Source organism: Filicampus tigris, chromosome 3 (genome assembly GCF_054856515.1).
Source record: "Filicampus tigris isolate MCC_2025a chromosome 3, RoL_Ftig_1.0, whole genome shotgun sequence".
Lineage (NCBI taxonomy): Eukaryota > Metazoa > Chordata > Actinopteri > Syngnathiformes > Syngnathidae > Filicampus > Filicampus tigris.
This window is the reverse complement of record NC_141219.1, coordinates 22,537,003-22,825,360: the sequence shown is the minus strand read 5'-3', so window position 1 is coordinate 22,825,360 and position 288,358 is coordinate 22,537,003. Positions and strand designations below refer to the sequence as shown.

The following is a 288,358-nucleotide window of genomic DNA, read 5'->3' as shown; positions in this document are numbered from 1 at the left end:
AAAAGGTGAGAATCATTGCAGCTGAAAGGCAAGCAAAAAAAAAGATAATACAACGAGGTAATATTGTATGCTACCAGTGTGATGGATTTGGACACTGTGCAGTACATGATTCCCAACCAGGTTGCCGTGGCACCCTTGTGTACCGGGAGAGATCATGAATGGTACCGCAGGTGCAGGAAATCATCCAACTTCATTTAATTTGTCTAAAAGTGTTATTCTTTTATTTATTACAATCTTTGTTCAGCTATGCTAGGCAGATATAGTCACTGGCAGAACAAAAACATTGTATTCCATATAAAAGTGTACATCCGTCAGTTACGTATATATGTATGTATTACACCCCTCCCACACGCTTCGAGAGATGGCTCAGATTCAGAAAAGAGGTCAGCCGTGATTGGTCGTTGTGAGCAGTTGTGATGTCATTTGCAGTCGACAGAAGACAAAATGACCGCCGCCAGAGATGGCTAAATACGACTGCATTTTGCTGCTTAACTTATATTCCACTAATGCAAAATTAATCAGAATGCCGTGTTTCAACTAGTGGGCCTGCTGGTAACATATTCTTAAAAAAAATATGTTTGGGTTTGACTTCCCTCTTTATGGAAAAGCACTATGTGAAGCAAATGTATCTGGGAATTGAAAGTTGAACCGATATTTTAATGCCAACAATGAAAATGTGAATCATAGACATGGGCCATAATTTGCTCAGCTCACCAGTCAAGGGGCCTGCCTCCCAATCAAAGCTAGAATAGACTCCAGCGTAAGCCGCATAGAAAATGAACAGATGGATAAGTTAAAATCACAGTTCTATTCACAATTTCACTACCTTCAATTTGAAAGCTTTCCAAGTTTCCATGCAGTTACGGGTATGTAAACCAATTAGATGGTACTTATCTCGGGGGCTTATTTTAGGGCTGATCGCTAAAATAAATGTTGAAGTGAATGGTAAAAATAAAAACCAGAGATCCTGGTTGACTTGTATTGAATGATCAGTGGATGTCTGCGTTTGATGCAGAGGAATCATATAAAGCGTGCAATACGATGACACTTTGACTCAAATCTTATGCCATGACCAACATCCACATTGAAGAACCTCTGAAAGGCCCTGAGCGTCACATTTATATGCATTGATCAGATGTGACAAGATCCAAAACCCACTCAAGCGTGCTGCTTTAGCTTCAAAACAAATTGACTCCAAGCTGCAGTGCAACAATATGCTGAAAACAACCAAGTCAGTTTCTATCCGCTGCCAGTATGACAAGGGATGGTTCTCAGCTTTTGTTTATGATGGTTATACATCTTGCACTACAGAGTAAAACAAAGAGCCAAGCCCTCCAGTAATGACTCATTTCTGCGAACACAAGCGTCAGTGTTTAGAGGGACAGAGCAATTAAGTCCCTGCCAATTACAACACCAATTTTGACAGCGCAACACTATGTGTAGTGACAGCACCAAAGCAATACAATCAAGCGCCGGTTGAAGCTGCAATAAAGATCTACATCAAAGTTCCTTAGATCGACTTTAATGAATTGTAGGTGGGAAGAGAAGTCGGCAGCGCACTGAGCAGGAACATTGTATGTGAACAGAAAAAGGAAAGGAAATACAGTCCAGTCTTGATGTGGAAACAAGTGGGATGATTTAACGATGGCCAATCAATGCAATTTTGTAAGACTGCACAAAAGTTTTAATATTGAAATGACACAGTTACTGTTTAAATTTAGTGTAAACTACCCATTCTGCACCAATGCGGGAATACATTCATGAGGAAATGGTTTAAATGGAGGCCAACTGAGAAAAATGCTTTTTTTTTCCTTTCCTGAATAAATTATTACTTAAATGTATATATTGGGTTTATGTAGCAGATCTATACAATGTCAACATATTTACATGAGGGCAATGCATTTTTTCACATCAAATAGATGAATATTTTACAATAACCATTTGTGTTCAATACAGCAGAATTATGAGGCAGATGGCAACTCCGCTGGAGAATGGAGTTGTGTTTTTTTTTTTCTTTTACAAAGGAGCTTTTCCCTGTTTCCAAGTGCTGGCAATTTATTTTTCTTTTACTGACACAAAAAGGTAGCATATGTCTATTTAGTAAAGATTTAGAATTGGTGATCTTCATACCTAAATACTAAAACTGTTCAAGACACCTAGCCTAAGATGTGAGGGGTAATTAAGGCAAAATCTCAGACTACAATCTAATGTCCCTTTAATAATACAAAACAAAACAAACATTAACAAAAATTATCAATAGAAACTGAAGAAGAATCATCAGTATTTTTTGTCATAAAATGCAAACGGCGTAGTACATTCAACCTTTCTTGAATATACAACTAAGCAACTCTTGCATAACTTCTGGTCATTTTAAGTACCTCGTTTGAAGGAGTCTTCAGATTTTTTTTAAAGCTCATCACACTGCTCCCATTGGGCAACCAATCACAGCTCACCTGTTTTCTGAAGCTGAGCCATGATTGGTTGTTACTTGAGCCCTGAGCAACTGTGTTGTTATTTTCAGTTGACAGCAAGTGACAAAATGTCCGCCCCTTGAGATGGACAAAAACGGGTGGATTTTACTACTTCACTCATATTCCACAAACACAATATCAACCAGAATGCCACGTCTAGCCTAGTGGGGCTGTATAGAACATGTTATTGTAAAGAAAATGTTTGGGTTGACTTCCTCTTTAAGACAGGGTTGTCCAAAGTCCAGAGTCCAGAGTCCAGAGTTTGCCTATGACAAGGCAGGAGAAGGGCAGAAGAGGAAGCTCAATTACATTTTTGTTGTGGTAACAATAAAAAAAAAAAGGCCACAACCACCAGCCAAGACATGTCATCTTAATTTGTCTGTGTGCAGGGAAAACTTTCTCTGAGCGACTTAATATGATAGGGCCGCAATAAAGTCTCAGGAATCATATGAGACTTGTTTGTTCTCAACGTTTGTGCACGAACCCACTCTTGCATCCTGGTGACCTATCATTCACTGACCTTTGGAATTTAGCCCAATATGAACAACAACTTAATGGTGTGACCAACATTCACTGGCCCATTAACTGTCACAGGATAACCTTATGGAAAATGCTTGATCTGAGAAGTGCAAATAACAAAAACAGGTGAGATTTGTGACCCACAGTATAGCAAGAGCCCTTAATAATAGTAATAATAATAATAATAATAATAATAATAATAATAATAATATACATTGGTTTTATATGGTTTTATTTTGTAGATTGTCATTGTTTCATAAAGAAATTAAAAGGTAAAAAAAAAGTAATAATAGAAAGAATAATAGTAAGACAGAACAAATAGGCTGTAGCAGTGTTTTTCAAAATTTTTTGAGTCAAGGCACATTTCTTTCATTGAAAAAATCCACACACCACCAGCTGAAATTGTGAAAAAAAGCTTGTTTTAACAATATAAGCGTTATATTGTTTATATAAGCATTTTTAGCATAGAAGAATGACGTTACAGAGTTTTTCACCACATACCAAACACAACGGCGTTGGTGCTGTTGCATGTCCGGTAAAAGTATATCCAAATGCAAGATAGCTTCCGTTGTATTGCCTCGCTCCAGGAACTTTGTTGGACGTTTTTGCTTTCTTTTGACCTCCACTGATACTTGGGCCTTCATCTGCGTCCGGATTTTGTCCAGGGTCCAGTTCAGAGTCAGCAGTTTTCCTCTCCAAAAACGTATCCATCACTGTCACCGTCGTCCTGCTTTCCACCTGTTGCTGCATCCATGCGTCACTAATTCGCTTGTCTCTAAACAAAGACAATTAGATACCTGCTGCTGCCACCTACTGGTATGGAAGAGTACTACAATGTAGTAACTACATGATTATGCTGCGAGGCACTAGACCGCACAGGCACACGAATTAAATAATTTCCCACGGCACACCAGAAAATATCTCGGGACAGTGTTTGTAAAACACTGGGCTATACGTCATCCGAAACAGCTGTGATGTAGCATTTTTCATTGCTCCCTTTGATACTTCCGAATGCAGCCCTTGGTGGAAAATATGTATCATGCTGTAAATATGTTCATGTTTAAATCAGTAACAGTATATATATATATATATCCCTCACACAGCGTTTTGAAAAAAGATAAATCAGAAGTGTTATATCTATCGTTGCATTTAACCTATAGGGGTACCTTGAGTTGAATTTGTACCTTGACCACGTTCATAATTTCAAACACTTGTATCCCAAATTATCTTTTCCCAATGGAATTAATATGAACACTTTCCAGGCACCCATAAAAAAGGTTACACAAAATATGCAATGAGTTGTTTCAATGGAAAAAAAAAAAGCATTCTATAAATTATTTATATTATACTTTAGAAAAGGATACGGTAATGAAATAATTAAATATTTACTAGGGATGCTCCAATCGATTGGGCACTGATCATGATCAGCCGATTTTCGTGAAAAATTATGTGATCGGAATATTCGATCAAAGCCTTTTATTGCCCATCAAAACATTCGAGCAGGCTTGTGCTGCGTCCCTCCCCTCTGCTCGTAGCGGAGGCGCGGCTGAGTTAGGGAGCCTTTCTAGCGGCGCGTTTCAATTGGAGTCAATGTAACTAGCGCAAATCAACTTTTTGCCATTTCGTCTCGCGGCAGCCAAGCATGAACTGCGGGTGATCGGATGTTTTGATCGGCAATAAAAGATCGAATATAAGGGGGGGCGGGGGGCGTTGATCGAATATTCCGACCACCACAGTTGGTGTGAACATAGCGTTGTCTATGGAGACTATGGTGAGTTTACGAGGCTCAGTGCATTGAATAAAGTCAAGGCGGACACAGCGCAGTATAAGTGACATTATTGCCACAGGGAGATTAAAAGATTAACTGTCACTTTTTTCTCGTTGACAAATGCACAAGATAGTTTGTCTACAAGACAATAAAGTTCCTGAGCCGTTTCAATTTAGGAACTCATTGAATAGTTTATTCAAATGAAGCCTGCATGTGACTATTTTTTCAACCGGTACTTTGATTATATTCTGAACCATGCAATGTTTAGGTGGCATGTTATTTATTTGACTTTTTGCATAATTAAGTCTTTTGACTGCTGATTATTTTGATCTGTTAAAAACTGTGTTGCTAAAAGCTGGTAAATTTAAGTTTTTCAGTTATCTTTGTGACTGAGTAATTGTTTGTATCGTGCTAGTAACGGTTTTGTTCTTTCTTCATGCTTTTTAAAATATATATAGATTTTGTCACAATTACGGCAATAATATGGCTGGGTTTTTTTCAGATAATATTGCATATTGGAAAACAATTTGCATATACCGGTATATCGGAACATCCCTAATATTTACATTATTAATATTACAACAGCCCCAACCACCATCTCACCACCCACAAGGACCCAAACACATATATACAAAAATACACAAGTAAAAAGGCAAGAGAGCAATAAATGACTAACAGATTAGAGGCTGGCTACAGAGCATGTTGTGAGGAAACACCATGTCATGGAGAACTGCACACCAAGAACAGATCAGATGCCATACCCGCAGGCTGTCAGCATTAAGTCTCCAGTACTTCGGGGTAGCAGGTGCCTACACGCACAGCAAACCATGGACCCAAGAGGCGGAACCATTTCTATGGCCAACCACCGAGCAGAAGGCTCCCTCCGAGGAAATACAAGAACATTCATGGCTATTGCTAAAATGAAATAAACAATACAAAACAATTAAACATGAATGACAGACTAAAATATAAGAGGCATGTAAAACTAAATCGTAATTAAAGACTAAGTCATATCCTTAGTGTGGCTATCATCTGACAATATTGCTACCACGTCTCCCTGTCCTTTCTCTGCTATGTAGGCAGAAAAGCAGTGCTATTTTATCTGGATATGGTCCAACAAAATATGCCTCATAGCAACTGAAATGACCTCACACAAAAAAAGACAAACTAAGACATGCAAGACAACAAAACATATGTATTGTTATATGTTGTGTTTGATAAAACATCAAAAATAGTATTTACAGTATTAGATATGCATGTGTTTTAGAACATTATTTTATGAGAAAATGGTTCTGAAAGTCAGTCGGAGAGAATACTCATTTTTTTGTTAAACATCTTATTCAAGTGGTTGGTGCTCCAGCAGTTTTATTTCATGTAAAAAAGACCATTTGAAAAAAACAGATACGTGTCTGTACTCTATCAGCAATCTAAGACTCTCTCTTGCCCTTCAATGTGACATCTAAAACAATCTAACAGTTTGGAAATAGTGGAGATGGTGCCAGGTAGAGCAGCTTCTTCTAAGAAGAGACTGCTGATGCAAGAGGCATCAAAGATGGTGTCAAGAAAATGTGTCAAAATGTTTTAAGAGAAACCCTGAAAGAGAATACTTGAAAGTGTAAAAAGGTGGGACTGTTTGATCTGTGCAGATGGAGAGAAAAAAAAAAGCCTAATACATAAGTGCATTCTTAGCCTCGCAACTCTGACCTGAGGGTGGACAGTCATATCTCACGGGGCCGGTGTCAATGCAGCCTTGTGTTCTGCCTAAGTACCAATTGATTTCTGCAATGGCACACCACCCTGCGCAATCATTCTGCGGCTGGAGTTTCTCACTCAATTTATTAAAGTCAAACCCTTTTGATCACACCCTCATTGGAACTGGAGTTGGCATCAATGGTCAGATAGAGACATAAGATGGCAGGTATACATTTTTAATTAACATCCATGCTACTTTGATTATGATAACAGTGCTATGGATGTCATTTCAGATTTCAGGGAAATCAAACAGATGAATGCATTTATTATACAAGGCCATTGTTTCGGGTCAGACATACAGTACAAAAGGGATTCACTCACAGACCACTGATTTGATTATTGTGAATCTAACAAAGCAGGCAGAGCTCTACCTAGCCTCGGCAGCACAGGTCACAATTCATTTTTCTCTTGTACGCCTTACATTCAGTAATGTTCAATGTTACAGTTACTATGCCGCAGTGGAACAGAATATGAGTCCTCAGAATAACAACTGAGTTTGAATTCAGTCCGACCAAAATGAAATCCCACTGTAATGTGTTTTAGTTGCATGTGGCAAACGGAATAATACAAAGGAAGAAAAAGTTAAAAAAGTTAATGATAAATTGTGATTGTGTCATTCCAACAATTGCAGTGTTTGAATGGAAATATGAAAATAGCTTAATGATGATGTAGTTCATTAATGGGCACTACAAAAAAAACTAATTAACATATTAGATTGAGTTAACAGAATAAAATGCAATCATCAATTGCAATAGAGCACTAATAATGAGCACAATGGAAATGAAAGTCTTAGGAATCAACGATGCGGTAATTTCCCCGGTTCAATGGTGACATTTCCCTGATACACCCATAACAGAAACAGATGACAGCAAGCACTCCTTGGGGCCTTTCTTCTTAGTACAGTAGTTAGGCTCAATACATGTCACAATGAAGCTATTAAAACACATGTCACAGAGACAAATGCTAGTTGAAATTACAAGGCCAGGTGGTTACGTATACTGCACCAAAACACTTGTCTGATTCACAAACCATCCAAGCCACTGTCATTAACACATGCTAAAAAAAACATGCTCACTTGGGGAAGCGATTAACCTTCTTTCTGGCCTGAAATAGATCCACAAAATGTCAGTGGATTTGCTTTTTTCTTTTATTTCATTCAGCCTAATAAGAAGATCACAACAGCATTTGTTGAAGAAAGAATTTTCATATTTGGCCTCTATTTACTTTGCTGATATGTTTTATGGTCATGGCCAAAGTACCGCCATCACCTTAAAACCTGTGTTTGATCATTTTGTTTTTTTTTCCTTCTTAACATGATATAAATGCTTATTGTATGTGATTACAGTTAACTACCGGTAAGTTTGAAGGTATTTACCTTGAAGAGGTATCTTACAATGTGTGCTGACCAGCAAAATTATCTCCACAACACTGCAAGCTCCCATTAGGCCCAAAGGGTCACCTCAAAGGCTCAAGTGTAATTTTTTTGAAAATAAGCCATATGATCAAAAGTACACTTGAATAGAATATTAAGTAAATAAACAAATAATTAAGTTAAAAATAATCAATTGTTTCCAACAACATCACAATAAAATGATTATGTGACAAAGAAGCCTTATTTAGCGGAGGTAAATATTCCCAAGTAGGCTTATTACTGTAGACTACAAGAGTACACATTTGCTTATTGCTATGTTGATTTACATTAATACAGCCTGGAGTAATACAAGTCATACATCGTTAGTTCATCTCTCTGATATTGATGTATGTTGGACATGGGCAATAATCTTAATTTGCCAGAGGGTCAAAACAATCCATCATATCAAAACATTGGTATTGACCTCATTATCAATAAGAAAAAACATATTTTTCTGTTGAGATATGAGTCATTGTTCCCAAAGAAAATATGAAACCGGAACTATACTGTTTTAGGCACTCCGGATCAAAAAAAGACAATTTCTGTTTTATTTATTTATTTATTTTTTAATCTAATGCATGCCTTTCTGCATCTGAGTCTCCAAATTGTAGTCAAAGCCTTGAATTTCCCCTCACAACTCTAGTTAAAACAGTACAGGCACTGAAAAGAATGGATGATTTTCAACTATTGTATTACCAAAACTCTCCCAATCATCAGTCTCTCTAGTTATTCTTCTTAGCTCTGACTCCTAAAAGACTACCGGCACATCAGACGAACACACACGCGCACGTGCACGCGCACGCACTAACACACACACATGCTCTTTGCTTGCGATTGCAGCACCAAGTCGCCTTCTCCTCTCTTTTCACCTGACTTCAACTTGCTCTCTCTTAAACCGGCATGCAGCTAAAGTCTCAAAAAGCACCGTGGACACCCCCAGCACCACCCCGGCAGGCATCGCATTCAGGGAATTGCACACACAATGGGACAACTGTTTCTCTGCCGACCTAGAACTGAAGAAGATAATAGCCCAGTTAAACAGATTATCTCTTCTTTCCTCCCTTTAAGTCCTTGAGTTTCCTGGTGCAACATGCGAAATACACCGAGTCCCTGCCAGGACAATTTTAGGATCTTGTATTTGACAAGTCAGGACATTGCTTCACATTAGTAATCTAAGATTGGACGTTTGTACGTCCCTCCTTTCGTTTGTTTCAGAGTGTCTGAAACTGGTTGAATGAAAACATCATCCAGTGCCTACCTGGTGTTGAGACTCAAAGCTGGACAGAGAAGCAGCATACAAAAAGCCTGGATGGGTTTCATAGCTGACTCACACTCCCGTTCCTTCCCCCGTCTCAGATGCTTTTAGCCTTTCCCCTGCGTCTCTCTCCTCACTCTCTTGCCTCTCTTCCCACTGGCTGCTTGAGATTTTAGTGCACCCTCATACAAGCGCGCGCGCACCCTCTCGCGCGCACACTCACACGCACGCGGAGAGGCAGACAGATGCTACACAGTGGTAGTGCGAGAGGGGGGATATTTGGTTTTAAATAACACAGAGACACGGAGCGACTTGCTAATGAAAAGGTGCGGGAGGGGCTTGAAATCAAGAGAGCGATATGTGGAGGAGATATGATGTCAGTACCCGCACAGCTTCTGCGATTGGTGCGAGGCATCTTTGCCAATTGTGCGGCTGCTGGTTGCTCCTCCAGCTACCGCGGTATCCCATTCAGTCTGTTTACTACCTGCAATGTTTGAGCTTTGAGCGGTAGGACGCGGCACACGCAAGTGGTGAGAGTGGCCATCAGGCCACACTGAAATTGACAGTTCTGAGAAACGATGCTAACAGATTTAAAGAGAGTGTAATCGTGTGTGACAATGCAAGCTTTTTCCATTTCATAAAACTGGAAATATGATGATGCAAAACAAAGTGATGCTGAGGTGCCAAAGTAATACAAAGTCAAAGTAATTAAAACAAGAGCACTTAGAGAGCACAGACCTTAAACATTTGTATCTAGAAGCACTTGAAATATTTACTGTCAGGATAGGGCATGAGGGAGGAACCAGATGCGAGAGGGCGAAGCAGGAGGACAGTTTAGGAGAATTTATTGAAAAGGAATGAGGTGTAAGGAAATAAAGGTGACCGGAAACTGAACCTTGGCGTGGTGGAAGGCCTGGGCTCGGCGTGATGAAGAGGCTTGGCTAGGCTTGGTGAAGGGGCTTGGCTTGGTGTGGTGACGAGCCTTCGTTAGGCTTGCGTGGTAAAGAGACTAGACTAGACTTGATCAAACAACGGGTAACACTGTTCAACCGACAGCAAATGACAACAACGACAATGACCCGACAAGGACTGAACAAAAACTAGCAACTTAAATACAAGCACACTGACAAGACAAGGAGAAACACCTGGACAAGACACACAAGGTAGGAGGGAGCTGATTGGTTAACACTAGGGAGTGGAAGGCACACCGGTGGACACAATAATCATGACACAAAACGGAGCCAGACACAGAACACTGAGCAAAACATGAAACTAACAAAAAAACAAAACAGACCAAACATGACATTTACAAATTGTTCCCTTTGTAACTATACTGTAGAACGAATTGAATCTGGTTGAAAACCTAGACTTTCTTCTTACCAACAAGTAGCAACAAATCAAAACGCCATCTGCAAAAATTTGAGCAATTTCTGAACATGCAAATTGGATGACACTTGTTTTAAATCACAGCTCTCTGGACATACAGTATTAATGTAACTGGACTGTAATATATATATATATATATATATATATATATATATATATATATATATATATATATATATATATATATGCGTGTGTATGTGTATGCCACAGTGGGTCTTTTGTTTCAAATATTGCTTAGCGGGGGCAGCGGGTGCTAGTGGAAGTTGGACTTAGTTGGGAGACGGAAACTCTAACAGAAGCCCGTTTAAAATGATAGTCGGAACGGCCTAGAGGCGATTACTATTTGGTCCGGCCGGACAAAAAAAAAAAAAATCGATGGACGGACGGCAGATGGCTGCAGACGGACAGCGATAAATGGACCGCAAAATTTTATGAAAATGCCAAACCCTGCTTTTAGATGTCGAAACAGTTAAAGTGGTGGACCTACCAGCACTATAAACAGAATCAAATGTTATGAAAACATATATACTGTACAAATGTAAATTGTCGCCACATACTGTAGCACTGCCAAGGCTATCTCTTTGCCAATTTTCATAGTTTTATAGCGGACACCGCGCGGGATAGGGCCCACCCAACAACAGAGTTGTATAATTGACTCCTAATTGACTCACATTGAGGGAAAGGGAAAAAAAACACATATACATACACATATATATATACACACATTTATGTATACAATAAATTCTTGAATACTCTCACTTTCCATTTGAAATGGGTGAAAAATAAAAAAGAAATACTCTTCCTTTAAAATAAAAATTGTAACTAAAATATGTGATGAGTGAATAGGTGAATGTGGTGCCGAAACGCATGTATTGCAGGGTCCACTGTAATCCAAAAGTTTACTTCACCAGAACTTGTGAGACCAGAGGTAAAAAAGGAAAATGAATACACCTGTGTTGAGCACTAAACTGATTCTGAATATTACACAAACACATTACCACATTACATTATGATATCCCGATATGTGTGTGCACATGTGCATAATATACAAAGCATAGCAGTATCAGTAATTTACATTTCTTCCATAATATGTAATCTGTCTGCATCTCTCTTCAACTCTTCAACAAGTCAATAATTCAAAATGAGAAATCACTTCTTTCTAGTGCATGACAGTACGGTGTATGATTTTTATTTCAGTTCATGTTTAGTTACCCAATGTCTTGTATTGGTAATATATTCTAATCACTTTCCATTAAAAGGGGCCTGAATATTACTTACTGTACGATGTGATTTGTCACTATAAAAATGAAACAACAAAAATTGATTGATGATCTATATTGTATTCTCTGGTGCAGGGGTGCCCAAGTCCAGTCCCCGAGATCCCCTATCCAGTCTGTTTTGGATGAATCCCTACGGCAACACACCTGATTCAAATCATCAGGATCGTTATCAGGTTTTTGCAAACCTTGCTGATGAGCTGATCATTTGAATCGGGTGTGTTGGAATAGGTATACACCTAAAACAGGCTGGATAGGGGCGCTTGAGGACCGGACTTGGGCACCCGTGCTCTAGTGTCATACTTAATTAGCATCCGAAGATATCCATGAGACACAATTCCCCCTCCATCACTGGTCAGAGTGAAAGCTGGATGTTGTGTAGAGAGAAGAACATTTTCTACTTAAAAAGCAATCAACTTTGAAGAACCCGAGTGTGTAGAATGTGTAGAGAGTATTCTACCTAACCTCTAACCTCAATTGCCTCTGGAATGTATTTCAAATTAAGTATTGCCTACATGAGAGTTGGCCTCGACTAAAATACAAAATGTTGAGAATTGACGATTCAAGCAAGCAGGACCACAAACCATGTAATACATGCAGAATATGAAACAGCCTATGCAAAAGGTGGAAGTCACATACCGTACACAATGGGCATGATAAATCATTTCCCTTACAGATTGAATATAATTTCCAGTCTGTTGTGTCCTCGTAGGAGGCTACTGTTCTTAATGAAAGATTTCCACCAATTTATCTGGTTTAATTAGAAGTTCATGCATGGAAACCCATGGTGACCAGCTATAATGAGTAGGCCGGACCACAGTATGCCTCAGATTACAGTGGAGAGAGTTCTAAACAGATCCCCAAATCTCCTCAATAATAATATCGCTCAAGATGTACTCTTGCTGTTGCCAGTGTGCTAGCTGAGCCAACCTCTTGAGCATCGTAAAGAATAATTATTGTGGATGAGCATGAATTGCTGATATCAAGTGCGATTACATTTAGCTAAATCCCCAAAGCTAAGCCGGCGTGTCACATCAATTGGTTTGTATATTTTGTGCACTACTTCATTTGAATTCACATGATGACTATGCGTAGTATTTTTTTTCAGGCATTGCCCTCAGTATTACTGTAAACTTAGGTTTACTAGGACAAACGCCAAAAAACTATACATTTTCTACTGCTTATCGTGTTTACGGTCATGGGTGTGTTAGAGCCAAATCAATAAACACAAACCAATTTCACCAATAACCACAGTAAAATTTACACCTACTGGCAAATTATAGTGTTCAATTAAACTAACAGAGCTGGGCATTCGTCTATGTGTCAGTATGTCTATGAGTTCTTGTCTATATTTCAGACCTGCCCGGTCAGCCAAACTGCGTCGAGAACAGACGTTATTGGTATCACAGCACACGCAGGTGCCCCGCTCCTGACAGATAGCCATACAAAGTAAAAATAAGAAAATAAAAGTGTTGTATACGTCTTCACACATTGCGCCACGTGTGTCATTTGCAAGCAAAAAAATCAGACTTGTGTAACTGGAACCATATAGCATGAATCCAGTGTTAAAGGGTCTGACTCAGGTGACTCGCAATCCCCAGTGAATCAGAAGTTGCACACCTCTGCCTTCTTCTTACGCCGCCTCCGTACGGTCAAGAAGAACTATTACTGTAAAAGTGACCTTCTGGCCATCGTTCTTGTATTACAGGAGTGAAGGAATTGGATGGAGACTGTGAAAATGCAGTTTCAAGTTTTACCCGACAACAAGAACCACTCTCACATTCGCTCGGCTAAGAGAATGGCCTCCTGTCAGCCATGGTGAGCGGAATAGCCTACTCGTTTCAACGTTTCCATTACCTACTCACCAGTTTTATCGGAATATCAAGCCTTATTCCTTATCCAGAATCCACATTCCCGTTTCAGATGATCCAATGCCGGAGACCATCATACCAGAGGGCAACGTCATCTTTGCTCTCCGGTGGGAGGTAGCCAGTGCACCAAGAGAGGCCAAGGTTCCCAATGGCTACCCAAGGAAAAAATTGTTTGTTCCTGATCAGCTTTGTACTGAGGTTCTGTGGTGATCTGTCTAAAGTGGCTTGCCATCTGGGAGCTAGTAGGACTTAAAATTCCTCATTGGTCAGAGGATCTGTTGGCCTAGGCTGAAGAGAGACATGAAGGATATGTTGCTACCTACTCTGTCGATCCCCACAATGATATTCCGATAATTGATCCCCAACTGGTCTACTTGATCTGATTCCCATCCCATTCATCTCTGGTCTTCCTCTGTCGTGTGACAAATCCATCATCATTAATGTTCTGCACAGATTTTCGAAGTTGGTCGTTGTGCCGTGTTTGCCATTGACACACTTCTTCCTGGTCCTCACACCTCCTCTTGGTGGAATACACCCATAACTTCCGCATCACTTCGGCCACAGGTATATGCCACCATTCAAGACGGCAAACAGAAAACAACCCCTGTGCTTTCCTAATAAGAAAAAGAAGTGTCCGTCAGTATATCTCCATCCCTGACGGGTCTGGTGGGATATGTGTGCTGCATTGTCCCATACTGCGGCTCAAAATCAGCATTGAATTCCAGCTATAGAGAACCATACAGGACAGGAAATATGCCTTTCTACGTGGGACATTCACTTGGCTGAAGTCTCCAGGAAGATGTGTCATAGGTACATTGGGCATTTCAGAATTGAGACTACACACACACACACAATGACACAGTTGTATTCTATTTGTGCCAAAAACATGTTGTTAGATAGTGCTTTGTTAGCTGTTGATGTCTGCTGACTGAGTTGTGATTACTATATTTACCGGCAACTGTTGCATTAACTTTGGGTCATACCTGAATCTGTGTGCTTACATTTGCAGTGGACGTCTTGGATGTTAACACCAGCTTCTTTTTGGTGTTGCGGTGTAAATGCTGAAACCTATGAGTGTTCTGTGAGGATGTGACAAATAGCATGAATTTGTTAAGGTATATGGCCATCGGGATTCACGAGATGTATACATTTCTTCCTCATCTTCGGTCATTGTATCCAGTCGCGTGCTTCGAGGAGGGAGATAGCTACATCGCATGACGTGAAACAGTGGAGATGAATATACGGTTTATAAGTGCCTGGGCAAATGTAGCCTCTGTAAACACTACTGTGTAATGTGATCAATGAAGTAGTGAAAAGCTATTCAGTGTTGTAAACCATGTGGGCGGCTATGGCAACGCTAAAATCGCTACCGGCCAACACTGCCTATTAAAGATGTGTGCTCAGTTCTTTACCAGTGGGGATGGTGAGGGATAGATTCCTGGTCTGATTTTAATAAGAAATACCCCCCTAATATAGGTCTACTAACACCACTGGTTTTCGCCCACACCTGGGGAGCAAACTGTTCAAGCTGTCTAAAGTTTTCAATATTCTTTACATTCTATCTTTAATTTTGCCTCCCTAAACCCACAGATGATTGGACTTGCCAAAAAGCTCATATTTTTCCCAGAAGGTTTGAGGGTTGTCATTATCCATCCATCCATTATCGATACCGCTTACCCACACAAGGGTCGCGGGGCGTGCTGGAGCCTATCCCAGCTGTCTTCGGGCAGTAGGCAGGGGATACCCTGAATTGGCTGCCAGCCAATCGCACGGCACGGTTGTCATTATGTGTTTTGGTAAATTCTAGTCTGGTCAGTTTCAAGTTATTTCAGTGACAATTCCATAGACTTGTTTATCATAATGGTACCAACAATTGTGCCTATTAGTCTGTAAATATGATGCACCTTATTTTTGAATCAACAGATTCAATGCCAAATCTATGCCCAAATGCATTTAGTTTTTAAATGGCCAAACAGAAATCAGCAAAGACACTTCAATTGTGCTTTTCTCAGTCTGTCCACCAAAGTCCAAGAAGCTAACTTTGCAATAACATACCCAAAGTCATCAATATTGATTGACAGTTGCCTGAGAAAAATCTGGATTTTGTGTTTCTAGGAAATAGACAAAATTTTGTCCTGTCAACATGTTGACAATTCCACTGAGAACTGTTAGTTGTGGAGATGCTATTCATTACTTTTCTATGGTTCTCATCATGAATATGTATAGATAGTAGATAAGACAGCAAGTAGTGCAATCTCCATATCCTATTATGCACAGTATGCTTACAGAGGGGTTGTACAAGAAGGGACAATATCCGGCACTCCATTGCATATATTTCAATTTCAGCATTCATGTGTCATTCAAAACTAATGTGGGGAAAAAATGAGAAAACAGGAAAGATAAGTCTGGCTTCAAGATTCAGACAGTTCTCTGTCAGTTGATTCATTATGCACAAATGAATGTGATAATGGTGTACTGGCATGCTGGTTGAATTATGAGCATTTATACAACACCCCCACTTTGTTGATGATGACACAGGCTGTGTTCATAGTACTCTTACCCTGAACACAAAAGATAAAAGGCACATCTTGTACCCATTTATTCCATTATGCTTAGTGTTCATATTGAGATTCTTATCATCAGATCAAAAGCTAAAAACAAAAAAACACACACAAATAATGTTTTCATTCCCTTTTGTGGCATGTTGTGTTGCAAATTGTTCTAAGACAAATGGTGTCTGCTGGATTGAATCCATAAATTATTTTATATTTAAAAGACAAACTAAAACAAGGTCCCCTCTTCATTTGGACCAAATTTAGACATGACCAAGAAGTATATAAAATGATTATTGCAACTCAAACCAATGCAGGATTTACAGTGAGAGATGCAGTATCTGCCAAGTGGATCGTGGGCCAACCCGCACCAGTTGCAAGACACCCACAATAACAGACAAGATGCCAAGACACCCACATCTATTATGTAATGAAATATCAGGACACCCACACTGCCAATAAGACTACAGTACAACAAGCAGGACACTTTCCCTTTAAAGAACAGAAGTGAATGATTTGTGTTGGTAAAAAAAACAGCCTAGAGTAACCATTACAGCTAAGTTTACACTACAGTGTATTGCTACAGTAGAACAATAGACAAAATGGGATGGTAGCTAGAGAACATGGAAGAACAGGATGGAAAAACGTGGCTATGACCGCCACTGGCAAAATGTTTAAACTGTCAAAAAATCTAACTTTTTCCACGGCTGTCACAGTGCGGATGAGAAACCTATTCAGCATTGGTAAAACGACTATGAGGTGAACGCAACATTACCTGACACTACGTAATGGGGCATAACACAACTTGGAGGTGGTTCGTAGTTGGACAGGAAGCATATTTATTCACAGAATCTCACACTCGCCCCCAACAACTTCTTAAGAAAGGCCTTGTCTTTGCGTGCGAGAGTGAGAGAAAACGAAAGACAGCATGCAAACAAGTGTGCAGTGTGTATGCAAATAATGGACTGTTTTGCATGTTTTGGTACGCAAGTCAATTTCTTCATGCCTCAAAAAATAACATTATCAATGGTTCTATCTGGAGCCAGGCAGGAGCTTCAGCTGACTCTGCCTTGGCAAAAAGAGTTCCAAAGCTGCCCAGCGTCCAAGTTTCATCCGAAGAAAGCATTGACAGAATGTGAAAAACATGAGGCACACCAACAAAAGGGAACATTTTGGCATTATTTGTATACATTTGCATATATTTGTAAAAGCATGGTAATTGTCCTCCAGCTTTGTTCACTCCATTGTGATGCAGGCTACCAGCCAGACCCCCGCCAAGGACATCCATATTAGCAGAGGTGGGCATCGTAAGTCCGTCACTAAGTTCCCGTCAGGATTTCCGGCCGACCCACCTGGGCCCAGTCTGTCCCTCATCGGTGACAGTCAATCAGCATCGAGAACGTAATGTTTACACATTCATACACAAGCAGACACGCAGCCAAATAAAGAAAAAATATCAAATCAAAACAACAGACACACACACAGAGGGTGGGGCTCGGTTAAATCAAAAAATATGGGGCACTTGTTATTGCGTCTGTACACAACACTGTTTTATATTTTATTTATTTGGCTGCGTGTCAGGAATGCGGCACCTGCGTGCGATGTGGTACCGGTATAGCCTGGTTGGCTATCCTCTATCACTCCTTTTTTTTTTTTTTAAAGGTACCCAAATTACTAAAGGAGTTGTATGAGTATTACAAAGTGCAAGAGAGACAAGAGAGAGAACAAGAGGGGGTAGATACAGTGGGCTCATGTGAAGTCCCGGTATGTCCTAAGTTGTCCGGGTATGCTAGAGGCTAAAATTGCTAGAAGTGCTTGTACTCCATACCGCTGCATACCTGACCCTGGTGCATCACTGGTTCTTTCCATGAAAAGCACCTCCCCCGAAAGTCCATCAAGAGTGATGGTTCATTGAAGGCTCTAATTGCAACATGAATTGGGTTTGTAAATGGGAGTGTAAACATTGGTCTATTTCAATGTATTCGTCCTGTAACCAAATGCTGATATGTCCAGTCTGGACCCGACCTCTCACTGTTGTTTACACATCACATTTGACAAAATGTTTTTTTTTTCTTCTCATTTTGATTGCCTGATAACAGTGTTTTAAGCCAAAACATGCAAAATGCGTGTCAAAATCAAAGCTATTGAAAATGACAACTTCCAAGTAAATGTTGTGCAGCAGTCTGTGAAAACAGCGAGAATGTGTTAAGTGTTCTGTCAGGGTAAGCACAAATACATTTTGAAACCAGGAATGATTCTGTTGTAGCATCTGTGTATATAATGCCTGTCCAGCATTGTGCATTTACCGCACCACTACTGCTTTCAGTTGAGTCGTATTACTGATGACATACCCCATTCTTATGTCTCATATACGCTGACGAACGTTATTAAAAAGATGAAGGGACACTAATTGCATATTGCATCGTTTTCTGTCGTTTTTGCTGATCAGTGTGTAAGGGAAATTGTTTGACATCAACAATTTTCATGTACTAGGGTATTGTAATGGCAGTGGTTTGTGGGATTAGTTTTTTCTGTCTGTATGTCTGTCCAGTGTGTTGTTTTGTGCAGAGCTCAGATTCAAACCCTGAACTTCACAACTGTCAGGCGGATGTGCTGACCACTCATTCACCACGTGGCCAGGAAGCAATAATAAATAGAATCCAACAATATTGAATAGTTAAAATATCAAATATACCATAGCATTTAGTTGTCCCAGAATGCCTCCCTGCACAGGGATGAGTGAGGTTAGATTCAAATGACAAACAAGGAGCGAAGACATGTAAGCAGGAGATGAGATTGAGAGAAACGGGCAATAAACAATGACAGGGAGTGTGCGAGGGATGAAGAGAACTAGATTAAGATGAATGAGTGGGAGAAAAGTGGATTTTTCATGTTTACCAGAAACGGAAAATAAGAGATCGAAGGCCCAATTTGACCTGTTCACCAGGATCCTATAAGTAAGTGTTATGACATCTGTTAGGTTTACTCCCGTTCAGAGTAGCACAAGGAAACACATCTACACTTGACTTACTGCCAAAACAGCTGCTGCTACACTTTATTTTATTTTTCTAAAAATAAGCACTTTAAGATGCACTATTTTTCAAAGCTTGCAGCAAGTCTACTGATTGAGATACTCATTATGCATGCAGTACTATATCATATGCCTGCATAAGTTCATAGTAAAAGGAGACATTTGCATTTTTTTCACCAGTTCACCAAAAAAGTCCCAGGTCTCTTCAAACATGTCTTCTTCAACATCTTCAGAGAGTAATCGAGTAAATGCTGCATTTCAGAAGTTAACACAGTCATCTAATGCTAATCGGTAAATCAAACGAGCCTTAATGCAGCTCCGCTTGCACAAAGCCAGCACGGTCTGATTCAAGCAACCCCCATGCCACGCCCCCCCCCCCCCCCCCCACACACACACACACACAATAACAAAGAGTGCCCAAAGAGATCTCATTGGCTAAATGCAGTATTTTATCAGCAAACCATCGGATGACACTTGTCAATTTATATCGCGGGGTGACCCGTGGCAGCAAACATATGCTCGCCACCCCCAGATATCATATGGCCATAATTTAGCAGAATATTGATATTATTATTATCATCAGAAACTATATCACTCCAAAGATCATGTCAGAAAGGGTATTTTACTCTGGAATTTTGATACTACCATGCCATTTGCTGAGACACTCAGGTGTTTATTATGGAAATTAGGCCTAGTGTTTGTTAACTAAGATAGCTTTTAGCTGCCAGCAACCACCGTCGTGATGTGACGATGATGCGGACGGAGCAAGCCAGGGGACATCATGAGAATATTTAAGGTTACGTAATAATACTATTGGTTTTTTTTTGTATGTTTTCACTTTGTGTTATTTCACAAAAATAATTATAGCAAAATAAGGCATATTTTTGGGGAGTGGCCAATGGAATTTAAGGATGGAAGCGCTTTAAAAGGACTAGGACGGACGGGGTTGGAGGATAATTTTTATGAATATGGACGGAGGGACGAGGACAGAAGGGTACCCACGTCGCGGACAGAGGACAGACAGGCTTTTGGGTAAAGTGCCCACCATTGATGATACATGCTCAACATTAAATCACGAGTGAAAGTTTAGGCAGACTCGCCAACGGACGGTTATGAGCAAGACCAACACGAACACACTACACTATCGGACAGTCAGCCTCGTTTTCTTTTCTTAGCAGGGTAGTCTAACTAATGATATAAAAATACTAACAATGAATAAAAGAGTGATCGCACTTAAGGAGAGAATATTTTACCTGTGACAAAGTGATCCAAGCAAATTCGAAGATAGTCGGTGTAGGTTGGCTCTGTTTATTGCAGCCAGCTACAGTAGTCTTCGTCTTTCACTTTCGGGAGGCTGAAGAATCCTTTTCCGACTTTCCCCCCTCGATTTTCACAGCCAACATCAGCACATGTAGTAGGAATGGCAAACGTCCTTCCTGCTTTGCTGAATTGTAAGAAATGAAGCAGTAGCGGAGCAAGCCATCCAAAATGGACGCGGGGGCAGTGCATTCTGGGTAATCTGACAAGTCTGACACCTTCTATCGCAACTCAGTATGACTGCGGTGAGGCCAGCTTCAAGTCAAAGTCAAATTAGCCACTAGAACGACTGCTTCCGACAGCCATGTACAGTATTACTTGTTAGGCTTTTATTTTTATTTAGGTCCTCACGGTATTTTATGAACAATCGTTCTGGCGCCTGACTTGACTGGCTCCTCCGCCACATGTGGGGTGGCGGCTGTGGCAAAATGGCCATCTCAGTCTCGCTGCTCCACAGCTTTAACAATCCGTCAAAATATGTCCCCGCGTGAAAGCAGTGAGTGATGCAAAAAAGATGAGACCCGACCGCTGCTCCAGAAAACTGTGCTACATCAGCTGATCACGAAGTCCCATCCTGCAAGTCAGCAGTGGGCAATTAATTTTACTAAGGGGCCATGTGAGAAACTGAAATGGTTTTCGAGGGCCACACTCACATGCTAATGTCTTTTTATAAAACAGTAAATTGTATCGTTTTTAATAAGCTTCCACTTGTGTAGTGGTTGTTATTGTAATTAGGAAATAAAAAATAAAATTCTAAGCATTCAACTTGAAATGGCAAACACATACTAAACATTAAAATATATTACCATTTAATCAACTTTCACACAAAAAACACAGTCCATTTATTTTTCTCTATATTTTTAAAATGTGCTGCCATTATGAGGACAAATCCCTATTAGCTATATTTAGGACTGTTAAGATTAAATCCAGAGTACTCTGGATTGAAGGGGGATTCCATAAACGCAGACTCAGATGAGAATTGACAAAAAATATTTGTTTACACAAAAAAGGTCGCAATACCAGCAAAGTGCAAATCAAAACGTTGGTTAACATAAACCAGGAAAACGAGATGAAACAAAAAGTGCTTGTAAAAGGCAAGGAAAAATGTAAACGGAAATTGCTTGTCACAAAAGGACAAGAAAAAACCCAAACACAAATAATACAAACCGAGGATATATCTAGAAAAACACTACTTACATGAACATGGAAAAATCCTGGCGAGAGAAAAATGGGCATTAACATAGAAAAAGTCTACAAAATTCCGTCACTTGTGGACATAAACCGTGAGCAAAGTGAACAACCCGACAGCGTGTTGTCAGTCTGGAAGTCCTTAAATAGTCCAGTGATTATGGTTTGAAATGGTTGTGCAGCGACACGCCCACAGGAGCTGAAAGCAACAACAAAGCAGAACCATGACAAGGACTCCCAAATCATTACTAGGGCAAATTCCCCACTTCGCTCCACCATGCAGGAAACGAGATTGTTTTAACATGAAGACCACAGCTGGCAGTGGTGCTTTTCCTTTTTTTTTTTTTTTTTTTTAAATAGTTGCTAGAATTGTTGAAAAAGTCACTAATGTTAAGTGCATTCCAAATAAAAAGTATTATTTAAAGGGACACTTGGATGATCTTAATATTGGCACTTATATAATAGGTTTGCATGTAAAAATGACATAAGTACACAAAATCAAAAATATCGTGGCGATCGCTTCTCCACTTACACGGGCTGAAGCGGACAAGCGCATGAATGCGCACACGAACTCCGACTGGTTATATTTCGGACATTTAGCGACGCTAAACTCGTGTCAACTCTCATGAGGCAGGCGGCGACTGGCAGCGGGAAAGCAATCAGGCAGGCATGGATCTTTATATAATCCGTATAATGCCGTGCTGTTCATTATTCTATGAAGAATAAAATTGTCAATTGCACACAGTTGTTGTCTGCACATTATTGGACATAATAATATGACGATGAAGCTTCACTTTGTGTCACTGCCCTTGTTGCTTGCAGGAATTTTGTAGTTCCGCGGTTGCTGCTATGCATCTATTAAGGCTAGCGGGGTTAGCTCCAAGCTGTTAGCTTTCAGCTAACATCAGACTCTGAAAGGTCCCCAGTCGTTGTTGACTATGTCCTATGGTAATTCCTTTCAATGGCAAAGAGTAAACAATGTAATATTGGAAATCAGAGAAGTGGAGTTATGCTCAACAATTCAAATGATTTTTAACGTTCTCAATAGGTAACGTGGTTGATATGCAGGACATGAAAGAACTGGATTTTCTTTTCACTTCAAGTATCGGTGTACAGATAATTGCATGAATGTCAGAGCAATAGGCCTTTAAGGGTCCCACGACGAAATCTCTGTGAATTCCAACTGCATCAATAACATAGACGTGTGTTTGTTTTCTGTAGCATTTCTATAAACCTACAAGCAGTGTGAGCCTCTTACATTAACATGAGCTCACCACCAGCCAAGCCAATGATATCTGCTTTATCCTATGAGCATAATAAAATATTATTCAGGATTTGTCTATGAATTAATGAATAACTGCAACATGTCACTATGACTATGACTGACAACCTCTCAACTGATCTGCCTTGAAAACTATTGGTTCTGGCTGTTCTTTTGTTTTTTTTTCGTCCAACTGAAAAATTGTTGCACCAGAAGTTTGGATTCTTGATATCTAAAAATCGCTGACGTGGTTACACGTGATCTAGATTGAAAAGCCTAGATATGCTGCCAAATTCTCTCAGACACAATGATGGCGGAGGATGTGGATGCTTAAATCAACATTCACTTCACAGCTCTGGCGGATATTCTTGCAGTTGGCATAAGGATTGCACACTCCTAAACGTGCGGTATCTGTGGCATTACATTGTATGGGAAATGGCCTGTATAATTTTTCTTGGTGTCTCATGTGGCAGGCGGCTGATTTTTTATTTATGTATTTATTTATTTTTTCTAGGTAATGTGAAGTGCTCATTTGTATGAATGTGTACAAATGACGGAAAAACAAGTCTTTTTGTTTTAGTTAATTAAACTCAGAGCAAAACAAATGGATTTATGAGTTAATATTTGATTATTTGTAAATTAGACTGCTACTTAGTGTGTGGATTCATGTCCAGAATTAATGCTCAAGAGGGTTTAGAATTAGATATTAAAAAAATATAAAGTAAATTGTCCACTTTGGAAGAGAATGCCAATGAAGTAGCATGAAATTCAGTGATGGATTTTTACCACCATCTTCAGGTAGGTTTTTAAATTGCAATTCTTCCAAACTGATATGCACTGCACGGTATTGTATTTCGTTTGTGCTGAGTTGTTTTGATAAATGTGAATCACCTTTATCACTGTGAAACACAAGATGAACGTGATAATGTGATGCTCAGGAATGTTTAAAATATTATTTTGGATTGTGCTGAAGGAACAGAGGCTCTGATGGAACAGTAGCTAAGCCATTTACTTCAGGACCACTATAACTTTGTATTTACATTTGGCTTTTTGAACAAATTGAAACGCCTTTCTTACTTCAAATGTCATGTGATAATTTGATTAAAACTCAACTTCATACAGCATAACAACGGTAGCTGTAAGAAAGTGCTGTAGATCAATGACAACATTCAATCATAAATAACTAGTTCAAATATTATCTTCTAATTTAACTGTTAATACAGGTGATCACGAACCTCATGGTCACTCCTGCAGAGATTGAGATTGGCATGTAAAAGATGCAAAGTGTTCTGGCAATAGCTCACAATGATTGCACACTGCAAATAGACCAGTGTTAAATTGCGTTAACAATTTGTGCGTGTTCATATCGCTCCACACTCTTCGGAGTAAAATGAACACTTTCAAAATAGTTAAACATTCAAGATTTCCCTCTTTAACCAACAAAATTGAGTAACATTAACGCTGAGGGAATTAGGTAACTAACACTGCTCAGCGTTAAATTTAACTACCAGTATTTGTTTAGTTGGGGACTCTTGTTGAAAGGTCCATGGAGCTATATGATGGTGTTGCATAACCTTGACAAATTTGCCTTTGGACTGTCTTCAGGCGCCATGGAATGTAGCTAGTATGATTGCAGCGTCATTGAAGTGTTCCTAAATACAAATTAAATGCATTGTCATCAAATGTGTGAAATCACACAATTCAAAAGTCAATGTCATGCACATGCACACTTTTGCATCACAACAAGAAAGTATCATGCCAACATAACATTGACATAGCCTTTCTCAGAATATGGATTCTTGAGAAAAGGGAAGATGTGTCATGATACCAAGAGCATACTCTTCTCTGATGCTTTAAGGGAGATAGATGCCTGAGAGGAGATAATATTTTGTAATCCAAACTGATGCACGGACCATTTGGTGCAGGTAAAAAAATATGAAACGCACATACTCATGACTATCAGTCATGCAACCAACAAGAAAAGAATTTTGCCTCCTTGTTGCATCGGATAGCGTGTGTGAGAGGCCAGCACCAATTGTCACTGTACACTGAAATGACAGATACAGTAGATGATTTGTCATGACTCATTCTTGTGCTTTTGAAAGCTTCAAAAGTGAAATGCTGATGAATTGACAATATGTTGCAATAATTTATGTTCCTGGCATTTCAAAACTGTTTACACCAGCGAAAAGATCAATTTTCCGCTTTAACTCTCATTTTTCATAGGTTTGCTAAATCACTCTGCTTGTGTTAAGTTCATTTAAATCTAGAAATTCCTTCCAGAAGAAATAAAAGAACAGTGCAGCAAATTTGTGCATGTGGCGGACGCAATCCTGGGTGCAACCAGTTAGTGGATGAATCAAGTTTGCACTTAATTATGTATGTGCAAAACTTGAGTAAATCAGACCCGAAATCATATCACCTAATATACTTAGTATTTTCTGTATTACTTAATAATTGTGTTGAATGCATCATAAAAAGGACAAAGTTTACAGTACAGATGGCCCTGACAATAAAGGTTTAACAGTTTATAGGTAATCCATATGATTAACTGCAGAGAAATCAGAATAAGTTCAAGGAGCTGCATAAACATTCTGGTCAGCTACACTTGACAAATTGATGAAGATGGACAAAGTGCTAGTGGACCACTTGTAGCAAACTAATGGGAACCAACAGCTGCAACCAGCAGAACCAAAGCAATTGGCCTTAGTAAATGTAATTTGAGTTTGTTATTGTCAAATTGAGCAAGTGATAGCAGCAGAGGGGGAAACCCTGAGTTCAGCGCTTTCTTCTGCACTAAACGGACTGATACAATTGTGTCTGAGAACAACAGTTTTCAGTGGTGAAAGTGTGTTTCTCTTCAAATTTAAATCCATTTGCCTTTGAGATAACCAATGTAGGGAGCAAATGGCCGTGATTGCAACCTCAATGATGTCCTAATCATTGCCTTTGACAAGGGCCCCCTGGTTTCGTAGACAGGCGCCTATGCGTTCGGCGTAAAAATGGGTGTATCTTCATTTTGCTGCCAGGGCAAGTCTAGCATGTTTGAGACTGCATTGCGCTTGTCTGGGCATTCCGGTGAAGAGGGCTGCCGCGCCCCCCAGCGCATTTTGCAAATTGTTGACAAAAGTATATAGTCTTACTTACTACGAAAGTAGTACGACTTGCAAAAAAACATATCTAGTGGCAAAGGTGGCAGAGCTGGGCACTTTACCCTTTTTTGCCGGTCCGTCGTCTGTCCTCCGTCGCCGACCTGGGTAACCTTACATCCTCATCCCTCCTTATTCATGAAAATAATCGTCCTCCGACCCCGTCCGTCCTCATCTTTTTAAAGCGCTTCATTCCTTACATTCCGTCTGTCCGCCCCCCATCGCCCAAAAAAACACACAAAAAACTGCGCGCTCATAAACATTATTGAAAGATTATTAGCTGGCTAATTTCCTGTGCACATCCACTTACCGGCTGGGAGTATCGTGAGTGGATTGAATTGTTTACAACTGTTTAACCAAGATAGCATTTAGCTGCAACACAAATCTGTTGTGATGTGATGAAGATGATGATCATGATGACGACTGGAGCAAGCCAGGGAACATTAGGAGAATATTTCAGATTGAGTAATAAGCAAAACCTTTCCGTTTTAACGCAAGAAATTTTCAGTTTTTATAATATAATTGTTGCAAAAATAACGCAAGGTTATTTGAAGAAGAAAGACAAAGACTTCCACTTCTGGGTCAGTTAAATGTACTCTATATGCTGGTAGAAAGTTTTACGGTCTAAAGACTACTTCACATGCAAACGAATAAGGTACTAAATGTGAACAGTCAATGTCATCAGTAGGTAGATGAGGTACAGCGTGAAGCGCTTTGAGTACCAAAGGTAGAAAAGCACTATACAAGTGACAGCCCATTTACCATTACATGTGTCGAGTCGCTAGAGGGCAGAATATCCATGTGCAATGTGACTCCTGGGAAGCACATGAAGCACAAGTGTTGTGTAGGAAATTAATGAAGGCGTCTCCGTAGCAGAGAACGTGCAGTGGTCTTGCTTTTTAAAAGAACCCAACACAACACATTCAGTCTGTACTTGACCCGGTTAGGGACGAATAAAGGGATGGACGAAAACCCACTTCCGCCCATCCTTAGTCCGTCCTTTTTAAAAAAACGTCTCGTGCTCCGTCCGTCCGTCCGGCCACAAAATGGGCTTCCGTCCGTGACCGTTCCATCGCTGGGAATGCCCAGCTCTGGAAGGTGGTGTAACAGAATTTTGGTGGAGTTGGCAGACAGATTTGAAGTTCCACGGACGTGTGTGGTGGATGTCATCGTATCCGCTTTCATAGCGAAATATGACAATTACGTGGGACATATAGAGACATAAAATGCATTACTTAACCAGAATGTTACCATCAACTGGTAAGCTGGCACATGGAACAGCAACTACTAATTGCCAAACCATCTCAAATGAATAGTACATTGAATAGCATGTCCGATATAATAAATGGAGGATCCTTAATACTTTAAAAGATTAATGAATGAAAAATACTAGACAATGCCATAGCCAGCCATATTACTTTATTGAATGTTATACAGAACAATTAAGGACAATGAAGTCTGAAAAATAAACATTATGTAGGACCTTGCCTACATTTTAGCTTCAGCAAGAATCTGGAATCGTAATTGAGATCTGATTAATTACAGCAAACATATCCGTCCATGCTTGCTACCATTTGTTTTACTGTCGAAATCAATGCTGTAAAACCACCAAGCTAGCGGTGGGCCAAGACTTACAGTACCGTAACTATCAACTATATCATCTTTCCAGCCTGCTTATAGCAGGAGGCAAATGTTTCTCACCCTCTTCAGCAAGCTGTCATGCCCACAGGGGAGAAAAGTCTAATTCCTTATTAAGAAGATATAGAAGACAATGCAATATGACCCTGACTGCCTTGACAGCCAGCCACTGTGTGACTGAGACGTCAAAGTAAGTATGACGTTTGCCCTCAAGAGACCTACATTAGGGAGTTGGTCTGAATGCAGGCTAGTCCCTTGCAAAGATCTCTTGAGAGGCCCCTGGCACATTTGTTGGTGTGAGCAGAGAAAGTGAGCAAGTTGCGCTAAGGAGATGACATGCAATTTTGCTGCTGTACACCATCACTGCAGTAGGACCAGACCATTCAATGAGAGCTTACAAAAGCTCTTTGTTTCACCTAAACATAGACAAAATTGAAAGTCAGCAGTCCTGTCTACTAAATCACAACACTAAGCATCACACCGCGTCCAGACAAACACTCAACACTTTGTGAGGCTTATGAGGGTCTTACTTCACAACGACATGCTTCCAATTTCTGTTTTTTTTTGTGGGGATTTTCCCGAGGGAGGAGTGATTCATGAAGCAATTAGATAGTAAGCCTGGTAGGACAGTAGTCATGAAGGTTCAAATGACAATTTGGAAGGTAATACCTCAGCAATCTCACAGGATGAACCCAGTGACTTTTGCTATCTTTTCTTCTACCACCACTTTTTTAATATATGTAGTTTGAGTGAACTATGACATTGAAAAAGTACACATTGTCTATCTCAAGTTAGATCAGTTATACAGTAGATTCACGGTAAGCACAGATGAAGAATGCACTCATAGTATAGGGTTTGTCTTTTCCAGGTCATTCTTCATTTTAGCATATCACTTTTCTAATACCTGTAATTTTGGTGCTTATACAAAAGCCCATTCACCAGCTAGGGGGCAATCGATAGGTTTTGTAGTAGTAATGGATGTGTATGGTGGTAGCCTATGGTCTTTATCTTTTTGGGTTGACAAGGATTTGATTGAGACTCGACCGGAGGCAACAAAGTTACAGCTTGCGCTGGCTGTGCCAGTTACTGTATGACCATATTTGTGGAAAGATCATTAAAAAAAGACTCATAACATTCCTGAGGAATTTATCAAGGACGACTTTATTCAGTGACAATAAGCTTTACTGAGATGGAATGACTTTTTGAGGTTCAAAGTAATGGACTCGGACACATGAATATTGTTCCACACAAGAGATTTACATTTCCAGACCTGGATATTTCTGAAACAAAATTCCATACTAGTCCATACTTGTGTAGACACCTTGGCTTTCATAACATTCAGACTGTCACCACGGGCAGGCCATAGGGGGCCGTGCCCGCCCACCAATGATTATGATATAGTTTCAGAGGTTAATGTGAGCATAAGTAGAGATGTACAAATATATATTTGGTGACTATTGATTACAGTTTGTGGACATTAGCTGGCATTTTGTCTCGTACATCCCACGTCATGGCGCGGCACACTACAGCAAGTGAGTAGGCACATATTATATTAGTGTTGGCAACTAAAGAGCCATTTCAACCAGTTTCATAAAAGAAACCATGGGAGCCACAAACCCATTGGACACATGAAATAAAGATTAATTTTCTTTTAAATTCTGCGGCAGACACCCGTTGAACTGGGTGGCCCGCCCGAAGTGATTATGTCAGTGCATCTGCCATAATGGCTGTGCCCAATGTATTAAAATCAGCAAATATTTGTAAAATTGAGTTAGAATGACATACAATGAAAAGCAATGGTTCTGTATTAACTCATTAAAGCCTAAAGCGCCTGGCTCAACAGCTCCTAAAAACCTAAGGTCGTCTTTGTAATTACGATTGAAAACCTGAAGTTTTCCCAGAAATGAAACTCCTACAAAATAATGAATATCTCAGCCCCTGTTGCAGATAGAAACATCATTCTAAAAGAATTTGAAACCTTAGACATGTGGCGTTCACACAGGCCTGCGTTTATTAATCTTTACAGTTTCAATCAAAGATGTAAAAATAAAGTGTCAGTGCAAGGGAAGCACTATTTTTAATTTTAAAAATCAAGTGGTAATTACCATCCTCTATTCTGTTACAAAGACATCGATATTGTCATTGTCTACAAACATCTTACACATATATCATGTTCGACTGGTTCTACTGGTTCCAAGTCCACAAGCAAGTCGTCTATATCACTGCCGTTACTCGGAGCTCCCGCGATCAACGGCGTCTGCTATTATGACTCGAAAGAATTCCAAAACATCCTCCGCGGGCCCACGACCCCGTCATGTGTATACTCTGATGCATTTAATTGGTTAAGAGACCGAGAAATGGATTAAAAAAATATATATATATAATGACGCATAGGCTCTCACGGCTTTAAGGGTAGAAAGACGCAACAGCGCTTCCGGCTCTAGTGGTAGAAACGCGATTGTGCGTTCCCGGCCTTAATGGGTTATTTCAGTGAGTTTTTGCTTGATGATACATCTCCACAGACCAAGTCAACGAGGCATCTTCACAAATATCTTAACTTTGCAATACGGCTGCGGTGTCACTGTATTCAATTGGGCATTTATGTACATGTATTGCATTTATTTATATGTACTAACGAATGACGGACGCCTTTTGTGTGGACGGACGGAGGACCATAAGTCTTTTCAAAAGGACAGACTAAGTAAGGGCGGAAGTGGGTTTTCGTCTGTCTCTCTAATCGTTCCTAACCGGGTCAAGTACCGACTGAACGTGTTGTGTTAGCTTCTTTTAAAAAGCAAGACCACTGTTCTCTTTTGCGATACCACTTATTAACTGACTGCACTACACTTCATGTGCGCTCCCTGCAGTAACATTGCACAGGCATGGTCTGCTCTCTAGTGTTTCAAGACATGTAATACCATGGATTATGACACAGGATATTTCACTGACTGACAGAAAGACGCCCAGCCTGCCTTGTGTGTGTAAAAGGGTGGATAGAAATTTTGTTTTGGTAACTAACTGATAACATTTAGTACTTTATGCATTTGCATGCGAAGTATGTCCTTGTGTGGGACATCTTTAGACCGTAAACATCTCTGCCAGCACGATGACCCATACGTTTCCTCCTAAAATAAGCTTCCGTTATTTTGCAATAATTAATTTATTCAGAAATAACGGAAATAACAATGTATTGAGCGCTTTAAAAGGACGAAGACGGACAGGGTGGGAGGATTATTATTTTTATGAATAAGGACGGAGGGACGAGGATGGAGGACGGACTGGCAAAAAAGGGTAAAGTGGCCATCTCTGGTGATTTGGTAAAACTGTGTGCACATTTGCGCCAGTTAGTTACAATTTGGTCACCTCTTTGACATAAAACGATCAATGTCTATATGGAAGAACAACTATCAAGCCAGTTCACATACAATAATTGCGGAAGAAAGATGTAGCTGATGTTGAAAGAGAAAACAAAAGGTGCACGTGCCAAGTATAATTTCACTGTAATGGTTTATTCAGTACTGCATCTCAGCTGTTGTTGTTGATGACTAGACACAGCACATTCTTCCATTCCATCTCACATAGGTAAGAGTCATCACTTCTGTCAGGAATGTGGAAAATGTTCCCTTTATGTGTTTGCCAATTGATAAAAGGCTCCCCCACACTACTCACTACAATCAGCTCTGGAGAAAGGAGTACAATAAAATTGGATCCAGTATGGTGAAAGCCGGTGGTTACACCGCACCAAAGGCTATAACCACTGCTTGATATTCAGCAAGACAAGCCATACATTTGCAATACACTCTGTTATAGCTCATCAGGCTTTTGTTCTCTCTGCCTTCTGTCTCCATTATGCAGTTTTTCTATGTTGCTATTGTTAATCGTTTATATGGAGAATTATGCAAAAATCAGAAGGCAGATTCTGAAAGAAGTTGCAGGTGATGATTTGAATGGAAGAGCTCAGTTAAACTGATTTGGCTGTAAAGCACATAATTGAGTGAAGCTATTGTTGCTTCTGCCAAGAACACTTGTACAGAGATATCAATTGTTTGTTGTTAAAGTAAAATGTATTTATGATTTTATTATTTATTTTATGTAATAGTAGTTTTATCTAAGTATTGTGTGCAGAAAACAAGATAAACACATCCATTATACGAATGCTGCTTGAGGTCATACCACTGTTTGACCTCATTAGAAATGCATGCAAGAAGAATCTCCTGAATATTATTCCAGTCAAAGGGACACGATTGAAAAGAAAACAATACAGACACTTGAGTCAAAACAAGGTCACAGGAAATGGGCCGTGGTGGATGTTGGACATGGTTCATCATTTAAAACAATTATACACACTTTGAACACAATCACCTCTGTGTTCAGTGGCATTTCCTGTCATTTTAGGACAGGTGTTGCTGCTGAAGGAAAAGAAGAAGACTTCAGCGGATTGTCGACATCATGCTCAAGTAGGTCACACACAATGGCGGGTGTTCTTTGACACGGTCCTAGTGAAGTCAGCATCATGCCAGTGGAATCTGTCGATTTTGGTTCTTCTGGGGGTTGGTCACTGAATATTTGTGCGTGTACCCCTGCAAACACTTTTTAAATGAATGTTGCGGTATCAGCAGGTCATAAAATCCTTTTTGTGTTGCAGAGCAGTGGAATTTGTCAAATAGTAATATGAGTGACTGAATTGTTCTCCTTGTAAATGTACAGTGAATGTAGATTACACATAATAGTTTTACAAATGATAACTTTTGACGTAAAATTGCATTTTATAGTGTACTGCATTGTATTGTCTGTTACTTGCCTTTTTCATCCTTTTAAACTAAAGCTGCTGTTTCGGTGCTCCTCCACAAGGTGGTTCTCTTTCTCTTTCACTGCTTTACCACAAGGTTGGTACATAATTGTGTTGACCAAACAGGCTAGTCGGTAGTACAGTACTGTAAAATTATAATTACATTAACACAACAAACCATGAAACACATTTTATTTTAGTCATCACATATCCTTCTGAACCCCCATAAGATGCACTTCATGATGCATTTAAAGGATTCATATAATTAAACATCAAGTAGCTAATACTACAATATCCCCCTTATATCCTGCATCAGTGGCTACCAATCGTCCAGCAACTTCTTACCCAGCTGCATCATTAGTGCTTTTCACATAGTCATCATTTGCTACAAACTGGATAATTATGCGTCATATTTACCAATGTTCAAATCAAATCAAATCAAATCAAATTTATTTAGATATCACTTTTCATACAAAAAGAATGCAACTCAAAGTGCTGTCCAGTAAAAATGTCCAAAACACAACATAAAAAGGAAGACCCGCATACCCGCCCTCCCTCCCAACAAAGCCAAAGATATATATCCGCCAGTACATCAGCACTCGCACCTACACACACACCCACACACACACACACACACACACACACACGCACCCCACATATACACACAAAGCACACAACCGGATAAACTTTAAACTTGATAAACACAGAGGAACCATATGGAGAAAGGGTACCCAAGGGGGGCTCGTTCACGCTGAGGGGAATGACAGCCCACGGGCCACAGGGAGTGCCGCCATCACAGAGACCCCCGGCCCGGATCAGCCGGGTGGACCCCACACAAAGTGTAGAGGCCCCCGGCCACCCGGACCCAAGGAGCCCCTGCGATGACGGCCCCTGCGGGAAGGGCAGCCACCCCCCCAACACGGAGGGCCCCCCATGAGGAAACACTGGAGCTAATAGCTAACAACAATAGTAATATAATTGAAGAACTAAAATCAGTAAAATAAGAGAAGAAGAATCCTCAGTCAAAAGAAAAGATAAATTACTTAAAATTAGTTAAAAGCCAAACTAAAAAGGTGTGTCTTGAGTTTCCTCTTAAAGATATCAACAGTCTCTGCGGACCTGATGTCCTCTGGCAGACTATTCCAAAGTTGAGGACCAAAATGGCTGAATGCTGCCTCGCCATGCGTTTTGGTCCTCACCCTTGGAATAATTAAAAGGCCAGCGCCAGAGGACCTCAGGATCAGCGAGGGCTGGTATGATAAAAGCAAATTGGATAAATAAGATGGCCCAAGACCATTAAGACATTTATAAACTAATAAAAGTACCTTAAAATCGATCCTGAAACACACAGGTAGCCAATGCAGCGATTTTAAAACTGATGTAATGTGCTCCCGCCCTCTGGTTCTCGTCAGCACCCGAGCTGCTGAATTCTGGAGTAGTTGTAAAGAAAAGATAATCTTTTTGGGGAGGCCAGAGAGCAGGGCGTTACAATAATCTAAACGACAGGAAATAAAAGCATGCATCAGCCCTTCCGTGTTAGCCTGAGAGAGAAACGGCGATGTTCTTAAGGTGATAGAAACCTATCTTGGTTACATTTTTAATACGAGGAATAAAACTGAGCTCAGAGTCAAAGATGACGCCCAGATTCTTCACACATTCTGAGGGTTTAAAATCTTGTAGTTTTGGTAAAAGTTTCTCTCTCTGACCTTCAGGGCCTGTTTATAGGACAAATCCGAAATACATGTTTATAAGACAAATACAAAAAAGTATTCAACATTCAATGTCTCAGGGTTTGACTCACACACCTTCCTTCAGCGGGTCACTGATGGTGTAGTGGTACACACGCCTGAGTTGTGTGCGGGCAGCGTGGGATCGGTTCCCGCTCAGTGACGGTGTCTGTGTGTACCCCACGACTGGCTGGCGACCAGTTCAGGGTGTAGTCTGCCTTTCGGCCATTGTCAGCTGGGATAGGCTCCAGCACTTCCCCGCGACATTTTACAGGATAAGCGGTTTGGAAGATGCCCTTCCTTCAGCATTATGTGAACAGTTGGCATGCTGTGTACTGTATGCTGAACCCTTGGAAGGATTTGGAGAGTCAGCAAACCTCATAAAAGATTTAAAAAGTGCTTTTGGCACATTGGGACGGTTGAATCTGTTACAAACTGACCCTACTTTGAAACCCTAACCCAAAGTTGACACTGTGCCTCGAAACCCTACCCTAGTTTGAAACCTAATTTGAAATCATAAACCCTAGTTTGAAAACCTTGCTTGTAAATCTACTTTGAAACCCTAACCTTACTTTGAAAATCTAATTTGAAACCCTACTTCTAGTTTGAAACCCTAATTTAAAACCCCAACTCCAGTTTGAAACCCTACTCCTAGTTTCAAACTCTAATCTGAAACCTTAATACTAGTTTGAAACACTACTTTGAAACCATAACTCTAGTTTGAAACCCTAAATTTAAACGAGAGTTTGGGTTTAGTTTAAAACCTTTTTTGAGACCTTAGCCCTTGTATAAAACCTTAGTTCGAAACCCTAATACCAACTTGAAACCCTACTTTTAAACCCTAACCCTAGTTTTAAGCCCAACTATGAAACCTTAACCATAGTTTGAAACCCTACTCCTAGTTTGAAACCCTAGCCCTAGTTTAGCATCCCAATTTGAAACCCTACTCGATTTTTGAAACCCGAATTTAAAACCTTAACTGTAGTTTCTTTGTCCAACTGTGACTTATTTGAATGATATTTACTTTACAAAGGGTGTAATGTCAAAACCAGTTCCATCAAGATGTGAGCCAGATTGTACATTTGGCAACCAATTTAAATGTAACATAGAAAATCCCCTTAAATATATTCAGATGCTTATATCGCTGTCAAATCTCATCAGATAAAGCTGTAATTTCTCGTGACAAGGCTTGATGAGGTTTTCAGAGATGTCACTATAACGTTAGGGGGGCTAAATCCAAAGTAATTAACTCAGACTGCTTTCATTAGGCCTAAGACATGTATTTAACTTTCAACTCCGTATGCCTGTAATAATGGTACAGTAATTCATCCTCACGAGACATTCTTGGTGCCGTCTCATTTTTATCAAATCTTCTGCTTACACGGTCACAACTTATGTATTAACTGACAGGCTAGCCGTTTCTCCAGCAATGTGTTTAAATGTGACATAAACAACTCATCAACAATGGTGAGTGCAACCTGAAGCAGCCTCTTGTGCTGCCAGTCATGTAATTCGTACATTCTTAATTCTTGCCGGTGTCGCAGAGAAAGTGAAAATAATGTTTTGTGTGTCCTATGTGTGTGTGTGGGGGGGGGGGGTGTGGGGGTGTGTGCGTGTGTGTGTGTGTGTGTTTGTTGGGGTGGGCGGAGGGGCTGTTAGTGATAGCTATAACAAAGACATTTTAATTCAGAGATAGCATGCCTGAAAAGCAATAGTCTCACAAAAAAATCTTACTGGTCACACCTGATAGAAGTAATTTTCACTCGTTATATTTAAAAGATCACAGTAGTCTGCAGTTTTGTCACTTTGCAGTTGGCTATTCCGTGAATAATTGTCCATTTATCAGCTGATCTCACATTGACTTACATGTAGTGACATTTGGTCAAGAAGCATACTCTTGAGTAATGAATTTATTAAAAACACATTTTAAAGGATTTAATCAGTGGTTAAATGGGTAATTGACAGGGCACTTGATTCAATTCATCCAAACATTTCAATCCACTCCAAAATTAAATGTAATCGTTGCAGTTAAATTGCCAGTGTTATTCAGTTTGCTTGTGTTAAATATCAGGGTCTAATGTGCTGGTTAGACCATTGAATTATTCAACTGCATTGCATGTCTTTTCGGCTACATCAACACCACATGAAGTGATGCCCAATTCAGATTTTTTGTTAAAGCCAATTTTTTTTGGACCTGTTCATACAACAAAAACAAATGCAACTTCTAATGTGAACGCACTGCGTCTGTAATATGGCACAAAGCACAATGTCGAGAGACGTGCACCAAAAAAGAGGTCGCGTGGCACGGTGTTTATGGAAATAAATATGGTCCTGCGTTTAGGCGCTCATTTTATCATTTCTTATCGCCAGAGTGTCGAGTTGGTAAGAGGTAGAAATATTTTGGGAATATGAGGCAACGCTCCTCGATCTCCTCATTTCATGGAGACGTCTGCAAATGATGATGTCACGCCATTGCCACCCGTAACCGCATTGAACCGTCTGCATGGCTGAATTCACACGTCAACGTTATGCTTCATATTTCAAATGGGATTAAAGTAAAAAATAAAGACAATAATGCTACTCAAAACAATTTTGCTGATTCACGGGCGATGTCAGTAGTCTCCCGAGCACCCTTTTCCCTCCGCACGGAGCACATATTGGGCTTTTGATGACGTATAGCTTGGATGCGTGTGGATGAGCGTTCATACTGCAAATGCATCGCATATCCGATTCATATCCACATACAAAAGAGGCCCAGGTCGGATTTAAAAACAATTGTACTGTTCACACTGCATGAAAAAAAAATCTAATACATGTAAAGGCCGTGATAGACCAAACCGACGTCAGAGGTTGTGAAGCGTCGTCTGAATGCGCCGTCTGTTTGGTGTAGTGGCCACCGACGTAGTGTCGTAACCTGTCTGTAAGCATTTACTTATGTTGAATCGGCGTTGCCAGCCGTGACATTTGGTCACTTTGGATTGGCTGTTAGCTAGCAAATCAGCACGCGGAGCACCAACGGGAAGTGACAAATGCGGAAAAACAGTGAACACGCCTCCACTACCTTAATTTTATTACAAGTACATGAGCGAGGTTTGACAATCTAAAAAATACCGTATTGGCCCGAATATAAGACGGCCCTGATTATAAGACGATACCCTCTTTTTCAAGACTCAAGTTTGAAAAAAGTTTTTTTGAACACCCAATTAATTTTTATACGGAAAATAATTACGGTACATCTGAAACAAATGATTATAACAATATATTTGAGAAAAAAGGCATGTTATTTTGCCTCATTCAAATCTTAATATCTGAACATTTAAATATGTAAACTAAAGTGCAATCACATTCGTAAATGAATGGCTTCTGGTTTTTGAAATGTAAATAAACCAATCTATTGTGATCAAACAACAAAATTGCAATAACTGCATTAACCATCAAAGTGTAGTCTAACTGTAACTGTAGTCTTGAAACAAATCTGAATAAGGAAAAACATTGCAATAAAATAATGCAAACTGGTTTAACTTGAGAGTAGCTGAGATCTATCATGACAGAACATTACTCCTCACAAACAATTATCTGCCTCGCTGTGCTCAATGTCGCTGTCCTTAATCCCATCCTCTGGCTCCTCCCATAGCACGTCATCCTCACGTGACAGGGGTTGCTTTGGCCTGTGGCGTTAAGTTCAGCATTCGCCATTAAGGGTCGTGAATGGGTATAATGTCTAGACCCCGAATATAAGACTACCCCCACTTTTTCAGTCTTATTTCAATGCAAAAGACACCGTCTTATATTCGGGCCAATACGGTATTTCACAATACCGAGTCAAGAACGTGATGGTTTACTTCACGTGGGAGTTCATCGTGAGCGAAGAATATAGCTGAATGCATTGTTTACATTTTTATAATCCGCCCCCGGCCAACAGCTTTCCGTTTGGAGTTTTCTAACCATGATAAATGGTGACTACCGCCGCCGATGGTATGGAAGGGTATTACACCTTATGCATAAGCAGAAGGTACTTTAATGGTCACCGTCGCTGTCTGTGTTGCGGTGTATTCCTCCAGCGTGACGTGCCGGCCGGACGCCACAGGGGGTAAGCGTCTGTCACTGTTGGCCAGCGTCTTTTTGGTCTATCAGGGCCTTGAATTGAGCTGCAGTGGGAACATAGCATCTATGCACTGTACTGTATACTGTAGTGAACAAGACTAGATCTTTTTTTTATTTTTTTTATGTATTGCATGGCAAATGTTTTTTCAGCCCAGTGTCTGATAGTATGCATTCACCACTGTTAAATTGTTAACATTTGGCTTTGACTTTGTTTAACATTTTGTAAGGCACACTGCTAAACATGCATTTTCTCCAGCGACTTGCTTTTTTTGTTATTAATGCGAATGGGGTTAACTACGTGTAATCATTTCCTAATGATCAGTGTTTTAGTTTTCTAATGAATGTATTTATTGGTAAAACCTACATTACCTATATTTAACCACTACTGTATGTTTACAAGATGGCTTTCAGTGTTGAGGTTTGTGAAATAGCCTCTGGGTGGCACCTTGGTCTCTATTTTAGTGCGCAGCTGAAGTCTAGCATGAAGCGTGGAGGTGGGCAAGACCAAAGTATTTTCACATACCCGTACAAGCTGTGTAAGTGTTTTGCGCCGTTGTGGGGGTAAACACTGACTACTTGATTCGCTGCCAATCAAAGCAGCTCCTCTCATTCCCTTTAAATCCCACGCACGAAAGGTACAGTGATAGTCCTTGACAATGCAGACAATTACACTGATTTGCTTGTGCTTGCCTGCACTTACAAGGAACTGCAAGCGCACCTCCATGGGCAGATGACATAAAGTTGGTTAGGGATTATTATCATTGTTGTTATTGCTTTTATTATTATTATTATTATTATTATTACTTTTTGTGTTTTGACAAAAGATAACCACATTTCCCAAGCGCGAAGCGTCGTGAAATACAGAGCTCTCGCTGGCCTGCAAGTTGGACCGAATTACATTTCTATTGTGGCCGTGTGAAAGATTAATAGTGATGAGGTAATGAATCAAATTTTGTTCAAACAATACTTTTTAATTTATTTTATTTTTTCGGGCTTCTGCCATGACACCAGAAATAGCACATAGATGTTAGAATCGATTTCCGTCCTTATAGCGAAAGGAGGAAATGAGTATGCTCTAAAGCAATTCAGGACATTTGTATTTATTTGTGTGTGCCAGGGTTGCCCCCATCCTCCTCAAAGTTGCTTGGTGCCAGTAAAAACGATAAAGACCCCCCAGGGCATGACAAAAGTCCAATTCAACTACTTGTAAGTCAATGTTTCATCAAAAGAGTTGTGAAACAATTTTATTAAGGTCGAATTCTTGCCTAGTTCTGCTTTAACTGACCGTTTATGCTCCAGTGACAAAATGTCCTCTTTGCTTCCCTAGTCTCCTCTCACCTTCGTTTCTTCATCCCGCTGCCGTATACTGGCGCCTCTCTCACTACCAACGTGACTTTCTCTAAACACACAAACAAACTGAATTACAGTTTACTATAGCAAAAAATCCCGGCATAAAAAGAAAGACCACCAGTGCACCCAATCAGATGGTGGTGCTGCCAGGGCAAAGAGAGGACAGTTCTCCCTGTTTCTTTTCAACTGCTTTCATGTGTCCTCTCATTCTTCCAGGGCACTGCAGCTCCTCCTTCCACTTCTCTCATCCGCCACCCCTTCCCTCCTCCTTTCGGTCTCTGCTAGGTGCAGCATGCATGTGAGCGTGTGCGAGGCAGCAGAGCCGCCTGTGTGTTTACATATCAGCCTATCAGTGCTGCTGGATTTAGCGCATCTGTAGAGGACGGAGGCATTTTGCGGATGCCCCAACTGACAAGGGAATATCATCGCTACATACACAACATTCACCTTGAGCTTTTAGATCTGAGCCCGTCTTGTTTGCTGCATCCCCATCTCCATGCTTTTGGAGGCATTTCGAATTTCCTTGGCAACATGGAGCTGCTTGAATTAGAATTCTCTGCATGACAGTCCTGGTAAGTACTCTGTCTCTGTGGTGGGCTTTGGGCTCTGAGGTATTGGATCAGATTTAATATGGTGCAGTGGTGGTGCCATGTGATAGCCAGTGAGCAAATTGATCTCGGGAATAAAATTAGTAGGTAGCGGCAGAGATGGAGGGAGGGAGAGAGGAGGACGGTCTACTGAGGAGGGTTTCATGTCTCATTTGTGCTTTGTCATCCAAAAGGATTTTATTTGTTTTGTACTGTATGCAACATGCACAACACACAGTTGTGTAGTCCGAGAGTCGGTATCCAAATAATGGTAGGCTACGAATTACTATAATTTAGCTACTGTATGTACACAGAGGGATACCTACAGTATCCTGTATTTTTTTTAATTCATAATCACAGATGAAGGTGTAAGGCTGAGCACTGCCTGTTTTTCTGTTGTACCAGGGAGGTTGTTGATGCTTACCAAGCTTACTACTCATTAACATTCGTGTTCCTTCAAATGCCAGTAAACTCTGCCAGAATCACACTTAATTTATTCAGTGCTACCTTTTGCTGTTGGCTGATTTGCCACAGGTCATATCAATGGGTGGCAGTAGAGGTTGGGAGCTCTGGCTTAGGGGAAGGGGGGTAGACTTTGATGATTTATGCAGGCCAAACGAATGAGCTCTTAAATTTTAAATCCTACTGCACATCATATTTGCATAAGCATAACCGTGGCTGCAACACTCCAGCAAGGAGACAGCTACTCTCCCTTTTTTAACATTGCATAATCAACTCATGCAGACCTAACAGTATTGGAGTCAAACGTCTGCTCTGCTCTTGTCACAGCTATCTTGCCCTGTCGTTAATTGGGATGATTGGTTTGAATAATTCCTATGTAAATTATTTATGCCGGTCACTAGTTACATGTGTGCTGCTCATTATGATTTCAGTGGACAATCACGAACAGCATAGGTTTTGCCTGGCAATCCTTGTTCGAATCAGTTTGTCGTATTACCATGTCAAATGTATTCCTAATCTTCCCCGATTGACCACAAAGTAGACAGTATTGCCTTATTGGTAAAAATAGATACAAAACTGGGCCCTAAATAAAAGTGGATATCATGAGAGGGAGTGTTGAGTGACAACACAACTCTGTAATAACACATGGTTAAATCAAATAAATATCAAATATGACAGCATATAAAATCAGATGAATCGCATTTAATTGTAAATAATATTTAAAGTACTATTATTACATTTATTTTTACGATTTGATACGTTTTCTTTATGGTGAGTGCATTCTCTTTTGAAACTTGAATGAATTAACAAAACTGAATATTAACACTGCTTAATGTAAATCTCTTCTCTTGAGCAAGGAAAAATGCTTAGACTCACTAGCGTCTCCATTCAACCTAGCGTGCATGTTTTTGGAAAGTGGGAAGAAACCGGAGAACCTGGAGAAAACGCACACAGGCACAGGTAGAACATGCAACCTCCACACAAGAAGGCTCGAGCCCTGGTCCTGCACTCTGAGGCGGATGTGCTAGCCAGTTGCCCACCGCGCCACCCGCAGACATAATTTATAAGCGTAATTATTAACACAAACAAATATTTTCAATGCGGAATTTGTTCAGAGTCTCTGATTCAATTCTGACTCTCTGTAGAGAATACAATAAAGAAATACAGGATGGGGTGGGAATTCCAGAATAAATGAAAAAGAACCATTGAACACTATTGTGTGTGTGTGTTTTTCACAACGCTTGTTAAAGTCTAATGTAGCAGTACAAAGGATTCTGAACAATAGTTTTGTTTGTTTTACAAGGATCAAATGTGCATAATTAGCGACAGCATACTGCAATGTTCTTCACAAATTCTCCCGGGTCCTTAGTGAAAACTACAAATGGAGAATACATTCCCATCTGATTTATGCATTTTCAATTATTTTTCAATGAATGTACTGGAGGAGTAGAATCACCCTTAAGTTGCACACATATTTATTTTCATTTCCTGATTGCTGGATGGAGCCAGTGTCGAGAAATCCTGCAGACTGAAGGCCCCCTGGAACAAATGCAATATTGAATGCAATCACCCATTAATGTATGCCCTAATACGTTTTGAGGATCCCACTTACCCTCCTTATATCAACCCTAGCTAAAAAAAGGAGAACATCCTGGATTGCATCCTAATATTGTGTTAACATGAGACAAGCGTGACAAGCAGTGACTGCCAGGCACACTAGGCCCTATTTTGGTGCCAAGCGCGAGTCTATTGCAAAGTGCAGGCTAACAGTGCACATGGGTGGCATTTTCTTTCTTTTAATATTTTCATAGATGGGTATTTGCGCCATTGTGGGAGTGAACACAGCTGACTTACTTAAAGGAAGTGAAAGTGCCTTTAAGTAATTCTCTTTAAATTTAATGCAGGAGAATGTCTTTGACATTGAGGGAGCAGAAGTAGACTCGCTGGGGCATAAGATCGAAGTGCAAAAAGTATATTTGTAAGGAACTGCAAGCAGAACTACACTTGCTGATAATGCTAAGTTAGCCAAGGTGATCACAGATCACCACTGTGAAGTGGGCATTTGGAGCTTCCGCCCTGATCGCTCTGTGCCGTGTGTGACTCGGCTACAAAGCTGTGCCGCGGCCCACGAGTGTTTTGCTAAATATAATAAAGTTCATAATGATAATAATGAGTTTAATTAATTGATTGCCACAATGATTTAGAGGGTTCTATGCATGCTGTCAGAGCTGGGCATCAGCCCTCCGTCCCATATTCTAAAGAATATGGGACACATGTCATTGCGTCTCTCATCACACCCTTTTGTTTTTTATTGTTTCCTTACTCGACCGCGTGTCAGGAGTGTGGCACCTGCATGTAACGCGGTAAAGTCCGTTTTCGACGCCTGTTGGCTGACTCCGACCGACTGGGACCACGTGGGTCGATTGAATATGCAAGACGGAAACCGGGGACGGAGGGTCGCTGCCCAGCTCTACACGCTGTTGTCATATTTATAATACGATGACATCCACCACACATACTGTATTAGCAGAGCACAGAATCTGTCTTCTTATGCTACGTTCACACCAAACACGGATGATGCGTTTGAAATGGAGTCAATGTAGTTTGCGTCGACGGGCACGGTTGCGTGCGGGGCGGTGCAAATGATGCGTTTGGAGCGGCGGGACGCGGAGCGAAGCGCCGAAAAGCCGTCCATCCGCCCCATTCGTTGGGTATTCCACCTCGCGGCAGCCAATCAGCATAAGGCATACTACGTCTCACACACAGCCAAACAGCGTCCTGTTGACTCGGCGGCTTTTTTTTTTTTTTACAGTTCTTGAACTTTACAAAGACAGCAATATTGTTAGCATTAGCATAGTTTGTCGGCCATTTGATTGCGACGTTGAAAAATGCTGTCAGTCTACTACACCTCCCCTCTCCGCTGTGATGGAACGATCGGCTGCAGCATTCAAGATTCAAATTTCCCACGGTCAAACGCAAGCGAATCAAGCGACTCTGAATGCTTCATCCACGTTTGCTGTGAACGTAGCATTACACCTTGATCAAATTCACCAAAATTGCGTTACACCACAACTTAGACCTGCCTTTAGCTGGTCTAAAGTGTAGTGTAATTTCTGCCACCAAATTGTGAGGTGCGCTGTGAGCATGTAAAAAAAAAAACGTCCTCGGTCCAGCATGGCACAGCACATCTGCTAAATCCCAAACACTGGAAACTAGACTTACAATGGCATGAAAATTAAGATATGCCAGTTTTTACGCCGAGTGCGCGTGCGTTATCTACATAAAACAGGGGGTGTGCATTGTTGATATGGTGAGGTGACCATGAAGGGAGGTATGCCACTGGATACTCAAATGTGCGTTAAAGGATGTATTCAGAGAATGAAATTGCTGCTGTTCTGTGCCAACCTTCTTTTCACCAAATATGAATGCAAAAGGTCAGTAAAAGAAGAGTGTGGCTATGTGTTATATTAAAAATTAGGGCTGTTTTTACTGTATAATCACAATATTGCACATCTTAACTGACCATATAATATAGCCTGATTTCCTGTTATTTTCTGTCTACATCCCTATGTGGCAGTTGTAATTCTGTAAGTCTGGCACTACTGCCCTAGTTTTCATCAGTGGAAAAAATCTTGAATGATTAATAATTACTGTGAGGTATTCCCAAATCTTGATGGGGCCAACAACTAATTAAAGTTGCCCAGTGGATTCTTGATTCCATTATTCACTGTTGACGCCAAATCTGATGTACTGTGTTGCTTTCCCAAAATGTACTGTTTTCTACAGTTTCTTGCAATCATGCATTTTGAGGCAAATAAACCAAAGGGCAACCACTATGTCCTCGTGGTTTCTACAGATGTCATTCAGGTTGTCTGATGTCTGTCCAATTGTAAAAGTGCTAATAGCGCTGTTGATTGTAACTGTCAAGTGTTTACAACTCTGTCTGCAGGTTTCAATCTTTTTTTCCCATCAGGGTGAGTCCCTCTAGCTCTCACTGACCACACCATATAAAACCATGGGCAGAACAAAGGCTTCCAGCATGGAGAAACCTGCTCCTTAATTTTCTGCGTTTCCACTGTGAAGAAAATTTGTAGACAGAATTGTAATGTATTTGGTTAAAAGAAATGTTGACTTTCCCACAATTTTAAAAGAATTGTGTATTGTATATGCATTTGTTTTCACAAATACATTTACATTTACAATTTGCAGTTGTCTTGATCACTTGTTTAGGACATGCTCTCATTGAAATACCCCAAATATCGAAAATACCCCAAATATCAAAAATCACACGTCTCTCTGTCATTTCTCCTTGTGCCCACACCTCCTCATGGTTACACAGAATAGTGCCTTTTGCATTAGCTTTTCAGACACGGAGCCCTATTTTCGTAGCCAGGTGTACATGCGCTGGGCGTAAAAACTGGAGTATCTTTTTTTTCATGCGTTTTTTTCGTGAAGTCTATATTACTGTGTTTGGGAATTTGGCAGACCAACCGAGTTGCACCTCACTGGGACTTCCGGTGGAGTGAGGGCCTTTTCAATTACATGCCCCCAATGCACCTGACAAGTTGGTGACAGAATGTAGACCAGCTAAAAGCAGGTCTAAGTTGTGGCGCAGGTGGTGCAACGCGATATTGGTGGATTTGATCGAGGGGCAGACAGACAGATGCTGAGCTCCGCGGACGTGTGTGGTGGATGTCATCGTATTACATTAAAAAATATGACAACGGTGTGTATTGATCCCTCAGAATCAATGAAAAAATCAATTAATTGGACAACTTATTACCATCATCTTAAATATAATAAAACACCCTTCCGAGGCTGCAGCATAGCTATGTGTTGCACTTGGATGCACTAGATGGTGGTCTCCAAGTGCCCACTGCAAAGTGGACGACTTTTCATCATTCGCAAGTGGAGCACTTATTGCAGTTCCTTGTGAGTATTTGCGTCAATCTCATGGATGGGCTCCAGCAAGTCCTTCCTCTCCTGCGCTGAATTTAAAGGGAATGAGGGGAGCCACTTCCTTTGGATGACAAACCAAGTCGTCTGTGGTCGCTTCCACAATGGAGCATCCTGCCCCACTACTCTAACTGTGCCCATCCCCCAAAACACCGACAGAAAGAAAACAGACTGTGCTTTGTGCTTGACTTTTGCTGGGCATGAAAACATTATCACGTATCCCATAATTCCCTGCACTAAATAGAGTCAAGGCCATTTTGGCAAGGTAGAAAACTTGTCACTAATCTGGGGGCGAGCAATCTACAGGACACCAAAAGAAGAACCAATTAAGTCGTCGCGCTGGTGTTTGGGATGACGGCTCCTCCGGCCTGCAGGTCGCTCTTGCTCACCAGCGCTGAGGTTGTGCGAGTGAGCGACCTATCTCGTGTGTCCGTTCTACAGCGAGGCCGAGACGCCCAGCGTTGGCATCCCCTCCTCACCCACGGCCATTCCGGGCATTGAAAATTGTCATAGTATATGGTACGGGTGTGTGATTGGTCCGAGGATGCCACAATGACATGGTTGACTGACAAATAAAGAAATGACAGAATAATGTGGAATTTAATGCCTTCCGATAGAGTGGACTTTGTTTACTTCAGCTGCAAGTGAATGACTTCAACAAGCGGCAGAATAATATGAATCTACTCGACTATACGACTTCTGATAGGCCGTCTCCAGAGCTGGGCATTTTACTAAAGAATTTCGGTCCGTTTATCGCCTTGCGCCGTCCGTCTATCTGCCATTTTGTCAGGCCGGACCAAATAGTAATCGCCTATAGGCCAATCCGCCTATTGTTTTAAATGGGCTTCCGTTGGCGTTTTTGACTACCAACTTCCACAAACTACTTGACTTCCATAGGACCTTGGTCTTAAGACCAGGTTAGCCCATTGGTCAAGGCAGCCCTGCAGGGTGACCCGAATAAGGACAAGTTCTATACAAAAAGGAAGGGATGGATGCAGCAACAAAAATGTATTTTGATGGAATAGATGTTACAATTGAATTCAGTTTGTGGATATTCACAATATGGAGGATCTAGGACAGGTCACACTTTTACTGGACAACAATCCCTTACAGTATGAGTTGAGTTGCAGTGATTAAAAACCACAGTATTTCTTTGATTCTGCACCAAGCTTTTTTACCATGCGTGCGGTGAATAATCATTATGATCAATCTATGTGTTCTGCTGGTGCGAGACTGGGCTTGCAGACCTGTGCAGTTAAAAATGCATAAAATGAGGATCTGTGTTGAGAATAAGCAAATAAACAAATGAATAACAAATATAAATAGATAATAGGTATCCAGTTCCTACCTATCTAGCTATTTTATTGCATTATCTCAAAATGCAGGTCAATTTCTATTTGGTTTCCCCACTTGAAAATAATGGAAATACAAAGAATGCTTCCTAGGGTCAAAATGCTCCCATCATAAACCCTTGTTAAATGTACAATCATCTTCTAACACATCCTAACACATACCTTATGGTGAAAACTGTTTGAGTCTGCTTCCTGTGTAATTTCTTGTTTACAAAATATGCTTCTTCTGATCATTTATAATCCTTAGATGCTGTCTGAGGTGAATTATTGTGAGATTTTCAGAGTTGAGGGAATTCAGAGTTATACTCTTTCAGGTAACTCGAATTTAGAAGCGCCAGCATATTTTAAAATTGTTTCACGTGCATAAGAGTTGTTCACAATGATATGAAGAAGAGTCAACAGCTAACAGTTTAGAACGAATGAAAACATGGAAGGTGATTGAAGGACTTTATTCTCGCGATGTCAATACAATATACTTCGTTATTGTTGTGGAAGGTGTGATCCTTTCCAGCAAGAACACCTATGCACACAGCAGTGCTTTATGTTCTGCATCAATATAACAGCTCAGGTATACAGTTCTGAAGGTCTGATTTGTGATTTCCCAGCTGCATTCTAAAGGGCATTTACGTGCTATATAACACCTAATGAATGATGGTTATTCATTAGTATATATTTTCTAAATAAACTACTCATTATTGCATTGTTTTATATTTCTGTGTGGAATACGGAAACAATATTTGGTTGCTATTAATGTATGCCTCATAAAGTCACTGGAGAGCTGTGTTTCTTTAATGTTGAGAACATTCACCGCTGAACAAGTGTGCATTAGGTCTCTCCTAGTCATCAAATCACAATTCTTTGGATACATTTCATATTCGTTTATAGCGATTGAATTGAAGACATTGTTTTTCTGTGTTATTTGGCATTACTAAAGTTTTGTCAGTAAATTTAAAGGTTATGATAAAAAGCCACTGCTAGTAAACTTTTTTTGCCTGTACTTTATTTTACGACAGATTTTTACATTTCCACTGGCACATTGGACTTTTGTCTTGTGCGTATATGAAATCAACAGTGAAAAGGAAGTTGCAATTCTATTGTAACGTCTCACCCTTATAAGCTCTGAATGAATGAAGCATAATCTTTCAATGCCTTGCTATTCTAAAAGTGGGATGGTAGACAATACTGTATGTACACTAGGGAAAAAAGTCTACATATGCATGCAAAGATTTATGATTTATCAAATATTTTAAAACATGAAGCCAGAAAAAATAGTTTCTTCCATTCTGTCTTCTTCTAATCTTTTTATCAATTTCCGACGGGCATCCAGTTCTTGGTATGTCACTGCTGTGCCATATTTTCTGCACTTAACCTGTTTTCACTGTGTTACATGATATATTTAATACCATGGACATTGGTTTGTATTTTTCTCATGACTGATACCTTTGAACAATGAAATGTCTCTGATGCTGTGAAAGTGCTCTGCGGACCATGTATTGTGCTTTAAGATGCGACAACACAAATGTCAGGATGTCAGAATTTGATTGGACACAGCCACAGCCCCACTCATAAAAGGACATGCACATTTGTGAAACCACATTATCTCAGTTGTTTATTTTTACTTTGTCTCCCAAAAATATGTTTCATGTTTTAATTTGAGTTGTAGCTACAGGTTGTAGGTTATATTCACATTGGATAAAGCTTTGGAATGATTGATTCTGGTCTTTTTAACCTGTCATTTGAACAAGGTGTCTACACACTTTTGAAAACCACTATACACCAGTGCCTTGAGATTTGGATTTTCGAGATACTTGCTGTTGTTCAGTTGATTTGTTGTTTTGACTTGCATGCATAAATTTAAGATACAAGCAATGTATCATCTCAACTCATGTCACAACAAGCATCAGTTTGGCAATTCTTCAAAAAGGGTGCTTTACGCCTTTTTATTGCTACTACCAGTTGCAATTTATTGTCAAACGAAACATTAAACAAAATATAACTACCCATTGTGCATTTAACCAACCAGCATTATGTTATCTTAGGAAACTATTTGGTGCAACTACCAGATGGGCTAACAAACAGCATTAGTATCATAGTGTTATACCCTTTGATGCAATGGATACATGAACACAAACGGTGGAGCAACACTGTAGACATAGGCATATATTCTTCATTCTCTGCATGTGAAGATCTGCGGATATGACTGTGGCTAACTTCGCTTGGTGATGTCTCCATGTACTGTGCATGTGTATGGCTGCATTACACTGCACTCAAGAGGCCAAGGCACACACTCTAGAAGGAGCAGCCTTGAATTGAAGCAAAAAATGTGGCAAAATCAGTTTAATTCTTTACATCATTACGGTATGCTTTTATAAAACATGAGTTTATAGAGTGCTGTTTTCATTAAAAAAAAGAAAAAAAAATGGGGATTTTTGTATTTTGGAAAGCTGGGATGAATTAATGACACTTCAGAGACTAATGAAAACAGTCATGGCGTGGGAAAAAATCTACTGATGTTCTTCCCCTATACACCCATTCTAAGAAAGAGAAAATACATACTGGTGTATGGAGGGATATATTGAGAGCTAACATTGATTTTCTGTCAATTAGTAGAACAAAATAGCAATACTTTAAAAATTCATCTTAAAATGGTTGACAACCACTTATGAGATGTTGGTCATATTTAAAGGGGTTATCTGATGAATTTCCTTTTCTACGTTGTGACTCAAGGTCAAAACAAAGTGGTGTTATTGTGAGATATGTGCTGTAGGGCCAGATAGCTCCTCATTCCTTCCAAGACTCTACATCATAAATCATGCATGTGCTCTGGTAGAAAATCACAACAGCATTTGCATTCATTTGCTTTGGATTAGCAAAAGCAAGGGTCTTGTCATGCTCATTCATATTTCTGTCTTGACACAATGAAATCATAATGTGTCGACAAGATAAACATGTCACTGCGTTTATGCGCACAATGGCTCAGCAATATTATTTTTCATCTAACGCCTTATTCATTAACAAAAAAGGCTCACTGTGTATTGCGGACTAATGGAATTTTGATGCTCCTTTGAGTAAAATGACCATCAAAGAAGATGTTAAAGTGGCATTTGTTATTAGCTTGCTAGTCTTTATTTTGTGACTGATTTAACAGTGCACCATACACACAGAATGTTTGTGTTGTGCATATTTAAAATCGGGCGGCATGGTGGAGGACTGGTTAGCACATCCGCCTCGCAGTGCAGAGGTTGTGGGCTTGAATACGGACCCGGCCTTCCTGTGTGGGGTTTGCATGTTCTCCCAGTGCCTGCATGGGATTTCTTCGGGTACTCCGGTTTCCTCCCACATCCCAAAAACATGCATGATGGTAGGTTAATTGGACACTCAAAATTGCCCCTAGGTGTGAATGTTTGTTTGTCTCTGTGTGCTCTGCGATTGGCTGGCAACCAGTTCAGGTTGTCCTTGAGTCAGCTGGGAGAGGCTCCAGCATGCCCACGACCCTTCTGAGGATAAGCGGTTTAGATAATGGATATTTAAAATCAAGAGGCAGCTTTTATTCTTTTATAAAATGTTAGACAAATTAAAGCTGCTTCCTGTCCTGTGATGAGGTATAATTTATCTATGTTTAATGGTGCAATCTTTCTTGTCCTTACTATTATCAACTTTGATATCTAAATGTGGGATGGTAGATTTTTAAAAAAGCTTTTAAAATCACCACATATGTACAGTTCATTACTTTGGAATTTTTTTGGAATGCTCACAGAATGATTATGCATGAAAGCTGAGCAAATTATGGCCCATGTCTATGATTCACATTTTCATTGTTGGTATTAAAATATCGGTCAATTTCAATTCCCAGATACATTTGCTTCACATAGTGCTTTTCCATAAAGTCAACCCAAACATATTTTTTTCAAGAATATGTTCTATGCAGGCCCACTAGTTGAAACACGGCATTCTGATTAATATTGCGTTTGTGGAATATGAGTTAGCAAAAACCACCCGTTTTTAGCCATCTCAGGGGGCGGCCATTTTATCACTTTTGCCGACTGAAAATTACATCACAGTTGCTCAGGGCTCAGGTAATGACAAATCACGGCTCAGCTTCAGAAAACAGGTGAGCTGGAGTGATCCAGCCAAAGTGTGCGCATTCGCGGCTTGTGATTTGAAGACGCGAGGCAGCTCGGAGCTACAAGAACTCATGTGAATTGCACGCCACGTTGGCCATTGACGCTTCATGCGTATCGCAATAATGTGCGAGTGCGAGTTTATTTCTATCCTCGTCCACCCCTCAACTCTTTTTTTCTGTTTCTCCGTAGGTTCGCAGTAGGATGGTCTCTGCTGAGGCAGGGGGGCACAGCTACTTAGTGGCGTGCTGGCAGCCCATCCTAGTCCTGATGCTGGGAACCGTCCTCTCTGGCTCAACCACCGGCTGCCCTTCCCGATGTGACTGCAATGCCCAAGAACGATCGGTCGTGTGCCATCGAAGACGATTGGCTACTTTCCCCGAAGGTATCCCCACTGAAACAAAGCTCCTTGATCTGAGCAAGAATCGTCTAAAACTTCTTGGGCCAGAGGAATTTATCAACTACCCACAGCTGGAGGAGCTCCAGCTGAATGAAAACATCATTTCGTCAATCGAGTCGGGGGCTTTTAGCAACCTCATGAATCTACGGAATCTGGGGTTGCGCAACAACCAGTTGAAGCTCATTCAGCTTGGGGTGTTCACAGGCCTGAACAACCTTACCCAGCTGGATATTAGTGAGAACAAAATTGTCATTCTGCTGGACTACATGTTCCAGGAGCTCTACAACTTGAGGGTACTGGAAGTCGGTGACAATGACCTCGTTTTCATCTCACCACGATCGTTTCATGGCCTCAGCAATCTTGAAACCCTCAACATTGAGGGTTACAAGCTGTCCTCGGTGCCCACTGATGCCCTGAGCCATCTGCACAACCTGCTGTCACTTCGATTACGGTATCTGAACGTCACTGCCATTAGGGATTACTCATTTAAGCGGCTGTATAGGCTACGAGTACTAGAAATATCACAAATGCCTTCCCTGGATACCATGACCCCCAAATGCTTGTTTGGAATCAACTTGACATCTTTAGCAATCACAAATTGTAATCTTACTGCCATCCCTTACGAAGCTATCAGTCACCTAAGGTATTTACGCTTTCTAAACCTGTCTTTTAATCCCATTGTTGCTGTCGAAGGGAACCAACTTCACAATCTACAAAAGCTCCAGGCTTTTCATTTAGCTGGTGGCAGATTAATTGCCATTGAGCCTTACTCTTTCCGAGGACTAAATCATCTGCACATTCTCAATGTTTCTAGTAATAGATTGAGCACCCTGGAGGAGTCTGCCTTCCACTCAGTGGGTAATTTGGAAACACTGGCTTTGCATGACAACCCTTTGGCCTGCGACTGTCGCCTCCTCTGGGTTTTCCGCCGGCGCTGGAGGTTAAACTTTAATAGACAGCAGCCCATCTGTGCGTCACCTGCTGTGGTGCAGGGAAAGGAGTTTAAGGACTTCCCAGATATCCTGCCTTCTGATTATTTCATCTGTCACAAATCTAAGATTGTGGATGACAAGGTTCAAGAGAGCCATGTGGATGAAGGAACTACAGTCAGTTTTACTTGCCAAGCTGAGGGTGAGCCTGTCCCTGTCATCATGTGGCTGTCTCCTAAGAAAGAATACATCACCACCAAAACTGTGGGATCAAGACTTTCTGTGTCTGATGACGGCAGACTCGAGGTTCGATATGCCCAAATCCAAGACAATGGGACCTACTTGTGTATTGCAAGCAATGCAGCAGGCAATGACACAAAAGTTGCTCATCTTTTTGTACATAGCTACTCTCCTAATTGGCCTCATCAACCAAACAAGACATTTGCCTTCATTTTCAACCAACCCAGCGATGAAGGTGCAAATGTGACCCGGACCACAATTCCGTTTCCATTTGATGTAAAGACCCTCATTATTGCAACCACAATGGGGTTCATCTCGTTCCTTGGCGTTGTACTCTTCTGTCTTGTAATCCTGTTCCTCTGGAGCAGAGGGAAAGACAACACAAAACCAAGCATAGAGGTTGAGTACGTGCCACGCAAAGAAGAAACAGAAGAGGCCAGTCCACCTGAGACACCCATACAATTCAACATGAAAATCATGTGAACCATAAAAGTACGATAGACTTATGAACTCCAGTTAGGGTACACTCTATCTTTGCTTCAAATGTGTACTTTGAGTGATAGTAATTACACAGTTGCACAAACATCATGATCCTGTGTACTTTTTCTTTTCTTTCTTTTTTCTTTTCTCTTTTTACAAAAAGCCTTTGAACGTAATCATTGCATAACTGTAAACACTGTACTGGCAATACTCTTGTATGTTAACATGCACACATACCGGATACCTGCATGTAACCACATTATGGTACTTGACAATAATAAGCACAAGTGAGTCTCCACACAAATTAACAAAATTTTGAATAATACGGAAGCGCGGAACTGCCAGTGTGGAGTAAATATTTTTGACTGGCAAATACAGTAAATTCGAATGTATTTGTAAGTACGTATGTAGGCTACGTACTTGTATGCTAAATGCTAAAAACGTAGCATTTTTTCCCATATTGCCACGGGGTATTGAATTGTGCACGGCCAAGTGAAAAAATAAAATGCTACTCTTTTAGCATTTGGTCTACCAATATTGTCATAAGTAACTTTGTTCATTCATAATTTGCATTTTATTCATAATTTTAAACGCCATTTTTTTCCCATAATGCCACAGATTATTGCCCTCCGCAGTTCCAAAAAAAATTATACCAACATTATAAAATCCATCCATCCATTATCTGAACCGCTTATCCTCACTAGGGTTACGCGGGCGTACTGGATCTCAGCTGTCTCTGGGCAGTAGGTGGGGCACACCTTGAACTGGTAGCAAGCCAATCGCAGGGCACAAACAATCACACCTATGGACAATTTAGTGTTCAAATAACCCACCATGCATGTTTTTAGAATGTGGGAGGAAACCGGAGTACCCAGAGAAAACACACGAAGGCACGTGGGAGAACACTCCAACTCTACACAGGAAGGCAGGAGCCTGTAATCGAACTCACGACCGGTGCACTGTGAGGCTAATGTGAAAACAGTCTTCCACCGTGCCGCCCTACATTATACCAATACAAAAATTAAGTAAACATTACTCATTCGTAATTTTTATGATTTATTACGTCTGCAATGCATGAAGGAATTTTTTCCCATTTTGCCACAGGGTATGTGCATGCACAAGACAATACCCTGTGGCATTATGGGAATAAAATGCCCAACCAAAATCATATATTGCAAGACATAAAAACAAAACCATAAATAAAATGCATTTTTTTTTTTTTTAGATTTACCCAGTCAAAAATGTTTAGTCCAAATTGGAAGGTCCATGCTTCCGTAGAATACAGTCTGATTACATCCAGGCAAAATGTTATTGATGATACGGGAATAGCCTACTCTTTTTATCAGCTCAAACTAAGCAAAGATAAGCTCTCATTCAGATGTATAAAGCACAATATTCCTATGAAACCCCATCGATGTACGCTTAAATGTGCCTCCTGTCCCATCACACCACCTATCAATTACTGTAATAATACAGACATTATTTCATGAAAAAAGAATATTCCATTCATGAATTCTTAATATTAAATTAGGGCCATGGTGTAATATTTTAAAACTGGAATGCTGTCAGAGGATGTCGTTTGTATTTTTGAAGAAATACACTCCTTCATTTCATGATTTTGTTAACAGGGACATATCATGAAGCTGTGTCCGTCTAACAACCATGCATATTTGTTTATTTGTAAATTGTGTTTACTATTGAACAGATAACTCAAAATGTATCTAGAGTCAAGCTGAATATTTGACTGTGACTTTCAAACACTGTGTTTTCTCAGTACTGAAATAAGTTACATTTATTCTGCTTTAATGGTAAAGGGAGACAAATACAATTGTCATTTTCCTTAATTTGGTTACATTACATTCTAATAAATAGTGTGCATGTTAACACACTAAGAAGAGCAAGAGGCCAGTATGTGATCTTTTCTGCCGACGAAGAAAATATATCAGATATTTTGACATGTTCAGCTAAATGTTTTTTGTTTCCAAGTATTTTGTTCTTTCTTTGCAATGCTTTTCATGGATGGGATTTAAGAAAATTATATAACCTCCATTTCAGATTATGTCTTCAAGAAATACATTTGATGTACCGGTACCCTTTTCAAAAGAGAAAGCAGGTATATATTTTTTGGAGTATGTAAAAGTTGTTCAAAAAGCAGCAAAAGAGTAGTACAGTGTGTAACCAATTTGAAAATAATTATAATTTTTTGATATAGTTATATTGGGAATACTAGCTATGTGTTTTTCAAAAAGTGAGTAAAGCTTTAATCCTTACACTTGCTATTTTTTCTAAATGCAAATGCATTGGGAGACCACGCATATGAAGACAAATGTATAAAATGTGTAATTTCTTTGCAGTACACTGTGTTGCAAAGTGTTTTACTGTACGCAGTACAGATACACACCGGACGGAATCCTTACATCTCCAAAACCATGACTTTTAAGGAAACCCCAGAAATGTTCATTGTAAATGAGCGATGGTTCTCAACAGACCTACCCAGTTAAATAAAGGTTAAACAAACAAACAAACACAAAAATGCAATGTTGAGCCATTAATGTTGCATCGCTAGACATCAAGATATTTTCAACACTTTAGAATGGTCATTATTTGTAAAAAACAACAGAATGACCGATGGTATGGATTTGTGGGGGAAATAAAATACATAATTTACCAAATATAGACATAGGTTTCGATCCGACACTGAGGATAGACTAAATGACTCATGTTCAATAAGAACAATCTTGTTATAATTTCTGAGAAAAGTTTTGCATATTGTCACTGTCCTGTGAAAAACACTTATCTCCAATTTTGGAAACTTTTTTATTTTTCCACTTTAATGCGATGTCTTTAATGTGGAAACATGATTCATGTAAAAATAAGAAAATGAAAAAAAATGGAGATAAGTGTTATTCACATGACAGCGATGATGTGCTGTTTCTACTGTATATTCAAATCACTGATAGCAACCCCGGAAGTTTGATAATTAGTATCCCAAGTGATCTTAATTTATCAGAAATTACTTAAATGTCAGGGTGCAAACAGTGAAAACTTTTCTAGCCCTCTAGAACCCCCTTTACAATGCATAACTGTCATTAAAATGTGAATAGGTCGTTGGTAGAAAGCAGTTTAATCACTAAATACAATTCAGAATGTGTCGTTTGCTGTTTGAATCTCGCGCCCCCTCATCTTCGGCTTTTTCCGGAGATGTGACGCCACAGTAGCCGGAGGATTCAGTGACTACTAATCATGAACGGTTTAATGACGCCGTCTTTTGTCGGCTCATGTGTGTCAAAATCCTCTCATTCCAAAACATCGCTCGCCATTGAATGTGCTGTGTTTGTAGCGCATGGAAATTGTACAGTCTACGTGTAGCGAGCGGTTTAGCTATACCACGTCACTTCCGGTGGCTAGAGCCACGATTCCTCGAGATTCCATGAGGTTCGGAAACACTCGGAATGGGCAAGTAAAATCTATTTTCTAATCGATCTGTGGTTGACAACTTGCAGGAAGTGACTTGTACGTATTATAAAACCTATTACCAATGAGAATATGATTTTTAACAGACTCTGAAAAATGTTTGCACCCTGACCTTTAAAGGGGAAGTCAACCCAAACATATGTTATTCAAGAATATGTTCTATGCAAGCCCAAGTTGAAACAAGGCATTCTGATAAATATTGCATTTGCGGAATAAGGGTTAATCCACTCGTTTTTAGCCATCTCTGGGGGCGGCCATTTTTTCATTTCTGTCAACTGAAAATGGCATCACAACTACCCAAGGCTCAGGTAACAACCAATCACGGCTGACCTGTTATCTGAAGCTGAGCCGCGATTGGCCGTTACCTGAGCCTTGGGTAGTTGTGATGTCATTTTCAGTTGACAGAAACATGCTGAGATGGCTAAAAACGGGTGGAATTTGCTGTTTAACTCATATTCCACAAACGCAATATTAATCCGAATGACATGTTTCAACTAGTGGGCCTGCTGGGAACATATTCTTGAAAAAAATATGTTTGGGTTTTTTTCCTCTTTAAAGTGGTTGTTTCACCTTAAGCAAAGTCACAATTGAGGAAAAGTGCCGAATAGACTAATCTCTTGCACACAAAATGAAAACACTGGACATCTAAAAGAATCATCCTTGGACTGGATTGTTAAATAATTTGTGTGTGACTGAAAGGGCAAACACGTTTGTTCCGATAAAGGCAAGTGATGAAGAGTATCTGTCAGGCAAATGCATATTAAGAGAGCAGCTATTGTAAAAGTCACTTGTGAGCAGCAAGCATGTATTGGAAGTGGATGTTGTCTCTGGAGCTCATTGCAGGGTCCTCCAAAGTCTTGCAGTCAGAAACTGTATTTCGACCACCACTAACCAATTTCACAAGGTGAAAAGTTTACAATAGGCTCAGAAAATGCAGTACATGAAAACTAATTTTCAAATTATTTTATTCACTGACGAATGCCTTGCTACTTTGGATTGTCCAAAAGAAGATGGAATTCTGTAACATCAGCGAGGAGGTAGTGCAGTGAGGTTTTGAGGTGGAATAATGGGTCGTTTGGGATGCCTGAAAGTGTCAAACTGACGTCAGCAAAATATGTGATGTTTCTAACCGATCATTTTCAGTACAGAAGAACCGTGCCAGGGTGAAACCACTTTTGAGGCCATATGGAGCATCTACAATCTATGCAGTATACCTTCCAAACATGAGATCTGGGAGGTGTATTACATATATACAATACAGTGTATACATATACATACAGTATATATATATATATATATATATATATATATATATATATATATATATATATATATATATATATATATATATATATATATATGTGTGTGTGTGTGTGTGTGTGTTTAATAACTTGGAACATTGCATTAAAAAAACACTTTAGCTTCAATCAAATCCAGAATATTCTATCAGATAATATAAACAAAATGATGCCATTTTTAAGGCCAATGTTTTATGTTCACCATTCAATTTTTTTAACTGTGTTCTTTTGGGTCATTATCATGTTGGCTACGGTCATGACCAGTGGCTGAGACCAAGCTTTCTGATTTTAGCACTACATTTTTTTGCATAAATGCTTCAGGAGACTGTCCTGAACGAACCAGGAGACATTTTAGCAAGTTACATCAGCTCTATGTTTACAGAAACAACATTTAAGCATTCACAGAAAAGAACATTCTGCAAAAACATGCAAGAGGCTCAGGAGTGTCCTGATGTTGCACAGATTGTCTTTAAACTGTGTAGGGTGAAATAAAATTTCAAGACTATAAAGGCAACTTCTGCAACTAAGTGTGCTGACTAATGTCAGAAAGCTTTGGCTCAGCAGGTCATGGGCCGTCCAACTGTATAATGACCCAGATGCGCAGCTGAAAACACCAAAGAATGGCGAGGAACAAAACCTTGGGCTATTTTGAAGAACCCTGACCTAAATCACATTTAGCATCTGTGGAAGGAGCTGAAACATGCAGCATGAAGACGGCATCCGTCAAGCCTGAGACTGACAGGAGAGTTAGAGTCATTTGTCAGAAGACATGCATTCACTGAATTGAAGCCACAGTACACTGTCAAGACAATTTGGAAACACTTCTCATAGTATCGTTTGGGCCTATTTGGTAGACACAATTGATCACCATCATATAAGAATACTAGTTTGAGAATAGTTCAAGAGGTAGCGTTGTCTTTTTCTGAAGATATGATGCCCTTGATATGTATGTTTCAACAAGACAACATCCCTAAAATCACGGCGGGCAACCAGTATTTCGACAAAAATGTTGTTTCTGAGCTGAAATTATACAGTCAGAGGAATTGTAGAATGTAGTCCAATTGTACTGAGTTGGAATACCAGTTCACAAGTGCCACGAGATGGTTGACTCCATGCAACAATGATGTGAAGCAGTTTTCAAAAACAGAAGTTTTAGCTGCTTGTTTGTTTCTGTAACTCACAAAAAAGCATTTTGTTGTTTATGTATTACCGTAAATGTTTGCATTTGTAAAGAAAAAATGCACACACTCCTTTTGAACAGGCAAGTAGTTCCCTTTCTTTCCTTTCTGTAAAGACTGTTGTTATACTTTGGTTTGGAATATAATATGCAGTTGCCAATGCCTCTGCGTGTATAGAAATAAAAGTTACTATGAGGATTCTGCACTTTACTCACTTTTGTAAACACACAGTATTGTCACAAATAAGCCGAGGTGGACATTTTACTAAAGTTTGCCGCTCCGTCATTCGTCAGCAGACTGGGTACCTGTCTGTCATCCGTCCATCCGTCATTTTTTTTCAATGCAAAACCAACTGTAATCGTCTGTCGGTCAGTCAGCCATTATTTTAACCATGCTTCCATCACATCAAAGGTCCACCAGTCCGTCAATCCGGAGAAAAAAAGAGAAAAATCCAACAGATGAAAAATCCATCCATCCATCCATCCTTTATCTGAACCGATTTGATTAAAATGGTCAATGGAGTGAGTGCACTATCTACATCATACTGTGTCTGTTTCTGCTAAAACAGCATTACACTCACATACATTTGACATTTCATACAGCCTACACTTATTTGCCAATCTATTGAACTGTTAAATGGGAGCCTGCTGCTGCTTTAACTTTAAAAGTCTTATTTCAAAGTTTTGCTCACCATAACCAGAATCCCATGTCACACCATTGCCAAAGATACAATCCTGGTGGATTAAAATGCTTCCTTGTCCATGAACAAACCTTTTCTTTTGACTTCACATCATCTTTTTCTTCTTATTATTTTTCTTCTTCCTCCGTCTTTTAGTAGTTTGCAAACAACCTTGGGTGCATTACTGCCACCTTCTACATGGAGTGTGGGGCTTCAAAATACCGTTTCACAACCTCCTAATCCTTCTCTGATGATTCTCTCTTTGGTGCATACCGCTAACTGCGGTACATGTACAGTCAAAGCAGTGTGGGTGTCTTTCTGTTTCTCATTAGCAAATCAGACGTCTGTCAATGATGGTCTTTGAAGTCAAAAAGTGATCCTAAGCATGTGTCTTCTTACAAGAATATTAAAGTTTTTCAAAAACATTAAGGACAATAATATGGTCAAACGAACTTTCAAGTAACAGCGCTCTAATATAATGCATGAACTCCCACGTCAAAAAAGCCCACAAACATGATTTGGGTTAAAAGGTTCTTTTCATAAAATTCATTAAAAAATGAATCATTCTGTAGTGACTGTTGCATTCTTATTCATTAATCTAGATTCAATAAATTTTGATGAGGTCAGGATCTCAGGCTCGTGAGATGGTTTTACAAATGTAAATTACTCCTTAAATCTATACACCCTTATAACTGCTGGGTTAAAAATAAACCATTTTTAAAGGTGCAGTTACAGTTCAACATGTAAATTTGAGTATGGTATGGTAATGCGAATTTAGAACACATGAATAAAATACAGCGTTCCCTCACTTTTCATGGGTGATACGTTCCTGTCATACAATGCTCCCCCTAACCCTAATCTTACAACCAAAAGCTTTTACAGTGCATACCCAGAGATGGGCATTCCGTCCCAGGGACGGACGGACGCCCATTTTGGGGACGGAGAATGAGAATTTTTTTTTTTTTAAAGGACGGACTAAGCAAGGATGGAAGTGGGTTGTCATCCATCCTTGGGGCAGCAGGGGGGGCGAACTGACGGAATGTAAAGACGGAAGGGCTTTCAAAGGACGAAGACGGACAGGGTCGGAGGACGATTATTTTTATGAACAAGGGCGGAGGGACGATGATGGAAGGTTGCCCAGCTCGCGAATGGAGACCAGAGGATGGACCGGCGAAATATGGTAAAGTGCCCATCTGTGTGCATACGTACTGTACGAGTGAATGTTCACACCCGTCGGTATCATTTTGTACAATGCAGCTAGCCAAAAGCATCAATTCACCATGGTCTGCTTGGTATTATTTGGGCTCATTAAAGCCTCATTAGAGGTAGACCCTCCCCTCCCATTTGGAGTAGTGGTCACACAAGGTCAAATAAAGCACCTTGTGAATTACTCTGTGGCAGACAAAAAAACGGAATATCTGATGATGTATAAAATGCAGACAATGTGTTTTTTTTCTAAACGGAGTGCTGTGTCTTTTCCCAAGCTGACCATTTAAAGTCTGGGCAGTAGAGAAACAACACGGTTTTATTGGGCAATAAGGGACCACGAGTCAGCACAAAAACTATATTGAACGTTAACCGTCGTATGATGTGCTCATTCATTACTCATGTTGCAACACAGAGCTTTATTAAAGTGCCCACAGAAACGCTAATTGGTAGTTGGGGGTGGTATGTGTGTGTGCAAGGTTTCTACCTATATGTGGCTAGAAATACTTTGGAGTCAAAAGACAGTGTCCCTTCTACATGTTATTTATTTTATTTTATTTTTTTTGACAAAGACATTGCCGATGTCTGAAATGTATTTGTGCTAAGAAAAACTGTTTGCAAGGTTTAAAACTATTTGTGAATGTTTGGCGAACGTGAACTTTTGTGAAGGTCTGCACGCTTGAATGAACCCCGACGAAAAATCAACATTTGCTACCTTCGCAAACACTCGCAAACCTTTGCTACTCAATGGGATACGGGCTTATAGGAAGACATTTATTTTGCAGTTCTTCCTGAAAAGTGTTCCCACTTTGATTATTGAAGCAAAGCCATATAAAAAGAAATGTCATGTCATGTCATCTTCCAAACCGCTTATCCTATATAGGGTCGCGGGGAGTTGCTGGAGCCTATCCCAGCCGTCAATGGGCGAAGGCAGACTACACCCCGAACTGGTCGCCAGCCAGTCGCAGGGCACACATAGACACTGTCACTGAGCGGGAATCGATCCCACGCTGCCCGCACACAACTCAGGCGTGTGTACCACTACACTATCAGCGGACTAAAAAGAAATGTATTGTTTGAATTTATCAAGTTGACAGTAAACATAATTTCCAATGATTTACGAGTTTCTTAATCCTCCAATACACCACCGCAGCTTCATCAAGCAAACAGCAGCTATCAAAGGTCACAGTGATAAGAGTGATGTTTCCAGTCTTGAAAGGATATATAATCATATTATTTCTACCCCACTGCCAACAGGAGAAGTGAGCCGGATACACTTTAGGATTACAGAGGCACTCACACTCATAAAGCTATTGGACCATGATGAGCTAAATTACCCTGAAGTGTTGATTTAGAAGAACCGTGGAAATTCTACAAAAACATTCCAAGGTATGAATTACAAAGAGTTACAACCTTGTGCTGTTTGTCAGTACAAAACGTGCACCAACAGTTTCCAAAAGTTATCATCTCTTTCATCATTCTTATGAACAAATTGTGGAAGAGATTTGGGGTTGTGAAACCAATCTTTCTTGAGATGTTTTCAGTCTACCGAGTTTGAACTAAAAAAAAAAGTTTACTTTTAAACACATCTTGGTGATTCACCAATGGTGAAGACATTAAGATTAGTAACATTGCCAAGAAAAAACCTCAGGGTAAGAACCTTAAGTATAAATAACAGGGCAGGAAAAGCACATATGCCTGGGGACTAAACATTTTGACAGTTGAGTTGGGGGCTACAGTTTCTCTGGCAGCGGGTGGCCAGACACCAGAAAAACACTTGGTTTCAAATCAATTTTAAAGAAATTTGTGCTAATAGGACCTACACGATTAGAAGGCCAAGTATTCAAAATCTATTTGTTTTTTTATCCATTTGATTAATCTTATAATCTATTAAATCTTTAAAGGCCAATTTACACTTGTCACTTCTTGCGTCTCAACTCCAGATAAAATCGACTTATGACTGAAGACATACATTGGGAATTAGCTGATAAGAAATCCAATTTCCACCTTTCATGCTTGATGTATCTGGCCCTAATGTGCTTCCATTCAGACAAATCACCTTAAGATGTAGAAGACAAAAGAGGATCACTGGTAGCCTAATCCCCTATTTCTATGTACTTTTTCAGCTACTGAATGATAAATGAGGACAAGTTAAATAGTCGATTTAGACTACATGGGTATTCTAACGCTGGTAAAATAGCACTCCTTTGTACCTGTAGAATTTTGTTCACTTTGCTGTACATACGGTTTCACAGATTGGAAAAACTGTAATTTATTTAACCTATTTTGCCAAACATTTAGCCCAGATACATTTGCCTCCATAACACTGACCCCACAAGGTTTTATACTAATGAAATATGTGATTTCAAAGCCTTGTGTCGGTGTTTACTGCCATTAAATAGTCTTATTGAGGCACACCACGTCTTCTAGGCCCTATCCCAACATTAATTTTAAAAACATTCAAAACATTTTATGGCCTCTTTTGAGAACAGCTTTTAAATATTATAAATTGCTCCCTTCAGATGGGTACCTTCCCTGCTACCCACAAAGCAGCAATGGTAAAAGCCATTTAGATTTTAACAATCTTAACAACTTATAGCAGAAGTCAACCCAAACATATTTTTTTCATTAATATGTTCACAGCAGGCCCACTAGTTGAAACACGGCATTCTGATTCATTTTGCGTTTGTGGAATATAAATTAAGCAGCAAAACGCACTCGTTTTTAGCCATCTCTGGGGGCGGCCATTTTGTCTTCTGTCGACTGAAAATGGCATCACAACTGCTCACAACAACCAATCACGACTGACCTGTTTTCTGAATCTGAGCCGTGATTGGTCGTTGTGAGCAGTTGTGATGTCCTTTTCAGTCGACAGAAGACAAAATGGCCGCCCCCAGATATGGCTAAAAATTTGTGGATTAACACTTATTCCACAAACGCAATATTTATCAGAATGCCCTGTTCCAACTAGTGGGCTTGCAGAGAACATATTCTTGAAAAAAAAAATGTTTGCTTTGAATTCACTCTTAGCACAATTTTTAGAAGAATTTGTTTCCAAAAAACTGACTTTTTAGTAGGGATGTTCCGATCAGGTTTTATGACACCGATACCGATCACGCACGAGTGAGGTCAGCCAATACCAATACCGATTTCGATCACATGGAATATCTGTACATTATTCCATTTATTTATGGTGACTGCTATTATGCAATATTATCTGAAAAAAAAAAACCTACCATATTATTGCCGTAATTTTGACAAAAATCTATATACATTTTCAAAAGCATTAAGAGATACAAAACCGTTGCTGGCACAATACAACAATTACTCAGTCACAAAGATAACTGAAAAACTGAAAATGACCAGCTTTTAGTAACAGTTTTTAACAGATCAAAATAATCAGCAGTCTCAAAAAACTTAATTATGCAAAAATTCAAATAAATAACATGCCACCTAAACATTGCATGATTCAGAATATAATCAAAGTAGAAAAAATAGTCACATGCAGGCTTCACTTGAATAAACTATTCAATGAGTTCCTAAATTGAAACGCCTCAGGAACCTTATTGTCTTGTGCATAGACAAACTATCTTGTGCATTTGTCAACGAGAAAAAAAATCACTGTTAATCTTTTGATCTCCCTGTGGCAATAATGCCACTTATACTGCCTTGTCCGCCTTGACTTTATTCAATGCAGTGAGCCTCATAAACTCAACATAGTCTCCCAATTGCTTGCTCTTCGGATTAAGTCGGTTGTGTTGAAATTTTTGGCCATGCTCCTCGCGCAAGGTTCTTTTTCATGGCGTATACAGTATTACACGCCGCAAACCCCACACGCACAGCAGACAATGCTATGCTCACACCAACTGCGGTGGTCGGAATATTCAAATCAAAGCCTTTTATTGCCGATCAAAACATCCTATCACCCGCAGCTCATGCTTCGCAGCCTTGTGTTGCGTCCCTCCCCTCTGCTCGCAGCGGACTCGCGGCTGCGTTAGGGAGCCTTTCTGGCGGCGCGTTTCAATTGGAGTCAATGTAGCTCGAACGGGCGGGCGCGGTTGCGTGCAGGGCGGCGCGAGTGATGCTTTTGGTTGGAGGGACGTCGTCGCGTATTAAACAAATCAACATTTTTTGCCATTTCGTCTCGCGGCAGCCAAGCACGAGCTGCGGGTGATCAGATGTTTTGATCGACAATAAAAGGCTTTGATGGAATATTCCGATCACGTCATTTTTCATGAAAATCGGCCGATCATGATCGGTGCCCGATCGATCGGAGCATCCCTACTTTTTCGCGAATTCTAATATTTTTCAAAAATATGAGTCTGGTTTTAGGACGAACCACAACACCGAGACTGCTCTTGTCAAGATTTGACATGACTGAGGTAATCTTGATCACCACAAACTGACGGTGTTGATTCTGCTGTATCTTAGCGTACCTTTCATACAGTGGACCACAGCATTCCTTTTTAAACGGACTTAAAAATCGAGTCGCCCTCTCTGTTTTTTGTCCCGCATGAGTCGAACCATGATGCCTGCTCAGTCACACAGTACTTCACAGTAACGTAATAACGTTTTGATGGTGTGGGTGGAGCATTTTTTTCTCCACACACACGCATTTGGGGTTCCTTCCAAACAGATGACCATTCATGGGTTAATGTTTTACCTATGATAGATTCTTGAACAGAGATGTTAGCATGGGCCCAAAATGTCTGTAAATCTTAAAGTGGAAGTCAACTCAAAATTCTTTACAATAATAAGTTCTATGGAGCCCCACTAATCTAAACACGGCATTCTGATTGATATTGGGTTTGTGGACTATGAGTTAAGTATAGTAAAATCCACCTGTGATGTCATTTTCAGTCGACAGCAAGTGGTAAAATGGCCACTTCCTGAGATGGCTATAAATGGATGGATTTTGCTGCTTAACTCAATATTCCACAGATGCAATACTAATAAGAATGCTGTGATTAGACTAGAGGCGGTACATAGAACATACCATTGTAAAGATATTTTTCATGGTTTGACGTGCACTTTAAGCCGACACTCTAGGCTTTTTCTTCACCTCATTGAGCATTTTGTGCTGCGCTCTTGTAGTTAACTTTACCGGACAGCGAGTCCTTGGTAGAGTAGCAATCGTGCTGAACTACTCTTCAGTGATGGACAATTTGTCTTACCATGGACTGATGAACATGACAGCTGTTAGACATACTTTTGTGACCTTTTCCAGCTTTGTGCATTTTAACAGTTCTTAATTGTAGGTATTCAGAGAGCTCTTTTGTATATGGCAGGTTTATCACAGGCAATGTTTTTTAAGATTAGATAACTCCTAACTTGTGGGTGTCAAATTGATTGGACTCTAGGTTGGCTAAGTGACGGACTCTGATTAGCTCTTGAAGAAGTCATTAGCCTCGGGGATCAAATTCTTTATTCAACCCTACACTTTGACTAAAAGATGCAAGCCACTCATTAGCAAGAACAATAAGAAGGCCAGCAACAGAGACAGGCCTAAAAAAAACGTTTTACGGACAAATGAAACGAAAATGAACCTTACACAAAGTGATGGAAAGTCTAAAAACAGAAAGTATATGCTCATGATTCCAAACATACAAGTACGTCTATGCAACAGTGGAGTTGATCGCTTTGGTTTGCATGAATTTTTCTGGGATGGAATTACAACCTCAAAGAAGTTTATCTCTGGTAAACAGGTCAATGATGCAGTTCAGAAAATCTGTTTTCTGCTTGGATAAATAATGGCTAAATAAATAAATATAGTGTTCATCGGTAGACTGGAAGGTTTTAGACTAGCCAAGTCAATCTCCAGACTTGAAATCTATGGAGCATTCATTTACCTGCTTGAACCCCGTAAAAAAAATATATATATGTTGATCTCTTGTCTCATATTATTTTTCTGATGTTGAACCTAAATGTTTTCAGTCTAAAATCTTACCAAGGTCTAAGCTTGTGAACATCACTTACCTGTTTTGGTCACATAACATGACAAAGGTGCAGGAAATCAAAATATATAACCATAATTTTATTAATAAACAGAACTAGATACAAGTTTTAACCTCCATTTTCCTTGAATACCTTTTCTAGCCTGGCCCATCTGTCTGTTTTAAAATTCAAATGTGGCCCTTGAGCAAAATAGTTTGCCCAGACTTACCTTATTAACATTTAAACCGGTGTGGGACTCATCAGGCCAAATGGTGCAGTTACTTTCTTAGTATTTTTGCTTTTTGTTATGTACTACTGTATTCAGTTCTGTTTGTGCACATTCTCTTCATTTTGCTCTCGACAATGACACACCTACCTTCCTCCATGTGTTTCATGACCTACTGTACCTCCCTGTTCTACGCTCATTCATGTCAAGCCTTACTGTGATTGTATGAATGGCGGAATTTACTGTCACAATTAGTGAAGCGAAACCGAAAATGTTTTCATTTTAATGTGTCATTCTAAGATTGGTACACAAGTAAGAGCGACAAATTTAATATATATAGTATTTCAAGAGTTGATGAGCATGCACCTACAATGTGGATTAACAAGATCCATGAGTTGTATTCATTTGTTAGATTTTCGCTAGAACTGGTACAAAATTTGAGTTTATAAAAGACCATATGCAAAATATAGCTTATCAGTACATCAATGTGTGCTGCCTGGTCTTAAATTCCAACTCACATTCACATTTTAAGCTTCCTCCTCTTCTCATAACAAATGATGTAACACCCATACCAATAAATCTATGCCAAAACTGCGAGAGTCCCAAAGCACAAATAAACTGGAAATGTGATTCCAGGGTACAAAAATAAGATCTGAAAGAAGCGGAACAAGTAGGTGTTTAGAGTTGGAACATTTTTTGTGTCAACTCATCTATTTTGACATAGTAAGAGTCATCTCTGGTTACTTTCAATTGAAACCATTTGTTATTGATTCACAATATAATGTGTAAAACAATATTTGGTCAAGACTTTGTCATGTCTGCCGATGGCATTTGCACTTAAGAATCTAAGCTATCTAAAGATGCATAGTGAGACTGTACAAGTATCTCTCTCCATTTAGTCAGTGCAGTGAATTGGCATAAGGTTTATGGAAAGGGATTAGTTAGGTATGAGGGATTTGTAAATGCATGAATATTCTCATAATTTTAAATGAAAAAACTAAATGTGGGCTTTACCTGTCCTTTTTTTTTTTGCATACGTTTGAGCAAATATTATAAGTGTATGTCTTTGTTTCCATACACAACCGAATTGCACGCCATGAGCCAATAGGGGCAGCCCTGACTGAGGGGGTAAAGAACACATCTTAGGGCCAAGCTTGTGAGTGAAAGAACCAAAGTTTGATTAACTCCACTCAGGGATGTGGGTATGATGAGAATTAATAAAAAAAAAAAAACATAAAAAACACAGGAAAATTTTCACTCTGCTATGCACCTGATCCCTAATATTTTCATGAGCCGCTGCATAAGTCCCCTTCTGCTCAACTGTGTCACTAATTGTGTCTGCGCGCGCGTGCGTGCGTGTGTCTGCTGTGATCATACTTTGATGGCAACATCAGTGGTTAAATTTCATTTGAGGCTTCGTCATTAAAACGAACTTGCATTATTCACACCTTTGATTACACGAGTAATAAAGGAAAGTATATTTAAATGACTTACTGTTTCAGGAAGGCCAATATATACCCGCATTTGTCTGATCCACACACACCCTCTTTTTTTCTCATTGTTTATTAGCCTGAAAACCACAGACACACACTGGGTAGCTTTGTGATGGTGCATGTCAATAACTGTGTTACTAGATTGTACTACCATGCATGTATTTGTTAAAAACTTGTGCCTCTTATGCGGTTCACTAAAATTATTAGTCACTTACATAGGCCAAGGTGCCTTTCCAATCACAACTGGATGTGGACTGAGAATGATTTGGATTTCTTCCACAAATTTATAGTGAAGAAAAGCTGCGTCACTATTTAGATGTGGTAATAGTAAGTGTATCATTTAAACCAGGCATGTCCAACTCCGGTCCTCAAAGGACACTGTTACATTCTCCCTCGCTCAACAGACCTGGTTCAAATGATCAGATCATCAGCAAGCTCTGAAGGAGCCTGATAACGATCCTGACCATATGAATTAGGTGTGTTGGACGAGGGAGACATCTAACACGTGCAGGACAGCGGACACCCCTGATTTAGATTGACTTTTGGCCAAATTGTCATTTTGCCAGGTGTATCTTTCAGAACACACCCTCGCTACACAAGTATGCCCAGCATGGTGCAGAGATCTGCATCTGCATGAAAATAATTAGGATACGCCAGCATTTCTGCATGCGCCCACTGTGGGATCAATAAAGGCATTCTTATTCTTATTCTTATTCTTATGAAAATAGAGCCCTTTTTAAGAATGTCACAGACATAATGAAAACAAAAAGTTGGTCCAAGCAATGCTGTCACCATGACAACAGAAATCTGGCATTAACATTATCCATGCACCCATCCTAACCGCTTTACCTCACAAGGGTCGCGGGCGTGCTGGAGCCTATCCCAGCTGTCATCGGGCAGTAGGCGGGGTACACCCTCAACTGGTTGCCAGCCAATCGCAGGGCATTAACATTATCCTCTACATTCAAACATAGTCAATCTCAGACCAAAAAAAAAATCATATTAAATAAATGCTATTTTGGGCAAGAATTATTATATACCAGTAAAGCTTCATGTACTGTATATTACTAAGCATCAATAACATCAAACTAAGTTGCCACAGTTGTTTTTATGCAACCGTTTAGGCATTAAAGTGGAAGTTAACTCCAAGAAATTATTTGCAATAGTATGTTCTATGCACCTTCACTAGTTTAATCATGGCAGTCTGATTAATATTGCGTTTGTGAAAAATGACTTGAGCGGAAAAATACACCCCTTATTAGTCATCTCAGAGAGCGGCCATTTTGTCACTTTCCGTCAAACGAAAATTACATCACAGTTGCTCAGGTAATGACTGAAGTTGAGCTATGATTGGTCGTTAACTGAGCCCTGAGCAACTGTGATGTCATTTTCAGCAAGTGCCAAAATGGCCGCCCCTGAGATGGATGGATTTTGCTGCTTAACTAATATTCCACAAACGCAATATTAATTACAATGCTGTATTTTGACTAGTGGGGCTGCATAGAACATATTCTTTTAAAGAACATTTTTGGGTTGACTTCCCATTAAAGCTCTGTACATAGATGATTGTGATCAAAATAAATGTACGTCTGATCTCAACACTTTCTGTGATACCACCGACAGGCCATAGACAGTCTGCACTAAATATATTTATGAAATTGTGAATGCCTGACACAATAGTATAATTTACAGTAATTTGCAGTAATCAAAATCACTGTAAACACATGTGGGGAAAGAAGTTCATGAATTTACTCTGTTTCTATAGCGTTAAAGAAGAATCACAGCAGGGGGATATTCTGAGCAAACACTCTGAAAGTATTCCAGCAATTTGGAAGCATTGCTCTTTTATCATAATATAGCAGTATGTCATAATTTGTCGGTGGGAGTTGAGCAGGAGCATAAGTGATTCCGCTTGACTGCACAACATCTTGTTGAGTTTTACAGGTCTTACAACAGAGGAGAATGGAAGAGAGTGGCATGCAATTTGGAATGAATGAGGGTTGGTATTAGGACAAATCACTTCATGTTAAAATGGATCAGCTTTCTCTAAAATTCACCTAATTAAAAACAATTTCTCTGGGGTGTGACTACCTCTACTCACTAGTTTTTTTTGTTTTTTTGTGCTAGCATAACTTGCCTAACTCCAGGGACGCAGATATGATTTTGGACGCGGACTAATACTGTGTGTGTGTGTGTCTCCCCGTGCCTGCGTGGGTTTTCTCCGGGTACTCCGGTTTCCTCCCACATTCCAAAAACATGCATGGTAAGTTGATTGGACCTCTCTAAATTGTCCCCAGGTGTGATTGTGAGTGCGGATGTTTGTCTCTGTGTGCCCTGCGATTGGCTGGTAAACCAATTCGGGGTGTCCCCCGCCTACTGCCCGAAGACAGCTGGGATAGGCTCCAGCACGCCCTCCAGCACGCCCGTGACTCTTGTGTGTATATATATATATATATATATATATATATATATATATATACATCCATCCATCCATCCATTAAATGGTTGTGTGTGGCAACGACGCTGACCCATTGTAAAAATATATTAAAGGTGATAATAATGATACGTATTAATTGTAATAATTTGTTCAATGAATAGATTTCTACAATTACTTACAGGGTTTGACATACACTGTTATCATATTTATGAATGAAATACGATGACATGCACCACATCTTGTCTGCCTCGATCAAATACACTAAAATCGAGTTACACTGCCTGCAGCACAACTTAGTCCTGCTTTTATCTGGTCTAATCTCTACTTTCTCTCACCAAATTGTAAGGTGCACTGAGGCGTGTCATAGAAAGTGCCCTTGGTCCTTGAGAACGTCCAGAAAGGCGCAGCGCCGTCCGTCAAATTGCCAAACATGGTAAACTAAACTTGCCCCGGCACGAAAATGAAAGGAAGAAAGCAGAAGATCAAACTGAATAGATGCATTCATAGCTGCAATGCTGCATGCCAAGACAGCTTTTTCAGCTCAGAGAATTCAAGTACTGGGCTAGAATGCACCTCTTCTTTCTTTTGAAAATATGTTTTGACTATTACATGAGTTTTCAATTAAAATAGACTTCTAAAAGAATGTTTGATGCATTGGTTGTGCCCGACATCAAAATGTGACCCATTATTGTCTTCAATTCACTTCATAAGTCCAGCATTTCAAATCACTCCTAAGAGATACATTAGTGCTGATGGCGCAAATGCCAACAAGCCACATGAAAATTTCCCATCATTCAAGATTTCGTTTTTGCAATTCCTGCATAGATATTTGCAAAAGGAACAACAGTAATAGGTCGTGGAGGTGAAGTAGAAATGTATAATGTAAATGTACAGTACATATTTGTGCTGTTTAACTGTCCTTCAGTCTGAGCTGGGCATTCTACCAAGCCGACGGACCGGTTTGTCTATCTGCCCATTATGCCGGTGATAAATGATAAATGGGATTTAAAAGAAAAAAAAAAAAGGATTAAGCATAAGCGGAAGTGGATTTTCGCCCGTCTATGTAACAGTCTGTAACCTGACATTGATGATTATTTTTTTGTTTGCTGCAGGTATGTCTTTGGTCAGCTAGTTTTGTCCTAATAGCGTGCCACGTGACATCACATGAAGCGGGTCACAACATGTACAAATGTAGCTGCGCGCTCGCAGTGTTTGCGGTTATGGCCCCCCCATACGGTGTTACAGATTCGGCCGATCCCTTGCCAGACACTGCTTGCATCGAAGAGTTAAGCCATTTCGACGGAAGCGCTGACGGAATCGCGTTTAAAATGATAGACGGACTGACCGATAGGCGATTACTATATTAGGTCTGGCCGGACAAAATGGCTCATAAACGGACGGTGGAAGGGTATCCCGGCTGTCGATGGAAGACTATAAACAGATTTTTTTCGTAAAATGCTCAGCTCTGACTTCAGTGTACATTAAGCACATTATGCATTTCATTCTTACTAATAATAAAATGATATGTCCATGCATGTGACCAGAGGCTTGCAGAGATTCAAAAACAGGAGCTTGGTAGTATTGATGTGAACATGTTATGAATCCTCCATGAAGCTATTTCTTATTATCTAAGGCTTCTGCAAATATGTAGTTTGTGATGAAGAATGTTGTTTAAATCAACTTTGAGCGTCTCCAGCTGTTAATATTTGACAGACATAATGATGGGACTGCACTGTAGGTATATAAATAAACATGTTTACATTCCTCTGGGTAATTGTATACCGCTGAAGGGAACTGATAGTAAAATCTACAACAAAAGACAACAACATAAAAGGAAATATGACGATTATTGAACCAAGCAATTATTTCAAAATTACACAGAATACATTTGTCAAAGCTTAAAAGGGAGAGTTTGAAAATGAAACTGAAAATTGAAAAAAACACTTTCTTATATTGTGTCCGCTGATAGTGTAGTGGTACACACGCCTGAGTTGTGTGCGGGCAGCGTGGGATCGATTCCCGCTCAGTGACAGTGTCTATGTGTGCCCTGCGACTGGCTGGCGACCAGTTCGGGGTGTAGTCTGCCTTCGCCCATTGACGGCTGGGATAGGCTCCAGCAACTCCCCGCGACCCTATATAGGATAAGCGGTTTGGAAGATGACATGACATGACATGACTTTCTTATATTTGTTAAAAAATGTCAGTATGCCCTGACAGTACTGAGTAAGTAAAATGATCTGCGAGAAAACCAGCCCTCTGTGGCTCATTTTGTACAAAGTACCTCCAATTAGAGTTGTAAGAAACCACTGCACCCAAAGAAAAGCAATCAGAGACAAAAGGCATGCCTGATGTTTCAGTCATTCATATGCACTTGGTCATTCATTCATGTGCACTTGGTCACACCCAGACTTCGCTCAACCCTCTCCCCCTATGCAAGGTCAATGGTCAACGCCACAGTTGGGCACTGTTTTCAAATATTAATGAAATATAATATAATACTATAATTTAGTCCTGTGCCCATTTTATTATTTTTTTGCACCATGGACCGCAAGGACATATTTGATGTACTGTCAGCATGGCGCTGCATTGGCACAGCAACATGGAGATAACCGTTTCGCCAGTGGTTCTGCTACGATGGTTTTGATCAGCATTATGGCAAATGTAGTCACTCGCACCCCAGCTAGTCTAGTCAAACAAGCCAAAGCAAGCAAATTCAGGGCTGAAATCAGGCCAATTATCCTGGCGTGTGAACCAGGCTTTAGGTGCACCCCTGGTTATAGTAACACTACGTTAGGAATAAGACATGCTACCAATATAGCAGCCAAGACTAACATCGCCTTGTTTACAGTGCTATTGAATATTGCTATTGCCAGTATTTTGTTGCATGTTTTTTTTTGTGTTCTCAGTGAGTATTTTTTCGAGTACACACTTTCATAACCATATGCCATTATAAATGGCCATATTTGAGAATAGCACTTGTTCATGTGCTGAACAAGTGTTCATGCTGAGCAACATGCTTGGGAAAAGGTGGATGAGTTTTGAGGAGTCTTCTTAGAGTGACGTGCCTCGAGGTGGGGAAGGATTATATGCAGATTACAATTTTTCTATGTAGCAGTTTCAACACTGCAAACTCACGCTTTAAATAGGACTCAGCTGCCATCATCATTTACACAGATACTATTTAAGTTGTATGGTATTTCCTCTTATTTTAAAATAGTTGCAGTTATGTTTCCTGCATTAGTCGTCATTTTCAGGGCTGGGTGTGCTGTTCAGCTCCTTGAGCAGCTGTTCCCCATAGCTCATCATATTCAGTATTTATGTTTCACTCAGACTTCGGCTACCCCCCAAGAATGTCTTGTCACATCCTAGGTGCCTTTTGTGTACACCTCATGGTTAACCATTATCCAGTCTTTTCGGCGGCATTCAGACTGCCAGACAAAATCCGATATTTAGTCCATCGTGATTGAAATTGGATGGCTCTTTTGTAGTCTGGACAATCACAAAGCACATGTATTCCGATTTATGCGGGACAAATTGAAACCACATTCGGTGGGTAGGTTCATATCAGATTTGGAAAGGATGTGTGTCAGCCTGAACAGCTCCAAACACACAAATCAGTTTTGATTCTTCGTGACGTCACCGTAAGACCCTAGGAGCACGCCGAAATTGAAAACAGAAGTCCCTGGGCAAAGGAGGAAACGCATTGCCTTATCGGTCTGTGGGGAGATAGCGCCATACAAGCAAAGCTCAAGGACATCAATTTGTTGTTGTTGCCGCTGTCGCAATTATATGATATACAGTATATCAACAATACGCATGCTGGACCACTTCTCCATTCCGACATCGTTACTACAGCAACCTGTCAAATGGGTTGATAATGTCGCCTAGTCTGAACAGGGCCAGATCCCCTTTGGACAAGTTGCTAAATACAGTGTGAACAGTCAGCCCTAAAAACACGATTTGAGGAGGAATCCGATTGGAATCAGATATGCTCGCAGTCTGAAGGCAGCCGTCCAGGTTCCTAGTTTTTGATACTATCCTTTGTTGTATTTTGAATTGCTCCTAGTGTGTACTAGTATCTTCTGTTGATAAGTTTTGTATTTTTGAGAGCTTATTCCTGTGTTCTCCCAGCGCTTTACGTTTGGACTCTTTTCCTTTTTGTTCTTGCTTACAGCTTCAACGTGGTGCTGCCGCGCCCGGTCCTCAGTTTGTTGGTTTCTTTATTTGTTACATTTTGAAACTTTTGTATCAGTGTCCGCTTCTGGGTCCTAACACCACCAACCTCACATGTCAGTGATACTGTAATTAATGTTATTGTACTGTATGGTGTTGAAAAAAATATTTTACAAAACTCAATGGTCTTATGCCCGCCAACATTCTTTAAAATTTTACAGGACTGACACAATGATAACTTATTAGCTTCAAATTTTGTGGTGGCTGTTGTTGTTTTTTTTTTTTGTTTTTTTGTTTTTTCATTTTTTCCCCCATTATATACCTTATGTTTGTATTCATTCTGGTCTTCTTGATTGCTTTAAATTAAACTAAATACAGTGTAATCTTGTATTGTATGAAGCCAAATTTAAAGGTAGTATATTTTGCCTGGGCAGACTGGTTAGCACGTCTGCCTCACAGTTCAGAGGTCGTGGGTTCGATCCCGGCCCCGGCCTCCCTGTGTGGAGTTTGCATGTTCTCCCCGTGCCTGCGTGGGTTTTCTCCGGGTACTCCGGTTTCCTCCCGCATTCCAAAAACATGCACGGTAAGTTGATTGGACTCTCTAAATTGCCCCTAGGTGTGATTGTGAGTGCGGATGTTTGTCTCTGTGTGCCATGCGATTGGCTGGCAACCAATTCAGGGTGTCCCCCGCCTACTGCCCGAACACAGCTGGGATAGGCTCCAGCACGCCCCGCGACCCTTGTGAGGATGAGCGGTATCGTTAATGGATGGATGGATGGATATTTTGCCTATTACAATAAAAATCTGAAAAATAAATGAGGGCCATTTCTAAACAAAATAGCACTTCATATTTGAGAGGGTAAATTTAGGGAGGAAAAAGGGAAAAAATCAGTTTGGAAAAATATGCGTGTCTCCAACTGTAGGTAAAAATAAAAGATTCCACCCCCCCCCCCCCCAAATAAAACACCAAAAACGGATGTACAGATGTACTGCACAGAACGTGACTATTGGTCAAATAATCTATTGTCTGAGAATTCAAAGCCTATTCAAGGAGGGGTTTTTTCAGTCACTGACCTTCATGACTATGTGGCAAACCATTCCAAAGAAGCACAGTAAACTGTTTCTTAAATAGCCAGTAACAGTCGACAAAACAGTGAAAAAAAATTATTTGAGCCTCACGGTGTTTTGCATGGTAAGTGACCAGAATATTTAACCGTGTCATTGTGTGATCATAATGGTACATCTTCGGTCCTGTTTTTCTATGGATGGGAAGACTACAAAATAAAGACCTGCTTTATTGTTATGCACCAAACTACATCTTCTGTCTAGCCACTTCTGCCACACACTTCTACAACAAAGTGCGAATTGGTGATAGTTACAGCCGGTGGGGCTGAAGCTGGGTGTACAGGGGTGTCTGCTGTCCAGGGGCATGGAATAGAATATTGTTTACTCTGAATTTCATTGTCAGGCTTTTGTGTAGCACACCGCTAAGACCCTCTTACACGGTGGCTTCTTATGCATCTGAAGGTAGAGCAAAGAACAAAAAATGTAATGATTAAGTTGGTGAAGGGTTGACCCAGTGTTGCAAATTGCACTGTCAATCTGTGATCACCAAGCTGATTTCCTCTGGAAGTGGTCTCAGGCTCTCTCAGCCATCTTCATTGTGAAAACTACCCTGCTTTGGAGTCGCTGTCAACCTTCTCAAGCTCACTCTGGAAGCATTTGCGCCATTCAAAGACTCACAGCAGCGACATCCCATTTTAGGCCTCTTGAAAGAGTTTGAAATACTCACATGCAGTAATTCAATGGTGATTTATTTGTCCCAGGTTTGTGCCACCTCCAGTTGCATGACAAGCCCTGACAGCAGTGTGCATATATTTGAAAAAGAGAGAAGTCAACACTACTGCTGCAGAATTAAAAGCAACACTGAGTCAAGAGTATGGCAGCATACTTCTTTCTTTATTGTCACACATTGTAATTTTGTTTATATATTTTTAACTGACCTATGAGGCATAAATGATTTCGCCCAATGAACTCTGATGAGCAACATGCGGGGGAAAAGATGGATGATTTTGGAGGAGTCTTCCTAGAGGTTTTTTTTTTTCTTATCCTGGATTAGCTTGTTGCCAGTTGTTGGTAATTGGATCCTATCCGAGCCACTTTATGGCTAAATCTCACACCGACAACTTAAATATTGACACATTTTTGTTCTTGACCATATATTATTACAGTTGTATGGTCATTTGATGGAATGGCTTGAGATTTCAACATCCCTAAAACTAAAACCTTTCATTCAACATATATCTTAAAGGTCGGGGTGCAAACATTTTTCAGAGTCTGTTAAAATTAATATTTTCAGTGGTAATATAATACATACATTGGTTTTATAATACACACAAACAACTTCCTGCAACTTGTCAACCACAGATCGATTAGAAAATAGGTTTTACTTGCTCATTCTGAGTGTTTCCGAACCTCATGGAAGCTCGAGGAATCGTGGCTCTAGCCACCGGAAGTGACGTAGTATAGCTAAACCGCTCGCTACACGCTAGACTGTACAATTTCTATGTACATTACTACTCTTGTCCACTTCAATCTGTGAAAGTATAAAAGTGTTCTGCACAATAGTTTGGATTTATTGACATAAAACGTGATCTCATCATAATCACCTCCACAAAATCAAAACTACCTTGGCGATCGCTTCTCCACTTAGATAAACTGAAGCGGACAAGAGCTGGAATGCGCACACGAACCACCGTTATATTTCGGACATTTAGCGACGCTAAACTCGTGTCAACTCTCAAGAGGCAGACGGTGACTGGCAGTGGGCAAGCAATCATGCAAGCATGGATCTTTATCCCCAAACCCGCCCATTTTTTCTATTGATAAAATAGAAAATGACAACTCTTTTCATTTTGCTGATCAAAAAATATATAAAATGAACTTGTTAGTTAAAACATGGCTGTCCACATTTGAAAAAAAATGGGATTACAATTATTTAGAAATTGCCTTAAATACATGTTTTATTTTTTACCATAACTGCATTATATTTATCGCCACCCCACATGTAGTTTATGCCAATAATTAAAATTCTCTAAGGCCACAGCAGCACGAACATCAGCACTCTTTCATTTTATTTTTATTTTTTTAGATTGTTAGCTTTGTCAAAATTAATCTCTGCCATGAGGAATACGTCGTTGATGCACAACACAATGTGAACTTCCCTCTGGTCGTAAAATACTCAAGACAGTTAAATCCATGCAGATTATCAAGGTTTGATCTTTGATTCACTTGAGCTCGATCCAATTAGTTGAGCACGGTGGAATAAAGCAATCTCAAACAAAAACACGTGAGTCACGCTGCCTCACTCCTTGTCTGTTATCTTTTGCTGTTCTTTTTTGAGACATTCTCGCCTCACGGTCTTCTGCTACTTCAATTTCTTTGCTGCTGCTTCTCTCTGGCTCTCATTTTCTTCATCCTCATAAGACTCCCTGCTCATCTCCTACCCTTGACGATTTGCAGTGTGATCCCAGAAGGCCCAGGAAGGGACCGCTTCTGCTTCATAGCGCAAGACAAGACAACATGATGCACATCTCAGAGTGCTACACACGTGGATAACGGCATGATGGGCTAAAGCCGGCAGTTTAACATATTACACAGGCCAAGTAGAAAGTAGCTAATCATTGCTCTATTTCCCCCACAAGGAAAAAAATAGCTCATAATAAAACCCGAGCCAACTTGTTCTCACAATACTTCCAGGATTTCCAACGACATATAATTTCTAGTAAGCAAAGCGCATCAGAAAAATGCATCCAGAACACACAACTAAGACTATTCTGCCCACCTTTTTTTAATCGTGGCTTCTGGAAATGTCTTCTGGAAATGTGCTTTGTCTTTTACAGTGCAGATTTGAGATTTTAATCTATAGATGATTCTATTTGACACACACATGATTTTATAAATACTGAGTTACAAGGTCAGGTGTAGTTTTTAATGCTGTAAATGTGACTTTGGTTGTACGTTTCTCAAAATGATGCTTGTTTCCATGACAACCTTTATGTGAGAATGCTTTCATGCCATCTGCTAATAGGATATAATCTATCAATGAGTGTGCTTGGTGTGCAGACCAAAACAATGCAATGAGATTTCATAGGGTCATGTTATTAACATTGTCAGTGAGTGGCTCCTTTCTTCGAGTTTAATTAGCGGCTAGGTCATGTCATACAATCATAGTACAGTATTCTAAATATAAAAAAGTCATGCTTGATAAGCTTTTTAAGCAGCACAGTGGAAGAAAAACGCATATATAGATCCATCTTTTATCATGGAAAACCCAGCAATAATTATGTTATTTTGTCTCTGTTAAAGACACAGATGAATGTTATAATGTCATCTTGATTAGATTAATCTTGACTTCACTTAGCAAATTGGTAATGAATCGCTGCTATTATTGAAAATAACTGCATGATGGTTTGAGATTGAATTGCAGGGTTTGACAGATCACTTGGAATACTTGAGCCACAAAGAGAAATGCACTTTTTTAAATCCTCACAATCTAGCACATCCTCGAGTACACAGTCTCAAATCCCCACACACTGTTCTTTTACAGTAATTGGCTATGAGTCATTGCGCAGCACAATATCAACTATTATATGTAACTGAAGGACATGTACTCACTACGAGATAAAATACAATGTCCTTTTGTTTAAATGAATGCCGTTACAGTGGAAGGGAAATCAGCGTGAACCCTTTGGAATTTCTTGAATTTCTGCATACACTGGTCATAAAATGATCTTCATCCAAACCACAGGAATAAACACACAATGTGTCTGCTTGAACTAATGCCACTGACACTATTATATGTTTTCATATTTTTATTGAAAATAACATGTAAATTCACAGGACAAGGATACAAAATAGAAATATCCATCCATCCATTATCTCCCGCTTATCCGAAGTCGGGTCGCGGAGGCAGCAGCTTCAGCAGGGAAGCCCAGACTTCCCTCTCCCCAGCAACATCCTCCAGCTCTTCCGGAAGGATCCCAAGGCGTTCCCAGGCAAGCCGGGAGACATAGTCTCTCCAGCGTGTTCTGGGTCGTCCTCGGGGTCTCCTGCCGGTGGGACATGCCCGGAACACCTCACCAGGGAGGCGTCCAGGAGGCATCCTAATCAGATGCCCGAGCCACCTCAACTGGCTCCTCTCGACGCGGAGGAGCAGCGGCTCGACTCTGAGTCCCTCCCGGATGGCCGAACTTCTCACCCTATCTCTAAGGGAGAGCCCAGACACCCTGCGAAGGAAACCCATTTCGGCCGCTTGTATCCGAGATCTTGTTCTTTCGGTCATGACCCACAGCTCATGACCATAGGTGAGAGTAGGAACGTAGATCGACCGGTAAATTGAGAGCTTCGCCTTTCGGCTAAGCTCCTTCTTCACCACGACAGACCGATACAGGGTCCGCATCACAGCAGACGCTGCACCGATCCGCCTGTCGATCTCCCGTTCCATCTTACCCTCACTCGTGAACAAGACCCCAAGATACTTGAACTCCTCCACTTGGGGCAGAATCTCATCCCCGACCTGGAGAGGGCACGCCACCCTTTTCCGACTGAGGACCATGGTCTCAGATTTGGAGGTGCTGATCTTCATTCCGACCGTTTCACACTCGGCTGCGAACCGCTCCAGCGAGAGTTGGAGATCGCGGCTTGAAGAAGCCAACAGTACTACATCATCTGCAAAAAGCAGAGATGCAATACTGAGGCCACCAAACCGGACCCCCTCGACACCTCGGCTGCGCCTAGAAATTCTGTCCATAAAGGTTATGAACAGAATCGGTGACAAAGGGCAGCCTTGGCGGAGTCCAACGCCCACAGGAAACGAATCCGACTTACTGCCGGCAATTCGGACCAAACTCTGGCATCGGTGGTACAGGGACCGGACAGCCCTTATCAGGGGGCTCGGTACCCCGTACTCCCGAAGCACCCCCCACAGAACTCCCCGAGGGACACGGTCGAACGCCTTCTCCAAGTCCACAAAACACATGTAGACCGGTTGGGCAAACTCCCATGCACCCTCGAGGACCCTGCTGAGGGTGTAGAGCTGGTCCACTGTTCCACGGCCAGGACGAAAACCACATTGCTCCTCCTGAATCCGGGATTCGACCTTCCGACGGACCCTCCTCTCCAGCACCCCTGAATAGACCTTGCCGGGGAGGCTGAGGAGTGTGATCCCTCAAAATAGAAATAGAAAAGTTTAATAACTGTCTGACCCTCCTTTAGCTGCAGCAATACCCTCAACCATTTTTTTCCCGTAGTTGCAGATCAGACTTGAACAACGATCAGGTAAAAAGGTTAAATAACGGTTGAAGTTTAGCAAGATTGCTGGAATGTCCATTGTGAAGGTCATGCTACAGCATCTCAATCGGGTTGAGGTCAGGGGTCACACACAGACACATGATCGGGAGGTGCAAGGCAGTCTTCAATTTCCAACGTAACACACACGGCCGACTACATCACCCGAAAGGGAGATATAACAGTTTACATGCCAATGGCATGCACGAATTCCATCCTTCCATCCTTGTAACTCGTATTGTATGTATGGCAGTAGTGAGCAGTCAAGTCCAGCAAGGCATACTTTGCAGAAACACAAACCTACATTTACAAGAATAACCTAAACTACATTAACAGTGGGACGTTTTTCTTCAGCCAATCATATTAAATTTCCCAGTCACAAGACTAACAACTTGGCCCCCAATAAATTCAGCATTTTTCTGTCCTTCATCAAGCAAGTTTTATAATCAGCATCCTTGGTGAGTATGATGTTTTTATACTTTTATTAGGGAAATATTGATTTTAAATTAGTTTCAGTTGCATGATATTGTGTTTTTTATATTCCTTCAAATAAATCAACTTATTATATTTTTGCTACATCAAAATGAGCAAACTATGAACATTGTTAAAAAAAACCAACAACAACTGAAAAACATATTGGTTAAATTGTTGCAACGTTCAGAGGCGGTGAATCCTTAAACGAGTTAAAAGCTTAATGAAATAAATGAGATGCTAGTCACTAGCTCGCAGGTCTATACCTGCATATTTTTGACAGTCAAAAAGGTAGTGTTGCTGAAAACTGTGGCGTGCAAAGCCTGCCTTTATGTCACATGCTATCTAATGTTTTAACAGCTTGAATAAGTGCACACCAATTCGGATGTGGCCAGTGGGCCAGGAGTTTGACAAAATTGTGCCCTCGTGACATCATTAGCCCCAAAAAGATGGCCTGGAAAGACAATTCAAATCATGGAGAACAATACAAGTGGTACGTAGCTGATTGCTACTGGTACAGGACAACGACCACCTTAGCCAGAGCCTGTTTGTCTTCTGTTCGCAGACCAGCAGGTTTTAGGAACTGCTTCTTAACCAGCGACTGTCACTCGGTTGAACACTACACAATGGGGTTCTGGTTGCCAACTATGTACACCTTCCTTCAATGTCTGTACTATTCATATTCATCCACATTTCGATAGCTTGTTGTTTGTAGTATTTTACTTGCCATATTTTCACTACCTGCTGCTCACATTCTTGTCACAGTTAACTAACACGATCTTACTGTTATGATTATCCTTGCTTCGAAGTTCATTGCATTTCTTTCAATGCCCCATTTTTTTAACTGCCCAAAAATAATCAACATTCAACCCAAATCCAGTAGTTAAAGTAAAACATTGACCTTGACCGTAAACCCTCTCGTAATGAGAGGAAAAGCTTGAATACATAGGGTGGTATCAAACGACAAGAACCACGAGTTGTGTTTGATTTCTTCTGGGCAACAGAACCTGTCATCACATGAATGTCTTTCATCTTATTAAAATCTGTTGGAGTGAGGAGCCCCCCACCACCACCACCCCTTCGTGGATCAGTTTGTCCAATCTCTCAAAACCAGAAATGTGTAGGGTGACCTTGTCAAAATAATCTGCAAGTCTCCCCTGAGCTTCCATTGTAACAATCTAGTTGTTCACGCTATAAAACAATAAAACACTTTTGGCCTGCAAGCACTTCAAACTTTGTAGCTGATGGCAATTTACCATATGCTGCCGTTTCACTGTGTTATGAGCTAAGGACTGTTGCATGATAAATGTTTGTTTCTATGTTTGTCAACGCATGGAAAAGTATGTGTCACATAAAAACACTCAGTGCAGAAACGTGAAAATTAACTGTGATGGCAGAGTATTGAAAGATGTGAACTGTTGATGTAGTGAAAAAAGGTATGATATGCATTTACCGCTGTACCCTGTCAGGCCCAATTTGAACCAAACGTCTCCAAGAATACATGGTGGTAATAGATTGTTAGGACGACAAAAGAAATTGTGACATTTGAGAAAAGACAAACACCAAAACCAATCAACTATCAATGAATGAACAATAAAAGTGAAAAAAATAAAACCACAGCGATATCAAAGACAATTAAATATGGGTAAAATATGCTACATTCGAGGTGTCAATCACTAAAAGAGCAAAGTAATTGCTTGTGGAGATAGGTACATGCGATTTCGGTGATGTAGCATGTAGGGTGTTTGCTGCGATCTGTGAATGTAAACACGCCCAGATCGGATGTGTGACTTCAAACGTCGCTACATTAAAATAGACTGTCAGTGTTAAGAGATGCGTAAACAACAAAAGCAAATACGCTGTTAGGTACAGTATGTGATATTTGAAATTAGAGTACAATTTTGAATTATAAAAGCAAATCACAAATGCATGATTATCGTTCTACATACATTTCTGCAGCTTGTTCTCAAAGGTTCAAATGGATAATAACAGTCAAAGTGAACATTTGTTGAAAATATGGCCATAAAAAATCATAACATTTGTACTTGTAGTTAATTCAAGGCAAATACTTGACTCACACAAAATACAACATAAAACAATTTATAATCTTTGCTCATCACATTCTCTGTAATCAGTCAGTGGGCATCAGTTATAAGGACAAAAAACAACACACACATCAATGTAAGCTTCTGTTCTGTTGGCAAAACTAAATCATTGTCAGCGTGATGTCAAGTCAAACTCGGTGGGTAATTTTTAGACAACAGATGCTAAGGAGTGGATTGGAGTGTATTAAGTGACATTTGCAACACAATTCACATATTTGTACATTTAAAAGTGATGCAAGCCGCCATTTGATTTGTTTTGTATTCTGTGTGTTCTATTTGTAGTTTATTAAGCTCTGCTATTTATTGTTTTAAGCAGTTGCAGACTCAGAGACGACTCAACAGCACCCAGGAAATTGTCTAGGGCCCTGGAGCTAAGTGTTACCCGGGAAACGGCTGACATTAGCCTATATCAATGACTAAACAATGGTGCTGCTTAAAAAGGGACACTTGGATGAGCTTAACATTGGCACTTATAGGTTTGCATGTAAAAATGACATCAGTACTAAAATGTCATGTCATGTCATTTTCCAAACCGCTTATCCTATACAGGGTCGCGGGGAGTTGCTGGAGCCTATCCCAGCCGTCAATGGGCGAAGGCAGACTACACCCTGAACTGGTCGCCAGCCAGTCGCAGGGCACACATAGACACTGTCACTGAGCGGGAATCGATCCCACGCTGCCCGCACACAACTCAGGCGTGTGTACCACTACACTATCAGCGGACCTCAGTACTAAAATGCCTACCTCAAAAGACTGTAGTTATTTAAGGGCTTTTTTTGTGATTAGGTTTACGACAAATTTCCACGCCCCTTTTTGGGGCGAGGCTTATGTTATGTTTTCGGTCTCAGCTGTCTACGTCACGGGAGGGAGCCAAGCATGGTAATATTGCTCGCTTTGTCAGTTCTGTTGTCTAAAACGGCGACCGATTGCCACCAAAATGCAAATGTACATTACTACTGTTGTCCACTTCAACCTGTGAAAGTATAAAAGTGTTCTGCACAGTAGTTTGGATTTATTGACATAAAACGTGATCTCAACATAAAAAACGTAATCTCATCATAATCACCTTCACAAAATCAAAAATACTGTGGCGATCGCTTCTCCACTTAGATAAGCTGAAGCGGACAAGAACTGGAATGCGCACACGAACCCCCGTTATATTTCGGACATTTAGCAACGCTAAACTTGTGTCAACTCTCGGGAGGCAGACGGCGACTGGCAGTGGGCAAGCAATCATGCAACCATGGATCTTTATCCCCAAACCCGCCCATTTTTTCTATTGATAAAATAGAAAATGACAACTCTTTTCATTTTCTTGATCATTAAATATATAAAATGAACTTGTTAGTGAAAACATCGCCGTCTTAGCCCCAATGTCCCTTTAAGACCCTATCAGGACCCCGAGCGATGGCTGATATTTGCAACTACGCAACTGGAATCCCGTAGCAATTGCAATGAATCTCACTAAATGGAGCCACGCGTAGCAGTTTTGTTGGAATCCTTCTAGTAAACAAAATGAAGTGAATTTATCACCAGGCTACATACACACACACACACGCACACACACACTCACAAGCAAGCAGAGGATGGAAATGTAATTCGAGGGAATGTGTAATGTGCTGCATGAGAAAGGTTGAGATGTATTTGTCCCAGTCCCACCAAGCAGCTGAAAGGTTTATTGCACCCAATGTATGTGACGTTTGCTTTCAATGTTGGTAGTTATTTGTCATTTCTCTGATATGCAAATCAATCCATTCCATTCTGCTGTAAACACAACGGAATGTTCACTTATGGGAGGCCCTCCCCCTGGATCTTGAGCGGGGATGATGCTTGTTGTTTCCAAGAGTAGCTGTTGCGCAACAGAGGGCGAACGGCTGTATTTAGCTACAGACCGAAAAATAAGAGGGAAAAAGTCAACCAAGCAGTGAGAGAACACAGGGAAGATACAATGTCGAATTCCGCGCGCTCTCAGGAGACCACACGGAAGTCTCCAGATGAGTCCCGGGAAAAGAGATCATCGGACTGGGAGCTATCAGAGACCAAACTCGGCTCGTCAGACAGGCATCGATCAACTATGGAGACAACCGAAATTCATCTACAGCCTTACTTACTTCAGCCTCGCATGTTGGGTCGCACGTCGGTGTACCCCAGGAGAGTCCGACCTGTCCTCACTCACGCATCTATCCAAGGACGCGTGTATAACTTTTTGGAAAGGCCGTCTGGCTGGAAGTGTTTCCTTTATCACTTCGCAGTGTGAGTGTTATCATAATTATCATCTAGGCAAATGTATCCATAACTGTTGCTAGCATGGTGCCCGCACAGCACTTATCCTGTATTTGGCAGTTAATATACACAACAGATATATATATGCAATTTATTTTCTCGGGGTTTGCACCCCATAAGCGGCAATCTTGCAACCCTGAGTTGAGAATACCCCCCCCCCCCGCAAAAAAATCGAATAACATTTAGTAATATGAGTGTTTTATATCAGTTTATTTTGAAGGGTTGTGAAACAAAACAGATGAGACGTGTAACCATTAATTGAGACAAGTAAAATTGAAGGATTCAGACTTGTCAAAGCATGCAGAGATTTCTTTTTCAATTATGTCCTCTCGCAATCATTTGAAGCCCCATGATTTTATGTTTCACAATGCAAAATCAATACGACACTTTGTAGTCACGGAACTTGAAGTTTTTTATTTATTGTTTTACATTATATCATTGTAAGTGGTAAATGGCTGTGTTTCACCGAGTGTGCGCCAAGTGATCTTAGACTGACTTTCAGTTCTAGTGTGTCCCACTATCAGACATAGTTTATTTGGGAGGCTTGACAGTCAATTGGATCCAGACTTGGAAGTCGTCAGAAATGTTGGATATAATCCTCCAGCTCACCCCAATATGCGTGCTGTGACACTGTGACTTGTGCAATGACAATGGACAACTAAACTTGGCAGTGTGTGTGTGTGAGTGCACGACAAGCAGTGAGCTGGAGCCCTGGAAAAGCCGTGAGCCTCCAATGCTGCAGGGTAAGAAGTTAGAAGTTGTTTGTTTGTGCAGGTTGAAGCCTATGCGATATGAAATAACAAAGGATGTCCGAGGCTTTAGTTCATATGTGCAGTACACACTTATAAATAACGTTTCTGCGAAACTGATTCTCACTGTAACAATGTAAAAGGTTACCTTTATGTGTTTGGCATTAACTGAATGTGTTGAGTTCACTCACATATTTTAACAGCGGCCTTCCCAAATATGGTCAGAATGAATTCCAATTTCAAAGCCGCCTTCACTCAATGCGTGCCAGGGGATACAGATTTTTTTCGGGGGCACATTGGCACAACACCCGTAAGAGGAATAAAAAACAATGTTTCAATCACATACATGTTGGCTTTGCGTTGTCACGCTCCTAATCAGAAACGGATTTAAGTACCCTCGCATCGCCGACTCGTCCTCTCCTGGATTCTGACGCTGTGTTGAGCGATATAAATCGCTCTGGCTGGTGGCGGCACAAAATAAGCCGGAGGCGGCCACCTTGCAATTTTGAACGCATGAAAAAACATTATATCTGTTTGGTGCATCTCTCTGACCATTCACATAGACATTAAATGTAAACATTGGTCTGACAGGGGAAAGAATACACACTTAATGTATTTATTGTGGAAAAGGCACTTAGACCAACAATGTCATTCGCCAATCCTCAAACACAGAAAGGTTCATGCTGCTCAGGCTGTGGAATGAGGTGATAAGAGCCCTTATTGTAAAACCTAGACCTCCCAATGCTGTAGTTTCAATCACATCAGCTCATATATTGTAAGAATAGTAGCATTTTAAGAGCTGCTAAAAAATAGTAAACATACTATCAGCGTTGTGGGAGTAAAGCTTATAGCACTGAAGACTGTTTTACCAAGATAAGCCATTCCAATACATGCCCGAGTAATACAGAAGTGTTCTGAACTGTCATCAACGAGAACCATTTTTAATGTTCTCCTTGTGGCAATACTTCTTCCCATCATAGTGTCACTTACCTCTCCATGACAACAACAGAACAATGATGTTATATCTTTTAATCTAGTCCAGTATCATGGGCCTCTCTCCAGCCTTGAGAATGGAGATAGATTGCTTGACTGGCCTCTGCTGTTGTTTGGCCCTGGAAATGGCTGAATAAATGCAAAGTGACTGTGTTCAGAACCTGGTTGTGGTGCCAATGTTAGCGGCCATCTCCCAGAGCTTTTGGGCAGCAACTGAGGATGTGCTCAATCATCACGCTTCTTGTACACAGGAAGCATGCATGGATCTCAGCTATGCCCCAGCATTGGAGGTTTACTACTATAAAGGTACTTGACCTTTATATGCGATACATATTTAAATACTGTATGCAAAAGAATAAAAAGATACCACAGTTGAATAAAATAGAAATAAAAAGTTGTGTTAATAAAACTCTTGTTACATGTCACTTGCAGTACTTGTTGTATTCAGTCAAATTTTTTGTGCTTCACTGTAGTCTTTGAAAAGAAGTACAACCACATACGTTGAGTGGGACTTTTTCTGGCCGCTGGATATTTGTGTTTCATTTTATTCATTTGTATCTTTTTTAAAATCCTTTTATTCCACATTCAATACAAAATACATATTTTCCGAACTAAAGAAAAGAAAATAGAAATCTGCCATCAATTTGATGCGATTTCAAGGAAAAATACTATAGGGGAGAAGTTATGTATTTTTTAAATTAATCGTCAGATTAATCGGTAATCAGTATTTTCCTCTGCCAGGTATTGGTATCCACATAAACCTAAACCAAACCCAACTTGGCCGGGCCCTAACACAATCCCAATCATCTAACCCAGGTAGCAGCGGGAATTCTGCAACAATAGATCTAAAAACAACTGCTTACCTTATTCCAGCCTGGTGGATGGAATCCTGGATGGATTATATGAGTGAATGGCTCATTACTTACCTATTGTATACAGCATTGTATCTCTATCCTACATGTATGCAGTATTAGGAATAATGGCGTTTAAGTATAACTGTGTTACTCACGGAATTAATTTGATACGTTTTAATACTGAAAACAATATCAAAGTTGCTCAGGGCTCAGGTAATGACCAATTACAGCTCACCTATTTTCTGAAGCAAAAGTGTGCTTTTGTGCTGCGTCTCTGAGCTTGTTTACCTCTGCTTGGGTATTTGCGGTGGTTGCGCGCCAATCACCGCACTCCCGCATACAAGCACTTCCTGTACTACAAAAACCAGCATTCCTTGCGGTTGAGCATGCGCAGAGTGTCTCGATCGTGTGTCTGCACGCCAGCAGCATCTTTGCCTTTTTCGCCCTCCTCTTCTCCTTCTCCATCCACTTCTCAGCAGTAATGCTAAGTACAGCAGGTTATGCTTTTTATTTTATGGTATTTTCATTTTTTATACAAAGTATTTTGACGTAAATTTCGATTTTAATGGTGAAATCCGACACGCGGAAATTCGTGTTACATCGCCAGTGTTGGAACGGAACTCGTTCGTAAAATTCCTGTATTAATCAGAATGCCTTGTTTCAACTAGTGGGACTGCATATAACATATTCTGGGAAAAATATGTAAGACAATAACTTTTGCCCTGTTTTTCGTCTTTGTACACCTCTTTTTTCAGGTTCCTCGTAGTTATTGCTACCCTGATTCTCAGCATTTTGTCAACCATCCCCATGCATCACGGCTTTGCTCTGTCAATTCTCTTCTGGGTGGTAAGTGTTTATTCTGCTTATAACAGTGGTGTATTCAGTCTGTGAGTTCTCGTCCAAATTTCAGGCCCGCCCGGTTAGTCTCAGTTAGCCAAACGGCGTCGAGAGTGGACTTTCCGCACTCCTGACACGCAGCCAAATAAATAGAAAAATAAAACAGTGTCGTGTCCCTTTTAGTCCCACAGACGCAATGACATGTGCCCCATATTGTTTTCATTTTACCTATCAGCACGCTGTGTGTGTGTGTCTGTTGTTTTGATTTGATATTTTACTTTATTTGGCGGCATGTCTGCTTGTGTGGCGCCTGTGTGTGACGTGAAAATTATATTCTCTGCGCTGATTGGCTGTCGCTGACAAGATGCCGATCTAACCGTAACTGTCCTATTGCAGGGCTCCAGACTAGTGTTGTTAAAAGTCTTTTCGAAGTATCGATACTTACACGCCATATCTGAATATGATATAATATGCCGTGGTAACGATACTATAGTGCGCATAGCCGCAAAGTCCACCGGGGGCACTCTGCAAGTAGCGCAGCCTATCCGCCAGACAGCCTCTGGCAGTCAGCAGAGTAGGGCTACTAAGATTAGCCGACTAATCACGATGACGTCGACGATCCAAATCATTCATTAACAATGATTTTAATAGTCGTTGTAAACCTCCCTTTCATAGCAGCACGCCGGTGATAAACGAGCATCTAAAAAGGAAGCACGTTGTGGCTGATGCCCGATTTCATTTCTGACCTAACGACAGTTGAGTTTGAATGCTAGCTGTAGTTATCACACACAGACACCCGTGTGCGTCTGATGTCCTGTTGTGATACGCTAACATATTGTAGCGTCTACTGTGGATTATGGAGGCATTAGTCGGTGAACTTTATTGAAAACCAAAACACAGTGTATTCAAAATATTCATTCATTCGCCCGTACAGGGAATCTAGTATAGAGATGTCGAAAAGAGGATGACAGGTACGATCATGTTCTTTATATTGCTGTGCAACGTTTTCTGTCCTTTTTAATCTAATTTTTTACCTCCCTTCCCAGGAAATTTTCCTTGTGGTCTTTTTAGGGTTGGAATATATTGTCCGGCTTTGGTCAGCAGGTTGTCGCAGCATCTATGTTGGATTCTGTGGACGACTACGATTTGCACGAAAGCCAATAATTATTATAGGTATGAACTTTATATTGACACACACACACACACCCCCACACACACACACAAACACACGCACACACACACACACAAATAAATCTGCCACAACAAAACAAAACAAATACAAATACAGTGTTTCCTGTCAATGCCATGAAGTGAAGCTGTAGTTGTGACTGTATTTGTCATTGATTTCAATATTTAATAAGTCAAAAAAGGGGTAATTTAATGTCTGTATGCTGTCTTTAATTTCTTGTTTGATGTATTTATTTTTAAAACTTTTGTTAATTTGCTATGTAATATTAATATTTAAGTTTCAAATCTTATTTTTAGTCCAATAAGTCTGATATACTGACCATTTAGTATACTGTTATACTGTATGCTGACTGCTGTTGGGGTGTTCTTTTTTTTTTTGTACATTTGCACACGAGGTTGTTTTTTTTGAAGCCTTTCATTCTAAATTCTCTGTGCAGATCTGATTGTTGTGGTTTCCTCAATAATCGTCCTAGCAGCTGGCGCCAGAGGACAGGTGTTTGCAACCTCTGCTGTGAGGTAAGACTGAATGCCAAGTCAAATTGGTGGGGAAAAGAAAGTAGATGTGTTTTTGCCCCAACTGTATATCTGGAGCTTTTTTCATCATTTGGACCCATGGAAATTTTGCCAGTTAAAGACATTTGATTTGATTGAAATGGTCCTAGAGAAATCCACTGCAGCTTCTTGTTTCTTGTTTCTAAGTCACTTACTTAGAGTATTTTCCTCTGTACTATGTACAGGCCAAAATGAGTGTTCCTCATACTTTTTATGTAGATGTATGTTGGTGTGTATATACACATGTTACTGCGTATATTTACATAGGTTTGATCCTGAATGTTTGCCGTCAATGTTATACATTAATGGCTACATTATGCCGCCGTCCCGTGTTTTTCTTGATGTCACAAACACGCTATTTGTTTAATGAAAAATAAGGTATTTCTAGACCTAAAGAGGAAGTCAACCCAAACATATTTTTTTCAAGAATATGTTCTCAGCAGATCCACTAGTTGAAACGTGGCATTCTGGTTAATTTTGCGTTTGTGGAATATAAGTTAAGCAGTAACATGCACTCGTTTTTAGCCATCTCCGGGGGCGGCCATTGTGCCTTCTGTCGACTGAAAATGACATCACAACTGCTGGCAACGACCAATCACAGCTGACCTGTTTTCTGAATCTGAGCCGTGACTGGTCGTTGTGAGTAGTTGTGATGTCATTTTCATGGGGGGGTTTCCCCTCCTTGTTTTTAGTTTTCAAAGAAGTTTTTGGGTATATTTTTTTTCTTCCAATACATTTCAATTATATGTGGATTTTCGTTATTAGTGGGTCAGCCGGGTCCCCGCTAGTAGCGGGGTCCTCTGTATTCACTTTAACAGCATTTTAAGCAATATGTTTATGTTTTCAGTATTGTAGAGCATTTATATGTTTTAGGACTAATTATTCCGTTCCACACAAAAAAAAATCTGCAATGTAGCAAGGAATTTTAAGCAATATGTATATGTTTTCAATATTGTCCAGTATTTATATGTATTAAGACTAATTATTCCGTTCCCCAAAAAAAGTAATAATAATCTGCAATGTAGCTGGGCTGCGATAGGAGAAGCGTATTATAGCAGGGGAATACTGTTCTGCACATGTGATGTGTGTGTCATACAGTCCTGTTTAAAGTACCTGAAAGCGTTACTTGAATAAAAGTAAAAGTATTGTAAGAGAAAGTTGAATAGTTGGAGAATATTGCTTGAGAAAAAGTCTTAAAGTAACACACGTGCTGTATCAAAAGTAAGTAAACTGTTTTCACCTTTTCAATATGCCACTACATTCTCTTTCCAGGGGGATCCGTTTCCTGCAAATACTGCGTATGCTCCATGTAGACCGCCAGGGAGGAACATGGCGTCTCCTAGGTTCTGTTGTCTATGCCCATCGCCAGGTACCCTACGCTTTTTTTAAAGTCCAAAACTCTCAGCGCCATCTTACTTTCAGTAATACTATATGTGTTAATCATTTAACACTCTGATATTACCACATGTTGAACTTGCAAAGTCTCAACGTGCGAAAACAAATTACAGCCACGAATATTGAAAGCTACTGTAAAGAATGCTTAGCGCTTCTGAGTTCAAATCAGCTGAGAGAGGTGACTTTGATTACCTGATCTTACCACAGTGGGTTCACCTTTCATTGTCCATTTCTTCCTGCTGAGTGTGGAGCCTGCTGAGTGGTTAGCTTCAGCTAATGACAAAATTGCTCCAGAGTAAGGCAAGTCATTTAAAGCCACTGACATGACTTGGAAGAAAAAGAAAGTATCCTGTCATTGCCACTTTTTCTCAAACTTTTTAAGACATGATTTCTTTGTCATTGCTGCAACTACTTAATACAACGAAGACAACGATAATGACTATACTGTATGCATACATACTGTACTTACAGGGACATATTTCTATAGTATGTGTACAAAAGTGTGCTCCTTCAACCTAATCCTTGTGAATAGGAATGGTAACAAGTTTGCAAAGTTATTTCCAGGGTTAGGTATTCTGTCCCTGGGACGGAACAGTCCGTCCGTCTGTCCCGGACAGACGCCCATTTGTGGACGGTCGGACGGAGGATGAGAACTCTTTTAAAAAGGACAGACTAAGAAAGGGCGTAGGTAGGTTTTCCTCTGTCGCTCTAATCATTCCTAACTGGGTCAAGTCCTGGTTGACGTGTTGCGTTGGGTTCTTTTAAAAAGCAAGACTGTCTGCTAAGCCTGCTTAACACGGGAGTGGCTCTTTTTCATTTGAGTTCTCTCCCTGCAGTATTGTTCTCACAGGCATAGTCTGCCCTCTAGTGGACGCCCATTTCACTGACGAGGAAAAAAAACACTGAAAGCTATGACCCGGAAGTGGAAGACGTTCATTCTCCTTCTAAAATAACATTGCCATATTATTCAATAATTACTAATAGTAATAATTATCCGACGGAATGTAACGACGGAAGCGCTTTAAAAGGACGAGGATGGTCGGGGTTCGAGGGCGATATTTTTTATGACTAAGGATGAAGAAACGAGGTCGGAGAATGGATGGAAGAATGGATGGATGGATGGACACTTCACTCACTGACCACTTCATTAGTTCCTGATGCCTTATCTAATGAGATCTAATAAAATTGTATTAAACTGTGTTTTTTAAAGATCGGTTTTGACACTGAGGTAGTCTCAAAATATTAGTCACAGCCCTCAATGTGTGTTGTTGTTGTTCTCCAATGAAAGCTATTACTGATAAAAATAAAATAAAAAAAATATTGTTTGGTTACCTTTCTGACGGTGTCCAACAAAATATTACCTAAGACAGAATTTTGAATACGGTACTGAGAATGTGTCTCAGTAAATTTTGAAGGTATATCCAATGTCGTGACCATGAAGTATATATAAATCGTTGCTTGGTTTGATTTGAGCCATGCTGCACATTGTGCCATTAATTCCACCATGTAAGGACACGTGTAGCCTCAGGTAAAGGTAAGATGCTGCATAGTCACACTGACCTACATTGTTGCAGAGCCTTCATGCTAATGACATGTTTATAAAAGAGTGAATGGGAAAATGTCATACTAAATGTGTCTAAACCGGAGCCACAATAAGTACTGGAAGTCACATTGCATTTTATCATGTGGACATGCTGCATTGTATCCTAAATATGTGCTTCTTGCAGGGGCTTTGTTATTACAGTGATGGTTAAGCGAACACCCGTCTGTGCTAACATCTGAGGGATTTCAAATTCAGTTCAATTTCATTTACTCTAATCACTACACAGTCTTAATGGGATAACTTCATTTAAATACACGCTAAATAGCATTCTCATGCATCTGGCTTGTAAACACACTTTGCACTGCTGCTTCTCACTGGCTCAGTAGCAGATGGGTAGCACTGCCTCCTAAATGTGGTTGCCAGTTCTACTAAACTTCTGGTAATAACTCCAGGAAGACATGCATGGATGCAAGAACAGATACAGTATCTGACAATTAAAGCAGAGGGGAGGATCTTACAGGGTTATTGAATTTACTGTAATGCCAATGGTCTAGCAAATAGTGTGGGGGCTTCCTATTTTTTACTCCATATTTTTTCCCAGGTTAATTTTAGAGGAGACAAACAGCGAAACCTTTGCCGGGTGGGGGACGTGTAATGACCTGCCTTTGCTCCTTTGTGGCAGGCTGTAAAAACCATGTGTTGTTAACATTTCTGGGCCAGGATGTTGGCAAGAATTCAACATCTCCTGATTGGTTTCCAACTCAGTAAGATGAGTTCTCTCACATTTGAAATAACAGAGTAGGCGTAACCAAAGATAGCATTCGCTTGTAGCGGTCTTTTTTAAATTGCCAAAAGGGCAATTACTGCAAACAGTTGGACCCGTTCAGTCAATTATACAAAGCTCTGCAAAACATCAACTTCATTGTATTTGATTAAAGAGCTCCACTCTGTTAGTGATTTATTGATGTTTTAACTATGTGACTGCTAGGGTCGGGCACCGTTTGAATTTGGATGATTCCGGTTCAGATTCTTTGACTCAATTCCGGTTCCTTTCTCGATTCAGATTCTTAACAACAACAAAAAAGTTATTCTTTGACAAATCGCATGAACTTCCCTGTTCTTTAATTTCATTAACGTTTTACTGTTTGTAAACTTTACTCTGAATTACTCAAAGGGATATTTTAACCAGGATATTTTATATATATATATATATATATATATATATATATATATATATATATTTTTTTTTTTTTTGTATTACTTTTCACAAGAGCTTTATTTTTGAGAAGCTCAAGAAAATACAATAATGCAGCAGTTATATATGGCCAGCAGCTAGTGGGGACAAGCTGCCATGCACTTGCGCCGCAGCATGGGCGGCAGGAGGGGCTGCGTGCCGTGCGCACATATTTTTTTTGTCCGTCCTACTTCGTTCGTGCTTCTTCTGTGCGGCTGACTAGGAATTGAAACTTAGCACCGACATTATAAAATCTGAATGATTCTGGGAGAACCGGAATGATGGTCCAGATTCCACTCGCTTCCCTGTTATCGATGTCCAACCCTAGTGACTGCTTCCATTGTTGCTCTAGTACAGTACATTGAAAAGGCATTAATAAGTGTTAATAAGCCCATACAATAGAAAGTCACTGATTAAGCTATCATTTTTGCAAGAAATCACTGAAAATTATTCTTCCCTATACATTTTTATACATTATAACATTATTCTAATGTCCCAAAGACATTATCATCTTGCCCACAAATGTCATGAACGTGCTATATTATATTGCATTGTAGTTACATTGTATTGCTAGAAAAATGTGGAAGATGAACGCCAAAGCTACTTCACTGGGTGCCATGTTCCTTTCTTTGACAATGAATAAGTCAATGCCCCACATGTGCTTTCAATTGTTTAATACTTAATAGCACACCATTGTGTATAATGTGTTGCATAATGCACTCCATCACTGCAACGTCCTTCCTCCCCGATTTTCAGGAAAATATTTCCGCTGTGTCCCGGCAAATAAAGGGTTTCATACCCAGACTTGTGTCTTGTCTTTAAATGAAGTTAAAATGACTTCTTTTTTTTTTAAATTTACAATGACTAAATGCAAATGTACAGTTATTTGTATATCACAAGTATAGCAGAGAATACAGATTTATTTATTTTCTACCAAATAATCCTTGCCTTTTTTTTTTTTTTTGTGAATGTGGATTTCAGGAGCTGATCACCACACTATATATTGGCTTTCTGTGCTTGATCTTCGCCTCATACTTTATCTACCTGGCAGAAAAAGAGACCGCATATGCATTTGATACATACGCTGATGCCCTGTGGTGGGGAGTGGTAAGAATATGTTAGTTTGTTACATCCTGATCATGTGAAGTCATTGTAATAATAAAGTGTAAAAATATCAGGTCAACATTTTGAGGACTGAATATTCACAGTTGGGGTTCAACTAACACTAGTTTTTCTGAGTGTGCAAACGGCATGCTAGAGAACATTTGTGCTAAGGTTTTAAAATACTTATCTTTATGTTATAAATATATTTAATATTATATTTATTTAGCAAAACTTGTATACCAAACTAAGACGAACAGCTTCATAGATACAGTTTAATTCAGTTTGGCCTTTGTATCCTCTTCTGCCAAATAAGTTAGTTTTCAAGTCTTGCCAAGAACAGTTTTGCTTGTGTACATGCTTTTGGCAAGTGGATTGCCACTTGTAAATGTACCCTAGTAAGGCTTTTGTGACAAACCTTGGGTAAAAAAAATAAGCAATCTTAGCCATGTTGATAGTATAGAAGTCTTTTTTTCTCATTTGATTTGATGACCTTTTTGTTTGTTGCCTTATGTTGTTGATCATGTGATTGATGAAACTGCATTTTGCAATGTCATGTTTTTTTACAAGGTAACAGTGACGACCGTTGGCTATGGAGACCTCGTACCTCAGACGTGGCTTGGGAAGATCATTGCATCTTGTTTCTCTATCTTTTCTATATCCTTCTTTGCACTCCCTGCAGTAAGTGGAAGTAGGCACTGTAAGACTAGGCTCAAATGCCTGCTCTTCAGGTCCAGTGTTCACTCCTGTTTTTGAAAAATGTTTGTATTCAAGTAAATTGGAAATTAGCTTGATCTACTTTTGTGACGAGCTAATTATTTATTAGACAATCATTTTTGGCCGTGGCTGAACTATTTTTGGCAACGCCGCAGCCCACCAGTGTGTTGTTGGACTTTAACGAGTTATGATTTTCTTCACAGGGAATATTAGGCTCAGGCTTTGCACTGGAGGTGCAGCAGAAGCAAAGACGGAAACATTTTAACAGGCAAATCCCTGCGGCTGCTAGTGTCATCCAGGTATTTGACCGTGAAATATAAATAATCCAGTATCACTTGTTGTTACATGGTATGAAGATGACGTCTTTGCGCAACTAGTACTGTACATTAAATGGGTTCCAACCATCATATTTCTCATGTCTGTCCTCCACAGACATCATGGAGATGTTTTGCTGTGGAAAACTCTGATTCAGCCACGTATAAGATGTTTCTGAGAAAGAGATCCAACACTCTTAACCCTTCACTGTTGACCTCAATGGCAAAGAAATCGGTTAGTACTTCTATTTTATAGATTTTCCTTTCCATGGGTTCACATCCGGGCGACCGGTTAGCACGTCGGCCTCACAGTTCAGAGGTCGTGGGTTCGATCCCGGCTCCGGCCTCCCTGTGTGGAGTTTGTATGTTCTACCTGTGCCTGCGTGGGTTTTCTCCGGGTACTCCGGTTTCCTCACACATTCCAAATACATTCATGGTGTGATTGTGAGTGCGGATGTTTGTCTCTGTGTGCCCTGCGATTGGCTGGTAACCAATTCAGGGTGTCCCCTGCCTACTGCCCGAAGACAGCTGGGATAGGCTCCAGCACGCCCCGCAACCCTTGTGAGGATGAGCGGTATAGATAATGGATGGATGGATGGGTTCACATCTTTACCAGGCCAAACGTCTTTTAAGATGTGACCAGGTTAGTTCAGACTAGGGATGCTCCGATGGATCTGTCAATTTTTGTGGAAAAGTATGTGACCGGTAATCGCTGATCAAAGCCCATTATGGTTGGTTGGCCACCCCAAATTGCCAATTGTTCCTAACCATTATGTACTCTTAACCATTTATAGCAATTGCAAACAATTAACAATGATGTCATATTTTAACACAGAAAAGGGGGAGTTGGTTTGGAGGTACCACGTTGTCACAGGGCAAAACGTAATCGTCCACAGGGGGGTCGAACGGCCTCGTCACGTGCCGAAACGTAATCATCGAGGGGTGGATGGGGCGGTTGCGACAGCGGATGTGACGCTATGGAAGTTAATCGGCGACAGGGCGCGGGGTGCAGACGACGAACGTAAATCGCAGACAGAGGCGGGGCTGCCACGATACACACCGGGCGTTTGGGAAAATCCAAACATTTTCCCAAAATTTGGGATGTCCAACACACCCCTGCTTATACTCCAGGAGGATTGGCGACAGGAATTTGCTACCACTTGGAAATTAGATGAAATTCCATCCTGATTTCCCTGTTATGTGTGATATGGAGTATTTTCATTCCATTTTGTAATTTGGTTTCATTCTAATTGGAATATAAGGCCCTATTTAAATGTGACTAGTGATTGCCTTTGTGTTTAGTCCGTATAAGACATTTATAAATAGCTGGTTTTACTTGTGGAAAAGATTGACATTTGAATTCACATTTCCCCTTATGCTCAGACATGTTACAGACCAAACCAGTAACTGAATCCTGATGCACGTATTTGTGCATTTTCTGTCAAATTGGAGGAACGTCCTTTTTTTGTTTTTAAAGAAGGGATACATCATCATCACAACCACAATCATTTTTTATACTACAGAGTAGTTGCCACTAATGCATTTACTTCAAATCTATGTGTGACAGCAGATGGAAACAATGCATCAACTGCCATCCTCATCAAAACATGCCATCCATTTATCCATCCATTTTCTAGAGTGCTTGTTCACATTAGCGTCGCAGGTGAGCTTAGCTTGACATTAAATCAGATTTTGGGCAAGACGTGAAGTTCATGCTGGACTGGTCACCCATCAATCACAGGGCACAGATAGACAACAACCATTCACACTCACATTTGCACATATGGACAAATTACAATTTAAAGTCTTCAATTAACCTAACATGCAGGTTTTTGGAATGTAAGAGGAACCCTAAGTACCTGAATAAAAACACATGCAAAAACGGGGAAACATGTTAACTCCATACAGGAGGGCAGATAGCTAACTGTGCTACCCAAGTAAACTATATTTATATATTGCAAAGAGCAGCATTTTCTCTTGAAACATTGGTAGGAAAGTGCCATTAGTCAAAATTCTGACACATTTTGTCTATTATTTGAACATTTAAAAAAAATCTAATGAACTATACAGTAGTTCTAATACTTTACTATTTACGTAGAATGTTTTGCTGGGCTGAGATCTTTTTCTTTCATTGACAGGAGAAGAAGTTGAATCAGGAAACCACCTCAAATGTTCTCTCAGTTCCTAGCATTGTCTCTTATGACAGTGAGAGGAACGACTTTTTGAGTTCTGACGTGTGCCACACTATGGACACAGGTATGGACCAAACGCTCTCAGAATGCTTCCAGTCTACTGTAAACAATGAGTGTATTTAAAGTGGAAATCAACCCAAACGTATTTTTTTCAAGAATATGTTCTATGCAGGGAACACGGCATTTTGATTAATATTGCGTTTGTGGAATATGAGTTAAGAAGCAAAATCCAACCATTTTTAGCCATGTCAGGGGGGCGGCCATTTTGTCATTTCTGTCGACTGAAAATGACATCACAACTGCTCAGGGCTCAGGTAACAACCAATCACGGCTCAGCTTCAGAAAACACGTCAGCCGTTATTGGTCGCTACCTGAGCCCTGAGTAGTTGTGATGTCATTTTCAATCGACAGAAGTGAAAAAATGGCTGCCCACAGAGGTGGCTTAAAACGGGTGGATTAACTCTTATTCCACAAATGCAATATTTATCACAATGTTTCAACTAGTGGGCTTGCATAGAACATATTCTTTAAAAAATATGTTTGAGTTGACCTCCACTTTAATGATTAATTGTTCATCTAAAGAACATACCAACTGGGGTGAAAACTGATGTCAAAGTAAATGTCTTTTGGTTTGAGATGTGACTGAAATCAGGGGATAGAACACATTCTCAACATTACACATGGATGAGCACATCGCAGCATTAAAACATGAGGTTGCACACCTGGGATATACTGTAACAAAGCAGCGATGATGAAGAAGCGGTGATAAGAAGCAAAGCGTATTAAATATGTGTGCATTCTTTCAGTGTCAGCTGAGGGAGTGAGTTCGTGCATTTTGCACGCAACAATCATGTCCCCTTACTTTTATAAGACAAAAGTTAGACTGAGTTTGTTCACATTTTAAGGTAGTAATCTGCTACTCATGTGTCCTTACAGTTTTTATTTGTTTTTTTTAATGAAAGGGGTTTATGATTAGATGATGAAAAAGTATGTTTCAGTACCAATGTACTAACAGAGCAAATCATTAAACCAATTTTTTCCCATTCCTACCGGGAGATAATTTATCTGATTTTAAAAGTGCACTCACAACCCTGTAGCTTATTCAAACCTTAATACCAATTTATCCATCAATTCTCTTTTCCGGTTATCCTCACGAGGGTGAGCTGGAGCCTATCCCAGCTGACTTTGGGCAGGGTACACCCTGAACTGGTCACCAGCCACAGGAAACACGTAGACAGTCACCATCACATCTAGAGCTTCAATGAACCCAGAATACATGTTTTTGCGATGTATACCCGGAGAAACCACACAACCTTGCGGAGAACAAATTCCACACGGGGAGACCGAACTTAAATTAGAACAAGCCCCCCCCTATTTTGTTTTTAATGAAAGTATGAACTAATTTCTTCATGTCATGTTGACTGTTTTTAAATTAGATTTTTCCGAGTTTTTGTTCAATGGTACATTTTTATATATCGTGAAATGCTGTGCATAAAAAAATATTACAATCAATGCCTCAAGCAATTAATGGATGCTGTTTTAACTAAAGAAGAAAAGACACAAGAAGACGGATAATACATTCTTATCTTTTTAGGACAATCCATACAAGGCAAAGCTGTAAAGCTTTTATTGCTCAACAAGTCCAAGCTTACGGTGTTTACCCATAATACAGCACAGCGGCTCATTGTTTATTCGTCATTGTGTTGTAGAACCAGCAGGCCGCCATTCACTGGCAACGAAAAACGAGCAGCACAATGCACTTGTGTGCAACATAGTGGGGCAGTGGCTTGCACATCCATCTCACAGGTCTGAGGGTGGGGATTCCAAACCTACTGCGGCCTCCCTGTGTGGAGTTTGCACGTTCCATCCATGCTTGTTGATTCTGCGGGTACTCTGGCTTCCTCCTATTTTTTTTTCAATAAAACATACATGTTAGGTTCACTAAAGACTCTAAATTGCGAATAGGTGTGAATGGTTGTTTCTCTATATGTGCCCTGCGATGGGTTGTTAGCAGTCCAGGGTTTACCGCACCTCTCGCCCAAAGTCACCTGCGAAAACTTAAACATCACTGAAAATATCAAAATACAAAGCACATTTTTGTGGGGAGGATGTCTTTCATTATGTTGTGGCTTTTTGCTACTTCCTGAGCTTCTGACGGTTTTAATGATGAATTTCTTTTAAACTATCTTTTTCTCCGTCATCTTCATATTTGTCGCCATGGTTTAGTGTCATGTCTTGCTGTGGAAGGAGGTGGTAACATAGTGTTTGTGTCTACATTTTGGACATTTCCTCACTTCACTTCTCGTCACATCTGCGATTATCACTTCGTAACCATGATTGCGACATTTCAGGACAAACTGTTGCTGCATTTTACTTTTAAACACATTCTCGTCACATTCACATTGTGGTCACCATAATTTGTGCAAATTACATTTCAATAAGCATTAATTATTGTCTTTATTTGATAAAGATTTGAAACTTAAATAGAAGGAAGCAATAGACAGTACTGCTGTAGGATTTGGTATTTTCTTTCCTACAGTTTGAAATGCTATTTCGTTTGTCACTTATACACACGGTTGGTCACACCATTCTGAGTCCAGTCACGCCTCCATCAGTTTTTTTTTCTTGTTCACACACATCCCACACACTTGCACAAACAGATCCATGGCACTCACTCCTTGAGCATTTGTTGCTTTTCTTAAGGCCACATTGGCAGTGCACAGGAAACAAACAGGCATCTCTCCATCAACCATTATCACAATAGCCATTATTTTGTGAGTTTAGTTCCAAGTTGGTATCAAAACTGTGACCCACACCGCATGAGACAAACTCATCAGACAGGTGGTAATGGATTTCTTGACTGGCATTCATGTTCTTGGTTTGGGTATTCACATCAAAAAACAAATACAAATCCCACAGAGGTTCCTGCGCTCATTATTCCGAATGTATTATTATTATTATTATTATTATTATTATTATTATTATTATTACTATTATTATTATTATTATTGTCATTACAGAAAAAGTAAAGTAATAGAGACTTTTTTTTCGGTTTAAAATTGCCACTCTGTTGTGCTGCAGGCATAGTAGTTGCAGTTTAAACTCAATCTTCTCTGCTTGAAAAGATATCCACTGCCCAAATTATAGCAGAGAACATACAGCCCCAGATGAAAGGAACCTGCTTAATGTGATACTCGCTCAAATTCCTAGGAAACAGATTAGACAATTACAGATGACAGCACTATTTTCAGCCGTTCAACATGTAAGTAACAAAACCACAGAGTTCTTTTTTGTGACAATCCTCATTTGCCAATTCCATTAGAATAATGTACTTCTTAAAGGTCAATTTTGATGTTCATTACTTTATTTAATCAGAAATGGAACAAAAATAACTTTCTAAGAGCTATCTAATAGCTATCATTGACCATTACCATTTCAAAATGTTGTCACACTCTGGGAAGCCAAACAATATGAATATTCTGATGCTGTATCCCTAAGTACGCTATCGATTATAAGTTGAATATGAAAGTCCAGTTTACAACATGATGTGTACTGTATATTTCTAGAGAGAATTCCTGGCCCTCTGGAAGTCAATTCTCACTCCGGCCTGAAGAGGAACTCCAGTTTTGCAGATAACCTTGAGCAGGAGTCGGAGCAGGACAGTGCCCTGACTGCGACTACCTCCATATCACAGTGAGTTTAGTCTTAGCCACACTGTGGAATTAGTGTTTTAAAGGCCAGCATTAACGTATTTATAAGGATTTAGGCTTTGGAATAAAGACTCATGGATTGAGCTCCACTTTAGACAAATATTTTAAGATGGCAACTTGTTGTTAGAGAGACACTAGCCGGCACCCTGGCTACTGTCAAAGAGCACTGGAGCAAGGCACAAACCCAAAGAGGAGCAGCTAATTACAATGTACTTGTAAATATTGTTAAAAATGAATACCTCATTGACAGTGTTAAAACTTGGTAAAAGTGGATTTTTTTTTAATGCTTATCTTGTAGGGGCCAGGGGGAACGGTGGTCGACTGATTAGCACGTCTGCCTCACAGTGCAGAGGTCGTGGGCTCGAATCCGGCCCCGGCCTTCCTGTGTTTGCATGTTCTCCCCGTGCCTGCGTGGGTTTTCTCCGGGTACTCCGGTTTCCTCCTACATTACAAAAACATGCACGGTAGGTTAATTGGTCACTGTAAATTGCCCCTAGGTATGTTTGTGAGTATGAATTTTTGTTTGTCTTTGTGTGCATGTCTTTCGCAGCTGCTTGGCAGTGCTAGCTACTAAGATACCTTGCTTGCTCCACAGCAGCGCAGACTTTATTTCTATCTTTATTTATATCTTATGTACGTAGCTTTAGTTGTGGTAAAATTAATGTAAACAAATATTACCGTCTTGGTAAAGTTCAACAGCTGTAAAAAACTAAAAGACGGTAAAAACATACCAGGTATAACAAGCTCCTCGCTCACGGTTCTCCAAGCCTGGTCTCTTTTTTTCTTGTCCCGGTCCTGGTAGATGTCCACAAACCACAACGATAATCCCACACAAGACCCGCTGAGTGTACAGGACGCTGTGTCTTTCATAGTACTCCCCGATGCTGATTGACTACTGCAAGGCAAAGAGGGAAAAAATGTTATTTGTTTAGCCGCGCCAAATGGGCGGATTTTTGGTGCTTCGCTTAGCGTCCCAGCACTCCAAACGCATCATCCGCACCGCCCCGCACGCAACCATACCCGCGCTAACTACATTGACTTCAATTGAAGTCAGCCAGAAACTCCCTCAATGGAACCAGCGAGCCAATCAGCAACCTGAAGGGCTGACCAATGGAAGCGCTCCCTGGACCAGGCGTCCCCGCCTATCCGTTCAGAGACTGACCTCTCTCACGTCAGCTGCATTGACATATAAACAATGAAATAAAGCAGTTACATTACAAATCTCGACTCGCTCACTTCGCCTCCTTACGTACAACGTGTGGTGGCAAGCTGTTCATCAAACCGTTAACCCAGAAGTGGGTGCCCATAGGGTAGGCGGATTTGAATAGTACATTAGCCAGCTAATGAGCTTTAAACAAACCTCTGCCATTTAGGGCTGCCATGATTAGTCGACTAATCACGACGACGTCGACGATTTTGATCGAACAATTTGAACAATTAATTTTAATCGTCGACAAGTCATTTATTTACCGTATATATTTAATTATTTGGCACATTATTCTTCTCTCGAGACTGCCGCGTCTCGCTCTTCTACCGCTGGCTGTTTCTCTATCTGCAGCGCACATGCGCAGTGGCGGTAATCCGGGGGATGTAAACAGAAGCATTGTGGGCAAAGTAGTATAAGCCTTACATTATAAGGGCTAATTCGTGTTGGCAACAGAGTCCGAAAGTTACGGCGCATTTCACCAAATATACTCAATACAATGCAAACTTGCCTTTCATGGCAGCAGATGGGGATGCCCGATAATTTAAAAAAAGGAAGCAAGTTTGTGCTTATGCCTGATTTCATATCTGATAGCTGGCTACAGTTAGCATACACACGTTAAGGTGTATGTTTGATGTAACGCTGTAACACAACGTCCTATTTGGTACGCTAACACGTCGTAGCATCTTCTATGGATTAAGCAGCCATTATTCAGTAAACTCGTGTTGATTAACAACCAAAACTGTGTGTTTATGCCCATGGTGGACATCGAAGCAGGAAGCGCACGCTTGCTCTCTCCCTCTCTCTGTCTCTCTCACTCGCGAATGGAGTGATGCGTTCATGAACTGGGAAATATCAGCACTCAACACAAAAACGACATATGTGCCGCTCATCGGCATTGCACAACAATAAAACCCATAATTTGGTTTGTTGTAATATACTATGTTATAGTGCAAAAAAAAGGTCTTCCTTTTTTTGTTACAGGTGCATACCACATTTTGATTGTGTAGATCAATTTACTACTTTTAAATTATACATACTAGTGAAGAAAAACAAAACCTTTTTGATAAATCTTAAATTAACACAAAATTAAAACCAATACAAGTGTTTATTTTAGTTTTCTTTAGCACAGAGCATTTTCCCAATTTAGTCGTCTGATTTCACTACCTTCCATTAAAAAAAAAGGTCTTGGTCCCCAAGAAGAGTGAAATATGTATACAAGTATTTCTTTTTGTATTCATAGTTTTGGTTCAATTTTAAAACGCACTAAAGAATTACAGCTAAAAATTTTAAGGCCAGAGTATCGCCATCAATTTAAGTCGCTCCTTTATTTATAAACATGTCGGGAATGATGGCTTGAGTTGCAAAGTTTAATACAAGTTGAATGTACTATCGTCTTGTCTTCATGATTAGTTTGTACATAAAGAATTTAAGATGTAAGCGAATGAGGCTTATTATAAGAGCAGCAGCTTGCTGCTGCGATTTCCCGCGATTTATATATTATCCGATTAGTTGACTAATTGCGACTACTGTTAGTGATTAGTCGACTAGTAAAATAATCATTTGTGGCAGCCCTACTGCCATTAGCATCCCTCATGCATGTCATGCACAGGTTTGTTTGTTTTTTTTTGGTGGGTGGGGGCGGCCGAGGTCTCTGTGTCATTATTTTCAATAGTTATAAAAGAAAAAAAATTCTATGTATATGGATATCGACCAATATGAAACACTTATATTGTGATATACTTTTCAGTCATATCGCCCAGCCCTAATAAAACTCATAATATTTGTGGTAAAAAGTAAGAATGTGTTGTTTCCCCTGTATTTATTTATTACATTTGTTCTGACCGAGTCAGGCCAGTGTCTGTAAATTACATGGTGGCCTGACACAGTGCCAATATTGGTCTAAGGCCTGCGGGCCACCGTTCATGTCGGACACTGTCATAGATTGAATCTCCTTTCATTCTCTGGGTGTACCTAATGGAATGTCCCGGATAAGTATTTGATGTCTACAACTAACCTGTATGATATAGTCATCCTAAGAGCATTGCTGTAAAATGACTGCCTATTAGGGAAAGTGGCACTTTTGTGAGGTGGCTGAAGCACTTGAACAATGGGAGCCAGAGTGTAATCAAAAGAAATAACTGTTAAGTAACTGCGCTATAATGTAGAGCTTACACTAATTGTAACAAATGAGGTCTACAGTTTTGACCCATGGGACTTCCTTTCTAAATTGTGGGGTAATGATGCAGAGCTGGAATTGCTTGCAGCAGTGTTGTTAGGAAAGAGAACTGCTGTGCTGAGTCCAATTTATGAAACTATCCATCCATCAATTTTCCCATGCTTATCAAAAAATATGTACAAGCAGTTGCCATAGAGTACCGCATAAAAGTTTGCATCTCCCTAATCAATTTTCTAGAATAAGGAATTTGGGGGAATTGTTCTTTACTGTGATGCCTCATATCTTCTCGATTACCTTTGCCTTTATTTCACTTTGGTTCAACGGTTGAACCATTATTATACATAAAGTAAAATTTGAGTTTTTCATTGAATCCCATCCTTATAGGGATTGACTTTCAAGATTCAGCAGATCATGCTGAGGTGAAAAACGTTTTTGCTTGAACGTGTGCATGGGATACACTTTACTGCCATCTACAGGAAAGGAGCAGAACTTCTTTTAAAAAATACAAATAAATTGAACTTCGACCGTGGGCAACAGTCAGGGATGGGATTCAAACCACTGGACGACGCTCTCTACAACTGAGCCACAGTGACCTGGCCACATCATAATCTGTCTTTAAGTGTATGTAGGGCATTTTATAGAATAAGAGCTGTTTGACATGTTCGTCTTGAAGATATAGATCGACTCATTGGATGTTTTTCATTCTTTGTCTTAAGACTATTTAGCTCCTTCTTGCCAAAGCAAAAAGACATGTATAAGCATGGTTACAACCTTATTAGTCAAGTCCTAAGAATGTACATTTACTGTATCTGCAACTGTCTCATTGTTCCGTTTAAAGCCCCCAAATTGGATTAGGATTTAAATGCTTTGTTCATGATAGATAGATAAATAGAAAATTTAATATTTTTCCAATTCAGTCTTCAACATCAGGATTTTTATATTGCACAAGTATACAAAGCACAGTATTCATAACCTAATCCTATTTCTAGTTTGGCAGTTGTCTGCATTTCCAGATGAAGCCCAAAGAGCTCCCCATTATAAAATACACAATGACCTTCCTTCCACTTATCCATCCATTTGTTTTTCCAGTGTAATGAGCCCTGCTGGAAAGCAATAGTTCATCATAATAACTGTCGCTAAATGTGCTACAATCTCATTGGGACTTCTTTGTGAGGATATTACAAAGCAGCCAAATTCCCAGACATGTTGCTCTATGCTTACTGCAGCTCAATCTGAAGTACTTAAATTGACCTAGTGTGTGTTGTATGGTTATTTTTCCATGAGGATTTTATTTTTTACATTTCTTTCTTTATTGTTCATAAGTGTACTTGTGTAAAAATATGTCAAAAAAATCATTCTAAATCCTTCTGTGTAGGATTATGGTGTGTTTCCTTTTTGAGCACCTTGTATTTGAATTCAATTCATTGTCATAGTTATATATGACACATCTATTTACATGCAGCTGTAAAATTGCTTCACTTTAAACCACCACACTTTTTTTAATTGGAAAAATAGGTAGCCATAATTAATTAAAGGGTGGTGAGCCAGATAGATTTGTTTGGCTTGCTGCTGCCTTAAATATTTTGTGAATTTTTTTACAGCAATGATATATATTTTTTTGCATGGCACATTTTCATTAATTAATAATATGTTTCTGATTGATTGTTTTTTTCCCCAACATTACAACCTAATCTCATGATTTTCATTTGAAATTGTTTTAACAGACTAACTGAGTCCCACAGACGAGCCATCCGAGTCATCCAGAAAATGCGCTATTTTGTGGCTAGGAGCAAGTTTCAGGTTGGTACATAATTTTCTGCTTTGAAGAACATCTGCATTTAAGAGTTAGGGGAAATTCTTGTTTTTCAAAGAAAAATTTTAAGATGGCACTTTGAGAGAGGTACTGTATACATTTGATAATGTCATATAATTTAAGATGCAGTTTGCAGTGGTGTCAAATACTAAGAGGTGTTTTAAATATTTTAATTACATTAAATATTCATTTGTGGGGTTAAACGTGCATTACATGAACTTCAATTAAAAATCATTTGCTTTGTAATTATTATAACTAGTAATACTTGAATATTGTAGACAGAATTACATATTACAGCATATGAATACAATTTGTCTATGTTTCGCAAAAAGGAAAATTATATTATTTGAAAAAGTCAAGTTAAAATATAGCACTGCAAGTCTTCTTTATCCTAATAGCAAGCTCGTAAACCATACGAAGTTCGAGATGTGATTGAGCAATACAACCATGGTCATCTCAATCTAATGGTGCGGATCAAGGAACTACAGAGAAGGTAAATGTGTCACATTGACAACCTTTGTGCATAGGAATGAATGATGATCTCACCAACATCTCACCAACTATTGAATGTATTATTATTTTTCATATGTCTCCAGACTGGACCAGTCATTAGGGAAGATGACTTCATTCCAGACAGGAGCTGGTAATTCATCACTTAACTGTATATACTGTATTTTCCGGACTATAAGCCGCTACTTTTTTGCTAGCTTTTGAACCATGTGGCTTATAGACGGGTGCGGCTATTATGTGGATTTTTCTTCCACCTGTAGGGGCGGTCTAACTGGGATTACTATGCAAAACAATACAATACGATTGCACAGGATGTGACTGCAGGTGGAGGAGTTCATTAGGCAAGGGAGCAATGCACTAAGTTATAAATTACGTGGTATGCGGAAGTAGATCTGACAAACTGGTGTGGCAGCGACCTGCAAGGGGTTAAAGGCTGTGTATTTGTCGATTCAAAAACGTGTTAAAATGCAAGAAACTGGCAGGGCTTTACAAGGATTAGTTAGACAGTGAAGCCAGAGACAGATATCTTGCAAAAATAGATAATTGGTCTGGATCCCTACAGAATTCCCCAAACTGAGTGGAGCTACGAACCGGACCTACTTTCTCCTTTGTGTGCGCCGGATATTTTCGCGCACCTTGTGTGTAGTGTGAGTGCCTACACAATTTAAACATTATAAATCTTTAGCCTCAGATGTGCAATATACAAATGGGTAGGTGCAGGATCTGCAGATGATGAAGGCGGCGAACAATAACAGCAACGTCATTTGGGCTAAGGTACGTGCTGTGTGTTTGCTTGTGAACCGTCCACTTAAGCTACACAAACGGACGTACGCGTTTCCTTTTTAACAGTGTATGTGATTGTTGATCATTCCTTCTTTACTTTTACCTCACTCACTGAGTGCATGCACGTATGCGACTAAAAGAGAGAAAGCAAGAGGATTCTACACTCTAAAAACAGTTGGGTCAAAAATAACTATTTTTGGGTTAAATTTAACCCAATTGTTGTGTTAACCCTTTGCAATTCCACCTGGCAGTTTTACCTGAACGGAAGGTGCATCAAAGTAAATTTGATGCTGTACTTGAACCATTTGGAGTATCGGCATCATTTTGATCTCTTTTTGAAGATAACACTTTGAATTTTTCTCCTCAACTGTCAGAATCTTTTTAAGTGCTAATGGCCCTGAATTATGGAAGTTTGAATACATAAAAGAAGGCCGACACACGGACGACCCACATCCTTCTATGTATTATCTATGGTATTTATCTTCAGGTACATCACTCCTGACATTGACATGATTTCAGTAACAATAGCAGTAGTGGATGATGTACATTTGGTCAGAAGGGGGCACTCCCTCCCGGGGCTGAACTGGTCAGACACCCATTTTTAGAGGTAACATGTTTGAAAAAAAGGGCTTGATTAAGCAAGGGCAGAAGCGGACTTTAGTCCGGCCCACTAATCGGTCCTCATGCGTGTGACATGGTCATAAAGCTGCCAAATTTAATCTCAGCCTACTCAGTGATATGCTTGTGTTAACATGGCAGCTAGGTCATTGTTTTGTGCGGTCCTCAGTCATGGTTTCATAAAGTAGAATGCATACGTGTCCAGAATTTTGTTCATCACATTCATGGTGGAAGTGAGAACAAATCTAAATGAAAAAGTAGTGTTTAGAATTATGTCAAATTCAGATATTTTGTGTCATGGTGCTTTTTAGATATGAATTGAATGAATAAGACAGCAATGGCAGTCTGCAAAGTGGTGTCAGTGACAATCACTCCGATTGGCTGTCAGCCAGGAAATGCAAATCAGTGCATGAGATACATTTGTAAAATGGTATACAATTGTTTTCAGTTCTTTAAACCAAGCATTGCTTCCTTGAGTTGTGGGTCCATCTTGAAAAGTGTGTTGAGATATATTGACCTCTTGAGGAGAGTTGTGCTCAACAGTTTTCTCCCCAAGCAAGGTAACCAGAACCACTCTGGTAATCATAGAAATGTTCCTGTGGATTACAGTAAACACATAAAGTTAATATGGAACATTATTTGGAGAACACACAGTTCTTGTGAAGTGTCACGTCCTACAATGGCGGCAGACTAATGCCTTTTTTTTTTCTTTTTTTTTACGATTCCAGCACTCGTCCTGTCCAACACACGCTCAGTTACAAGCAACTCGTTTTCAAAAGATTACAATGTGTGAAGCACTTACCAAAACAGTGTGATAAAAGAAGAAATCCAAATTTCAAAAGTGTCGATGACTTGACCACGATGCTGCGTGTGTAGACATGAACAGTATGTCGGTGGCTGTCATGGTCGCCAGTCATACTTAATTCAAGTGTACATCTGGCACCTGTGTTTGGGCCTGTAAGGTTGATTTTTGACCCAACATAAAACATCACTGGCATATAACCCAACATATAGTTAATTTGAACCAACAATTGGGTTAATTTATAAGAAATAACCCAGAAAACACAAACAATCCAAAAATTGGGTTAATGAAATAACCCTATGAAAATGTACGGAGCATACTCTCGCTCAAGACGGAAGGTTGTTTATGGTGAAATGTTTTCATCTCACAGCCAATAACCAAGCCATCCGACTTCGTTTTGACATGTCCGAAACGAGTGTTCCCTCAGTCTTCCGCCAAGCAGAAATTGTTTAAAAAAAATGTCTGTTGTTAAATTTTCTTCCTTTGTGATCGTGGGTGGCATTGCTGCACCCCCTAACACATCAACGGTTCACCGTGTTTATATATTCCAGCCATCTAAATCAAGCGAGAAACCCAGTTTTGCATAACAACAGTAGTCACGTCGACTCTAGTGCGCTCCCAACATGGCGGCTTCCCCGGTAGCGATGTCAGCGGTAACGCGCCTTGCACGGACCACATTTTTCAACATAGATAGGTGCGGCTTTTGTAAAAGTGTGGCTTGTATGTTTTTTTTCCATTATTATTTTTTTAAATAGAGTGTGTGCGGCTTATATAAAGGTGAGGCTTATAGTCCGGGAAATACGGTAAGCTGTTGGAGCAGGAACACCTATATACCTCTCTTTAACTGCTGTTCCTGTTTTTAGATCGAACCAAAGACAAGGGGAACAACTCTATTGGGTCCCGACTCAGCAGGATGGAGGACAGGGTACAGTATATTCATGTACAGTAATTTTGGGCATAATTTTGAGTTCTTTTATTTTCTTTAACACAATTGATTTTTTTCATTAAAAGACGCACTAAAACACAAAGTATATCCTTGACATAAAACATAAAAAAAAAAAAATTAACTTAAAAATAAACTCAACTAAGGACAATATTAAATTAGATTCTGTTGTCATTTCACAATGTACAAATGTATAGTTGTGACCAGAGGTGGGCATTCCATCAGATTGACGGAGTGGTCTGATATTGTTCACCACGGTCCAAGGTGTGTATGATCAGGGATTTTGTGTGAATGCCCAGACGCATGGAAAATTAGAGGGAACATTGCGTGGTGGTATGCACCAAAGAGCTGTAATCTTCTCATGAACCAAGAAAAGAGGGGCATTTATGAACTGCTATTGGAGTGCGCTACTTGGATTGGATTTAATTTACCCTTGGCCACAATGCGTAACTGGATTCTGGTTCAAGGAAGCCATTTTAAACTTTAAATTAAAGCCTTTTGACATTTTAGGAGTTAAAACAGCTAGAGGCAGCCACGGACTGACAGACTTTTGACAGACTAACTGCTACCTGCTGCTGCACCTCTGGTTGTGACTAAGGTCACAGTTGAGCTGGGGTCCATCCTAGTTGACTGTTGGGGTGAAAGGCAGGGTACAACAGCCAATTGTTGGTAACACAAACAACCATTCACACTCAAATCCACATATACAGTATGGCTAATTTAGAGTCTTTAAAACACGCATGCAAGACTAAAACAAATTCCACACAGTTCTAACCACATGTCCTCTCAGGTATCATAGTTCTGGGTACACTGGAATCTTTAGACTCTTGCATAAAAGTTGCATTTCCTTACCACGATTCGTACATTGCATTCATTATTTACAGATTACACACATGGATCTGATGCTGAACCGCATTGCAAACGCTCTCAGTATTCTGCCAGACCAGAGGGATGCCAGTGGGGGCGAACGTGAGGGAAGACTGAAGCCACAGCCTAGCCACACCGGCAGTATCAACCCCAGCCAGGACGGTCTGCCAAGCTATGAGCAGCTGTCCATCAAGTCGGAAAAAAGCGACTGATGTGTCTCCCTGTCTACCCATCGACTGTATCTCTTGTAACTCATACATCAAATATTATTTTGTGTTTAAATCTATCTATGTTCTATAATTTCTGTATCAAATATTACTTTGTATTCAGCTGTATCTTTAAACATGCATATATACAGTATCTCAGGCTAGGTTCACACCGCAGGCAAATGCGAGCCAGATCGGATTTTTTTGCCCACATGCGACCTGTATCTGATTTTTTTTTCTGAACGGCTCAATTCCGATTTTTTCAAATGCGACCTTGGTCGCTTTCATATGTGGTCCTAGATCGGTGTGAACCTAGCCTTAGGCTCCAGCACACCCGCGACCCTTGCGGGGATAAGCAGTTTGGATAATGGATGGATGGAAGGATACCTTAGCTGTCCAAGCCAAATGCCTGAGCCAAAACTAAGGACTCAAAATATATTTACAAGGAAGACTCTCACTTGGTCCATCTTCCGTTTTCATGGCTCTTCTTGACAAGATGGCCTACTTTAAACTCTGAAATTCAATGACTACTGGTACTTGTAGATACAAATTAAAGTATGTCACTTTTAAATAATACTTATGAAGTCTACCAAAAAAATCTAAACGTTACGGGTGCTCCGATACAAAGTCACTATCCACTCTGATTCAGTTTTTTGGATTCAAGATACAATTCAATATCGATTTTTGATTTCTGAATATAAATCAATTTGATAAAAGATTGATTCATGGATCCATGCTTGTTTGGTGTCTGCTAAAATAAAATGTCACATATTAAAGCTAAACTAAAATCAAGTGCAGAGATGTTTAACTTCAGTGGGAAAAAAGAACACTGTTTCACTGAACAATGAAAATAAATACAGTATTTGCAAAATAACTGCCTGAATATTTATTTTACCTTAAAAAGAAATTGAGTTGTACTGTCCCCACTGCTTGAAAGAAATCACATATGTGTCGTATATGGGAAAATAAAAACAATATATGTATATATATATATAATGTATTTTTCAGATCAGGCAAATTCATGCACTTTTCTGTGACAGACTAAAAAAACTTGTTAATAAAGTTATTCTTTCTTGTTAGATGGTCTAGATTTCTTTCTGTTTTTGCTTTTTTTGTTTTCTTCAATGTTAAGGCAGAGGTGTACATATAACATTTCATAGACAAATGATACTATTTATCATTGCGGCAGAGTTGTGTTGGGCACAAAATGATTTCTTCTTCCAGGGGGTGGCGTAACAAAAAAGATAACTGAGAAAAGCAGTACGGTAGTTTTTGAAGAACAGGGGAAGGCAATACGTAGGAGTGATCCTACGAGAAAGACGGATAAAAATATTTCAAGTGATGTTTGAATCAAAGCACTCACAGTTGTGTGAGACTGGCAGCCATTCGTAATCCCATTATGAATCCCGCTGTCACCATCGTGGATATGTGAAAGATAAATCTGAGATTAGTATTAACAGCAGGTTACAATCTAAGAAGATGATGAGGGTCCGGTTCAGACACAGGATGAGACGCTTCCATTGGCACTGCAGACATACTTCAGCACTCTTCGAGGCCTGCGATGGACTAAAATGGTGAAAAGGTTGAAATGCAGATTAAAATAAAACTATTCATCATATGTGTGTTATTCATCATTTGGATCATTTGCATCTAAAAAGTAAGACCCAGTATGGAGCATAGCTTGTTAAAATTCCATAGCTTTGTTCATAGTTTCACCCTCTGGTGGACCACTAATTAAAGTTGCATCAAATTGATTTTAAAGAACAATACAGACACAACTATTGTTCCATATTGTTCAAAGTCACTTGTTAAAGGTCATTTTCTAATGTTTGACATTAGCATTTTGCTCATTTTTGCAAACAAGCCATGCGATACTGTGGTGTCTTTGTACCCCTGAGAGTTCTTGACTATAATCATTCAAATAAATTTTCATGAAAGCCCCAATTATCAGCATACTCATGTCTTGTGTCAAACTACTTTATGTTTGATATTTGTAACAAACTAAGCAGTGCTAAATTGTTAAAGAGTCAAACAAGTTAAAATAAATGGCAACACGCACACAAAAAATAGATGTATGTCATTAGTTAGCTATTTTTAGTCAGGTCCACGGGCCACTCAAGTGATCCTTGAGGGCTGCACCACATTAGTGACACCTGCGCTAGATTATTAAAATCAATTAGTTTTACCTTGCACAAATGAGTATGGCTAGATTTAATTAAAACTGCCGAATAATTTGGTAATTAGTATTGGCCAAAGTACAGTCCTATACAAGTACAAAAGCCCTTCATTTTGTCAAAGGAATATGAAAATAATGATGTCCAAAAGGAAAACAAATTTCAAGGATGATGAGGTGTTGGTGCAGGTGCAGCGTGTCAAAAGGCACCCAGCAGTTTTGCTTAGTCATGGGCCGCTGAAGGCTGACTCTTGCCAAAAGGCCACTATCTCGGCCCAAATTGCCCAGAATGTTGCTGCCCTGGGGAGCTGTACAAGTGGAGGGACTTTTGTGTAAAAAACAAATTTCTGCATGCCTCAGGAATGCATGAGGGACTGGAGGTGGTCCGCAAGCACGTCTGCCTACCGGTAATTTAACAGCACTGGAAGAACTACTGGCATCCACGCTCTCTGAAGTGGACATGCTTGGAGAAGAGCGTAAAGCAGATGCAAAGGTAATTGATGATGCTGACTACTGGTTTTCAATTTAGAGTATGAAATGCATAGCAATCATAATAAAAACTTGAAACATTTTTTTTTCCTTTCTTATACGTTTTACGTTTTATTTGAGATCATATCAGGGTAAATACAAATGAATACATTTATTTTTTTTTGTTTTACAATGTTATTACATGTGGCATAAATTGTAAGTGCACGCAAACTTCAAGTGCAATATGATTTTTATGTTTCTCCTTACCTGGCGCTTGACTTAAAGAAGAGGTTGGATTTTATTTTTTTTTAATAATTTGTTGTTAAAACTGTCAGTAAGACCTGAGCGTAACACATTAGCAGAATCATGTGGAAAAAAATCTCTCACTGGCCCCATCGTGTGCCTCTAATTTGATTTTCAAGAAACGCCCAATTAAAGGCACGACAGACGAAGTGTCGATTATTTGCCATTTAGTCTTGGGTACACCGTCAAATCCTCATGCTGACTTGTTGCCTTGGGCTTCAGGAGTTTTTCTGAAATGATGGCAGAATAAATTATTTTGATTTGTTTTGTTTTTTAGAACGTGATGTGTACATGTGTTGTTAATTGCAACTACAGGCAAACTTCAAGTGCAATATGATGTTTCATTATACTGCGTTCAACAACATAAATTTGCTATGAATCCTGAAAACTGCTGTTGCCAAGCTGAGAAGCTGATAGAGAAAATGTGGGCCATATCAAAGTAATTTTACATAATGAAACTATAAGGAATGCAGTAGCCATGCAAACACCCACCCTTGATATCTTAGCATCATTGGAATGACATCAGAGCAATCTGAAGCAAACTACCGGTAAAGAGTTAGCGCCTTGAGCTTCAGTCAATAACATGACATTGTCACATCATTACTTTTCTGTCCACTTTGCCTTTGATCTTTTTTGCAGAAAAAGAACAACATTTCTGTTCTGGGAGCTCAAGCCACAGGGGTACCATTAGGTGCAGTAAAAAAAAAAAAAAAAAAAAAGCATAAAAATAATAAGCTCTAACAGCAATCGTGTGAATGCTTGACTGTCAGCATTTAATACCTGCCTGACGATGACAAGGAAGTGTGATTAAAAAATGTTGATCTAGCTTTCATTTGGGTCCGGTTCATAAGAGCAAATGTATCTATTGAAATGGTCATTGACTGTATTTTCTTCCCTTTGTGCTTCAAGAATCTGATTCTTGCATTTTGCTCAGGCACGGCCAGGCATGGAAATTTGTACCCAAGACTTCAAGGTGTTAATTGCAAGCTTGCTTTCGGGTTTATCAAGTCTCTTTAGTCTCTGCGGCATGTAAGATGACAAATGTGACACAACAAGTGTTGCCCGTCCTGTTGCCTAGCAGCACTTACAGCTTCAGCTGTGCATTGGCGACTGGGACACTTCACGTTGCAGGAAAATGGATGACTTGATCACTCGCTCTTGTTGCTGATTATTGCATATGTTGTTTGTCACCTCTTTCTTGGTTGTAGCAAGTAGCATGTATGATGTGGCTGTTGAGTAGCTTGACAGTTGATCTGACAGGGTTCCGTCACCAGCATGATATTACCACAACAGTTGTGCTCTTTGTGATGACGTTTTGAGATAGTAATTAAGTTTGTGGTGGGGAGTGGGGGGCGTTACATGTGCCACAACTCTGACTGCAAATGAGTGGTTATGCCCTTATCTGCTCAGCCATCACTTAATCGTGCATTCTATTTCAGTATGATTAGTAGCATTCAAGTGTTTCCTTCACTACCATACATCACTCTTGTTGACAGCAGAGATTCTTTTGTTGCCGCGAGGTTGTAGTGGTGGGCGTAGGGGAGGGTGTGCCGATAACTAAAGTATCCGGAACACCCAGGTCTTTAGACGAGAGACCTTTGGGCGGCAGATGGTGACCTTCTCTTCACTGATCATTCAAGGGGTGTCCAGAGATTCCTTCACATGAGTAGTCACGTGGAGAAAAGGCCTGAGTGACCATCTGCCTCGGGTGTCTGAAACAATGGGCCACACCCACAGAAAGTGTGTTGTGTGTGCCTGGACTTTGTGCTGAGTAGAGGTGAATAGTAGTGGCAAACTTGGTAATTGGTGCCATTTGGGGGTATTTCAAACAGGGAATCCATCATCAGTACAGCAATCATAAAAATAATGCAACAACAATTAGACTAATGACTGTCAGCAACAACAAAAATGCATTTTAAACATGCTTGCTATTTATCATAATTGTGATAATCCTCCTATGATCATGCATTATAACTTTGGTACATGCTGAATATAATGTTTGATTTCTTAATTACTTGAATGTGAATAATAATAGTCTACCAATGGGAAAGAGACACAAACGTAAACATGAAGCAAAAAAGAGAGTAAACATTCAAAAAGGTTTGCGCACATGTCGGTGTTGGGCCTGTTTTGAATGTGAAAGGTAGCAAATGAAAAGAGTAAAGTTGAGGAAGGACCTAGGGGGTTGAGGAGCTACAAAAGCTATGGATGGCACACTCTGCTTTGTGGTCATTGTCCTGCTCTCTGACCAGATGGCCTTTTGGATTCTCTACATATGAAAACCCAACACTGTGGGAGGGTGCTCGTATTAATGGGACTGAGCCTTTGCAGTGGGTTGATTTGATTCATATGAGTCTTCTAATGTTCAAAATTATTTCATTATCAACATTTGATTAGTCAAAGAATAAATATCCTTCTTACAATTACTGTACTGCCAAGATTTATTTTTCTGCATATTATTATTTTTTCAATTAAACCAGAAAAAGAATGATTCATCACAATGAATCATTTTTAACCTCATTGCCTCCAGGCTTTTTTTAAACATACAAAAGTTTCCAAAGAAAAGCTTTTGAATAGATGATGCCCTTAAAAAAATGAGTAGTCCTGTTAGGCAAATGTTTTAGTGAAGGCTTATAAAAGACAATAATGAATCAACATATTGACTCTGTGTGGCGTAACCAAAACTTTGAAAAGAAAAACACATGCTAAAGACTGTGATAGAAGCACCTCTGAGGACATTCACACTATCAAATAGGCCTGTTGTGTCTCATTTTGTGGAAATCCATGTTTCTAAAGACATGAAGAGCGTGATGAAAATGACCTCATAAAGTCCAAGAAGAGGATGATTTGTCTACACGAGCTACTGAGGAAGCACAGTCTGCCACAGGAGCCGTTGATCCAGTCCTTGAATCAGCTCTGGTCGCACAATCACTTTGCCACAGAAAGGAATATGTAATGGATGGTGGAAACACTCATTGCCTGCAACAGGCCTCTCTGAAGGACCTTAAACCCAACAAAAATCAACCATTTAACTTTAAATGAATCCTTCTTCAGATTTTTTCCACCACTAAACAATCCCTCACCACCCTCTTAGTCATAGTTTCACTTTAGCACGAGGCTACATTTTAAACATACTTTTCTTTTTTCTTCAAGTGGAAAAAAGCACATTTTATGAGAATCTCTATAGTGTCACCCTACACTCTCTGAAAAGACAACATCAAACTGTTGTTATTCGGAGGATTGGGGATTTGGGTTCACTTCTTTACATTTTATTAGACGTACAGTGGTTTTTCACTGTGGCAGTGCCCTTAAATGATACACTTTTAGTACTATTGAAAATGGGTACATGCTGTATTTGTAACCTCAAGTTATTTTGCCTACCCATTCACTCAGGATACAATGGAAATTTAGGGAGAACTTTGTATATATATAACTCACATCAAGGGACAAAAGAAACCCTGCAAATGTTACAAATAGGTACTGTGGGCTCCAATAAATTATCCTTGTGAGGCAGTATAGAACATATATTGAGAGGAAAATATATATTATAACCGATTGCATATTTTGTGTGATGTTATGATGAAAACAAAGTCCTCTGTATGTTTTACATATTGGCACAAAAAGATGATTTGGGTCCTAAAATTAAAATATATTTCAATTGATATTATGCAAATAGTTACGGGAAATATAGAAAATGCTTTTGTTTTATTCTGTGTGTGCAATCATCAATACAGTAGTTCTTAGTACCCAAGTAGAGTATTCCTCATTCAATTATCTGCTGACAGTTACTCATTTTTGGACATTATAGTTTATTAAACTTACAACTTCAGCAGGCATTTGCATGCTCGCTTGCTCTGCATCTCAGTGGGCATCAGAATACTACAGGTATTTTTCCACAAGTTAATGAGCATAAAATGTTTAAATTAAACAATGTAAAAGAACGAACAAACTGGAAAAAACTTTTGAACACTTTGGCTCACAACACAAGACGAAAAATGCACACATTAAATAAAAAAAATAAAAATAAATAAAATAAATTAGGGCAAATATAAGATAAAACTCAAACAAAAAGAAAATGCAGTAAATAACATCAACATCGAAGCAGCAACAGGTTCACGACTTGGTCTGTGGAAACGGTTTCTCCATCGTAGCTTTTCACCATAAAAAGTGTGATCTTATCTCATTGCTTTGCACAAAACTGCTTCAGTGGAACTAGTGAAAAGGTTATTGCTTTTGCCTTCCGTCGTCCTCCTCCTCTTAACAAAGTCTACAAGGAAATGCACGAAGGGTAAAGGTTATTTCATAGCCATAACGTTTTTCATGTTTGATGAATACTGTATACCCTTGAGCGGCGACTAGTTTCTGGGGCTACCGCCATAGATACAAGTCAAAGTGACGGATACCTGTGACTTGTGCATTTTCTTTGGCCTTGGGGAGAGTCCTCTTCCTCCGGACAGGCGTCACTTCGGCGGCACACTTGTTGGAGAAGCCGGGGCAGTTCTCCTGGTCGCTCCTGCCCTCCGGCCTGTCTTCATCCTCAGCGGCCAAAGTGGGAGAAGTGGACTTCTGCTGGCAAGACCTGTGGTAAAAATAGGCGGTGTGGTCTGCGGGGCTTTCCTCCCACTCAAAGCTGCCTGGCAACGGAGTGTCGGTCTGGAAGTTAAAGTTCCAGCGGCGGCAGTCTTCCAGAGACATTTCATGGAATTTCAGTTTCATTTCTCGGCGCAGCTGCTCGTGATCCACCGGGCCAAACAGACACCTGCGCACGCTGCAGTTCATGTTTCCAGAGTTTGTCGTTGTTGTTGTTGTTGTTGTTTCACATTGAGCACTCAAGCGTAGTACCTAATCCCCCTTTGGTCTGCGGTCATTTATTCCAGGGCTGCACTGCGGGTTCCATAGAGCGCTTCCCGTACACGGAAAACGAGAATGCTGATTGGCTGCACCGTAGATCAAAAAGCCAATAGGCGATCTTTGCATAATTGATAGCGCTATAACGCATTGCCACATTATTCACAAACAAAAATGTTATCAAATCAATTAACAACAAGAAAAGTAAGAATAACAATAAGAAAAGAACTGTTGAATGACAAGCAAATTACCGATACAGTATATTTAATCAGATACATTAATCAATTTGAACATTAATATGTGGTATTGTTTGTTGTTTTGAGTCTACAAAATATTAAAGAAAGAAAGAAAGAAAGACAGAAAGAAAGACAGATAGACAGACAGACAGAAAGAAAGAAAGAAAGAAAGAAAGAAAGAAAGAAAGAAAGAAAGAAAGAAGGAAGGAAAGAAAGAAAGAAAGGAAGAAAGAAAAAGAAAGAAATGGCAATGGCTATTGGCTATTCCGAATCACTCCCTATTCCCTACATACTGTAGTTTGGCATTTTGTAGTTTAAATGCCACTTGTCAGCATGTTGTATATGCATGGTGCACCTAATGCAATGCCTGGTATATGAACATATTGTATTTTGATCCATGTGTAGTTAACACATATTAATTATATTGAATATATTAATTTGCATTTTTAAGGACCATTTAGCCAAAGCTGGTCACATACAAATAATATATAGTTTGTCATTAAACTGCTGCTAATTATTGCTTAAAAAATGAAAATCCCTGTTGAACGTGCCCCCTGACAAAACTGTCGCCGATGATGGACAGACTGGGCCATGTGGGGTTAGTCTGAAATACTGAAGGACACATTGACGAATTGATGGTCCTCCCGTCAGTTGTACGGAATGGCCACCACTGGTCCCTGTTCTGGAATACTGTAAATCACAGGTGTCAAATCTGTCTTGTCATTGGCTGAGCAGTATGCAAATGTTTTGTGTTGTTGGTATTGCTGCAATGATAGAGCCATACCACTTCCTGGGGACCAAAGTATATACCTTAATTCCTTCCGAGGTAAACTTCTAGGCCTTCTCGGGTGTGTTTAAGCGCGAAAGGATCATTCAGGGATGCTGGGAAGACAAGACAATTTTCTTGTAAGTACATATAACATCAACTGTCTTGTTATCAAAAAAGTATTTGCATATTTTCCGATAAAGTACCATGTAGCCTATCTCATGTAGACACGGTCTGATATTAGATTGAGACGATATGATGAGCAAAAATATCGCCTTATCACAGTAATAAAATCACAGCTCTAAAATTAGCTTTGTTTAAAATATTAAGATAAATTAAAACAGCATTCTTCCATAGAACACAATCTATTTTATTTATAAACTATATATATATATATATATATATATATATATATATATATATATATATATATATATATATATATATATATATATATATATATATATATATATATATATATATATATATATGGTACAGAAGAATCATGTACCATGTTAGAAATATATGTTAACATTCTTTTGTTTAATTAGAATGTCACAGTGTCCCATCACTGGTGCGTTATTTTTAGAATAGACCCATGGGCTACTCATGCTGTCCTTGGGGCTAAATAGTACCCGTTGGCACCATTTTTTTAAGGACAATGCACAGAGCTAAAAGGTATTGGTGTTTGCAGTGTCTCTTTTGTCTTCCTCCCTCCCTCTTTCCCGTGCGTAACTGCTCACCGAGAAGGAGAAAAAAGTCTGTCTGTCTTTCTATCTATCTATCTATCTATCTATCTATCTATCTATCTATCTATCTATCTATCTATCTATCTATCTATCTATCTATCTATCTATCTATCTATCTATCTATCTATCTATCTATCCATCTATCTATCTATCTATCTATCTATCTATCTATCTATCTATCTGGATGGCTAGCTAGCTAGATAACTTTATCTATCATCAAGCTATCGAACTGTTCATCACAATGAGAGCTGTGTAACTTGTAACATGATAGTTTAAACAATATTAGAAACTACTTTTAGTATGACGGAGTGCTGTTCTACAAACAATAGCTCTAACAACTGCAACCACACAATAATCAAGTATTAGGAAATTGTTACTGAACTACCCTCATATAGTAAGAGCAGAATATTTTATAAAACCTATGTATTGAAGATTATATTGTGCTAGTGGTCAGAATGTTGTGGCTGGTCAGTGATAAATCCAGTTAGAGTGACTTGCCAAGATTCATGGACATGAAATGTTGAGGAACTATTCTTCCACCAATAGATATTTAAAATATTGAGGAAGAGAAATGTGTATTTTTGTGTGTATCACATGGCTGGTCGTTTAGTCCCCATTTATTGAATGCAAATCAGATCATTTGCATTTCCAATTGTCTTTATCCTGTCCGAGTCAAACCAGTAGTCAAATACCAGCTCCCGCCACAGCCAGCATTCGCACATTAAAACAGACAACTGCACACAAATCGACCCACACTCTTTATGTACTTACAAGCTAATTCCTACTCACTAATTTATTCATGGACCCAAGAGTATTTTAATCAGTTTTATACAGTAAGTGTACAAATATTTACAAATGTAAATAAGACTCAGTCAAATGCATCATCTAATATTTATTTCAAATTGGTGAAACAATCAGAACTACTGCAACAATGACTGGTGATTTGAAATGAGACATAATAATTGATATTAATAAAGAAATAATTTGACTGAACAAAACCATCTTTGGGAATCGATGAAAGGGATTTGATTTCGACACTGTTGGCATCCAACAGTGAGCTGCAGTGCTTTGTGATTTTCAAGTTCAAACATATGCTAAGCGCCACTTTGCATATGCAGCATGGATGGAAATTCTGCCAGTTTTGCATTGACCACAACTGCCTCGAAGAAAGTTTTGTTATGTGAAAAGGGTGATGAATGTGTTGTGATTGGTTTAAAGGGAAGTGCATATAATATTGGCATGTTTGCTTCTTTGTAGGGGCTACAGCCACAGACAAAATGCCTGCAATGTGGTGACATGCTGGAATTGTCAGAGGAGCACCGGTGTGTCAAGATATCGAGTCATGTTTCTTTCTATCTTTGTATCTGTTTGTCTGTCTATCTATCAACTATATTTTTTTCTTTATTGAAAATTTGACAAAGATAAGGATCATTTAACTGGTTTTCCCCCTTATCTGTCTCACAGTTGAGATGTTCTGGGTTTGAATGTCATGATTAGCACAAGCAGTGTAGAAAACTAATGGATGGATAAAACTAATGAAAGAAATAATTCAACTCGACACCATAATTTATGTGCTTTAGGTAAATGTACATTAAATATTGATAACTTATACAAAATTTTCACAAAGGGTAAAGGTTAGGTTAGGGTTAGTTTAAATCATCCTCAAATGATCTGTTTGTATACACAAGTATTATGTACTGTATATAGGGATAGGGAAAAATGTCCAACTCAACTAAGTCTTCCACAAAAATTGGTCAACACAAACATTTCTGGCTCAAATCAATAATTATAATTTTAAAACGATGTTTGTGACACTCAGAAACAATGTTTGGCCACTTCCATGTTTACTGAATGTGTACACAACTCAGCTTTGGTGCTTTTTAAGTAAATGAGTACTGAACAAGCTCACGGCTCATCACAGTACGTATTTGAGGCTTGTTGATCTATTTTGTTTCAATTAAAATCATAAGTAACATTAAAATAAACAATTTAAAATGCATTGTTTTACTTATGTTAACTATAGGAAGGTTATAACAGTGTGTCACAAAGTGTCGCACAATGAGCTTGCACATGTATTTTACAAATAGTTGGAGAAAAAAGTATCAAATAGTAAGAGAGGTTTCATCCTTTCTTAAATGCCTGCATAAAATGATCAAAATGTGCTTTGATCATCAAAATCATAATAAGAAAAAGTCGACTTAAACAAGTACCATAAGATTATTTTTTCCATATTTTTTAAATTGAAATGAACATTCACAGGACAAAATGGTACGCCCCCTTTGGCAGCCATCCTCTCAATCATTGGAATCAGAAGTGTCCAAAATCTCAATGTAAACGTGCCTTTATTGAAGATGTAGTGGTTGACTTGTAATGCAGCCCTATATCATCATTGGTTGTCGAAATATGCACGATTTCTTCATGAATCTTATTGAAATATCACTGTCATCCAGTCATTCACATTCTGTGATTGCTTTTCTTTTGACAATTTATATAGCGCAATTCATATACAAGGTACGTGTTCAGTGTGGGTTACCTGATTAAAAGTAGTTTAAAGTAATTATACTTTTATTCAGGTAAAAAAAATAAAATTAAAAAACGGAATCAATTTACAAACCAAGTACAGAAATAAAGCCTACTAAAATTTCTTACAATGCAAGGATTAATTATTTTTTTATTGATTTTGATCCATAAGCTTACAATGCATCATGTAGGTTAGTAGATCTTCAATTTCACAGTCAATCCAGCTGCAAAGTCACATTCGAGCCATTTTGGGATAAACCATCCCAACCCAACATGCCTGGTCACATCCATGACCCAGCCCAGCTGATCCACAATAACTACCGTTTGGGTCAGTCCAATTTTAGGAACATATTAGCAAAATAATCCATAGAGGGTTATTTTTAACCCAACAATTTTTAGGGTGTACCTCTTGGGGGTTTTAGCTGTTCAAATATCTAATCATCCATCCATTCATTTTCTGAGTGGGAGCCTATCCCAGCTGGGCGTATATGAAAACTCGGACTGGGAATGCCACCTACTCGCCGTAGCGAGAAGTGAAGCTGCCGGCGGCCATCTTGCTTTGCCACTCGCTAAGCGCACCTCGCTTGAATACTAATTAATATTTTACGCACCATTTTCACATCATTTTCTGTCTCTATGGTGAATATGCCACAGTGTGTGGTGTACGGTTGTATCAATAAGTCTGGGAAAAGCTCAACATGCACATTTCAATGGTAAGAATGCAATTATAAATGTTCACTTATAAGGTATCTCTCAAGAGTGTTACTCAAAGATTCATCTGCATCACATTGTCCAAAAAGCGAGGCTCTCATTACTCTGTACATGGATCCTGGCATAAAACGCGCACTCATAAAAGTGGTTTCATCAAACAAATAACATAAGTTTTCAGTAACAGAGGTAACACAAGACGGCTGCCTTTTAACTTCAGCCACGAGAGGCGACTGGCAGTCTAGGTTAATATATACCGGTACTATGTATGTGATTCCGCCAGCCAATCGAAATGCACATATAGACTAACAACAACCATTTGCACTCACATTCACACCTACGGACAATTAGTGTTCATTCAACCTACCATGCATGTGTTTCGAATGTGGGCGGAAGCTGCGGTACGTGAAGAAAACGTACACAGGCACAGAGAGAACATACAAACTCCACACTGGGAGCCCGGATGTGAACCCACAACCTCTGAACTGTGTAGCGGATGTGCCACCCTGTTAAAATATGTAAAATTGTATATTAATTGGCAGCTAACAATAGATATTTCAAGACAGGATGTGTTTTAAAAACTTTGGCTTTTCATATTTAGTATCCTCCAGGGTTGTTCATGCTGCTCTACAGGGGTTGAGACACTGCAAAATGTAAGCGACCAGAAGAGCAGCAGAATCAAGGGTCACTGGCCAGCGGGAAGAGTGGGTGACATTGACTTCATTGGCGCCTCCAAGACAAAAGGAAAGGTAAACGACATAACACAAGACCACACTGTAAGGGAACAAGTAGAATGCTTTATCCTCTTCTTTTTTTCTTCCAGTTTATGAGGGTGCAAGGCAACACTGACCCAGCAGACATCTTCCAGATGCTGATAGAGGAGTGGGGACTAGCTCCTCCACATCTGGTAGTTGCTTTAGTGGGAGGAGATGAGTTGGCTCAGATGAAGCCTTGGCTCAGGGACACCCTCAGAAAAGGTCTTGTGAAAGCTGCGCAAAGCACAGGTATGAGACACAGAGCCAAACAAGCCTTTAGCCCAGGGGTGCTCACACTTTTGCAGCATGCGAGCTACTTATAAAATGACCAAGTCAAAATGATCTACCTACCGGGTATGGTATGATTTGATTTTTTGTAGTGGGTAGGTCCTACCTGCTACAAAAATGCAGAACGTATATTTATTTTCAAATATATTGCGTGTTGTTTATATGTACAATATATGTACCTTCCATAACCGCATGAGCCAATATTGCACAAGACAATTGACTATGAACATCTATTTTTGTTTTATTTATGTCATGCGATCTACCAATGTTACCTTTGTGATCGACTGGTAGATCGCGATCGACGTATTGAGCACCCTTGTTTTAGCCAATGGAGGCACCAGACCGATGCATTTAATTAATGAGTGGCTTGATCACTATTTATCTAGAAATAACTGATTTTCAAACTATTCTCACATCAACAATAGAGAGAACACCTTCTCATCTGATGTGATCCAATACTAACTATCCTGGCCCAAGCAAACTTGGCCTTAACAAACAATATACAAGCCCCTGTAAAAGTAAAAGAGAACAGCAAGGTCAGTTCCTTGTTATTTATACTGAAGACATTTGGGTTTCCAATCAAAAGATGAAAAGGCAAAATGAATCACAAAAAGTTCAGAATTCCATGTTTTATTTCATGGTATTTACATCTAGATGCGTGTGAACTCAGGACAGAGCACCTTTTGTTTGAAGTCACCAATTTTTCAAGTGAACAAAAGAATTGGAACAAACATTATTACATTTGAGTAAATAACATTTACTATTTGGTGGCATAACCATTACATGCAATAACTGCATGAAGCCTTTGACACAAAGTTCATTTGAAATGCTTTACCAGGCCTTTACTGCAGCCTCTTTCAGTTCTTGTTTGTTTCTGGGGGTTTCCCCCTTCCGTCTCCTCTTCAGAAGGTAAAATGTAGGCTCTATTGGGTTAAGGTCTGGTGATTGACAAGGCCAGTCTTAAGACCTTCCACTTTTTCCCCATGATGAATTCCTTTGTTGTGTTGGCAGTGTGTTTTAGGTCATTACTTTGTTGCAGGACAAAGCTTTTCCCAATTAGCTTTAATGCAGTTATCTGTAAATTGCCAGACAAAATGATTTTGTAAACTTTCGATTCATTCTTCTGTGACCACCATGAATTACATCATCAATAAAGACTTTGAAAGACGAAATACTGTATACATGCCATAGTACAAGATACAAACCACTCATCAACAAAATGTATTGGAAAGCCAGATTGGATTTTGCAAAGTACAGAGATGAGCAGTTTTGTAACAACATTTTGGACTGTTGAAACCAAGATTAACCTCTACCAAAGTGATGGAAAGGCCAAAATATGACGAAAGAAAGGATCTGCTTATAATCCAAAACACACAAATTTATCTGCGAAGCATGGTGGAAGTAATGTCATGGCTTGGGCTTACATGGATGCTTCTGGAACAATACACAGTATGATTATTATTGATAAAATGCATGGTACATAAAAATCAACAGAGGTAACTTTGACACTCACATGCAACAACTTCTCTATGCTCCAGGGGCATGGATTTTGACTAATGGCCTTCGATTTGGCATCACCAAGCACTTGGGTCAGGCTGTACAAGATCACTCCTTGGCTAGCACTTCAGCAAAAGTTCGTGTGGTGGCCATTGGTATCGCACCCTGGAACATGATCCACAACCGAGAGGCACTACTCGGCACCAAGGTGTCTGAGTGCACACAACAAACATGCAACTGAGAAAATAACAGGACCAACTTCTCTGTGTAAATACTGACATCCAAACAAGATGTTTTTAAGTCTTGTGTGTTTATCTCTTCAAGTTAGGTGTGCCAGCAGTATACAAGCCGCAGGACTTGCCCCATGGGTCAGTTTATTCTCTGGACAGCCACCACTCTCATTTTGTGCTGGTGGAGGAAGATCCAAACAGACCCGGAGCCACAAGTGAAATGAGAGTGAAGCTGCTCAAACACATTTCTCTTCAGCGCACAGGCTATGGAGGTAAATACATCTGAGGCAAAACACTGCTAAACAAATATACAATAACAGTATCTTATTTGAAGTGGTAAAAGCACTGCAGACTCACAACAACATTGACTCTGATGTAGTCTGTCGGTATTCATCATTTATTTTGTGAATCCTGTCTTTGTTTTAAAGGTGCAGGAAGTTTTGAAATCCCTGTTCTATGTCTATTGGTACACGGTGAACCTCCAATCCTTAAGGTTGGTCTCATTGGTTGTTTGTTGATGGTTGGTTGTTTTTGTTTTCTTGACTCATAATTTTGCCAGATCTAGTTCTCAATAGTGGCTGAATGTCAGATCATTATTCTCTGACTCAGATTTTGGCTGTGCCCTCTCATGAAGATGTAGACTAAACACATAAACGAACTGTATTTATTTCCGTTCTACTGACGTGATGTATTTCGACAGAAAATGCCACCAAGTGATTTGCATGTACTGTATATAGCGATAAATTAAGAGATTAAACATTTGGACTAGGGCCATAAATTATCCTGAAAATTGTGTGTGATTTTTAGAGGGGGGTTAAACTAAGAGTTTTTCTGAGCTTGACGTGCATCAACAGATTGTCCTTTCCTGCAGCGGATGTGTAAAGGCATTGGCAATTCGACACCGTGGCTTATTCTAGCAGGCTCAGGAGGAGTCGCTGACATCCTCGTCACACTCATGAACAGGGGATGCTGGGATACAGACAACGTTCACGAGCTGCTGCTGGACACCTTTCCAAACGCCTACCACAGCACGGACATAAGAAACTGGGTCAAACTGGTGAGGGTGAGGTGTTGAGCATGGAAGCGGGCATACAGTTGTGAATGTCAAGAGGCTTGAACGTGGCCTGCAAATTAGGACAGACTGGAAAGAGAGCAGCTAAAATGGGATTCACTGCATCCATATTTGTATGTGATGGCCCAATTATGAATAACAAGAAAAAATTAAAAACAGTCTTATCTTTGGTCAAGGATTATGATTAAAACATTTATGCCCAGAAATTGTCTTCTCAGATACAAAATCACAGATCTCAAAACACTGTTTGTACTTGTAATATCTGTCATCCACTAATCAGATCCAGAAAATACTGGATCATGGGCATCTACTCACTGTCCATGACCCTGAACAAGAGAGCTCTGAGCTGGACACAGTTATCCTCAAAGCTCTTGTCAAAGGTAAAGCACTTTTTATGAGAAATGCGATTTAGAATAATGGCCATTCACAGGGTATGGCACCACTGACATTTTGTGTGTGTGTCTATGTGTGTGCGAGCTTGTAAGAGCCAAAGTCAGGAAGCCCAAGATTTTCTTGATGAATTGAAGCTGGCTGTGGCCTGGAACCGAGTGGACATTGCCAAGAGTGACATCTTCAATGGAGATGTGGAGTGGAAGGTGAGAGACACATCATTATTTTACACTACCCAGTTTGTTTTAATTGTCCTTAAAAAAATACCTGTACTTCACAAATCTGGAGGGTATTTAACAAATGTGAAAATAGCGTTTTGCATTTTAGTTTAACAGAACGAGTTAGTTCAAAGTAGGTCCAGCAAAGTGTTATATTTAGCTTCCTTAAACTTGTTAAGTGTATGGTTTCCTGTTATTTTTCACCAATGTTGTATAGACAAATTACAAATTAATGATACTAATATGTCGATTAAACTAGGATGCTACACCTCAAATATTGTCTGTGCAGGCATGTGACCTTGAAGAGGTGATGATGGATGCACTTATCAATGACAAACCAGACTTTGTACGTCTATTTGTCGACAACGGGGTTAACCTGGGCGAGTTCCTCACATACGGACGTCTACAGGAGCTTTATTGGTCCGTGTCGGAAAAGAGTCTCCTGCATAACCTACTTCTCAAAAAATACGAGGAGAAGCAGCGTCTGCATGGTACTGCAAGGACACCTGGGCCTCCTGGGCAGCACATGTCTGAGCATGGGGAACGGAAACCCCGTTTCACACTTTATGAGGTTGCCAAAGTGCTCAAAGACTTTCTTCATGACTCCTGCAAAGGCTTTTACCAAAAGATTCCCACAGTGAGTGATACACCTGTACTTTACGTTAAAGATAAGCAAAAACGAGACAATGTACAAAAAGACTGTGGCAAGGTCGCTTTATCTTTAAACTGTAGCGCATTTCATACACAAAGTAACTCAATGTGTTTCACATAATTAAAAATGCAATATTTTAGCATTTACCAACAGAAACAAAAAAAGTTAAAGATATCTAGAAGCAAAGTCAAAAATAAAAGTAGCTTATTAAAATTACTAACAACGTACAGTGCAAGAAAATGAAACAGGAAGTAGTTCGTGAATAGTGAAAGTAAATAGGAAGGAATTTAACTTAATGTTTACCTCTCTGTCTAGAGTTGCCAACTTCCTGAAAAATAAATAAGGGAAACCTCATCGGCAGAGACGGCTGACCTGACTGCCTTCAACCTTCCTTGCGTGATTTTTATATATTTATTTGTGGGTGAAACCATTTTTAACTATTTAAACCTGAGTTGGCAGCACGGCGCTAAACTGGTCGGCACGTCCACCTCACAGTTCAGAGGTCGTGGGTTCAAATCCGTCCCCGGCCTTCTTGTGTGGAATTTGCATGTTCTCCCTGTGCCTGCGTGGGTTTTCTCCGGGTCCTCCGGTTTCCTCTGACATTCCAAAAACATGCGTAGGTTGATTGAACGCTCTAAATAGTCCCTAGGTATGATTGTGAGCACGAATGGTTGTTCGTTCGTGTGTGCCCAGCGATTGGCTGGCAACCAGTTCAGGGTGCACCCCGCCTGCTGCCCGTAGACAGCTGGGACAGGCTCCAGCACACCTGCGACCCTTGTGAGGATAAGCGGATTTGATAATGGATGGATGGATGAACACATGAAAAAGTTACTATCTAGAAATGTACTTTAATACAAACTAAATAACTAAATAAATCTCTTGAATAATAAGCAGAACATTCATAACTTATGAACAGCTCAATGCCACGTTATGTGGAGACAGAATATTTTTTCAATTTGTATTTCTTCTGAGATCTTGCTGCAGCGAGAAGCGGTTTGTCTTTGACCACTTCAGAGTAAAATTCTGAGCAAGACATGCCATAGTTGAGGCTCACAATAAGCTCACCTTTAATAGGTTCAGCAGAACATTTGTTTTGCACATTTATCCACCTAATCTTCATAAAAGAGAAAAATAATGTAAACAAGTTTTTATTTTATTTTGATTATTTCACTTTATTTATGAATATCTGCTTGAGCTTGTAATACTGTAAATGTATTTAACGTACTTGTCAATCAATTGTACTTATTAATTCCAACCCAAAATTATTATGTTTGTCCATACAATTAATGCAGCCATTCATTGCACATTCCTATATTAACCTTGATCCAGGGTTAAAAAAATTCATTCTTTACATACCATATCTAGCTTTGGCATTACCCGGTGGACAACAAATTTGTCTAGGGTGCCCGTAGTTTTGTGTGCCTTGTATTCCGTCTGTATCCACCACTGAAAGCACTTTGCTGGAGGTCAATCAGTCCACCATATATATGCTAGGGTAAAATTGCACCTGCAGACAGTGCAGTGCGCTTGATAGATATTTTCTCGCACATGTGTTTTCTGCTTTCCAGTCCTCTCTGTATTTTTGCTACCATTTCTGCTTTTTTTTTTTTTTTTTTTTTTGCTGCTTCTGCTGCCACATTGCTACCTGAGAGTGTGTCTGTGTCATCCATGCTGCTTCTTGTCTTCCGCTATCTACTTTGGCAAAGCAACAGTACCGTGGCCAAAAAGATAAGCGGATTCTGTATCGTCGTACTCGTGTATGAATGTGCTGTAAGCTCATTGGTCACAGAGCAGGAGATGTCCTAGGACCGTTACCGTAAATTCTCATATAAAGGGAGCTGTCGCTCATTAATTCCATTGACATTTTGTGGACTATTTTGGACTCTCGCGATATTACGGGACAAAGTGCAACTCAATACGGGACGCGTACTTACATTTCTAAATACGGGACGATTCCGTTTTTCAAGCGACTGTTGGCAACCCCGCTCTGTACCACAGACCACAATGATATTATCCGACATTGTAACATTGGAAACACGCAGCCAGAAACGCTCAGCTGACCGCAGCATTAGGCTAGTAGGACAACATTTTGCATGATTCTAAGACACAGAAGCAGTAAGTGATCCTTGTTCAGACGACAAAAACACATAGACGACTTCTAGCGATTGATGCGCATTAGAATGACACCGCAAATGTAGAAAGAATTAAAGACACCAATCTGAAAATTCAACTATACATAGGGTGGACCACATTAGAAGGCGCTCTGTCAATTTTTTTAAGGAAAATTGAAGGACTTTAAGTGCGACTTGTGATCCAAAAAAATACGGTACTTTGCTTACTTCGACCTATGCCGGACGCAAGCAAATCCGTTTTGACTTCCGTCATCTCACGTACTATCAATGCACCTCTCATGCACCGCATTTAAAGGGACTGAGAGGATCCATTTTTATTTGCGGCAAATGAAATTGGATGTGGTCACGTCCAACGGCGCAAACCACCCTTTTTTGTGCCAAGTTTCGTGCAAAAATAACAACACTCTGTGTAATCCTCCTCCACACCGAGTTCACTGTGCTAGCCATGAAAATAAAGCCCAGAATTTTCTACACAACGCAGACACAAAGGACATGATTATGCCATTTCACATGTTTGCAAGGATCATTGATCATTGTGAAATAAAAAATAATTGTCCAATCAGTTTTATTCAGTTCATTACTCTTAAGGGATGCTTGATAATACACCCACCTGCCACAGCATATGGCACAGTTATTATCTCTCCCTCCTTTCCACAACACCATATTGTGACATTACACCTGTGAAAATTACAAGCATAAACAAAAACTCGGATGTATATAATAAGGAATGTATAATAAAAGTAATGTTGTGTGAACAATCCAACACAGCAAACATAAAGCATGTATCGTGAAACTGCATGCCTATGTTGTAGTTTGTAAAAGACACCAAACTGAAAATTCAAGTTATTTATCATGGCTTGTTGCTAAATGCTACTATTAACCTTTTAGCCCACATTGAATTAAATTTGCCAAAGACTAGTGAATAAAAAATGTGATTTATGCTAGCTGCATGTACTACACCTGGGTTGTATTTGCACTCCAGGAAAAGCCTGCAATGGGTCGACTGTTTCACAGCCAGAAGAACCTGGCAGAATTGGAAGAGCGTTGCCAACATCCTTGGAGGGATCTTTTCCTCTGGGCCGTCCTTCAGAATCGGCAGCAGATGGCTAACTACTTTTGGGCCATGGTATGTCTTGTCATTTAATTCCCATCACAATACAATGAGGTGGGCTAGCAATGTGCAGCTACTCATATAGTAAGTAAGGATGACCGTAAAAGTTTTTATACCTTCAGCAGCAATATTCAAATAAAGGCCTTGCTTCAGAGTTGATGTTGTTAATGAGAAACATTGCCAGACATGGGAGTTTATATTTATGAATACTTTAAAATGGCACCAATCATTGATTGAACTACATTGTTTTCTGCATATTTTTAAGGAAGCTTTGATTTTGTTATTGCCCTTCCCTGGACTGAGCCAACCAATTACCGCAATCTTTCAAGGTGTCACCCCTGCGTGCTCCTTCCCTGCATTTACAGTATTTCAAACATGATCTGAAGTTATGGTAATTTCATTGAAAGTGTGCACATTCCGCCACCACTAATGGTCATATCTTCGACATACCGGCACAATTCTGAGTCTTTGAAGTATCTCTCAGGTTGCAAGCTTTAAAGTATTGCAATTATCTTTGCAGAATGCAAATGTTGCATCTCATCTATGTGCATATAATGTCTGCCAGCATCTCACAATTTTCCAATACACATACATACATAGAATGTGATACACTGTATAATTGAATGTACACTGTAAAGAAACTGTTTTCCCCCTGGGAACAACAAATATTCTTATATGTTCAAGTAAAATATAACTTACATACTGTAGAACTGACTGTGCCATTCCTATTATATGTAAAAGATCAAGTTCTGCCTGTATGATATTTCATTGCATTTCATTCTCCATGCACCTATTACAGCAAAATGGGACGTGGGTCAGTGTCCTCGTCCAAGTTCAGGGTAAATCAGTCCAATGTAGCATTTTCATGATCCTGCTAAACTCCAGAAAATAAGAGACACGTGTAAAAACAGAATCTCAGTTGGGGAGTTCAATGAAATTTCCAATAATGTCCAAACAAGCAAGAGAAAGGGCTAATACAAGATTCATTCGCTTTGTTAGAGTTTATTTTTGGCTCATTTGTTCCCTCAATTACTCTCCACTCACCCTGATGCAGGCTTGATAAATCAATGTTGTTCTAACACTTTTTAACAGATTTTTGAGCATTCCTTTAATACAACTTTTATTTGCGTTACTGCGGCATCTGAGTCTAAGACCTGGGCTGTGATCTTTTTATGTAGAGTTTGTATGTTCCCATTGTGCTTTTGTGAGTTCTACTTTGTTCAACCAAAGACACTAAATTGACAGTAAATGAGTGTGTGAATGTTTACTTTGGTAGGGTACACAATTTTGCATTTGTAATTTCTAACTGAACTGAACTACTGTACGGAAGCCTTTCAGGTTACCAATCAGCAACCACCATTGCACAGTTTGTTTAGCATGGGTTCTATCAGGTAGTACAGGTGTGTTTAAAATGTACCAGCACAACCGATCTGAACTGTAACACTTTTTTTTTTTTTTTTAAACAAACATTTTAATGGTTACCCACCACCGGCTGCTATGATATGGTAGCTTAGGCTTTAGCTATGCATTGACTAGTTGACAGAGACTTTCTCTGTAATAATACGGGAGGAACACAAATAAATATTCTCTTTTGAAATGAATAATAGAAAAGAACAAGCAAACCACTTGCCAGAAAGGAATTGCAATTTCTTTCCCTTTGTTAATTGTTTTGCATTCTTCTTAGGTCTGACCACGGTGGACACACAAGTTGTATATATCAGGGTTTAACCATTTTAAAACCATACTTTGGTGAGCTAAATGTGGCTTGTATTAAATGTTGAAACTTCACTTATGTGTTAGCTGTCTGTTGACACCAGCTGGCATGTTTGGACCTCATAGCACACAGTCTGTTCAGTAAGCACAGAAAATTACATGTGCACAGCCAGGGAAATCAGCAGAGGTGGGCGCATCAGTAAATTTTGCCGGGCCATCATTCGTCAGAGGGCTGGCCACCCGTCCTTCATCGTCAGACCGTCATTGTTTCAAGCCGAACCAAACAGTAATTATCAGTCCGTCATCATTATTTCAACCGCGCTTCTGTTTTACGGCCCGCCAGTCCCTCAATCGCCAGTCCGGCAAAAAACGAACTAAAAAAAACCCGTCATAATCCAACAGTTGAAAATTTGATTTGATTAAAATGGTAAATGAAGTGCACTTTATTTTGGTTTCTACATCATACGGTGGCTGCCCAAAGAACTTTACAAAGCATCACATAAACTCTCAGTATTTGCCACCTTCATTTGTTAAACTGTTAAGTACAGCGGGAGCACGCTAGTGGCTGTCTGCTGCAGTTTTAACTCCTAAAACACCAAAAAGTTTTTATTTAAAAGTGGAAAATGGCTTACCTTAACCTGAATCCCGAGTCACATTGTAGCATTGTATAATACTGGTGGATTAATGTGTTTTGTAAAATCCTTATACCGATACTTGCCGATACGGATACCAAAACGAAATTGCCATGACTATCAATGCTTCTTTTTCTTCCTCTCTTAATTCTTTGGTGGACTACAGCACTTTGGTGCAGACCGCCACCTACAGTACTTGAAGTGCGAAGCGTTTCCATATATAGTCTGTATTCCCCCCCGCCCCACACCCCGCGAACAAACACAAGAGACAAGCAGGGCGCCCATCTGTCAATCGTCAGCGAAATGTGCACCCGTCAGTGACGGACTGAGTGATCAGAACTTCACTAGGTTAGTGAGGATTACACTGATGAACGAAAACCCACTTTCATCAGTGCTTCGTCTGTATTTTTTTTTTCTCGTCATTTGTCAGCAAAACGGGCATCTATCAGTGATAGATTGACGGACGTTCCGTCAGTACTGACGGAATGCCCACCACTTCAAATCAACTTCACAAGACGTATGACGTGATTAAAAACTCATTCATTCAGGGCCCCGAGGCAGTAGCAGCAGCATTGGCAGGGTGCAAGATTCTGAAAGAGATGGCAAGACTTGAATCTGAGGCTGAGTCTGCACGTAGCATGAAGGAGGCCAAGTATGAACAGTTTGCCCTTGGTGAGTACTGTACTTCATCTGCTGACAATCTGACTATAGGCTCAAGAGTAAAAAGGTGAAACAATGCAAAAGGCACTGATGTTTTTTTGCTTTTCTGACTTCAGAACATTGTTCTTTATTCCCTGTGTGGTAACAGATGTGTTTGGAGAGTGTTATTCCAACAGTGAAGACAGGGCTTATGCATTGTTAGTAAGGAGAACACAATGTTGGAGTAAATCGACCGTGCTCAACCTGGCAACTGAGGCTGATGCCAAGTCTTTCTTTGCCCACGATGGAGTTCAGGTAACAGAACAATTTCATTTCAATGGGACTGTTTTTTTTTTCTCTCTGTGTAGTCCTCCCCTGAAATCAAAACAGACTTGATTATTCTCTGTACTAGGTAGTTTTAGTCGATCAGTTTGCATGGTTCTTTTTTAACCGTTGTCTGCAATGTTTTACTCAAATAATATTCAGAATGACATTTTGAGTATTAATGTTTAGTGTGAAAATTTCAGCGAGCAGCATGGAAACAGCATGGTGGTTAGCATGCCTACCTCAACAGTTCCAAGGTTTCGGGTTTAAATATCAATTCAAATCTCAGCTTCAGCTTTACTGTGTGAGTGAATGGTTGGTTGTCTATATGTGATGTGGAATTGGCTGGTGACCAGGGTGTACCCTCATCCAAAGTCAACTAAAATGGACTCCAGCTTGCCCACAATCTTAATGAGGACAGGTGGTATACAAAATGGATAGATGGATGGAGGGAAAATTCACCCTGCCCTTCACAGAGAATAGGTACCATTGACACGAGACCCAATGAATCTACTAATTAGTTGATGTTATCACCCCTACATGGAGCCCATGTTAATGGACTTGGTGCTGATGTACTTAATTATGTTGCATTAACACAGCATTCAAGCGGATACTGCTCCTCAGACCTCTTGATGGAAATTTTAGGTTAAATATATATGCGCACTGGCAATCTGACTGCAAGGCAGATATTTCTTATGGCTTATACTGCCCCCACGTGGGTTGATTCAAATAGACCTAGTTTAGTAAATTCAATGAAAAATATAATGAAAACATCTGTATTACTATTTATGTATCTACTTACTTATTTATTTATCTATTTGCCTATTCATTTATTTTTGAGGCTCTCCTGACAAAGATTTGGTGGGGAGCAATGACAACAGACACAGCCATCTCCAAGCTCGTTGTGTCTTTCTTCTGTCCACCTCTCATTTGGACGAACCTTTTAAAGTTCTGGTGAGATTATTTGGATTGGATACAGCTTGTTTCCTTAAGATGCACAGTATGCTTTATGTGTCTTATTGCTGTTAATGTGTAGTGATGAGGAACTGGATAATCACAGCAGTGAGGAACCCTTTGTGGAGTTGGACAGTTTGGAAACAGAGAAGGTTTTACTCTTAACGGATGAAGATGGCCCGCTGTAAGTTTTTAATTACACCGATATGCAGGAATCCGAATGTTTCTCAAAACATAAAATACGATTTTCTTGTGAACATGATTATTTTTTATAAGCAGAATAGTAATGTGTTTGTAATGGCAAAATCTTGGCACTTTGATCCGATCACATTTGATTGTGTGGATGTACTCAACGTCGTGGCAATGTATAGTACATGAAGCGAAACTGTGAACAACATTTACTGTACTGCAATAAAATGTATTTCAAACATTCATACATCTGAAAGGTACAGTGTGTAGACTTTAGTGCCATATAGTGGTGAACTAATAGAATGCAAGAGGCGGGTAAACTTTAGTCAGTTAATCACAGGGCATAGCTAAACAAACAATCATTCATACTCACATTCACACCTAAAGTATGGGCAATTTAGCCTCCATTTCACCTTATACTGTACATAAAAGTCCAAGATTAAAAAGCAAACAAACCAAAACAAAACCAACAGGCAGTTGTGCTAGCCACATGTTCACTTTACCGCATCTCTCACCGTATAATATTTCAAATAGTTTTTAACTGGGGCAGAGATGGAGAAATGTTTAGGGGAAGACTTGGCCTATGCTTCATAAAAATCCAAACGGTCCTCTGCATTTTTTGAAGGAACTCTTCAGCTGGTGGCCCAGCAGACCAGAGCTGTGCATCAGTGTGGTGGCGTTTCTTACTTCGTCGTTGGCGTCGCTTCTGGAGTGCTCCCGTCACTGTGTTCCTTGGTAACGTCATCATGTATTTTGCCTTCTTGTTCCTGTTCACCTACGTGCTCCTGCTGGACTTTCTTCCACCGCCCCCCCTTGGTCCTGGAGCCCCTGAGATAATGCTCTATTTCTGGGTTTTCACCTTGGTGCTGGAAGAACTGCGACAGGTGACTCTCATAACGTGAATTGCCACTTCTCGTGAATTATTTCTTTGCGCAGAATTATTTTGTCATTTTAGATTGTTAATAGTGCTGTTACATACCGTAAATGATTCACATCACATGGCATTTGACTGATATAGTTGAGTATTTGCCTTTCTCTATGATTGCTTGACACGAACCAAACCTTTGCTAAATATGTTCTTACACAGTGTTAGTCTCGTTCCAATTTAATTTATTGGCTGACTACAATATGAATCAGTTTGACACCAACTCTGTCTTATCTTTAATCAAGTGTCCTCAATGATTCCACTTTGACAAGATGAAATAACATTTTGAAGAAAATTAGGTGAAAGTGATTTTGACCAGGCACAGGTGTACTGATTTAAAATAAAAAAAAAACTCCCAATACTGTTAATACTCCATAACATACTTTCATGTTCTGTTTTACTCTTGGAATTTTATTGTAATAAAAAAAACATGTCATGTTGCAGAGCTTCTTTTCAGATGAAGAGATGAACATCTTAAAGAAGTTCAAGCTTTATGTGGAGGACAACTGGAACAAGTGTGACATGGTTGCTATTTCACTATTTGTCGTTGGAGTTTCATGCAGGTAAATAACACAAAACACATACATAAAAGTACAAAATAAAAGATAAAGATGAACAAACATTGTTTGTTTGAATGGCAGGATGGTGGATGACACTTACGAGGCAGGAAGAACTGTTCTAGCAATAGACTTCATGGTATTCACACTGCGGTTGATCCACATCTTTGCCATTCATAAGCAATTGGGGCCAAAGATCATCATTGTGGAGAGAATGGTGAGCAAAAACACTCATATGCAAACATTTAAGCTTGTGACTTTTGATATGTCTTTTACCTTTGTACTCGTGACTCGGAACCTGAACCTGTACAATCCGCATTGCATGACATTGAGGGATGTTCCTGTATTTCTAATTCATGTTGCTTCGCGCTTTGTGAGAATCGTTTTGGAAAGGCGCTTTGTTGTGCACAAATGCTGGCTTTGGTGTGGAGAAACTGAGCAGTCCCACACTAGGTTGAGCCAAATACTCGACTATACGACACGCCGATTTTCAAGTATTCACATAATTTTATTATAATATCAACACACATTTCCACGTTGTTGCATGAAATACGATATCCCGGAGCCGGGATCGAACCCAACGACCTCTGAACTGTGAGGCGTTCGTGCTAACCAGTCGACCACCGTGCCGCTCTAAATCAAACATAAATGTGTTAAATATGACATATATTCAACCACTGGAAACACATACATACCGTCATTAATTTAACGTGTTGCACCACACAATGCATTCTGGGAACCAGAACAGATTTTTTTTTCAAACAATAAGTTGACCCCTGCTACTCGCAGGGTATAGGGACCAGGCTGAGCGGCGAATACTGAAAATCTGAGTGTAACTGACGGCCATTGAAATGCAGTAGAGGGGAAAAAAATGTATGCATTATATATTTTTTTGAAATTAATCGGCTGATTAATGTGTAATCTGTATTTTTTCTTCCCAAAATAAGGATCAACATCGGCCTCAAAAAAATCCATATCGGCCGGGCCCTAGTTTTTATTTATGTTTTACATAACGTCCAAACTTAATTGGAATTGGTTTGTAATCAGACTCGAAAATGCCCAAAGGTGCGAATGTGAGTGCAAATGGTTGTGTGCGCTTATCTCGCCCAAAGCCAGCTGGCATAGGTTACTACTCACCCTAATGAGGACAAGCAGTAAACTGATGGATTGGATGTCCTGGAGGAATACTGTATGCGTCACAGAGCCATGTGTATCAGAAACATTTCTCAGTAAGATGCAGTGAAATTTTCCACCAATGAAACCACAAAACTGAAGCTTTTTTTTTTTTTTTTTTTTTTTTATCATGGCATTGGGTCTCATTAAATTCCAGTTAACTAATGCTGTGAATGATAAAGTTAAATTAAATTCTAATTAGAAGATGGGAAAGACTTCCTCCCAAGCAGTAAGAATGATTTTCTTGATTTACAGATGAAGGATGTCTTTTTCTTCCTCTTCTTCCTGAGTGTGTGGCTCATTGCTTACGGGGTCGCTACCCAGGCTCTCCTCCATCCGAATGACCCCCGGATCGACTGGGTATTTCGCAGAGCCTTGTATCGCCCCTACCTACACATCTTTGGCCAGATTCCTTTAGAGGAAATAGATGGTAAATGACTGTAGGATGAATAAATAATGTTTATGGAATTGATTTTTTTGTTTGTTTGTTTTTCGTTTAGGCATTTAGAGTTGTCCTGAATTCATTTATTTCTTTCATGCTGCAGCTGCTCGGATGCCTGAAATGAACTGCACCAATGACTCAGAGGAGATTATCAAGGGTCTCCAGCCACCATGTCCTAATGTCTATGCCAACTGGCTCGTGATCCTCCTTCTGGTCATATTCCTTCTTGTGACCAATGTTCTTCTGCTCAACCTGCTCATTGCAATGTTTAGGTCAGGAGCTCGCAAACATTATGGAAAACTTGTTGATGGATATTTGTAAGCAGGTGGCGTCAAGAAGAACTCTAGAGAGCAGACAACCTCCTTTTGTTGTTGCTTGTCATATACTGTATGCTGTTTCTGTTTTGTGATGTACAGCTACACATTCCAGGTTGTACAGGGCAACACTGATATTTTCTGGAAGTTCCAAAGGTACAACCTGATTGTTGAGTATCACAGCCGCCCAGCACTGGCTCCACCTTTCATCATCATCAGCCACCTCTCTCAGCTCCTTCTCAGTCTCGTCAAGCAGCCCGAGTCCAAGCAGGAGCATCTTGGTAGGAAGATTTAAAGCAACAAAGTTTACCACAGTGCAGCTAAGATTTACGATAACACTGAGACTACAAGGCTGTGCTTCCTTGTGTGTTACACTAGAGCGAGAGCTACCATCAGGGCTTGACCAGAGGCTGATTACATGGGAGACTGTACAGAAAGAGAACTACCTGGCTAAACTTGAGCGGCAACATTGGGAGAGCAGTGAGGAGCGACTGAAGAGTACATCCTCAAAGTAGTAGTTTTTTTCCTGTTGCTGACACAGTAACTATATCACATGTCATCTAGCCATGTGTCTACGATATCAGATTTGAGTAATACAACACCTTGGCTTAATTTTTACTACATGTGTGATTTAGGCATAGGTGGACATTCTGTCTCACTGACGGACCAGTCCGTTTGTCCGTCGCTAACAGACGCCCGTTTTGCTGATCCGTTAGATGATAGATGGGAAACTTAAAAAAACGAGAGACGCCTGTCTCATGTTAACGGCAGACGGCACGTTTACTCAGCTGACTTGAGTAGACTGCATTGACAGTGTATGTACAGTAGGTGGGGGTATGCACCAAAAAGATATATATATAAATAAATATATATATATATATATATATATATATATATATATATATATATATATATATATATATATATATATATATATATATATATATGTATATATATATGTATGTGTATACACGTGCGTATATGTGTGTGTGCATGTATGTATGCATGTGTGTATATATATATACATGTGTATATATGTATACAGTATATACATATATATGTGTATGTACATACATATATACAGTATGTGTGTGTATCTATATATATATATATATATATATATATATATATATATATATATATATATATATATATATATATACACACGCATGAAATTTTACTAAAAAAATGATTTTGTTTGCTTGTTTACTTTCTGCCAAGGGTTCAGAGTTTGCTAAGGATTATTGGTGGGGTAAAGGACCAAGAAAAACGTCTGGCATCCATGGAGGCTCAAGTATGCCCAAACAACACACGGCCGAATTCACTAAAGCATTGCGTGACTTTTTCATGCCGCTAACCAGTAAAAATGCAGCAAACAGACCAGCATCTAATTAGTTAAATGCTTCACTAACTGTGTTGCCAACCAGATTGTGTCTCAGTGCCCCAGTGTTGCATGTATTTAAATGAGGCAATATGCTTTTATTTGGCTGAGAAATTGCCCACCTCTATGCAAATAAGACTCATTGATAACATCCAATTCAGTGCTATTAGGCACACGCAGTTTGATTGAAGCAACGTCAAAGCCAGCATTTGTACTTTGCCATTTGTGTCTTATTGCAAACAGGGGGAAGTCAGGGGCAAACTTCTGCACTTTGCTGCCAAACTTTGTGGGTGTGCTTGCGCTGGTATACCATTAGCGCAATAAACTTCATGAATTAAACATTAAGATGGAGCAAACTGCGGGTGCAAATGAAGTGCAATTCAGGGTGCTATCAGCAGCCTCAGTTCTTTGTGAATTCGGCCCTCAGCATCCTATCCGCAACTTCACATTCTTATCTCATACAGGAATCTATCTTGTACGGAAACTGCCAGGGAGTAACACCTGTGTCACCTGGATTTGTATCTAGGTCAGATACTGTGGTGAGGTGTTGTCTTGGATGGCAGAATGCTTTGCTCTGAGCACACTAAAATGTGGGAAAGAGGCTCCAACTGCACCAAGTGAGTCAAGTGGCAATCAAAATGATGTTCTGTAAAACTGATAATACCACTACACACACTTAATGAAGCGTTTTATGTGAATTAATGGACTGCAAAATGGCATTGTCTTTGGCAGGCTGCAAGGCGAGCAATGATGCCCATCAAAGTCAATCGAAGGAAGAAACCAAATGAGCTGAAGGTTAGCGTTACATTGACAAAGAAAATAAAGCAATAGTAAGTAGTGATAATGAGGTGGCCAATTATCACAATAATTTTCTGTATTCTTAAAGATGATGTAAGAACAAATGTAACAAATTGATACTGACCTTGTGCGACACATACATATGTTGTAAAGTGATATATTGTCACGTTGTGATGAAAGCCTGTTGTAAGAATAGGTATAATAAATGGGTCCAAAATGCCCTGGCAAGTATATAATATTAAACTCGAAGTGACATGAACTACTCACAGGTGTTTGATTGATGCAATGACTAATACATTTTCAAGGACTTCCCTTTCTATAACTCTTACAGTCTCTCTGTTGCAACCTGCTAATGACCCTTTGCGAGATTAAGCTCCACCACCACTTCCCTCTGAGAGCATTTTCTGTGAAGCCTGGCAATGGCAAAGATTGTAAAATAAAATAATTTAGCATTCAATTTATTATTTGGGTTCAAGAGCTAATGGATTAAAACTTACATACAGTAGATCACAGGTGTCAAACTCAAGGGCCGGGGGCCAGATGCGGCCCGCGCCCTAATTTTATGTGGCTCGTGAAGGCAAATAATGTGACTTCATGACTCTTGCATATTGTCCTCACTTTTAACAACACTGCAAAATGAGATATTGCAAGCAGTTTTTTAAAACGAATCCCTCCTTTAAAATTAATTGAAAATATTTGAACAAACAATTATTTACTGGCTTGTGATTTCAAAACTAGTTATCCATCACTTTGTCATGTATATGTGATAATATAAGCCGTTAATACATTTATATGGGCTCATAGTCGTAACCGCCCTCAGAGGGACAACATAACTATAATGTGGCCCCTGACAAAAATTTGTTTACCACCCCTGGAGTAGATACTTGTCCTCATTCGATGGCTCATCAGGCAACTACCAGCTAAATGTTGGCCATAGATTGCAAATGAATTGTGAATGTGCACACAGAAAATAATTTTCAATGAAATGTAAAAAAGTTTGGCGGCACGGTGGTTGACTGGTTAGCACGTCCGCCTCACAGTTCAGAGGTCGTGGGTTCGATCCCGGCCCCGGCCTCCCTGTGTGGAGTTTGCATGTTCTCCCCGTGCCTGCGTGGGTTTTCTCCGGGTACTCCGGTTTCCTCCTACATTCCAAAAACATGCATGGTAAGTTGATTGGACTCTCTAAATTGTCCCTAGGTGTGATTGTGAGTGCGGATGTTTGTCTTTGTGTGCCCTGCGATTGGCTGGCAACCAATTCAGGGTGTCCCCTGCCTACTGCCCAAAGACAGATGGGATAGGCTTCAGCACGCCCCGCGACCCTTGTGAGGATAAGCGGTATCGATAATGGATGAATGTAAAAAGGTTATGTTGTGAAAATTAGTACAGTCGGCACCCCACTATTCTGCGAATAAGAGAGACCAGGCCGGTAGATGACAGGTGTCTGTATTTCAGGCTAGCGGCGAATAACAAACAACATGAGCAACCTTTCACATTTTAATGATTGGTTACATTTTCTCAAACACATAAGATACAGTGAATTAAAAAAATGCACATCCGTATCAAATCATTGGTTATTTAGTTATTTCTTGTTAATAACCTCCATAGAATGGTCTACTTTGTAGTTTTGTTAGTTACGTTGGAGAATAACTTAATAAATGCAAAGGCACATTTTGATACACATCCTTTACAAGTAATCAGAATATTGGTATTAATTTGGAAAAACCTTTAAAAAAGGTTACACCCCCTAAATATAATACAAAATATAATATACTTTCAGTCAATAATCATAATTGTTATTCAAATTATTCACTCAATTGTGTTTAGCCAGCGCCAGAGTGAGACGATATTCAAGGCACAAAGGGAGCTTTACAATGGCTTATGTACACATTGTTTATCTGCATGTGCTGGTAATTAAAAAAAAAAAAAAAAAGTTTAAAAACAAACAAACAAAATATACAGTGCTAGGTGGAAGTAACAGTCAGTTTGTTGGCAGAAAATCTACGTGTGGTGCCGAATCACCAAACCTATTCATACTAAACAAACGTGCTTGTTAAAAGATGTGCGTACATGCAGAATATCTCTAACATGATTAAAATAAAATTGCATACAAGACTCATTCCAAGATATTTGAAAAATGGCAATAAATACCAGCACATTTGGCACATTCAACACAGTCTGGGAAAACTTAGCATGATTGACATGCAATGCAAGTTAATCGCGTGAGGCCTCAGGGCCTCTCGGCTGCACTGTGGCTCCCTCACGTTGGAACATGTCAAAACGTGGTGTTACCTCACAGCGGATGAGGAGGGTGTCGTCCTTGACAAAAGCTCGCTGATTCAGCTGATGCAGGTGCAGGAAAGTCACATAGCCAAACCCTTTGGGGTTACGCTGAATGGTGGGCTTCTTGAAGGCTTGAAGGTCCGGCTTGGTCTCCATCACCTCCATATGATGTTGAGCGTCAGGGCCCTGGTCGAGAATGGCCAGACGGATAGTGCCCTGGAAAGGCCAGCTCAGCTGTCCATCAAAAGCTCCTTGCATGGTGTGGACAAAGAGGGATATGTAGTTGGAACAGCGTGGGGCATTGGGGGTCTGCAGGTGTAAGCGGAGGCACAGTTTGTAGCCCGGTCGACCTGTGTAGAAGCCCGGGCTGTGCTCAACCACCGGCAGGCCTGCTTCTTGGTTCCGGAGGTGGGCCGAGAAACCTCGGAGACGCCAGATGAAGATGCCATGGCATTGCTGTGCCTCCAGCTCCTTCACCGTCTCCTCGAGCACAGCTACTCTTCTTTGGAGCTGTGCAAGTTGACCTACCTGTGGAGAGAAAACACCAATCTTGAGATGGCAACCATTGACATGATTACTGCTTTCATTTATATCATAAGGTTTATCCAGTTCAGAGTGTAGGGTGAGCTCAAGCCTATCCTAGCTGAATTTGTGCTAGAGGAGAGGTACACCTTGGACTGGTTACAAGTCAATGGCACGACACAAAAAAAACCAAATCAGAGTATTCCATTACCTACCTAACCTAACATGCACAGGAAGAACATGCAAGCCCAGAATCTCTCTCAACTGTGAGGTAAACGCATTTATAACATGCCCTTCCATACCTCCGGCATGCTTCAAGACAGGTACTGGATATTTGTCCAAACTCATGTACTCATTTTATTGCTTAATAAAGCATTATTGCATTAAAACTCAACCTTGCAAGATTTTCATGTATGGAATATGACAATACCCGAGTATCTTCTAAGATGATAAGCTCACGGAGCTGGTGATCCTGTTTTACTAATCGTCCGTCCATATCCCGGATCCTCTGCATTTCTTCGCTAGGGTGGCATGGGCCACAGCTGCCGCCAGAGCTTGCACTTCTCCTAGAAGGTGATGCTGACTCCGCTCCTTGATCATCAGATGAAACAGAAGGTCCAAGAGCCCAAAGTGACTTTGGTGTGGCGCCGTTAAGGCTAAGGCAGCGCAGAAACTCTGCCATGTAGCGCATGTGCATTTGCGTGAACTCCTGCATATGCTGAGCCAGGTTGTGTCGCTGCATCTATAAAAAAAACACAGTTTGACAAAAAGTTGTGCTATAAGGAATACCGAGAAATGTTGCAATTTTTAAGGCGCTTTACACTGCGTCGCTTACCCTTTCCTTACATCCAAAAGTGCTAAAGTTACAGGCAATAGGGGCTTTAGGGCAATCTGTATCACAATGAGAGTCCATCTGTAACAAAAACAAGGCCAATTTACATTTTTAAACTGCACTGCATCAGCCTAGTAAATCACACAAAGACATTTAATGGGGGGAGGGATTATCTGTTCTTGTTTGCTCCCCATTGTTCTAACAATAAAGCAATAATACATTTAAAGACGCCTTTCAGAGGACACCATACAATCAACCAATAATCAAAGTGAAATAGTCACGCACAAAACATCCGTTGTAAAAACAAGCTTGTCGTTCTGAAAAGATGTGCTTTGCGTTTGCCTTTGAAACAAGAAAATGGAGTCCATCTTGTGCAGCGTTCCAGAGTAGGGGAGCAGAGCGAGTGACTGCTCTGCTTCTCACAGGTATGAGGCAGACAGTGAGGCGGAGAGAGGATGAGGATGGAAGGGTGCATAACGAGGTGGCAATCTGTATTATGTCTGACAGCTATAGTGGGTGAGCAGGAGGACTTTGAAATGTATTCTAAATTTTAGCAGTACCAGTGGAGCGGGTGTAAAACTGAGGTCATGTGGTTGAAGGAAGGGCTTGTTGTTACGACGCTAGCCTCTGAATTCTGGACCAGTTGGAGTTTATGGGGGGGATTTGTGAGGGAGATGAAAAAGAAGGGAATTGTAGTAATCGATACTGAAGTGACATAACGGCGGAACAGGGAGCGAGGGACATGCAAAGGTGATTAATACTGCAGAGGCGGAAGTATACTTATGCAAACTATGTAATCGTATTTGTGTGGGCTTGAAATGATAGGGTGCTGTCAAAGATGATATCGAGAAACTTAAACTGGCCAGGGGGGAAAACAGTGGAGTTGTCTACGTCAAATTGTAATGTAATTTAAGGGCAAATTAAAACTTTCGGAAGATTCAGTACACCCCCCGGGCTTGACAAGTGTATCCACTTTTTGTAACATTTTTGTTTGGTGGTGTGCCATGAGATTTTTCGAGTTTCAAAATATGTGCCTTGGCTCAACAAAAGGTTGGGAATCATTGGTCTACGGTAATGGAGGAGCTGTTAATTTTGGCGAGTGTAGATTTGGATTAAACTAGGAGGAATTTGGTTTTGTAGCTGTCGAGTTTGACAAAAGCTGAACTAAGCTAAGATTAGAGTTTGGTGTGACAGTCTGTAAGGTAAGTGGTTGGGAGGGGAGAGTTGGCTGTCATCCATGTAGCAAAAAAAAAAAGATGTATTTGCAAAAGATCTTGCCGCAATGAGATATAAGGAAGGGCCCTCAGGACAGAGCCCTGGGCCACACCTGAGGTTAATGGGGACAGCTGGGGATGAATGATTTAAGTTGAACGACACTGTGCAATAAACCTGGCCCTTCATCGAAAGGAAGCAGTTTTAAGAATTTAATTAACTGAATCGACTACTCATGTGGTACTAACATACCTGGTCTCTAATGAGATCCAGCTCACAGTACTGGCACTTGACACTTGCAAAGGGACACTGCTGCTCATGAAGCTGGAAGAGAAAGAACAAATTGAAACGGAATGAACCTTCGGGTATACGATGTAAGTTAAAAAACCTTGCTGTGGGAACTTTATTCACAAAAAAAAACTACCTCCTTCTCCTCATATACAAAGCTTGCAACACAGTCTGGGCAGGACATGGGTCTCCTTCGGCACTCTATGGTTTTGTGTTCCTCCAAGTAGATTTTCCTCACGTACTCTTGGCACTGCGGGCAAGGCACAGTCGCAAATGGACATTGTGCCAAATGATTCTGGAAGAAAAACAGAATGAAAACCACAAATGGGTACAGGACAGTGTTTCCAGTAATCTCCCACCATTCTGGGATAATAGGGACCAAGCCTTGCTGGGAATAGCCAAAGACTGTGAATACCTGGCACCCCACGTTCAAAAGGTTTATAACTGCCTGTATTAATAGTTTAAACTGTAAATATTAGCACAAAATATGGCCTGAAAACAGACTGATATTATTTGTAACTCTATCAATCCATCTCCTGAACTGCTTATCTTCACCAGGGTCGCGGTCATGATGGAGCATTTCCCAGCTGTCCTCGGGCGGTAGGCGTGGTAACTCTGAACTGGTTGCCAGCCAATTGTGGAATTTGTAACTCATCATGCAAATTACCCTTAATTTATAAATATATAAATAAAAACTATAAATAAAATTAAAAAATGGTTTACCAATTTCCAGAACAAAAATACACCCAAAGTGCACATGTACATGCTACAACTCTCCTGAAACTTCAAAACTAAGCTCCTCCCCTCACTTCAACATAATTCATGAGCACCAAGATGCCATAAGATGGCATTTGAGCCCTTTTGTATTTCACGAGGCTTTGGCCTGTAAAATAGAATCTCCTCCCCTCACTTCAACATAGTTCCAAGATGGCGGCAAAGCACTACTCATCTTGACCCACGTGACGTCAAGGTCGCCATTTCTGTTTACCGTGTTCCACCCCACTTTGATGTTATGAGACGTGCCGAGTCTTTGACGCCTGTGTCTAGTAATGAAGGGGGTGCTTCCGCAAAGCGTGCAGACTTTCTTCATTTAAGGGAGGAGCTGAAAATGATGACGCCCTTGCTGGCTGTCGCACCTTCTCTCACTGCTTCGGGAAATGTTTCAGATTTTGCGGCGAGGTCTGACAACAATACAAACCTCTCAAGCAGCGGTTCAATTCAAAAATGTCTTTTGTTCTGGGATAGAGTCGCGGTCAGATCAGCCAGCGTTTGGACAAAGATATTGCCGCTTGTAAACTACAGTTTGGAGAGTGCTATCGTAGTGTTTATTTTAGTTATCGGTAGTTTGGAGAATAGATAGCTAAAGGGTGTTTTCAAGGGCTAGAGCAGGGGTGTCCAAACCTTTTCCACAGACTGCCAGATTTGGTGAGGTGAAAATGTGTGGGGGCTGACCGTTCAGATTTGAGTTGCTTTAATTTATCATGGCGTTCGTTACTAGTCACCTTGTTGTAGTTTGCATGTTTCATGTGGTGGTAACTCATGAAGTGACAGAAAAAACATTATACCATTTTTCATGTCATAGTACTATTTGGGAGAAATTACACACAGAGAAAAAAGATGTTGTTCTAGGCTTATACACTTTATGTCGAGAAGTTTGGTCATACATTTTTGGGGGGGGTAATTCCTAGTCATTCCTAAGAGTCAAAACAGATGCAAAAAAATCTATGATCACACACTGTGTGGTTAGGATGCAGCTGCCTGGGATTACAGTATACACGTGGCCAGCAAGCGGTTTGGTGTGCACATGAAGCTTTGAGAAATGAACCCTTTCTCGAACCAATTGGCTCAAGTGGTTTGATGTCTCACGAGACTTCATCTCACCATCACTAAAGAAAGGGCAAACGGTCAACAGAGGTTGCATTTATATCAGTTCTCAACACCACTGAAACATAGTAACACATAAGAGAGGATGTGTTTTGGACTTCAGCTCCAAATTTAACACACACAAATTGATTCAGAAGCTACCCAATCTTGGCCTCGGCATGCACCTGGGTACTGTACTGGCCTTCCTGAGCGACAAGACCTCAGACCGTCCAGATCATGGGAGAGCACTCTCCTCCACCCTCATCTGGAATATGGAACAATGCAGGAGTGTGTCCTGAGCCCCCTCCTCTATTCCTTCGTCACCCATGACTGTTATCCCAGTTACCCGAACCAACACCAATACTCATTGATCCAGAGGGCATGACTAAATAGTTTGATGGGAATGACCACAACCTGAATCAAATGAACTTGCTAACTCACAATTCAATCTTAAGTTGTTGTGTGTTTGGTAACCTGCTGCGAAAAGTCCCACAAGGCAATCGTGGAAAAGGCTAATTGGAAACAAAACAACTGTGAAATCTTAATTCATAAGGCCTCTTAAACATACATACACACAGAAAGGAATAATTACATCAGAAAGATTTCTATATTATGTAGTCTTCCTAATGTAGTGTTAAGGCATATTTTCTCACCTCTAAATGTCTGAGCTCCATTTTGTCAGTACAGCCAGCATTTGGACAGCGGACAGTGAGGGAAAGAATCTCCCTTTTGGCAAAGTTATCAGGAAAAAGTTGGACCTCTAACAGCATTTCATTGTCCACTGGGCACCTCTGTCCTGTATCCCTTTATTTCAGGAAGAAACAGTTTCGTCAAGACTGAGTGTACATTAACATATGGCATTTCATTTATTGCTACACAATCATATAATGTACATGTTACTGATGTCAAATAACACTGTCAACAATTTTTCACTAATTATTCAGAGATGGAAGTAAATGTTTCTACATGATATTTTTAGCACTGATTCCGATTCTGCCCTCGTTTTTCGCTAGCACACGGGTGTCAACCTCAAGGCCCCCAGGGCCAGATGTGGCCCACGAAAGCATATGAAGCTTGTCATTTTCCATGATGCTTGCTTGCTAAAATCTGTACTTACATTTCAAATTGTCATGTGTAATATATAATACGGTTGAGATATTGCAGGCATTTTGTTACTAACTTGAACAATAGTTGAAAAGACTATCAGAGCTGGGCATTTTACTAAAAACTGAGCATCCGTTATTCGTCATCCATCTGCAGCGCGGGTATCCTCCTGACGTCCGTCATTCGACTTTTTTTTCCGGGGGTAAAAAATAGTACCCGTCCATAGGCCTGTCTATTTAGGTCTATTTTTAAATGGGCAGCCGTCGGCAAATCCGACTACATCACAGCTGTCAATTGCAACGTATGATAAAAAACGTATTAGGCAAGCTACTATTGGTCAAACTTAAAAACAAATAATGAAACTATCTCAAAACCTGATGTGCTAGGGAAAAAAGTAAATACATGTGTCAAAAATACGTTTAGGGACACATAAGCTACACTTCGGACATGCCGCTGTGATTGAATTCATGATGAACCTACTGTATATTAGTGTTGAATGTCGAAGCAACAAAAGAGCCTACCGAATTGACTTCTCAATGCAACTTCTGCAGAAACGGTGCCCACATGGTGTTTGAATGGCATTCCGGAGAGCCATCAGGCAGATAGGACACTCGTATTTACTCTCGAGTGGTGGGTCAAACTCCACATCATAGCCTTGCACGAAGGCAGTAGATGAGAGAATAATAGAGGCAGCAGGACTGTCTGAGGGGCTTTGTATGGATTCCCGTTCCCTTTCCAGCATCGCCAAGGTACAGCTGGACCGCTCGTCGCCACCAGCTCCCTCATCACTGACCTCCTCCAAACTCCCCTTGGGATTATCAGAGCAAGACATCTGAGAAAGGTGACACATGAGTAGAAATTGGTGGGCAACAATACACTATGAATTCATCCTCTTCACTCTCAAATACGTTATTGTGCAATATTTAGATTGATATACATCAGCTACAACATTCAACATGGACTACTGTAATGCTCTTTATTATGGTATTTCTCAAAAAGCACTTTCACGCTTACAGTTAGTCCAAAACTCTGCTGCACGCCTTTTAACTGGAGCCAAAAAACGAGATCATATTACACCAATTTTTGCTTCTTTGCATTGGCTTCCAGTTACTTTTAGAATAGATTTTAAGATTTTATTATTTGTTTTTAAAGCTTTGAATGGACTGGGCCTGACCTCATCAAGGTTTACAGTCCAGCGCGCGCATTGAGGTCAGGGGGCCAGCACCTTATTGTGGAGACGAAGACGAACCTTAAAACCACGGGGGTATAGGGCTTTTTCAGTGGTTGGCCCCAGACTCTGGAATGCTCTGCCCCTCCATATTCGAACGGCCTCCTCAGTCGAGTGTTTTAAGTCTCGTCTTGAGACCCACTTTTATTCTCTTTCTCTGGCTTTTAACACGGCGTGAATTGCGTGGTCCCCGTGTGTGTTTGAATTTCATTTTATGTATTTATTTATTTTTGTTATGTATTTATTTCTTTATACATTCATTGGCTGTGATATCACAAACATATGTGCAGCACTTTGTACCAGCATTGTTTTTAAATGCGCTACATAAATAAATAGATTTGTTTGGATTAAACATTCACAACATAAACATTAAAGTACAGCATTACTTGTACCGAGGGAAAGTTTGTCAAGGTAAGAAGTACAGACTTATTCATGAATAAGCCAACAAATGTTTACGAATATTCAACTGGCGAGATGGTTAGTTATGTTGTTTTATGTTGTTTCTGGTTTTATTGGTTTATGGATATTTTATACGTTTAAACTTTAAATTGATTAAAAAAAACACAACATTGTCGTTTGAGGGGACTAGCCAGGTTTACATGCGGAACTGTTAACAGTCCAGGCTGTGATCGCTAAATACCTTTTCAAACGTTCTATTTATATTAATAACCAGCATAGCACGTAGAAGTGGCGCCCAACTCTTGCAAGCACACCAAGACACAACAGACAACGATCAGACAAACACCATCTTAAAATACTACCTTGAGTAGGTCGAGAACTTATCGTTTGTACAGAATTTCCTGTCTTAAACACGTCATCATACGTCAGAAAATAGACTTCACATAGAATAGACACCGCCCCTATTGTGTCAGACCCAGCAACTGAGGTCCGTAGCCAGTCCGTCGCAACGATACGTCAGGGAGGCTGCCATATTGGATGTGACAAATCAAACCTCCCCATTCGTAATCTAATGCAAGTCAATGGACTGGATTTCATAAAGCGAGTGAAGTGACCACCTACACAGTGCACAAAGTGAATGCCTCCTGTTCAACGATTCACACACACTAATGTTGGGTACTAAAACAGGCACCTAAATAAACGTAGCTAATTTTAAGTCTGATGATTACAAATGTCCATTACCATACATTTCAATATTTGTGACTCATTACAATATTATTACATACAGTACAGTAGTAGCACTAACGATAAACACTCATGTAAGAATTAGAAAAATACATAAATTGGTTCGGTGCTTACCTACTGTATATCATCACAATACAAAATTGTTCATATTTAGAATCATCATTTTAATACAGAGACAGACAAAATGAAATTAGTATATTTAAGCCTCATATGATTGAAATATAGCCAAGCATCAAACCAATGTACAGTTTGTATTCTTCAAATGATTTCATGAGTGTTTACAGATGACAGATGTTGACAAATAATTTCAGTATTCAATGATTATATCAATCCAACTACTAACAATGGCCGCCACGGGAGAAGGACTTGCTGAAAGGGCTTTTTATTTAATAATTTTTTTCTTCAGACTGCTTCAAGAGCCCTTCGCTCTGCTTTCTTAGCCATCTTTGTTCCTTCTTATATTATGAGTGTGTGTGCAAGGTTGGCATGCGTGTAATTTATTTCATGAAACCATGACTGTGGATGGTATGATAAACAACGAATATTGCTTGTGCGCTATGGTGTGAAAGTAATGATTTTGATTGACACTGACTCTAATAATGAAATGTTATTTACATGGGACAGATTGTTTTAAAATTGCCATTCAGCTCATTTGTATATTTATTCGTTTAATATGCATTTAATTATTTTTTTTAATTGTGGTGGAGTATCAGGGGTCTAAGAATACAAATTTCTTGTGAAAATGTCAGAAAATTCACAGATATCAAAACTTTCCACTTGGTGTGGGGTTGGCCAGACAGTGACAAGAGGTGGCCATGGCCACCCCTGGCCACCTTGTGTGCTGCCCCTGGCACTGGTATCTTCTCTGAACGCTCCACTTTGCCACATCTAATATGGTGATGATGTCGACTACGATTCAGAGCCCAAAGTGAAATTTTAGCTGACTTTTCCTCAAAAAACCTTATTCAGAATGTAAATATACACAAACAATACAAAATACAAGGGCGTACTGAACAGTCTACAGAACAAATAAAAGCAAGGAAATTGGGGGAGATAAGAAGAAAAAAGAGGTGGGGGAAGTGGGGCTCAAGTTATTTCCTTATTATAAGTCTCAGTACTGTATGTGCATCTTCTTAGGTGGTATGAATAGCTCTGGGGTTCAAATAAAAACTAGTTAAATCATCCAGATACAACAACGATAGCATTTTAAATACAGCAAAAATTGGTCGTTGACAGACACATTTTACACAGTGAATATGAAACTTTGCCAAAATTAAGAGTGTTGACAACATATACATTTTCTAAATCCAGTTTATCAAAGTTAGATAGCCCAAAATGTCTGCAATGTATTTTCACTGAAGGTTCAAATTTTGATTTGATAAAATTACTATTGTTGTTATTATTCAGGTCTGTCCCAAAAATGTGAGTATAGTCCAAAATCAAAGCGATATTGTTTCATCTTCATTATAACAAAAATAGCACAATGAGTCACTGTTAATTTTATTTTATGCATCTTAATTTTTACAGAGTAACATTGAACGTGACCTCTCTCACTGTCTTTCAAGGCAAATATTTTCTAGGCAAAAGTCAGGTAGTTTTCCAGTCTGTATCTTCATATAGATTGTTCCAGTAAAGGACTGAGGCAGGTTTGGAAACAATATTCCTCTGATAGATTAGAGGCTGAGGCTTCATCACTTGGAGAGCCCAAAGTGATGTCTAGTTAGATGAGAACTGTGTCAGGTCACCTGATGTTGTTTTTGTCTCTAGGGGTGTAAAGCGAGTTGAGCGCCACTGTGTGGTCGGATGCCGCTCGGCTGTTGCCACAGCTCTAAGGAGACAGAAAAATGGCGGCCATCGAGAAAAGCAGCCCTGACTCCTTTCCCTGTCGAGTCAGCTGCTTGCGGAAAACGTTTTCTCGGGGGAAGCTTTTCATTCTCCTCTGCATACTCATAGTGGACTCCGGAGGAGCTACGACCCACTGGGTTGTCACAGAGGACGGGAAAATACAACAGCAAGTATGACAGCTCATTGAGTCTCTCTCGCTTCTATTAGGTGGCTAGCTTCAAATGCTATCTCTGTTAGCCTTACCAGTATCATACGTTTTTTATTTTGTGAATGTAGTTTTGGTGGATCACTCGTGTTGTATCAGATTTGATTGCTCGCCTCCCTTCAGTTAAAATTTCCGAGAAAGTACCCCCCGCAGCCTCAACGATTTATAGTAAAGCCAAAAGCTTATGGGAGATAGTAGGTCAGCAAGGTCAAGATGACCAAAACATACCGGCTGTCGGCGCCCCTTATCACTATGCTGCCATCAACTAAGTTAATGCTTAATGAAGAGTTTACCCTTGCCTTTCGTTTACGTGGCTACTCGATGGGTCCAGAACTTCACGTGATGCAACCGAACTGTGTACAGTGCAGTGGCGTGCACAGACATTTTTGGGGGGCAAGTGCTCCAGGGGGAAAAGGGGCGCTTTTACGCATATTGAATACCTTTATAGAAGTGTAAATTAAAAATAAATAAATAAATATTACACACACATGTTGAATGCTTATATTCTCGTTCCCTTTTCTGTCTCTTCTTTCTGGACATTATGCTACAATTAGTAAATAAATAGATAAATTAGTAACCAAACAGACCAAGGTTATGAGAATGACTAAGACTGACTGTTGTCATTACAAAAAGACAAAAGGGAATTTTGACCATGCAACTGTCAGTTCCGAACATCCGGGCATTTCTGATAATTCCACAAGTAAATGCAAAGGCTTCCTCTGCACTGTGAAAACAAACGACCGACGGCGTATTGTATTGCTTTTGCCTGTGACTAGTATACAAACCAGGCCGATTGTTATATTAGTCAAACCAACTTTCATCACATTTGAAGTCAAAATAATCCTCACAAATTGTACAACGATGTGAAGTCCAATGCTTTTCAATGCACAGACTACGGAGAGCTTCGTTTCACAGTGTGTGTGGTGGTCGTCACATTATCTATTATTGATTTGGGGTATATTGTTAAATTAGCTAATCAGGTGGCCAGTCGGCTAATTTATGCTCATTTGTTTGTGCTGTACTTCGCAACAAAATTGTTACAGGCGGGGCAAACATACAATTTCACTGCATTTATGTGTTAGTAACACAGTTACCGAGCTGGTGGAGCAGGGGAGGGAATGCCTGTGTGTGTCTCACTAGTGTCCCCGACCGTGGCCGTGTGATACATTGATACAGTGTATTATTTTTGCTTCAAGTTTAATATTGAATTACTTTCCCCCCCATACTAATCGTGTCGTAGGTTGATTCACCTTTGAATCTCAAGCATCCGCATGACGTGGTGATCTTCATGAGGCAAGAGTCCCGTGTTAACTACCTCAAGAAACTGGAGGTGAGTGACTTTTGACAGTGTTGGAATAGCGCTGTCACTAAAAATTATATACAGTAATTCCCCACCTAAAATTAAGTTTAGCCATTTTTAACGCATCCTCCGTTATTCGCTAACATCTCAACTATTTGTGTGCGTGTGTTTTTTGCTCTTTATACAATGTTCTAAGATGCCACAAGATTGTGCCAAAGGCCTGTCTAAACACGAGTTGATTTCACTTGATAGTCTCTATTGAGAGACAAGCTTTGTATACTGGAGAGGAGCTAAGTTTAGTCTGGGTTGTTAGTGGAAGTTAGGAGTCTTTGCCACATGTCAAAATACTTAAGCACGTTGAGTGCATTTATTTGTAAGGATAATGTAAGATGATTTTGAAATGATTTTAACTGGAGGTCCTAGTTTGTGGTCTATATATGGGTGAGGCTATTAATAAAAGCAGTCCTAAAAAAAATACTTTTTACTTCACGGAAGGACTTGATATTTATTCCCAGGGGATTACTGTATTTATTTAAGTAAAAAGCTATTATCTCTCAAACACTTCCGTCCCCTTTGATTGTTCTTTTTTCAATTTTGAGCAGAAGCTGCTAGTGGCACAGAAAATTCACATTGAGGAAAATGAGGACAGGGACACAGGGCTAGAGCAGCGACACTACAAAGAGGATGCAGACTGCATTATGGCCAAAGTACCTCTTGGTGACCTCGACCTGTATGACGGCACTTACATCTCCTTAGAGAGTAAAGATATTCGGTAAGTCTAACACATACTAAAAGAGAAGAAGTACTTCCTTTCAAGAAAACATGCCGTGGAATGTCATGGGATGCAGTGTTGTTTTCACTCTTCTGACTGTTGTCTGACTTACAAAGGAGTCAGGACACTGTCTGTTTAAATCGAACAAAAAAGCACAGTGACTAAGATAAATGTATATATACTGTGAGTTGTACTGCCTTTCTCTGCATCACGCTGTAGACGTATAGCGAGGGTTATTTGTAAATGATTTGTTCTCTTCCTCCTATGTCCCTACTAAATTTGCTAGTAGTAGTAGGACTTTACTATTGATTTCCATAACAATTTTATTTACTTTATGTATTTAATGACTTGTACCACTCCCCTCTTGTGTGTAGCCCTGAAGACTATGTGGATTTACTCTCGGCTCTGCCTCCAGATCTAGAAAAACCAGACTGTGCAAGAGTGTTAGAATTGCCTTATAGTATCCATGCGTTCCAGCATCTCAGGGTGAGTATTATGGTCAGCTTGTCATCATTTGCACCTAACCTGATATCAGCAATTTCAAATGGATGTGATGTGAAACAAATCTGCATTTGCACAGTTGTACTTGTACTGACTGCTGCAGTCCAGTTTGTTTAGCTCCTGAAAGTACAATAATTTTTATTAATCACAAGAACAAGCTTGTATTTGAGTTTTTAAGCAAAGATACATTTTAAAATCTTGAGTAATTACAAATAGAAAATACACTGGTCAACAGCAAGTTTTAATCAGAGATGGCTTTATGTTTCCCTAAACATATTTTTGATGCCCATTTAAAAAATGTCTTTACTTTTTTCAAGCACATTAGGTCTTGAAATATTTATTATTTGTTTGTAAGTTTGACCTATAATAGCTTCCACAATACAGATTTTACCATGTGTTGTAATTCATAGCTATGACATTTCTGAAAAAAATCCACTTGTTGCTGAACCTAACCCTTAATTCATGAATAGATAAATAATTATAATTACAAATAATTATAATTAATAAATAATTAATACATATATTACTTTATTGCCATAAAATCCTGTGCATAATACACAAGTGGAGGAATTTGACCAAAACAGTCAAAAAGAGGGCAACTTTCAACCATCATGTTTTCAAGTGTACTATATAGTGAGACTGTGTTATGGGAGCATTAAAAAAACGTATGTAAATGTATTTGCACAAATGTGACTAGATGGTAAGCATGGATGCCAGCAAATCAGGGTACCGTATTATACACGCGTACAGAGAAAAAAAAATACATTTTAAGGTTGATTTTTTTTTTGGGGGGGGGGGGGGTATTACACACAGGATTTTACGGTACATATTCGTATTATTATTTTATTATTATTATTATTATTATTATTATTATTATGAAAATCTGATTTGCTAGAGTATAAATGAAGGCAGATTCAGAAGTTCGCAAAAATCTAGAAAAGTTTACATGCATCTCTGATTAAAAAATTGTGTAAAAATGTGTTGACCTGTGTTATTGTTATTGTTTTGAGTGCAAAATGATCTTTGAATAGGAATAAATACATTATTCATTTCTATTCAAAGATCATTTTGCACTCAAAACTCTTAACATACTTTTGTTAGTAGTAGTAGCAGCACAGTGAAAATACATCTTTTTTTCTTCACATAATGAATAATTGTGATGAATAACCTTGATTCCAATTTCCAATATTGATAAAAAATAATCATGATTATCAGTTTGGCCATGATTGTGTATCCCAAATATCACTCCGTTTGTATGATGTACTCGTACTACTAAAGAACACATACTTTTTATGCAAGAATCTCCTGTGATAAAGTAACACATAATGTCTGTATTCTTAACTGGTGTATTGTAGGGTGTGCAAGAAAGGGCAAACCTCACCTCGCCATTACTTTCAAAGGAAGACCCAATTTATAGTTCTTTGTCACATAAACTGGGTCACAGTATAGACGTGGTGGGCCATCGCATCCATCAAGCATTACTGAGGGTAAACTCTTTTTTTTTTCTTTTTTTTTTTTTTTAAACAAGCATGTAATGTGAAAAACGTACAGCACTTCGATATTAGTTCTTTGTATTAATGTTTTTGCATTTATATTTGTCAGCAACAGAATGAGCAGTGTTAAAGTGTGACAGGTCCCGGTAGTTAAGTTTGTTAGGATGACACTTGCTGGCATTGTGAATTGCCTCCGATTCAGGATTCCTCGTGCAATCCTTCCAAGAAACAACAGTGTTTACATTGTACTTCCATTTAGTCAAGGTCAGTTAGTGGCTGATGTGTTACAATCAGGTTATCCTGGCAATTCCTTTGCATTTACAAAGGAATTTCATTTTTAAATAATGATCCTAGTCCAGCTATCAAAAGGACTACTGCCAATGTGAAATAAATATAAAAAAAATCGAGAGGTCAGAGCAGTAATCCAACAAAAAAAATAAGCATGCCTGTTTGTATGTTCCAGAACACATCATCATGGGTGCTGTACAACATGGCTTCATTCTATTGGCGTATGAAGAATGACCCTCAAAAGGCAATGGATTGTGTGGTGCGCGCTCTGCACTTTTCCCCTAGGTAGCCTCAGCCTCATCACAAGGTCCCTGCTGGATGCTTCAATGGAGTTTGTTTGTTTGAGAGCGGCCACATATGTTCATATTCCCTCACTCTTTTTGTGTTACTAGGCATCACAAGGATGTAGCCCTGGTTAATATGGCCAACATCCTGCACCGCGCCCATTTCTCAGCAGATGCTGCAGTTCTAGCCCACACTGCCTTGGACCTGCCCTCGGACCTGTTCACCAGTCACTACACTTTGGGAAACATTTATGCTGTAAGTTTAAACAAAAAAAAGGGCCCACATTACTGCATTAGTGCCAATTTTACCTTAAACAAGTTTCAAACTGAATATTTTGACCAAAAAAAAGAGAATATATTAAGGTTTTCCTTTTTTCCTGCCTGTGTAATCAGGTGTGTTGATACATGTGCCTTTAGACTGGTACATGACTAATGGTCCGCCTTTATACAGTAAGATGGGAATTAAGGTCTAGGAGAAGATAGGGCTTTTTATTGTTCAGTGTGTATTAAAACTGTCGAAAACTAGCGATCTGCAATCTACAAATTTGTTTGTTCCAACATTCTCTGCCCTATCAGATGCTTGGGGAATACAACCACTCAGTGTTGTGTTATGAGCAGGCATTACAGGCCCAGCCAGGCTTTGAGTTGGCCTTAAGGAGGAAGCATGCCGTGCTCTGCCAGCAAAAGCTGGAGCAGCGCCTAGAAGCCCAGCACAGGTACACACTTGTGCACGTGTCCATTTTAACAAAGGTAAAAGGCAACTACTGGTAATTTCAGTTTACAGACATTTATTCATTAAAAATGAAATGATTCAAATCTGTAATGCTAATTTTATGTAAGTAAATACTGTTTACACACAATACGTAGTATCTTTGTAGAATTTAACTCACATTTCCTAAATACCCATGACTAGTGTACTACTTTTACACTTGGGTTGGTTTCTAACCGTGGTGTTGTAACGCAAATTTGTGCATAAGCCGAAATACATTGCAGTCTATCAACAATCTACACTAACACAGTAGTAAAGTCATAATTACACTAAATATTGTGGATGTGCTGATACCATTTTTTTTTTTCAACCAAAAATGTACTCGCTGATGCAAAATGCTGGTACTTGGTTACCCCATTACATCTTGCAATTGTAATGAAAATGCATATTAATTTCGTCACATATTGTTCAGAAAATCAAAACAATTTTTTTAACTACTTTTTTGAAACAGCCTTCCTTACGTTTCATCTAAATGTAGCCTGTAACACAAGGCATTTCAGTTTAGGTGGTGCTCTCCATACAAAACACTTGGGGCACTATGTAAAAAGAGTCAATAGAACAGACATGAAGAAGAAATGGAGACAAAGAACAATGATCTAGCGACTGGCATATACAGGAAGGGATACGGATCTCGTGTTGCCTCTTTGTGTTAACTACAAAATAAAATGAGTAAAAAGCAATACACCACTGCTTCTTGAGAATACAACAATCTACTGTAAAAAATTAAAGTGACAGGACATCATTGCTTTCTTCTCCTCACTTGGCATATTGCGTCTCTGCATGTCGCCTGCCTAGCCTGGCGTCCTGCGTCATAGCTTTGTCATGGGAACGTGGCTGGCTGGCTGCAGCCGAGCGAAGGGGAGTGGGAGGCGAGGCTTTAGAAACTCAGTGCTCGCCAGACGGCTCGCCATTGCAACTCACGCGGCTTTGCGGCCTAAACCATCCATTTTGTACAGCATACTGTAATTTGCAGTCGGTGAACACAGTGTTGTCATCTGTTATGACCTCCACACGGCTGACATGACTCCTACTCAACGTGCCTGGAAGGTACATGTCAGGCTTGTAAAGTGGTATTGCTATACGGTAGCATTTTTTTCCTCCTAGAGTGCAGGACAGACGTACACTATAGGCACTGATACTGGTGTCGGTATCAGTCGGTTCCAGTTGAATATTGGTCTGAAAAGCGCTAAGAATATATTTAGATTCCATTTGTAATTGCTGACATTTTACTATCGCTTTAGTAATCTACAACCGTATCGCTAGTTGTAAACAGCCCTTGAGAACAATATTTCAGTACTCTTCACCTCTAAATGTCATTTTTTTGATGACCTAAAATGTTTGCAACATAAATATGACTTGACTGAAAACAATCTTTATGAACAGTAAACCACCAAAATGCTGCAAACATGAACATATTACTGAAACACTGCCCAAACTACACTTGTAGTCTAGCTTTTCTCTTGTCTCTTTTCTTGTACAATCATGTGAAAACTCAAGAGGGCAATTATGCAGTTGAATGATGACAACTATTCTATATGGTTTTATATGTTGATGTAATTATGCCTCTCTATATAGATCACTACAGCGAACCCTGAATGAGCTCAAGGAATACCAAAAGCAACATGACCACTACCTTCGCCAGCAGGAGGCGCTAGATAAACACAAGCTGTTGCAGGAAGAGCAGATACTGCACAACATTATCCATGAGACCCAAATGGCCAAAGAAGCACAACTTGGTAAGATGCCAGTGAGGGTATCCAATGCCACACGCTGTGATCATATTTTTGTGTTACTAATTTAAAGTTTGTCGTCAAAACTAACATAAAACCTTGGAGGGCAAAGTAATGACATTGTGTGAAAGTAATGTAGTGGCATTTGTAACCAAATTTACCTATGAAGTCAAAATGAACAGAGACAGCATTTGTAGCTTTCATATAAATGTAATGGTTTTAAATCACAAGTATTTTATTGGCACAGGGAACCATCAAATTTGCAGCCTGAGTCAACAGAAGCGCAGCCTCCTCTGCCCGTTTGATCTGCCTGTGCGCTATCACCGCGGTGACCTGTTTGAACATGTCCATTTTGTCCAAGTAAGTGATACATCAGTTTGGTCTTGTTGCGTTTGTTTCGGCAGTTACTGTTGTTTAAGATACATTTGAGCTGGGTTTACACTACTTGTTTCAAGTGACACGGGTCCAGTTTGTCTCCAATGTGGCCAAATTTGGATATATGCCATGTCATTGTTTACATAAAGATGTACAGTGAATGTCTGTATATATATGGTTTGTCACCCGCAAATTTTTGTTTCAATATTTTTACACATTTAAAAAAAAAAAAAAATGTGAGTGGTTGGAAGGGAGAGCCAACCTCCGGTTTTCATGGGTCACACATGTACGTCCCCGCTTATTCCTGAACTTTTTGGGGTTAAAAAACTCGACCTGGCTGTCAGTAAACTAAGCAATAAGATATAGAACACTGACTGCTTTTATTGGCTGTTGCCTCCCTTTCTTCATAGTTTGGTGAAGAGATATCAGTGGCATCCAGTGTGGCACTTGTGTCAGATCACAGTTCAAATCAGTCAACAGACAGCCCTCAGCTCCATCCTTCTGTGTCCGGTGACGAGGATCCTGTTGCCGCCCTCTGGAGCAGCCGTCATGATGACACACAGGCAAGACGGATAATTACATTGGATTGTAGTTTACGGCATATTCTCTTTTCCACTTTTTATTCACAGTAAAATGTAGAGCCTGCATACATTCTGGTTAATGATTGCTTTCGTAACACTCAGACATATTGTGTGTTTTTTCAGTAATTAAAAACAGTTGTCGAGCGTTTTGATAGCGTCTATGACATGCTTTTGTTAACGTACTGCAAGTATCAAGAATTATAGAACACTTTACAAGCCATTTTTTTTCTGTCTGGTGAGCCAGCCCTCATCCCATCCTACATAATTCCGAGCCAATGGCCAGTATGGATTTCATTACTGCGACGACTTGCACTTTGAGGCTCTGACATTTTGGTTCGGTGCTTGAAGGTGGCTCTGGGTCATCACCCAGCTGCGCTTCGAAGTCGAAGGCATAGCCGCTCTGGATGGGGGCAGTTATGTAAATTTTCCCACCTGTTATATAAAAGTTGGGGAGGAAGTGCTGTACGACTTGCTCACCGACACATCATCAGGGATAGACATACAATATAACTAAAGATTTGTTTAATTTAATGAGTGGACCGGCCCTCCAGAGACCCAACAATTTTATACAAGCAAGTAAGAAGTACATTTTCACTCATTTGTCTACTTTAATTCTTCTACATGTTCGAATTTGCCACATAATAATACGTTTGGTATTAAGTAGTTGTTCAGAAAAAACGTTTTTGACTTAGTGCCAGATGTAACACTAAAGCCCTTTTCACACTGCACTCGCCCAGTATGAAAGTCTCGGCCGCGGCCAACGGGAAATGGAAACCTCCCCGCGGCCATTGAAGCCTCACTGCGAAAATAGACAATAGACGATGACATAAACGGGAAAAATGGGGTTCTGACTATGCTACTTTTTTAAAGTTGCCCATCTATCGATTTATCGCCTACAAATAGGCCGTCATAGGCGGATAGACGGACCGGTCTGTCACATAGGCAGAATACCCAGCTCTGCTTAGTGCATTCCTGTTTTTTTTCTGTAGGATGTGCAGAGGTTTTTGTGGCCTCAGAGGACAGACTGCGTTAGTGAATACCCAAGTGTCCCCCCTGCGCACTTGTTGCCGACATACCACCTTTTGTCTGAAACCAAGAGTCACAGGCAAGTACACATTCAAGATCTGCAAGTATTGTGTTGATAGGTGACTGTGCTTCAAGTGTAAAAAAAGAAAAAAAAAATACTGTAACTAATTGTATTCTATCTGTGGCCATTCAGCCCAGTGGAAACTCTACTCTATGGGAGTCATAGCCCTCCTCAAACAGTGGCCCTACCAGAATGTGGTTCTCTCTCCCAAGTACAATCTCCTCCCCTACCTGCTTCACTGGACTGGCTTCTAGAAGACAAGATGCTTCCAGATCCCTTTGCCTCCCAGGTGTCTGCCTGCTTTTCTTTCTCTGGGTGTTCATAATTGATAATTAAAATGATACATGTAACATATTTTGCAGTTGTTTAAAAGAGAGCTGAAACGTTATCATTGTGTGTGATTACAGATTTTGCAATCGCGCAGTGGTGGATGGACATTGGAACAAATTGGCTCCAGAATTGCAGAAATAATTAAATTAGTAAGCAAGCTTCCCATAACACACGATGTCCTCTGATATGCTAATCTCGCAATGTATACATTATCCTCATGCGTATCACGCACACCTGACATATGACCATAAACTCCATCAAAAAACATAGCTTCAATTTTTCTGAAGCCAAATATTTCTTCACTAAGAAAGTGTTGTTTGTGTAGGACAAATCCAGCTGGCATGTCCACAATGAGGCATCTTTATTCTGGCGGGCCCAAGGAAATGGTAGCCGTGCCCTCCAGTGCCTGCGCCAAGTGTGGATCAAAACCCCTCCCTGCCACCGCCATTTGCCTCTCACAAATGCTGCTAATTTGCTGCTACATTATGGATTGACCACCTACTCACAAACACTGGTGGAGGAAGCGCTGGCTTACAATGCAACTGAGGTAGATACACGTGGGTTTGTGACTTTCTTTTAATATTGTAGTAGCAGAATTTATGGGTTCATTGTCATAATTACGGTTGTGTTTGGCCATGCACCTGCTGAATGCAACCCATACATAAATATGCACAGTAATTAGCATAATACAATAGCTTGGTGATGATTAAAGTGCTGCCTCCACAAGTCAAAATACAATGCTTTTACTGCCTTTATCAGAGCTTGTGTGCACTTCGCAGTTGTCACTTGCTTTGTCAGACTCTGGGCTACACCCCCAGTCAAGATGGGAATACGAAAACTACTCAAGTTGGCGCACCCTGTGGTAGAGTTTGTGGAGCAGTGGTTCTTTTTTATGACTCATAAGTCGACCAATATGTTTTCTGGTTCAATTACGATTGATATTTATACAGTCCTCTTCCTCATGCTGTTCACATTTCGACATTTAGAAACAAAGATGGCACATTGCCCCAGTGCAAGACATCATACATAATTGTCTTGGAGGGAAGTAGACACTGACCTTAGAACAGGGATGGACAACTTAAATGCTGTAGAGGGCCTCAATTTTTCATCGGTGCTACTGGTGGCCACATAGAACCACGTACCTCCTAACCAGATGAATTACATAAATGCTATTTTAAATACAGTATAGACACAATACATGCCTATGATATTTAATTTTTGACACTAAATTGTTCAATGCGTGTATAAAAGATCCACTGTCCTAACCCAACATCAAAGGCTTTGAAGAAAACAACAAAATAACCACATCAATGTCATTTTTTCCCCCATTTTTTCCCCCTTGCATGAAAATCACCATTCAAGGACGGCACTTAACTGCTGAACAAGAAATCAACATGAAATGCACAAACTCATTTTCACAAAAATCAACTCAGTCAAAATTGTAAGATTATTGAGGTACTGTGTTTGTCCTGCATATCATTCCAAATCCTCAAAAAACATATTTGGCCTACTCAGGTTGTACTATAGGGCAATACAAGACCCAGTATAAGCGTAAATTTGTTCCATCTAGTGGTGATTGTTGATATTACAACGGAAAACTACAGCGGACCCTGCATGTTCGCACTTTGGCAGCCGCGGATTCACATGTTCTGAGATTTTTTTTTTTTTTACTTTTGTATTTTTTCCGATATCCATCCATCCATCCATCATCTATGCCGCTTTATCCTCACGAGGGTCACGGGGGTGCTGGAGCCTATCCCAGCTGTCTTTGGGCAGTACACCCTGAACTGCTTGCCAGCCAATCGGAGTGAACACAAATATAAACAAACATACACACTCACAATCACACCTAGGGGCAATTCAGAGTGTTCAGTTAACCTACCATGCATGTTTTTAAAATGTGGAAGGAAACCGGAGTACCCAGAGAAAATCCATGCAGGCATGGGTAGAACATGCAAACTCCACACAGGAAGGCCGGGGCCGGAATCGAACCCACAACCTCTGAACTGTGAGGTGGACATGCTATGTCCACCACTGTGCTGCACCATTTTTTTCTGATATTTTTTCATATTTTCGATTCTCTCGTTTTTGTCTGGGATTAATTTCCAGATTTCCACCGTTTTTCATGGAAAACCTATATAAAATGTTTCTGAGCGTTTTTTCCAAGACTAGTGGGGGATTTGTAAAAAAATAAGAATTTCCCCCAAAAGAATAAAAAATTAATTAATTAATTAACACCCCCTTTTTTTTGTTAAATTAAACAAGGAACCACTCAGTGTGGTCTCTTCCAGTTGTCCATCCGTGGGTTAGTGTGTCACAGTGCCATCCACAGGTTGCAAAAGATTTACAGGGAGTCACAGAAAGGCATAGAAGTAGAGTCCTTGAAAACGTATTGGTTGATTCATTAATCAAAGACCTGTTGTAATTTCCGCTCTTCTGTTCTTCAGAGAAGGTCAAATCAAGTTAACCTATAATAATTATAGTACATTTTTGGTAAACCCTGAAATTTCACACAGAAGCCGGATGCCCATATTTGTTTTTGTTTGTTCTTTTTTGTGTGAGTAGTAGTGTATATAAGCAGGGCTGTGGAAAAAGTATTGCCCCCTTACTTCCTTTTTTCGTTTGCATGTTTATCGTCTTTACAGTGCCACGAAAACGTATTTGCCCTCTTCATCAATTGGTTCACCAAGCCAGTTGTAATATTTCACAAAGATGACCCAAGTAAATGTAACATGGTGTTTCCAAACGATGGTTTGATTTATTGAGAAGGAAAAATCCAAACCTAAATGTTTTTACTTTTCGGAAGGTGTGCAGCAGGTTATATCTAGCGTAAAATTAACATGAGCATTGATTTAAAAGAACATGCCAACAGTCAGATATGTTTGTGGCAGTGTGTTGGATTGTGGCTGATTTGCTTTCTTTGGGCTTGGACTACTTGCTGTGGTTCATGGACCAATGAATTCTTCTGTTTACCAGAAGTTGCAGGAAATGTCAGGCCATCGTTTTCTGCTCTCAAGCTCAAGCGCTCTTGGGTTATGCAGCAGGAAAACAGTCTGCCACGTACCAGCAAAGATACCAATGCTGCGTTGGTGAAAAAAAAAAAAGGTTTTGCAGTGGCCAAGTCAATTCAGGACCTAAATACAATTAAGATGCTTTTCTTTAATCGGCAGTTCATGCTCAAAAATCAAAAGGTAGGCCAGAATCCCTCCACATTGATGCAAAAGACTCATCAGCAGACCAGTTATTGCAAATGCTCATTTTTATTATTGCTGCCAAGGGTGGTGCATCCAGTTATTTGGTTGAGAGGACAATTACTTTTTCATATGGGGCCATATCATTTTTGGTATTTTTCCTCTTAATAAATCATTTAGAAATTGCATTTGATAATTACTTGGATTGTCTTTGTAAGATATTAAAAAAATGTTTTTGGTGTTTGGATTGAGTGTGATGAACATGCATCCCCCCCCCCCCAAAAAAAAATCGGAAACACAGATATTTTTTCATGGCGCCGTGTATTTTTGTGTATTTGTATTGTTAGAAATAGATGTACTTGTGTTGAGTAGAAAACCTAGTCTGTGTATTTGAACAACTCCTCTTTTCTCCCACCAGCCCCATGCACTCTTCAGCCTGGTGAACTTGCATTTGGCCCAGGGCAATGTGACAGGAGCTCTGGCCTTGTTTCGCCACACACTTTTGACAGCCGTTTCCTCCTCTACTTCCTTCTCATCCTTTGCTGCCTGTGAGCAGTGTCGTGCCAGCATGCCTCTTCTGCGTTGCCTGCAGTTTTATCCCTTCCTTTATAACCTTTCAAACCAACAACCCTGCTCACGTGAGTAACTTTGAAGCAAAGGACAATTTTCTCATTGCCAACAAAAAAAGTAACTGTACAGCAACATCATCGATTTGAAGCACTAACACATGCATAATTATAATTATTAAAGACCATGTAAAGTGAATTCAGAGATTGGTTTCTAAATACATTTGACGTGTTTGAAGATAATTGCTGAAAACGTGCTAAGACAGAGAAGTGTGTAGTACCCGATTCTGTGCTAGGGAAAACTTGGTTCATTTTTGGTCACCTTCATAATGAGTTTTGAGCCATGCTTTATCTGAGCCCTCTCCTGGGACTTGCTTGCCTTGGGTGATCTTGCTAGGGGCATTAAGTCCTGGACAACTTGGCCCATTATACCTTTACTACCTACAGTGTTTCTGGTCCAAATGTTCACAAGACCATTGTCTTGTTTACTTAAAATGTGACACTGGCCTGATGGCCATTCTAGAAAATAGTATTTGGCTGTATTTCATTCTTGGAAGAAAAAAATAAGCTAAAGTTTAGAACAGGCAGTTATTATTTAACCATTAGGAGATTCTTTGTAATATGTTACTCCTTCACCAAGCCATGGAACCATGTTTCAGTTAGGTTTTCCTTCTCTAATCTTTTCTGAGAAACCCCCAGTGCTGTACAGGTGACAGTGAGTACAGCACTGAGTATTTCAGTAGAAGTTCACACTTCTGATATGAGCAGAGACACCACGGACACATTTCTTGACTTCTTGATCAGTGAAAGTGAAGTGGAAAAATGCTTTGAATTAGACAAATGTTTCCACTCAATTATTCAAACCTTCTGGAAATAGCTGTGGCCAAAATTAGATGTGTCAATTTTTCTCTCCATAGCCAAATATTTCTCCCACAAAGCACATGGACTATATGGTAAACACATGACACACACTTAGAATAAAAATATTCTCAAATTGATATGCTGTATATCCACGTCATGACATTTTAATCAGTTCTTCAGTTTCACAACAGTTTTCTAACACCAAACAGAACTTGTTGTTAATATTTTACAGCATTTTACATTCTATGTATTGTTTGACACATCTTGAGATCATTTAATGTGTCTTTCTCTAATGCCTTCATCTAAATATCTGTTGATCCAGAGGATTCTGCTTGCGGTGCTAATGATGAACTTGCCAACCAGCTGGAGGAGTGGGGTGGTGAGGAAAAACAGGATACCTCTTCAATTTCAGCCATAGAGGACTCTTTGCTCTTTGAAAGTAAGTAGTATCTGGGGACACTGTCAATGACTGAAAACTGGGAGGATATTTTTTTCTAGCATCCAGTGGGAACCCAAAAAATTGTAATCAGTAACTACCACAGCATATTCACCATAAGTCATGGCAGCACATTTCACACAAAAGGCAACTCAATGTGCTTCACACAAGCAGACACAACACCTACCAGAATTTACAAACGCAACAGTTTGTGACATTCAGAAGAGAAACGCAGAGAAAACAAAAGTAGCTTACAGAAATTACTAAAAGTGCAAGTACAATGACACCATTTAAACACATTAACAGAAATGACATAATACATTTAAAAGTAAAGTAGACAAATACGACTAGGTAAAATAAAGAAAAAATAGATTTAAAGTCGTTTAGAAGACAGGCAAAGGCATGGGAGGAAAAAAAGCAACGTTTTTAACTTGGATTTAAAAGCATTTACATTTGGGGCCTACTTCACGTCTTTCGGCAGCGTATTCCATTTGTGTGCAGCATAACAGCTAAATGCAGCTTCACCATGTTTACTTGGAACACTGGGCTCCACTAATTGAGCCATGTCTGCAGAGCTCAGATCCATACCGGGCTTATATTCAATCAGGATTTCTTTCATGTATAATGTAATAATGCATTCCGATCTCTTTGTTCTGGTCCGAATCCGAACTTAAACCGAGAGAAAACGTGCCATATACATGATGTTTTCCAAAGGATGCTGTTATAACCAAGTCAGTTTAAAATGTGTCATGAAATAGAAACATTTTTTACTCCAGCCACTTAATTCTCTTAGGTCACTGTTTTGTTGGGTTACCTTATCTCTGTACTTGATGCTAACATATCTACTCAGGGGTCTTTTTACTTTTTGTTTTTATGACATTCTTGCACTGGTTTTGTACCTTTTAAAGCAGACATTTTGTTTTGTTGTTCACAATTTCCAACTACAGTTTATTAATAACATTTGTGACATGCAATACCAACAAAAAATACCCTATAATTAATTATGTCACAATTTAGAACCGTTTTTTATGCCTCCCAGAACTAAAGCTGTTTGGAGGTGGTGGTCCTGTTTCATTAAATAAGCCTTTGTTAATCACTTCAGCGATACGAGGGAACTAGTGCATCTCACTTGGCAGACATGTTTTCAGAAATAGGCAGCCTACAACATTGCTCGATTGTTTAAACTCACACTTGGTGGGTGGGCAGGCACTCCAGAGACCAAACTATTCGCGTACAAGCAATTAAAAAGTACATTTTTACCATCATGTAGTTGTCACTGTTGTCACTGTAACTACCCTTCCCACTTCTCTCACCAATTGTATTATGTGCAGTCTGTTATCGCTATCTTATGTCTAAAATTCCAAGAAAGCATCATCTTAAATGTTATTTGACATGATTGTTATTTCTGTTTCTCTGCTATTGATACAGAGGTCATCTTGGACACAAATGGGTCTGGTGAGGCTGCAGGAAAACGGCAAGCTGCTCACTCTCCTTCAGGGACGACCCCCTCACTCGCAGACGGTGGGGTCGAAGGTGAGGAGGAGTGGCAGCTGAAGGAAGACCTGATGGGAGCTTTCGAGGGGGCTTTAGATGTCAACGGCAAACGAGGTGACTTGCGGGGAATCCGGGTGCTCAAGAATGACCGTGTGATGGGGCCCCGTGGTGGCGGAGGGCCCTGCTTTGGAAACTGTGAGGATGACGACGGTTCAGAATGGGTAACGGCACATAGTCCTACTGTATAAAAATATGCCACAGAGAATAAGCGTAAACCCATTGTTTGGCCTTTGATTGTGGGTGATTTTGATGTTGCTTCTCAGATCACCTTTCAAGTAAAGAGAGTAAGAAAGGCAAAGGTGGATGGGACTGAGAATGTGGCCATCGCTGATGATATCCAGGGCGAGGAGCCAATGTCTGAAGGACATTCTGTTCTGGAGATTAGCGGACCAACTATCCCATCAGCAGGACCTCCAGGTACCACTAACTTACACTGGGGTGAATTAAGGACAAGTAATGAAAGGTGAAGGACTCCCAACCGATTGAATATACTGTACATCTTGGTCTTTTTCTTTTGCCTGGGCAGGCCGCTGGAGGGACTATACAAGTCTTGGCTGGCCAGGGCCAGAGGAGTGTCAGCGCACACGAAGGGTTGACCTCACCACTGCGGCAAGCACCTGGCTAGCTGTGTCGGCCAAGAACATCGAGTAAGCTTTTGTCCTGTGACATTTTATCTTGATGGTTAATTTTCATGAAGGCTCTGGATCATTTGAGTTTCATCTTGAGTTTTCTGTTGCTTGGTTTAACCCATTAAGGACGGGAGCGCAGAACCGCGTTTCTACCACTAGAGCAGTGAGCGCTGTTGCGTCTTTCTACCCTTAAAGCCGAGAGTGCGTACACGTCATTTTCTTTTTATTAATTAATTAATTATCGGTCTCTTAACCAATAAAATTCATCAGAATATACACGTGACGGTGTCGTAAGCCCGCAGAGGATGTTCCGGATTTCTCGCGAGTCATAATGGCAGTCACCCGTCCATCGTGGGAGCTCTTAAATGAGTAACGGCAGCGATATAGACGACGCGCCCACAGGTTCTGCTGGATTAAATTACAAGTTTTAGGAGGAAATCAGAAAAAAAACAACTTTTGGGGTACAACCACAAGTTTTTGTCATTGTTTTCGTTCAGGTCAGCAGTAGTTACTTGCCTTCTGCCATCCAGAGGTATCCTGTCATCTGTTGTTTACAAACATTCTTAATAGGTCTATACATTGAGGGTGTCCTTGTTTTATAATGGAGATTGTTTCTGGTTACATAACCCAATTCTGCACATAAATAGGAACGTACCATCTACAGCGTCAATTGACAATAATCTTTGCATAATGGGGGGTCGTCCGTGTAGTTAGTTAAGTATTAATTATAGGATTTGTATGAAACTAACTTCTGTGTCATGAATAAAAAAACAAGCCTACGAAATGGTTCCTTTGCCGTGTGACAATGTATTCTTGCGCCGCTGCTTGCATGAGTTTGTTGCACGCAGTTTGTAGCCTTAAACCGTTACATGTCAGTAGTATTGTAAACCAAGGACCACCTATACATCTATGACTTAGGGGTATGACAATGATTCACAATTTCTTCAACACTTCCTTCTCCAGCATCACAGAGCACATCGATTTTGCTACCCCACTCCAGGAGCCAGCTGTTGAACCTTTATGCAATGCAAACCTCGCTGCCAGTATGCACACCCTTGACCACCTAGCAGGCATGGCTAATCGAGCCGCCATCCACTACACAGGAGAGAGCCAACTCAGTGAGGTAGGCTAAAACACAGTTCAAATGTAAAAAAAAAAAAAAAGCGTAATCGTCTCTAAATATCTAAATACAAAAAAAATATACTTTTATAACACTATTTTGATGTCCCTGACCTCAGGTCCTGCAAAACCTTGGCAAAGAGGAATTCTCCCCTCAGTCCTTTGAACAGGTGGGGACTCGAATTGCAAAAGTATTGGAGAAGGTAAGTCAGAATTTAAATCTGAAAGCAAAAAAAAATGGTGTTTAAACAAAAAAAAAACGGGGGAGCGGGTATTGCTCAGCGTGGTGATGCCGCACGAACACAGAGACACAGACAGACGTGGCTGCAAACTAACGATCTTGCAGACATTAAACTCGCAAAGAAACAAGGGGTTGTCCACGGTGAGAGGCGCCGAGTACGTATTGGCACCCTTAATGCCCCCTAGTTGGCGCCTGTATACTGGGGTTCACCTCGGTGGATGAGAGGGTACCATTCCTCCGCCTTCTGGTTTGGTTACTGGGTCCGGACTGTTGTGTCTATGCACCAAACAGCAGTTCGGTCTCCACCCTTTTTGGAGTCCTTGGAGGGTGTGCTACAGAACACGCCGCTTGGGGACTCCCGATTATGCTGAGGCACTTCAATGCTCACGTGGGCAGTGATGGTAACACTTGCAAGGGTGAGATTGGGGATCAACGGCCCCCCGATCTGAACCCGAGTGATGTTCTTTTACTGGACTTCTGTGTTTTTCACGGACTGTCAATAACGAACTCTATGTTCAAATATTAGGGTGTCCATTTGTGCCATCGGGTTTGCGGGACGCAGCTGTCAACTGATCACCACCTGGCGGTGTGTTGGCGCCGATGGTGGGTAAAGATGCCTTTCCGACCTGGCAGACCGGACATAGTATGAGGGTTTGCTAGGAACGTCTGGCAGAATCAGAAAAAGGTTCAACTCCCAACTCCGGCAGAAATTCGCCTACGTCCCGGGGTCTTTGACTCCAAGTGGGCCCATGCTTCCATTGTTGAGGCAGCCGATCAGAGCTGTGGCCGTAAGATGTTAAGTGTCAATCGTGGCGAAAATCAGTGCCTGGCGTGGTGGCAATCCCTGAACCCGCTGATAGACACTGGCAGCAAGGGATGCCGTCAAGCTGAAGGAGGAGTCCTATCGGGCCTTTTTGGCCTGTGGGACTCCGGAGGCAGCTGACAGATACCAGCTGGCCAAACGGAACGCAGCTTCAGGGGTCGCCAAGGCAAAAACTCATGCGTGGGAGGAGTTTGTCGAGACAATGGAAAACAACTTCCAGATGGCTTCGAGGAAATTCTTGTCCACCAGTGGGAAGCAGTGCCCCATTAACGCTATAGCGGTATAGACATACATTTTTCAGTGGGCTGGCCAGTTGGACACAACATCTCACTGAGGGGTGGCCATAAGTGTGCGTACACCACAGACTTATGTATGAATGGACTAACAACGCTGCTTACTCGCCGTTGCTACTCGTTAAGCACGGATAATTTCAAATGCATTGATTTCGTCGCTGCGTTTTCGCATTAAGGTATTTTCTGTCATTATGGCAAAAATGCCACTATGTGTCGCGTACGGTTGATATAGAGATGGATATAAATATACTGCACGTATATTTTTTTGTGAAGAATCATCACCAAGTGGGGGACAATCCTGAAGTGGAACAAAATTAATACAGTATTTGGAACTTTTTTTTAGAAATAAAAAATTGAAGTTGGGTGTGCAATATTCGGCCCCCCTGACTTACTGTAATACTTTGTAAAACCATGGATGCAACAAAAGGGACATTTTGGAAGAAAGCCAATTGGAGTCTGCAAAAGACCTGAGATTGTCACAGAGGTTTACCTTCCAACAAGACAATGATCCTGAACATAAAGCAAAATCTATAGTGGAGTGGTTCAAAACTAAAAATATCCAGGTGTTAGAATGTCAAAGTCCAGTCCTGAATCTGGAAAGATCTGAAAACTGCTGTACAAAAATGCTGTCCATCTAATCTACCTGAGCTTGAGCTGTTTTGCAAAGTATTAGCAAAATGTGAGTCTCTAGATGTGCAAAACTAATAGTGACATACCCCAAAAGATTTGCAGCTGAAATAGCAGCAAAAGGGGGTTCTACAAATTATTAACTCAGGGGGCCGGATAATTTCGTGCACCCCACTTTTCAGTTATTCTTTATTCATAAAAAAGTTTAAAATATCATATGAATTTTGTTCCACTTCACGATTGTATTCCACTTGATTCTTCCAAAAAATAAATCTTTGTTTGAAGGCTGAAATGTGGCAAAAGATAAAAAAGTTCAAAGTGGATGAATACTTTCGCAAGACACTGTATACATTAAAAATCTTCAGTAGTGTTAAAAATGTTAGATGTTTTGTGTTCAATTTTTCTAAAGTGTTCAAAAATGTTCAAAATGTATTTATTTTATCAAACACATTCTAACATTCCATCCTTATAATTTTCTGAATTAATAGTAAAAAAAGCATTTGCTGTCATAGTCACTGTCTTTTTCTTATTAAGTTCCTGTAATATGGTTTCAGTATCAAGGTAATATACTGTATGCAGGTATAGTGCCGAAGTCAAAGTTTTGATGTCTTGACAAAACTATAAAATCATGATCATTAAGACCTTTTAAATCAATTGTTTAACTTATACATGATCTCTCCTAGAACCAGACATCATGGGTATTATCCAGTATGGCTGCACTTTATTGGAGGGTGAAAGGTCAAGGCAAGAGGGCAATTGACTGCTTGCGACAGGCCCTCAATTACGCCCCCTATCACATGAAGGTAGGTAATCCCTGTGCCTTAGCAAAAGGTAATGAGATATTATTTGCTTCTCCGATTAGCTGTTTTACTAGGGTCTGACCGATTAATCGGACGATTATGGCCCTTTAAACATCGGCCAAATGTATGCCGATTGTTTTTACCTTTATGTACGGTACTCTTACCATTTACAGCAGTTGTACACAAAACACTGGTATGGTTATTTATTCGGGATATCCTGATCACACGTTTTTTGGCACCTGAGTCAGTCTTTGTTTTTTAGGACCTGCTGCTAAACAGTCCCGATCCAATGCTAATTGTCTCAAATTAATATAGAAATGTACATACAGGCATTTATATATTGTCACTGTCCTGTGAAAAACACGTATCTCCAATTTTGGAAACTTTTTTAATTTTCACATTAATGCGATGTATGTAACGCGGAAACACTGTTAATGAAAAAAACAAAAATGAAAAAAATAGAGATATGTGTTTTTCACATGACAGCGACAATATGATACTATATGTTAAATTTTACTATTTAGAGGGGGTGTAAAAGTACGTGTACAGGAGTATATTTAGCTTTTTTTTCTCTTTTTTTTTTTAAGATACTGGAAAAAGATAAGAAACAGATTTGTTTTAAACGTGGAAAAAAAAAGAAAAACAAGATAAGATTCAAAAGAAAAAGATACTACAGTATACCTACTTTTGCACCCCCCTATATATTTATATTCATACAATATGGGCCAATCCACCAATTCAGTGCCAATTGCTTTTTGTCACGCACTCAAAATAAAGAAAAGTTCTGTCGTTTTTTCCTTTTTCTTTTCTTTTTCTTTTTAGCTCTGATGCCCTGCATTATAACTCTAATAATTTGAAAGTAGGGCTGCGCAATATTGGAAAATGCATGCAGTAGGCAATATGGGTGTTGCATATTGCAATATGAATATTATTGCAATATTTAACATCTTTATTATCTAATGAACAAAATATTTTTTTTGTGGAAAAATATTAATGTATTCGTATCTAAATTTTTTAGTGTTAATGATGCCCCTAGGTACTGCTCTCCTATTGGACGGCGAGGCACATTTAAAATTGCATCTGATTGGTCAAAGTTAAAGCATACAATTCCATATGAGTTTATTGCACGTCTTTTGCATTCTGCACTGCATGTGCCATTATCACATTATCACCCACATTATTTTTTCCATATATTGTGCAGGCCTAATTTAAATTATGCCTCGTCTGTGTGGGTAGAAAATAAAACAGCAAAAATTATCTTTTAAAGTCTTGCTTAAATATAACAACGTTCTAATAACTCCAGCTTTAACAAAATATTTCCTTCTATCTTTTCAGTGTAAGAATGTAAATGATAAAACAGTAGTCTCACAAGGATATTAATTTAATGAAGAAAAAAATGTCACTTCAGTCTTTTGTGTTCTTCCTCACAATTGTCTTCTTGTCCATCCTGTTGTGCTCCCAGTCTAACAATTAAGGAACTCAGTCAAATTTGTGTTTCTCTATGTCTATATGAGCTTTGAGGTCTCCAACCGGCACCTTTATTAGACATTGAAAAGTATACATGTGAGCTTTACACACTGTTACCTTGTTCGAGTCATCAGACTGTCCTCAACTCCAAAGTAGTCAGGGGCTAAACGAGTGCGGTTGTATTTGGCTTGTTCAACCGGTAAATGTAACGCACCTCTCGGTTCAGTGACTGACAGTGGTGGACAGCCACATGAACAAAATGTCGTATTGCTTGCTTATTAAACTGCAGGATTCCACTCTTCCCCATTTCGGTTTTCTATGGCACTCACACTTGTAACTGAGTGCATCTGCACCACCTCCTAACTGCTGCTTCTTGACTTCTCTTCCGGGTGCCTTAAATTCTTAAACATGAAACAGATGTAAATAATATTGAATAATTTGATATACATTTCAATAATCGATTATTAAATAACATAATGGTGGTGCAACAAAAGAAATGGAACTCTGACATAGAGCGCCTGGAAGGCAGTCAATTTGTTATTGGGGCGGAGCCTGATTGTGCCTAAATGTAATGTTGCAATATTGACAGTATTGTGAGTGGCAAACAGTCTATGCACGCTACCTACATGCGTGCTTCTGCACGCCTGCCAAACATTTAAGCCACAACATGTCTGAGAGTTTGTTTGATCTCTAGATTTTGTATGTTGGGACAAAAAAAAATTGCAGTGTTGGCAAACTTTACATTAATTCATTAATGTCCCGTTCATTGATTTTGTCCCGTTCTGTCCGAGTTCTTGTGGTAGCCGCTTCGTCACGTTCAGCATCAGAATTTTTGACTCCATGGGGAGTTTGAAAGTCCGAAAGCAAAACTGAAGTTTCAGAATCATCATCTAATAATTTGTGAGGTTACAAGAGATTCACACCTCTACTTGTATAAAAATCTTCTCTTTAGCAAACCTAATCAAGCAGTTCCTAATGTGCTTTTTTTCCCCCTCTGAACCAGGATGTTCCCCTTATCAGCCTGGCCAACATCTTCCAGAATGCTCGTCTGTGGGAGGACGCTCTAACAGTTGCTCGCATGGCTGTAGAAATTACTCCACACTTTGTAGTTAATCACTTCACTCTTGCCAACGTCTACATCGCTATGGTAAATCAATCATTATTTTCTCCCCACTTGCATCATTTTCAGTGGAGGAACCTGTATGGACACATTGCTTGTGTTTCTTGATGGCAGGAGGAGTTCGAAAAAGCAATGCGCTGGTATGAGTCCACGTTGAAACTGCAGCCAGAGTTCGCCCCTGCCAAAGACCGACTGAGAACCATTCAGTGTTACCTGCTTACAAAGAGGGAACGTCGTCATCCTTAATGAAAGACCTTGACGCCCGCAATAGATCAAGACCACACAAATGTATTTGTTAAAGCCCGCATTTAACTTGTGCAAAAAACAAAGATGGAAAAACTAGAAGCCTTTTCCTTTTCATTCAGCCTATTTAACTGCTACAACAGCTGTTTGAAACATTTGGACGTCACAAAGCACAGCTGATGATATTCCTTGCCGTTCTGGTCTCCTCACAGTTAACGTTTGCAAGTATGGAAGGGAAGTCAAATCCGGCGTATATGCCTCACTGTTGATGGTGACATATTAGCATTCATGCAAGAGTTGGCATTGCAAATAAAAGGGAAAACCAGAATATTGATATACTATTACAAAAAAATACAGCTGTAATGAAATGTGTGCATCTTTTGGCCAGGAGACAGTGTTGTATTTTAAATTTATTTTAATTGTAGGTTTTAATTGAAAAGTTTATAATATATTGTGTCCCATCAAGCGATTGCGGAGATGGAATATGCTTCACATCTCAGTCGTCACATAGTTTTCAACAATATATGCCCTCATTGTTTCCGCTCATGAAATGGACGGTAATTTTCGCACTTTTGTCATCATTCCTATTTATACGGGACCTACAAACTGATTTTGCTCCAAGCTAATTTAATAAAAAAGTAGTGAAACTGAATTATGCTGCATTTGCTTTAAAAGGTAATCATCAGGCAAAAATAAAAAGGAGTTCCTTCTGGCCATCACGAGTGGAATCTGTATTAATTGTACAGTATTAAATAGGCCGTATGTGGATTTCTATTAATTGTTTTTGCACCATTTATATCTCTTTGGAAAATCAGAAACACTTGAACACCAAGGTAAAATCCCCATTTTACAGCCTGCTCTTGTATACAACCGCATGCCTGTACGCATGTTACTGACCACATGGTGGCACTGTCTGACTTTTTCAGCAAACCTCTTTTACTTCTGTTCAAAACCAGGTTGGTTTCCAGATATATTTTGAAATGTTAGCGGTATAGTGTAATGACAAGTGGTCGCCGCCTGTGTTCTTGTATCAAACGAACTTGGCTTGGTCATCGCAAGGTCACCTTATATGTTCATATCTAATGGGCTAATTGTCTCCAATAGCTTGGCCCTCTTACAGTAAACGATTTTCATTGGATGCCTGCCAATGATTTTACGTCACTGAAACCTGCTGAGGATCTACATCAGTGTCCGAGATGCTTCAAAAATAACCCAAGGTGTGGGTGCTACTTTTAGCACATTTTCAAGGATGCGCCTTGAAAATTGTGCTTGCCATGCAGTAAGACAAGGGCACAGTATATTCTGCCAAACCATATTTTTCTATACTGTATTGTAAAATGCTGTTTTAAACAAGAAAATAATCTTTATTGATTCAACCCAAATTTCATTGGCTGAGAGTTTACATTTCTAAGTACTCAAAGCATGTAGATCTGTCATCAATTTATTTGTGCATAATTTATACTTAAGTAGGTGCAATTTGAGCTTAACATTTTTATTCAATTTCTCGCTCTTGCTCGCAGTTAACTTTCAGTTCACAACTCTGTACTTAGTCTCGTCAAATTAAATCCATAGTAGTTTCAATTGTTGAAAGATGTTAGTAAAACGAAATTCAACCATGATATCAAATGTTATTTATAGAAAACTTTTAATAAATTAAAAATATAAGGCAAGGGTTTTTACAGAAATAAAAACCGTCCGCACCCATACGAGCACACGCCCACATATTAAGTGACAGTGTAGAGACATGGCAAGCCACTGAGAATCCAAGTGAGGAAAAACAATCCATGAGGTGGCCCAAGTCCACAGCCACTGAGGATGCCGCCACAGAGCCCCCCATGACGTGGATAGACTGAGGTCAACTCCTCACAATGTACAGAGTGGTCCCCCTCGTCTTTTGGGAATCTGCAGGATGACATGCCCGCGGATGGACCTAACACACCTCCAAGCATGGAGGCTCCCATGAGGAGGCACTGGCATTAAGTTTAAAATTTAAAAAGACTAAAAGTCAATAAGACAGAATTAACTGAAGGACAATATGAGGGAAAAATAAAAGAGGTTAAAAATGTGCATATTAATAAGTAAGTAGACAGTGTGTAGATGTTTTCACTAATTTCTTCAGCAGAGGTGAAAGCAAAATTTCATCACAAACGACTTCCAATATCCACTCCAATGATGAACTAAGCGCATTGTACATTGCGTGCTCTAGTCACCGATGCAGCAAATTTGTGATCGGGTGATTGTCTCCTTCAGGTATGCGTAGCAGAAAGATGACGGTGTTAGTGTCCTGTACCGTGAGGCATGACCATGTAATATAATCAGCGATTACTAGACCTATGAGTGTGTGTGGGTGTGTGTGTATTTTTATATATATATATATATATATATATATATATATATATATATATATATATATATATATAATTATTTTTTTGCATATTATTTAAATTATTTGTGGGTTTTTAAAGTGAACGCACATTGAAAAATCAAAACATTCTACATGAGTAGCTAAAATATCAATTAGATAAAGAAATCAGTTACCCAAATATAGGAGTCTTGAGCCTTTTTTGAAAAGTGTCAACCGTCTCCATGGTCCTAATACCCTCTGGCAGGCCAGGCTGTACCAGAGGCGCAGGCCATAATGGCTGAATGCAGCCACTCTGGAAGTTTTCATTCTAGCTTTAGGATCAAAAGGCCAGTTTCAGAGGTTCTCAGGGCCGTTGACGGTTGATAAAAGAAATATCGGATCAAAATGATGGACTGTTAAGATATTTATAAACTAGTAAAAAAAAAAACGCTTAAAATTGATCCTGAAACACATAGGCATCCAATGGGATCTTGGAAGCGATGTAATGTAATGAGCTCCCGCCCTCAAGGTCTTCATCAGCACACGAGACATCGTGTTTTAGAGTAATTGGAGATGCTCTTTTTTTGGAAGACCAGAGAGCAGGACATTTCAATAATCTAAACGTCAAGCAATAAAAGCATGAATCAACACCTCCGTGTTAGCTTGAGAGGGAAACGGTCAGAAGGTGGTAAAAACCTATCTTAGTTACATTCTTGATGTGTGGAATAAAATTAAGCTAAGATTAAAAAATGAAACGCAGGTTCTTTACGCATTGTGAAGGTTGTAGTTTTCATAAAAGTTCCTCTCTCTTTCCTTCAGGAGCAAAAACTAAAACCTCTATTTTGTCCTGGTTAAGATGTAGAAAATTCACTGCTCTCTAAAATACAGTTATAAGAAGGGTATCAACTGGCGCTGTGTCATCAGGAGACATGGCCATGTACAGAAGTGTGTCATCTATGTACCTATGGAAGCTGATTCTGTGCCTCTGACGGTGATGAATGAAATAGAAATATACAGTATACAGATTAAAAAGAATTGGACCTAAAATTGACCCTTGGGGCATCCCACATTCAATTTCAGGTGTTCTGTAAGAACATATATCCTTACACAGTAAAATTGGTACAGTGATTTTAAAGGTCTCATTTTTTTTCCCTCTAATTGGGTTGTATTTAAACGTTTTTCAGTAGACTTGCCTCCCCCGGCCACTAGAGCAGGAGTAAATCTTCCAAGTGGATCAAAATATCTTTACTCAGAGTACGTTAGGCCCCGCCCATACTCTCATCAGTGTAAAGTGTGGGTGAGTCAATTCTGTTCTTATCATTAAAAGTTGACTTTTATCATTTTAAGTACAATCAAGCCACTACTTTAAGTAAAATTTATTCGGACTATTTTCTTCCAAGTGGACATTTTACTCTACTGGGGCTAAATATAGTCTTTTTCAGGTATAATTTTCCTCAATCAGAGTAAAATGTCCTCTGAAAATTTGCTGTGTACCTACAAAAAAAATTTAATCTGCGCAAGAGGATTTAAAACACTAGAAAAGTACCAGACGGGCCAACCAATTTGCGGTGTCTATTTAATAATATCTGGTAAATTACTGTATTGGGCCAAATGGGCTGCCAGGTTGTCAGCTATTACACAACTCACAGTGTCTGATACTTTAATTCACCTGACTAATGAACACACCACATTGCTCTAAAAAATGAGCAAGAATAGCAAAAGGGGATGCAACAAGGACCTGAAGATGCATATGTATGAAGTAAAAAAAAAAAATGCAGCAAAAATCCACCCTTTGACTTTGGTAGAAGGATCCACGCTTTTTGGCTACAATAATTACCGGTACTTAGCACAGGGGTGTCAAATTTGTTTTTGTTACATACCACGTTTTGGTTATGGTACCCCTTAGAGGGCCATTATGATTGCGAAACCATATAAATGTATAATCATCTCGTCATATGAATATATTACGTATACAGATGTATATATACATTATATATAATATATATATATATATACATTATATATAATATATATATATATATATATATATACATTATATATATATATATATATATATATATATATATATATATATATATATATATATATACTGTATATATGTATATATATATACTACTGATTTTCTTATTTTAATGTAGGTATATGCTGTGTGAGGCGACAGTGGAATCCTCCAACTGATCATTACTGTATCTCGTAAGGTATCGTGTATGGCAATAAAACCAAGAAGCATTGGCAGCAAATTGTAAATGTGATGGTTTGAGTTGAATGGGTGATCTTAGAAGGGATTCATTCACAGGCACAAGTGCAACTATATATTGTAGCACAAGTGTGAACCTTTTTTTTTTTTCTTTCATGCTACATCCATCCACTCCCACCCCCTTAAATCACAAGACCTAAAAATGGCACAAGCACAGTGCAGTCGGCTATTTTTAGAATCCGGTAAAAGAACAGGACGGTTGCAGAGAGGCTGAAGCGTATGCACACTGAGCTATAAATACAAACGCCATGCATGCAGGTTTATTTACCCCACACTTCCCGTTCGGATTTGAAGCCACCAAACAGACACCTGCATTGCTAAAATGCATTATTTATTGTTACTCCCTTGGTCTATTCCTGTCCAACAGAACTCTGTGCCAGCTCTGCAAGGAAATGTTTCTCAATGAATAATTGAGCGGAGTTATATTTTTGACCAGCCCTATCTTAGCTGCCGTGTATAAATAGCTCATGTGCATCAAAGCATGCATAGATTTGTCAGGGACGTTGAGCCCAGCAGTAGGAGCCTTATTATGTAATAGGCATGTGACTTGGCACACCACAGTGCCACTGCATTGAATGAGTGTGTGAGGCTCTGCACCCATTGAGTGTTTTCAGACTGCTAGTATATTCACTGCAAGAGTAGCTCAGGCAAATTGCTCGCTTGATGAATTTTTGAGAGAGATGTGCACGTTATTGAGACACGTCCACTCTCACAAGTATTCAGTAGGCTATTAACACAAAAAGTGATGAATCATCCCCTGCACACGTTGGCCACGGAATGTAAATGGGTTTAGGGTTTTTTTCCTGACTCGTTAATTGCATGTTTGCCTTCTAAGTGTACATTTAAGAAATGAGAGCCTCTGCTCCTATTCAAAGTTTGGCATTTCTTCCAATGCTAAACTTTTGATGATCATTGTGTTCCGCAATGTATGAGTGTGAGCTTGTATTTTTAGCACAGCACTGCCGAGTATAGTAACGGATGTTGCTGCAAGATATTACATAATTGAGTGATAGTGACTTTTTATAGTTGCTGCAGAAAAACAGCGCAGGACCTGATTTGAGCCCAACATGACACGAGTGCATTGCTTCATTCAGTAAAACATTACATAATAACCAGGAGGAGAAACTTCCCACAGTGTAAGAAGAACTTTAAAAGGATCAGAACAGTTGGATTTGCTTATGTTAAAATCAATGGCGCAGTGTAAAAAATCACTGTTACTAATTGTCATTAAGTCTTTAATGACACATTATATTTGACATGTTTAAATGAAGTGTTTATTTCTTGTACACTTACAGAACATTTGACGCTATTCGTCTTAGCTGACAGGCCAGATAGGCCCCATTTGCTGTGTAACACTGAATCACAGACCAAACTTCAAACACGTACACACATTCCCAAAAGGGAGTGTTTTGCTTCCTGAAATTATTCCATCCATCCATTTTCAATACCACCTCTACCTTATTAAGTTACAATTTGGTAAATTTCATATTTTGTCACAAATGTATATCGGTGAGTGCACACATGTTGGTGTTATTTTTACAAATTACTGACCAATCTAAATATTGAAAGTGACAAGCTATTCTCTTTGATAATGTCTCCTGAAAAGTGCTGATTAATGTACAGTAAGAGGATTCTGCCTGACACCATTTGGACACAAAGAAGTTGGAACGTTGTGTAATACGGAAACAAAAACAGAATGCAATGCAAATTCTTTTCAACCTATATTCAACTGAATACACTATAATGACGAGAAATGTAATGTTCAAACTGATAACTTTTTTTTCTTTTTTTTTTTATAACAACACATGCAAAATGTAGTTTGGCATTGTTTTGCTGAAATAACCAGTGACATCCCTAAAACAACATCGCTTGAATGGAAATATGTGTTGCTCTAAAACCCGTATGTACCTTTCAGCATTAATGGTGCATTCACAGATGTGCGAGTTAGCCATACCATGGGCCCTAACCCCCCCCCATACCATCACATATAGCCTACTGGCTTTTGAACTTGTCTTTTTACTGTATTCATTTGAATGGTACTTGAAAATGATTTTCAAATCATTGTATTCTGTTTTCATTTTAAGTTTCACACAATGTCCCAACTTGATTCAAATTGAGATTTATGTATACATATAGTGTATACATAAAATCCACCCGTTTTTATCCATCTCAGGGGGCGGCCATTTTGTCACTTGCTGTCTATTGCAAATAACTGACTTCCTCTTTAAAGCCAAGAATAAAAATTGATAATTGAAAAATAGTAGTTAAGTGTGGCTCCTTATGTTTATGGTTCATCTGACCCAGCAAATTCATTTAATGGGTCCTTCTTAAAATGATCACTTAAAACAGTACTCCAACATTAGCACCCAGGATAGTTCCACTGTCATATTACCGTACACCACAGTAGGCTGTTGAACCCTCGCGTTCAGAAAACTATACTCTGGAGTGCAAACAGCCTAAAAAATATTTCCCAACATCTTTTTTTGTGTGTGTGTGAATATAAGTAAGTTCAGTTGTGGAAAAGCTTAAGCCTATCCCATCTTAATGTGGACGGAAAGGCAGATGGCACCTGGAACTTGTCACCAGGCAATCACAGGGCACATTGAGCACTCACAGGCGCACGCTTACAGATACTCAGTCGGAATCAATCCCACACCGGCTGGCCCTCAACCTATTCAAACCTATAAAGTGCATAATTTACAGTAATTATTTGTATTTTTTACTTTGTTGAATTTTTAGGAGAAACGAAACTAAGATTTTGTACTAAATGCAGTTCGGACTTCAGCACCAGGGACAGTTCCATCGCAACATCCCAAGTAACAATGTTCGTATAAAGAAGTGGGTAAATCACAGTGTGTATGTATATTGGCACTATTTTGCAAACCAAGTGGACACTCTAAACACAAGAAACAGTTTTATTCTTTTTTTTAAGGCCACATAAAGGAAATCCTGTAAGTTTGCTAGTCAATACAAAAATAAGAAGGGTTTCTTAATTTGAATGTACAGAAGTCATCTTCCAGTGACGTTGTATTTGTGATTGTATGTTTTTTTTTTGTTTTTGTTTTTTTTTGCAACAAAGGCTGGAGGACGCCGGATGCACTATTGGGCGGTTATGCATTTTATTTGATCGTGTACTTTCTGATTGAAAGCCAGATGCATTCAGGGCTTTTTACCATTCACCATGCGCCATCCCTGTGTACAGTAGTAGGCCACCTTGAGCAGAGAAAGCCGCAGCAGCAGGCATGTTGAGGATGGGAGTTAAAAATAGCATCATCAGTCGGCCAAGCGGCGCTCCGTTACTACGCGTTTCAGCATTCTGCCCTGTGCAGGGGGAGGCAGGGGGGAGGGGTAGGGGTGTCGGGGTCTGCCGCCCTCCACCTCTTTCTGTAGCTCTGCATCATCACACGTGGAGGGGGGTCAACACCTGGAGCCTGTACGTGGCTCTGCATGAGGGGGAAACCCGACCTGAAGGATTTAGTATTTGTCCTCATGATCACCAGCTGACGCGCATGTTACAAACATTTTATCTATATCGCTGTGGAGCTCCCAAATAATCAAATGGCCTTTCCATTGTGGAGGCAGAGGAGGAAGGGGCTTTTATTTTAGTCACTGCATCTCTTTCCTTCTTTTCTTCTCGTTTGCAAGTAAGTTTCTTTTGTCTTTTGTTTTCTTTCTTTCTTTCTTTCTTTCTTTCTTTCTTTCTTTCTTTCTTTCTTTCTTTCTTTCTTTCTTTCTTTCTTTCTTTCTTTCTTTCTTTCTTTCTTTCTTTCTTTCTTTCTTTCTTTCTTTCTTTCTTTCTTTCTTTCTTTCTTTCTTTCTTTCTTCTTTCTTCTTCTCCTTTGTTTTGTCACAGTAGGCCCACAAGCTGTGCACGGATGCTCCTGCGTCCATCTTCAAAGTGGGAGATTCTCCACCTGACGTCAACACTGACGCAGCCATCAAATGAAGGAAGTCGATTTGCTTGGTGCCATTTTGTGAAATGAAATAGGTACAATTGTCTCATACGATCATACAATCATTTGTGTGATTGGTTATTATTTTTGCTTTGTTCGCTTTAAGAAGCAAATTACAAATATAATGAAGGCCAGCCCATGCACGCATCTTAAACCTGCAGATGAGCATGCATTTCCACACAATACAAAAAAAAAAAAAAAAAGCCACACATTGTGTCGAGGAGACGCTTTGTGCACGCGCAATAACCATGCACGAGAGAGAGGATGGGATGGGGGTTGAGGAGGGTAAAGGGGCGGGGGTTGATGAAGGCTGCACGCACGAAATTCCTCCAAGGAACCTCTGCGAGCTTTTCTTTTTTTCTTCTTTTTTTCATCACGCGCGTGCTAAAAATAGAAACAGGGTTGGATCGTGATCCAGAAATAGATAGGGGGCATCACTCCTATAAAAGGCACACCATTCAAGAGTACAGTGTCTGCACAGTAGGAAGAACTGAAAAGCACGAGCACATTTTTAAAGCAGAGACCAGTTTTATTTGGTCTTTTTTTTTCCTGCATGGTGACACTCCTCAGGCTTGCATGGTGAGTATTGTGGAAAGCTTTCTCTTCCGTCTTGCATCTTCCTGCCAGATTTTGCATCACTGGTGCAATTTTCAGTTTTGATTCATGCCAGTTGCGCTGTGTAGCTGAGAAGTAAATGTGATTGTTGGGGGATCTGTTTGCATCAAGGGAATCACCCTATTGGGAATAATACGGTATAGATTGTTTATTGTTGCATGCATCCGCAATTTGCTTTTCCCTACCAGCTCCTTAATGGAAGTATTTGCTATTAAGCACGGGTATTACTGCTTTGTCTTTTTTTTTTTTTGGTCACGGAAGGGGAGCTATCCTCCCATTGTGGTCCTGAAGTGCTCTTTTCCACAACGTTTGTATAATACACCACTCTGGGCATGACCGATTCATTTGGTGCGCTTTCATTTATCAAACAACACAGTTAGGGTGTATTTGTTTTTGATTGCCCCCCCCCCCCCACTGATTCAAATGTGATCACAAAAAAACCTTCGTCTCACTGAGGTGTTTTAGGTATAACCGAAACCAAATAATCAAATAAAAAGCTGCTCACCGCCTGAAACAGAGCTCGATAGTGACATTTGAGTCCTTATTTGCAGTTTTTTGTCCCTTTGTGCGCGCTGAGGCTCGAGTCGTGACTGCTGAAAGTGAGCATGCCGTGTGCTGCGTCAGTCGCGTCTGGCTCCGTTGAGCTCGAGACAGATTGGGGGGGCGGGGGAGGGAGCAGTGAGCGGGCTTGGATCGTGACCGGCTGGAAGACGCGTCCACGCATGAAAAGGCATGGACGGCTCCCGTGGAAACAGAGACAGAGGGTGGGGCCACACTTTTGCTTAAGGTTTTGGACTCCAAAATATCTACAGATGACATCAAACTTGGACAATGGGTTGAGCTCTTTAGCTATAGTCAAAAACAATCCAAACACCGGAAAAACACAGAACATAGAGTACAAGACTGAAAAACTATAGTGACTATTAAGTCATAATGTATACAGTATATAAGTCACATGTGTTTTATAGCATCTGCTTAGGTGCTTTTTTTTTTGCTACACTCCTATTGGTCAATGATAATTGCTTCCGTCCAATGGAATCACAGGAAAGCCCCAGATGAGAGTGAAAGTCCACAACGCTTCTTTTTTTAATAACAACATATTGTGGCTGTAAAGCAGTGCCGACCCAGTGGGCTTCACACACACACACACACACACACGTGCACACACACTTCCACACACGCGCGCACGCACGCACACACCCGCCCTCCAGAATCACAATAATAACAATGATGATGATGACGAAGACCAGAGGAGTCATGGACGAGAAGTGGATCTGGGAGTTGTCCGTCACGAATCTTTTTGCGGTCTGGGCTTGCTGTGCATACATGAAAATGGGAAGCCCTTACCCCAAAAAGCATTTGTGGAGGATGTGAACCTCGTTACAACCCAATTAGAGTAACACCACTATACTGTCTGTCTATCCCTTTGTCTGTCTCTGTCTGTCTCTCTCTCTCATGCACAAACGCGCTCACACACACACGCGCACACACACACACTCCTGATGACACGGGGTGTCTAACAGTAACACACAAGCATCACACTGTCTGCCCCAAGGTCCCACATATACTGTTTGGTATGTTCCTTTCTCTAAGAGTCAACAGTACCTTTAAGATTTATGTGCATGTTTATGGCTTGTGAAGTGTTATGCACACGACGTACCAAATTCTGCAAATTCTGTGTTTATGTTGTGGTGTAATTTGATGAAAGAGCATACGTGGGACAGATGATCTATTGCTAATAATGCAACTGTAAAGAAAATATTACAGTAATTGCATTTGTTTATCAATTCCACAGAATCAATTTTACACCCCCAATCTACTCGTAATATAAAGAAATGCTGGGATTTCATTAGTATGTGTACAGTACTCTGAAATGATCCAGACGTGTTGATATTTTTGTTTCATTTATGATACAATTAATTAGGATACGCAAGCACTCATCCGTGTCTCATGGTATCAGTCACTGTTAAATTCATCGAACGATCCGATGCCAGGCCTTTTAACGACAGACAAGGATATAGTCACATTCTTTCCAACGCTACGATTTCAATGCATTCAATTAGTAAACAAAGTTTTTTGCATAAACAATATGGAATCTTTATTAAGTTGTGCATATTTTTTTTAATCCAGTCTATTTTTTCAAAGCTATTTCTTAATGATCATATATTGTACATTTTCCTGTTTGTCAAACAGGTTTGCACACACACGTTTGGAGATGACGACTCTTGCAGCTGCAACCACTGGAAACACGGAATGGGAATGCTGCAAAAACAAATGTAAGAGCCAACCCCTCTTCCAAAAAGTATACTATGCATTACTTTATGTTGACAAAATATTTATGTTGGGTGTCCAACACAATCGGATTCATCCTTTCTGGACAGTGCAATAATAACATCTGTCTCTTTTTAGGGTGTTGTAGTTTTTATACATCCACTTTTCAAACGTATATGCCTTCATTTTTGGACAATATTTACAAACATTCACTTGCTTTATTGTTTCGTTGAATTATTTGAATACACACTCATCAGTATGAAACAAAGCAGACTTTATGTTGCTTATCAGATAAGCATAAGCAATTTCAATGATCAAAACATTTTAAACAGCTTCAGTCCCTTTTCCGGTGTGACCCATTTGAGGCTCATTTGTATGTTTGTTTTTGGGCAAAGGAGTGTAAAGTTGCAGAAATAGTATGAGTTGGTCTTTTCCAAAACACGGAATCTCATCTAGAATTTCATGACATTGTGTCCATATAAAGGCTAGTTGAGGTTTATGCAGAGCATGTGTATGAACTGTGGTTGTTTTTGTCCTTGTTGGACAGGTGACGATGAAGTAGATGAAAGGGAGAAAGGAGTGATGCAAAAACATCCAGAAGTTCCCCTGCTGGACTAGAAATGGGTAACGCCGTCGGGTAAGTATTACAGTGGGGCTGAGAAATACCATGAAGATGTTTTATAGGAAAGAAATTATATGCTTTAAAAAAACCAATCGTCATACTTGATTAACATATCATTTTCCTATTTTTGTAGTTATTGTATTTTAATACGTTATTATGAGGAAAGTGGAAAAAAACAAAACAATGGAAAGACCAGCAATATGGGCTCATATTGTTTTCTTGAAGTAAATATGTGTTGATGAGAGTCAGAAATATTATTTGTGTGTGGTGTTTTTATTATATGTGAGGTGTACATATATGCAATTTGTGGAGCAAATTGTAATTTTTATTTGGTCACACCCATGATGAGTATGTGAAAAAATGATAACCAGTCATAATCCTACATGTGGATTCTTTGTTCGACAGATGAGTCATATAAACTTTAATTATCACATTTCATAGGAAAAAAACCAACATTTTTACATAACAGAAATGTATTAATATTTACCCGCAGTCTGTCAGAGAAATGTGAATCCTCAGTATAATGCAAGGTTATGAAAGGTTATGCTTGTATCACTTTTTACTGCCTTAAGTTCTGCTAAGTTCATTACCTTTTTTTGTTTCTGGAACATACAGTATGATCAGTTTGGTGGCATTCTAGTTTGATTTAATGTACTTATTGCTAAACCAAGTCCACACCTTTGAGTGTTTTAGCGTATTTATGTATGATGTCTGCTAATCCTACTAATAGAAATAAATGATTACAAAAAGCATTCATACATTGTGTATTGTTTTATTTATCTTATTAATTCATTTTACGACAAGCTTCTTTCAAACAGTGAGTTCATATGTGTTGACTTAATGCAGATGTGCCTATGCGGTCACAAAATGAAACACGTCCTTTGAAATCTTAATTTAAAAAAAAAATCACTATGAAATGGAATAAAGAAGCAAATAAAGCAACGATAACCAAAGACGAGACAGTCAATGGGGTTGATTTTCGCAATTTTATGGCTTTTGCTTCACTGATGCGCATTAGGGAATGCACATTCGTAAAGATTTGTTTTGTTCCATCAAAGATGACTTTATCAGTCACACTCACTCACACATGGGATGAGGACCACTCCTCTCATGTGTGTGCCTACAAGCGCCTGTGGTTATGATCAGCAGCTGCTCTGTTTCTGGCCGAGATGGTGCTTTAATCTAAATTTCATTCAGGTTTCCTTTGAAAGCTCAGAGGCAAACAGTTTAGACTCCTGTTTACCATTGCTGCATTTCTATTTTTAGATGCAATGCTCTTATATAACGCTCTCGCTCACATTATGGACCCATGCTGTCTGCTCTACTTGGCTGCATTGTGCAGTGTACGTCTATACTCATACTGATTTTAGAAACCTTCAAGAGTTAGGAAATGTATAATGAGCGCCCCCCTTCTTAAATCCCTAAGCACAAACTCACTAGAATAAAACATCATATGAAAACACCACATCACAGTTTTGCAGATCTTTGCAGACTATAATTTGTTTTGTACCTTTGATAAGTAAATGTACAAAATGGCCACATTTTATAAATCCAGTCATCCATTTTCTGTCCCACTTACCCTTATTATTTTAAGTGAAAACTTGTATCACTTATTAACCAGTTACATTTGAAACAAAGGCTTGTAATTAAAACTGAGTGGACAATCCAAATGCATCCATCATTTTTGATCACTTCTGCTGTTAGGAGCAACAAAGGTGTGTGGCTATAATGAACCAAAAGGACAAGGAAAAGACATGGAACAAAACATGCAGATTGTTGAATTGAGGAAAAGCATTGTGTGTCTGTGTGTGTATGTGCGTGTGTGGTGCGGGGTAAAGAACATAATGTCATGGCTCTCCTGAATTTCCAGTTATCTCTACAACTCTGATTTTTCCCTGAAAAAGTGATTGGAACAGATAATTCTTTGTCACAAAAACATTCATGACGTTTGGTTCTTTTATGAGTTTATGATGGATAAACAGAAAAAGTGACTAAATCTGCTGGGTCAAAAGTATATATACAGCAACATGAATTAGCGATTTTAATGTCTTAGAAAGTTGTTTCAGTTGCCTCTTAACTTCTTGTGAGTGAATATGAGTGAATATAGCTGATGGCCTCTCTCAGTCCATTTAAATAGGGCTCATCTGAAAAAGTGAATCATTGACTTGAACAAGTCAGGAAAGTCATCTAGAGCCATTTTAAAGCAGCTGCAGGTCCCAAGAGAAACAGTGCAAACAATTTTTCCAAGTACAACATGCATGGTACTGTTTTGCCACTGCCGCAATCAGGTAGAAAATGCAAGCTATCGCCTGCTGCTGAGAAAAAAAATGGTCAGGAGGGTGAAGAGTCAACAGAGAGCCATCAAAAAGCAATCTGCCCAAAATTAGAAGCTGCTGGAAAACAGGTGTGAATGTCCACAGTCAAGCTTCATGGCTGACCTGTTTTCTGAATTTGAGCCGCGATTGGTCGTTGTGAGCAGTTGTGATGTCATTTTCAGTCAACAGAAGACAAAATGGCCACCCCCAGAGATGGCTAAAAACAAGTGCATTTTGCTGCTTTACTTATATTCCACAAACTCAAAATTGTGCCAAAAAGTCAAAAAGTGGGCCTGTTGGGAACATATTCTTGTAAAAAAAAATATTTGGGTTGACTTCCGCTTTAAGGCTCGACTGAATTTTGCGAATGAGCTCATGGACAGAATAAGATTTGTGGTCAAATTCTTCAAGATAACCTTTATTTATTAACTTAACTTAATTCATCAGCCTGACGGTTGGGTCTTGGGCACATTTCGGTGTTCCAACAGGACAATGACCCCAAATACACATCCAAAGTGGTAATGCCTAAATCAAGCAAGAATTAATGTTTTAAAATGGACTTCCCATTAGTTCTGACTTAAACCCCACTTAAAACATGTGGACAATGCTGAAGAAATAAGGCCATGTCAGAAAGCCAACTAATTTAACTGAACTGCACCAATTATGTCAAAGACGAGTGCTCAAAGATTCAAAGAGGAGCTTGTAGTTGGCTATCAAAAGCGCTTAATTGACGTGAAAATGACAAAGGAACATGTAACCAAATATTAGCAAAACTGTATGTATATTTTTGACCAAGCAGATTTAGTCACTTTTTCTCTTAACCCATAATAAAGTCATAAAGAACGAAAACTTCATTAATGTTTTTTGTGACAAAGAAGTATATGTTGCAATCACTCTTTTGGAAAAAATCTGAGTTGTAGAGATAACTGGGAACTCAGGAGAGCCATGACATTATGTTCTTTACAAGTGTATATAAACTTATATAAACTATACTGTATATAGGTTGTACACAACGAAAGGGTGCAGCTTCAGCCTTTGAATTGCCCCCTCTTACCCACTTCTCACGTTTTCAATTGACACACATTAAATTTTTTACACATCAAAACAAAAAGGTACAAAATACTGAATTAAAAAAAAAAACATACGTCGAAGGAGATGTGTTTGAACAGGGTTTTGTTTGTTTGCTTGATTGATTGTTTGTTTCAAATAGGCTATGAATCAGAACACGTTTCTTCTCACATTATCGTCGTCACCATAATACCATCATGACTATCATTTACCACTAACTGATAACTAATATTCAAGCCTACTTCTATTTAATACCTGTATATGAAATATTAGTGTTATCATAATCATTTATCTTTTTTTATTACTCTTTTCAAATTATGAGTGATATTAAAGCATTCGTTATTGTGCGTGTGATATCGTGTTTGTTTCTTTCAGCTTAGTCCCTCTCATAACTATTCATAATAATTTCTTTTTACCATTTTTAAGTTGAGATACATTTCGATTGTATATTTCAGGTCTTCCGGAAATGCACTCCATAACTTCACCCCCTGGACAGAAATGCACTTACTTTTCATAACTGTGCTGCTTCTGTTTTGTTTCCAATTTAATTCTACTCTGAGAGCATATCTTCCCTCTCTTTCTTTCAAAAGGCTTTGTATGAAGCAGGTTGTTTTTTGATTTGAACAGGATTAGCGCTGTCTTCAGATCCACTAAGTCCATGAACATTAATGCCCTAATCTTAATAATTAATGTATTTTGTGGATTTAATCAAATGTTGACCCTCGAGAGGACAAGTGTTTTGGATAATGGATGGATGGATGTCTACAATTTGTATAGCTCTTTAGCTCTTTTTTGTATCTTGCATACTGTACAATGGGTGGTTTTACCCGCACTGCCTATCTCAACTCAGTATATATAGGAAAAAAAATCAGTGCACAGTAAAGAGTTTTCATAGTTTTATGGTTAAAAAGCATCTTAACACACCAATGCTTCTGGAAGTTTTGGACCTTACTTGATTTGTCTGGGTTTCCAATCTAGTTTGTGTTCAATGATTACGCCTAAAAATTGGTTCTCATACACTCTTTTGAATTCCATATTTTCTATCATTAAATCTGTATGAGTGCTTAAATGATTTCACCAATTATGAACTTTGTTATTTTTAATTTTAAAAAAAAGGTGATTCACATTTTACTATGATTTCATTTTCCCCAATTCATCTGTACCATCTACAACACAGGTGTCAAACTCAAGGCCCATGGGAAAAATCCAGCCCGTGACATCATTTTATGTGGCCTGTGAAGGCAAATAATGTGCGTTAACTTCATAATGCTTGCAAATTGTTTTCATTATTAACAACACTGAAATATAGGATATTGCAACCAATCCTTCCTTTAAAATTAAGTGAAAAATAATTGAGCAAACAATTATTTAATGGCTTCGGATTTCAAAATTAGTTATCCAACCATTTGTAGTGTATATGTGATAATATAAGGCGATAATACATTTTATATGGGTTCACAGCCATAGCGGGTGTCCAAGGGACACCGTAACTACAATGTGGCCCGCGACAAATATGAGTTTGACATCCCTGTTCTACAACAATCTCTTTAAACTGACATCTGAACATACTGTAAAATCTTTATGTCATCTGGAAAAATCAAAAATCTTGAACGCACTACGGATGTAATTTATGTACAAAATGAACAATTTGAGCCAAGTATATAACCTTGTAGGACGCCACTATTTTCATTGACAACGCACGGTGCTCTCTGTGCAAAAAATGGCACAACTTCATTTTTGTGTCAGGGCAATTTTAGCTTGGCATGTTTGGGAAGACTATTGCTGTGCCGAGGTCGTTTTTTGGAGGCGCAAGGTGTTATGTTGTGACCATTGGAAGTTTTGAGTTTGAGTGAATCGCCATAGCTGGGCATCGTCTATCCCAGTGTTTTTCAAACTCTGTGCCGCGGCACACTGGTGTGAGATATAGTCAGGTGTGCCGTGGGAAATTATCTAATTGGGTTGCCTGTGCGGTCTACCGCCTGGCAACATAATCATGTATCTATTATCTTGTAGTACTCTTCCATACCAGCAGGTAGCAGCAGCAGCAGCAGGTAGCTACTTAATTGTCTTTGTTTAGAGACAAGCGAATTAGTGACGCATGTTTATCCGAACAGGCCCATGTTGCACACTGAGTATCAATATGAAACATTGTAAAATACTTATTTCTTAGTGTTTATTTAATTCCTATTCAAGGCGTTATAATATAACGTCATTCTTCAATGTTAAGAAATGCTTACTACAAATATGTTTTAAGCACTTGCCCTTGTTAGTTCTTCTGTAAGTTCCATAATAGCTGCTACCAAAGTAGATCTTAAAACCCAGTTTGACTATCAACCAGTAAATTATATTTTTCAACAAAGATGGGCTCAATTAGCAACAAGAGCTTTTCAAGAATTTTGGAAACTTTATACATCACTGGCAGTGAACAAAGGACTTGTTTTCACGGGTTTAATTTTGCCAGGGAAGGAGCCCCTTTTGGATGATAAGTTACAGATATAAGGGAATCATCACAACCGCGGTTAATTACGTTTTAAAATAATGTCATATTAATATAATTCATATTAATGATTGTTTTGTATTATTTTTGAACAACTTGAATGATGTCTTTGATTCTTGGCTTTCAACTTTTCCAAAGAATATCGTTTCAGGACTTCTTTCTATTTAAAATTGCTCTACACTACCCTCTGGTGGCCTTTGTTGCCCTCTGACAGTTTGGGTCCGGTATACTGTAAGGTGGCGGCACTGGTGGTAGGGAACGGGGGTGGGGGTGGGGGTCTAGTAGCTGAACAAATTTTGAAGCTTCCACCGCACCCTTTGGCTGTGTATGTTGTTACAACTTGTGGAGTGACCAGTAAGTAAGTAAGAATGATTTATTTAGTAATACTGACCAATACACAATGCAATATGCAAGTGTGCAGTCAGTGTGAATTTAAAAACATACATAGACTTCACTGGACAAATTCCAATTAATGCACATACTATATCTGTACCATTCGTGCATGGTAACTTCGAGTAATAATTACATCAGATACTAAATACATTGAAATACATAGCCCAGCACACACACACACGCGCGCGCGCACACACATAAATGCAGTTTCACACTGAAAATAAAACTTTTTTTTCTCCATTTTTTAAACATGAGATTTTTTTAAATATAAGAGATATACCCTTCGGTCTTCAGCAATACACTATAGACAATGTTGAAAGATCTTTCGTGAAATCTTAAAACACTCGCCTGATCACAATCCATCCATCTATCCCCAATCCATCCATTCGTTCAACCATCCATTGATTTCCCATACGGCTCAATCAATTGATATTTTTTCAGCAATGTCCATACACGTCACTTCACAAAACACCAGTGTCACACACTAGGCAACAGCTCCACTTTGACACTATATAGCTGGGATGACCATGATGAGCAGTAGATGGCACTAATGTTAAGATTGTTGCTATATAATGTTGGAAAAATATCTGAAGAAGAAAAACATCCAATCACAGGTCGCCAAATTCCGATTACAACCAATGCGGAAGTCACATTCGCGAGCATTAAGTTGCACTTTGTTGTCCGGTATAGTTAAACGTGTCCGTAAGCCAAACGCGTTTACTTGTCAGGAAACACAATCGGTGCTTGTTTGAGGCAACCATGTCGTCCGGTGAACATGTGCTTCGGGCTGTAGAGACGCCGCTGTTCTGGCTCGGTGCGGTGACCGCGGCCTGGCTGTCGGTGTGTTCCGTGTATCGGCTGCTAGCGGGGATTAAGGTGTGGGTGCTGGGCAACGGGCGGCTGGTATCACCCGCTAAATTTGGCAAATGGGCAGGTGAGTGTTTTGATATAGTGCTGTCCGGGTCGTTGTAGTTGTGTGTGTGTGTGTGTGCGCGCGTGTGTTTTAATGTTTTTTTTTTTAATTTGGTTTACTTAAGGTGCTTTCTGGTTGACTTTTATTTGTTCTGTGATTTAATAATAATAATAATAATAATAATAATACATCGGTCAAATACATGTTTGTCCGAGAAACTTTATATGTTAAAAACAGTGGAAAAATGTAGACATTATTATTGCCAAGTACAGTAGTCAACAATAGAGGCAGGTAGGAACAACGTGGATCGTAATCTTAATTTCTGTTAACACTGTTGGTGCTACTGGTCACCATACCGTTGTCGTTACTGGTGCAGCTGGCGTGATGCATACTGCTTCCTTGACACTGCTGAACTTTTCTCTTTCTCTTTCTCTGTCTCTCTCTCCACCTCCCACCCTCTCTGCCTACTGCTAATTTACTCTATCACTCTCTCAATCCAACTGGTCAAGGTTCTTCCTTAGAGGGAGTTTTTCATCTCATCCGAAGCGAAGTGTTCGCTCATGTGGCGTTCATTTGACCTCTCCCTGCCATTGATGACTATAGATGCCAAATATGGATTGTAACTGGGAGGTTTGGTAACGAATGAGTTGTTCATATTGAGGAGTGTGGTTCAAGACCTGCTCCGTGCGTAGTGTTTCAAGACAATTTATATTGTGATGTGGCGCTATATAAATGCAATTGAATTGAATTGAATACACAAGCAATTATAATATTCTCGCGTGCGTGTGTGGGTGTGTGTATCCGAAAACAACTCCGCAGCTGAAGTTGAATATTATTACGTGATGAGACTGCAGGGCTATACGGCCATACGTGTTCAATGTAGCCTAATGTAGCGAAGTAAGAGTACAGTTTCTTCTTCACAAATCTACTCAAGTAAAAGTATAGTGATTTAAAACTACTCCTAAAAGTACAACATTTCCCAAAACTTACTCAAGTAAGTGTAACGGCGTAAATGTAACTCGTTACTACCCACCTCTGCTCTCTTTCATCTCCTCGGCTTGTCATTGCCTGCATCTCCACGTTATTATTTCTCTCTGTTTTTATAAAGTACAATATTTTGGAGTGCTATTTTTCCTTATTAAAAGGCAAAAACACTCTTTTTTTTGCTGGAGTGATTCAATGGCTTTTCCATTCATGTCAATGGGGAAAATGATATGAGAGATGCGTGTTTTTAGTTACAAGCATGGAATTAAACTCATAATTCAAGGCTCAAATGTGCTCAAAATAGTGATACATATGTACCGATATCAATAAAAATGATACTGTATCGATATTCTAGTATCGATGAGAATGAAGCACCTGAATGAGGAAAGTTAATGAGGAAAAATGGCCAACCAGATTTTTGAAGCACCGGTGTCTCTCAAGATATTTGGACATTTCTACTTAAGAAGATAAGATAAGATAAGAAGCCCTTTATTGATCCCACAACGGGGAAATTTTCAGCGTTAGAGCAGCAAAGATATAGGTCACACAGAGACGACGGCATAATGTAGCCGTTAATGTATAACATTAACAGCAAACATTCAGAATCAAACCTATGTATGTATACGCAGTAACCATGTGTATATACACACCAACATACATCTACATATAAAGTATGAAGAAACACTCATTTTAGGCTGTACATAGTACAGAGGAAAAAATACTGTTAGTGACAGTACTGCAGTGAAATATAAGGAACAGCATTGGATAAGAGTAAAAATACAGTAGTGGGGATGTTGATTATTGCACAATATAAGCTCAGGTTCAGGACAGCACAATTGCACTAATGTCCGCCAGATTATAGAGACTACCCGATGTTCTTGTTAAACAGTCTGACAGCAGCAGGCAAGAAGGAGCGGCAGAATCTCTCCTTTGCACAGCGAGGGTGTATCAGTCTGTCGCTGAAGGAGCTGTGGAGTGCTGTTAGAGTGCCCTGGAGGGGGTGGGCCGGGTTGTCCAGCATTGATGATAGTTTAGCCATCATCCTCCTGTACCCCACTGAGTCCATCGAGTCCAGGGAGCAGCCCAGGACAGAGCCGGCCGTCTTGACCAGTTTGTCCGGCCTCTTATTGTCCCGGGCCGAGACGCCGCCTGCCCAGGAGACCATTCCCTGGAAAATGACCGATGCAACCACCGAGTCGTAAAAGTTCCTGAAGAGTGTCCCCTGAACCCCAAAGGACCTCAGTCTCCTGAGTAGGAAGAGTCTGCTCTGACCCTTCCTATAGAAAGCGTCTGTGTTGTCGCTCCAGTCCAGTTTTTTATTGTTCAGATGAACACCCAGGTACTTTTAACTTGAGACTCTCTCAACATCAGTTCCCTGGATATTCACTGGTGCAGGTGCAGGGTGTTGGCGCCCGCAAAAATCCACCACCATCTCTTTGGATTTCCCCGCTTTGATCAGGAGGCGGTTCTGCTGGCACCAGTCCACAAAACCCTGAGTAAGTTCTCTGTACTCCCGATCTTCTCCGTCTGTGATGAGGCCGACAATCGCAGAGTCGTCAGAGAACTTCTGCAGGTGACAGGTAGGGGTGTTGTAGTTGACGTCCGAAGTGTAGAGGGTGAACAGGAAGGGAGCCAAGACAGTTCCCTGCGGCGCCCCCGTGCTGCAGAGAAGCACGTCAGACACGCAGTCCTGTGTCCTCACATACTGTGGCCGGTTTGTGAGGTAGTCCTGGATGATGTGGTGAGGTGGTGGGCCACTCCCGCCCGCTCCAGCTTGTCTCCCAATAGGGTGAGCTGGATATACTTGATTATATGGGTGTGTTCAACATAAACTCAGGAGCAGAAAGGCCATACTGTATATTTTTGTACCATATCACATCGAGTAAAATTGTATCGAATCATATCGAGGTACACATTGTATCGTGACCTGTGTATCGAGGTACGATTTGTATTGCCAGGTTCACAAAGATACCTAGCCCTACTCGAGGCATGACTGCATTTCCATTTTGAGCCAGCATGGCCTTGCGCTGTTTCTCTTACATAATATATCTTTGTCATGGTTCATGTTGCTCCAGCACACTTAGTGGTTTCTATTTTTTTCCAACAGTACATACAAACTGGATTTGCAACAAAATGTCAGAATGGGATTGATGAAAGTCTTTCATCAAAGAATGTGAATCGTAGTAAAAGATTATGATTGGATTTAAGAGTTGGCACTCAGAATAAATCGGTCCATCTGTCCAGTCAGTGTTCAGTCAGACGGGGGTTTGAGCGACCTCTGGGTCATTATATATGATCAAAAGTTGAAGTTGAGGTAAGATATACTTTTACACTCTCGTGGCACCCTGAAATCAATTTGAAGTTCCATCCATCCATCCATTATCTATACCGCTTATCCTCACAAGGGTCGCGGGGAGCGCTGGAGCCTATCCCTGCAGTCTTCGGACAGTAAGCGGGGGACACCCTGAATTGGTTGCCAGCCAATCGCAGGGCTCAGTTTGAAGTTGATGTAAGCTATACATCTCCGCGCTAGTAGCACCCAGAAATCAGTTTTGTTGATTGATTATACGCAATTCTGCAAAGCGACCACTAAACGATGATCGAAAGATTCTCTCGCTGATTTAATAAGGTGAGTCTAATACAGTCAATGATCTGTTTAATGTACATTAGTCTTCTGGAGAAGCCAACAATCATGAGTCTCCTTTCATCTCTTTGTGCGAGGCTGAAAATAGAAGTGTAGCAATTTTTTTTTTCACGTTTTTGATTACGCATGCATAGCGAGTCAGGATGCGCAGTGAGGCAAAGGAGCCCGTTAGCCTCGTTTGCTTCCCTCATTCACAAACTTTGCCTGACTCAAGTGGATGTAATTGAGCCGACAGCTTCATTATGTAACAGGACTTCAGCCATTCATAAATGAGTTTCATATTAGGCATAGGATCGTTGGGATTTTGGTTCATTGGTGCGTGTGTGTGTGTGTGTGTGTGTGTGAGAAAGAGAGATGGAATGGTTCTGATGTACTTTATATAGTAGTTGAGTCACACTTGCTTGAGTCCACTTATCTGGAGGTTTATAGATAAGGTCCTCAGTAAATGTGTCTATTTATAACATGAAAAATATACAGTGATATTCACAGATTTTTTTTTTTTAAACCTATCCTTTATTTGCTAAAAAAAAAAAAAATGGCATCTGTTGGCAATTACAGTAGAGTACAGTATAGTATAACATTTTTTAGGGGGCCTGTGTGTAAGCTGTGTCTTGGCGCTCAATTTTTTAAAATTATGTTTATATCTGCTACAAGGGCTGACATTAATTATTTTATAGGTGTTCAATGTCTGGTAAAACTTGAGTTATAAGAGAGTAATTCTACAGTTACCCTTAGGTTTTGTGGAGATGTTGAACCAGGCGCTTTAGGACCTTAATGGGTTAAATGTGTGAACACCCCATGTACCACTTTAACATGCTATCGCAGGTTGAGACTACTGGTTGGTGGTTAGTGAAGAAAAATCTAAACCCTAAACCGTCTTCAGGGTTATCCAACATTACTGCTGTAATTGATAAGAACATTATCCATCCATCCATCCTTTCTCTGAACCGCTTATCATCACTGGGGTAATCAACATTTAATATAATTTACTATTTCAACCGCTTTTATTCTCACATCGCGGTGATGAAAAGTCGCTCGTGTCTCTCTCCACAATATATAATATATTTTTCATTTGATAAAATAACAAATATTGAAGCCATAATTGATAATTATGATTATAGAGTAATGTTTATGTTGTGAAATTGAACAGTATGCAGAATTCTCTTTATCCTATTCCTTAATGCACTGCATTAACTATCCCGCTGTAATGCTCTTGACATAGTCGTTTTAAAAATATGGAAATTCAGACAAATTGCTCTGGAAGTGAATTTCTAAAGGTTGGCAGCTCTGTACTCTGCAGAACTCACTGGGCTTCATTCGTTTAAATTATGGAAATTAATATAGCCTAACAGCATTAATTTTATGGCACAATTAAACACTTGTTGGGGAAAACGTAGCAGCCTAAGTACAGTTTTTCTGCTGCATTGTTGGAGTGTGTTGTGACACAACTTGCCATTGTTTCAGATTGTGTCTGTGTAGTGGGTTGTACATGAGCCACAGAGCTTTCACAGTGACGTGTGTGTTGCTGGAAAAGAGTCCAGCGTGAACAACAATGTTGTGCTTCACTTGAGGTACGATTTGAAACATTCCCTGTTATCAACATAAATTCCATTACTTGCCTTGACATTTTTGCTCTGACACTGGAACGCAATACAACATTTTCCTTCATTTGAGGTACGATTTGAAACATTCCCTGTTATCAACATAAATTCCATTACTTGCCTTGACATTTTTGCTCTGACACTGGAACGTAATAAAACATTTTCCTTCATGTCTGTTTGCAACACTTTTTGCATAGTTTCACTCGACTGCCTGCTGCCAGTTCAGCATTGCAAATTAAAATCTGCTTTCATTTGCCTTACGTAGATCAGTAAATGTTAAATAGATAAACGATACCAACATTTAAATTGCAGGATTTTGTGGTGTTGCAAAGCAAGTTTACAAGCTGGCCAAATATTGGTTATATGAAGTCAATGTCTTTTTTTAATGCCAGTGATTAAAAAATACTCTTATTAACAGTTCCCTTTTGACAGTGAAGTGCAATTTTATTTGCTAGTCTGCAGTAAATTTGGGTACAAAAACAGTCAGCTGGTATGAGAATGTTCCCCTTTTTCCCCTCCATGGAACTGTTTATTGTCTAAAACACCTTAAAATAACCCATCTTCTGTTTCCCTCTCATTGTGCTTGCAGACGCTTTCCCACTCCTCTTCTCTGTGCTATTTTTAGCTGCCCCTCGGATCCCCTGTGTTGATGTTTGTCATCTTCTCTCTCACGGTCCCCCTCTCCCGCTTATGTTTGATCGCACTGCAGCCCTGGAGAATGCTTGGCGCCTCAGCACCATCTGTACTCTAAAAGAGCACACAGACGGGAGACGGGAGATGGGTGCAGCCGAGGCTACGTGATGGTTGAAAACGAGAGGCTTTTGTGTATAAATAACACAATGCTGTATGTTAGCCGCAGCAATAAGAGTAAAAATAGCTACACTCGGGATGTTGGTAGTACAGTGGACCCCTACATATTTGTGGTTCGGCATTCGCAGATTTATTTTAGCAAACGATCCTGTTATTTGTGGAAAAACTCATATTTTCGTAATGCACACAAATCTTTTTATTTTCGGAGCAGTATACAGTATGTGTGATATTCATGTAATAGTTTTGATGAGTGGTTTTCCCCTGAGGGCGCCTGTATAAATTGATTACTGTTTAGTGTACTGTTAGTGTCTTTTTATCTATGTTACATTATTTTTTTTTCATTCTTTAGTTTTGGGGTATTTTCTTTTGTGAATGTAAATGGAAAAGCACATGTGAGCGTGATAGCAGACAATCGCTTTGGGATCCTTTTACATCAGACAAAGTCAATGTACTGTTTATTTATTTTTCCTCATCGTAAAAGTGAATTGCTACTCAGTAGAATATAGAACTCTGCTAGAGTCAAATAAACCTAAACATGTTTGTCACGCTAAAATGCACTGAGTGATTAAAATGCTATATTAAATGTTGCTCTGTTTCATTCATGGCTTTATTTTGATGTATTGTCCAAGAGCAGTTTTGATGTGTAATAAGTTAATTCTCTCCATGTTATGTGACCTTGCAAAATGTTTTTTTTCCCCCCCTCAGTTGTGACGGGAGCAACAGATGGGATCGGCAAAGCCTATGCAGAGGAGGTACACATATACACGCGCACATATACATACCGGTACATGCTTTGTCTAGCATTTCTATGTTATTCAACTAACAGGCCTAATTATTATGCTGTTGTACTTCTAGCTGGCACGCCGGGGCTTTTCCATTGTGCTGATTAGTCGCTCGCAAGAGAAGCTGGATGAAGTATCCAAAGCAATTGGTAAGGAATACACATAAGAGTTGACAAACACTGTTCATATACTTTACTATTAATGAAATGAATTGATTTTTTTTTTTTTTAAATCCTGAACATATATTTTTTTCCAGCAGTCCTTGATGTAATTGATCAATACCACATTTTATAATCAAGTGAAATCAACAAATATTTTTGGCCAAAAGCTCAACACTTTACTCAATGACCACATTATTGGCTACACTTGGATAGTATATAATTTAAGAGCAGTATAAGAAAAAAAAAAACTACCTTTAAAAAAAAAAAAAAAAAAAATTATAACAATTCTGTTTTGACTTGTTGTTTGTTATTATGGTTGCTTTTTGCACTGGTGCGGAATTGTACTTTGTGTAGCTATAGAAGACAACAAGAGTGTACATTTTTGAAAAAATCTTTGCCCCCATTTGATAGTGCCGGTGAATCTAGATCACAGTCATCGCAACCTCGCTGATCGTTTATACCGGGTACTAATTATTGTTTTGGTATTGAACTTCAGTAAATATGAATGATGAGTACTGGTACCTAAGTTATATGAAGTATTTTAATGTATTACTATAATTTAAAAGAGAGTTGTTCCAGAGTGTATTGCAATGCAGCAAAATGTCTGCTTTTTGGTTGGTGCTTCAATTTACTCAGCCTCTTTTAGGAGCAGTTTCCTCATAGATTAAGGAGTATTTCTATAGCTTCTCTTCAGCTCTGAGTCCTCAGGTTCTTGCTGAGGCCTCGTACCCTTGCCTTTATTCTCATACATACGTAGCAGTCAGATGTTTGGACATAATTTGCTCATGCAGTAAATGTGATGGTGGGTTCTAACATTCAACTGATACTTAATAGTTCTAAGCATGTTACATGTTTATTCCTACCTGCAGAGAGCAAATTTGGTGTGGAGACAAAAACCATTAAAGCAGACTTCAGTTCAGTAAACATTTATTCCACAATTGAAGATGGACTTGCAGGACTGGAGATTGGTGTGTTAGGTAAGCTCCGACGTTCACGCCTAGGCCAGTGTGGATCCACATCTGCAGTCATGAATATACTTGTCCATATCAATAGATTTGTTGCCAGCAAACGCTTCCTCATTTTTAGCCTTCTGCTGCCCCCTTCAGGTTGCATTGGGGATAAGCAATGACTTTGAATCTTGAATCTTTTTTTGTATGTCACCAGTGAACAACGTTGGGATATCCTATTCTTACCCAGAATTCTTCCTCAGCGTCCCAAATTTGGATTCTGTAAGTCAATGTCTTAATCATTAGTTTATAGTAGCCCATGAATTATTCATGCATGTATGAAGGACGCTGAAGTTACAGTAACACTGTAGGAATAACTTGCATATTAAGCATTAATTTTCAGTGTGTTATTTTCAGTTCTGTATCGATCACATCAGATACCACATTCATATGTACAAATGCACACATTTAATGCCATGCTTTGTTCTCCTTGTTCCAGTTCATTGACACGATGGTGAATGTCAACATAACATCAGTGTGCCAGGTAAGTGCTCCAAAGCAAGAAGGAATACATACACCTTCGGTCTAAGGGCACACGGCAGAGCACAGACCTCTGCTCTTTGTGTGACAACAAACACTGCTGGAGGCTTGGAGATGCCAGTTTGTCATGATCACTGTAAATCCTTCACCGTTTGTCCCATGTCTTTTTTTTTTCTCTCTTCTATTTGATCACGTGTACGAGTCCAAACATGTAGAATCATGAAAACACAAACAAAAAAGGTATTCGTTTGAAGCATTAAGTCATTTTCAATACCTCTTGTCCATTTTTGGGTGTTCCTATACCAGGACCTTGAGCAAACACCACCTGCTCTCTTAAGGCTTCCATTCACAGAATTTGTCATTTAGTGAGTGCTCCCACAGCTATAATTGTCGTCATCATCTCTTTGTCTCGCCACACAACCCACGCATACACTGACAAATGGACAAACACTTGTCCAGAGCCCACACATTTTGATCCTTGTTTTTGTTTTTGTCTGATCTGTTTTGACTTGTTGACTTTACATTTTGTCCTCACTCTATCGCTATCATCTCCTTGCCAGATGACAAGACTTGTTTTGCCTCAAATGGCTGAGAGGTGAGAGTTTTTTTTCTTTTATATTGTCAAAGCCATCAATTTTACTTTTTTTCCATCAAGCTCAATCACAGCTTTATTGTTCCACTCTTCTTATCTCATTGTAAGTTTGTACCCATGCACGCTCTGCACTATACTGCTCCTTAGAGGCTAGCACGCGCACAGCTGGAACATTATTTATTTTTAGGGCCTGAGCAGCAACTGCTGCAAGAACCCTCCAGTTTTGTAAAATACAAATGTTAATAATAATAATAATACATATTATTGTTGTTATTATTATTATTATTATCTGGAAAGAATCACATTTTTGAGGAACCAAACATGAACAAAAACTCACAAAAATGTTCGCACACATTGGGCGAAAAAAAATATTTTACAGTTACTGTACAGAAGTACAGTAGTACTCATATATATTTTAGTATCAACAGTAATAAAAATAATATAGTAATAATAATATGAATATAATAATGTAGATTAGTAGTAAAAATGAGTCTGTAGCACCCCCTACAGAGGTTTAATGGAGCCCTGTCTCAGTACAGTTAAACTATAGCTTCGAAAATTGGGAGGCACGTGTAGCACCACAAGATGTTCAAAAAAGACTTTGGTTGCTATACCCAAAAATGCACAGAAAGAGAGTTGTGAATATTTGAATCTACAATTTTGGCCCATTTTTGCACATTTACAGGGATCATACATACTTTTCTGCCCCATTGATTGACCAAAGATACCATATGATGATGGGAGTGGGGCATCAAACTTGGGGTTTTATAATTCCTTCTTAACGAAGCATTCTCGGTTGCATGTTTCACCTAAATCAATAATAATTGGGAGGCATACAGTATGTAACAGCCCAAGACATACCAAAAAGTCTTCTCAGCCATCAAATTTTCACAAACCATCCGATCATCTTCAAACTTTGCATGTGTTATCTTAAGATGTTTAAAATGAAAAATTATTGAAATCTTTTTATTTCGTTGCATGCGGTTGCCCTGTCGATGTACTATTTACAAGGAAAGATGATGCTGTTTTTGTGGGTCTAAACCTGGGTGAAGTCATATTTTACTTTGTCAGTCATTTATTTTCTGGTTGTTCTTTCAAGTTATATTAAAGTTTGTATTGTCGTCCTAACACACATTTTCACGTGATACAACACGAAATGGTCCCAGGTTCGACCAGTAAGTCCCAAACTTGTGAAAATAAAAATAGAACCACCAAATAAGATCAAATAAATATGATAAAGTGGTAAGGGACGTGCTTCATAGTTTGAATGTGTGCGACGATGAAATGCAGCCAAGGTCGTGGATGTAGCAGAATGAAAACTCAAGAGACTTGAATTGCACATTATATTCACATGATCAGGTTGTACTTTGAGTGTTCAAAATAAAGTGTTCAATGTGCAGGGATGAATGGGCATGAGGCTATGATGGTAGTTTTGATTAGTGGAGTTTTGGTAGTTGACTACATACTAAGTTTTGAAAAGAATAAATGTCTTTTATTAATAGTGTTGTCAATATTAGTCAAAATAATCAACATAATTATTGATTCTATCATCACCCAAACCCTATTACACCAGCATTGTTTTCTTAAGTTCAGTGTGTGTTTTATGTATCGAAACTTCCATATTGTTTAAGGTTCTAGGTTAAATAACATTACCTGATGCTGAGTCACCTGCTGTGTGATTTCAGAAAGAAGGGCGCTATCCTCAACATCTCCTCTGCCAGTGGGATGTACCCGGTTCCTCTGCTCACAGTCTACTCAGCATCCAAGGTGAAGCGGTTATTGCAAAATCCAAATGTACAATTAAGTGTGAGCATAGATCGTAACACCATTTAACATACCCAAGGCATGGGCTGCTAAAAGATTCTGGCAGTATCATAATCATTAAAAAAATTATCTGGTATGACTGTATTGTAATTACACCTTTAAAGTGTCCTTTAAAAAAAAAAAAAAAAGTTTGGGTTTATAAAAACAGTTGGGTTTTTTTGCCCATTGAACACAACCGATTTCATGTTTAAACAAAATACAGAAAAAATTGGTAACTTTTTAATGTTATGATACCATTTTAAATAAATAAATAAATAAGGAATTTTTCAATTCTTCTGTTTTAATTCTTCCTATTAAGTCACAGTGCCCTATCTATGGTAAGCTATTTTTAGAACAGACCTGCTGGCTACTCATGTTGTCCTTGGGGGCTAACTAGTACCCACCCGTACCGTGTTTATTTTTTGTTTGTTCTTTTGTTTTTTTGTTTCATTTTTTGTTTTGTTTTTAAGAACAATTGCACGTTAATTGACATAGCAAAAAAGAAATCCGTAAGTATGCTAAGTGCAAGTTTCTCTGTTTTTTCCCTCCGTCCTTCTCCCTCCCTTTCCCTGTAACTGCTCACCCCTCCCCTCTCTGCTCAGCCAAGAAGGAGGAGAGAAAAAGGGTCTGTCCTCCTGCCATTAGTTTCAAAGATGCAAATTGTTAAGTGCCCACAAGTCCCTTAAAAAAAAACAAAAAAAAACGTGTTAACCGGTGATGAACAATTTTAGTAGTAATTGAAACCTTGATTTTTAAAACCACGGTACAAGCAGTTAAACCGATTATCAGCCCATGCCTACACTACACACAGTGATTGATAAGGATAAGAATATAATAATACAGGATGGCCATCACTGCATTTTGATCAAAGAGCTCAAGCTATGTCTGCATGGAAAGATATATCACCTAAATGAAAACACTGCAGAAGGAAGAGCTCTGCAAAGACTTAAACATTTCTCATCTGCAAAATCAATGTTGTCAAATGCACAGTGTTTTGGATTAATCTTGGTTTGACTTAACAGCTTCTGACCCTGCATACACATCACATATTGTGTTCAGTTTAGGTAATTAATGAAAGACGAATCATTTAAATCTCTTATGTCTGTTACATGCCGGCTTTTAAAGGGTTATTGAGAGACTCAATAAAGTCCAAATGTAAAAGTGTTTGTTACAACTAAAGCAAACAAAGAACAAAATAACAAAATGAAGCTGTGTATAGCCATGCTGCTGCTTCCAGGACTGAGGGACGGAGTAGGAGAGGCTCTCGGGGGCTTTTTTAGCATTTAGAGAATCATACTGTACAGGTGGTACTATACTACCTGGCATTGCCAAGCTCCTCAGGAGGAAGAAATGACATACAAAGTATAATAAACTTTGTCAACATTAAACTGTCCTGGGTGTACCCTACCTCTCGCCCAAAGCTAGTTTGAGGCTCCAGCTCATGTGACCCTGGATTTCAAATAATGATAGTATTGTAGATAATATCAGAAGACATTTTGACATCCAGTTTTCACACCATTTTTTTTTTTTTTGTGGTGGGGTGGTGCAGAACAGCGACAGACAAGAATCGTCGCGTGCGTATAATGTCTTGCTGCTAGACTATTTAACAGGATATGTACTGTTCCTGTTTTTCTCAACTCGAAGAAGAACACACACTTATTGCACGAGGAGGAAAAAAGTTTTCTCTTTGTCATAGACTAAGAGCAGAACAGGATGAGATGTATGTGTTGGGACGTTATGTGTGTGTGATATTTCAACTACATATATTTAAAAAGCATGGGATTAAGCGGCATTGAAAATGAATGGGTAGATGAATTCAACTGTAAATATGGTTGCATATAATACAAAATATCAAGTCATTGGTCACCAACAAATGTCAAGACTACAGTAAAGACCGTCTGGCCCAAGGCATATTTTTGGGGTTATTTTAGAGCAACAAATTGAGGGATGATGTTAAGTTAGACTTTTTTTCCTCCCTTATAATCATGTATGTATTTTTTGGGGATGTATTCACTTATTTTTCCCCTTTGCAATCATGTACACGTGTGGACAAAATTGTTGTTACTCTTCTGTTAATGATAGAAAACCCCACAGTGGCCACAGAAGTAACTTGACAATCTGACTAAAGTCGTAGAAAATAAAAACGAAACAGCGTCCCAGCATAAATTGTGGCCCCACCCGAAGTTGGCTGATGCTGGTTCAACCAGGCCACCAGTATTTTGGCCACTGAGTCTATTGCTTCACTATTTCATCCACAGGTACGCCTATATACATAAAATTATACATTTTGTAAAGTGAGACATCCGTACGCTTTGCGTTTCACCATGATAGCTTTTCCATGGACCAGAATCCTGTGCGAGCAGGTACTACCTGCGGCAGCCAATAGGAATCCGGACTCTCCTTTCAACAACACTACATCACAGCTCCGCTTTTAGCAGGCCTAGGAGGAGCAAGTATGTCTGCGCGCTTAGCTGCCAGGGCGTCTGGGACAGAAGGGTCCCGCAAGCTAATTATAAACTTGCTTTAATACTACCAGCGTAACCGAAACACGTTTGGATGCAGTTTTTCTGAACACCAAAGGTACACTTTAGTAGCTGTTTGGTGACATGGTGTGTACCGCACTAATCATGGATCAGAATCGAAGGAGAGGGTTGTTGCATGAGAAAGCAGATTATAGACAAGCACGTTAAAGGTTAAAGCTATAAAACCATCTCCAAGCAGCTTGATGTTCATGTGATTACAGTGTCACGCATTATTACGAATTTTTAAGACATGTGAAGATAGCCAACCTTCCAGGACGTGCATGCAGGAGGAAAATTGATGACAAACTGAAGAGACCGATAGTACAGACGCTAACAAAAGAGCCAAAAACAACCTCCAAGAAAAGAGAGACTGGAATTTGCCAAACGGCATGTTGACACGCCACAAAGCTTATGGGAGAATGTCCTTTGGACAGATGAGACAAAATTGGAACTTTTTGGCAAGGCACGTCATCTCTATGTTCACAGACACAAAAATAAAGTACACCTCCCATGTTTCCCCTAATGTGAAACATGGAGGAAGCTGTGTTATGATCTGGGGCTGCTTTGCTACATCTGGCACAGGATGTCTTGTATATGTGCAGGATACAATGAAATACGTGGACTGCCAAGGTCTTCTAGAGAGAATCGTGCTGCCCAGTGTCAGAAAAGCTTGGTTTCAGTTGCAAGTCATGGCTCTTGCAACAGAATAACGGCCCAAAACTCAGCTAAAAACACACAAAAATGAAAGAGTAAGAGCAAAACATTTTGACTTTCTGAAATGGCCTTGTATGAGCCTTGATCTAAGTCCTTTTGAACATCTGTGGAGGAGCTGAAACATGCTGTCTGCATCCATGAAATCTGAGACAACTGTAGCCGTTTGTTCGTGAAGAGTGGGCCAAAATACCTCCTGAGTAGTCTCATTGGAAGTTACAGAAATCATTTGATTTAGGGCTGACCTCAAAATGTTGTGTAACAAAATAAGAATAGCATTGTTTATGTGCAGGCCTGGTTCATTCATCAATCATTTTGTTGAACCACAATTCAAAATCAATTACCGGTAATGAAATTTAAGTTTATTTTCATTTAATTTTTATTCCAAAAGTCAGATTCTATGAATTTCTGTTACCACTGTGGGGTTTTCTCTTACGAACAGAGGTGCACCAACAATTTGCTCCTCACATGTACTAATCTACAATCCATCTGTATTTTGTTTTATAGGCATTTGTGGACTTCTTTTCACGAGGGTTGCAAGCTGAGTACAAAAATAAAGGGATCATCATCCAGGTAGAGCTCCTACAAATCTGCTTGGTTGTTAATACATCTAAAAACACAAATATATCAATACATGTATTTTAATCTCTGAATATGCTGGAGAATACTCTGCTGATTTATTATTTTTCATGTTGTGGCTTAAAAGCAAAACATGTTTGAAGTTAGACACATTGGTAATTTGATCTGACCCTAACAATTCCCTTTCTGTAGAGTGTTCTGCCATTTTTTGTGGCTACGAAGCTGAGTAAAATCCGTAGAGCCACGCTGGACAAGCCGAGTCCGGAGCGCTACGTCGCCGCTGAGCTCAACACTGTGGGCCTTCAGACGCAAACCAATGGTTACCTGCCTCACGCCATCATGGTACAGTCAATTTGAAAGGAATAAGTGGCATTACTGCAACATAACTGGAGTTGTCACTCTCATTATTCTACTTCCTACAACTAACGTGAGTCACTTAAAGGCATCAAATCGGTATGTAATTGATACGACGACATACACACATAGTTAAAATATGTATGCTGTTTTAAATACATTTCTTGTAATGCTAATCATTTCGTCACCCTCTGAAAATAATCACATAGGTCAATTTTTCAGTTATTTCAGAAAACACTTAAAACTGAACCACATTTGAACCATGATGATGTTATATGTATTAATAATTTCATTTCAGGCGTAAAATGGAACGATCTGTTTAACTAAGGATGCAGCCGATTTTAATAGAGGTGGCCAGCATCCTGAGGAGATGTTTAAGGCAAAAAAAAAAAAAAAATCTTCTGAAAATATGACATCGGCCATTATTTTAAGAGGCTGACGATTTATCTTATTCTAGGTTTTGATTGTTGCCCTCTGCTCATTGCTCTCAATTTGTTGGTCTTTTATTGCAAAGTCCAAAGAGTCAAGAGTATGTAAGCCTGTAGTTTATACAAAAACCCTGTTGTCAATGATCAGGAAAGGATAAAATAAATAAATAAAATTAACATTAAATCTGTAAAGAAATGATTAAAGCACTAATTGACTCCAGTCAGCCGAAAGAATTGTAATTGTTCAGGTGAAGCAAACATCACATGACAAAAAATTCTGAGAAACCAAGTAGTGTTTTGTTCCCCCCCAGCAGACCCCACCCCCAAAAATGGTTTGTTTCCCCCCCAAAAAAACAACTGGACCGTCTTTTGATTGTTTCTTTCACAAAAGCACCTTTGTTGTAACACTTGTTCCTCCTGTAGCTTTAGAATCCTTAATGAATGTTAATTTGTTATTTGTAAATGCCACCAGCTGACCGTGTAATTTCTCTCTGCAGGGCTGGGTGAGTACAGCTCTGCTCCCTGCCAGCATTCTCAGCAGACACGTGATGGGAGTGGCTTTGTCCCAGCGTGCTCGTTACCTCAAGAAGCAGAAGCAGGGCTAGCTCAGCGGCGGCCGGCAGCGGACCAGCTGTGCTCATGCCTTGCCTGACTACCGTCATCATCATCATCATCATCATAAGTGTGGCCCAAGAAGAGGAAAGGCTGACAGTTGCTGGGGAGCAAATCACTTCCCCTGCCCTCAGAAAGTGCAAGTCATAGATAATGCAAGGCAGCTTTTGGTCCCTATCGCTGTGCATTAGTCTTCGGCTTTAATCAACCAATTGAACATTCTCTGAATATACACCTCTCGACTGTATTACTATACATTTAACACTCCGAATAATGACAGGATATAAAGAAATTCATTGCAGCTGCATGAAAAGCAGTTTGGACTAAAATGTATTCATGCTGCCATTCTCACCATTCCTAACAAAGCACTTAACAATGCTTTTAAAATTTTAATCTGGGGCTTTTGTCTGCCACTTATTTCACTTGTGATAATTACGTCCTTCTGTTTTTGTAATTGGTCAGTGCTTTTCACTGACTCAAAATCACTGTGCTTTTTCCATTATATTTAAGAACTGACCTTACTCTCTGGGACTACTTCCTGCCCTTAAATGTGATGTTTGTGACAAACCAATGAAAACACATGTGCACAATGTAATGAGGGATAATACAAATGCTTGGTCTCCAAAAATCAGTTCTTATAAAATAGCCCTGCATATATGATGCAATACAGTTTTACACCACAGTGAGTAGAATAATAAACACGTGGATCCATCTTTGACTGCTTCCGTCAAAACATTCTTTGTGAGGACAGATGCTTTGCACACCTTTAGTATTACCAGAATTTGTATCCTATCAGATTGTGCCAGGACAGCTAATGTTGTTGGCTTGTGAGTGCATTTGCATACAGTATATGCACAGCTGTGTCCTTTTAAAGTAAACTGCATCCAAAGACACATTCTGGTTTAATTGTCTGTTGTTTCTCTCTATGTTGATCGAATTATGGTACCAAGCATGTTCCTAAAAAACATATTACTTGAAATCATTTTGGAAATCTCTTACATGCAGTCGAGGTGAAATCTTAAAGCAGCCACACTGACAATTCTAACCTCTTTGGTCTGTAAAAAAATGTACTGAGTGAGCATTAAAGTCCACTTGGAAAGTAGTCAAATATTTGTGTGAAATGAATTGATGTTTTTCATTTTCTTACAAATTACATCTACCAGAAGGGCTGAACGATTTTAGGAAAAAAGTTGTATTGCGATTTTTTTTTTTGACTGGTATTGCCAATTCGGTTTGATTCGCAATTTTCTTGTCCCTTTTTTTCTGTCATTTTTCAAAAATGCTTCAAGTATTACTGTACTACTTAAGTATGAATATGCACTTATGTGCAATTGTGTATACAAACAAAATCTAATTTCAACCCCAAAATGGTTTACGTTTTGTACTAATGTACATGTTCTTTGTACATAAATCAATGTTTCCCATATTTTTGCTAGAGACTTAACTGCTTCCAACAGAGACTGAGGGCTTAGCTGTATGGCTTGAAATACATATAACGGTATTATTTGAATCTTTTGGTCCTAACAGTATTGGTGAGTGTAAAAATCACAATGAGAATATTTGCGATTGGGTTATTTAAGCCGTTGGCGAGTTTCGGCCGGTGTTAGAGCGTTAGCTAACGAAGCCCGCATCTTCTTTTTTTTTTGTCTAGATACGTGTTGATTGTAATACAACATTTCTGTTTTTAACTGCTGGATCTCCACCCTTACGCGGTTCTAGTCAGGCTTCAGTAAAAAGTCTACTGTACAAGCACTTATTTTGCTGTTCTTGACTCTTAGCGATTAGCCCACTTAGCGATCGCCTCCGCGGTGAAAACGAAACTTGTTAGTGGAGGCATTTATTTGTCACAACTGAGGAGATGGTGAGCAGCCCGCAGCTCGTTGCTGCTTTGCACGGAATACATATAAGACCGTGCTGCTACGGACAGGACAAGATAGCTTAGCGCCTAGCATTCAAGCATCCGCGACAGCGTGTAGTAGGACAGCGCTGTTTTTTATTTTTTATTTTTTTAACCAGTTCGGCGCTGGACCTGCCCACAATAGCATGCCACTAATGGTGAGCGTGGGGGAATAAGTAACCTTTAAAGAAACCGCATCTTTGGCGATGCCAAAACGATAAATCGTTCAGCCCTATCTACCACCATCATGTAAAAATCGTTTTTGGAGATGTTGTCTGGTGAATTTGTGGAGAAACGTGTGGCACAGTCTAGCCCCTAAAATGAGAATGGTGCTTCGTTGTGTGTTTGCTTTGTAATTTGTATCAGAAAATTGCCAGATTTTCATTGTGTCCCTGCTTTGTTGCTGAGGGAATAGACCACTTGGAAAAGGCATCACTGGATTTTGCTCCAGCTGGCAGGACAAATATGAGACCATATGATGGGTTTTGTTGCTTGAAAATAACAACCGTGAATGTTATTTTCTCTGAGCAGAAAGCAGTTGAAAGAACCTGCTTGAAAATGCAATGCAACCTTTAAAATGTCAACCAGGTCCAGGAATTGAGATGATACAGAGGTGTTAAAATCATCCACAAATGGTGTTTACTCTGTCTCAGTAAGATTAAGTGCTAGGAGTCTGGTGTATACATTTTTAGGTGAGTCTGGAATTCTTGTCCAATGTCAGTGAATGAAAACCGCAACGTTGATACGTTTTTTTTCTCTCATGGTGCAAATAACCATGACATTTTAGTCCAGTGACTGGCGTTTGCCTCTCTTTTCCATTGTTCGCTGCCAAGCAACGAATGTGTTGGCTCAGATTACTAGTCTGTTTATCTGTATAGCCTGTTCGATAATCATTTAATTTATTCAATTTTCTAATGATTCACAAGTAACACTGGTCAACAAATGTTTGCATTTTTTTTAAATCAGAGATTGGAAAATTCATTTTTCTAGATTACTTTTTTGGTCTGATTCCGAATCTGCCCTGTTTATTCTCGAGCACATCGGGTTTTTATATTGTAATATGGAATATATTAATATATTTAGTAATATTCAACAACAGATGGGTTATTTTCTGCAACGTCAAAGCTTTAAAATACAATGGTAAAATCTGTATTACTTAAGCTTTTATAGGTTAAAAAAATTAGTGCCAAAATTACATTAAGAGACCTAAATCCATCTCTTATTAAAGTGAGCTGTTGACCAGTGTAATTAGTGTGTTGAAATTTAAAACTAGACATCAAGAGAGTAAGCGACTGCTTGTTAGTGTTAGTGAGGTGCACCATTATCATATAAAACGCTACTGTTTGGTACAGCTGTTAGCCTGTTTCCCTTTGTGCAAACATTATTTTTGTGACCCATAATTTTTTGACCCATTTGCGTCACATTCAAGCCTGTTATGTCACAACAGACATTTGTCCCTCTTACAGTAATTCATGGAACACCTACACACAAGAGAAAGTCTTTATTTGCATGAAATAACAGTTCAACACTCCACTGACCTTTGCAGTTATGTTTATTGAATGGTTTACCATTAACAACTGAAAACAACCATTGTGCATTGTCAGAATTATGTTTGAAGATTATATCTGCTTGATTAGTTATGATCTTGAAATTCACGTTTTGCGCACATGTTTTTTCTTTATTGTGACTTTTGTTAAGTGAGTGTATAAAACAACTCAACGTCATTTCCATTGTACATACAAATCTGTTGTTTTTCCTGTTATACTTCTTTCCACCAGAGCATCGTCGTCTGGTTCCCATGCCAACAGTTTCTGAGAGACGATTCCGGCGCACCATGATGGAAACTGCCGGAAGTGTGTCATCACAGAGGATGTAGGAGTGAGAGAAGCTTTGTACGTGGGGGGATGCCCATAGGAAGAAATGGGTGGTGTATAAAGAGAGGCTCACTGGTAATCGTGGACAGTTTGCTCAAATTCACACACACCTGCTGTGAGAATTCCCAGTTTCAGAATTTTCAGAGAAGGGGACAGGATCTCTCTAATCATCTCTCAACAGCAGGGACAAAAAAAAAAAAAAACAGCTTTTGTAAACCTCGTCCTCATATCGCTTCACCATGGCGACCCGCATGGACACAATCCCTTCCCATCTGCTGCCTCTAGTGATGGAAGAGTTCCCTCAGCCACTGGCCATGGCTTGTGTCTGCAGGGCAGGGCAACGGGAACCTCGCCTCCGCTGCTTACAGTGTGGAATCATTGAAGAAGAGGAAGGCGACTGCTCCACTTTGGAGGAGGATCAGGCCCAGCGTTCTTTCCTGCAGACCTTGGAAAGCCTAAGGAGGAGCACCAGATGAGCCTTTGACCTTGTTCCTTTCCCTGCGCTTTGGAATCGCACATGTGTCAGTTATGGGTACAGATGTGCTGACTTCACATGAATCCTCTGTGGCCAGTTGATGTTAGCGTTCCTCTGTCAAATGTGGCATTGGGTATGCCTACAGAAGAAATGGGATGGAGGGATAAGAAGACGGTTCCCTGCAAATGTATTATTGTTTGCTTTATCTGCCATTCACCATTAATTGTTTTTTTTTCCATACAAGGAATTAATAAAATAATGGAAATGAATATTTATAGGCCTGTATCTGATGTCATGAAACCCTTTGTTCGCCTGCTGTTTTGCCTGCGACTTTGACATTGCATTCAATACAATATCTAAACATCACATTGGTGGTTCGTGTTTTCTGTCTGACAAAAAATATACAAATAATTAAAAAGAAGACCTCACATGCTGGCAACACAATACGTGTGCAATTACAAATGTGTGTCTCTGCAGGTGCAGCCATTTTTAAGGTTTTCCATGTGGTGGCACTATTGATACACATCTGGGCACAAAGCAAACGTCAATACAACAATTCATACTATAGTCAGGTTGATTGCATATTAACACTGATGAATTAGCTCCTTCTGATATTCATTCATACAGCCCTCGATCAAGGAAAGAAGCCTTCAAGTCACGACTACGTTTACACGCAGTCGACCCTTTTAAACATGAACATTGGCAGTATTCTGGGTTTTAAGCCACGTGAACGCGCGCAATAACCCAAATATGCACCTATTCGGATTTTTAAAATTCCAAGTATGTGATGCACGGGACGCTGCGCATGTTCAACCGCAAGGAATCTTGGTCTTCGTAGTACAGAAGTGCTAGTATACAAAGTTTTTTTTATTTTTGATTTAACAATTTTAATTAACAAATTGGACATCACGTGCCATAACTTCACACAGAAGACAAATAAGAAAATCAGACACCAAATTTAACAGAGTAAAAATTGATTGTAAAATAAATAACTAAAATAAATAAATAAATAAATACATAAGCAAACACAAAAAAATGCCAGGGGTCCTAAATAAAAACTAAGACACATTGAAAACATTAAAATGGGAACACAATTTCACAGGCATAACAGCTTTCTTATTTTTACAACCAGATATAGAATGTAAGTATATCTCCATCTCTTTCAACAACCCACAAAAGATGGGTTTTGATTTTGAAAATGTACATTTGTGAATAAAACTTCATAGGAAACAATACAAGATGAATTAAATAATATTATATTTCAAATGACATGTCATAGTTAAAACATTTTAAAAGAAATATGTTATGTAAAGAAAGTTCAAAGTTACATAAGATGTTGTCCATGATGAATCTACAAATGTCTTGCCAGAGTTTGCGAGTATAGTTACATTTCCAGAATAGATGTATAACAGTCTCAGAATGGGAGTCACAGAAGGCACAGCTCAGTAGCTAGTATACAAAGTGTTTGGCACGTAACCCACCAGTATACTCCATTAGTGATAAACAAAACGTGGCGAAAGTTCGAGTAAGTACACATATGGAGCGAGGAGGAAACAGATGTCTTCCTTAGTCTAGTGAAAGAAATTCATGTAATGGCGCTTATTGACGAAAGGAAGCTTTCGTGATAGTGACATTTATAACATGGCAGCCGCAAAGCTACTGGAAGCAGGGTTCGTATGAATGCCAGCCCAGATAAAGCACCGCTAGAAAACGCTCAAAACGGCCAACTACAAAGCGAAGCACTTCTATTTAATGGATTTGGTGGAGAAGGCCCATCACCACTGGCCAAAACATCGGGGTTGATGTCGGCTTCGAGATACAAGAGCAATGCACCGCAAGCGACCAAGGCAGGTTATCTTATTTGCTTAGCTTAGCTTATTTTAACTCGATAGCTGCAACGAAACACATTAGTACCAGAAATGCTGCCTAATATACATAGTTGCTGATTACTGGGTAAAATAAATGTCAATGTATTTTCAGTTAATGTTAGTTTAAACAAGTGTTCAGTCCTAACCAATGTGTCCCCACTTTCCTAATTTTTGCCTAGTTTTGCTATTTGGCAGAGAATGATGAAACATCAGCCATGGAAGAGGCTTCCACCCCAGTGTCTATAATCAAGCACTCAAACGAGTGGAAGTGGTTCACTTGATCTTCAAGGAGGAGATCTTGATGATGGTGTGAAAGGAAAACTGTTAGCAAATTTGTAGGTAGTACCATGAACATATGATTTACTTAAGATTGATCACTGTTTGCTTACATATAAGATGTGAAAGTGTGAGAACAGTAGCCTTCCTAACTATTTTAACATCCGCCAATATTGTGATCCTTAAATTAAGCTATTAGGTTTTCCCTTTTTATAGATTCTGTTATCTGCCATCTCATCTACCTCAAGTGAAAAGTACAAACAGTGAAACCATTTTTTCCCAAAATGTCATCCTATTAATGATTATTGCTGTCATAGTATGCCCGATGCTGATTGGCTTCCGCGATGTGAAATGGCAAAAAAGTTCATTTGTTTTATACGCGACGAACGGATGGATTTTCTGTGCCTCGCTCCGCGTCCCACCGCTCCAAAGGCATCATCCGCGCCGCCCCACACGCAACTGCCTCCGCCCGCGTGAACTACATTGACTTCAATTGAAACGCGCCGCAAGAAACGCTCCCAACGGAATTGGTGTGAATGCAGCATTATGGTTACCCCTCATCCATCCATCCCTCATTTCTTAGGCTGAAACTGTTTGCACATGTCACAATCAAGATTGTTTTAGCCTTCATCTCTTGGGCTGGCATGGCTCCGTGGTAGAGTGGTCGTTTCCCAACCCGGAGGTTGTGGGTTCGATCCCCGGCCATGGTGACCATGTCAAAGTATCCTTGAGCAAGATACCGAACCCCCAGTTGCTCCTGATGCTGCGTCATCAGTAGGTAGATGAGGTACAGTGTAAAGCGCTTTGAGTACCCAAGATAGAAAAGCGCCATATAAGTGACAGCCCATTGTAAGCATTACCTTCCTCTGTCTGGCAAGTCAGGTCCTTGCCTGCAGTTAAGCTGTACTCTGCGCTACCTCATCACATAAAACAATATTGGACTGCTGTAATTCTGCAATAAAATGACAGCATTAGAATTGCTTTGATTGTGCACTGGCTTCAATAAGAAGAGAACAGTGTTCTGTCATTGTTAGGGTGGATCCAGATGACCTACTTCATTGATCTATAATATTGATGGACCACCCCCTAGACGCCACTCATGTTGTGTTACTGCTAACATTGCTGGGGAGGGGTTGATTGATCAGGTAATGTTTCTTTAAAGCGTTAATGTTACAAAAGATATGTAGTGTGTGCATTTCATTTTCATTTCATGTTTATTTGAATAGGGACAGATGCCACAACACAGTTGAATGAAAAAAACAATCTCCAAAGCACAGCATTTATAGCTATGATACTGATTTCCAATGCCCGTACCTAGAAGGGCTTTTAAACAAACGATCAGAGAGAGAAAAAAGTACACATTTCAAGACATATTCACATCAGTACATACACATCTTAAAACGGAGGGGCACAAACGCGCGATGCCGGCAACCCAGTCCGTCCCGCCTCCAAACCCACACACAAACTACATATGAATGCAGGCCTGATGTTCAATCATCCATTTCAATTTGTCAATTTAACTTTAAAAAGTTAATCATTTTTTATTGCTTTCACATCAGAGAATAGCTGATTCCATATCTTAACTCCCCTGACTGTAAAAGATGTCTGGCCAAAGGAGTTTTTTTCTATAGGGTATTTTACAATTCCCTGCAACTGCCCTCCTAGTTGCAACTCCACTGACAAGTAAAGGTTTTATTAAATCAGAAAAAATCTGAGGGGCTTGGCCATTCAAGCGCTTCCACATCAAAGCCGAATTTGCCGCTGTAATGTTGTTGTTAAAATGCAACACTTTCAGTTTCAGATCTTCCAAAACTTGACAGTGGTGTGATCTTATTGGCCTTTTCCCCCAAATGTTTTCATAGCGCGATTATAAAGTCTCCCTATGAGTTTTATCATCTGTTTGCCAGCCTGTGACCATGAGGTGACACAGTAGTTGAGGTGTGAAAAAAATCATTGTGCACATAAATATTTTGGCGGCATCAAAAGTTAGACAGTGTCTGATTAATCTAAATAGATATAAATTGGTCTTCATAGTTTTGGCCAGTTTTGTTACCTGCTTGTCAAATTTGAGTAGTGGGTCCAATATCAGACCAAGCTATTTAACCTCTGAAACTTGCTCTATGGGTTGGTTATTAATTGTCCCATCTAATTTCATCAATGTGGTACATTTTCTTGAGGAAAAACAGATAGACACTGTTTTTTTCACATTAAGTATTAAACATGAGTTTTCCAGCCATCGAGTTATAGCCTCTAAATGTAGTGATAACTCCATTTACAGTATGTTTAGTACCACAATTTTCAGTTTTTGACTGCAATTACAACTTTGGCTTCATTATACATATTATCTTTGTTCGTTGTCATCTTTGTTTTATATGCTATTAGAAAACCATAGAAGAAATTGTAATAGGTTCTGCTCTCAAGGTTGCTGTACGCATTTTGATTTGATGAGCCAGACGCTTCAGTTAATTTACAGCCTGCCTTTCAAAGACACAAAAGAGTGTCTTGTATAGCAATAGCCTTGTGTGTCAGAACCTAACGCCATAACACCAACAGGTTGGACAAAGGAGAGCAGCACTAACGTTCCTTCGGGTGGCTTAGTATTTTGTTATTCAGCTACATGCAAAGCTTAGCCTCTGAGATTAGATTTTTTTTTTTTTTTTGCACAAGTCCGTGCAGAACTGAATGACCTAAATCACCGCTTTGACTCCCACCTTGAGTTTAACAATAAGTGAAATATTTTTCCTTAGCAACTGAGGAAAGCATCTGATAGACTCCTTGGGAGAAAGAAGAATCATTCAAAATGTATCTCAGAGGAGCAGTAATGGATGGTCAGTGCCAGAAGGACATTCTCTACTGGCTTTAACACCACTAGAAGCACCGATCTTATATACGACCTTAATTCTATTTGTTCCAAGAAATAGTTTTGATTAATTCATTCTATTCTCTGAATTTTGTAGTGTTTCTCTCGAGGACACAGCTTCCATTACATATGTGGATATGCCTTTTTTTGTCCAATCAGATTTCAGCATCCACTGTATGTGCTGCTGTGTAAATCTCATCTGCCGAGGGCCTTCAGAGTCAGACGTGCTGGACTACGGAACTTAAATTATATGAGCAATGGTGCCCTTTCTTTATCCTTTCGGATTTCAAATTTGTCCTCATAGGCTTGATGGCCCATGATGACGTCAGCAATTTTTCATCCTCTGATTAGTTGGCAGAGCAAAACTTGATACAGCCAACTTCGACTAGCATCACACGCCTCTGCAGAAATCTGCAGACATGAATGCATTTAATAATATTCATCTCCAGTAGATATTTTGTGCAATGGAACCTCCATTTATGAATGACACGTTTGGTGAATTTGGTTTGTGAACTAAATTTTCAAAGAAAAATTACCTCGGTTCACACACTACTGTTCGTTTGTGAACAGCTTCGCTATTGTAATAATAATAATTAGAAAATTCCCGCAGAAATTTTGAATTGGACTGCTGACTCTTTGCAAAGGCTTTGTGAAGAGGTGGCCCTGCCCAGTACAACTATTTGATCATTTGGTGTAAATGTCTTTCACTGAACTAATTTCAAAAAAAGGCAGAAGGTTAATCTATATATAAGATACATCTTACTGTTCAACATTTATTTATTTTTATTTTTTTTTTGTAGTATGAATGATCTGAACATATTACAGTTGAAATGGTTAGAATCGATCAATAAATGCATAAATTAATGGTTTATGTGTTTACTGTAATCCAGAGGAACATTTCTATGATTACCAGAGTGGTTCTGGTTACCTTGCTTGGAGATTGAAAACTGTTGAGCGCAACTCTCCTCAAGAGGTCAATATATCTCAACACACTTTTCAAGATGGACCCACAACTCATCACAGCCCGTGTGATAGTGTGAGGCAGTTGTCTGGTGATGACCGCAAGGAAGCAATGCTTGGTTTAAAGAACTGAAATAAAGTGTATACCATTTTACAAATTTATCTATCTCATGCACTGATTTGCATTTCCTGGCTGACAGTCAATCGGAGTGATTGTCACTGACACCACTTTGCAGACTGCCGTTGCTGTCTTATTCATTCAATTCATATCTAAAAGGCACCATCACACAAAATATCTGAATTTGCCATAGTTCTAAACACTACTTTTTCATTTAGATTTGTTCTCACTTCTACCGTGAATGTGCTGAACAAAATTCTGGACATGTATGCAATGTACTTAATGAAACCATGACTGAGGACCGCAGAACAAACAATGACCTCCCTGCCATGTTAACACAAGCATATCACTGAGTAGGCTGAGCTGAAGTTTGACCATGTCACGTGCGTGAGGACTGATTAGTGGGATGAACTAAAATCACCTTCCACCCTTGTTCAATCAAGCCCTTGTTTTCAAACATGTCATCCCTAAAAATGAGTGTCTGACCAGTCTTGCCCTGGGAGGAAGTGCCCAGCTCTTCTCTCAATTATTTGTGTGTGTGTGTGTGTGTGTATATATATATATATGTATATATATATATATGTATATATATATATATATATATGTATATATATATATATGTATATATATATATATATATATATATATATATATATATATATATATATATATATATATATATATATATATATGTATATATATATATATGTATATATATATATATATATATATATATATATATATATATATATATATATATATATATATATATATATATATAAAGCTTAATCCTCAGTGGCTACAGCTGGGAGTCTGGCACAGCAAAGAAGCCCCTCCCACCACAGGTTTGGTGAGCTCTGACACTATACCTGCTGTGATTCATGCAGCAGATCAGAGCACTCCAACCAAGTTGAAGTACTTGGTGGTGGCTGCTTCTGTGCATACCGAGGTGAACCATAGTCATTGGTCGCCGGAACGCAGAATTTTGGAGAGAGGGCAGATCTTTATCCTATACTATGATCTTCTTTAACATCTTTTCACGATGTCGCCTCGCTGGCTTACACAGTATCCAGAGGCTACCTCTTGGATCTTTTATTCAATATCTCTTGTGAGTAGCACTGGCAAATGTGTGTGCGATGGCAGCAAGGGCGCCTAGTTTGGCAACCGCTTTCAGCATCATATTTGATGGGGCATCTGCTGCGTTGACAGCTGGAGAGACAGGATGAGTAACAGAGGTCACACGCCGAGTTTGACTCTTTCCCTTCACAGTTTGCCAGGACTGCAAAGATGGAACTGTGTCCAGCGCTTCAGTCAGAGCACATAATTAGGGATGCAGCAATGTCACATGGGTGAGTGGGGAGATTTGACCCATCCTGTGTCCCAGTGGTAAGATTTGCACTCAAACCCTTGACCATAATACTTCTATGTGCTTTTCTGTCACAATGAGCCCATACTTCCTGGACTAACTGTCATCTTACCCGAAGTCACCTTTGCACACAGCCAGTTTTAAATCTCTTTTCCTGCTACAGATAATGGGAAGTCTCGAAGCTTGCATCTACATGCCAGGTCTTAATGCCCAATCAAGATTTTCTCCCTATAGGCTGCAGGCACATTGACAGATATTACCAGATTTTTATCTACAGCGTATGATGATTCTGATTCTGATTATGTGGATATCCAATCCCATGCCCTTTTCTCTGCTTACAGGGTCATTTCATATATCTTAACCGGGCAACTTTGAAAAGAATTGTCACTTGAACAATGCACAGTAAATCCATCCTTAGAAGTTTCTAAGGCATGAACTTTCCATCTCACAATAGTGGTTGCTCAATGAGAATACTTGGAGAGAACGTTGACGAGGTTGTGCAGCACACTAGTGGTGTTTATGCGTGCTTCTTTTGAACAAAATTGGGTACAGTACTACTTTTAGTTTCAATCAAAGCAGAGTGTAGCTACCTTCAGCACTGATATATCTCAAAACAGCATCACTGCTCCACACTCCTTATGTCTCTGTTCTAAGATCAAAAGGGATGCTGGATTACCTAGTTTACGTTCATTTGTTTCATGCTAACACATGTCACCATCTGCTCTTTGTGAATAGTTATGGCTGGATGCTTTCTTCTCCCTTCCTCCCAATAGATTAGAGGAAGGGGCATGTTTCCTCTTCTCTAGCCTGTAGGTGGTCTTTTTCACACGCTGGGCATCGTTCCCATACCTGTTTGGGAGAACCTTGAGGCTTTCTCTGTCTTTTGGTGTTTGTCACATCTGTTGTGCCATGTCATGTTTTAAATGTGGACTCTAAGCACTTTTTAGTGATTTACACATTACCTATTTTTATTTAAAATAGTAAAATAAAATAGGCCGATAACTGGATGTGAATAGGAAATTACAGAGATGGGCGTTCCTTCCCAGGGGTGGAATGGTCCATTCGTCCGGGACCTATTTTGGGAACAAAGGATGAGAAGTTTTTTTTTAAAAAGGACGGACTAAGCAAGGACGGAAGTGGGATTTCGTCCATGCCTGTAATCGTCCCTAACCAGGTCAAATACCGACTGATGTATTGTGTTGATTTCTTTTAAAAAGAAAGAGCACAGTTCTCTTCTGCGATACCACGGTGTAGCCTGCCTCCACAACACTGTAAAGTTTTTAGTTTTTTTTCATGTGCGTGGCTACCCTGTAGTCACAGGCATAGTCTGTCCTCTAGTGGTTCGACACGTGTAATACAATGGACTATGCCACAGGACCCCAATTTTGCTGACGAGGGAAAAGGTGGATAGCAATTTTGTTTTGTTAACTAACTGTTAACATTTAGTACATACCTTGTCCCTTTGCATGCGAGCTACTGTATGTCCTAGTCTGGGACATCTCTAGAGCATAAAAATATCTCCGAGCCATCATTCATGCTCATGCAATCGCCGCCATACACTTAAAGCTACATCCCGGAAGTGGAAGTCTTTCATTGTCCTTCTAAAATAACATTGCGTTTGCAAAAAATATTTTTTTTGTGAAATAACGCAATAAAAACTGAAAACGTATTGCATTACAATGCAAAGGTTTTGCAATAAAATGCAACAGTATTACATAATCTAAAATATTCTCGTGATGTCCCCTGGCGGGCTGCATACTCTGGTGATTGACGGTGGTTGTGTTAGCAGCTAAAAATGCTATGTTGGTTGAGACGTAAACAGTCAATCCACTCACAATACTCCCAAGTCGGTAAGTGAATGTCAATAGGAAATATCCAGCTAATAAGCTTTAAATAATATTTATGAATTATGAAACCTCTGTCATTAGGATCTTGGCGTCATGCACAGACGCTTTTTTTGGGGGGGGATGCGGGGGCACGGATTGATTGAATGTAAGGATGGAAGGGTAAAGTGCACATCTCTGAAAACGGGTTTTGCTGTGTCAAGCATTCAGACAAGGTTGTATTTTTGTGACCAATCTTTTTTTTCAATGGTGTGCAATTGCATTACAATTTCTTATCAAATTTAAACTCAAACAAAAACAAACTATGCATCTATACATCATCTGAACGCGAGCACAAATACTTTTCTTAACCCACAAATTCAGCATTTTCAAAGGGTTTTGAATTTTCTCCATTAAGTTCAAAGATAGTTGAACCATACCTGTCAACCCGGGGTGTACTGAATCTTACGAAAGTTGTAATTTGCCCTTACATATCTGTATATAATTTTACATATTACACATTATTTTCGAATGGTTGCTGTGAAGTGAAAGGAAATCAGCGATGTACGCCATACATGTTTGGGAAGGTGTTTCCACCTGTCCAAATTATGCCGAAAGTGTACAACTTGACAGGTACAGTATGTAGTTGACAGAACTGATGCAGCAGTTATGTAATTTTGATTATATTGTATTTGTGGATTGTTTTAATGCTTCGATTACCTACTGCCAGAGTTGGGCACGTTACCCTTTTTTGTCGGTCCGTCCTCCGTCCCCGACCTGGGTACCCTTCCGTCCTCGTCCCTCCATCCTTATTCATACGGGGGCAGCACGGCTCAGTGGTAGAGTGGTCGTTTCCCAACCCGGAGGTTGCGGGTTTGATCCCCTGCCATTGTGACCATGTCGAACCCCCAGTTGGTCCTGATGCTGCGTCATCAGTAGGTAGATGAGATACAGCGTGAAGCGCTTTGAGTACCAAAGTTAGAAAAACTCTGTACAAATGACATCCGAGCCCATAAAAATAATCGTCTTCCAACCCTGTTCGTCCTTTTTCTTTTAAAGCGCTCCCGTCCTTACATTCCGTCGATCCGTGCCCAGCTGCATAAAAAATATACGGGGGAAGGGTAAAGGGTAAACGGGAGGCGATAAATGGACCGCAAATTTTTAGTAAAGTGCCCAGCTCTGCCTATGAATACAGATTCACTTCATAGCTTTCAATTGATGTTATACAAGAATGAGTGTCGCCATTATTGTGTGATGTCAGATGTCTTTCATCTCTGTGTAGTTTGACTTGAATGGCACTCTCATGCATTTTTCATCGTTAAGCTTCGGAGGTATCCGACCGACTTCATTATTTTCTGGAGCGTTTTATTTGTCTTAGCGTTTCTCAGTATTCACTTGTAATTTCTGAGGATTTTTCGTTTCTATGTATAAACTACCAGTACACAATAAACACTGTAAATACTAAAAATGGGATGGTAAATACTTGGTACCTGTTTATTGACATACTTGGCAAGGCAAGGCATTTTTATTTATATAGCACGTTTCATACACAAGGCATCTCATTGTGTTTCACACAAGCAAATATGCAACACCTACAAGCATTTACAAACACAACAGTTAACAACATTCAAAAGCAAAGCAGAGAAAACAAAAATAGCTTGCAAAAACCTACTAGAATCTACGCTCACATTTAAACACATTAACAGAAAACTTTAAAACATTTAAAAGCAAAGTAAAGAAATAAAAGTGGGTTTTTAAAATATGTAAAAGAAAAACAATGATTTAAAACTGTTTAGTGGACCTTAATCAAATGTATGAGAAAAAAAACAAAGTTTTTAACCTGGATTTAAAAGCATTTACACTCAGGGCTGACTTCACATCTGTTGGCATCTTATTCCATTTGTGTGCAGCATAACAGCTAAATGCAGCTTCGCCATGTTTACTTTGAACTCTGGGCTCCACCAATTGACCCAAGTCTGCAGATCTCAGAGGCCTGCATGGTTTATATCACTATGTATTCAGGACCAAAACCATTCAGTGATTAATTGACCAGTGGCAAGATTGATTGACCTGTGGCAAAATTTTCAAATCTATTCTACAGCTAATTGGGAGCCAGTGTAAAGCCTTTACTACACAGTTGTATTGCATCATTCATATTGTATGAATTATAATGCCATAATTTATACGTACACATAAATAAACAAATAGCAATGATAATGGTATCATTTGTGTGGCATTATTGCACAATCCTTATACAAGAGGTTCATGACAATCTTAGTGCTGAGAGTCACATCCATACCAGGTGAAAGGTTATGACACTCTCCAACATTTCTGACTGCATGTAAAGCTTCTAACTTGTGAACAGCTATTGTCATGTTCTCTAATCATCCCTAACTACATTAATTCTTGCACAATGATCTCAACATAAAAATATAATTACTATCAAATGTTTTTTTTGTTTTTTTTTACAGAATTTATAGCAGATGTTGGAACGTAATGTTTTCAATTTTGTGTTTACATAATTGAAGAGTAAGTGTGGGCTCAATGAGTGTCCTTCCCACAGTAGAACAATTTAATGATGTTCTCAGTGTGCCAATTTGATTTCCCTTGCTTTCAAAGCAGTCATTTGGAAATATTGCAGTTAACCCCCCCCAAAATGAAAAGAAACAAAGAAAAAAATACAGTCTGCGAGCACAATTATACATTGCGCTTTCGGATAATGTTACTTACAGGAATTTCATTGTTTATTTAGAGTGAGTGGTACCGGTTGGCGTCCATGGAACAGCCACCACTCCAAAATCATAATGGACCACCCATCTGTTAGTCATCCTCCATGAAACAAAAAGTAGCCTGTAAAGCAGGGGTTCCCAGACTACAGCCCGTGGGCCGGATACGGCCCGCCTTCACATTTGGAACAATACCGGAGACGCATTGTGATTCTTTTTTTTCAGCCTAGCAAAGCGAACGAGACTAATACACACATAGAATGTGACATTCTATTCCAGTTAAAGCCTGAGAGCCGCAGCCGACGCTGCCTCGGGGGAAGCGGCTTCGGGCAGCCGCAGGAGCACTTGGACGCCAGAGTGTGGTGATGAAGGAGCCGTGCATTTTTCTTTTTAACTGTAATATTAATTTCACTGCTGGATACTATAATCGTGTGGATTTAATTGACATTGGATCACAGCACAAATGGATGGTTTCAAACAACCTTTAACCGCACTTAGATAGCGGAACCTGCGTGGATTGTTGTCGGGTCTGTCAGGTGCCATAGGTGGCGGAGGCAACGTAAACAAAAGCGGGGCTGCTGAGATGGGCAACGCAGCTAGGCGAAGATAAATGCTAACCACTCAAACTCTGCTGCCGAGGCGCCTCTCTTCCTCCAACGGCTGTGTAACACACAGAACGTGATCTCCATGTGATCTGGAGTAGAGGTAAGATTTTAAGCCCAAGTCCGAGTCTGAGCCCGAAATTCAGGTCGGGTCGGGCCTGAAATGTCAATCCTTTCGCTCGGGTCGGGCCAGGCTTCTCTCTCGCTGACTTTTTAAAAAAGAATAAGTACATGTTTATAAAAATTTATACTAAAACGATGTGTGGATACTAAACTAAGGAATACTTGTTATAAAATAAATAATTTGGATAAAACAGAGAAGGCACTATTTATTTTGTTTCAATGCTTCTTAAAGCAGGTTGTTTTTTGTGTGTTCCGATGCAAATTACTAAAATAAAGAATGTTATTCTTTATTATTTATCTAGTTTATTTATGTAGATTTCTGTGTTCTTGCTCTTCGATCATTTCATTAGATTTTCCATTTTCAGACCAAATTAAAGGTAGAGAAAATCAAAACTTTTATTTTAAATTTCGTTAAAACAAAACTATAGAAATAACAATTTCATAAATCTTTTCCCATTTATTTGATTTCCATTATTTCTATTTTAAAGCCTAGTGGGCTGCAGTATTTCTCCGCGTGATCAAACAAGTGCGCATCAAGATCTCTTTCCCTCTCTTTGTCTGGCCTCTTGTACTGTGTTCCAGCGTTATTTTGTTGTGCAAATGCATTTATCATGTTCATAAAAATATGTAGATTATGTGTCATCTTCCAAACCGCTTATCCTGTACAGGGTTGCGGGGAGGTGCTGGAGCCTATGCCAGCTGACAATAGGCGAAAGGCAGACTACACCCCGAACTGGTCGCCATCCAGTCGCAGGACACACACACACAGACACCGTCACTGAGCGGGAACGGATCCCACGCTGCCCGCACACAAATCAGGCGTGTGTACCACTACACCATCAGTGACTAATATGTAGATTATTTGAACCTTAATAAATCTTGCGTTTTTTTCTGCCAAAAATACTATGGGATGAATTGATACTAAAAAATTGCAGGCCATGAAATTTTCATAAAGAAAAGTGTTGAAACTTGTATGTAAATGTCTGGATGAGTGCGTAATGTCCTGTCAGTGTCAGAGTCTGCTAGCGTGGGCCATGATGTACAAGAAACACCGTGATTAAATCAGTATCTTGTCACAACTCACTGTGATGTTGCTAACATCACAGTGCGCTGAGGCGTTTCGAGGCCGTGAATAGTTTTGGCTACGAGAGACCGTGGTCCGCAAAAAAACAGAAGTCACCTCTTCACAACACGTACTGCACGAAACTCTTGCAATGACAATTCAAACAACTTATTATTAATCATGGAACCCTGGCTAAAAAATTGTTATCGTGACAGGCCTATCAATAAATGTTTACGTTTAGGCACCCCTGCGATCGTCACACTTTTTCTGTTCCAAACTGCTCCCTATCACAGAAGGGAAAAGTTATATGGCCCTCACAGGAAAATGTTTGGGGACCCGTGCTATATACGAACAAATGTGGATTTCCAGTATGGCACAGTATAATGCAAGGTTATTTTACCATGACCTGGCTGTCAATATTACAAACATGAATTGGATTCTGTTCAATAATTTAGTCAGAACATGTTCAATAAATGTTTATAGAGTCGGTACACAATCAATGGAACGGAAAGAGCAATCATTTTGAAATTTGGCTCATATCTTGTCTTGGAAGAGAACTCTCAGCTCTTGACCTGTTGCATAGCAAAATATAAAAATACACTTCTCCAGCGTCAGAAATTCTGTTGTGCATAAAATATTGAGTTCCCTTTAGATGGTATTATATTGTTGTAACCATGTGTAAGAGAAGCACAAAAAAGATTTGAAATCAATCAAAGAATAGAACGTGTGTCTTTTAGGGCAGAAGAGCTATTATGTTGCTCAGCCCGGCCCCGCACTCTCTTCAGATATCAGTTGGACTCTATTGGTCTTTTTCTGCAAGACAATCAAAAGCAGTCATGGACAGCAATGTAAGGATTGCGGCTCATCATCTCCACCAGTCACATGCCATTTCTGAAGGGATTAAAACGTCACCCTTCTTTGAAGTATTTCACTTTGTAAACTTTGATAGCTGCCATGGCTTGGGTCTTGTAAAAGGTCACAACATAACATTGGGAAGATTATGGCAAAGGCAGACATGTTCTGACTTGTTTTGCTGATTGTTGCTTTAAGAAGAAATAACTCTAAAAGTGAGTCACTAAATCCTGTATGTAGGGTCCACGTGCCCTCATGCCCCTTCGGACTGCTCATTGAGCACATGCACGTACATGATTGAACTTGCACTTGCATCTCAATTCCCACTTCACAGATTGCCACCGGTGTTTTCCCTTAATTCAAGCCAATAAGAGGTTATTTGTATAATTTGCCACTGCATATTCCAGGATTCAGCCATATTGGCAGGAACATTCAAGACTAAATTGAGTGTGAAGATTGAGAGGAATTAATGTCTGCTAGACTGTGAGCTGAATACATGTCACCAGTGCAGCCTCCGGCACCCCAAGGACAAGCGCGTGAGAAGGATTTGTACGTTAAAGGTTGACTTTGCAAAGTCAATAAGTGAGCAACATTGTGGAACTTTGTTGGCCCCAAAGCAATAAAACTTTCTTTTTTTCTTTGATGAAATGATTGAGGCTGCCACACCGCTAAGAGTATCAGACATGTTTGTGAAAGAAAATACCAGGCAATTTCCTTCAGTTGATAATAGTATCAAACAATGCATGGATAGTATTGGTAAACTTTGAGCGTGATGACACTCATACATTGTTTTCCCAAAAGAAATTCAAGCAATATATTGCAAATATTCCTATAAACTCAGCACAGAACTAATTTCAGTCCCTGAATGAGAAAGTAATAATTCGACAATTTGCATATTTGTGCAGCAATGAATTGAGATGGTAAGCAGTTTATTTTTTTACTGTCAATTGTACATATTATATTTGTTTTGCTAGCAAGGAATGATAACTGGTAGGTTTGTCCACTGTATAATCACATTCATTCACTGCATGATAGACAGACTTTGGAAGGTTCTTTTTAAGGCCTAGGGCGTCGTGGATTTCGCTGTCTGATTGATGTAGCAAACACCGTCGTAACATCAGACCCCGTCAGGAAGCGTCTGGTGGGCATTTCAGCATGTTGAATCGGCGTCGTGAGTAGTCACATTTGGCCTCTCAGATTGGCTGTTAACTAGCGCATGGGGCAATAACAGGAAGTGACAAATGCAGATAAGCAGTGAGCATGCCTTTACTGCCTTAATCTTCTTACAAGTACAAGAGCGAGGGTTGACAACGTAACTATTTCACGATGCTGTGGATTCTGTGTCAAGAGCGTGAGGGTTTGCTTTGCGTGGGAGTTCATCAAAAAAATATAGCTGAATGCATTGTTTTCGTTTTTATAATCCGTCCCCGGCCAACAGCTTTCCGGTTGGCCTTTTCTAACCATGAGGAAAAGTGACTACCGCCGCCGATGGTATGGAGGGGTATTACTATATTAATATACAGTAACTGTGGATGTTGCTCATTTATGTTTTGAACAAGGCCCTCAACAACAGCTATAGATAAGTGAATCCTTGAATATATGACCAACTGAGCTTCAAACGTCCAGACAGGCATGTATGAAGGGGCAGCCACAAATTTTGACAGGGCGTTGTGCTCCAGCACCTTTTACCATGTCTAACTGACAACACTGGGTGGAATCGAGAAACACGTCACGAGAAACAATTTGATGTATTTTATATTTGAGGGGGAAAGCAAGACATTAGGACAGTAAGAAGTGGAGTGGAGGAGAGAGGCATGAGATAATGAAAATATGTGAAATATAATATATTTTGTGGGATTTATTTTGCGGGGCACAACATTTATTTGAGGGGGCCAGGCCCCCTCTTGCCCCTGCCTAGACCTGGCCCTGGATGGGAGCAAGTTGAGGAATGCTAAAAAAAACACCTGTTTGGAACATCCCACAGGATATTGACTAAATTCTCCCACAGTATTGTATTACATTATTTTCCCTCCACTGTATGGCATCCTAATGAACAAACCCAGGGAATGCTGTCTGTTAATCTGAATGTATTAAAGCATTATGCAATCATCGATACATTCCAAACCGCTGTTGCATGCTGAGGTGATTAAAAACCTGCGACTGTCTCCAAGCCCAAATGATATGAATCACATCAGATTCCCTTAGCCTTACACTCGGCAAGATTTCATGAGTCTTTTTATTCCATTCTTGTATTTGGCATCAACATTAATCAGCATAAATTGAACCTCGTAAGAAAAAAAATACATGTGAATTAAGCAAGGCACTGTTGTAAATTAGACTCAATCATGAAATGTTATTCATTTTCTCTAATAAACCCCTGAATATATCCCTTTTGGGCAGTTATATTTCTGTTTTAAACAATAAGCGCATTTTCTTGTTGGTTTGAACTGGGCATGTATTGTTGCTTGAAATATTTCTGGTAAGATTGATCCCAAACCTGAGCTGCTATTTTTATTTGCTTGCTGCATCATTATGTAACCAAGTGTGTGTGTGTGTGTGTGTGTGTGTGTGTGTATGGGTGTGCGTGTGCATGCGTGTATATTAGCAGCACATTTCTTCACTTTTTCTTATCAGCCAACGCAGCTCTTTGTAAATCACGTCACCGTATAAACTGTTGAGTCTTCATTTAAAGAAAATTGACAATACTGTATATGATATGAGCAAATTCTGTCGGTGCTTGACGCTCGCAACCCTACGTGACAGTAGTCTATTCATCTGGGATTGTGTACTGGGTAGATTTGTGTTTCAGTTTGACAAGCGATTATAATAATACCTACAAGTTACATCAATCAGCCATGTGATTGTACAGTATACAAATAATGTAAACAAATTGTAATAACATTCATATGAACTTTCTCACTACTCATCGTGTTTCTGACAACGTGATGTGTTACCAGTATGCCACTAAAAGACACAGATTTTACATACATTTCTTTTGTATTACATGACTTAGATGTAGGGGTGTAATAAAAACCGTTTTGAACCGAATCATTTCATTTTAAAATGTATCGAGATACGTATTGAATTGTCTTTTATTGGAGGGATATATATTAGAAGGAATTGGCGTATTTACAGTACTGACAAATTCATTCAATGGTGTGTAAAATAACAGCAAAAAAGTAATTGCATCATTCACTATCAAACTGAGCCATGCTATCGAATTGAATCGTTATCTCACTGAGTCGAACTGAACCGAATCGTTCGACTTTCAAATCGAACCGTCCTTGAATCGTTTTGCACCTAACATATCGAAAACCATATCAAATTGTCTTTTGTGGAGAGGTGCACACGCCTAATGACTTGCTAATGTTTTGGTACCATAGTTGCTTACATCTTTGCATGATTGGAAATGGCTCACCATTTAATAAACTATGCATGAAAAGACTGGGCTCAACTCTGGGCTCCGGCCTTCATGTGTGGTGTTTGTACGTTGTCCCCGTGCTTGCAGGGTTTTGTCCAGGTACTCTGGCTTCCTTCCCAAAAAATGCAAGGTGGGTTCACTGAAGACTCAAAATGAACAGTCACCGACCTTTGTTTGTCTGAGAGCTACTTCTTGGCTGCTGATTAGTGCGAAGGGCTCCTAGTTTGATACACACGTCTGATATAACAAATTTCCTCAAATTGCATTTAATCATACTGTATGTTATTATTATTATTATTATTATTATTATTATTATTATTATATGGCATTACTAGGGTTGGGACTGAAAATCTGCTAACTTGGCAAAGTCACCTACAAAAATTGGTTGCCAAAAAATCTCTGCTTCAAAACTAGGGACAGGGTGTCTTCCAGGGTAATAGATCGAATAAGCCAGAGGATAATCAATTCTAAAAATATTTGTTAGTGACACTTACAGCCGTAGTTATTGTTGATAATTAATGACATTCATTTTTGTGAAGACACTGAGCATGTTAACCATAAGTAAAATAAGTTCACAATTAGGAAATAGATTAGAGACCAATAGACCAACATGCAACACTTTTTTTCTACAAATCTTTTCCATTGTTTACATTTTCAAATGGTCACTTCTACAACGTTCCTTGAAAATCACAATGGGCCAAACACTTCAGAACGGGTCTGCGGGCCTGCTCTAAATTGTCTTTAAGTGTCTTGCCCAAAATCAGCTGTGATAGGCTCTAGCACACCTGTGACCCTCGCGAGGATAAGCGCTATAGAAGATGGAATGTGCTCATTGTGTTTATGTGTTTTACTTTTCTCCCGGCATTCAATAAATAGCTGAAAAGTGCATGGGAGGGCTATACAGTAAGTAAGTATACTCTAAAACTCCCCATAATATAGTCGCTATAACTGCAGAGTTCATGATATAGTGGGTATTTCCACAACAGACAGATAGACGTTTCACAACAAAATCTGCGGTATAGGGAGCCACAAACGATGAACTACGAAATAACGGGCGAACATTGTACAATCATTAGCCATCATATGTCCACGCAATTCATCAAGGGAAAAAGAAGCTCAGGCCATCTAGACAGTCTTCCAGCAACAAAAATAGAGTTGATGGTATTCGGAGCTACTCTCCCTCTACCCTTGCTAACTAGTAAATTCATTCTATTCACTTTCACACATTTTCACTACATTTTTGCGACCTGAGGCCACAGCCGCAGGACGTTAGCATTGAGCCCCCAGTAAGTAAATGATTTCGAATCAGACCTAGTTTTTCTTCTAGTGCATCAGGTTTTACTAATAATATGAATTAATAAATGTAATATAGTTTACATATTACCCTTATGCATTAAGGGTTAGTTAGTTTCAACAATTCTCCCCGTGCCTGCGTGGGTTTTCTCCGGGCACTCCGGTTTCCTCCCGCATTCCAAAAACATGCATGGTAAGTTGATTGGACTCTCTAAATTGCCCCTAGGTGTGATTGTGAGTGCGGATGTTTGTCTCTGTGTGCCCTGCGATTGGCTGGCAACCAATTCAGGATGTCCCCCACCTACTGCCCGAAGACAGCTGGGATAGGCTCCAGCACGCCCCGCGACCCTTGTGTGGATAAGCGGTATCGATAATGGATGGATGGATAGTTTCAACAACTGGTGGATTTTTTTCCTGAAATGCCATAGCTAGAAATGACAACACATGGAAAAATCCGTGTTGGGCAAGCTTTTATGGGACAAATTTAAAAAACAAAAAAAATGTCAAAAACCTCATGTGCCAGAAAAAAAGGAAAGACATGTTTCAAATCAGCGTCAAAAATACATTTAGCGATATATAAAGCAATTTCTGATGAAAATTTGCTGTTGACCGGTGTTTTTACAGTCGCAGGATAAAAGAATCTTTCTATGAATGTTCTGAACTGCTGTTTTAAAGCCTGTGTTGCACTGAGCAGAGTCACGCTGTTGGAGCAGTTGCTGTCGTGGAGGTCTCCGTCCATGTTGGCCAACACCCCATAACTCAGGTAATGTTATACCTCTTTGACTGACTCAACGGTACCTCTACTGATTGCAGAGTGCACTCCATTTTAACCGCAATTGCCTGAAGACACAATTAATCAAGAATCAATTCCATACAATCAACCACATTCCGAATCAGCAATTAATCTAGTAATTGATTGTTTATGCTCAGCCTTCAATTCAATAAACAAGATTTGATGTTGTGTCAAGGAGTTTGCTGCCTTTGAGCAGGGCACAGACAGTCCTTTGCATTTGGTACATACTGCTTCTCGATAAATGTTTGATGAAATATTTTTCTGTAAACAACCGATTCACAAATCCATATCTTGAATGAAAACATGCCAAAGCCCGTTATTCACATACACATTGTACAATACGCTCACACTGTCAGAAAAGATGATTTTATGCACTCTCTCTAGTAGGCGGTGATGTGCGGGCTGTTTTCTATATGCGACAGTGTCCTTCCATTCATGCTTTGTTCGGGTCCCGTCTCTTTCAAACACCAGCTCAATAAAACTGGCCTTTTATATCATGAAGTATTGTGTGCGTGTGATTTGAAAACAGCTTTCTAACAAGGCACAAAGAATTCTCCCACATTGCTGTGTATGCACCAAATGTTAGGCCAAGTTTGGAAGCAGTAAGCTCACTGGCAAAGGGCGTGGTACAGTACTTTGACAAGATGTGACGTGCCCGTATCCAAATAAACAGTTTTTTTTTTTTATTCAACATTTTTTTTCAGTCTATATACGTAGATGGTGGACTATCATGTGAAACAGTACCACTCAAAAAGATCATTTTCTGGAAATGCTAAAACATCAATGCGCGGTCTGATCTTGCGACGAATATTTAATTCTCTTCGTAGTAATACTGCGCCTTCATCCACAGGATCATTATCAAAAGGACATGTCACGTTTGTCTCCACCTACACTGAAAAAAATGGTAGTTTACTCACTTTTATTTCGTGAAGTGGTTGCACGAAATAAAATCATCTGGATCCAGACATTTATTTGGATGTATAGTCTACTTACAAATGTATCCGGATCCAGGTGATTATATTTTGTGCATCCACTTGAAGAAATAAAACTGAGCAAATTCAACCGAAACCTTTTTCAGTGACACTGTGCCTAATGGACTTCTCATATACTGACTCCCATTTTTCAGAACTAAGCTACACCAACGACCTGAATGAATGAGGAAATGAAATGGAGTGTGTGGCTCTGAAAGAGGGCAGAGACAGAGAGAAACTCGAGGTTCATTGAGATAAACCTGGTCCCAAGCAGGTTAGGTTCAGAGTGAGCTGAGAGCTGAGGTTAGTTAGCTCTCTCTCTGAAACCGGCTGGAGTTACCCCTCTTTCTCTGGTTTGAGTTGCCTCCCTTTTTGAAATGGAAAACTCAGAGTTTCCCTCATCATTTCAGGGTTAGCAGACTCTGAGTTTTCAACAAACCTACTTTTGGTGAAACGGACCTCAGGTCTGTCACCTGTGGCCCAAGTGCAGCAAAGTTTTTAGTATTTTAGACGGAACTCACAGCAATATTACAGTGTCTGTGTTTCATCTGTTTTAATCATTGATGTATCACTATTAGATTTACTGCCACTGAAAGTCACCTTCCAAAACAGATAAAACTGCCGTGAAAATATTGACGCGTCTCCTTCGCTTGGTTAAATTTAAAAATGACACTTGGTTTGGAAACCAATTTCAAATGAAGACGTCCTTGTCTACACTAAGAATGTTTTTTGCTGCAATATCGGTTACATCGGGTGGAATAAGGAGAACCCTACCCTCAACCTAAGTAAACTGGATTTTCCTACATGACCATGAATGCAGATGGACAAAGAAAAAGATGGAATGAATTTGCTATGGATTAACATATTTTGAAATTGCATTAGGATCACTAATCCCAACCATGTCTGGGAACATTTATTACCATGTGGTTTCTTCATTCAGAGAATGACAATAACAGAGAATGTTTCATCCATCAGAAAGTCAATGATCATCATGGTGAGCATGGATGTGAATTGAATATCTTTGTCACAGATAATTGAGTTGGTTGAAGATGCTGGGAGAATTCGTCATGCATCCATTGGCTACCTAACTGATTCTGTTGTTTCTATCAATCAATCAATCAATCAATCAATCAATCAATCAATCAATCAATCAATCAATCAATCAATCAATCAATCAATCAATCAATCAATCAATCAAACAAACTTTATTTGTAGAATGCTTTTCATACATGATAATGTAACTCAAAGTGCTTCACATTGTTAAAATACCCCCCCACCCAAAGGACCCAAATACACATATGCACATAAACAAATAAAAAGATAAAAAGACAAGTAGATAAATAAAAGAACAGAGACTGAGGACAGAGTATCTTGTGGGGGAACCACCATCTCATGGAGCTCTCTCCACCAGGACCAAAATGCAGGCCACAGCCGCAGGTCGCTAGCGTTGAGCCCCCGGTACAGCGATGCTGCAGGTGCCTGCACATACAGCAACTGGGGACCCAAGAGGCGGGGCCACAGCCCTGGTGTTCCCCTCTAAGATGCGCATGTGCGCAGTCCGGCTGCTCTCACCATTTCAGCGCACAGTAGATGTATACAGCGCACCAAAAACCACAACAAAAAAATCAAACCTGAGCTGTATTGGCATTTTGCACTTTCATATTAGCCTCATATAAAGAAATTGAAGTTTATTTGGCACATGTGGTTGATGGAGCTGGAAAAAATGCATAAAAACAGACAAAAAATGGTGAAGGTGTGGGAGCATTTCAGATTGAAATGTGTACCATGTCAATTAATAATTGACACATATGAGTGGTTTATGTACATTATTACCATGGTGACAAGTGCAGTATACGCTATCCGTTACCCTTGTAACACACACACACACACACACACACACAAAATCTCGGGTGAAATGGCTCAAACAGGTTGAAAACGATCAAAAATAGTTGCAATCTGTGTGACAACATGTCAATTGTAATTGTTCAGTATTCGTGCTGTCCACTCGCAATCTCACCAATCCCCTCGTAAACTGGGTTGGACTATTTCTGCACAATTGAAGCTCATTACCGCGACATATGCATGAAGTGTTGAGGCCATGTCGTACAATTCAAAAGAGTTCTTTCAGTTCCATGAAAACGAGTAGATTTCATTGCTTAAGCCATATTCCACAAATGCCATATTAATCAGAATGCCATGTTTAGACTACTGGGCCTTTTCAGCCATTTTTATTCTCACTTTTTTAATGAAAAGTGTCACTCACGTCAGTCTTCACGTCATATATTTTGTATCATAAAATAGCAAATACTCAACCCAAAATGTATTCCGAATTATGATTATTACAAATTCCCATTTACTTGCATTGATTTCTGGACAATTCAAGTCAATTTGGTCTGATTCATGACATAAAAAGTGGCATAAAATCCTTAATTCTTAACTGATGTTTACAAATTCTGTCCCATTTTATTGGTTTTACAAATTTCTATTGAATGATAGAGATCCTAACCCTAAATGTAACCTTCTATTTTTATGTGGTTGGAATTTCTTGATTAACTTCATCATGTAACTTGATATGATCTCAGTGAAACTGGTTTGGCCGCTGTGTGCATGTCTGGTGTTGCTCACCGTTGTTCAAGGAATGCTCAGGGAGTTTGTGTGAATGCTCAGAATGGAAAATTAGAGGGAACACCGTCCACCAGAGGGCTCCCACCGAGGAAACACAGGAAAATAAATGACTATGGCTAGAATATAACAAACAATAAAAATCATGTCAAATTATGAACATAAAATAACTATAGCTCAATTGACAAAAATAATTAAAAAAACATAAATGGCAGACTATAATATAAGAGCTAGTATTAATAAAAGACTCATTCACATCCATGCTCACCATGATGATCATTGACTATTGACTACAAGTATTAAAACTTAGTAAAAGTAAGTACATAAATATTAGTTAAAAGCCAGAAAACAAGGGTGGATCTTGAGTGTACTTTTAAAGACACGATTGTTTTCTGCAGCCCTGAGTTCTCTGGCAGGCTGTTCCATAGAAGGAGAGAATTACCTACTGTATCAAACGCAGCAGTAAGATCAAGCAGAACCAACACCGACAGTTTCTGGTGATCAAGATCACCTCTAAAATCATTTCAAATCATGAGAAGGATGGTTTCGGTGCTGCGGTTCATCCTAAAACTAGATTTGAAACCAAATTTGCCGGGAAGTCATTGAGTTGATTAAAAGCAAATTTTTCTAAAATGTTGCTAAAAATTATAAGTTTGATACTGGTCAGCAGTTGTTAAAATGATTCAACTCTGAATTGCTCTTCTTCAGAAAGGGCCTTGCCACTGCTGCTTTGAGGGCAGCAAGGAAGGTGCCCGTCTGAAGAGAGCAATTTCTCATGTTTAAAAGCTCTTCTCGAAAGGCTCCGTAAAATATTTTAAAAATAGATTTTGGGATTGGGTCCAGAACTTTTGTCAAGCATCTCAGCATTAACCAAGGAAAAAACTGTCCAGTGTTACCTCAGGTAAAGGTAAACACTATTTACACATGTTTAGAACCATGTCCTGACTGGAGAAAATATTTCATGTTAATCTTATCTCTGAGGTGGCCTGCAAAATCCTCACAGAGGGAGTCGTCGACACAAACTTACAGTACGTCGCTATGCCACTGCAAAAATCAGCAATCTAACCTAGAGTTGGAATCTTATATCAAGCCAAAAAGTCTTTTTGGTCTTGTCTTTTATTTCATATTTAGTTTATAGGTCCTAAAATTGGTTCATTTACATGCAAAAAAAACTAAATTACTGTCAAAATCTCCGTTTGATGCAGTTTATGTTTTCTGAGAACTTTTAGCTGTAAAAACGTGTTTCAAGGACCTCCTAGTATCCGCCAACACTCAAGTTGTACCAATATCAACAGTCTTCATTCGCACTGGTAATTATTGGAGACCTTCTAGTTACGATAGCTAACGATAGATCCTCAAAAAGTCTTTATTCTTGGTGTAATTTACTCCTGTGTGGCATTGTAGTTGACTGGTTAGCATGTCTGCTTCACAGTGCAGAGTTTATGGTTTCCAATCCGGCCCTGGCCTACCTGTGTGTGTTTTCTCCGGGTAAACCCCACATTCCAATAACATGCATGGTCGGTTAGTTTAAAGTACTTTAAACTTTATTTTAGCACTGATTTCAAGGTATTTCTCTCTTGTCAAAAGACATTTCTTATTTCAAAAAATCTTACCAAGTGCAATTATCTTACTGCACTGACAGATCATTTTCACTTGTTTTTAGCCTGAATCCTCTCAAAACAAGTATTTATTTCTTCTAGATTGTTCTTGAAAGAGCGGTAAAAGAATGAATTCTAGAAGGTTAGTGCAACGTACATGTTCTGAATTTGTCAGGATGAGGAGGCACATTAAGACGCAAACAAATAGATGGAATAGATTATTCCAACACTCCACCTACACTCGTATTAGTCATCCTTTGCTACAAGAGCAAGTATAGTTTGTGCTTTTTATCCATTTTAGGAAGGGAATGGTACTACAGTATTTATCAAGGGCACTGTAAGACAACTAATAATTCCTCTATTCTCATCTTGCTCTCCACCTCATTGGCTTTCCATCAGCGGGGTCTTTTTCTCGGGCTCTCTCTGTCCCCCTTTAATTAGCCTCCTAGCAGACACAAAGAGAAAATGGCGATAATGAAGCAATGAGGAGAGAGATTCCAATTTGGAGTACAGCAAAACTCTTCAGAAACACTATTTCATTTCCATTTTATTCTGCCACGACCACACTGGAAGTTGCTGATATACCACATAAACCCGCGCTAAATGTGCAGCTGTAAAGAAAATGTATGAAAATGCTTTAAAGGAGACAACATTCCAGAAGCCCCCCATTCTCTTTGCATTTATAGAAAACAGTTCATTTTTCATAAACATAAATTTGCTGACAATGACAAATTGCCAGTTCCAGACTATGGGAATGCGACGTTTCTCCTTAACTAACGGTACTTTTTCAAAAGAGAAAATGACACCTTGAGCTGAGGTCAATTTGAAAAATCATACACAAGTAAGTACTAGCCCATGCGACCTCCCTACCAGACCATAACCTCTACTTTCACATTTGGAACACTTGAGAATCTCTCACTCATTTAGATTGATGCCTCTACAAGCATGCTGCTCGGATTAGCCACTTACACTCATTTAAATCATGAAATGAATAGATGATTGCAATACCCAGGGGAGAAAAACTGATAAGCGAATTGATTGACAGATCAGGGGGTGTTGCTATAGCATAATTTATCTCCAAATGGAGTTCACATCGAGGGGAGATAATGTCATTTTGCGCCTAATAAACTAATGGTGCTTAAATCCATTTTTAGCGTGCATATGAGCCGAGCAGCACTACCCTAATGGCGACGATGCAGAGAATAGCTGTGGATGTTATTTCAGTTTAAATCCACTTTAACCTCAAACATGCGGGGGACGGATTAAGACAGAGGAAGTGATGGATGCAGTTTTGCCCCCTCAAGATGCTCTGCCCTTGGTATTCAACATCTTCTTCAAAGGGATTAGATTAGATTTTCTAGAATTAATGCCCAAGTGGCTAAGGGAATGAATTATACATAATTAAGGCTTGATTAGTTTTATGATAAGCTTTTGACATTGTTATATTAGTTTATTGATGCTGATTTATTACAATAGTACAACTCTCAGGGTCAGGTAAACAGCTATGGTGTTTGCCCTAAAACTAAACCAACAATGGACGACAGGCAAGTTTTAATCAGAGATGACTATATGTGTCCTTAAATGTAATTTGGATGCTGATTTAAAAAAAAAATGTATTTGCTGTTATTTCTAGCACATTTTTGAGATATTTTTATTTTTTGTGCTTAAGTTTGACCTATAATGGCTTGCGCAATACAGATTTTGTTATGGGTTGTGTTTTATAGCGCCGATGTTTCAGAAAAATAAAATCCACCTGTTGCGGAACCTTACCTTTAATTCATGAATAGTACTAAATATATTACTATATGACATATACTAATTATAATTGTTATTATTAAAACAATAAACCGACATCAAATCGTCACCCTCTTAAAATAATCGCCTACGTCATTTTTTTCTGTTTTTTCAGAAAACACTTAAAACCGAACCACATTCTGATGATCTTATTATGCGTTAGTAATTTCATTTCAGGTGTACAATTGAATGAAAAGACCCGCCAAGTGTACAGGATGCTGTGTGTGACATAGTACTCCCCGATGCTTTTTGACTGCTGTGAGGCGAAGAGAGAAAAAAGTTCATTTGTTTCGACGCACCGAATGGACAAATAGGCAGATTTTCTGTGCTTTGCTCCACGTCCCACCGCTCCAAACGCATCATCCGCGCCTCCCCACACGCAACCACCAGCGCTAACTACATTGACTTCAATTGAATTGCGCCGCCAGAAACACCCTCAATGGATTTGTTGTGAACACATGTATTAGCAACAAAACTGCTGGAGGGGAAACCAACGAGCCAATCAGCAACCCGAAGGGATGACCAATAGAAGACCGGGTGTCTCCGCCCATCCGTTCAGCCTGACGAACTCCCTCACATCTGCTGCATTGACATAAACAATGACCGCTGTTAAATAAAGCAAAAACTCTTGACTTGCTCACTTCGTCTCCTTACATAAATACGTGTGGTGGCAAGCGGTTCGTCAAATCGTTAACCCAGAAGTGGGTGCCCATAAGGTAAGCGGATTTTAATACAGTAGTAAATTAACCAGCTAACGAGCTTTAAACAAACCTCTGCCATTAGCACCTTTCCCGCGACGTCATGCACGGACGCTTTTTCTTTTTGGTGGCTGGGGGCGGACGTAAGGCGGGACCGCTTTAAAAGGACGAGGGCGGACGGGGTCGCAGGGCGATAATTTTTCTGAATGACGATGGAGGGACGAGGCCAGAAGGGTACCTAGTTTACGGACGGAGGTCAAACCAGCGAAAAAAAGTCAAGTGCCCAGCTTTGTTTATTTGAAAAACTATTGCACAGTTAAATGACAATAAACAAATGTTTTTTCTTCGACTGCCACATCGTCTTCGTCTGCTTCAGCTTCTTCTTCTTATGTCTTTTAACAGTTGGCACTCAACTTTTGGTGCATTACTGCCACCTACTGGAATGGAGTGTGGGCCTGCCAAATACCATTTCATAACCTCCTAACAATGCTTTTTTCAAAAATAAAAATAAAAATGTCAAACTTAACTCACAAGAACATTTCTGTAAAACTGTCGCTGTATTCAAAGCTACTTTATTACCTCTTAGCTCATTAATTAATTCGTGCCCTCACAGCCTGACTAAATCCTGATTCTCCCTTTTGAAAAAATAAAAATTCAAAGTTTCAATGCAGAATTTCAGTTCATGTGAGGAACCATCCGGGCACTTGAGGATGAGCAATCGATTGCAGAACTCAGATCTCCTCTTTGTCTTCGGTTCATAACATTTTCTAACAAACAACACCTTTATTTAACCATTGTGGTATGAGCCATTTGTTCACGGAGGGATGAAAAGGTGCTTCCTTTCAAATTTAGGAAAGGAAAGTGTACATTCAGCAATGTATTAAAACGACACCCAGTAGTCAGTAGGCTATGTCTCGATTTCCGGGCTGTTGTAATTTTTTTCAAACCATAACACCAGCATTGAATTCCATGCCTTTGGCATTACTGGCACTTAGGGGTAGAAATTTTATTCAAGTTCCACTATTCAAATTCAAATTACATTATTCAGATTCAGTTTCTAGTGGCACAAATTTCAGCCCATACATACCGCTAACTACTGTACACATACAGTCAATGCTGTCTACTCAAGTAATGGTAATGGTAATGGACTGTCACTTGAATAGCCCTTTTCTACCTTTGGTGAACCTGCCGTCATAACAAACACATGCGAGACAGACGGAGCACATTTCCGTCACTCATCAGCAAAATGGGCATCCGACAATGATGGGCTGTGAGGTCCGTCTGGATATGACCCGGTTAATGATGATTACACTGATGGACGAAAAAACACTTCTGTCTGTGCTGGGTTCGTCTCCCCCACCCCCAAGTTTCCCATGTATCATATATCGTCAACAAAACTGGCATCCGTCAGTTACAGACTGACAGGCAGTCTGACGGAATGCCAACCTCTGCCTACTCACATTATAGTAAAGGGCAGCATATTACCCAATGTCAGCACAACTATAGACATGTCTGCCATCTAGTAGTGATTGGTGATATTACAACTTAAAACTACAATCAACCACACCATAGTCACAGTTTGGCACCCACGGATTCATATATTTGTGGATTTTTTCCCCTTTTTTCCCCCGGTATTTTGCATTTTTTCCGTGTTTTTTTTAAAAGCCATTTCCTGCATTTTTTGGGGGACAAAAATGTAAAAAAAAAAAAAGTCTATATTTATGTATTCATTTATTCAACTGATCAAGGGGCCACTCAGAATGTGGTCGTGGCACCCATGCAGCCAGTTGCACATCCCTATCATAGACCATATTAAGACAAATGGAACCTGTTTTAAATGGTTAAAAAAATGCATGATGTTCCATTCAGTTGCATGTTTTCAACTACAGTAGGAAATCAGAGTGCACCCACACAAGCACAGGGAGAAGATGCAACCCGTATGATGAAAAGCCCCAGAGATGGATCAAGCTGACAATATGTAAATAGGACATTTAGATTGATGCAATTTGTTCAACCAGTGGCTGTCAATCTTATGTCTTCAAGAGCTCTATGTCTATACAATAAGGTCCTCAGAATCAGTGGTACTGAACAGCAAAACCTATTTTAAGCTTTTCCCCTTGGACAAAATATGAGCGCGTAATTAATTGTGCTTCGGGACCAGTGATGCTTGTCTTTGCCAGACAACAAAGCGGTACATGATTGGCAAACCCTCTTCATCAGAGTATTTTTTTTTTTTTTTTTTTATCAGATTGTGTACTTTAATATCCTCTGTGGAAGCAAAAGCAAATAGCATCAAGGCTTTCTTATCCACAGGAAAACGCTGATATTGTATTTGCGGACAATAATAAACCAACCTTCTAATAATACACATGTCCAAAATAACCACCTGTAAGGAAGGATGGTTGGTTTAAAGCAAAGCATAGTGCAAAGCATGCTCATGTTCCACTGGATTAAGAAAGACAGTCAGATTTACCAGACAATGAGATCTGATTAAAATGATGGCCACTCTTGGTGCTTCTCAATAAACGCAATACATAAGAGACAGGAACGAAGTGAAGCGATAGGCGCTTTGATGCTTACCATATCGGAGGCTTTATTGAGAAACATAAAGGTATACTGTGAATTAAATTCATATTGTATTACCTTAAAAAAGGCTTTGTCACTCTGGGTCTGCTTTTGTATGAGTGTGGTTTAGCACTACTTAGATGCAAAGCATTAGTGGTACCTTTTATGCCCCCCCCTATCTATGATTAAGGTCTTTTAGATAATTTCTATAATCAGTTTTTCAATCATGTTCTTGTGTTGTATGTTCTGTTAGTAATTTTAGTGAACTTCCTTTTATTTATTTACTTTACCTTTTGCTTTTAAATGTCTCAAATTCTTCTGTGTTTGTTTTGAATTTTAATATTTTGTCTTTAAATGTTGCATTAAAAATTTTTTTTGTCACTATGTGAAGCACATAGAGTTATCTTATGTATGAAATGTGCAATTTAAACAAAGCTGCATTGCCTTGGCTATGAAAAACTTGATCAACACATGAAGTAGTTCTGTAATTTTAAGATTGCATTATTCATATAAAAGTTCTGTGTTTTTATTTAAAGGGGAAGTCAACCCAAACATTTTTTTCAAGAATATGTTCTCTGCAAGCCCAATAGTTGAAACAAGGCATTCTGATGAATATTGCGTTTGTGGAATAAGAGTTAATCCACCCGTTTTTTAGCCATCTTTGGGGGCGGCCATTGTGTCACTTCTGTCGACTGAAAATGACATCACCACTACTCAGGGCTCAGGTAACAACCAATCACGGCTGACCTGTTTGCTGAAACCGAGCCCTAATTGGTCGTTATCTGAAGCTTGAGTAGTTGTGATGTCATTTTCAGTCGACAGAAATGACAAAATGGCCGCCCCCCGAGATGGCTAAAAGCAGGTGGATTTTGCTGCTTAATTTATATCCCACAAACGCAAAATTAATCAGAATGCCGTGTTTCAACTAGTGGGCCTACTGGGAACATATCCTTGAAAAAAATATGTTTGGGTTGATTTTCTATTTAAGTGTTGTTAATTGGCTAATTGTGTTTGGTATTAGGTGCAGTCTACATAATGTGACAAGACAAAATAGGATTTGCCTCTGGTTCACTGCAACTAGAGCTTTCATCACAATTCCCAGGCATTTTGCTTCTGACTATTTTTTTATGTCAAAATACTTATTTGAATGACATCATAAACATGATAATCTCTTCCATTTTAAGAGTGTTGAATAAGTACATTTCTGTTGTCAGCGCTCTATAAGGAATTACTTTTAACTGACCCTTTTTTAAGCTTTCAGTAATTATTCGTGTATCATCACACATATCAGATTTTTATTGTACCCTAGATATAAGAGGCATTTTTTTTTTTGACTAATAGATGCACTTTATGGTCAGAAGGTAATAATTAAAAAGATCTTTGAAAAAAGTATATCAAAATTATTTGTTTGTCATCCTTCTTAAGTTTTTAATTGATTTGCAATACAGGTGGGCTGAAGTAGTCTACTTAATTATTACCCCTCTTGAGGTCATAATTTTAATTTGGTCATCTTCAGACCTTTGGCTTTTTCTGTTGCAAATCAGAAATTCGTTTTAGAGCAACGTGATCTCAGAAAGTGGGCACCTGTTACAGCCATAAAAACAAGTCGCCCAAATCAAAGCAGAGAGGACTATCGCTTTTAGCACTTTAATTGAACAGGACAACCCGTTGAAGCCGAAAATCAAGTTGATCTAGAAAGGCACGAACACTTCTCTGCAGGTGACAGGAGCAGAAGGCAAGCTGGCCAGGAAGTAGCAGGCACACCGATAAGCCCTGGACAAAGGTAGCCAAAAGTGAGTAAGATTTTTTTAAAAAAAGAAATTTTTAAAGAGCACTCGAGATAACCAAGTATGGAAACTAATGTAAGCACAACTGAACTCAAAGAAAATTTCTGGCAGAGTGATGAGTCTGAGACAGGCTTTTCTGGAGGAGTTAAGTGGCAAAGGCAATCCGGAGTTCCCTAAAGCAGCTCTGCGAATGTCAACGCTGCTGCGAGAAGGAGAAAAGCAAAATGCAACCAAAAATACAATGAATCTTGAACATGAGCAACACTAAAACACCAAACCATAACAGCACCTACTTGATGGATTTGATTCATCATTGTTAAGAATACAAGGTGTAATTATTTTTAAAAAATGAAACATGAAATACAGTGCATCACAATTGACTTTACATCCCATAATTTGCTTCATCACTTTAGTTGCTACTGCTAGCATGTTGGGTTTTGTCACTTTAACATACTTATGGTCTTTATCGATGAGAAGCAGTGCAAATTTAGTAGAAATAATGTATTTATACTGACCCATTAGCTGCATTATCATCCATCCTTTCACGTCTGGCGTGTGCACTTTATACTTGGAGATAGATGCTGACTATTTAATTTCACAAGTCATCCATTCCCTCATTAGAGTTCCTCCAGAAGGGGACGTGATTAATCTATTAGTTTTAATTGGTACTGTCCTTGCAGTCATTCATTTGTTGTAATTTCAAGTAATCAGCCCTCAAAGACTGTCAAATACCATCTCTGTGTGGTGCTATTTTATGTCTAAATGTTGGATTTGAACTAATTACATTAATTTAACTTTGTGGTACACACTTGTATGGTGTATAATTTCTTTTGTCATCCTAAAATGGCAGAGGACGCTGCAGAGAATGAGGCTTTAAATTGAATTCCGGCAAAAAGAAAACACAGAACATATAAATGAGTTCATGAAGGTTGAGGCAAGGCTGTGTTTTGGACCAAGCCACTTGCAAATGCATTTTTTTTTTTTTAAGTGTCTACCTCTTACTATGTGTGACGGTCGATTGTCAATTGTAGGGCCATTAGTGAAACTAGTTTCATTTCTGACTTATTTGGAATTGAGTTTTGTTAAATATAAAACAGCCTTGATTTTAAATATAGGTAAAAACAACAACATGAAAAATATGTAACCCCTGAGACCTATTGTGTTATCAGTGTAATCTATGCTTGTGATTGCAATAAAATATCCAAACCCATCATAAAAGTAAATACTCAAACATTTAAAACAGCAATCAGAATGCCGCATTGTAACTGGGTCAAGATTCCACAGCAAGCCGCATTTGACTTTGAATCAAGGATAAGTCTGATGTAATGTCCCTCTATAGTGACGCCATGTCTGATGTTTATATTGTTTGTATTGTGCTTGGGCATCATATTCCTTACAGCGCAAATATCTTTCTAAAGACTTCTGGTACATCCAGTCTTTGATAGAAAATGAGCAGTCGTCTGGTTCACTGACATTTCATAAAAGCAGAGGCCTCGCCTCCACATTGAGCCTGGTGAAATTTAAGTGATGCTCTTGGGGATGCTTTTGGCTCTTTTTGTGATCTTGTCTCACATTCTCTGCACACAGTGCCAGTAAACGTTGACGTCGGCACGCCCTTGCAAGCAACACAAACAAATGCACAAACATCTTTTTTTCTCTGGTGACGGGTCACTTACTTATAAAAGCAAATGCAAAAATTGGAAACTCAGCAAGTGTTGACAAAACTGGGGGACACAATGAGTGATGATGAGTTTGTGTTAACAGAAAATGCTGTCTGCACTAAACAAGCACTGTTCGTTTTACCAGTGGTCCGCGGCATTTGTGAAAATTAACCATGAACAAGTGTTGATGGTAGAGCTCAGATCCGTACCCTAAATTTTGCTATTTATGTTGGAAGTTACAAATGAATGGAATCAAGTCATTGTACCTTTCCAGGAAATAATAACACATCATAGTGCAACAAATGACAAATCCAATTTGATCAAAATAGTGGATAGTAAATGAAATGCACTTATATAGCACTTTATCGACACCATGCAGTGTCCAAAGCGCAAAGCCTCACATTCTCTCGTTTAAAAATTTGTATCGGATCAGAGAATACCGGTAAGCTGGCGCATTGTGGCTGCTGCTTCTACTGGGCGGCATGGTTCAGTGGTAAAGTGGTGGTTTCCCAACCCAGAGGTTGTTTGTTCAATACCCGGCCTTGTGACCATGTCCTTGAGCAAGATACTGAACCCCCAGTTGCTCCTGATGCTGCGCCGTCAGCAGGTGAATGTGCACTCAGTGTGAAGTGCTTTGAGTGCCTTAATAGGTGGAAAAAGCGATATAAAAGTGAAAGACCACCACTTACTGTCAGAAAAGTTTTTATTTTTAATTTATATGACTTACTTAAACCAGGATCCATCCATGGCCAAAGGTAAACCTTGATGTGGTTTTCAGTGCCATCAACGCTCGCTGGCGGGGGCGATCTAGCTCTCATCATGGATGTCACCGATGTCACCCGTGAAGAAAGTGTGATTTCAAGGAGGCGTCCTTCTGTGGAACTAAACTGCGCTATGCTGTCAAAATGGCTTCAGCTGTAAACTCTGACTAGACATCATGAAATGTTTTGTATTTTTTAAGCAAATATACCTAAAAATACCTCCCTCTCTTTCTCTCGCTCTCTCGCTCTCTCTCTCTCTCTCTTTGTCTCTCTCTCTCTCTCTCTCTCTCTCTATATATATATATATATATATATATATATATATATATATATATATATATATATATATATATATATATATATACTCCTCCAAAGTACACAAGTGCTCACTTCACAGATATGTGATCTCCCCAGCCAACTTGGTACCCCATGGAGGCCCGCTTGCAGTGCCTCTGAAAACACCAACACTTTGTTTAGTCTTCCTCCATGCAGAGTTAGACCACACCTTACGCTAAGCTTGCACTGGGCACGAAAATAGAACCCATTGACTACTGTACTGTAATAAAATGACTGGATTTAGGGATAAATGGGCATCTTGGTAATTTCAACTACATATAAACAATTATTCATATCCTGGACTTTGCTTACCACTTTTATAAGCATATGAGTTGTGCCTTTTAATTAAGTAATGTAACCACCTGGCAAATTCCCATAATGAACATCAGCCTGCGGTGTCTCAAGTCACACACAAAAGATGAGATAGAAAGTCAGAAAGTTCAAAGAACATGCAGCATACACTCCAAGTGTTCGGGCATCTTTGATTCTTCTGAGGAAGCTGCTGGATATAAACAGAAAGCACGCTGTCATATTAGTGGGTATGAAATAACAAGCACAAAAAAAGGCAAACATTTCCAGCAATGTTCACAACACAGTTGGTGACATAGATATACAGTTTGAGGTCAAGTGAGGCAGCCAAAATACAAGCTTAAGTATTGAAATAGTTTTATATGCATTGAGAAAAACCTAGTCACAACTATTGTAATGTTCAGTGTAAGAACACATTGAACACAGTATTGAGTAATAAACAATACATTTGTCCTTGGACTCACCAAAAGCAGGATAATGTCCAGTATGACGTACTCACATTATGTGTCAATGTACAAAAACAAGTTGGTGAATTTACATTTGTAAGTAATTATGCTTTTACTTATTATGTTGTTTATTTAGCTCAGGTCTACTTCTCGATCTGTCTTTTAAGCGAAACCAGGCTAAAGCAAAAAAAAAAAAAAAGAAATAAAAATGCTTGTCCATGTAGTTGTAAATTCATACACAAGCAATAAATCAGTGCGGTATCCTTAAAAGTGCTGTACAGTGGAAATGCCCTCACATTATGGCTTTGTAAGGAAAAGCTGCTGAATTTGTGCTTACTTACATACTTACACTTACCGGTGCATACACGTACACACTTATATGCCATGCTGATAGAATCCAGCCACAAAGGACAAAAATAAATAAATAAAAATCAAAAAAGTAAAAGAAACCAATGGTCATATTGGGACAGCCGAGGATACTGTATCATTCCATAAATCTGTTTCATTAATAAAAGACAACTCAAACTCAGATGACCTTGAGAAGACTTTGAAATTCAGGCATTGACAGTGACCTTCATCTTCCAAGGCACCCTAATAGCTATATTGTGAAGTCTGATTTAACATAAGTTGATAATTTCACCCCAGGAGTTCTGTCTGTGTCTCTTGACTGTCTCCCCTTGTGTGTCCTTTCTGTTTCAACACTGACAGCGACACCATTTCGAATAAATAATTTAAGAAAAACAACAACACCACAAAGAAACTAGTTTAATAAGGGCATGAGTAAAGATGGTGAAGTAATTTCCCCCAGCAGCAAAAGTAGTAGACTGGTATACTCACTATGTGTACTGTCCATGTATTTAATATGGCTCTAGAGCTTGGATGGGCAACTTAAAAATACACAAAACATTGGGGTTGCACATAAATAATATGAGCACAGATGTTTGAACCATCGGGTCACCAAATGGCACGGGGTATATCAGAATCAAAATGGCTTTGCCCATTCATCATTTGTATCTTGCACAAATCTGAAGACTGAACAGGAAGTAGCTTGCTAACTATCAAACAGATGGGCACACTCTTCACAATTTCCGCTCATTTTCGGTTACAGTTCGGGCTTGGCAGAGGTCTTCACTCCATCGACCATGTCTTGAAGTCTGATGGTTTTCATCATAATGTTTTGTCAAATATTGACACAAATCCGCTATGCACCAGAATGCTCCATGAGCAAGTTGTTTTTGCAATGCGGTTGTGTTACACTGGAATGTTTGTTTTGGCGATACCTTTTTTTCCCTACTTGTAATAATTTGTTAAGAAGTGCACTGACATACTGTACAAGAGGTTTGTTGTGGCTAATGTATTCTAAACATTATAAGAGCTTTGAATGAATTGCAATAAAGATGAGGACAAAGCAAGATTAATAAATGTGCCCATGCAAGGACACTTTCCAGGCCCACCTCCTCATGAATATCCCTCAGCTGTCTCTCCCTCTTCATCTTGAGCCGCCTGTGGATGCTTGCTGCTAAGGCTCCACAGCCACCTGGGCCCTTAGCACTCATGTTCCATTATTACTGCTGCTGTGAGTACAGGCCACTGCAGCCAAACAGCTCTTTGGTTTTCACATGTTGAAGCCTCAAGCCCTGGTGACTTTTTCCTCTCCTGGCGCATTAGTGCCCTTTGTTGCCAACTCTCTGCATCACTGTTATCTGACCCTCAAGATCGATGAACAAGAGGTTAGGCCAACGCTCGTGGGACTGACGGATGTGTTGGACTTTTTTTCAATAAAATCCCTGCGGTCCGTCCGCGTTGCAGACGTAGCGCTTTTGTACAGCCGTGACATCTTTTAGACGCCTCAGTTTGATGCAGAGATTTATCTACTGTCATGGAGGTCACGTAAGATGGCAGAGGAGAAAGACTGGGGAGGACAGATTCCGAGGGTTTCGCTGTGGCCTTACCCCATAAAATATATTTCAAGGAAGCACGACAGGCGATGAGAAGCTTCGCAGCTTCAAAGCGGTCAAAGACTTAATTTAAAAACACATATTCCGGCGATTCCCCAATAAGTAAACACAACCACACAACCATCTTAGCAGTTCACAAATTGTTACCTGCCAACAACAGTTTACTTTAGTTGGCAAAAAACGAAATAAAAATCCAGCAGTGATAATACAAACAGGGCCAAAGATATGCACATACTGTACGTGTGCGTATTACATATGCCACGTAAATATATTTTCTTCTTTCTTTTTTGTTTTACATTTATTCGTTTCAAATATATTTTAGTTTGGAGCATGGCGTAATGATTGGAATCAAACTGATGTTGGCATACAATAAAAATACTGCAGTGATTTTACTATGATGGCCGTCCTGCGATTGGCTGGCACCCAGTTAAGGATGTACCCCGCTGACTGTCCGAAGACGGTTGGGATAGGCTCCAGCACACCCGCGACGGATAAAGGATGGATGGATGATGGCCGGCATGCTATCCGTACCGCTTACCCAGTCTGCAGGACTTTTACATAGCAAGAACTAAGAACTAAAAGTGCAGTCAAAATTCTCCAATCCTCCTCCTCACAGCAGACACCATATTTTCCAACTCCTTCCCTCTGGTTAGCACGATCAAACAAAAACTCACTCATAATTTCATAGTGAGCTCGTAATTTGCAGCATTTACACTTTTGTTCTTGATCAGTATGACCAGAGTATTAAACACTTTGTTTATATTGTTTAATTGCATCTTGGAAAAACTCTGCATGAAACAGCTGTTTGTGAAGACACTTACATAGCCTATGCCAACCAGACACCATGGCCACTGCTGAAATTGGAGATGATGGAGCACTGAACTGTAAGAGGCTGCTTCCCTCGGGTCACCAGCATTCCATTTCAGCTGTGAGTTATTATAAACAACAAATGTTTTGTGCACACGCACTATAAAGAGTGAAGACTGCACTTAAAATAAGACATAGAAGGTGCTTCGCAACAACAGCTTATGACTCACCCGCAATATAACGCCAGCATATTAAATTGATTTTTTTGTAGTAGTCCTGATTTTATATTTTCTGATTGTTTCTTTGGCCAAGGATTAATGTTCACATCTTTTGGCAGCATTGGGCCAGCTACCTGCTATAAAGAAGGTGACAGGATTCACAACTTTCACTTTCAAGTTCATGATTGCTCTCAACCATACAGAGCAACAAAAATATGAATAAATCTATATGAAAAATGACTTACTTCCATACAAAAATACAGTATCATCGTATATTATTTTTGTGCATATTTACAACACTTGAATGTTTCGGAACAAACCAATTAATATCTCACAAAAAAATATCCAGGCGATTATTAAAAAGGAGCCTCTAATTGTTATTTATTAAGGGAAGGTTGTGGAAGGGGGGGATCCAGACCCAACGTGTTTTAAGTGGAAAGAAAAATGAGTTATTTGGTAACCTGACTCTAATAACTACTGCTGTTGTGCTACCCTTGCCAGCGATAACTGAAATCAAGCTTTTGTAATAACTGGTGATGATGATGAGTGATTTGCATCGCTGGGGAGGAATTTTGGCTCACTCTTCTTAGCAGATTTGTTTCCACTCAGTCATATTGGAGGGTTTGCCAGAATGAAACTGAGAGTTAAAGTTCAAACAACAGCATTTCAATTGTATTTAAGTCCTGACTTCAACCTGGCCATTCCAAAACTGTCAGTTATTTACTTATTTTTTTTATTTTGTGCCATTCAATGGTGGGCTTGTCCATGTGGTTTGGATAATTGTTCTGCTGTATGACCAATGAACGCCTGAGCTGGATGGCATGATCTCATGGTTCGGCTGGCAGATTTTCTAGGACAGCCGAATATGTTATTCCATTTATCATAGCAAGTCGTCTTGGTCCTTAAGTGGCAACACTGCCACAGTCAATCAAACTCTTGACATGAAATTCTTTCTAAATCAAATGCTGTATTACTTTTAGGCCAGGTGTGACAGAGGCTACACATCTTCCAGCACGGTCAACTTTTGCCTCATGAGTCCACTCAATATTGCTCCAAAGGTGTTTATGATCATTGAAAAACGATTTAAATATGCAAATGTCAAAAGAAAAAGTCATAATACAAATGAGACAAAGTAAAACAAGCACCTCTGTCAACAAACTGGATGTTAGCAAATGGTGGCATGTAGGAAATTTTCCAGTGTATATCCTCTTTTTCTCCTATGCTTAAGAACCTGGACTATTGCCGCCCATTAACACTATTCTAGTGACTGAAAAAAAAAAGGAACACGGCAAACACACAGATAATGGGATCATGACATTTTTCTTACCAGGGGCCCACGGGGGTCTAGAAACCCCTTTGCAGGTAAATTAGTATTCAAAAGACATCTTACAAGTTTTTGGCTGGGCAAGATAGTTGGAAGTTTGTGAAAAAAATCTATTTACAAAAATTAAACACAAAAAGGTCAGCGCATGAGAAAGCTCATGCTGTGAGTCAGTGGCAAGCTTCTGACCATGTCTTTGTCAGTTAACATTTGCATGTGAACCAGGGGTGTAATGATACATTTTTTTTGACCAATACAATATAAGTCGATATAAGGCCTAGCGATTCGACAAAAGCGATACATCACTTTTTTTAATGTTACCAATCAATAATAAAGAGAATTTCGAGACGATATTTTGATGATATTTTGATACACTAACAATGGCTGGCTTTTCTGTAAATAAACTAATACTAAATGTAACTCCAAATAATCAATAGATTTGATGTTATTGGATTTAATTTTAAAACCCACTCAGCTTTACCGATTCCAAAATGTAAAAAAAAAAAAGAAAAAAAAGAAGAGATCAGAACAAGCTACCGGTAGTACTTTTTATTCACTCATTTACCTTACTATCAGAATGAGCTAGTCCATTTTATGAACTAAAAGATCAATCCAAACCCTTTTTCTTCATCTGTATGTAACAGAAATCAACTTGCCAAAGGCTTACATATTCTTTTTCAAAAGTATCAGCTCGTTTACATCGTCTGGCAGCAAGACACTTATCTGCGTGCTCTCAATTGGCCTCATTTACTACCCGTACATACAGGTATGCACCAATTTGTGCACTAAATGTACATGTGCAATAATAAGTAATTCTTTGAGCATGAGTAAATTTATGATCAAGTTTTTTTTTTTAATAAATAAGGCAGCAACACCTTTTTGGTCCGTCCCACTGCCTTGCACGGAAGCCACAGCTGTTGATTCGTTCAGGTTTGTTGGTGTTTGTGATGCTGGTCAATCAACAAATTGATCGGAGATAACATATACGAGCGAAAAATGGATAATAGTTGATTAAAAATAACATTAACATTTTAATAGAAAAACAAATAAAAGGGAATTTGGAATTTTGAGTATAAAATTATTTTGATAATTATATCAATTAAATCGAGGAATAACTTTGATGTTTCCTTTTACGTGAGGCCAGCATCGATGGAAACTAGGATGGAAGACACATTGATTAAATAGATCATTACACCCCTAATGTTAACCATTTTAACTTCGTATACACCAGTGAATTAAAAGTGAACTGCTCTTTGCAACACTAGTGTGCAAGAACAATGATAAAAATAAACTTTTTTTTCTGAAAGGTGAGCCGCTGGATTAAAAAATAACACAAATTTTAAAAAATGATTCAGCGATGTCAACTGAAAAAAATACCCTCATCATCTTATAGAACCACAGTGAAAAGCAAAACGTGTTTAATAGAAGAAGAATAAAGAAAGAAAAGGACAAAAAATGCTTCTGAAGTGTAAGAAGACAGAAAATCTTAGTGGGAAAAGTGAATCAATAAAAACACCATGAAAAGCTTTGAGAGCTCTTCCTTAATGCTGCCCACTGGCCCATTGAAAAGGGCTGTGACTGTACTGGAGAGCAAATTGATGTAGGCTGATCATGTGCTCCCTTGCTTTAAAAAATGCTTCACATATGGGTTTTTTTCTTTTTTTTTCCAGCCCAGAGTGATTAATCATTCAGATCACAAGCACAGAGGAGCAGCAACGATATTTTAATGATGGAACTCCTTTTAAGAGAATCTTTCAGTGCCCTTTGAAGATTCTGTTATGTTGTGGTTATGACTCTGAGTAGCCTACGCTCCTGTTGGTGCTGATAAACAATACGTGTTTGCCTAAATGCAAATACAACAAATTTCTGATGAAATGACCTTTACATTATCATCAGGGGTTGCTTGTACGGTTTGCCAACACAGGCACACAAAACAGCTGTTTTGTCAACAGTTCTAAAAGTGTTATAAAAAAAAAAAAATATATATATATATATATATATATATATAAAACGGGTTGACTTCCCCTTTAAAAGGACAAGGACGGGCGGGGTCAGAGGACGATAATTTTTATGAATAAGGAAAATAAGGAAGGATAACCAGGTCGTGGACGGAAGACGGACCGGCAAAAAATTCAAGTGTTTTATGTTTTCCAATTCAATGCAAACATCTTGGAAGCTCTTGAATTAATTTTTGGACACATGAAACTAAAATAGCACCAAATGGAACGTTGACCACCAAGGTCAAACTATGAATCAAAGTGAAAACATATTTGTGCCGTGTCATGCATATTTGTGCATGTTTATGGCAACTATATTGTGGTGAGAATCTTTGTCAAAAATCATTAGCATGCTATGTGACAGTAACGAGGCAGTCCAGGAAAACGAGTTGTCTTTTTAATGAAGACACACCCAAACAATCATTCTCAAAATTGCTGTCCTATCAGAGACCCAGTTAACTCCTTCTAGAATGTAAAATTGCAATTGAGTTCACCCTTGGAAAGTAATTACTAAATGTTAGTACAATGAATTGTTGGTACACCGGGAAGATGCACAAAGCTAGGCCGTGTTTTGAATTTGGTTTGGCTGTTTGTTTGCCTGTGTATGCCATGCAGTTGGCTGGCGACCAGTTTGAAGTGTACCCTGACTCTTTCCCAAAGTCAACTAGTAAAGGCTCAGCTTTCATGACCCTAATGAGGAGAGGCCCTATAGAAAATTGGTGGATGGTTTCAACTTTGGTAACTGGTCGCAAGTGTGAGCAGTGAGCTTCTCAAGGTAGCACTGCTAACAGTAGAGGGAGGCTTGTGAAGATGTAGAGGAGACTATGAAGGTAGCCCCCTCGTATTTTGTAGCTCCCTCATTGTATACGTGACATTGTATAGACGGACTTTGTGATGGTGAGGACACGGTTGTGGTGTAACCTGTTCTGTGCGCCAAGTGTTATTTCAAACTAGCATTTAGAATGTACTATAAATATGAATGACCAGTTAGTAAAACCTACTGTATGTTATAATTTATTATTCAGGTCACCTTTAGAAATATACAAAACTCTCCAAGAGACCGCAATTCTGGCACTTTTATGTAAACTTAAAACTGCGAAAAGGTACAAAATAATATTAAAATGGGACATGATAATACAAGTTCAACTCATCATTTCACAAATCATTTTGATAGATAAGATAAGAAGGCCTTTATTGATCCCACAGTGGGGAGATTTTCAGTGTTACAGCAGCAAAGCTATAGGTCACACAGAGACGGCGGCATAATGTAGCCATTAATGTATAACATTAACGGCAAACATTCAGGATCAAACCTATGCAAATATACATAGGTTTGATCCTGAATGTGTAGTATAGCTTTTGAATCGTTTTATTTCTTAACTTGCCTTATTTTGTTATGTCCTTGTGTTAGCAATACAGGATAGCCTAGGATGTAATTGTTGCAATTATATACGGAAACTCCAGTACAGCATCAATTCATGATGCCAAATGTTTCATACTGCATTTTAAATGCAAATGTGCTGATCTAACATTTATGGAGCAATGTCGAGCTTGATCAAGCAAGACTTTTCCTTGTTTGTCAAATTGTCAGGAACACCTGCATGTATTTGTAAACGTTGTAGGGGCAATAGATGAAAGCCACATAAACCTTCGAGTCGACACCAGATGGATAACGACAAGGGTTTGTACTGCATCAGCAGTAAGTGATGCAAATGGTACATTTGACATTTCTGTGGGGTTCCCAGGATCTGAGCACGACACCAGAGTTAGGAAGAATAGCCCATATTTCCCCTCCACCTGGTGATGACGGATACTCGTCTCCAACCCCGTGCGCCCGATTACAACCTTTTCACAGAAGAGTTAAGCAACAGTTCAACTATTGTTATTCCAAATGCTCGTGTGTACAGATATAATTTCTTAACCGCCAGGTTTAATTGAATTGTTTGTTTTATTTTCCTGCAATGAAAAATATGTGAAATATGCGACTTCCTTGTGTTTCAAACAAATGTTACTCTTATTCCTGTTGTGCGATTTATAATTTTCTTTGAACATTTTATTTTGTCATCTCATTCTTCATCTGTATCCCTCACCCTCTCTCTCAGTTCTCTAGAATGTGCACCAAGTTGGGATAATCGAGCTATAATCGACCAACCTTTGACGTTTCCTTTGCTTGATTTGATTCCACTTAAAACATTAAGCGTAACGTGTTGTGATCGTAATAATTCAGCCACAGAGACAACTGATCGGTGACACATTCTGATGACACGGCACCTTGATTGAGCCAAACAAAAAGAGTCGTTGTTGAAATAGCTATCACTGACAACGACAACGTTAGAAATTCAATTACTACTGTCTTCAAATGCTAGCACCTTTGCCTTCTTACAAGTGTAAAACCAGCTTTAGTAGAAGTCATAATTAAAGTACACAACCTTGATATGTTGCTTTTCTATTGTAGCAACACAAACAGCATTGCCTTCTACCCAAGGTCACTCATGGTAATTTTTAGTCATTTGGCACCCACAATTATTTCTTAGTTTTATTTAGTTATTACCCCCCAACACACACACGCAACACACACATACACACCACAACCAGTTCCTCTGAGAAAGCACCAAAACAAAAACAGGCAGACACTTGGAAGGTCTGTCACATCCATTATGGACAACCATGAAGAAGAGTAACCTACATCGTGCTAACTTGACAAGCAGCCAGTATGACTCAGTCAAGGGGGGAGTGAGATCTTCTTTTCTCTCCGTTCCATCAGTCATGCCTTTTTGCTGTCATTAGAATTAAAGAAAAATGTTGATCAGGTTCATAAATCACACACGCAGCAGTTTGAAGTATTCTTGTGAATCCATCCACCTCACAAGATTAGGAGAATCATTTCATAAGAGACCGCTCATCAGTATGATTAGAGAGAGCCAAGGCATTAACATGAGTTTGCAGTGGTGCTGATGTGTCCCGTCCCCCAAATAATTTCTGTCAGACTACAGCAGGAAGAGCGCACAAACTTGACATTAGACAAGTTTGATTACAGCTTGTCATTAAGTCACTCATGGAATTAACAGTAATTAACGGCAGATGATATCACTTGCCACCAGCAACATATGTCAGTTTAATCGTCCAAACAAACAATTCACTCAAGTGTACACATGATCACACACAAGCTCTCTCGCTCGCTCTCACACACGCAAAACATACATCTACTGTAGAATGCATTAAGGAGTTTATGGAGACTCTGAGGGAACAGGACAATCTCAGAGATATGCACAATAAACCAATTAACATCTGTGACTACAAATTCCACAAAATCTCCAATACAATTATGCACTGGTGATAACGATGCCAAAGGCAGCACTTGTCAGTGGTTGTGTTAAAAGGTCAAATGGTACCTGATAATAATTTTTAAAAATCCATCTCTAGAAAGCCAGAAATTGAAATAATTTAATGAGCTATGATTTAATATGCTTATTAAAAGTTATGAGCTACAGAAGACTTGTTTTACAATGAACACAACTGCTAAATATTGGACGGTGTCCACTTGAATTAAACCACTAGTAGAAGCAGTGAATATACAGTATATGTGTCCTACAAAAAATTTAACAAAATATATCATCATATTTTAAGTCGCTTTGATGACTACAAACTGGTGGCTGTAGACATGCATGTTTTCAACTAAAAGAAGAGAAATAAAATCCAAGCCAATGAGTTTGTACCAGTCCTTTCAAAACTCAAACAGACTATGAAAGGTGGTAATTAAAACTAGCAAAGTTTTAATTATTGACTGCATGTAAACATTCACTGAATAAGGCACTATTTTCGGACGCAGGCACCCATGCGCTCTGTATAAAAACCGGCACATCTTTGTGTTGGTGCCGGGGCAAGTCCAATCTACCGTATTTGGGATAACTACTGCGCAACCTGGCATATCAGGCAATTTGGTAATAGAAGTAGGCTGCACTCGGCATAAAAATGGGTGCATCTTCATGTTCCTGCCAATACAAGTGTAGTTTAGTGTTTGTGAATTTGGTGGACGAGCTGATGCAACTGCCACAAATTGGTGACAAAAAATAGATTTGTTTTTAGACGCTCAAAAGGCTGGTCTAAATGGTGGTGCAGGTGGTAATTTCAGTGGCTTTTTATTGAGGCACAGCAAGACAGATTCGGTGCTCTGCGAAAGTATGTGATGAATGTCATCGTATTTCATTCATAAATATGACAACAGTGTGGGTTGATCCCTGTGAATTAATGTAGAAATCAATTAATTGAACAAATTATTATCACCATCATTTTAAGAATATTTTAATAGCAACCTTTGACTGTGTGGCCCAACTCTGTTAAGGGGGCTGTAGGGTGACACACGGACCCACGCATGACCGGGTGTGCAAGGTGGTCTCCAATTGCCCTGGTCTCATGCACAGCCGTCTGCATCATTCGCAAGGGGAGATTTTCTGCTTCTGCAATGTGCACTTCCACTGCCCCGATTTGAATGGGAATGAGGAGAGCTGCTCCCATTGGCTGGGAGATGGCAAACGCCCCGTTACGTCTAATTCCACCTGTGCAATACCAAAAGAAAGCACACTCTACCCATGACTGTGCTTTGCGCAAGACTTGCGCTGGGCATGACAATAGAGCCCTGAAACTGCAAACGGAGCATATTTGGCGTTTAAGTTAGTGTTTCATACATTGTACATTTCCCTGGATTGACTACCATTTAATTAAGGAGACATAATTGTCTTGGGCAAGCAACAAGTGTTGATTAAAACATAAATAAATTCTGAAAATGAAAACGTTAGTGTATGCATGCTGAGTATCATACAAAAATCTCTTCATATTACGTTCCAGGAAACCTTTCATTCAATCCATTTTCTAAAGCGCTATTCCTCATAAGGGTTTCGCATGAGTTGAAATCCATCCCATCTGACATTACCCGGTCGAGGGTCCGTTCTGGACAGGTTGCCAGCCAATCGCAGTCCAGCACACCTTTTTCCCCATAAAGATATTGCATTTTAATTATAAGCACATAAACAACACAAGTTCAAATAGATGAAACATGAACAGTGCATCACTTCACAAAAATGAGTCATAAATCAGTCTGACGGATATGAGTAATAACGCCACAGACACATTCATCACGGCACATAACATCTTTATTAGCTCTTTCCTTAGGACATACATATGTAAAATATGTGTGCAATGAGAGTGAGAGAGAGCAGTGCACAGAAAACAGAGTGTCCCCAGGGACTGCTCACTCCTGCTAGAGCGACCTGTCTGAAATAAATCATTCCATTTCCATGACTAACTTCTCTATCTCCCTTTAATCCAGTGTGGGAGAGAGTGAAGCAAGATAGGGGGGTAAGCTGTTTGCCTTCCTATTCGCCTGTGTGTCGCTTTAAGCCTTTGGTAACTTGAGTTCTCAAACTTTTTTTGACCCACTTAAATATAACAGTAAGCCCACGAACTGGGTTGTACAGTAGCAGCAGCGGGGGGAGGTATTTTGTCAGTAAACAATGTTGTTTTCAGTGAACTGTGAGGCAGCAATTCAAATAATCTCCACAGCTAAAGGTTTACCAAGGTCGATCACATAAATTCTTCTTCTTATGTCAACTGTTAGGATGGTGAAAGAGCATTGATGATGGCTGGATGCTTAGCGGTGGGCAAGCGATGGTGAACCCCTTCAAATTGTGTATTTCAACCTTTATGGAGCCAAGGCGTCCATTTTACATTACAATAATGTCTTGACACGCCGCCATACAAGAATGTCACAAAATGCGGGCTTGTTCCGTTAAACATGAATCTGAAATACTTGAGGAGCCATTACTCTGACGTATGAATGGCAACAGGTATTCAGGTTTACTGTCAGACGTGGGCATTCCGTCAGACTGGCGGACCGGTACGGCAGTGATGGAGGTCCATTTTGCTGACGATAGACAAATGACGAGACGCCATTTTTTAATTAATAAATAATAACGCTTGAACAAATGAAGTGAAATTGGATTGTTTTCCAATGCAGCCCTAATGATCTCTCATTGTACATTAGAGTCCCGCGGCACTCTGGTTGGGAATCACTGGTACAGTATATTGAGTACCGAGCAAATATTTTTGGGTAATTAATGTGTGTGAATAACTGTCTCATAATAGGTTTTGTGCTGTTGCAGCAATTTTCTGTGCGTGTTTGTGTCTGTTTCCTGTGAGTTCTTCAGATATATGGTTCCGTCACGTCAGCCCCTAGTTTGTCATTCATAAATCCTAGTGCAGGGGATGACAATCGGCGGCTCTGGAGCCACATGCAGCTCTTTCATCCTTCTGTTGCAGCTCTGCGTGGCTTGGGAAAATAAATGAAAAGTGTCCGAATGAAGTACATGTTATTTGTCTCAAAAACGTGCACCATGTCTTCCTAGTAAATCAAGGTTTTGGGCCACTTTCATATGTGGTCCTGGATCGGATACCTACCGGATTTTTGCAATGCGACTGCAGTCTGAACCGTAAGGTCGCTTATATCCGACACTGACGTAATTCGAGCCCAAATTGTGTTCCGCGTGGGCGGAAGGAAACACGTGAAACATGAAGCACAAAGTGGACATTTATGGTGATAGTAGTAATTCAGCCATTTCTCAGATCGGCTCATTTTTTTACGCATTTTGGTTATTTTTTTACATTTGGTTATGACGTGACATCATCTTTCGTGATGTATCCATGAAATGAGATTAAAAAGCCTCGCCTCATCATTTCCCCCAACTACTGTATTTCTACCTCCTACCGAATCGCTCCACTGTAGAAATGCCCCGGCACGCTGTGCCACAATTACCTCCGTAAACACTACATCGTGAGTGATGTTGTCTCTTCTTCTGCGCATGTGGATCACTTTGGGGACACATATGGTCACACACGAAAGAGACCATGGTCGCATTTATAATGTAATATGAACGCTTACACACAAAAAAAATCAGATTTTTTTTTAAAAAGACGGCATCATACAGTCCTGCCTAAAGATGAAAGTGACTTCCGACAGCCCCTATTTGGTTCAGGAGCAGAAGTCCCATTAACCAGGTAAAAAAATATTCAGGCAGTTATTTTGCAAATATTTATATTCATTGTTCAGTGAAATAGTGCTCTTTTTTTGACTGTGTTTTTAAATTCAGGCATTTTTGTTTGCTAGATGGATTTAAGTTCAGCTTTTTAATTAATTTGAAAGAGACCTTCAACTCTTCGATTTGTTTTTCTAAGAGTTCAAAATGTGTTCATTTAATAAATAAAATAAAATGTTCTAAAACATGGATGGACTGCATGGATTTCATAAGCTATGTACTATTTTACAAGTGTAAAAGAAAAAAAAAGAAAAAAAAATATATATATATATATATATATATATATATATATATATATATATATATATATATATATATATATATATATATATATATATATATATATATATATATATATATATATATATATATGTGGGCGGCAGAGTGGTTGACTGGTTAGCACGTCCGCCTCACAGTTCAGAGGTCGTGGGTTGGATCCCGGCTCCGGCCTCCCTGTGTGGAGTTTGCATGTTCTCCCCGTGCCTGCGTGGGTTTTCTCCGGGTACTCCGGTTTCCTCCCACATTCCAAAAACATGCATGGTAAGTTGATTGGACACTCTAAATTGCCCCTAGGTGTGATTGTGAGCGCAGATGTTTATTTGTCCCTATGTGCCCTGCGATTGGCTGGCAACCAATTCAGGGTGTCCCCCGCCTACTACCCGAAGACAGCTAGGATAGGCTCCAGCACGGCCGCGACCCAGTGTTTACTTTTCTGTGGAAAACCGGGGGTCGAAATGGCTTTTTGAGTGTTCAAGGTTACCGACCCCTGGCCTAGTGGATGCGACTGTCAATCCTTTTTTTTTTTTCATTGGACTATGGGGAATAGCCCTATGAAACGTGGCCAGGTTTATGTGTGACAGTATCAGGAATATGAGCAATTCTGTTGGTTTGTCTACACATTGGTTTACCTTTCTATGATGAATTATAAAGCTCTCTGCTGTATGATCAATTTATAACATTGCTGTTGTCAGAATGCACAGCTATAAATAAGAGAGTTCTGAAGTGCTCCTCGTGTGTAGCCTACAGTACTTTAGTAGTTGATGCTCATTCACTTTTTAAACAAACAGCCACTGGGAAAATGTTAAACTTTTCCTGACAAATTCCAACCTGTGTGTATTAAGTAGGTTCGCAGAAGAAGTCCAGTAGAATGGCAGGTGACATTTAGGGTTCACATATTTGCAAGTCCTATGAACAGTTATGCTGTTCGCACTACTAACACATACTGTGAGTCTGCAGCATGAAAAGTGCACATAGTGCATAAGAGATCAGTTGACCCTGTCAGACATTCCTCAAAACGATTGACACGGCATGCCTGGAAAGCTGCACTTTGGAACACTTTAATTAGTGCTGACAAGACAATGTTCCCCGCCTAGCACAAGTTTCCCTACCTCACAGAGCTTGGAGAGCCGTCACTCTTTTATGTTGTGATCAAGTGCAGGAGATATTTGTCAACCGTGATGGATAAACTCTTCATCCCTCAGTGAACAAAACAATCTGAATCACTCTGCAAACAAAGCAGACAGGTGGTGGGAAAAAAAAAATGTAAATTTGACGTTTTTCACCAGTCACTCACGTGCACATAAATCATGGCTTGATGCAAGCACTCCCGACACGTTAAAGCTAGTTCTGCAACAATACAAGATGTCTCATTTTAAACTGCGTATAATCAATTACAAACACAGATGCAAACACAGTGAGACACACAGCAATTTGAGACCATGTATGTGTAGAATGATATTCTGTTTGTATAGCAGCATACTATACAGTACATGCTTGTTATGTCGGTTATCAATGAGTAATTCCAATAATTTCTATGCAGTCAGCCATTTTCAGTATTGTTAGTGGAGCATGCTAGAGAAAGGGTCTATACATTCTTTGTCAAAAAGTCGCAAGTGGAAAGATTTGCAACAAACGTCGACTCCAGTCCAATTCATATGACTCGATTCCCCCACCCTTGTCATGAATATAACATAGACATGGGAGATATTGTCCATTACCTTCGATGGCATAATTTTCAGTTCAACGGCACGTAGATCATGTGAATATTGATTATACCCCACAGTTGACATTTGACGGTACTTAACTCTAGGCTACTATGTTAAAGTCATATTTGATAGGATGCAGATGGCTCTAATAACACAAATTAAATATATTAGAGAAAAACAGGCAGCTAATCTTCTTCCAAGCCAACAGATGTCTGTGTCAGATGACCTGAAGGTGTTTAATGATGAAACAGAAAACATTGGCAAACTGGCTAACAGCCTTTGTACTGACAGCAGTAATGTTGCCATCACTCTAATTAGGCAGCAGGTATGTCTGGCTCTTCAAACTTCATCTACATGCCAAAGGTGTTTGACATCACATTGCTACTTTGTCAGTGCGCTTACTGTCTGTCACATTCTGGGGTTGTATAAAGCAGTAAGACTTAATTTTGCTTTTATTAGTTATGCAGCTTGAATAGGGTTGGTCGTTGGAAAAAAAAATTCTTGGTTGGTTGAACTAACTATATTACTGGGAACTAATTCTGACAAGAGCTATTTACGAAGCAATCAGACCTTGTAGCTGTTTCATCAGGGCCGACTCGCTCTTTAGGCAAGAAAGGCAGGTGGTAAGGGGCTGGCGCCGTGGACAATTAATTTCAAGTCAAAAGGAAAGAAGAGTGCATTGAAATTAATATAAACAATTTATTGCTTTTGCACTGTGTAGGTAGCTTATGTGACATCATTCATTCAGCAAGACCAATGTCACCAAAAATAACTTGAATAAAGGAGCAAAATGGTGTTTACCGGTAGATGTTGTCAATATGTTAAGAATTAAGGGAGTTCTGACATTTTAAAGAGTGTGCAAAATGACACTTTTTTCTGAACATGGAAGAGCTAGATTCAAATTTAAAGCAATGCCCAAATAATTCAACTACAAATGGTAGAACCAAATACCTGATTGGTATACTGCTTGCTCTCCGTGTGGGGAGGGGCAAATTTATTGATGTGACCCCAGAGAACTTTGTAAACAGGCCAAAATTGTGTCCAGAGTGCACGGAAGAACAAAGAGGAGTCAAAATGGGATGAAGAGAGGTCAAGTTGTCGTTCCTTTTGGTTTGTCAAATTTGCCGTCGCAGCAAGTCTCTCGCATAATTTGTTTGACAGTAACGAAACAGCCATTTGAATTTATGAATTTATATCGCACATGCAAAAAAAATGTAGTTTAAAAAAAAAACACAAAATAAATGTAATTCACTTGATTCACAGATCAATAACAGTCCTGCTTTGGTAGCAATCCCTAACATTTCAGGATAGGTAAAAAACTCGTTCAAATAGAACACCACCATCTGACCCATATGAGCCAGGTAACCCAAAAGATTGTGGTCTGGAAATCACTGGAAAATGAAAGATGATTAGATGAGAAAGCTCTTCAGCCTAACTAAAGGTAAAGTCTTGAGAGTGAAAATTTGGGATCTTGTCCCACACTAGTTTAAAAATATATATATTCATTATGAAATCAGTGTTAAATAATTCAGAATAGATTAACAACAATATTTCTTCAGTAATGGGAGCCCATGCTGTTTCGGTCATGACCATCTGTCCATCTGGCTTTAAAACAACAACAAACAACAGTCACTTCACCCTCTTCCTGTGTTTTCTCTTGGACATTAGGGATACTTTCATTTTCATCCTACTCATGAGAGTTCCTGCTCACACAAACATTCTATTTTTAGTGTTCACCTTTAGTGAGGTGAGCTGCTCCCTAATGTTTGCTTCTGATATAATCCACCTTTTTTCCATCACACTCAATAATTCTTCTACCAATGTAAATGTCAAGGTGATAGTGTTCATTTCCATTGGAATTATTGCATACCAAAGGTACGTTTGAATAATATGTACTTTGCTTCCAGTAATTCCACGTTGTGCCACTTTAAGATTTAAAAGTGCTACACATTGATGACATTCAGGTGAGGCAGATGCTGTGTGATGGAATCACACTGCAGACACACTAAAAATCTGTGACCTCAACAAATGTAAACTGCACAGTTTTACAGATTTAAAAAAAAATAATAATTACATTAATAGGCCTATTCTTGTACATTTCCATGTGTTCCTTCTTAAGCATATCCCTTTATTTGCAAATATTAGCACCGGTGTTTTAAACTAAATTTACAGTATCAATAACTAATAAATGCCGTCAGCTGTTTAACATTACTGATTTTAGCGCAAACTGAAGTTTTCAGTGCTACTCAAAGTGAACATGTGTCTGCTAATTAACTCTGAAATATAAAACATTTGTGACTTTTCCAACCAGATAAACAACTGTAATAGGGCCAGGTTGAATTTATATTCTCCACAGTTATTCAGGGTGAAATCCATTAATTATTTGTAAAAATGTTTTATCACTACATTTCAGTGTCTCACCGCTTCATGATGTGTGTGGTACAGAGAGCACAATAAATAAAATAGAAAACTACTTTGCGGAGTCTTGCGGATAGTTTTATAGGACTGCGCCACATCCAATAAATTTCAACAAACCTTTGAGTAATGCAGCAACAACAACAAAAAAGCATCAAGAATCCATTACTTCCTTGCAGTTAAATATTTACAGATGATGTTCTTATAACAGTAAATAAAGCAGTAAATGACTGTTTGACAAACAAATCTGGACATCTTGTTTTTATCATGCACACAGGCAAAGTCACTAGAATATAAAACATGTAATAGAACATGTTTATTTACAGAGATGCCTCAATGGACATAGTTTAGTTCTTGTTACTTTTAAGACCAAATAAAGAACAGCCAAATCACACTACCGCAGGCCAGTGTGATTATATCATCCGTATTTGAGTTCTGTATGTATAGTGGAGTATAGTGAGCAGAAATCTTAGAATAGTAGACAAAATGACAAGTTTGACGGTTGTATATTTTGGTTCTTATTTTTAAATAGCTGTAGTCATTTGTGTGTTAGCTTATTTGAAAGCCATTAAAACAAAAAATCAATTCTGGGCAGGGAGCTTTCATTTACTGCTATTCAAGTCTGTAAATGTATACACACTTAATTATAAAGCCCTAAAGCGGATAAATAGTTGAAATTGGAAAATCATTAATGGCCACAAACAATCCAGAAACAAATATTACAAGAACTAAAATAAATCAAACCTACTTGCCAGTCTTGCCTCTGGCAAGAAAATGTAATTATCCTTGTCTACAGTTTATTATTTCAATTCTTCGCACATCAGCAGTAAAACAGCATGCGAGATTGTTTTAGTTACACCAACAATATGACCCCTGATGTGTGCAGCGTGCTAATAATTTTCTCACTAAGAAGGCTTTGAGCTCCATTATTTTCACCATCATTTTTGAGAAAATTTGCATCCAAATAATCTTCAAGCAGACCACTTTGCCACTGACATACAATAACCAGATAACAACTTTTCACCAAACTAATGTCTTCAATTACAATTATTGCGACACTGTGTCCTCCACGTGTCTTATTTGATGCAAAACATATGAAACTGATGACATCCATCATCATCTACTAAACACGCATTCGTCAGGCTACTGTGTGCAGGATGGACACAGATGGGGGGGGGGGGTTGAATATCATAGGGATGTGTCTTAATTAAGTGGCAGCATCATCCACACCAATCCGAACCTGCTTTATTTCAAGCACGTTTGGCCTCGATTTCCCGAATTTCAGACAAACTGCAAACCAAACAAATAAAATAAATTCAAAGAGACCTTAATACATTTCAACTACCGGAGGAAATCAAACGAGTGCACTAAAACTACAAGCTACCCCCATACAGTAATGGAGACATGTGGCTGTATTCTATTTTAGGAAACTTTAGTGGCTGCACAGATAATATTTTGCTTCTAGGCTTGGCCCAGATGTAAGGCTAGTGCTGTGAGTACATTGCCGATCTTAGGAAAGCATCAGCTGGCATCTCACTTGCCGGGGAACAAAACCACTAAGAAAGTAAGGGAGATGTCATTTTTTTCATGAATACAAGTGTCAAAATGTCAAGGCATGTAATCCGTTTAATAGGTGAGACGGTCTTTGGCTAGAGTTTGGCCCGACTCCAGAATCAAAAGCAAGGAAAGTGCTTACTTGAAGTTGTGGAGGTGAATGCTGAGTTCTGATCCCACTCTCCTCCTCCGTTACTGCGGCTCTCCGGTATACTCACTCTCCTTCTATCTGCCCCATGTAGAGGATTATCTTGGTATCAGTATGGATTTGCAGCACTGTACAGTATATCCTCAGTGGCATGTTCCATTTTACTTAATGCAGCACACTTTAAAGCACGTTGCCAAGGGTGTCGAGGGGGCAGAGGGTGTAATTAAGAACAAAAGCATCTTAAGGTGACTACAAATCCTCACTCTGCCTATCCCTGGTGATGTATTTCCGCTCTAATAAGATCCATTCCATTCAAATAAACCATGGTATCCGAATTTGTGGTGCACAGATGTGCGGGCATGTGTGGACTTTATTGAGAGAATTCAAAACATATAATAGACACTGGCGACGGATGGTTCGATAGATGGATGGATCGTGGATGGAAAGATTTTCAGCAAATGTGGTTGAGATAGATAGACGGACAGACCGAGAGACAGATAAACACTGCAGATAGATAGTCACATATACGCCGTTCAGCAATTGCCGTTATTTCTTAACCAATCAAATTACAGATTCAGACAAACTCGGTCCTAGCATGGGTATCAAACTCATTGTTTCATCGGAAGGCCGTTATGACTGTGAACCCAGATAAATATATGATCGCCTTGTGATCACACGTACATAAAAAAATGATGGATAACTAGTTTTGAAATCACAAGTCAGTAAATTGTTCAACTTATTTTCAAGTTATGTCAAATCGGGGATTGATGAAAAGAAAGTCTTGCGAGATCTCAATGTTGTTAAAAGTGAAGGCAATTTGCAAGAAACATGAAGTCTCCACATGATTTGCTTTCATGGACTACATCAAATGTCATGAGCCAGATCTGGCTTGAGTTTGCCACATGTGGCTTAGAATGACATCAACATTTTCCCATCCACTGATTAAATATTCTTTCGATTTCAGTAGATGACGGAGGAGGACGAATGTGGTCATTTTAAAATTTATTTTCTTGGGGGATGCTTCAATAAAAAGTGACATTGCAAGCATAGGTCGGCCAACACTGATGCTGGCTAGTTTGTTTCAACCTGGAAAATGATTTATTGAGCACTTCCAGTGTAGCACATATGAGAGCTACAGCTAGAGTAGCTAGCTCTGATCACACGGCTATTTAACTTACTAGCTCAGAAGAGAAAAGAAGGAGGGGATGGATTTTATGATCTATAAATAATCATCCTCTCTGGTGAGTACGATGTATTTTATATAAAGTTTTTATGCTTGGTCATGCTATTAGATAAATATTGACTGGGAACTTTACCAAAAGATAATATAGTGTAGGTTTGAAGTTCTTTGGGTTAAAGGGTTAACTATATTTCTTACTTTATTATTAGGTGGCTGTGGTCCAGTTGATAGTGGGTTGCCTGGTGACTGAAGGCTCGCCGGTACGAATCCTGGGTCTGACTGTCAACTGTTGAAGTGTCCTTGACACTGATCTCGAACTTGCTCCCAGTGGGCCTGGCAGTGCCTTGCGCGGCAGCAACATGTAATGTGTATGTGTGAAAAGGGAGAATGTGAGTCAGTGTAAAGTACTTTGGGCAATCATATGGTGTAGATCAGCGGTGTCCAAACTTTTTGCAAAGAGGGCCAGATCTGGTGAGGTGAAAATGTGTGGGGGCCGACCATTCAGCTTCAATTTGCTCAAAATATTCACGGCATTTGTTACCAGTCACCTTGTTGTAGCTTGCTTGTTTCGTCTGGACTCTTGATATTGAATTTCTTGAAAAAAGCCACAGTCTCTTGGCGAACTCGGCAGACACAGTTGTTTTGTATATCTTTGAAAAAATGTGACATTTTCCACTTATCCTGGAAGCAACACCCTCTTATGTCAACAGACTTTTACTTCGCTACAGTCTCTATTTTAGTAATGGCCTGGAAACGACTACACAAAAGGCCGACTTTGAGAGTGGTGTGTTTGGAGAGGCAGAGCTCGCTCGGAGCATATTTCCGAAAGTACCCGAGAGTGCAGCCACAGGTCTGATCATCTGGTGGTTATATATAAAATGCCTTTTTTTTTTTCACATGTTTATTTTGTACTGTGGTCAACACCACTGCTGGGCCACTCATTGTTCATTTTATTCCAGAGGCTGTGGGCCGGTCGAAACATTTGGACATGGGCCTCATTTGGCCCCTGGGCCGGACTTTGGCTATATTGTCTGGTGTAGATAAAGCGCTATATACTGAGGGGCTCATAAGAGGTGCACAGATCCACATGAATGACCACTCAACAATTGAAAATTGCACATGAGTTCAAGTCTGTCACTACCTATTTGCGTACCAAGCACCATGCATTTCCAGTTCTATTTTTTGGGAGAGAGTTAGACGGGGGTGAAGTTTTGTTGTGTCATTTGCAAACAACTTGTTCAAAAGAATAAATCTTCTCAGTGCACGCGATGGATGACCTTACGAAATGATTATTCTTTCTCAGTTCAGTTGAGCTCAGCCGTGAGTATGTGTGGCTCCAGTCGGCATCATCCTCATCATGTTCATCACATGATCACGACGGTCACAAGTTGCATCTTGGTTAAACAGTTGTAAACAATTTAATCCACTCACGATACTCCCAGCCCGGTAAGTGGATCTGCGTAGGAAATTAGCCAGCTAATGACCTTTAAATAATGTTTATGAGTGCACTGAGTTTATTATTTTTGGGAGACAGGGGTGGATCGAGGGAATGGGTGAAGCTCTTTAAAAGAATGAGGACGGACGGGGTCAAAGGACGATCAATACTATAAGTCAGGGTTGAGCATTTTTCTAAGGGGCCATGTGAGAAACACCAACATGCTGACTTCCATTCTTTTTATAAAGCAGTAAATTATACTCTTAAGCTGTGACATGCGGTATATGTTATAATTAGGAAATTAAAATGAAATAAAAAACTGTTAATAAATATAATCAGTGACAAATACTGTATAATCGAGTCGCTACCAAATTTCAAGCAAGTCAAGTCATGAAATCTTGCTCAATAAAACATAAATTGGAATAATATTAACATAGTTTTTTCCCTGATCCTACTACAAAGAGTACATTAACTCTATAAATGTAATTAACATTTACATCTCTGAAAATAACAAGAAAAACAATTAACTCATAAAATTCATGTCTACACTTGAATTATTTAGATTCTAAAAATCTAAAAAATCTTCTAAAATTTAGAAGAACGCATGTTATGTTTTTCAGTCCAACGTTTATATGAGTGGCACTTTGTTAATGTGATAAATAAAGTTGATAAATATTGAAATATGCTGAGTGAGGGCGTAAATGTGTATAATCATCAGATTTTCATCAGCTCTGCACCATTCGTAGATTTTTTTTTCCAATATATTAAAAATTATTCTTTTTTTTCCCTCTCTTTGTTTTTGGGGTCTTTTGGGGGCATAAACACCTATTTGTCTTGGAAAATGTACATTGGAGCTTTATCAGCATTTTTGTAGATTATTTTGGATATACAGTACCAAAAAATATCTTGTTTTTTTCCTCCAATGCATTTTAATACCTCAGATATACGCAGATTTTCGCTATCGCCTTCATGTGAGCCAGTCGTTCGGCACGGGCATCCTTTGCACGTCACGCACAAATTTCCAAATTTCTGTCAGCCCCCAAAATATTTTACTGGGCATGAACTACGTCCATTAGGAGGGTCCCGAAATGAAAACTTGGGTAAGGCCACAATTTTGTCAAGGAAGGCTTTGCTTGGATTGCATTTTCCATATTACTTAGCAAAATTGTAATGTGATAGTGATGGTATTAAGAGGTTGATTTGGTCACTTAATTTTCTACTGTAGGCCCAGGTCTGAAATGCATTGCCCATCATTTGTTATTTTTTAAAATTATTTTAGGATGCATAGATTTATTATTTTAGAATGCATACATAAGAAAGTTTATACAAAGGTTCCATTGTATCTTGGTCCCTTGGCCTTTCAACAGGTCGGCCAGCTACACATTGCTCATTATTACGGTTGCTATAAGAAATTTTGGCTACCTTTTCCACATGCAAATAGGATTCAATTGCCCTCAGGGTTACTGAGAAATTCACATCAGACTTTTCATGCTCTTCAATTTATTTCTGAAACGAAACCAATGTTATCATGGTGTAAACATTTAGTTTCATCAGAAGAAATATAGCTTGCTTGATATTGTATAGATTCCTTCTGTGTAGTTAAAAAAAAAAAAACAGCTGTTCTCCCTCTATCTTCCTCCACTCACAGCAGGTGTTGCTAGGCAACAGCTCATTTCTGAATCAGAATATTAATATTCACACAAAAACAATGTTCTATACAGTTTTTTTTAGTATTTCTCTCCCAACTATATACTGTAACATAGGTCATGTCTGGGTTTGAAGTCAGATCTCAGTTGACATTAGAAGCTCCAGCAGATTAAGCTAAACAGCTGTCTCTGCCAATTTATGTTTTTTAACAGCCCAGCACCATTGCAAAGATGAATCCTGCTTTTCACTGAACAACTTCCAATGAGGCTTTATTTAATCTTGTCTTCCTTAATCCTCTGTTCATCATCCCACCTGCTGTGGCACTACTTAAAATTAAAGAATTCACGCTAAATGCATCATATTTCCATTCCACGCTACATTACCTTTTGTGCAGGTTCCAGCAAGGTTTGATTTGATTTTAGAGATTATGTTTGATGTTCTTTACAAGAAAATACTTGAATAATTGAAAATGCAAAGGATGTTCCGAAGATTATGACAGAACCTATTTATCTCACTGTTTCTTTGCATTACTTTGCAGTAGCTTATGGAATCATGAGTCAATGTCAAGCCCAGGGCTGGTTCTCGGCAGACATAAATGAGGGAGCCGGCCGTAATGTGAAGGGGGCATCGTGCATACATCGTGAAAACCCCCTGACTACATTGAGGGCTCAATTCCCCAGGGGAGTAATTACTCAAATACTCAAATATTATCTACCAATTTTATCTTATTAATTGGCCATTAAGTTTCTGTGAGTCTCGAACCTATTTCAACCTAGTAACAAAAAACAAATAAATAAATAAATAAATAAATAAATAAATAAGTAAATAACAAATAATTGCCCTAAAACCAGCATACACGACCAGGGTTTGGGCGTGGGTTTGTGTAAGGGACTGGCACACACAAATCATTTGTCGTCAGTATGTCTGTGTTTTGCAGCGAGCACTCGCATCATGTAGGCTACTCATTCGTAAATGAGAAACGTTCCTGTGAAATGCTCACACTTGGAAAAGTAAAGTATAACAATCTCTGGTTGTCATAAAAATTGATGTTCTTTGAGCGTTAGCTTTTTTTAAATTTTAATTATTTAACAAGCATCTCACAACATAAATTGCTAATATGCAGAGGTGGCCATTTTCCAAAGTATACCGGTTTGTCATTTGTCATCCGTCAGCAGCCTGGGTACCCATCTGTCACCCGTCAATCGGTCTATTTTTCAAGCAGGACCAAACTGTAGTCGTCCGTCGGTTAGTCCATTATGTTATTTTAATTGTGCTTCCTCCAGTAAACGTCAAAGATCACAAGAAATTCTCTGTAAAACTGTCTCTGTATTCAAAGGTACATTATTACCCCTTAGCTCATTAATTAGTTGTTGCTCTTAGCCTGAATAAGACATGATTCTTTGGCCCATACTTCCACCTGCTGTGCATATAAAGTTAATGCAGTTCACGTTTCCGTCTCTCGTCAGCAAAATGGGCGCCTGTCAATGATGGACTATGAGGTGTGTTCGGACTTGACTAGGTTAATTATGGTTACACAGATAGACGAAAATCCACTTCTGTCTGTGCTTAGTCCGTCTTTTTTTTAAAAAAAAGTACATTTCCCATCTAGCATCTAACGTCAGCAAAGCGGACATCCGTCAGTGACGGATGGACGGACCGGTCCGTCGGTCAGATGGAATTCCCACCTCTGCTAATACGCATTTAATGGAGCTTCAGTGCATCCACAAAGTTTTAACCCTTCAGCTGAGCCTGCCTCAATGAGGGAGAGAAATCTCGCTACTTATAGGCTCTAATCATACAAAATGTCAATTGGATGTTTACCTGGGCACGGTCTCACTGCAGACAATAGATCACAAACCGGTGTCATAAACAGCCAGCGCAAAGCACAGTTGTTTCGAAGGAGCAGTTTGTTTGAGGGGTTTTTGCCCATGCATATAGTCAGCGCTCGGCAAGTCGCCATTTCACCTTTTGTTTAGTCTAAATTGGGCATATTTTGTTGGTGTTTTTAATTGTGCAAAACGTGATGTCAGGATCAGTGTGCCTTCATAATAAAATTATCATTTGGGTTATCTAATTTCTGAAAAGGTTGGATATAATGTGTGCAATTAAACACAACTCCAATTTGTTACTAGGCTACTGCAGTTTTATTTTCATTTTGTTAAGAAACAAATTAATTGAATCCACGAGAGTATGTAACAATAATTGATTTTGGATTGATTAAATGAGGATTATGTACTGTATCATCCCCTTCTCTTCATTTCAGCAGTCCCAAAGAACAGGAGTGACTCAAATTCAGGCATCATCACGTGAAGTAGCGTAATTTTCTTGGCAGTAGACAGAAAGAATGTGTGTGTGTATGTGTGTGTGTGTGTGTGTGTGTGTTTTATGTTAAGAGAATATGATTGGGGCTGGTCACAATCATTCTCTCTAATCCTCCATATGATGCCATTATCCATTTTTACTGTGCTAATAGTCTTGAATGCATCATGCATGCAAGTGCAGTAGTGCTGATCGATAACTCATGCAGGCTTTGCCGTCATGATGACATAAACAATCAAGATGATGTGGTGATCATTGCTTGCTAAACTGGAGCTCTCAAATGAGATAGGCTAGTCGGTTACGACTGTTGCAGTTCCTCGCCTGCCAGCTCATCAAAGCAAAGAAAAGGGCAGAGGAGATTGCTGCCACTGCCAAGCATGGCTGCCAACGCAGGTAGCCACCTGTTTAGCAAAAGACACTCCTGATGCATCTCACAGCAACTATCCCTGCAGCTGAGTTACACTCCTACAAGCTGTGCATGGCGCGATATGCTATACAGTAGATTTACATCGCTTGTCTGCTTCAGACTTGGCCAACATGGAATCATTTCCATTTTTTATGCGTTGCATTTGGATTGTTTACATCAGCAGGTTCATCCATTTTGTTTGCACTCTTTAGCAAGGCCATAAACTGAAAATGACTTATCCTACTCCAGGTTTCCAGACACACCTCTTTCTAAATTTCATTCATTCATTCATTATCCATACCGCTTATCCTCACAAGAGTCGCGGGCGTGCTGGAGCCTATCCCAGCTGTCTTTGGGCAGTAGGCGGGGGACACCCTGAATTGGTTGCCAGCCAATCGCAGGGCACACAGAGACAAACATCCGCACTCACAATCACACCTAGGGGCAATTTAGACAGTCCAATCAACTTACCATGCATGTTTTTGGAATGTGGGAGGAAACCGGAGTACCCGGAGGAAACCCACGCAGGCACGGGGAGAACATGCAAACTCCACACAGGGTTGCCGGAGCCGGGATTGAACCCACGACCTCTGAACTGTGAGGCGGGCGTGCTAACCAGTCGACCACCGTGCCGCCCCTTTCTAAATTTGTGTTATCATTTTCCAAACATTTCAAAACAATTTGATGTTCTCAACTTTACGAGGACTATTTGGGGATGTCATTTTCTGTTCTACAAAACAGGGTGCATCCAGTCAAGGCCGCAAGTGAGTTGGAGCTGAGTTGGAGTGCACCCTGGACTGGTCACCACTCAATCGTAGTCCACATATAAACATTCAGCCCCTGACACTCACAGTCACACTGATGGGAAATGAAGAGTCTTCAGTTATCTTAAATGCATGTTTGTGGTGTGTGGTAGGAAGCCAGAGAAAACCCAAGCTAGCGGGGGAATATGCAAACCCCACCAGAATGGCCTTTCTGAGATTCAAAGCCAGGACCTCTGACTGTGGGGTAGATGTACTAACCACGTGTCACTGCCCGGGCCCTGAGAATGACATTTTTAATAAAAAAATACTGGAAATATTGATTCCTTAAAGTGAAAGTCAACCCAAACATTTTTTTTATCAAGAATATGTTCTATGCAAGCCCACTAGTTGAAACAAGGCATTCTGATAAATATTGTGTTTGTCTAATAAGAGTTAAGCCACCTGTTACTAGCCATCTCCGGGGGAGGCCATTTTGTCACTTCTGTAGACTGACCTGTTTTCTGAAGTTGAGCCATGATTGGTGGTTACCTCAGGCCTGAGCAGTTGTGATGTCATTTTCAGTCGACAGAAGTGACAAAATGGCCAACCCATGACATGGCTAAAAAGGGGTGCATTTTGCTGCTTAATTCATATTACACAAACGCTGTATTAATCAGAATGCCGTGTTTCAACTAGTGGGCCTGCTGGGAATATATTCTTGAAAAAATGGGTTTGGGTTGATTTCCACTTTACTTAATGATCATATTATATAGTTGATATCATCACATTTTATTTGCCCGACAAGTTGGTTGACTTGATTAGAACAGTGTTTCTTGTTTACCAACCACACAGACCAGCACTGAGGAAGTAAAACAGTGTCCTCCTCTCCTTTCTGCCTAAAGGGCAACATTGGCTGACATCAGCATGTTGTTTTTATGCACCACCTATTGAAAGAACAGCTTTCAGGAATTGCTGTCCATTCACTCCAAATTGCACACATTGTGTCAAGGTGACATACGTCTCGATTGGTCTCTTGTACTTGGCTGTTTGTAGTTAAGTGTGTTCTGCCCTTGAGCATTAAAGCACAGCGTTTAGCAGCAACTAAGATTGGTTTATGACTGAATGTGTAGAGCTCTTAGCTTCAACGGTTCAAATCCAATCAAAACCTAACACATACATATTCAATGGTTGCCATGACTGCCTCACAGTTCTGAGGTTCGTGGCCCTTGCCTTCCTTTATAGAGTTTACATGTTCTCTCCATGCTTGTGTGTTTTTTTTTTAGGTTCTCCTTCAACTAGTGACCCTAGTAAAAATAACCAGAGCTGGTAGGGGTGTAACGGTATGCTAAAATCATAGTTCGGTTCGGTTTCTTGAAACTTCGGTTCGGTACATTTTCGGTACAAAAAAAACACAAGGTTATTTGCAAAGACAAGGTGTCATTACAGTACATGTATACACTTTTTGTGATGAAAAAAAAAAATAGTTACAATTATTGCTAACTATATTAAAACTATTTTATAATGGATAAAATACAATAACTTTAAAACGTCTTTATGAAATTATATACACTTTTTAGGCATTAAAATCGTTGAATATTCAACAGCATATCGTCGCTGTCATGTGAAAAACACTTATCTCCATTTTTTTTCATTTTCTTATTTTTACATGTATCACGTTTTCGTGTTACAGACATCGCATTAAAGTGAAAATTAAAAAAGTTTCCAAAATTGGAGATAAGTTTTTCACAGGACAACGACGATATGATAAATCTCGCTATTTAAGTTGAAGTTTTGGGTAAAAAAGACTGCTTTCTTCCTCGTGGAAGAAACATTCATAGGCGAATGATGCTGTTTGAAGTGCGTTATTATGTTAGACGAGTCATGTGAAAAAGGTTTCTCTGCTTGCTCAGAAAAATGTTGGTTCTTAATTAGACGTAATCCTCCTTGTTTTATGAGTGTGTTGAGCAAGTTTCTGGATGTGTGCATTTTATTTCACAACAACCCTAACTGTGGATGATATGACAAACAATGACTTCTCAGTTACAGATAAGGTTCCAAGGATGCGTCGGTGCACACGTACACGTACGTGGGTACAGTTTCGCATTTACATGTGCGCATGTCGACAGGTGTGAGCGTGTACATGTGTGAGCGAGGGCTGGTCTGAGCCAAAATGCCCTTGCTAATGTTGAATAACCTGGTGTAATGAGCCACTGCTACAGTAAGGCCTTTAATATGGATCTTTTAAGAACACGCTTTAACAACATGTTCTCTTTATGGGATTGTTTATGGATGAGAGAAGTGTAACACCAAAGTGCAACCAACATGAAGGAATTGCATTTGTGCCTTTGGCAACTGAGGCACCAGCACTATTAAGGTCTACGCTTGAATAGTTAAAAACGTTAAGCCTATGTCTTTTCCTAACCACCTCAGTGGAAAACATGATGTGGTCAAGAGAAGATGAGAATTCATGAAGAATTAAGATGATGACTGTGAAATTGCGAGAACTGGGCTCCAATCTCTCCAATTTATTAAACCACTGCGGATGGTTTAGTACAGTCTGCTGTGGTGAAAAAACAATTTTCCTACAGGAACTAATGCATTATTACTTTATTCATGTAACCCAAGAAGAAATTAACAATGCATGTAATTAAAGTAGAATTACAATTTCTCCCAAAATTGTACAAATAAAAATGTAATTGGCAGACACTTAGTAATGTAGTGTTTTACTCATCTGACTTTCATGCTTGGGTTTGAGTCTCGGTCATTCCCATTCACAAAACGACCTGCAATCATTGTTTGCATTCCTCAATCAACAAGCTAGGTCTCCAACTACTCTTGTTGCTTGTTTGTCAATATGTGCCTTGTGATTGGCTGGCAACCAGTCCAGCGTTACCCCGCCTCTCATCCAAAGTCATCTGGAATAGTCTCAAACTCACCTGCGATCCTAATGAGGGTAGATGGATTATTTCGACACAGTGAGAGATCAATAATGACTCATTGTGTTTGCAAGTGTCATGTGAGAGGAATCTCCTTAAAAAGTGGTCAATTTGACCGCAGCCCCTAGGTTTGATATTTTAGGAATACTCCCCACATTTCAAGATGAGCATTCTCCCATCTTTCTATCCACCTTTCATGTCTAACAGGTGTTATGAGAACCTTGATTATGGACAACAACGGTCACGTGGCAAACCATCTGTTTCACAGCTTGCCGATGATCCATTCAACCTGGCAGTCTCCTCATAGAACGAAGCTCCTCTGAGCAGAGATTTTCTTAAAGGGGGCATTTACAATGACGCAATACAGGTCGTTTTCGCTTTCTTCTTCTTTTGCTGCATTTATTACACTTTTTGAATGCGGTAGAGATCCCGTAACTACAAACTAGCATCTGATGGAACCTGCTAGAAGCAACAAATGGTCAATACTGTATTTAAGGGGGCTAAACCTATCAGTCGGAATATTTGCATTAAATCATATACAAAATTACAAGTGAAACTAAGAATGGCAGTTCCCATGAAAATATTGTGTGGCTGCTGAAGAATGCCAATATCAGAAATGAATAGAGAACCTCTCTATAACGCATGAAAATAGATCAGAGTATAATTATAATTATCCCCCTCCTAGGCACTGTTCCAGCATGGGGATGACATCAGAGCCATCTGATAGGATGCTTAAATACCATTAGTGAGGCTTATTTTACAAGCTCAACAGGACAAATTGAGCGGCATATTTTGCTCATTGATTGAGTTTAAAACTGCTGAGTGGTGGCACTCATTTCGGTCCCATAACAACAGGTACGACAAAAAATATTTTTTTCATTCATTCATTATCCATACCGCTTATCCTCACAAGGGTCGCGGGCGTGCTGGAGCCTATCCCAGCTGTCTTCGGGCAGCAGGCGGGGGACATCCTGAATTGGTTGCCAGCCAATCGCAGGGCACACAGAGACAAACATCCGCACTCACAATCACACCTAGGGGCAATTTAGACAGTCCAATCAATTTACCATGCATGTTTTTGGAATGTGGGAGGAAACCGGAGTACCTGGAGGAAACCCACGCAGGCACGGGGAGAACATACAAAATCCACACAGGGAGGCCGGAGCCAGGATCGAACCCACGACCTCTGAACTGTGAGGCGGACTAGCTAACCAGTCAATCACCGTGCCGCCCCAAATAATTTTTTGATTCTTTGTTTTATTGATTTCTAAAATATTAAAATCTTCAGTGAGATTGTGTGTAGGGCTTAAACTCGCGATGATTGTACAACAACCACTATGGATGGGAAAAAGTACCATCCAACATCTTGCTATGTCAACAATTTAAGTCATTTTGTAAATATCAACATGCACACACTAACCTAGCTGTTTGGCTTTATTTCTGCTGTTCTCTTGACGTCTTATTCACCCCTGTATCGCTGTCTTGCTGATTGTAGCCTGCATTGCTGACTGTGGGGACAATTAGAAAATGACCTATAACGTTGACTGTGTGTGTAGCTTTATTTAGGGTTTTTTAGCCTTTAACAATGTTCTTTGTTTTATCTTAATAGTATTTTAGGGAAAATGTAAGCACTGATTTGTTCAGTTTTGAATCCAGCTGTGATTGAAATGATAGATTGAAATGAAGCTTTTCAAGGTAGAGAATTAAACAATTTTTACCTAATATGTGACAAGAGAAACATCACTTTCTTTGCCTCGCACAGAAAGATCATCGTAATGTAATTGCAAAAGCTATACTGTGTCTCTTCAAAGTG

At 39.6% G+C, this 288,358-nt stretch overlaps 8 protein-coding genes and 3 long non-coding RNA genes across 19 annotated transcripts in view; 7 read left to right on the top strand and 4 right to left on the bottom strand.

Moving 5' to 3' along the window:
- luzp2 (leucine zipper protein 2) overlaps nt 1-9,445 on the bottom strand; it is a 157,546-nt gene extending 148,101 nt beyond the window's left edge. For both annotated transcript variants that reach the window (XM_086026768.1, XM_086026769.1), the window contains exon 1: nt 9,180-9,445. In XM_086026768.1, coding sequence (XP_085882894.1) covers nt 9,180-9,241 — 62 coding nt within the window. In that variant the 5' untranslated portion in view covers nt 9,242-9,445. The remainder of the gene's footprint in view (nt 1-9,179) is intronic.
- Nucleotides 9,446-40,082: 30,637 nt separating this feature from the next.
- Nucleotides 40,083-57,005, top strand: lingo1b (leucine rich repeat and Ig domain containing 1b). Its single transcript, XM_086026791.1, has 2 exons — nt 40,083-40,388; nt 51,487-57,005. The coding sequence occupies exons 1-2, from the start codon at nt 40,377-40,379 to the stop codon at nt 53,344-53,346; spliced, it is 1,872 nt and encodes a 623-aa protein (XP_085882917.1). The 5' UTR covers nt 40,083-40,376; the 3' UTR covers nt 53,347-57,005.
- Nucleotides 57,006-86,163: 29,158 nt separating this feature from the next.
- Nucleotides 86,164-115,031, top strand: kcnq1.1 (potassium voltage-gated channel, KQT-like subfamily, member 1.1). Of its 3 annotated transcripts, XM_086026275.1 has the most exons (17): nt 86,512-86,618; nt 87,320-87,391; nt 90,000-90,090; nt 91,128-91,254; nt 91,707-91,785; nt 93,094-93,190; nt 96,975-97,100; nt 97,665-97,775; nt 98,015-98,110; nt 98,244-98,360; nt 100,264-100,381; nt 103,884-104,010; nt 109,135-109,210; nt 109,622-109,716; nt 109,820-109,866; nt 112,800-112,861; nt 113,764-115,031. In XM_086026275.1, exons 3-17 carry the CDS (start codon nt 90,052-90,054, stop codon nt 113,956-113,958), a joined length of 1,512 nt encoding a protein of 503 aa, XP_085882401.1. In that variant the 5' UTR covers nt 86,512-86,618; nt 87,320-87,391; nt 90,000-90,051; the 3' UTR covers nt 113,959-115,031. The 3 variants fall into 3 exon arrangements, with proteins under 3 accessions (XP_085882399.1, XP_085882401.1, XP_085882400.1); XM_086026273.1 differs by lacking the exon at nt 87,320-87,391 and having other exon boundaries at nt 86,164-86,618; XM_086026274.1 differs by lacking the exons at nt 86,512-86,618; nt 87,320-87,391 and adding an exon at nt 89,633-89,761.
- On the bottom strand, nt 102,024-106,029 carry LOC147150330 (uncharacterized). 4 transcript variants are annotated; one of them, XR_015086246.1, is made up of 5 exons: nt 105,498-105,725; nt 105,048-105,203; nt 104,759-104,922; nt 104,267-104,469; nt 102,024-102,221 (listed from the first exon to the last, which is right to left on the bottom strand). It is a non-coding gene; the product is annotated as an uncharacterized LOC147150330 (long non-coding RNA). The 4 variants fall into 4 exon arrangements; XR_015086243.1 differs by lacking the exon at nt 102,024-102,221 and having other exon boundaries at nt 102,756-104,469; XR_015086244.1 differs by lacking the exons at nt 102,024-102,221; nt 105,048-105,203; nt 105,498-105,725 and adding an exon at nt 105,743-106,029 and having other exon boundaries at nt 102,756-104,469.
- A 5,654-nt stretch (nt 115,032-120,685) lies between the features above and the next one.
- On the bottom strand, nt 120,686-121,828 carry cdkn1ca (cyclin dependent kinase inhibitor 1Ca). The gene is made up of 2 exons (XM_086026034.1): nt 121,300-121,828; nt 120,686-121,163 (listed from the first exon to the last, which is right to left on the bottom strand). The coding sequence occupies exons 1-2, from the start codon at nt 121,673-121,675 to the stop codon at nt 121,072-121,074; spliced, it is 468 nt and encodes a 155-aa protein (XP_085882160.1). The 5' UTR covers nt 121,676-121,828; the 3' UTR covers nt 120,686-121,071.
- Nucleotides 121,829-122,859: 1,031 nt separating this feature from the next.
- trpm5 (transient receptor potential cation channel, subfamily M, member 5) lies at nt 122,860-145,337 on the top strand. The gene is made up of 26 exons (XM_086025835.1): nt 122,860-122,886; nt 124,753-124,817; nt 127,325-127,472; nt 127,547-127,727; nt 129,305-129,471; nt 129,588-129,765; nt 129,922-129,986; nt 130,365-130,550; nt 130,846-130,945; nt 131,043-131,161; nt 131,463-131,810; nt 134,940-135,083; nt 137,962-138,085; nt 138,222-138,367; nt 139,218-139,330; nt 139,413-139,514; nt 140,145-140,403; nt 140,889-141,007; nt 141,086-141,218; nt 142,430-142,604; nt 142,720-142,888; nt 143,033-143,211; nt 143,309-143,441; nt 144,152-144,224; nt 144,838-144,928; nt 145,044-145,337. Exons 1-26 carry the CDS (start codon nt 122,860-122,862, stop codon nt 145,097-145,099), a joined length of 3,600 nt encoding a protein of 1,199 aa, XP_085881961.1. The 3' UTR covers nt 145,100-145,337.
- A 773-nt stretch (nt 145,338-146,110) lies between these two features.
- On the bottom strand, nt 146,111-155,252 carry traf6 (TNF receptor-associated factor 6). 2 transcript variants are annotated; one of them, XM_086025833.1, is made up of 9 exons: nt 155,200-155,252; nt 153,732-154,042; nt 152,760-152,910; nt 150,380-150,538; nt 150,208-150,279; nt 148,747-148,824; nt 148,342-148,653; nt 147,399-147,917; nt 146,111-146,251 (listed from the first exon to the last, which is right to left on the bottom strand). In XM_086025833.1, exons 2-9 carry the CDS (start codon nt 154,040-154,042, stop codon nt 146,144-146,146), a joined length of 1,710 nt encoding a protein of 569 aa, XP_085881959.1. In that variant the 5' UTR covers nt 155,200-155,252; the 3' UTR covers nt 146,111-146,143. The 2 variants fall into 2 exon arrangements, with proteins under 2 accessions (XP_085881959.1, XP_085881960.1); XM_086025834.1 differs by lacking the exon at nt 146,111-146,251 and having other exon boundaries at nt 146,537-147,917.
- Nucleotides 155,253-157,369: 2,117 nt separating this feature from the next.
- On the top strand, nt 157,370-181,825 carry ttc17 (tetratricopeptide repeat domain 17). Of its 2 annotated transcripts, XM_086026268.1 has the most exons (25): nt 157,370-157,596; nt 158,872-158,961; nt 159,534-159,703; nt 160,078-160,189; nt 161,560-161,691; nt 162,161-162,270; nt 162,378-162,525; nt 162,846-162,985; nt 164,614-164,774; nt 165,016-165,128; nt 165,554-165,706; nt 166,714-166,829; nt 166,944-167,100; nt 167,219-167,290; nt 167,467-167,688; nt 170,751-170,970; nt 172,082-172,198; nt 173,624-173,910; nt 174,013-174,166; nt 174,276-174,396; nt 175,342-175,501; nt 175,617-175,700; nt 178,165-178,284; nt 180,752-180,895; nt 180,983-181,825. In XM_086026268.1, exons 1-25 carry the CDS (start codon nt 157,426-157,428, stop codon nt 181,112-181,114), a joined length of 3,606 nt encoding a protein of 1,201 aa, XP_085882394.1. In that variant the 5' UTR covers nt 157,370-157,425; the 3' UTR covers nt 181,115-181,825. The 2 variants fall into 2 exon arrangements, with proteins under 2 accessions (XP_085882394.1, XP_085882395.1); XM_086026269.1 differs by lacking the exon at nt 161,560-161,691.
- Nucleotides 181,826-189,992: 8,167 nt separating this feature from the next.
- Nucleotides 189,993-193,946, top strand: LOC147150324 (uncharacterized). The gene is made up of 3 exons (XR_015086150.1): nt 189,993-190,265; nt 192,495-192,577; nt 193,120-193,946. It is a non-coding gene; the product is annotated as an uncharacterized LOC147150324 (long non-coding RNA).
- Nucleotides 193,947-200,070: 6,124 nt separating this feature from the next.
- hsd17b12b (hydroxysteroid (17-beta) dehydrogenase 12b) lies at nt 200,071-217,571 on the top strand. Its single transcript, XM_086025889.1, has 11 exons — nt 200,071-200,401; nt 207,125-207,171; nt 207,275-207,350; nt 208,232-208,339; nt 208,527-208,591; nt 208,809-208,853; nt 209,410-209,444; nt 211,127-211,208; nt 214,985-215,050; nt 215,249-215,398; nt 216,336-217,571. Exons 1-11 carry the CDS (start codon nt 200,227-200,229, stop codon nt 216,441-216,443), a joined length of 957 nt encoding a protein of 318 aa, XP_085882015.1. The 5' UTR covers nt 200,071-200,226; the 3' UTR covers nt 216,444-217,571.
- A 419-nt stretch (nt 217,572-217,990) lies between these two features.
- Nucleotides 217,991-221,062, top strand: LOC147150322 (uncharacterized). Its single transcript, XR_015086188.1, has 2 exons — nt 217,991-219,039; nt 220,126-221,062. It is a non-coding gene; the product is annotated as an uncharacterized LOC147150322 (long non-coding RNA).
- Nucleotides 221,063-288,358: the final 67,296 nt, after the last annotated feature.

What these genes read in the sequence shown, in the direction of transcription:
- kcnq1.1 (XM_086026273.1), top strand. Translation starts at nt 86,314, where the DNA reads ATGTCGAATTCCGCGCGCTCTCAGGAGACCACACGGAAGTCTCCAGAT. An exon ending in TTGTCTATGCCCATCGCCAG is followed by an intron (nt 93,191 to 96,974) that starts GTACCCTACGCT and finishes TGTGGATTTCAG; the next exon opens with GAGCTGATCACCACACTATA. An exon ending in GCGACTACCTCCATATCACA is followed by an intron (nt 104,011 to 109,134) that starts GTGAGTTTAGTC and finishes TTGTTTTAACAG; the next exon opens with ACTAACTGAGTCCCACAGAC.
- cdkn1ca (XM_086026034.1), bottom strand. Translation starts at nt 121,675, where the DNA reads ATGAACTGCAGCGTGCGCAGGTGTCTGTTTGGCCCGGTGGATCACGAG. An exon ending in AGAAAATGCACAAGTCACAG is followed by an intron (nt 121,164 to 121,299) that starts GTATCCGTCACT and finishes ATTTCCTTGTAG; the next exon opens with ACTTTGTTAAGAGGAGGAGG.
- trpm5 (XM_086025835.1), top strand. Translation starts at nt 122,860, where the DNA reads ATGCTGGGAAGACAAGACAATTTTCTT. An exon ending in TCCTTTAGAGGAAATAGATG is followed by an intron (nt 142,605 to 142,719) that starts GTAAATGACTGT and finishes TTCATGCTGCAG; the next exon opens with CTGCTCGGATGCCTGAAATG. An exon ending in CTGAAGAGTACATCCTCAAA is followed by an intron (nt 143,442 to 144,151) that starts GTAGTAGTTTTT and finishes CTTTCTGCCAAG; the next exon opens with GGTTCAGAGTTTGCTAAGGA.
- traf6 (XM_086025833.1), bottom strand. Translation starts at nt 154,042, where the DNA reads ATGTCTTGCTCTGATAATCCCAAGGGGAGTTTGGAGGAGGTCAGTGAT. An exon ending in TTGTATATGAGGAGAAGGAG is followed by an intron (nt 150,280 to 150,379) that starts GTAGTTTTTTTT and finishes TTTCTCTTCCAG; the next exon opens with CTTCATGAGCAGCAGTGTCC. An exon ending in TGGATCTCATTAGAGACCAG is followed by an intron (nt 148,825 to 150,207) that starts GTATGTTAGTAC and finishes TTTTTGTTACAG; the next exon opens with ATGGACTCTCATTGTGATAC.
- ttc17 (XM_086026268.1), top strand. Translation starts at nt 157,426, where the DNA reads ATGGCGGCCATCGAGAAAAGCAGCCCTGACTCCTTTCCCTGTCGAGTC. An exon ending in TTAGAGAGTAAAGATATTCG is followed by an intron (nt 159,704 to 160,077) that starts GTAAGTCTAACA and finishes TCTTGTGTGTAG; the next exon opens with CCCTGAAGACTATGTGGATT. An exon ending in TTGCAAAAGTATTGGAGAAG is followed by an intron (nt 175,701 to 178,164) that starts GTAAGTCAGAAT and finishes GATCTCTCCTAG; the next exon opens with AACCAGACATCATGGGTATT.
- hsd17b12b (XM_086025889.1), top strand. Translation starts at nt 200,227, where the DNA reads ATGTCGTCCGGTGAACATGTGCTTCGGGCTGTAGAGACGCCGCTGTTC. An exon ending in TGAAGTATCCAAAGCAATTG is followed by an intron (nt 207,351 to 208,231) that starts GTAAGGAATACA and finishes TCCTACCTGCAG; the next exon opens with AGAGCAAATTTGGTGTGGAG. An exon ending in CAGTCTACTCAGCATCCAAG is followed by an intron (nt 211,209 to 214,984) that starts GTGAAGCGGTTA and finishes TTTGTTTTATAG; the next exon opens with GCATTTGTGGACTTCTTTTC.